Below are 268,961 nucleotides of genomic sequence, written 5' to 3'. Positions count from 1 at the left end.
TTTAATTTATGCTGATTTGCCTATGAAAATGTTCTATAAATAAATCCTTATTGCTTGAAATAGAATGTTTTCAGCTGTGTCAATAAATATATTGAAGGAAAAAAGAGGCTTTTTTCATGCTTTTAAAAGGAGGTTAATTTTTGCTTGCTGTTGGGTCCAGCAGTCTTACTCAGCATCACAGATTTGATAAGTATCCTTTTGTTTTGTCTTTATATTACACTGTATCTGATAAAAACATTTAAGTTTATCTCTAAAGTCGTCTTTTTAGATCAAACTACAATAAATACACGGGCTTATAGATCACATAGTTGCTTCTCAGTAAATTAATATGTAGTCAAAAAGTTCATTAAGCAATTCTGTAAAAAGACGAAACACATTACGGAAAATAGGTATTTATTAGACGTTCAATGTTTTTTTCAAGCTTTCAAAGCGTTGAAATGCCTGTAAGTGTTTATCACAGGCACACCTCAACTGTGACAGAATCTAAAAAAAAATCTCATTGTATGAGTTTTATATAATTAATTGGCATTTTGATTGAAATAAGGATTTGATCACCAACGATCACAGACCTGCTATTTCATGTTTAAGAAGCTCCTCTAATTGGACCTGATGGAACTCGTTTACCTGTTTACAATTCACCTGTCCGTATAATCGTACTCAAACTAAAAGTGGAAGATATTTTTGGTAGGATATGGTGGTATTGTAGGATGTCGTTCATGCTCTGATCTAGAATGTAGTGATAATGCAGCTTAAAGTTGTTTGTCAACTGCCATAAGACACAAGAAGACAAATCAGACTCCAATCTCAGCACCTCTGGCAAGACCAAAGAGCTGTTTGTCCTAACCAAAGGACAAAATTATAGCCCTGCACAAGGCTGGGATAGGCTACAGGACAAAATGAAAACAAATTGGTGAGAAGGCAACGATTATTGACACCAGAAAACCAAAGATGGCCGTCATCCTCCATCGGATTGGGTTTCCATGGAACAATATGGCCTTGTAGTGCATCCAGGATCGTGAGAAAGTTGGGGGATTAGCCCAAGGCTATATGGGAGTATCTGGTCAGTGACCTGAAGAGTTTGCCAATGAGCATTTCAATAATCTAGAGACGTCACTGAAGACAGCGATTACAACGTTTTGGAGGAAGTAGGATGAGTAATCCTAAGAACACCATCCCAACAATGAAGCATCGGGTGGAAACGTCCTGCTTTGGGTGTGCTCTTCTGTAAAGGCAACAGACTGACTCCATAGTCCTGAGAAGAGGATGGATGGGCCCATGTATTGTGAGATTTTGGCAAGCAACCTCCTCCTCTCTGCATCTTCAATGCTCTGAGGAAGCACTGAAGAAGGGTCATGGCCAGGTCTACCGGTGTAAACAAGGCCTGAAACGCATACAAACTAAGGAGTCGCCCCATTTCAAGGTCCTGGAGTGGCCTAGACAGTCTGCAGACCTAAACCTAATAGAAACTCAGAGGGAGGCAGGCTGAGAGTCTGTGACAGCCCCAAAACCTGAAAGATCAGGACAAGATCTGTGTGAGGAGTGGACAAAAGCTCTGCTGCATTTGCCTGCAAACCTGGCCATGAACTACAGGAAGCATTTTTCACAATTTCCTTTCAAAAAAGCTCAACTTTTGCTGTGGTCTGACAACTAATTCTGATTGATGTTGCATCTTGTGTAAGTCATATGGTTAAAAAGATCACAAATGCCCATTTTTTAATGGTAAAATCACAATTTTATCCAATTTTTCCAAGTAAAACATTGATAAGGAAAAATAGAGCTTTAGTGTTTGAAATTTAATTTACACATTGACTCTGAAAAAGCTTCCAATCAAATGCTGTAATCACTTTTTATAATGAAAATAACTAACTTGACCTTTGGGCTAGAAACCAAAGGGCACTATTTAAATATTGTAGAAAGAATGTTGATTGCATCAGAGAACAAGAAACATGATTTTCGGCCTCTAGTTTCGTAATTGTTACCTTACATACATGATCTTGGAACCACCTGAAAGTTGATGTAACATTCTTTCAAATGATACCAAGACAGAACTCTTGGACCTTTTACATGGAAGATGAAATCGCGGGGAAGCAGCAGCGCACAGCACCCCCTTGTGGATGACATGATGCAACACATGTAAACAGCAATCTGGAGGTGAATGAAATTTATTTTAACATCAATTTTTCGAAGTATCGTTCAGTTTCGGGGACTGGTCTGACTCGCCCGAACAGAACCGGGTGTGTACCGTACTGTGTGTGTGTGTGTGTGTGTGTGTGTGTGTGTGTGTGTGTGTGTGTGTGTGTCTGCGTGTGTGTGTGTGTGTGTGTATGCGGGGGGAGGAGGGAGGGCGGGACAGGTAAGTTCACAAAGCAAGACGTAGATGGGAAGGACAGAGAAAGAATGACAGGTCGGGCTTTAGCGTGCTGTCTCACGCTGAGTATAGGACAGAAAGCGTTGGCGTTTGTTTATAATCTCAATGTAAATCTTCGGTCTCGCGTTCTGTCACACTTTTTCTCCACGCGCGCGTCTGCCAATTTTAGCTTCAACTTTTAAAACTCAAAGGAAGGCGCGAGACGGAAACTCGTGCTTGTTTCCAAAAGGACTTTTAGGTCGAAGACCTTGTCTTCAACTTTTTAAAGACCTTTTTGGTTGAGCTTGTCGGCTGCGGGTCGTAGTCATGGAGAAAGGCGACTGTTGCGCGGCAACCCATGAGTACCCACATCCTTTTATCTTCGAGGTGAAGCTGACCAGAGCGCAGAGGATAAGGGTGAGTTTACTGATGTTACGTTTAAATGAGAAAGTTTACAATTAGTGGTAGCTTTTTATTTCTATTCAGTCACAAGAGGGAAGAGACGTTCAGCTGCCGCCTGAAATTGATAGGCGATGTTGAAAGGCAGGTAGCAATAAAAATAGTTAATTTGCATTAAAACAAGACTTGGGAGAAATATATTTTGCTAGTAAAATATGAAATAGATTCATGAATAACTTTACATTTCATACACAAAGCAATTGGGGGGAAAATACAGGTTTTGACAAATTTCTAAAAAAATCTTTCGTTGCATTTTTAGACAAAGCACCACATTTATGAGACAATATGCAGCATTTTTGGAGGACTACGTTTCATGTCATTGCCTCAAACATAACATGCTATTTATGGGGTTTCTGTTACTGAAACATTGCAAAAAAGCATTATGAATTATTTTAAGTAACACTTTTAAAGATCTTGGTGTTCTGTAGCTTCTGGCCTGACTTCTGAATCCTACATCAGCATCTCACATAGAAACAAAGTGCCTCTTCTAGTTCTTACACAAAGTCATAAAGCTCTAGGTGTGACTCATAAACATGCCACAGAGTTGCAGTGAGAAACATGGCTGGGGCAGGGCAGCACAGTGGAAAGAATGGTTAATGAAGCATGACTTATTGTACTCTACTGGATTATCTACATTTTTTTATATATAGCTATATTGGGTAGGGTGTGTGTAGAGGTTTTCAAAATCAGTCATAATAACTAACTGAATTCCTGTTATCTTATCTAGTTTCAGAACAATACTTGTTTACTTTATGACTACTTGAATCTTCCTTTTCTCTTGCCGATAGGGGCTCATCCTGGGCAGCGTCCTCGTCCCTGTACGCGTCACGCTGGCGGCCTTCTTCTTCCTCATCATGTGGCCCATCGCCCGGCTAAGACTGGCCGGCCTTTCCGAAGAAGAGCGCGCCCGGCCGGTCACGGGCTGGCGCCGCTGGCTGTTCCACCCCATCGTCTTGCTCCTGAGCAGAGCCGTGTTCCTCTCCTTGGGCTTCCCGTGGGTGAAAGTCAAAGGTCGCAGGGCCGACCTGAAGGAGGCGCCGGTCCTGGTGGTGGCGCCCCACAGCAGCTTCCTGGACATGCTGGTTCTGTGTCCGACCCAGCTGGCGACTGTTGTGTCGCGGTACGAGAACACGAAGCTGCCCGTCATAGGAGGTAAAATGGCTGCACTTTTAGGACTCCGATACGATCATGAGGTTGGCAGCGTTGAAGCAGGGTTTTGGGTTTTTTGTTTTTTTTCTTTGGAAGCCCAGTGAAGAACTGGTCCATTATTTACAGCCAGAGTCATTTTGTCTTCTAGCAAATAATTATTTAATCTATTGTCAAATATATTTGCGTGACAGAAAGTCTTTTCTTCACGCATTAACTGTCATGAGGACACAGGTGTCCACAATGACTCATTGGATAATACCAAAGTATTTTGGGGGGGGGTTATAGTTAAGGGGTTTAATTACTTTGTCTCAATCTTACCTGCTGAAATCACCTTTGCAAAAGAAAAAAAGAAGGTTTTCAAGCGATCTTTAAAATCCTGACCAGCATTTCTGATGTTTGGATGCTAACCTGTAGCAGAGCTAGTGGAGTCACTCAGTCTTTGACAGAAAGACCCAGCTGTTGAGAGCTCACTGTGTTTATAAATGGAGTCATAAATGCTTGCAATTGGCTTAAAATGCCAATTGCAAGCTTTACAAATAGTGCATTTACTCCTTTTAGCTACCTAATGGTTGTTGTTGAGATAAATTCATTCCTGAAAATTGTAGTTTTAATGTCTGGCTGTCTTTTTTTTTTTAATGTTAAAGTATTTCTGTCGACTTAAGAATTTATAATTTAAGAATTGAAGTCGCGGCTGTTCATGTGCCCGTCCCGTCGATGAAAGTGGCTCTTTGCTCCGCCTCGACAAAGAGCCGTTGCCGAGATACAGCTGGTTGAACTGTGTCAGCGTTGGCGCATTCATCAGTTCATCGTTTGACACAGTCGTCTAGCAAACAATATTCTCAAGCAGGCTATCTTGGTGTGATTAGGGGTCGCAATTCATAAAGGTCTAATCGTTTCAAAAGACGATTTGAACCAAAAGAAACGAGGTGAAATTCAAAGTTTTTCAGAAAAATGAGGCGAGATTTTAACTGTTTTATACTTGTTCATATCTCTAATTCATAAAAAAAAGAAACTTGAATGGCCTGCAAACCACAAAACAGCTTTTAAAGTGTTTTATTTTATGGTGCAGAATGGAAGTAAGACATGCTGAAATTGCAACACAATTGAACCTACTTGCACATAATCGGGGTAATTATGTATAAATTTGACCCAGTGCTGTTCAAAACCTAAACTACTAAATGAGTGTGATTTGTTTGGGGGTTTTTTTAGTTTTTTTTCTAAGTAATCATGTTTCAGACCTTTGATTTCCATCTGAACTGTTGGGGAACCCACATTTTCACAATAAAAAGCCCTCAGTTTTCAAACTGCTGCTCAGTGGCGCTTCGACGTCACCCATCGTTTCAGAGAGTGGAAAAACGAGCGCATACACGAAGGTGTACGCGTTTAAATCAGTAGTTCAATCTGTTTACCTGGGCCGTTTCATTTAGCATGTTGAAGATAACAACCGCACGAGTAAATGATGCAGCAGGACAGGAACTGCAGTTTCACGATGACTCTGAGGGACAAAATGAGAGCACTGTTCAGTTTGATGTGAGAATCTGGATGAAATGGCCGACTCACACAGGTCAGACCTGACTTTGACAGCCTCTGAGCGGCAGGACCGAGGGGGTTGATTCATGTCCCTGTAAACTCCAGGTGGCCCGGTCCGCATTTGTAACGCACATAAGTGAAAATCCTTCCACTAAACTCTCGCAAACCAGAGAACTATTTGGAGACGCACAGTGGAAAGGAAGCCAGAAATATGCAAGGAAGTTTAAAGGTAAACAAGTGGCTTCTTCTATCGACGTCTAATCTGCTGTGGCGTGCTCTTGCACTTCCTGCCTCGTTTCCTTCGGGAGTAACCACACAATAAAATCCTAAAGTTATTTTTTTCTTTCTTTCTTTGTTCTGATTTGATACAGTGTAAAATGGTAACAATACTCTTGGATATGTGTTTCAGCTCTGCTGGAGTTCAACCAGTCTGTGCTCGTGAGAAGGAAAGATCCGAAGTCGAGGAAGGAGGCCGTCGCTAAGCTCAACGAGAGGCTGACCTCTAAAGGCTACTGGCCACAGGTAAGAGGTCAGGTGGTCGTCTGGAGGAGAGGCCGTGTCTACTTCAGTGTCACATTATCGGTGCAGCTCAGGCGCGAGCAGAACTGGTCTTGTGTTAGTTCTCGATTATTGTGATGATTAATCGATGAGCAAAATTGGCCCAATCTTCACATTTTTCATTCAAGCCTTTTTATATAAAGTTGAAAATGCACTAAAATATGCAAATAAACAAAGAATTCAATTTGTTTTTTTAAAATGAGGAAATAGAATTTTTTGCAGCATTCCTCTAGTGAACGCTTGATAGTATACAGCAAAGGACGTTAGAAAATATTCTCAGTAATGTGAAGAGCTCAGTATTTTCTGTTTGACTTATCAGTACGGTGTAGGGCGGATTTGTTGATCATTAGGATTAACTGATTAATAGCTTGAGAGAAAAAGGTGATTAATGGGAAGGATTTATTTTTATTATTTATTTAATTTTTGTTTTTGTTTTTTACAAAATGTTAACCGAGTGAAGTTAAACTGCCACTTCAGTTCTGCATAGAACAAACAATAATACTTTTTTTTTTTTTTAAGTTGAATTACAAAAATGTATATATTTTGTACAGTTTTGGCTACTGCTGCTGTGTTTTTTTCATCAAATGGCCTTTTATGTATGTATGCTCCAATTAATGATTAAATTAGTTGACGATATCAGTAATCGATTCATCACGATTAATCTGATTAATCGTTTCAGTCCTAGTTATTTCGTCCTCTGTTGGAAAAACATTTCCAGTTAGAATTATCCAGTAACACTTTAGTCATTTAAATGCCAATTTTATGTGCAAACTTGAGAACAGAATTAAAACCTGATAAATTTGTAGTTTTAAAATAAATGTGTGAATGTGTTGTTTTTGTCTTTCTGTTGACTCTAGTTTTATTATGACCTCATCAAGAATGAAGGCCGGCTTTAGTATCCACTTTGTATTTTTTCATAAATGGAAATATTTATGAAAGCACAAAACAGAAGTCTGCTAGCCTCACTTCAGCTAGCTTAGCAACCGTTGATGGCAACAGATTGAGAAGGCAAAGCATTACTCAGTTTCTCCAGGATTGTCTCTGGGATGTCATTAAAAGGACGTTAAAAACAGTAGGAACTATATGATGCAAAATTATCACAGATTCTAACATGTAAACTTTAAAAAAAACAAAAAACGATGGTCTGAAAAATCCTAGCTAGATTTATTTTGTGCAATCTGCTGGTGTAAAAGAATTATTTTTGATGTTTGGCATCAGTTTTTAACTGCCGTTTACTTTTTTTTGTGACTCAAAATAGGTGGTGAATTATGTTAGCTAGTTCTTGAAATGCTATTGAGATGCTATCACTTGATTGAATTCATAAATGAAGCAACTTTTCTAGATGCTCATGTTTCCAGAGGGAACCACGACTAATGGCCGAGCGCTCATCAAGTTCAAGCCTGGTAGGTGTCTGCGGTGAGAACAGAAACCTCAATGTCATCCTGAGCAAGACCGCCCTGTCTGGTTCTGTAAAACCAGTCTGTTTGCACGAATCATGCAGGAACTGCTCAAGGATCGGAGTGGTTTCATATTCTTGTTTTGCTTCTTGATGACATAGTACTTTTCCAAGACCTTTTTTCTTTGTCTCCTGATGCCAGGTGCCTTTCTCGCTGGAGTCCCTGTCCAACCAGTTCTTCTGCGCTACCCAAACAAAGTGGTGAGTGCAATAAATGGGGAGAAGAGTTTACGTCCCCCGTTGGATGTAAATATTCGAATCCTTGATTTTCATTGTTTAATGCATGCAGTTGCAGGTCTCCTAACACTTTCCAGCCTATCCGTTCACACCAGACCTGTTTAGTCCGCTTTAATCAAACTCTGGTTTATTTGCCGAGGAAGTCCAGTTCACTTGAGGAGGTGAGAATGCGTGATCAAATTCAGACGCAGACCAAAACAAGCAAACTCCAGTCTGCCTAAACACCTAGGTCTCTCGGCTTGGTTGACTTGAACTCTGGTGCGGTCCGAATGCATATGTGAACACTGGACAACTCCAAGAGGAGGAAACATACTATAGTGCACGGCATTCTGGGTAAATGTAACTGAAACAAACACACAAGTCTCTTTGAGAGAAATGTCTTGTGGTACTTCACCAAAAAACAAAAAACAAAAACAGAAATCTTACAGCTGCTAAAATCTGAAGCCACTCCGTTTTTGTTAGCATTTTACGAACAAGGGAATTCCACTTCTTACTTCTGTAAGAGCCATATGAATAGAATAAGTCATTATTGATCTGACAGGAGCTTTTATACTTGTGTGGTGGGTGTGTCAATGTGGGTGGGACTGTCACCAAGTATGAAGGGGAAGGTTACTGTGCCCTGGCTTTGTGTATGAGGAAGTGGCTGTGCGGTGTGGTCATAGTTTCTGTTGACAGTGTTGTGGCGCCGTTTATTGTTGGCACCATTGCATTGTTTGGCCTGGCCAGTCTGTGTCAGTCTGTGTCACAGTCCTTGTAAAGTCTGAACTATGACAATCAAACTGGAATAAACCGGCCCTCATACTCCATTAGTTTGCTGCACGTTTACCTTCTTCAGAGGTTTTTGTGTTGTTTCCTTTAGGAGTTCTTGGCACAGCACCAACACAGGTGAGGGGAGACAGGGAGGACAGGTTTTTCAAAGTGTTGGGTTTTTCAAGTTTTGATCCCTAGCCCAGGTGTGAAAACTCCACAGGAAGTGATTCAACCACAGGAATGCAAACATTTACGTTCCAGAAAACGCTGAGTGTTGTTGATGTACCGGATACCAAGATGTCACGAAAGGCCCGCACTGGTCATGCAAATGACCCAGTGCTGAACCGTGAGTCGGATCAGTCGCTGGCTTTTGGCGGCTCTAACCTTGATTTTAGAGAGCCGTAGGAAGGGAACAGCAGCAAGCGAAGTTGGCTGCATGTAGCAACAGTGTGTGCCTCTGCTTTATTTGTACTGTTCTTGTTGTTTTTGGTATTGCATCTTATGCACACATGTGTGAACTTGCATTCGCAATAAAAGCTTTGTGCTGTTTGCCAGCTCGTGTCTTCCAGCTGGCATTTTTTACTGTTTGGACTCATGTTTCTAAAGATGACTGCAAACACTGTTTAGTTCAGTGTTTACATACTGCAAATATCACTGTGTTTAACATGGAGAAATGGGAGGCGCAAAACAACCCCGGTCTGAGATAAAACCGTTTTTATCCAGCTTGCATTGTTTGATCTGTGTTTTTATGGCTCTTCCCCAGGACACCGTTCGATGGACATATAAAGGGGCGTCATGGTGAGTTCCTTAAGCTAGCTTACCTTTGTGTCTTCTCAGGCTTGTGTTGCATTGCAGTGAATTAAGCTTGTATGGATTTGATTAAAAGGAGATAGAAATGCATGTGTGTCGGTATAAAAGTGCATTAGGTTGTTCTAATTAGCCACAAACATTCATAATGTCAGATCATTTAATTAGCTAATAGGAGGTTATGCTTTGTATCAGTTTAGTTAAGACTGTAATTGGTGATACTGTTTTGATCAATTGTATAGCAGATTATTCTGTTCCCATCCATCAAAGAATGTAAAATACAGCGTAAAGCCACAATCTGATGTTATTCACACTCTGACCACTTGATGGCAGCAAGGTTCATCAATATGAACATTAATAGATGTATTTGTACGACATTTGTCAACGGGGATAAAGATTGAAAGCAGTTCCAGGTGATTTAATTTTGGTCAAAAGGAGGTCCATGGCTAATAGTGTAGTTTAGCGTAACATCGTATTTTAGTATGAATCCATATTAGCTGGACCTGAACGCTAACGGCTAATTTTGTGGGGGATCAAGTCCAAAGTGGTCTGCCATATATAGTCTCAAAGGGTCTCATTATGCTCCTGGGGCATACCATTTTCAATTAGGAGGGGTAATGTTATATCAAGTTAAATTTAATATTTGAATTGACCTTTGATGAGTTTAGTTCTAATAATTTGCATGCATGTAAATATTTATTGGTACCACTTATTGTTTTGTGCTATGTTTGTGTATGAAATTATTTCTTGTTTGGTTTTGTCCCCTCTTTACCTGGTGTTGGAATTGCCCAAACTATAAAAGCCAGCTTCTTTGTCTCACTGTGAAAATGGGTGTCGGTTCAAATGTGACCTGCAGCTTCAAATGAATCCATCTCGACTGCTTTCTGTTGCTTTGCCTCCTTCCTGAACGCAGAGCCGCCGCCGGTCAAAGTGACAGGAAGAATAAAGCAAACAATGCCAGAGCAGTGTCTGAGTGCGGCTTTGCTTAGCTTGCTGTAAACGTTTTAAATATTACACTATTAGTTTGCATTTGACACGGATAATTTGCGACTCACAGCCTCCAATTCAGCTTCTATGTATGGCCTTTTATACATCCGCTGTATAAAGGCCATAAAGTAGGATTTGCATAAATTGCGAGGACATTATTGAGACTGTATTTGACTGTGTAACTGCAGCTCGCTGCTCCCAGGCTAGCTATTTGCTTCAGCCTTTTGGACCAACTCATTTGAATTTACACCTAATTAATTAACCTAAGTATTGTTAACAGAACCTCAGTTGAAACCAACAATAACAAAAAAAAGTTCTGCTAATACTTGAAGGTCGTTCTATTAAAATGTTCCTTTAGAAACTGATCAGACTGAGAGGCAGAAATGTCAAAAAAAAAATGTTTTGGTTGCTTTACGTTCAAGTGTATTCAAGTATGGAAGAAACTGTAAGGGGAAAAAAAATATTTTGACATCTTGTTGAATATTTTTCCATTTTTCCAAGATGTGACAGGTAAATCTCAAGAAGTTGCATTAGGCTTCATGTTTTCAAGACTAAGAATTAGGTTTTGATGAATTAAACACATTCAATCTGGAAGTATTTATTTTAATTATTTTCTTAAACTTCCATAGCTTGTTTAAAAATAATTTCTTGCTTTGCAACAACACTGATTTTTTTTAAATTTTTATCTTTGATAATTCAGTCTCACTGGTTCAACCCCAAGTATTTAAGCAGGTTTATAACAGGAAAAGGAAGTTGGTGTCTGTTTCTTGTCATAATTAGCGCACTATGCATTCTCACAATTGTGTCATTTGATCATTTTGTCTTTATTTCTTTTAGGACCCAGGCACTGTGGCACACTGCTTCACAGTTTTATACAAACATGACTGTTGAGGTAAGAACCATATGATCCCCCTCCCCACCCTGTTTCCTTACAATAAAGTCATAAATATGTGTACTCAGGGTGTGTTCTCTGTTGGCTGCTCTAAGAGGTGCAGCAGATATGAAGCTGTATTTACCCATATCGGCCACTTTTCTTTTATGTTTTTTTCCTTTTAACCTCTCAAGAAAAGGTTTTTAAAAAAACCTAAATGATATCTTTTGTTGTCCTGCAGTACCTGCCTGTTTATAACCCGTCTGAGGAGGAGAGGAACGACCCCAGCCTGTACGCCGACAACGTTCAGAGACTCATGGCCAAGTAAGGAGACGGCCACGCCTGTCGCAATAAGCAACTGATCAGTGAATCGCATGATAAATTGAAATGAGTTTGATCATTTCAAAAATATCTTTTGAAGGGCAATTCTGCTTACAGAGAAATCTTAATCCGTTGCATTTATGGTTTTGGTTGTAAGTAGGTTTTATTTATTGTTTTTGGTTGTCGTGTTTTGGTTCAGATTTTATTTCACCGAAATATCTGAAAATCTGGGCCAATATTGGTATCCAAATATTGGCCAATAACCAATATAGAAAAAAACTGGTTTTATTATATCACTTGGCTTTGAGAAACGCTTGCAGATTTCTTCCACCAGATGTAGCAGCTGAGCCGTATTTCAGCTTTAAATTGTTTTTGATTAGCAGTAAAGATACGCTTTAGTTTCTGACTAAAACGTCCACCACCTGATCCGCTTCCTAACGGTCCTTCACTGCGCCACAGGGCTTTAGGAGTCCCAGCCACAGACCATGTGATGGAGGGCAGGGTCCCTGTGAGCAAACTGGGTGGCGTGTCTCTACCGCTGGAACCTCCTGGCAGGGTAACGTTGTCTCTCCTGCGTAAAAACGGGTAAGATCTCTTCTCTTGGTTTTTACACCTCTAAGCCAAAGCTGTTTGGTGTTATTTAAACTAACCATTGTCTTCCTTTTCGCATCTTTCTGTCTCTCAGACTGGAAGCTCGTGAAATCAAAGCGGCTCTGGCCAAAATGATTGGCAGGTGTCGGTCTGGAGCTCAGGGGTCAAAGGCCAGTGCAGACGAGCTCACCTCTCTCCTCTCCCTCAAGGAGAAACAAACGGCTCTCTCCATCTGTGGCTTATACTCAAAGGTGAAGTCAGTTCTTTGGGTCTGAATGAAACAAAAAATAAAATAAAAAATGTTTCTTCTGTTCCACTTACTCTGTGTTTTAAATATTGTGATGTTGGATGTTACAGGCCACCTTCTACATCATAAGTAGGGCTCCAGTTAACAATTACTCAGATTAATCAATTATTCTGACGATTAATTGATTCATCTGATTAAAAAAATAAAATTGGCACTTTCTACAGATTTTTAAGATTTCTTTTATACGCTATTAGAAATACTTTAAAAACGCAAAGGAACAAATCACTTCCTTTTTTAAATGAGAACATTTTATTGCCTTAAATGCAATAATGTAACATTACTTTTGTGAATTTGAACCGGCCACTTGAGTTTTGGGGGAAACATATTGACAGTGTTTTTATCTTGAATGCAAAATGTTTCTCTTTTTTTTGTACAGTTTTGGCTTAATCACTGAATATTGTTGTTGTTGTTGTTGATTTTTTTGTAAAGAAATTGCCTTTTGAGTGTGTCTGTAAGAATTAATTAATTATTAAATTAGTTGTCGATTATTTCCATAATCGATTCGTCATATTTAATCCGATTAATCGTTCCAACCCTAAACAAAAGCTTCAAAAAGTTTTGAAACTTGTCTTCAGCCTTTCCTTTAAACAACCATAAAAACAATCATGGCCCCTAAAAGTGTGTCAAAGTAAGGAATTTGCTCTGTTTTCAGAGTATTTTATTCAGTAATCTGTGAAGATGTTTTTAATTTCAGTAAATAAAACAAACAAACAAACAAACAAAAAACCGGGAAATCTGAAAATTAAAAGTTTCAGATGAAATATTTGGTCACATGTGGAACCTCTTTCTTTGTGTTCATCATCAGGATGAAGCGGTGGACCTCAGGCAGCTTTACTTCAGCGTCTCGGCTCTTAGCGACTTCACAAACTTCAAGGATCTGCTTCACTCTGCCTTTACAGTAAGTGTCTTGCTTGTTTGACAGAAGTTATGGGCCTTAAATTTGAGCGTGACACATTTTTTAGAAATGTACGTTTTAATCAGGATGTCCTGAATCCTTAAAAAGTCTGAAATTCATAGACCTAAAATTAAGACCTTAAAACCCGTACAAGGCTAGGTGTATACTGTGGGGGAAAAAAATAAATAAAAAACTTAAGCTATGGCAGTTACGGCTGTAGAGAACCATATGCAGTGTGAAAAGCACAAAACTACAACCAAGCGCCACAAACAGACCTCAGGAAGTTCTCAGTTGTTGCTATTCTTGTCGTTTAAGTCTTGATTGGAGTTAAACATTACTAAAGGTGTCATTTAAAAAAGTCTTTTAAAATTTGACTGTAGATACCCTGTTAATGCTCTCCTTTGTTCTCCTACCTTCCAGCTGTTTGACCAGGAGTCAAAAGGCAGCCTAAGTGCAGAGGAGCTCTCAGACCTCATGGGGGCGCTGCTTGGCATTCCACAGTACAACACTGGTGCTCTGTATACCGAGGCCTCCAGTCAGGGGAAGCTTACTGAAGGTGCGCATTCACAATGTGTTTTTTTTGTTTTTTTTTCTTTGTCGACCAAACACAACGCTAAAACCAAAATGTCTAAATGTTTGACAGAAAGCCTGCTGCGAGTGCTGACGACCCATCCGACCTATCAGAAAGTGGTGAACGACTACCTGCAGGGCGAGGAGGCGGGGCCACAGCCGCCGCCCGCTGCTGCAGCAGCCAATGGGAAGGCTGCGAACAACAACGGCGTGACGCACGGCGCCAACGGGTTTCTACAACACAACAAGAAGTTTGAATGAGCGTTTACTTACTGGTGGTTCTCATCTCACGGTTTTTTCCTCCCGATCACGTCGGAACCAAGCAAACCCAAAGAGTTCTATTTTTATATGTTTTATGATATTTTTAAGTCCAGCATCAATTGCACAAATGTGGAAACGCCCAAAGAGAAGGCGGAGCTTTCCTCCGCAGTGGCTCTGTATGTTTACTGGCGTTTGTTTGTTTTTTAATATATATATATATATATATATATATATATATATATATATATATATATATATATATATATATTTGTCAATAAATACTTGTGTCATTGGAGGTTCATTTTACCGCTGAAAGCCAAAAATAATTTATATTAAACAAAAGGTGATTTCTGTGTGAGGGACAGTGGTGTGTGTGCCAAAACAACTCAACACTGTAAATGTATTGTAAGTGATTCTTAAAGCTTGTTCTTAAAGTGTTTGTTTATTTCAGGAATAAAGTGATGCATTTTAAGCTTGCTTTTTGGGGGGGTTATTTGTCACTCTATATGAAGCCAGGTTGCTCTTAAAGTCCCTCTTTCCCTTTTTATTCTGATTTTGGGCCCTCTTGCAGAGTCCCGACACTTTTTCAGCGGACTGGAACAGAGTATTTCCTGAGTCTCGTCGGCGCCCCCTTTCCTCTTTTTCGGGGTATTGCTTCTCTGCTGGTGCTTCTTCGCTGTACTCCTGAGCTCTTCTTCGTCTTCCTCCTCCTCATATGCTTCTTCTTTGATCGCTTCAGGCTTGATTTTTAACCCTTTTCCTCTCCTTGGTGAAACTTTTAACTTTTTTGTTTTGCCCCCCAGGAATGCACCGCATTGCTGCTTCTGCACTTCACTTAATGCTGGATACAGAAAACCCTCTGACTCCGGACTTCCTTCAGCTGTTTTCACAGAAGGGAGCGTCTTCATCCTTTTGGAGGGACGTTTTGGCTTATGTTTGGCCTTTCGACTGCATTTGCCAGCCGTTGTGTTGCTTTTGGACAGATTGGGTGGAAAGTAGGCTTCGTAAACCTCTGCCTTTGCTTTTCTGGATGCTTTAGCGGGTTGAGTTGTTTTGTGCTTTCTCTCTCTTGCTCTCGCTCCTTTCATCAGGCTCCCAGGCAGCAGAGGTTTGCCTGAATCTTTGTACTCGTTCACTCCCGCTGCTTTCTTTGACGAGGAGCGTTTGGTTGTCTTTGGCGCCGACTTTGATTTGTCTGTTTTTCTGCTTTGAGGTTTTTGTCTCGCAACCTTCGAAGTTTCCCCCCTCTCCTCCTCTCTTGGTTCCTCTTCTATGCTAGCTAACCATTCGCTACTGATTTCCATCCTTCTGAAGAAATCCAGAGGTTTTCCTTGTGGCACTCTAGACTCCTGCCACTTGTCCATGAACTTTCGGTGTTCCTGGTTTTTATCGGCTGCTTTCCTCTCTCCAGCTCTGAAAGGGAAACCGTCTCCGTCCAGTTCGTCGGTGTGGTCCCTCGCCCTCTGACTCCATCTGACGTCCGTGCAGAAATTCGATTTGCTGTCACTAAGAACGCCTTTTTTTCTTGCCGTTTTTCGACTTTGCTTCTCCGTTTTTAGAAAACGTTTCTTCGAGTCTCTTTCTCCATGTCTCTTCCTGTGGTCATCGTTTACTTCCCTCGAATGCTTACAGGTCAGATCTTCAAAATGTCTGTCCAGATGAAAGGACGAGTTCGGGTACATTAGTTTTTCTTCTACGGGTGACCGCTGGAATGCTGCGAAGCCACGCAGGTTCTTCTTCGGTTCCTCTTTAGCCAGCAAATCTGGCTTGTTTTGGTATGATTTTCTCTCGTATTCTGTGATTGGGGCGTCTGACAGCAGGTACTGGATTATTCTTTCAATTTCAGTTTGCGGTGGAGGCGTCTTCTCTGCGTTTTTCTTATTTAAAGGTTCGTCTAAGCTCTCCTCCATAAGCAACTGTTGGTCAGACAGGAAGATGAGAAAGAGACTTGTCAATTACAGCAGCAAAAAGTAACAATTTAATCAAACAAAGTCCTACCAGTCTGTCCTTTGAAGGTATGTATGATTTGCCCTGGCTTTGTATAGTACATGTACATTAGGATCAGTAGTGTGAAGACAGAAACTTCCTTTTGCTGTGACACAACTGCATTTTTATTTTTTATTTATCTTCAGGTGGTTAAATAGATACTAGCTATTTTATTTGATTTGATCAGATAATAGTCCAAATGCTCTGCTTTGGCAGCTATTTAAAACATTTTTCTGAGATTAATGTTATTTTTGGGTCACTAAATCTCAAAATGCAGTAGGTATTACTTGAGTAAATTTTATAGCAGGTTCTCTGAGTACATAGGCTGTTTGCTGTAGACTTTTTCAAAACGTCCTCTGAAATATAAAAGCCATGGCAACTTGGCTTGGCTCAAGATCAGAAACACGTATGGTACAATATTACATAGGGTGGAAGGTCATGTACAAAACTGCAATTCAAGACATGAGGTTTGTTAAGCTATTTGGGTTAAAGCCAAGTTATAACTTAATTCCTGACAAAGCTAATGCTATCGCTAACGCTAAAATAACTCATATCTCTGAAAAAAGATGAGATCAAATCAAAAATAAATTCAAAAAAATTGAATGCTTTCCAGTACTGAGCATCTGGGCAAGTTATTTAATTGGGAATTGTTAGTTTCAGTCTTTAAACAGAAACAAATGATTCATTTACTTGTGGACATAAGCCAGTCTTTGGGCAGCTGCTTTCTGCATCTCAACATCTCTCATTAAATCAGACAAATCTTTTCCGGTTTTAGGTCAGTAAGGATTACTGAAATTATTTACATTTGCTAACCACCATAATAACTGGAGAATTAGTTTGAACTTTCTTCAAAATGTCCCTGGATCTTAGGAATAGAACTGTATTCTGAAGTCTTTGACTTGGGCCAGACGTTTTTAGTACTCGGACTAAACAGCAGGAACTTTGACCCGTTCTTCCAGACAAGAACGGATGAAACTGAGTCGAATTTACACGTTGATTTGTTTACAAACACATTTCCAGCTCTCCCTACAAGTTTCCTATCGTACTAATGTCAGAGCTTTGTGAAAGTCACTCCTAAACTCTGAATTTATTGTCCTTGAGCCACTTTGTAGCAAATATGAAGTCAGAAGACTCTTGTGCCCAAGCACAAACAGGGGAAAAAGTTATTTTTTAATTTTCCTTACTGCTTATTCTTTTTTGTAGCAATAAATCAACAGCTTTTATGTCTGCCTATCATATTTTACCTGCAGGTCTTCCAGAGTGAAGTCAAAGGTGTTCAGGTCTGAAGTAAAGAGGCAGTTCATGTCATCCATGTCCACCTGAGGGTAAAAAAAAAAAAAGGCAGACATGTCAGTTTTCAATAGAACAAGTAAAATGCCTTTGTTGTAAATGATTGCATCGTTACCGACCATAAATATGCAATGATTTGAACTTCTGTTAAAAGTCTTCAGTTATTTTGATAACTTTTAGTCAGTCATTCCATTTGCCAAATATTTCTTTTGTTTTTGTTTTTTGTGTCAAAATGAATTCCAGATCATTGAACAAATTAGCATATTAGACAAAGATAATCACACAAAATCTACAAAACACAAAATTTAAACAGACCCATTAGGGACGAGGGTGTAAGTAAATGGACGGATGGATTTCTTTTACTAAGCGGTAAAAAGTTCTCCAACTTTTTTCACATTCCCTACATGGAGAAAGTAGCTCTCCTTTTCTTAAAATGTGATTAACAACTTTAAAAAAAAAAGTAAAGTAAAGAAAGTGCCGTAATAGAACCTGCTTGCCCGCATAAAGTAGGCTCAAAGTTCTCCAATATTAACACATTATGATGCCTGATTTAAAGAAATTCAAGTTATCAGAACCTATGAACATGGAGCATATTTAGTTTTATCTTCTTAAGAGGCTGTCATGACTGCAGCCTCTATAAGGGCCGACCATGCACAAAAACTCTGCAATCGGGCTGAATTTGCCACAAAACACTTTAAATAAGAAAACAACCAAAAAAAAAAAAAACCCTAATTGAATCAGTACACTGGTCACTTTGATTTAAAAAAGAAAAAAAATTCAACAAATGCATCAAAGTTTTTAATACCAAAACATTCTGATTCATGTGTTATAATAACAGCTTACATTTCTGACCGAGCTCATGTCACAGCCCAGATCATCCTGATGATCCATGAAGGAGCCGATTTCTGTCACTGGAGTCTCAATTTCTTCTCTCTGCGTGGAAATATCGACTTAGTTTTAAAGCACCAACAAAAACGGTTGTTTAAACCTGGGGATTTATATATATACGCATATATATATATTAGCATTTCTGAGTTGAGTGTTTTTCTCCGTGTGGTTTGCTTTAAAGCCCAGGAACCTTGAGACAGATGGCGTTGGGGACGTCCTTGCTGTCATCCCAGGTCCATTCCATTTGCAGCCGATCCTGAAAAGCGCCCAGAGGAGTTGAGGAAACTCTGCTGCCTCGTTCCTTGGTCTGGTCGAGCGGGAAAACTTTGTGTTCTTCTGTGAGGAAGAGAGAACAGCGAGAACCAGGGGGTGGTTCTCGCATTCTCGTGAATGATCTTCTGGTTCTGGTTCTGCTCTGCATCCCCAGAACCAGAACCAAAACACGGAGAAGCAGCATTCTGGTTTTGCGCTCCTCTAATCTGGAACAAACTTCTGGAAAATTACAAAAACTGCTGAAACACTGAGCTCCTTTAAAAACCAGCTGTGTTTAACCTCTGGAACATTGACCAACATATCCGATGAGTATTAATGATTTTGATGATAGCGCTTGACAAAATGTAATGTTTAATGCTGTTTCATAAGTGGTTGATGTTTTTATGATTTAAAGCACTTTGTTGAGCTGTTTAAATAAACTCACTCCACTTTATACCTGGCCTCTTTCAGAACAACTCCTGATCACTTACCTTTTTCCTTCCTCCTGTCCTCCAACGTCTGAGTACCGTTCAGCACCATGTTGTCTTTTCTGCTATAAACCCTGCGGACCAGATTTAGCACACTAAGGAACCGACCATAAACCTTGTGTGATTAGCATTATGCATCATCCTTACAGAACTGGTCTGCAGGTCTGGTAGAACGCTTCCAATGGGAGGCTCATGCACCAGCCGGGATAACCTTCAGGTGCGAAGAACATTTGGGGAGGAGGCAAACACGCGCTGTGACAGAACTCCGGCATGTTGATCACCATGCAGGGGCCCGAACCGAAGGTAAACGGAGGCGGGGGAGGCAGGTAACCCATGTTCACCATGCAGGAGTTTTCAGGAGCCCTGAGTTCAAAGTGCATCGGCGGCAAACCGCCAAAAACCATGGTACCGGGAGATGCGAAACCGTGACAGTTCCAAGGTTTGGGACAAACGGCAGGAGGAAAATCTCTGACTGGTGGGTTCCACACGGGGCCCTGGAAGGGGCTCATGAGACCGGGGAAGTGACTGTACGCCACTGGTCGGTTGCTTTGAACATAATCGATGGTCCCCCTGAGCATCTCTGCAGCCGGCGGTGAGGATGGTATTGCGGCAGTATCAACGTTCAACTTGTGGACCTCGTAAGAACAGAACAGCTGCTCCTTGAAGATCGTATGGTCCATTTGGGGAGCCGGCTCAAACCGAGTGGGGATGTTTTCCACCTTGTGGAGAAGATCTGTGCCTGCAGCGACCAGAGAGGAGTTCTGAGGAGAGGTGGGGGCCGGGGGCAGAGCCAGGGTCAGGCTTGGGGTCGGGGTCAAGGCCGGGGCCGATGCTCGGGACAGGGAGGATTGACTTTCCTCTTCCAGGTTGGAATACGGTGGGACTGTCGGCACTGGCTCCATTGCTTGGCTGTTTCTGAAACGGGGACACGAAAGTTCAACTTTTGGTGCAAAAATAAGAATTTAAAGTGTTTATGTGAGCCATTTCATAGCGCAATGAAGTAACTATGTTACCTTAAGTTGTTATAAAAATACTGCATTTATTAAATATGGCTTTTATGTAAAGCCTTGAAATTGGGCCTCTGCCTCTTTAAGAAGCTCCTGCTCTTTCTGGAATAACTCCTTCAGGAAATCATCACAACATGGCTCCTATATTAATTCTTTAACTATGTTTTTGCCAGCTGGTGGAACACCTGGCGCAGTTGCACCGGATGTTCGCTAATTGCTGCTGGCTAGTCTGAAGGAGCAGAGCAGGTAGGGGCGCTCGGCTTGAAAACTGCAGCTTTGAGGACGAGCTTAATCTCAAATGCGCCGCTCGGTCTCAACTAGGCGTTTAGCACAGTTGAACAGTTGCCACGGGAGATTAACAGATTTCTCAATCGTGTGAAAGAATCAGAGCAATGACAACATAGATATAAATTTTTTTTTTTTTTAAAGTCGGTTTCACATAATACTGGACCTTTCATAAAATAACTCTGTGAGGCTGTTCCATTACCTTCCAGTGTGTTGTGGGGACTTTGGGGCTTTTCTCTGGCAACATACACTGACATTTGAATGCGGGAAAACAAAGACTGTGAGTTTAGAAGAGATTACACCTGAAAAGTTTTCAATCTTGACAAAAATGTACACTATCCAGGTAAAGATATGGTGGTTGTGTTCTGGACGTACTGTAAGGACAATCTCCTTATTCCTCAATGCACATGTTGCATGCTGACAGGGAAATTTATCAGAATCAAAAGTTTCTTTGACAAGAATTAGTTTAAAGGTATGCAAATTTATGCTGCTGGGTAATGGAACCTTTTTCTTTTCTTCTGAACAAGTTACTGTTTTTTTTAGGTAAATGGCAATTTAAATGAAGTTTGTACACATTTAAAATCCTCTGCAATTTCTCTTCTCCATATGTTCAAATTAATACTTCCCTTCTATACAGACAGCTAGCAGGCAAAACACCCAACTGTAGTTGATGAATCAGTTTTCATGGGCTTACCTTTTTTATGGGGGGGGGATTCTTTGTCTTCATCTAAAGCTGGATTCAAAATTGGACTCATTATTCATTCATTTAAATTTAAATATAAACAGTTGAGGCTTGTTTTCACTCAGAAGTATTCCATTGACTGTTTCTCATGAATTAAAGTGGAGGAATATTTATGTTTGAAAAGAGAACCATATGTACATGTTTTTTTTCTCCTTTTTCCCTCCTTTCGTTTATGTCTTATGTGTTTAATTATTTAGTTGTGACAAGGGTAATTTAATTTTGTCACTAATTTAATTTAATTTAACAATTAGATTATTAAATTATACCAGTTATCCATGTGCTTTCAAATAAAGTTACCGAACACTGAACGCGATTGCGCAATGGTCACCCACTTTACTGCTGTACAACATTTCCCAGGATGCTCTGCGGTCGCAGCCGGATATCCACCTTTTCTGCGCAGGTTTGAAGAAACCTTCGCTGCACGTGGATTTCAGACATAGCAACAACGCTTTTACCGAAAACCTTTGGACTTTCCAGACTTGGAAAGTCTATTTGATTTCATTTGAACGCGTCAAACCCAAAGGCACGGTGTCGTCGAGATGTTTCTGCAATATTATCTAAATGAGAACGGAGACCGAGTCTACACTCTGAAGGTAAGCCTAGCTTCGTGTTTACGTCGCTAACCTTAAACGTTTTAACACCCTGACAGCATTTTGTTCTCATCAAGTTTCACTTCCGCATTTGAATGTTATATACTACGTTTTTAGAGTCGTAAAGTAAATAGTTTGTGACATATGGTGCACTTTGTGAGACAAAGAAATTAGGCAAACGGCTCAAGTAGCCACGTTAGCTTTTAGTTCCAACTCTCTGTAGAGGTTGTTTACGTATACTTTATTGGGTTTTGCACGCAACAGGAAGTCAAACCAAAAATACAATTATTTCTTATCATATACATACATATCAAAAAATATTTAAATTGGCTATGAGTGGGAGTCCTACTGTATTTTTATTTTTTTATAGAAAACTTGGATTTTTAGCAGATTTTGTATTATTTTCCAAATCTCATACATTGTCTCTCTAAAAAGTATGTTTTCACCCCCACCAGACAATATCCTCTAATACTTTTCCTTGTTATCCGTCAACAGAAGGCGACACCCGAAGGGCTGCCCACCACCGCGGCCCACCCGGCTCGCTTCTCTCCGGATGACAAGTTCTCCCGGCACCGGGTGGTGGTGAAGAAACGTTTCGGGATCCTCCTCACGCAGCAGCCCAGGCCCATTCTGTGACGGAAGTGATGCTGGGCCTGCAAGAGGAAGACAAACTCCTGGGTTGGATTCAGAAAGACTTGACCATGAGCTGGATCAGCTACAACTTGGATTATTTTTGGTTCTACTTATAGTTAGAATTGTATGTACTCAATAAAATTTGCTTGTGCTTTTTACTTGGTTGTGTTTTGTGTTTGGAATGCAATCCAGCCTTAGAAATTAGGGAAATTTCTTGTGGAAATATAAATAAGTAAAGGGCTTTAAAAGTAATTCATAATTTAAAGTCCTTTCTCTTTGTTTTGCCATGAAAAACCTGTCAAAATTACAGACTGAAAAGCAATCCTAAAGAAATTGGCAAAACGTTTTTGTAGCTACTAGAGACATTAACTCAAGCAAAGATCTAAGGCTGAAATGTGAAGATTAAATGTAAGGGGTGTGGAAAGAAACATTCAACACAAAATGCACATGCTTTCAGAAGGGCTGGATTTAGAAGAATAAGGGCCCTTGGGATGGAGGCAGTTTTGGTGCCACTTCCCCCCCCCCCCCAAAAAAAGAATTTTTACTCATAGCTAGGTCTACACATTGGCAGGTACAAATTGATAAATAATGTGTTTAAAACATATGACACAACTGTCACAAAAAGATCATTTTGAGATATTTGTATTTTAAATGAATAAAAAAAACTATTTAAATAAAACACTACTTGACATGAGCCCTTGACTTTAATATGAGGTGTAGTGTTTGTAAACATGAATATTGTTTACATAAAAAAAAAAAATCCAGCCCCCTTCCCCAGTATTTGGGGCACTGGGGTGGTTTCAGGCCTTAAAAAAGGTCTGGTGCAGGCCCTACCAACAACAAGAAAGCATTTAGAGCTTCACTTTCACCAGCTGCAAACTCGAATCAAACATCCACAAAAAACAAGATAAACGCCACAGAACACAGCAAAGAAAAAGTGGAACGATGGATGGATAATAAAATGATACTTATTGGGGAAAAATGAACATGGATGGAGGGATGGAAGAATATTAGGATTAATGGTAGTTATACCATTGATAGTTAATCGATGGTTGAACACTGAACATTTTAAAAGTCTGACATTTTTTTCTTTTTTAAACTGTTCGATGATTAATTGACATGATGCATTTTTTGAGTCCACTATGCCTAGCACCTAACCATGACCTTTGTTTTGGTACTTCACTCTCTTACATTGTTTTTGAAACACCTTACAGGAGTTCACGAGCCATTTTGTTCATTAAAACTGTTTCTAACAAACGGTAACAAACTTTGAAAACCTACCGTCAATTAGTCCCAGAATGTAGATCGGCACTACATTCCCCAGACGTCTCAACGAAAGGTCATAATCACGCATGCGCAAACTAGATGGAACGACGGCAAGGAAGTTGGGACCTGAGGAGCACAGTCGCGTGCTGTTTTTTGGTGGGTCATTTGGAATAAATGTGCGGAGAAACCCCGGCACGGGAGCTGCATGTTTACGGATAAAAACTGGAAACAAATGTAAATTGGAGTAGCCGTTCAAGGGAAACAGGGGACAGGTATGCGTTTTCGGTGACTAGCGGGTAAATTGTGACGAATTCGACCGGGAAAAATTGTCGTTGTGAGAGAGCTATCTGGAGGTCCAGAGAGTTGACAGGTTGTCTGCGGCGTGGCTAGGCTAGTCGCACCGACCGATAGCCCTCCTCAGCCGATACCGCAGCTCTGTTCTGGCGGCTGTTCCAGCCGAAACACCCTATGTGTCCTCCCGGGTTTACAAAAGTTATTAAAGACAACTTTAAAATAAAACACGGCTTGCATTTAAACCCGACAGGTTTTTGTCGAAATTGAAAGCGCTACTCTGTATAATTTTTGATTTATTTGTTTTGCCGGTTGTATTGCGTTAAGACTCGCCGCTCAGTCGCAGTTTTTTCCATTGAATTAACATAGAGGCGACACAATGTAACACAGTGGTTGGGATCAGCTGCTTGTGGCTGCATTAAAACCAGTTCTGCTGAAAAGGGACGCGTTTGCCGACCGGTTCAAGCCAGAATTATTATAGCTAGCTTAATTGGCTTAGAATGGCAGCTGAGTGGCGGGGTTGAAAAACGAGCATCATCATTGGAACCAAATTAATGTTCAGCATTAATCTGACTGCTACTGTTCCCGGTTTAACACATATCACATACACTTCAGTTTGCATCAAATAGTCATTACTGACTTTATCCTAAAGAGCTTAACAGCTGTAGGAGATCATATCTGCTCAATTTTGAGTGACATAATCATCGCCTCTGAAAACGATGAACATGTATATAAATATATATTCTGCTACTTTTGTTTGCGGTGTTCTGGAGTGGGATTTGGAGCAGCTGTCTTTGAGAATCAGAGGCCTAAGAGGATTTGACAGCCAGATGGGTAACAATACGGCACCCGGTTGCCAGAAGAAGTCCTGACAGTTTGACTGCCGCATTTCTGAGCACCTAAAATACAAATAAAAAGTGATATCTAAATAATAATAACAAAATAACATGTTATTACTCATAGACTTTGAGAGCACACAGAAGTCAGTACTGTCAGAAATGAGAACGAAGTGTCTTGAATCATCTTGTCAAGATGTCAGCTCTGATTAAATACTTTTAGACTTCTTGTCGATGCAAATAAGTAATCGCCTCCTCCTGGTTATTTGGGTGGCCTCAGGTTCAGGAGGAAGTGCAGTCAGTCACAAGTGTCGTACCCCGCCCTCCCGACTCGTTACACAGCAGTCTGTGAGCAGCAGTCTCAGTTCTCCTGATGTTTCGTGCAGATTCTTTTAGGCGTGCCGGCTGTAAGCGCTCAGTTCTGTTTGTACTAGAAATGCACCGATTTAGGGGTGGCTGAGTTCCAGTTTCTGTGAAGTTCTGACCTGTCCTGGTGCTACAGATGATAAATAATTCTGACTTTGGTTTAAGAACTATAAATGACAGCTGTGAGAAGTATTGTTTTTTTCTAGAGTTCTTACTGTTAGTGGTTGTGTTGTTTTATAGTTTTCTTTACAATCCTAAGGTGTTCGCACACCTTATAGTCTGGTAGACTCAGTTCTATTGAGGTCCAAGATTTGCAATATTTGTTGCATTTTCAGCTGGTCTGGTTCTCTTTCACATGCCACTGTGTCATGTGAGAACTAATTGAAAACTAAGTCCTCGCCTGTGGCGGCTGCTGCGACAGAAACTACCGAAGGAAATGACACAAAAAGATACGAGGGTATCTTTCTTCTTCACAAAATGTAAATAAAAATGGAGTAGCATCAGATCTTAAGGCTTGTAGGATTTACTAGGATTTACTAGATTTCACCCTTTATATTAGCAACTAACCTGAACTTTAACTATAAACATAGTTACACTGTGTGTCAGATCTTTAGAGAATCAAGATCCTAATATCCTGCCAACATGTTGAAGGTTGAAAGCCCAAAATAACAAAGCAAAGCAACTTTCTGCAGCCTTCCTTGTATTTTCTAATATTTTGCCAAGTCAGCGAAAACTTCCCCAAGGCATAAATCTGACTCAACGTCTCTTTTCGTAGCCAGAAAATCTGAAATGTTGAAGGACTAAATTCTGTCTTTCAAGTTGCTCCGTTCAGCTAAGAAGTTGAGTTTTTAAACGCCTCATCGCCACTGAAAATGGTTGATTTTGAATCTTCTTCCTGCAGTAGCAACTTCCATGCTGAAAGGAGTTGGTGGAGTTTAGGCATGAGGCATTCGTTTGTTAAAACACTGGATATTTAAGATTTTCTAAAGCTGAAAATCGCCAGATTTCATCCCACTGACCATTTCCCCTTGTGTATTTCTAGCTTGTATGTTTGTATATTTCTTGTTCTGTGTACAAGCAATATTGCAGACGGGGGGATTTTCCCCTATAGAAGAAAGTCACCGTTTCCGTCCTCTTATCTAGGAGTTAATTTTCAGTCTGAACTTGACAGACAGGTATTGTATCTATTACTGCCTCGCTCTACACACCTCATGCCCCCTCCCTATTCTGAATGTTGACAGACTAGGCAACATTTCTTTAAAAAAAAAGAAAGAAAGAAAATAGGAACAACCTGCCTTGCCTCTGCAGGCTGAGTGAGAGCTGGTACTCTCCAGTATAACCGGTTAGAACCGCTCTCCTTTAATTATTAAATTATATTCCAAGTCTAAAAGAAAGAGAGAGAGGGGGGGGAAATCCCAGTTCAGCTATATCCACTGATCTTTTTAGCTTTTGAACATATAAATTGACGCTCATTTTTTATTTTTTATTTTTTTGTGCTCTGTTCATTCCTGGTTGTTGTTTTACGCCTCAGTCACTCATTCTTGGAGAGGATGACAATACTCTCACTGAAGCTTGTTTTTATACCTAGAATGTAAGGTAACGCCAGGCTGGCGTTGTGTCAGATGAATGCCATGTGAATGTAATGTACTTGCTCCTTTTTCCAGTTCGGGAAGCCGTTGGTCATGGTCAAACAGAGGAGCTATTGTTGAAATCTGAAATCGATTGACTTCCACAAGGCACGGTGCGGCGTCTTGCTGCTACTACTGATTTTACAAAAAGCGTAACTCCCGTGTCAGTTTGTTGGAGAGCAAATGTTTTTATTTCACATGCAAAGATCCGACATCTAATTATTTTTCTCCCCTGGTTTTTTGTTTCTCTCTGTCTTTCTCTATCCATCTTCTCCCATCCTGGCTGTAATCAACGACGGAAACAGTGTGACGGCATTTTGTGGCAGCCCCTTCTTATGTCTTGTTCAAAAACCCTTTGAGTTCAGAAGACGAGACAAATCCATATTCTGGTTCCCACTACGTTTCTATATGCTGTCATCTCTCCAGAAACGACCACATTTTTACCAGAATTTCCTTTGATACCCCAAGGTTCAAGGCGAACCTGGTTTTTGCCTCAATGGAGTATTTCATGACCAAAAGGAGAAACTGTAGAGGTAGACGTTACCTCTGCATCAGCTGGGAAATAGCCTAGCTCAGGTCAGCACAGTGCTGCCAGCTCCTTCCTGATTGGTCCTAAACCCCCCTGCTTCCACAGAGTCCCCCCCTGGTCTATCCCCACTTTCCTAGTTTTCTGTCCCGCAAACCTCTCTTAAGCCACCTGCCATGTCGTCGGTCCGCTTCACGGTGACGCCCACCAAGGCCGAGGACCTCCCGGGGCTGTCCGACACGTCGCCCGACATCAGCTCCCGCCCGTCCGCCCATGTTCGCTTCGGCTCCAGGGAGAGCGTCAATCGCAGCGACCTGGTGAGCGAGGGGTCCGCAGGTGGGACGACGTTTGGAGGAATGGGAGGGAACGAAACGCCGGACCGCAGCAGCATAGACCAAGGTGAAACACACACACTCGTTCTCACAGGCTTAGTGGGGTGCTAAATGTTTTAACATTGTGGTTATATTCAAGCAATCATCTAGCATATACTTATTATCTCACATAAACATGTGCATGAAAATATTAAATTTTTTTTGTGTACATGCAAAATGCTTTGTTTGGAGGAAAGCCCCAATCTCAAGGTTGACCTTTCAACTGTAAAACGACGCCAAACATCCTGTCAGAGCTGCAGTTGAGTAGTTTAGATCAAAATATATTCATGTGTTAGTGCGGTCCACTCAAAGTACAGACCTTGATTCAACTGAACCTCCAGGGTGAACCTGGAAATTAATTTTTACAGTTTTTCTCATTTTCATATGATGGATTAAAGGGGCAGTATTGGGTAAAATCAGCTTTGTCATAATGTTATTTACTCATCAGAAACATACCTGGAGTGTTGCTCGGATTCTTTTAAACTTGTTTGAGAAATCCTTCAATCTCCATGGCAACCATTCAGCTGTGCAAAACGCCTGGGTGGATCTAGCTCCGCCTTCGAGGATAAAGCTCCTCCCCTGCAGTTTCCAAGCTTCTGAGTTTCACAGAGAAGCCCGTGACTCCCCACTCAGCTCCTTCAGACTAGTCAGTTTGCAAACAAATTAGCAAACACCTGGTGGAGCTGTGGATCTGTTGAGCTCTTCATAGTTGCTGCTTCTCAGTGAAACGCTGGTAAAAACGTTAAAGGGTTAATAGAGAAGCCCTGTTGTGGTGACTTCCTGAAGGCGGAGTTTCAGAAAGAGCAGGAATTTCTTAAAGAAACAGAGGCCCAATTTCAAGGAATTAAATTAGGATGTAAAATTTCTTTTAAGTCATATTTGATATGAAGCATTTTTATAAGAACTGAAGTCAACATAGTTACTTGATTGTGCTATAAAATGGCATTGTGTGCCTAGGAAACGCATAGTACCCATTAAATTCTAATTATTGCACCAAAATTGTGACACAAGCAGTAAATCATGTGTCCTTCTTGTTTTCTTCCACTCTTTAGAGAAAATCAGGTGTTGATTTTGCATGGGAATCTCCATCCTAAAACTTAAAAGGGACCCGTTAATGTTTTTAAATACAGATATGCTAACAAATGCAGTTTGTTACCTGTTAGATTTTTCCTGCAATATTTGCTTTAAATTTCTACAAAGAATACCACGAAAAGAACCAGTGATAAGTTTTAAGCTCTGGTTTGCATACTCTTTGTATGTTTATCTTTATTTTTTAAAATCCAAAAATAGAAATAAAATGCTTTAAAAATGCTAAGAAATTTCCTAAAGCTTTCTAAAACGTTTTTCTTTTTTTTTTCTAAAAAAAAAAAAGCTCTTGTGACATTTACGGCTCTGAACAAGTTTTATTTGGTTGTCCTTGGAGCAGAATTGCTCTCTTGGTTGTAAAAGTTGCAGAGCCTTGGTCTAGCATATAAAATCCCAATAATACATTTTGTGGCTGTAATATGAAATGTGAAAAAGTCATGATATATTTTGATTTGTGTGTTTAGAATTTTGTTACTGTTCTTCAAACTTACACAAATAAAGTCATTTCAAGTTCCTCCTTGGTGATAAAATAAAAGATGATCTGGTTTGCAGATCCTCTTTGTCTCTTCTGGACAGATTTCAGATGTATGGCCTGAGCCCGAGTCGAACCTGATCCTAAATTCAAACTTGTTTGCTCAATGGTTGGGTCTGATTGGGCTCAGGCTTCTGTGGCATGTTATTAAGCTTAAATGCATGATATGAAATTGTGTTAATCTACTTTTTATAGCATAAATAAGGGATGAGGTAGTTTATCCTTTTGAGAAAAGAAAGAAATTAAGGTGCAGAATTTCATTAGCATGTAACAAGCACTGCACAATGCGCATGCAGCTGTGCCTTTTTCCTCTCCTATCAATCACACATCCCAGATGATTTGCACTCGACTCAGCCTGCAGTCACAACAAGCGACAAAATGGAGCTGGAAGACGTTGAGCAAAAGCTAAAAACAGGAAAAGTTACACCTCACTCAAATTATAGCCTAAGAATGAAAGCGGTGAAATCTTAATAAAAATAACAAGTCGGGCTTTCTTCAAGCTCAGGATTTCAATTAATTAGTCGGGTCAGATCGGACTCACCAATAAATGCCACCTTCCTATTTGGCCTCACTGGGATTTTGTTTACTCCAGATCGGTCACAGAGCTCACTAAGCAGCTCCTTTAATAAAATTCACGGGAGCTTTTTTTTTTTCCCCTCCTGGCTAGTTTAAGTCGATAGTTGTCATGAGGATGATACGCTGGTATTTACCAGCAAGTAGGAATATCTGTGATGGGTTCACTGGCTCAGTGAGATGTAACTGTATTAGCCCACTGATCCACTTAAGCAGTTGCGTTGTTAGGAGGATGCCCCACACTGTTTAATAAGCTTCCATAAATAGACATTGAGACAGTTAATCCGTTTCGATCGGGCCGCTGCGACGCTACAGCCTGTCCATATTTCTGTCTCCACGTGTCCCGAAATAAAAGAAGAAGAAGAAGAAAAAATGCTGACGGAGTGGCGCTACTGAAGCAACTGAGTCAGGTTCCTGAAGTAATGACAGGAGACGTCAGAGTGAATGGCTGAGCAGCTATTTCCTCTACGATTCATTATTTTTGACACCATTACAGTTAGCTGCTGAAACCACTGGGCGGAGGAGCCCTTCTGTTTGGGAACGCTCTCAGAAACAAACAGCCGTTTTCCCCTTGAGTTCACCCACATGTGGTCTAGCAGCTGTGGCTCTGAGCAGACAGCAGTAGAGGAGTGAAGAAGATGCACAATTCATAACAGAGAATTAGAAAAAAAAATGAATTCCACTCCTTTACACTTTCACCAGTTTTAACACAGCGGATAGTAACTGTTATGCACTTGTAGTATCTCAGATGGAAGATCACACTCGGCGTCACCAGATCCTACAAGAAGTGCAGTGTTTTGTGTTAATTATTTAACTAAGTCAGCAAAATAAAAACAACAACTCCCCTACAAGATGTTGCCACATTTGCAGGGGAAAAAATTAAGCCATGGTTCCACAAGACATAAAGTAGAGGTGCACTATAAGATTGGCTGATGACTATAAATGGGTTATTTTCATTTTCTTTTGGCTGACCCAGATCTTGGTATTTGAACTATTTAAATAGGCCTTTTTGTCAAGTGTTTGGGGATTCCAGCCATTCACTAGCCTTGCCATTGCCTTCCTGTGTAATTCTCCTCAATTCTCATCTCTCTTCTGTGCTCAGTCTGGACTTTCTCCCATTGATCATGATTTCTCCAGTAGAATTCCCACTAGGTTACTTCTGAATGATGACGACTATTTTCTGTGCTGTTTTTAGAATTGCCAGTAGTTTAACAAAGCGGAATGAAGCGGTTTATAGTATGTGTTGGTCAACACCTTCAACTATTGAATTAGCATTAACGGCCACCTCGTCCGGCTTGGCACTTCCCTCTGGTTGCATGCAGCGCAGACAGTTTTTAAGAAGCTTCATAGTGTTGAAGTGGCGAATTACATACGTTACGGCCAAACGTAAAATTTAAAACTTCAGCAGAGTCCACACCTCCAGCTAGCAATCGTTTCTCAGTAGCCACAGGTTCAGATACTCTATACAATCAGATACAGTATACTCCACTTCCTACAGAGTCTGTGCTTTGTAGACTTTATGCGAAGTCTACAAAGCCTACTTTGTAAAAAGTAGACTTTGAATAGCTGGGTAGCTAGCTGTTCAGCTATCCAGGTTGGCTGTTCATGGATGGTTGCTATCCCAAACATTTACACATACCAGGATTCACTGTGCATCAGACATTGTTCTGTTTTATTTTTCTTGGCTATAAACATCTGTCAAGGAATGTACGGGATTGTGCTTACAGTTAGTAATGCTATACATGCTAACTGCAGATAAGATGCCAAAGACGGTATAAAACATACTAAGGAATTGGAATCTGATTTATCCAACCTTGATAAAAGTTCAGCTGGAAACTCTTTTGGCTCTTGTAACTTTTTATTATTTATTTTATTTTTATTTTTTACAGTTCTGAAAGCAAAATAGGAATCAATATCGGCAGAGATTTTAGAAAATCTGATATCAGAAATTGGGTGCAACATTCTGATGAGTTCATCTCCATTAAAAAGCTTATTATTTGTTTATAAATCAAAGTTGATCTCTGCTCCTTGGTTCATCCATTTCATCCATCAATTTCTCTTAGTAGCTTCTTTTTTTTTTTTTGCAGATGCAGCTACAATGTTTTGTCAGTTCCTCCTTTAGGCCACAGAAACTCCTGAACCCACTGATCCCTGTTGACCTCCTTCCTGCTGTCCACGTGTTTCTCAGCATGAGCCTCTGCTGGTGGATAAACATTTACCTGTATTTGCTCACGTTCCACCCTCAGAATTTATCTTTTTTTTTTTTTTTGTCGAGTGAATGACGAGCCATCAATACCAGCATGGTCACACATCTGTTGACGTTCCCCAGTCGTGACATTTAGTAACTTAACGTCGACAGCCTGTTAAACACATTGAAGACCAATAAGGAGTTCTGCCATAATCTGACTCTTAGCTTGGCCAATAAATATTTCCAAACAGTATCAGTTATGTCGGGGTTACTTTCAGCTCTTATTGACCCTAATTGGTGTTTTGAGTGATATCTAGAGTTAAGACAGAGTTTCTGAAATAAGCAAAAAAAAAAAAACGTCCAAATATCCAGTTCTCAATTTTAGATTTCAATTAGCAAAACTTTTTTCAAACTTTATTTTTTTGGAGACATTTCCCATTTGTTGTAGTTCTGAATTTGAGTGCTGTTAATAAATCTTAATAAAACTACAACACCCATGAATCTGACGGTTGAGCAACCTTGGGAAATCGATGAAATCAGAAGGATTTCATCGCTGGATATGCAGTTTGTGTCGTAACCAGTTCTTCTTTGTGGTCTCATTGCGATGAAGAACTGGTCTTGTCAGGCTGCAGCTCTGTGAACCTGACTCAGCAGATGCAGTCTGGGAACCGCAGATGAATCTTTGAACCCGGATCGTCCCGTTGAGCAGGTTTGTTCACCAGGAGTACTCCCAAGTCTCAGAGTTTTTTTTTTTTTGTTTGTTTTCTTTTTTACACCATCAGATGTTGGGTCACTCCCTGATGTTTTGTCTGTATTCAACCAAAAACGCACCCGTTGCTTGGTTTGCACCAAATGTTGCAGTGCTGTTGTTTTCTGTAATGCGAAAGGACTCGTGAAAACGTCCCTCCTGCTGAATGCCAGCTGCAGGCTTTTTATCACTTTCCAGCCCCCCTATGTGACCCAAAGTGCAGCGTGCGGACGACTGCTGGCGTTAGCTTGGGGAAGCAAAGAGGGAAGTGATGGTGCTGAGTCAAGCGCTGCTGATGGTGCAGGGATGCGTGCTGATGGATTCGGTGACAGCGTCGCTCTTTCATTGGACTGTGCTGCATAAATCCGTACAGCTCAACCTCGATGAATCAAAATGACGGCGATCTCAACTCTGTGTGCTCATATTAAAGTTCTGTGTGTGTGTGTGTGTGTGTGTGTTCTCTTTTCTTGCTGTTCAGGGGATGGGAACTCTAAGATCTCCAGTGTTTACATCAACAACAGTCATGGGATGGATGACGATGAATTTTTCGACAGGAACTTGGCCTTATTTGAGGTATTTGAGAACTGATTATCTCTGTTGTTCTATCTTCAACGTTCTAAGTTTTCTGCAACATTTTGTCTCGTAGCACTGATGGTGACAAAAGTCTCTGTGCTGGTGTGTGGTGGGTTTTTTTCTGTTTGCCAAACTTGAGCTAAAAAGCTGCATGGTGGGTGCAGCTAATTTTAGCTTGTATAGATTACCAGCTTTTCTGACGTATCATTCTATAAAATGCTTAACAGTCAGGTTCTATCTTCTCTTTCATGTTTTCTTCTTGATTGTTTAACACCCATCCTCTTCTCTTTCTCTCATTATCTTGCTGCTTTTGACTTTGATCCTTTCTTTGTTCCCGACTCATTGCTGTCTTTTTGTGTCCCCACCACTGTTTTCGCCCTGTTCTGACACTGTGACATCTCCCGTTGTTCGATGACCAACAGGAGGAGATGGACACTAGGCCGAAGGTGTCTTCTCTGCTCAACCGCCTGGCTAACTACACCAACCTGACGCAGGGAGCAAAGGAGCATGAGGAGGCCGAGAGCATCGGGGAGAAGAAGAAAGCCTGCAAGGTGTGAAATGCTACAACTCATTTTGAAAATCCGAGTTCACTGTGAAGTAATAACACAATAAAGCTTTTCTAATACACTCTCTATATCATGTTAAAGCATAAAATCTCAAAATGAAACACTGTTACATTCTGATATGTGAAGTATCAGAAACATTGCTTCGATAAATTACACACAATGTGACTGAATTTGCTTGATGAAATGGTGGAAAACAGCTGGAATCCCTTTTAGAACGAGCTCATCGTCCAGCCTCTCCTGCGTCGGTCATCGAGTTGTTGTCTAGACAAATCATATCTACGACTCAAAGGGCGTCCAGACCTGAACTCGGAGTACACTGCAGCGCTCGACGATAAGCCACATGCGTCCAAGATAAGACAATCTGTTTTGGCCATTCATAGTATTTCCAGCTTAGATTGGCAAGTCTTTCCACCAGACAGTAGGAAGGGGAGTTTAACCAAAACAGTTTTAATCTTCCTTTCTGGTTCTGCAGTGTGTTCAGTACAAGCATCACCAAAATGCTGCTGCACCACTTAAAGATTAGCTTGTAACTGGGCCAAATTAAAGACACCAGAAAATAAGAGCATGCTTTCATTCTTCTTTTTTTAAGTGAAACTAGACATCGTTTGAATTTGAACACAACCAGGAAAAACTTTCCTTTTGCACTCAGCAGTGAAGCTGCTTTCATTTAGGACAAGGACATTAAAACTGGACTGATGGGACTTTTTCTCTTTGATTCACTTCAGAGTCTTTCTGCAGAGTTTTGGAAGGGAAAAGGAAACAAGGGAGTTTTTATTGTTAAATTTGAAAGTGCATAACTATAGTCTCGATGTGAGGAAATAGTCAAGTTTTCATTTTGACAGCCTTACTGCAGTTTTGCAAATATTTCTCAAATGATAAAACACTTTGAAGTTGTTTGAGTGACTTTGAAGAGACATTGACTGGCTCCTTTAGGGACTCTGGTGGTTCTGACAGCTTGAAGAAAAGAGTTTCTGAAAAAACAGTACAGATGAATGTCGTCTGCAAACAGATAATGTAAACTGGGATGTGGTAATGATCTGTTTAAGAGGGACAAAAAATAAATAAGAGGGCCCAATGCAAAACCTTAGAGTACATATGGGATATTAGTTCAATGCCATAATATATTACACCAGATTTTATTTGTACATACATTGAATTAAGAACTCCTGTCTTTATTTTACCAACCTTTTCATGTAAGTGAAGTGGAAGGTTATCATTTTTACTCTGTTTTGTTGATCCATTGATCATTCTGCTGCCAACTATTATAGTTCCAATAAATCATATTCAGATAAAATTTGGAGAATATCATTTTTTTTTTTCCAGTGACATAAACTTAACGCTCTTTGCCTTGTAGGTCATAAAATTTAAAGACTAGCGTTTCAGCTGCTATTTGTTCATCTTTCTTTTACTGACGAATGTCAATAAAAGCCTCTCTTTCGTAATCAGAAGATTTATTGGTTGAGTTTGTGTGCAATACAAGGAATTTAACTTTTGTTTTAAATCTTGAAAGACGTACGCAAAATGAATACAGTTAGCATCTGAACATCCCTATTAAAAACACTTTAGGAACTACTGCTGTTGTCTGCACACATTCATTTGACATTCTTTATACAAAATATGAAAGTTGACACAAGCTTAGAGTACGAAAGGCTAAATTCCAAACGGATTCTTCGTCTCTGTTTCAGTCGCCGCAGATGGGGACGTTCATGGGCGTTTACCTCCCTTGCCTTCAAAACATCTTCGGCGTCATCCTGTTCCTGAGGTTGACGTGGGTGGTGGGGACCGCTGGGGTGCTGCAGGCCCTCTGCATCGTCTTCACATGCTGCTGCTGCGTGAGTATCTCTTTGTCGGCATGCGTTCATGGAGACTATTGAAACATTCCCAGTGACATTCGGTGGGTTTGTTTCTGCTCTCCAGACGTTGCTGACGGCCATTTCAATGAGCGCGATCGCCACTAATGGAGTTGTGCCAGGTATTCCCTTCTCTTCCCAAACTCGCATGGCTAAGATTTATTTAATCTTAATCTTTAAGCAATGTTCCTGATGGGATTTCAAAAAACGGGTCAATAATCCCTCAGTTTATTGCACTCTGGTTCAAACACAACTACGGATTGAATTTTATGAGGTAAAATCTAAACATATGAGGTCTTACTTTGTACATTATGTTGATTTCCAGATACAGAAGTAGAAAAAAATTGCCTTAAATCTCATTGAAATGAGATTTTTAGTCAAATATCTACTTTAGAAGCCTTGGCCAGAAGAGTTTAAACACAAAAAGCAAGAGCCATGTAGGAAATTCTCGCAGTATTACCCGTCATAAAAATGTGACAGTGTCCCAGTATTTACATCAAAATTAAAGGAAGCATAACAAGATCTCATTACTTTCCACTAAAACAGAAAAGCAACAACTATTCCCTCGTTGTATCAGTTTTTTATTTTTAAATTGAGTAACACTGAAGGGATGTTGGTTGTTTTCTTGCTGCCTGTCTTTGCTCTGTGTTCATAAATTAAAACCTAGTTGCCACTGACTTAATCTTTCAACAGTGTGTCTAGATTGGCGCATTAAATAAAATGTCAACGTAATGTGATTTTCTCATGCCTGTAGCATCTTCACATTTTGAAAAAAATAAAAGTAGATGAAATGTAACATGGATAACATGCAGCTTCAGTTCATTTAGTTTGCACTGCCGTAAGAGTTTTTAGTTCTCATGCTTACTCTGTTTCCATGTTTATTATGGGCGATTCAAAGGACTATAAAAAGTTTGGCTTTCCAAATACAACTTGCACCAGAAATTATTCTGTTATCCTTGTAACTGAAGACAGTTAGAAGGATCTTTTTACGTATACTGTGACTGTCTTGTCATTATTTCTCATTCGAGGTACTTTCTTTAAGGCTCTGACGTAGTTTTATAGCAAATGCAAATAAATAAACTCCCAGATACATAACAGGATTAATGCTGCTTCACAGTTGTACTCAGAACTGGGAAATTCCAACTTCCCGGTCATAAAAATCACCTGGAATGTCCTCTGAAGTCAGATTTCCCACTGGGGAGCAAATCCATTACAACTTGTAAGACGGTTTTTGCATTACAATATGGCCGCTCCTGGCATCAGCAGTAAGCTGTGGTGGAAACATGTATTTACAAGACTCCAGTAAAAGAGTGACTAAAATCAATGCTACATGTAGCGCTAATCTAAATTGACTAAATAAAAAGTGTCGTTTGCTCATGGAAAGTAATTCTTAAAGTGATGTTTTGTAAACCATATGTATGGGCGCTACCACGATGAAAGTCTAACTGAACTGCAGTGGGTTTGACGTCAAACCCGAGTTCCCACTTCCCAGCTACCTGGAACGCAGCAGTCTAGTTAATTTCAACATGGCGACGCCCGTAGACATTGTTTGCAATACAGTATCTCTTGCATCATTTTAACCTTTAATTTTCAAGAAGCCAAAGCCACTTTAAATTTTTTCAGCTTTGAGTTGCAGGCGCTGCATATAACGTTGAGCTTAGACGCCCGTTTCCATGAGTGTCTTGTAAAGCAACCATGTTTGTTGATGCTAGGAGCGGCCATATTGAAACACAAAGTCGGCCTTGCGAGTTGTAACTAGGGGTTTCAGGTAACAGGACATCCGACTAAAGAGGGCGTTCCAGTTGATTTTTCCAACTAAGAAGTTTGAATTTCCCAGTTCTGAGTACAACTGCATGAGCACAAATATTTAAACTCTGTCTCAGACAAATAGTTGAACCATCTGGCATCACATAACTTCACCAATGTTAAAACCTATGTTTACCTTAGTACCACCTCTGGCCATGCCTAATCCCTAGGTAGGCCACTCCAACGTGTTTCCACCACATTTTATCCCTAATCTCCCAATCAATCCCAACCTATTGTTTTGGTTCCCAAGAACACTTTTGTAAAGCTGGTATTCTAGGGTTTGTTGTTGCGGAAGCGGTTTCTCTCCTCCTCGAGTGTTGCGTAAACACAGCAAACAAACATATCCTCCTACACAGCCAGTCAAGGAAGGTAAAGAATCAGTTTCCCCAGGGTTTGGGAAAGGAGCGCCTCAATCTTCACAGCAACAAGGTTTGCAATTTGAACACCAAACACTGTTTTCCCTTTGCTTTTAGTTGTTCAAATTTATCCTTTATGTGTTATATCATCCTGTACTGCTATTGTCCGTTTTACATTTGTATCAACAAAAATAGAGGTGCTGTTTGTATGAACCGTCTTGGTGAGATCAGTCGAGGGGACGTAGGCCTGGAACGTTTTAGATCGCTAAGAAAATTTCTACCCCATGTGCCATTTATGTTCTGCTTCCCAATTTGGCCCTGTAATGTGGTTTTCTGCCACATTTACATTGCGGCAAAATACAGAGTTTGCTGTTCGGGGGACAAGATGTGAAAACACTCAAGCGGTATGAATGGTATAAATTCATGCCATAGCTAGAAAATAAGCGAGGAAGTTGTTCTTCCTGATCCTTCGTTTTCATTTCCTCTATATGCTGGTGACATATTTGAAACCGTAAAGTTGTAAATTAGTTGATTTTCGAATTGGACTTTTTAGTTGAAATAAAAAATGTGTTATTAAAACCTGAGACGACGGAAAAGGTCGGAAATGTAAATTATTAAATTATATTTTGCAGAAAACAAATGAAGTTAAGCTGAATCTCAACAGAATCTTTTTCTAAAAACATTCATAATGTCATTTGCATAACTATTTTCCCCCAAAATATATATAGTCTAATTCCAACATACCCTTGTAACACTTTCTTTTAAGAATAATAGTGACTTTTTAGTCATCAGCTGTCTTTTTTTCTCTGTCTTTGACTTCTATTGTCCCTCCTCTTTTGTCTGACTGATTTTAAATTCTTCTGCTTATCTTCCATAATTTCTTCCCCTTTGACACACTGTGGTTCATTTAACTTCCCTAACCCTCTACTCCCTCTTCCAGCTGGAGGCTCCTACTTCATGATCAGCCGCTCTCTGGGCCCAGAGTTCGGAGGTGCCGTGGGGATCTGTTTCTACCTGGGCACCACCTTCGCTGGGGCCATGTACATCCTGGGAGCCATCGAGATCTTACTGGTAGGTCTTGGCGTTGTTTTTGCTAATCCTCCCCACCAGTGTTTGCAGTTTTGTCTACATTCCTTGATCATTTGATAGTAATCTAAAATATTAGCCCTTATATTAACCGCGCTCCCTCCTCCGTCTCCCAGATGTACATTGTTCCTCAGGCAGAAATCTTTAAAGGCGGCGGGGCGGCCTTGTTGAACAACATGCGGGTCTACGGCAGCATCTGTCTCCTCCTCATGTCCCTGCTCGTCTTTGTCGGTGTGAAGTATGTCAACAAGCTGGCCTCCATCTTCTTGGCCTGTGTCATCGTCTCCATCGTTTCCATCTACATCGGAGCGTTTGCCTCCGCTTTCTACGAGCATAAATTTGAGTAAGTGAGCCCTACCCAGTGGCGCCCCCTGGGAAATTTCATAGGGTTGGCCAGATCAAGCCAGTAAATATTTTAGGGAGACACAGATACAAAAAAAAAAATCCTTTTCTTTCTTTCCTTGTTTCTTCTCTTTCTTTTTCTCCTGTCTTCTTTCTGTTTTTCTTTTCAGTTGATTATTTTGCTTTACATTCGTCTTCATTGAAGTAGATGACTGTATGCCTTTCTACGACATGTAAATGATTCTCTGGGAGGGGCCAGCATTTTTCAAGAGCTACATTACAAAAATATTCACACGTCTCTAATTTATTCCTCATTTTGTCAGATTGTATTGGGATTCATTGCAATGGGTCGACACAAAGTGGTTCTATGTAAGAAAAAAAAACAAAAAAAAAACACACCACCTTTCAGATGTTCCTTCAACCTCACATCTATGCACCACTTTGTGTTTGTCTGTCTTGTAAAAACTCCCAATAAAATAAGTTTGTGGTTGTAACACGACCAGATTCCTCTGAGATTTTCCCGTTCACTAGTTGGTGTCGTTATTGACTGCTGGGTCTCGTTTCCGACAGCGTGTGCATGCTGGGGAATAGAACCATCAGCAGCCATGTGGAGTGCAGTAAAACCGTCCTGGTGGGAATCAACGACGCAGCGGAGAGCTTCGACAGCAACTTCACACTCGCCTACGGTGGGTTGACCCTTCGTCTCCTTGGAGTCGTCACGTGTTTTAGTCGTTGGCTTGTGCTAACATGTGAATCGTGCTGTTAGAAAACAGCACAGCTGGACCGGTCATTGTCCCCACCGCTGCGCCGGCGGTGGAGGAGAAAACCACACTCCTTTGGGAAGAATTTTGCCACAGCACCGAACTCAACGCCACCTGTGACGAATACTTCACCTCTAATAACTTCACCAAGATTAAAGGGATTCCTGGTCTGGCCAGTGGCATCATTTCTGGTAATATTTCTTCTCGTTTTTCCATTTAAAAGAATTGATTTATTGCTTTTAGCACTCCACCACTGTACAAATATCAGCACAAAATCAAACTTTATGATAAATAATGGGATAAACGTCGACTGAGAATCTGACAAGTAAACCTGGATTGGCACGCTACGTTTAAAAAAAACAAACTACTGTTTTCTGAATTTTCTCCTCCTGTTAGAGAACCTGTGGAGCTCCTACCTCAGCAAAGGCGAGGTTCTGGAGAAAAGCTCGCTCAGCTCCTCTCACTCGTCGCCTCCAGCATCACTGCCTCATCCGTACGTGTTCGCCGACATCACCACCTCCTTCACCCTGCTGGTGGGCATCTTCTTCCCTTCGGTCACAGGTACACATTTACTCTATATATTATAGGACTCATGAATGTCCTTTAAGAACGCACTGACAAAACTCCCTATTGGCAAACTGTTGAAATGTGATAAAAATATGTAGCATTTTTGTATGTAGAAAATTAGTGATGTAATCTGGCACTACGTCAATAAAAAACTGAAATGATTTGATAAAATAATATTTAAGCACACAACTGTTATCTTGAAGTTCTGGTTCTATAGTGGGCATAATTTGGCCCACAAGCCGTAAGTTCGACACGTGCTCTAAAGGTTTATTCATCTCTGTTTTGTACTTAGTCAAAGTTATTCTAGCTCCTGGTCCCTCTGAGGATTTATAATCAAACATATCATGAACGCGTCAGGTTTTTACTCTCTCTGAACTGTCAAATTGAAATTGGTTCAAATTTCACATATTTAAATTTTTTTTATATCTTTACGTGAAAAACGCATTTGAAATAAGACATAGTTATGTTGCTTGTTTCTATTTTGTTTTAGTCTGGGGTTTTTTTGTCATGCAGATTTCCAGCTGTTTTTTACTGTTTTGTTTCCCTTGCAGGTTTATTTTCATTATTTTACTCATTTGGAATCAGAGTTTAGATTTATGGCCTGAGCCTGACCCAAAACGTCTTCAACACATAAAGAAAACCAAATGATTAGGCGCCATACAAAGTTGTGTCAATCTGCGTTTTGTATTGTAGATAGAGGAGTTAGCAGCTTACCCTATTCAGGAAATAAAACAGTAAGGTGCAGACGGTCATTAGATGGTCAACAAGTGCAGCATTCTGCACAATGTGCCCGGAGCTCCGCCCCTTTCCGCTCCTATCAATCAGGCATCCCGGAAGATTTGCACCCAACTCCCCCTGCGGTTACAACAAGCGACAAGATGGAGCTGGAAGACGTTTTAAAAAAAACCCAAAAACGCCAAAACTTGCTCTGCTTATTTAAATTGTGCTCTAAAAACGAAAGCAGTGAAATCTGAATTGAAATTTAATGTCTGGTTTTCTTCAGGCTCAGGCCTGTAATTCATGTCAATCAGTTGGGTCGGATCGGACTTCACACAATGTCTATGGTCTCAGGCCGTGTTGGGTTGAATTTTTAGACCTGATCTAAACTCTTCATATTTTTCATATTCCTCATAGCTTATAATGTTTTAAACTTTACTTTGGTGTGTCACTTGTTTATTTTTTCGCCCACACGTTCTTATTTGTTTCTCTTCTGTTTTTATTTTTAGTGAATTTCTGGTATTTTGTATTCAGCAAATAAAGTAACCCAAATAATATTATTCTGCTCTTCATGAGGCATCATGGCTGGTTCAAATCGGTCGGGAGATTTAAAAGACGCTCAGCGCTCCATCCCCATCGGAACCATCCTTGCTATCCTCACCACATCTTTTGTCTGTATCCTTCTATCGTACCTTATGTCTTAGTTTCCCTACAAGGTTTTGAAGAATCTGTCCTACTTGTAATTCAAATATGCAAAAAAGAAATAAATAGAAGAAGCCTCAAGTTATTTCTGAAAGTCCTTTGGTTGAGAGCTCAGAGTTCAGTTTATGGGTATAAAGCCGTTTGGACTCTTCTGGCATGAATGTGGTTTTCCTGAGTGACATCCTTGTAGACCTGAGCAGCGTCGTGTTGTTCGGCGCCTGCATCGACGGCGTCGTCCTCAGAGACAAGTCAGTCTGCTTCTATCATTCACTTACCTGTATTTATTTTATTCTGTAAAATAAATTACTTTTTTGTGTGTGAAAACTCAAAAGATTTACACTAACTCGCCTGTGCAGGTTTGGAGAGTCAGTTGACCGCACTCTGGTTGTTGGCACACTGGCCTGGCCTTCTTCTTGGGTCATTGTGATTGGCTCCTTCTTCTCAACATGCGGCGCAGGCCTTCAGTCGCTGACCGGCGCGCCACGACTCCTGCAGGCCATCGCCAAGGACAACATCATCCCATTTCTACGGGTAGGAGTCATTTTATTTTATTTTTATTTTGTAAAGTGATAAAGATGGGCAGAAGCAGCAAGTCTTTGCTTCTTTGTGTGGGATTCAATGTCATGTTTAGTTTGAGTTTAGTTTTACAGTTAAATTTTTTTAGTTTAGAGGTGAGCTTTGTAGAGATATCTAAAGGGTTTTCTAGAACTCTGAATTCTTTCATATTAAGCTGAATTTATCTGATAATCATAGAAGGAATTGGTCTAACAAAGGCAATCAAAAAAATTATAACTTTTTTTTAAACTTTCTGTCAAGCAGCTAAAGGCATGTTTAGCTAACAGACATGATTAGATTTAAAGGAGCAGTATTGTATAAATTGGAATTTGTTTTTAGCTTTACATCACGTTACAATGTTATGCTCTCACCAAAAATATACCTGTAGTGTTACTTTGATTCTTTCATGCATGTTTGAGAAATCCTTTAATCTCCATGGCAAACATTCAGCTGCGGAAAAACGGCTGGGTGGGCCAAGCCCCGCCTTCGAGACACAGCTCCTCCTCTTAGCTGCAAGCAATGATAAAGGTCAAATAAAAATAATCCCGTTAATGTTAATCCTTAGCATGCAGCTAGCATAAGCAGAGCATTTTTGGGACGTTCAGATTATTGTGAAAGAACAATAAAGTTCAGCATCTTAACAGGCGGCAAAAGATTTAAGGATTAGAAGCAATTATTTAATCACTAATTAATGAGCTTATTTAGCCATTTCCGGTGTAAAGCCTTTGGTGTGATCACTGTGTTTTCCCTCTGCGTGTGTGTGTGTGTGTGCGTGTGTGTGTGTGTGTGTGTGTTGTCCTCAAGGTGTTTGGACATGGGAAAGCTAACGGCGAACCCACCTGGGCTCTTCTCCTGACGGCACTGATAGCTGAGCTGGGGATTCTCATCGCCTCTCTGGACCTGGTCGCTCCCATCCTCACAATGTGAGCCAATGAGGCCGTTCTGAACGGCCGGTCCTGATTGGCTCGGTCGCCCATCCTGTCAGCCAGTCTCTCCCTGTCGGACTCCAGCTTTACTTCTCTGTCTCTCCAGGTTCTTCCTGATGTGTTACCTGTTTGTGAACTTGGCCTGCGCTCTGCAGACGCTGCTCAGAACCCCCAACTGGAGGCCCCGCTTCTCCTACTACCACTGGTACTGACAAACACACACACACACACACACACACACACACACACACAGTTGTACACGCCAACATTCAGACTGAAGTGTTGTTGTGCTCCACATCTGTTCAGGACCTTGTCGTTTCTGGGGATGATCATCTGCCTCTCTCTCATGTTCATATCTTCTTGGTACTACGCAATCGTTGCCATGGTGATCGCTGGCATGATCTACAAATACATTGAATATCATGGGTATGTTGCCATGGGGATGTATTTGCTCCATGCATTTGTACATGTACAGTATGGTTGAGATTCCTGTGTGTGTGCGTGTGTGTGTGTGTGTTTGAAATAGTTAGATTTGGTCATTTTTTCAGTGTTGGACCCAGAAAATTTCATACGGGAGGCCAGAACAGTAAAAATTTAGGGGGGCACAGACAATTTAGTATTCAATCATTTGTTTGTTTTTAAGTTATTTATTTTGTATTTATTTAATGTATTAATTTAGTATATTTCTTTTAAATATATTCATTTAGTATTTTAATACATTAATTTAGTATTGATTTTTTTAAATAATGTATTTAGTTTTAATGTATTCCTTTAGTTTTAATTAATTTAGTATTCATTTATTTGTTGATTTATCATATTTTTAAGTATTTATTGGGTTTTACATTCTTCATTGAAGAAGATGACGCTGTATGACTTTCTATGACATAAACATGATTCTTTGGGGATGTGCCGGGGTCATGGGCCACTCCTCTCCCACCTTCTGGGGCCGTCACTGCATTTTTCTCATTTTCTTATTTCTGCTTTCTGGAGTTTTTTCTGCAAATTTATTCTTTCTCTTTATTTCTGCGTGCATTAGAGCAGAGAAGGAGTGGGGAGACGGGATCCGCGGTCTGTCACTCAGTGCTGCCCGCTACGCCCTCCTGAGGCTGGAGGAGGGACCACCACACACCAAAAACTGGAGGTAAGAGCAGAGCACTCCAGGGTCTTCTACGTCTTCATGCCTAGATGCAAAAAGATATATACTTTAAAGCTAAAAGCATTCAAATGGCCACAAATTTATGTGTAATCCAGTTTTATTTCCTTTTCCTCCCAAGGCCTCAACTGCTGGTGTTGCTAAAACTGGACGAAGACGCTCACGTCAAATCTCCGCGGCTGCTGACGTTCGCCAGCCAGCTGAAAGCAGGAAAGGGCCTCACCATCGTCGGCACGGTCGTCCCAGGACACTTTCTGCAGACGTATGGAGAGGCTCTTGCTGCAGAACAGGTTCCTCTTTACACTCATCACTTGGCAGACAGGCTCTATGGATCTGGAAATACTGGAAGTCATGCAGTGTCGTGCAAAAGTGTTCATCCCCCTTGAACGTTTCCATATTTTAGCTTGTTCCAACCTGAAGCTCGAAGCCTGAATTTGTCAGGGGAATTCTAATATACCGACATAAAGAGATACCAAATAGCAAAGAAAAATTAAACGTGAGGCTCATGTTTCTATTTAGTTTTAATCTTTAGGAAATCAGGATTTTGTTTCCCCCAAAAAATGCAGTCCTTGGGTTTCCTTAGTTCAGAGTGATGTCAGCACATCCAGGCCGGCCATCTTGATTGACGAGTGTATAAGGGCCAGACTAAGATTTATGATTTTTTTTCCAATAATAAAGCTGTAATATGAGGAGAAAGAAGTAGTAATTTGTCAATAAAAAAACTCCAACACACACACAAAAAAAATTAAATAAGGAATCCTATAATATGTCCAAATTAATTGATACTCTCATTGAACAAACAATGTATTTGTATTGAGATGCAAAACTAACAATGCTGAAATACAGACAGTTTTGGAGGGGTTGAACATTTTTGTGGCGATAAATCTAAATTCTTATCATGATAAGCAATTTATCAAGATAAAAGATGAACAGTACAATGAATGCCCACAGCTATGATGTAGCGCTGCATTTAACATGAAAACTAACAGCCTCCGGACCGTTTTCTCTCCTCCCTCAGACTTTGAAGCTTCTCATGGAGAAGGAACGGGTGAAGGGCTTCGTTCAGTGCATAGTGGCTCAAAAGCCCCGCGAGGGAATTAGTCACATGATCCAGTCGAGCGGTCTGGGAGGAATGAAGCCCAACACGGTGGTGATGGGCTGGCCGCACACCTGGAGGCAGAGCGAAGACCCGCAGGCCTGGAAGACCTTCATCAGTGAGTCACAGAGGAGACGAAACGCAATTTTTATTTTTTTCCTCCACTCAAAAGCCCGACATCAACCCCCGTCTGCTTCCTCCTTCCAGATACTGTCCGAGTGACCACGGCGGCCCACCTGGCTCTGCTGGTGCCCAAAAACATCTCCCTGTTCCCCAGCAACAGCGAGCTGCCCACCGACGGCTACATCGACGTGTGGTGGATCGTCCACGATGGGGGGATGCTGATGCTGCTGCCGTTTCTCCTTCGCCAGCACAAGGTGGGGGAAGGAGGGGCGAATGCAACCATCCATCCATCCATCCATCCATTTTCTTACACCTTTCTTCCCTAATGGGGTCAGGAGGGTTGCTGGTTCCTCTCCAGCTGCATCCCGGGCGAGAGGCGGGGTTCACCCTGGACAGGTCGCCAGTCTGTCGCAGGGCAACACAAAGACATACAAGACAAACAAACATTCACGCACACACTCACACCTAGGAGAATTTAGAGAAACCAATTAACCTGACAGTCATGTTTTTGGACTGTGGGAGGAAGCCGGAGAACCCGGAGAGAACCCACCATGCACAGGAAGAACATGAAAACTCCATGCAGAAAGACCCCGGGCCGGGAATCGAACCCAGGACCTTCTTGCTGCAAGACAACAGCTCTACCAACTGCGCCACTGTGCAGCCCGGCGAATGCAACCATTTTTATTAAATGAATCCATTTTCTATGAATATATTTTCCTGAGGGAATAATTTTCTGTCTCCATCCAGGTGTGGCGTAAATGTGGGATGCGAATCTTCACCGTGGCTCAGATGGAGGACAACTCGATTCAGATGAAGAAGGATCTGGCAACGTTTCTCTATCACCTTCGTATTGAAGCTGAGGTGGAAGTAGTGGAGATGGTACGTGACCAGCTGGGTCCGAAAGGGCTACAGGGCTCTAGCCCAGGGCCCCAGTATTTGGGGGCATCCCAACGATATTATTTTTTATTTAATTTCTTTTGTGAATTCATGTTTTGCAAACATTGCACGTTATTTAAAATTCATATTGCCACATCTTGTCAGTTTAATTATTTTAGGGTTTTTATGAATATAATAATATTCAAATATTTGAGAATAATGAAGCTACTGTTTTTATTTTTTTATTTTTGCCCTCTCAACAATGTAAAAAGCATTATTAGTGAAAGCTGCTATTACTATTCATTAGTTTGTAGACTCTTCTACAATCTAAAGCTCAGCTGTGAGATCATGTTTGTCCTAACACAACCTTATAAATCTACAAAAGAATTGAAATGTTGATAATCTGCTAAAGTTTGTCATAAATGTGTAATAATCTGAGTCTCCGTCTCCAGCATAACAGCGACATCAGTGCGTACACCTACGAAAGGACACTGATGATGGAGCAGAGGTCTCAGATGCTCAGACAAATGCGACTCTCTAAATCAGACAGAGAAAAAGAAGTAAGTGTGCGGTGTAAATGTTTTTCTTGTTTTACACCTTTCATTTTGAGGGGGGTCTTTGTAAAGTGGGGCGAATACGAAGCAAGAAGTTGCAATACTCACTCAGTTTTTGGATTAAGATGACCAATTTAGGTTTGAGGCACATGCAGTTTTACACTTGCGTTCTACTTCACTTGGATTTTTTTATTTATTTCAGATGCCTTGATATAAAAAAATACAATGAAAAATACAAAGTAAAACCTCTACATTCCATTTATATACTTGACCAGTAGGAGGCACTCTAACTGTACATTGCCTTCCTGAGATGCTAAGTCTCACAGTTGTTGGGATATAAAAATAAAACTATATATATATATATATAAAGCACATATCTTGCGTCCCGATTACGCCATGCACAGTATTTCTGCGTATTTAAAATTTTCTTGTGAGAGCTTTTGTCAGGCAAAAGTTCGAGTCACACTCAGACATCTTCTTTATGTTCTGTGACTCCAGACCGTTGAGGCAACAGCTGACTAGTTGCCAATAAATCCTTACCAGCTAGCTACCTAACTAGCTTTTTTGAGTCCATCTTGGCACAACTTTATTGCCGGTTGGCTGGATGAAGATCAACCACTTCTGTGGAGATACAGGTCTTAAATTTCATTCATAGTGGTCTTTAAAGGTCTTAAATTTAAGTTTGTGCAACCTGTTGAATGCCTGAAGTCCACTAAAGGGTAAAAAAAAATATTTTTTTTAAAAGTATGAGGACCATATGTAGCAAGTATTTAATTTTTTCCATTTCATATCCTCTCCCTTTGCCTCTGGTTTGCTCAGAGGGTGCGCTGGAGTTTTGACGATGTAAGTTTACTGTGTTTCACTTTGCCATAGGAAGCTGCCTGGATTTAGATGTAGGCGAAGACCTTCAAACTTCTGAGAGAGCAGATTTTAATTCAACTGATTTCACAAAACCAGCTGGTTTCAGCCATTATCCTTCAACAGTCCGGACAGAAGCACTAGATTATTTACACTTTTGTGGAGCTAACTAAAGTTTGTGTCATAGTTCCTCTTAATAATTTTACACCAGGATTTGTTTTTCTGTAACTTTCCCCTGCTGCTCCTCCCACTGAAGTTCAGAGGTCTTCTGATTTGAATCCTGTCTGCCTCTTTAGACAGATGGGCTCCATAACTTGCGTTGTGCTCCTGTAGCTTCCTGATAGAGTAGGTACAGCCTGTGTTTGGTTTTTTTAGCAGGTTAGGTGACCTTGTGTTGTCTTTAGGTGTATCTCTCGCCCAGGTTCAGGAGTACTGAAGGCCACACTTCGAACCCCATCAAAGAAGACAGAGACAGACAGGTACAAAGAGGCAGAGAGCGAGAAAGAAACGAGAGTTAAGAGTCAGGAGGTTGGTGGCAGAGGAGTGAGAAATCGCATTGGGGGAAAAATAAAGGGAAAAAGGATCAAGCCTGACCCGGGTTCGAGCCGGGTACCCTGGATCAGGGGTTATACGAGCCGAGTCCATGTTTGTTTCTGTATGCGACGCAGGCCCAGTTGGTGAAGGACCGCAACTCCATGCTGCGCCTGACCAGCATCGGGTCAGACGACGAGGACGACATCGACGGCGGAGAGCGGGAGCGGCCGGTGAGCAGCAGCTCCGAGCACCACCGTCGCGTCCAGATGACCTGGACCAAAGAGAAGACGGCCCAGTACAGAGCAGCGCACTCCGGCTGCTCCACGCCCGAAGGCTTCAGAGACATGCTGAGCATCAGGCCGTGAGGACGGAGGGCGATGCACTTCTGTCTGATCACAGTGGCTTAGAGAGGTGGATGATTGTGTGTTTGTTTTTTTAAGGGACCACTCCAATGTCAGAAGGATGCACACCGCCGTCAAGCTCAACGAAGTCATCGTGAACAAATCCCACGATGCCCGGCTCGTCCTGCTCAACATGCCGGGGCCCCCAAAGAACACGGAGGGTGACGAGAACTGTATCCTTTCTTTCTCCTGGTGCTGTAATTCATTGTTCTCATGAGAGCTGAAACGACTAATGGTTAATCAGGATTAATTGATTTTTGGAATAATCATTGACTCATGTAGTAATTGATTAATCGTTAACTGGAGTAAACATGCAAAAAAATGACCATTTTCTGAAAAATAATGCTTGCATTTAAGATAAAAGCATCTTTGTCTGTAAATATGTTTTACTCAAAACTCCCCCAGTAACATAAGTTAAGCTTCACTAGTTTCATTTTAGGCAAGAAAATATTTTTATTTTATTTTTTTAATTCTTTGTTTGCATCTTTCAGTGTATATTGTTTAAAAAAGGAGAAAATTGTTAAATGAAAAATCTCTTTTCTTCCGATTAATCAATCAATCGTCAGAATAATTGATTTACAAAAGTAATCTAATCTAATACAAGCTGTAAAGTTTTAACTCATGAACCCAGACATGGAGTTCTTGGAGGTTCTGACTGAAGGTTTGGAGCGCGTCCTGTTGGTCCGAGGAGGCGGAAGTGAAGTCATCACCATCTACTCCTGATTGGACAAGACACTGGAAGTCGCTGTTCAACAAGCAAGCCAATCATGGAGAAGACCGGAGATGGGTTGGTTCTGTGTGGGCTGCGAGGGATAGACCGTCCCTGGCTGCAGCATTGGTTGTCACGTCAACATCCCACCAAACCTTTCATCTTCACTCGTTTTCTGCCATGATGGTGGTTTCTACTCCAATTATGTCGACTTGGGGGAAACGCCAACACAGTTCCACGATTGAGCAACGAGAACCCATAGCAATCATGTGTGTGCATGTGTCTGTGTGTATGTGTGTGGGAATCGCTCACCTGGAAGATCTTTGATCTGTTGAAGGGACCAGCATTTTGTTCGAAGCAGGTGTGTTTAGGCGGTGGATCAGTTAAAGTAAATATGATCGGTCTGAAAACAATGCAGTCGTTCCACCAACGAAACTCAGGGTTTGCTTTTTGTACAGAATGTATTTTGGACGTTTGTTAGTTTGCTATGTGAGACCTAAATGTCTGGTATCAAGAGGAGTATCATTATTGTTTTCTTATTATTATTTCGGAAGGCACATACTTGTTTATTCCAGAATTACACATGGAGTAAATAAGAGTAAAGCAGATAACCTCTTGTATTGTTTTCCATCTACAGGAACAGATGAACACCAAACTCAGCATTTTATTTTGTAGACATTAAAGCTTGTGATACAGCAACTTTAAAATCAGTATTATTGCACAGATGTCAGATTTTGCTGCTATTTGTCTGAAACTAATATTGTCTATTGGAAGCCCTGTTTTTTTTGTTTTGTTTTTTTTACTTTTTTTTTTTTTACCAAATTCAGATTAAGTTCATATTAGGTTTCTTTCAGTTATGAACCAAAATCTTAAGCTCAATGTAAACTTAAGCACAAATTTAAAATTATGTTTTCAGAAGACGCATTATAGTTAATTAATCATGCAATTGTTCTTAAATGTTAATAGTAGGTAATAATAAAGTAAAGGTAGATGTTTTGGAGAAATCGTGTGAAGCAATAATTCAAATTAACAGGGGAAGAAGTATTCTTAGGACCCTCAAGAATATTATTTTGTTTTAAAGTATAGAAGTAAGACAACATTTTCTTGGGCCAATTATAGTGATGGCTACATACACTCTCCCACCCCCCTACGCACACGCACTGGCACACATACACAGGCTTCTGTCAATTTTGTTCCATCATTTAAAGAACAAAACTTCTTTATGCGAATAAAAATGAGAGACTTTCCTGGAGGCACATATTATTATCGATTAATCGTTTAGGTGCGAATACCGCTCTGATGCCGGTTAGTTCGGATGCTAGTGTTGCTATGACCGCATTTCTGAGAAGAAGAGCTGCCTTTTTATTTTGTTGTTAAATATTTATTGATCTCCAGGTAAAAACCAAAATGACTATTGATTAGAGTGATTAGAGGTTTTGGACCTGTAGCTAGCCCTGTGGACTGCATGAGAAGAGATATCGGTGTAACTCCTTTTTATAAACGGTCAGACTCGTTCGTTATAGTTTGTGTTAGCGTCAGAAAGACCAGAAACGAATAATAATAGTGGTCAAGCTGGACCGTTGTGGCACGAACCACCGCACTGCATGTTGGGTAAATGAGGTATGAATGTGTTGATGTCACATGTTTGATCTCGCTTTGTTCTTCGAAAGAATATCAGCAGTATGAGCGTTACATCCTACAACCATCTCATTCCACACCTCAAAATAACCCCACTCACGTTTTGCTTTGTGTATGCGCACGTCTGTATGTAAAATGAATGCTTGTGATTTTATTGTCAAATTTTAGAAACTTCTAACTAGAGATGTGTTATCCCTCTCGAATGCTATTTTTTAAATTTTATTTTTATTGTTGTGCAAGGATTACATTATGTTGATTTTTATTTTCTGAACATGATCTCGCTTGTACATAAGGGCAGAAGAAGACCTTCAGTTTTATCTTTTTTTAATTACATTATTATAAAAATCATGAAAAAAATGTTGCTTAAAAAAATGGGAATAAACAATTTTAAAGAAAAACATTGCTGTCTATTTTTGTTTGTTTTATGAATCACGGGAATAACTCAAGTCTTCTGTGAAATATGTAGTTTTATGGCCGAGTTTTAGTTTTATCCAAATATATTTTTTAATTTGAAATAATGCGAAGAATATAGTCTTAATCGGATCTCACTTGTTTGAAACTTTACATTTTAACATCATTCGCAGTCTTGCTCTTATTTTGAAACGTTGACATACTTTATCGGCCTAACGACGTCACTTCCACGAACGCGTACAATCAGGAAGCCGGTGCCATGTTATATTGGTGGAAATTGTGGGCGAAGTTCTGCTTTAAAAGTGGGATTTAAAAAACCCAAAACGTGATTCAGATTTCGGGGTGAGAATGGAGGTAAGAGTAGCTGGTTTTGAACATATTTCATGTAGAAATATAAGATTAATAAACTATAACACAGGATGTTTGGTCTTCACAATCACAATGATGGCCTTGCTGAGCGGATCAGCTGGTCTGATCTGATTTATTAGTGTCACTTTATTGGAAATGCTATTTTAAAATCCAGTTAAACTGCTTTTACAATTAAAGAGCGAACTTGGGGGTCTGTAGACACAACTTTCAGTCTTAACAACTTGTTACCGATGCTTGAACTTGGTTTAAAATGATTAAAGTCCCTATTAAGGATTGGCCAGCCTTAGTAAGTTATCTTATTTGAGCTTTTACCGGTCACACACATTTTTTGGATTAATCACAAAATATGTTAGCACGGATCCAATGAGGACGTAGATTAATTAATACTCCTGTTTAACTTTCAAATTGTTAAAGCATTCCGATAAGCGGAATCTGAAAAAATATCTTCCTTCAAATTTATTGTCGAGCCATAGTCAATTTGTAGCATAGGGATATCTGGCTCTAGTACCTTCTGAAAGGCGACTTCCGGTTCTAGCTTTCAAAATAAAACGACACGTAAAATATATATGCATTTTTTTGTTCTACAAAAATGTTTCAGATCTTTAAGTAGATTTGAATACAGTAAAAGATTAAATGAGAAAATTAAATCATATGTTAACTGTGGACAATCCAATGTACACTTAGGCCCAGCACAGGTCTGATTAAAATTATAAGAAGCAGCTTATGTAAAATGTGACATGATGTAGGCCAAAAGTTATCACATTCTTATCCAATAGGATTCAAGAACAGATAAGAAAGTAAGCCTAGAATGGGTTGCAAAACAATTTTTAACTTGTGGGACTCCAGTGAGCCACAGTGAGAGCCACTTTTCACAAATTGAGAAAACATGGAGTGACTGGCCTACTGATATTACTCTGGGAGTGTACTGACCTCTCAACTAAGAGATCATGAAAGAAACTAAAACAGCATCTAAAGGATCCCATACCTTTCCCTGCCTCTTTTAGTTAACAGTAAGACGGAGTGGACAAGAAAATCCCCTGCAAAAAGTCATATATGTTCTGCAATGCATCTTGATGAGCCGCAAAAGTTTTGGCACAATATGTTGTGAATGGACGAGACAAAAGTGGAACTTGTTCAATCCATCATGCTAATGATACCAATATTCAAACATGGTAATGGTAGTGTGATAATCTGTCGCTGGATGTCTTCTGTATTTTTTTCAGCATTGGCGAGGCATCATGCAGAGTTGTTGGTGTTTGTTTGTCCAGTTCACGCAGCTTGCTAGAACTGGAATTAAAATAGTCACATTGACAATTGGGATTAAATTCAGTGTCAAAAATACTTTATGGATCCTAAAGGTAAATTAAATCTTGTTGTAACTCGTGTTAATTAAAATCTAGCGCATGGAAATACCAACCCTTAAAGACAGCCAGCGTAGTGTAAATGCCAGGTTCAAAGTCGCTTAAATTCATTTTTGTCCTGATTCCTGATGCAGTTTGAACCCCAGAAAGTGACTTTCTCTACATTTATTTGTTTAAGTTAATGTACACATTTTGTTAGCCGATGTAACCAAATAAATTGGCCAAAGAGCGTATTGTTTGATCTTGGAAAAAAAAGTGACCTTTTCGATTTTATTTTGAAACCTTCATCTCACATCCGGTTGTTCTTCCGCTTAACTTTAGCCTTCCATCCCTGATCCTTGTCTCGGGAATCCATTGAGCATCCTAGCCCGGGCTAACACGTCGCAGACACGGCGGATTGCTCGGTGTTCCTCCGCCTGTCAGACACCTTGAACCGTTCCTCCACACCTCTCGCGGCTACGTTAACATTTCTATCGGTAGATACTCTGAGAGGGAGTCCGAATGAAACGCCCAAGGTCGGTCGGACGGACAGACGGGCTCCGGGGCTGGCGGTGGCGGTCTGAGTACCGCAGCCTTGCGGTAGCGGTGTAGCCAGGCTAAAGGGGCTAAAAGCCGCGGTGTGGGACAAGTCAGCAAGAAAGACGGTTAACGGCCACGCTAACCCGGCGGCTAGCCTCACACAGCGGACGGGTTATTTTTGGCACGGCTGCTGGGGGCAACACATGCCCAGTATTTCCCCTACATTATCAGCAGCAGAGCTGTCAGTGCGGACGGAGCCAGCAGATATAGCTAGTGTGGCGGCGGCGGAGGGAGGAACTGGTATCCCCATTAGCAGCTACCTGAGGAGGCTTCCACAACATTTCACTGCAAAAGCAAACAAAGAGAAGGGATTGGTAAATGCTAAGGCCCAGCTGAAAACATGGACCTCAATTTTTACTCGGATTTAACAGACGGAACCGGGCAGCACGACGCTGATCCAGAGTTCTTGGACCCGCATGCCTTCAATGGATTTGACTCTGACAGCAAGGTGAAAGGAAACAAAACAGACAGTTCCTGCAGCAGTCAGTAACACTGTCACTTTTTCTTGGCCCTGTTTTTACAACCAAAGTTAAACATCCAAGTGAAATACTAGTTAGTATTTTTAGGTATTTTGTTTTTGTTATTGTTTAGCTTTTTAAAACAACAAAAGCTAACCCACTGTTGTTTTTTTAATATAGACTCTCCGAGGAGCAGGACAAATTTCACATGGTGCCATGAACCTTTTGTCATGCTACACCTATAAAATTCAACGCGTTTTGTATTATTTCAACATGGAGCGAGTTTTTAAGTCAAGCAAATTTCGAGTTATACTGCAAATTTCCAACCTGGACTTTGACTGAGCCATTTATGCACACAAATATGCCGTAATAGACAAGACTCAAATCAATGTCCGGCGGATTTCTGGGTGACTAAAGTCTTCAGTCTGCTGCTTTAGTCTCAACTAGCCCCCCTTTTTTTGGAGGACAATTCTGTGTACAGATGCGTCATAAGTCATTTTATTTCAGGTTCCTGTTGTTTTTGTTATTTAGTTAAAATGTCTTCCAGTTCCAGTGTTAAATCTTCATTTGAATTTAAAGTTTATTGATCTTTGAGATCAATAAACTCAAAGATCATGATTTATGCTATTGTCTTTATAAAATGGTCTATTTATCATCCTGGTAAATTTGGTCTTGGAAAACTTGTTAGTAGCCCTGTCACGTTGGGAGTAATTAATTTTTTTTCACCAGATAAAAGACAAAACGAAAAAACAATCTCGCAATAACAGTTAGGAGGCTCTTGCATAGATTTTTTTATTTTTTTTTGTAATTCAAATTTTTATTGATTTTCTGAATATTATCTCACATAAAACACAAATACAAAACAAAAAAGGCTGGTGCACCACCCCCCGCCCCCCAATACCCAGGGTACAGTCATATATTATATGTATGTTACGGTGTCAATTCAAAAACATTCAGTAGTTGAGAGAAAGGTAATTGTCCGGGAAAATCAGACTTCATCCAGATACATTACTCGAAGCCATAGTTCTTTTCAATGAGTCCCAAAAGCTATCCCATTCCATGTCCCTGTTCCCATCCATGTTGTTGAGCATGACTTCATAAGAAGCTGTATCCGTCATTGATTTAATCCACTCATTTAGCTCGGGACACTTTGTGGTCTTCCAATGTCTTAAGATGATCCTGCAGGCTGTCACCAGACCGACCATCACAACTGTTGCATAGATTTTTTTAATCTATGTTGTTTTTTGTTTTTTTAACAGGCAGCGTAGTTTGACATGTGGACATTGCATTCATGGTATTTAATTTATAATATACTTGGAAATATTGCATCCAGGCAGTTGTTTGCAGGATCACACACGTTAATATCTCAATATTTGAAATTTGCTGAATTAAAATGAAATAAAAAAGATGGTGGGTGTTTTCAATATGCTTCCCCTCTGCACCCCCCAAGATGGTGGCCACTCTGTGTTCCTTTAAGTCAAAGTTAACACCTTTCTTTTTTGTTTTGGTTCCTGTAAAAAAAGAAAAACAAAAGTCAGGATTAGTTTGTCGTAAGGGGAACTTGCGGCCTCTGACTCCGTTTTCTCCTGTGTGTTTCAGTTCCCTGGCGGCAGCGAAAACTACCTGTCGATTCCCGGGTCCGGCCATCCTTTCCTCTCTTCCTCCGAGGTACGGGGCCTGCCGTCCGTGTGCGAATGATCGAAACAAGCCGCGGCTTTTATCCTGACGCTCCCAAGCTATTTTAGACGCCTCAAAAAGCCAAATCTGAATGTTGTTTTTATTTATTTTTATTTTTATTTTACTCGGTGTGAGTCTTCGGATACAAAGTTAGGATCAACGTAGAAAAAGCTGCAACACTTTCTCACCTGAGGATTACTTTCATATGTCTGTCCCAGGTGTTTTCTCACCCCACAACTTTAACACTCTGCATCGCTCACCGTCTCCCCCAGAAAACTTGCTGAGCCCCATGGTCGGGGCGCCGAGGCGGTCCACCGTGTTTTTGTATTAAAAGATGTTAAGTAGGGCGTGCTGTGGGGGTGTATGGGGTAGCGCGACCCACATATGGAGGCCTTCAGTCCTCGAAGCGGCCGTCGCGGGTTCGATTCCCGGACCCGGCGACATTTGCCACATGTCTTTCCCCCTCTCCATCCCCCTTTCCTGTCAGCCTACTGTCATATAAAGGGACACTAGAGCCCACAAAAAGACCCCTGGTGGGGGAAAAAAAAAAAGATGTTAAGTAGACAGGAAATTCAGTGAAACGCTATTTAAACCCAGAACTAGGCGAGCGTGAAAGCTCCTCACCGGGCTGAACCTGCATGATGAGGTCAGCGCTGGCTCGTTAACCACTAACGCACTGACCAATCGGGGACGCAGACGTGAACTTTACAGGGAAGACAGAGCCACACGCTGGGCAGCGTGTCGAGATGTAAACACCTCATGTAATTCTTTGTTCACAAAGATAAATCTTATCGCTCCCTCAACGCACCTTTGAATTTGCGACTACAAGTTGTTCCTGCTGTTGATGGAGCTGCGCAACCAGAGTTAACGCGGCGGGTTTTAACTCCTACCTCGAGTCCTCCAAAGCAACATTATCACTCACAGTAAGCTGATGTAAATAAACATGCGGGTCAGCCTGTGTCCAGTTTGTAAAGCATGGCGGGCCGCCAGGCTAATTATACACTGAGGGGAAACCCTGATTACTTTCCATAGTCCAGACTCAGATGTGTGGCTTCTATGTTCTTCTTCTCTGGGTATTAAGATGTCGCTTCAGACCCGAAGCTCTTTAATGACCAAGGAACATGTTAATTTTATTTTAGAAGATAATAAATCTGAGACCAGATGAGGTCTTTATGCTTTCTGCAGAGTAAACTCAAGTTAATGCTGTTCAGTTTCACACTTGTAGGTATTTGTGTGGTTTAACTGAGACATTAATGTTGAGCCATTCTGAACGTAGTCTCCTTCTGTTTCTCAGGGGCTTTCATCTGTTTTCATGAATTTTCTCATATTTTTTACTCTGCAGATATGGTATTTTTTTATCTCAGATTACGTGAACATTTGCAATTCGAAGCAGAGAGATTTTTAATTGATGCGCTGTACTATTCTGTACTAATCAAAGTGTGAGTGGGGGGGATTTGTCAGACCTTCAGTAAAAGTTGGATAAAAAAAAAAAAATCCCGTTTAGGGCTCTGGACCAAGAATCTAGAAATAATCTGCACGTGATGGAAGAATGGTTTGTACTAGCAGGAGAAAGGACTGAATACGGTATGTGTGTGTGTGTGTGTGTGTGTGTGTGTGTGTGTGTGAGATTGAGAATTGGAGTTTTTACCCTTGACAGTTCAGTAGACTTGGTTACATTGAGAGAAAAAATTGCAACGTTTGTTACATTTTCAGCTGCTGCGGTTCAGTTTCCTGCTGCACTGTCAAATGATACAAACCCTTTGAAAAACCTGTTCCCCTCCTGGCCTGTAGGGGCGCTGCTCCAGGAAATTCAAGTTTCCAACTTGAATAACTTTTTTGTTTGTTTTAAGGTTTAAGCAAAACCGTTTTTGTCTAAACATCTCAAATTGTTCTCTTCGGTCAACGACGGCTAGTTTTACGATATTGCACGCAGAGATGGAACTAATCTTGGTTTTTGAGAAAAATACCTACATTTATTTCTTTTTTTTGACCAAAATAAATACATTTTTGCCTTCTCTTGTTGCCATTTCGCCTCTCCTCCAGACGTTCCACACCCCCAGCCTCGGCGATGAGGAGTTCGAGATCCCGCCCATCTCTCTGGACCCGGACTCGGCGCTCACCGTGTCCGACGTGGTGTCTCATTTCGGCGAGCTGTCGGACGCCGGCGGCTCAGACGGCGTGGTGGTACCGGGGAACGCCGTGGTGGAAGGGGACGACCCGTCCTTCGCCGCCCCCTACGTCAGCGCTCCCTCGCAGGGCTTGGAGCACCTGACCCTGGGGGTCATGAACCAGTCGGGAGGAAGCGCTCTGCTGGGCTCCTCGTTGGGGATGGTGAGGGTTTTTTTTTTAAGAGTTATTCTGAAGATCTTCTCTACTTTGTTCACTCCCGTCGGTTACATCCGTTCCTCAGGATCTGGGCCACCCCATTGGGTCTCAGTTCAGCAGCTCATCTCCGGTGACCATAGACGTCCCGTTGGGTGACATGGGCCAAGGGTTACTGGGGTCCAACCAGCTGACCACTATCGACCAATCAGAGCTGAGCGCTCAGCTGGGGCTCGGTCTAGGAGGAGGCAACATGCTGCAGCGACCCCAATCGCCCGAGAATCCGTTGTCGGCAACGGCGTCGCCCACCAGCTCGCTGCAGGACGACGACATGGACGACTTTAGACGGGTGAGTCGGAATCTTCTAAAATGATCCAGGGTTTCATCTGGGATTCTGTATAAAAGGCGATGGTGGGCTGGGAGGTTGTCATGATGCTGCTGATTAAATACCATCATCAAAGAGACTTCAAGACGTCATTAAACATTATGCGTTAAGGCCAAACTATATTAAGCACGTCTACTGTCATTCAGATGCCACATGCGTTATCATTAGGATCTTTTTCACACCCTTAACCTAAAAATACATTCAACTTTACCTTTCTTAAAAACCTTTCCTTCACCATTTCTCTCTACTTCAGGTTGTCGTCTCTAGATTTTCTTCTCTCCTGAAACCAGCGCAGTCCACAGCAGTCAGTCAGGCTGGAACTAGATGAAGTCAATTTAACGTTTCATGATATTTAAATTCATTTCCAACTCTGATTATGGTTAGTAATTTGTGAGGCCAGCGATCGGGTGTAATTTGTGCGCACCAACACTCGCTCGATCCATTTTTACTTACTAGTGTATAAAAAAACCCTACTTAAAATAAACCAGTGACACTCCGCCTGGTTGGTTGGCGATTAAAGCCTGGTGGTCCGCCAGGCTTATAATACACTGGAGTACTTTAAAAAGTAGGTGCGGTGGCCTTTATTTTGTCGTGGCAGAGCGCCACGATCAATTCCATGTCGAGGAAATCCTGTGATTAGTTTCATCTCAGAACTTTCCAGACTGATTATTGTTTTCCTCCACCCAATCAGAGCGTGCTAGTCGAGTCTCCGGTGTCTCTGGCTGTTTCGCCCGCCGTCATCTCACTCGATCCCTCCATGTCGGAGTGCCCCGTCTCTGCGTCCACGTCCAGCGTCTCCTCGGCCGTCGGACGGAGAGGAGCAGCAGCACCAGCAGGAGGAGGAGGAGGAAAAAAGGGGAGGAAGAAGAAAGACCCCAACGAGCCTCAGAAACCAGTGTCGGCCTACGCTTTGTTCTTCAGGGACACGCAGGCGGCCATTAAAGGCCAGAACCCCAACGCTACGTTCGGAGAAGTCTCTAAGATCGTGGCGTCCATGTGGGACAGTTTGGGAGAGGAACAGAAACAAGTAAGAGGACTTTTTGTCTCTCGGATGCTGCAGAATATTTGAATCAGACTTGATTCGTGGTGTTGACTGTTTTGGCTTTCCTCCAGGTTTACAAAAGGAAAAATGATGCAGCAAAGAAGGAATACTTGAAAGCTCTATCAGAGTACAGAGCCAACAAAAACTCCCAAGTAAGTCTGCGTTGGATTCGGACTGAAACTATTAATCATGATTAATCGATTATTGAAATGATGCTCAACTAATTACCTATTAACTGCAGACACAAAAGAAGGACATTTTCTGATGTAACATACTAATAAGTAAGTCAGCAGTAAGTAACTCCTAAAAAAAATACTTAAATTTTGCATTTAGAAAGGAAAAGAAAACTCTAGAAATAGAGCTTTTCACATTGTTGAGATGTAGAGCATCAAGTGTTCACTAGAGGACTTTTGTTTTCACATTTTAAGCAATACAAAGTTTATTAACTCATTTAAAGAAGGAATTGAATTATTTATTTATTTGCATCTTTTAATGTATGCAAAAAGGCTAAAATGAAAAACATGCAGACTGTGCTAAGTTTTTAAATGGTTACAAATGATTAATCAATAGCTAAAGTAATCGTTAGATTCATCCCTGGTTTTGAGGCGACATGAGAAAAAAATCTGGCATTTTGTAAGCAGCTCTTTTCTCCTCAGGCTCCCATTGAAGTCATGGAAACCGAGCCGTCGCCACCGCCCGCTGCCCCCGCTCCTCCTCCTTCTCCTCCGGTCGTCACGCCCGCCTCCACTTCCACCCCGCGACCCTCCAGGTCCCAGCACTACAACCCCGAGGAGAACACCATCACCAACATCTGCACCTCCAACATCATCCTGGACCTGCCTCACGTCACCACGCGGTCCCGCACCGGCGCCAAGCCCCCGGCCCCGGCCCCGAGCCCCGCCCCTAACCCTCCCACCGTCACCAAGATCATCATCAAGCAGACGCCGCTTCCGTCCGGCGGCGTCTCCATCACCAGCACCACCGCCTCCTCGCCGCGCCAGCCGCCCCCGCTGCAGCAAATGCAGAGCACCCCGCCGCCGCCCAGACTGCAGCAGGCTCCGCCCCCTCTGCAAGCCAAGCCTCGGGGCGGCGGCGCTGCCGCGGCCACCGCTCCGCCTCCCCTGCAGATCAAAGTGGTTCCTTCGTCGCGGCAGAAAGACTCGGCCGCGCCCATCATAGTGACGGCAGCCGGCAACACTGGCAGCAAATTGACGTCCCCGTCGGGCGTGACGGTGGATGTGGGGCAATCGGACGCCGTGGTGATGTCAGGGGAGGAGGTGGCGGAGGCGGAGGAAGGGGTATGCTGCAGTTCTTTTGATGAGTCCCCGAGTTATTCTGCATGGTTTAGATGTTTTTGTCACTTTGTCCGCTGCTCCAGATGGAGGTGGAGGTGAACGTGACGCCGGGTCTGAGTGTGACCGCCGCGCAGGCACCGACCATCTGCGTGCGCGCCGGCTGCAACAAGCCGGCGGTGGAGAGCGAAGACTGGGACAAGGAGTACTGCAGCAACGAGTGTGTCGCCACACACTGCAGGTATTTACACACGTCGCAATAAAGATAAATCAATTTGTTGTTTTAGGGTTGAAGCGATTAATCACGATTAATTGACTTAATCTGATTATTTGAGATTAATTGCAATTAATCAGATTAATTTACTAAATCAAGATCAACTGCGATTAATCGTTTTATTGATTAATTAACTGGAGAATGCAGAGTCAAAAAAGTAAATATGTATGTTTAATTTAGGGGTGCACCAATTTATCAGCCAGACGATTTATGGTGCCGATTTCCTTAATTTTGAGAAATCAGTGATCGGCTGATTTTTACTTGTGAAGCCCATCTTGGAAAACAAGTGAAGTTTCCTTTATTCTGGTTGGCAAAATATTTTTTTCCTAAGAAATCACTCTGGGATCATTGGGGAAATTTGCTGCATGAGGATCTTTTGATTCTGTTTTTTTTTTTTTTTTGCACAATTTTCATCGGACTCGCTTACTTGGACAGATCCCCCACACACAAAACGTTTACATTACGTAGCACTCAGGGAAGCATTACCTTTTCTAGAAGTCCCAAAATCCTCTGGCTGGACTGAACAGTGAACATTTCTGCTTGGTCTTTGTATCATTGTTGCCATCTGCTGGTGAGTCGTGGCTATTTCAGTCTTTATGTTGGTCTTTTTGCAGCCTGTGTGGATAGAAATGTTCATAAGAAGAGAGAGAGATGTCTTGTGTAATCTGAGGTGCAACACTAGGAGCGAATGAGCTCCAGTACCTTTAATAAATGTATTTTGTACAACAAAACTCTGCAAAACACAATGCTCCATAACTGCAGAGTCATATCTTACTTTCGTCCATTTTTTTAATTGTTGGGGAATTGAATTAGTTTGATGCAAGTTTTCTTCAATGTATTCCGGCTGAAGGTATCAGGACTACCAAGTCATTTTAATCGTATTTTATTTTCAATACTCTCTCCGCTGTTTCTTCTCCACAGAGACGTGTTCATGGCCTGGTGCGCCATCCGAGGGTCAAACTCCACCACCGTCACATAGAGAACAGAAACCATGCTACACAAACGGGACTAAATACTACAAATGAACTGCAAAACAAAACACGTGTGACTGACTCAGGTGTCGGCTCGTAAATGGTTCGTTGTTTTTTTTTTGTTTTTTGTTTTTTTCTTACACTCGCATCATCTCGGGGACAAGAACAAAGACCTCACAGTGGCAGGAGGGTGGAAGTCGCCTCCGGTTTCCTGTTTTGCAAGCACTGGATTCGTTCACAGAGACGGATGAGGACGGATGGCTAACGCTGCTCCACGTATTTTATGTTGATCATGTATTGAATTAAATTGGAAAAGAAAAGAAAAGAGAACTTGATAAAACGAGGAACATTTTATATGAACATGGTGGTGTTTTTAATTATTTAAAAAAAGAAAAGAAAAAATAAGGAAAATGACATGTGTGGGGCGAGGGAGGACCTGCTGATGCATTTATTTTATTCATCTGTGCTCTTCCCTTTACTCATACAAGGTCGACGGATCATTGTGAATGAATTCTGGGAGTTTTGGACGATTCGGTCTTCTTGTCGTCTGCGCTAATGTAGACATTTGGGAGCCGACAACCACGGCGAGCGCAAAGCATCTCAAGATCGTGCCAGAAGGAGTGAAACGTGGCGGGTGAAAAGGGAACCTGCCAGACATGGAATTCTGTCAAACACATTTTTAAAAGACAACTTTTGACCAACTTTCCGTAAGTGAGCGGCTGCTGGTCAGAATCACAGAACGGGTGCTAACGTCTGCTTCGGCCCTGTACATTTGAGCTTTTTGGAACGTGTGCTGCGCAGTTTGCATATAAAGATTTGTGATCATTTCTGGATGGAATTAGAAATATCAGTATGAAATAAACACACCAGCTCTAACTGCAGCATTTGCTGTAAAGGGAATACATTGCTAATTTTATTTTATTTTTTTCTAATGAAAATATTTTTACCCCATTAATGTAAGTAAATTAGTTTTCATTGGGCAAAATCAAAAGTTTTATAGAAAAGATAAAAATGTTGAAAAGATAAAAATTTGCAAAAGTCTCAAATTTTGAAATAAATTTTAGAAATGTGCAACTTTTAAAATTTCCTTTTTTGGGGGGGAATTTTTCTTTTTCTAGCAAATATTTGACATCTTAGCCCTCCCATGCTCCTTTAGACCCCACAAGCCTTTTACAATAAGTTGTAAAAAATATGGGGTGGTTTTGGGAATTGACAGTCTGACGGGACATCAAACCCCCGAAAGCCCCCCAAACTTTCCTGTTGTCTGACCGTGACAGCCGCCGCGGTACTACTGAGTGTTGCGCTAAGACCGCGAGGGTTGAACTGAAAAATGTCCAAGTTTCCTGGCAATCTCAAAATTTTTTGCAGAAATGTTCTCCTTTCTTTTCCCTGGCCCTAACATACCAAGGAAATCAGTGGCGGGTTGACTGAGGAATAAAAGGATTAAGTTGCTTTCAAAAAACAGTTTCCAGATGGATAAAGCAATGCCGTTATTGGTGTGGTCTATTGTAGATATTCTGACAATGTTTTTAATTATGAAATAAAATATTTTATGTTATAATATAACAGATTTCTTTTTATTACACTTTGCCGATTTATCGGTGCCGATTTCCGTAATTTTGAGAGATCGGTGATCTCTCCCATTTTCTCAAATTATTTCGATTTTTTTTTTATTACTTTAGACAAATGATGAAAATTAGAGCGACTTCAACAACCAGAAATATAAAGAAATACAAGAGATGAACAATATAGAACAGGAACAGAAGATAACTGTTTTGAATTTCAGTTGAAATGATTGACTTTAGCTGCGACGGACTGGCGACCTGTCCAGGGTGAACCCCGCCTCTCGCCCGGGACGCAGCTGGAGTTAGGAACCAGTAACCCTCCCGACCCCAATAGGGACGAAGGGTGTTCAGAAAATGGATGGATGGATGATTGACTTTAGTTCAAGGAATAAAATTAAGAACAATGGAGAAAATCATAAAACAAATTAACCAGTAAAATGCTTTTTTTTTTTTTTTTTTTTTTTTTGGGAAAGAAAAGTATTTTAAATTAATGGAGGATTTTAAAAACACAAAGACACTATTGTTCCTCCAGATACCACAAACCTTTAGACGTTTATGGAACCAGTCGAGTTTAAACTAACATAAGCTACACATAAATAGATTTTTAAGATTTTTAATTCACAAACGATGTCTTTAAGGCAAAACTTAAATATAGGTAAATTTGCTGTTTTTCTGTCATTTCAATAACCATTTTCAATGCTCCGTCATCTTAATGTTTGTGCTTTACGGGTATTTTTGAGAATAAACGGCTTAACTGCGGTTGTTTTCCATGAAAATGCTGGCGTGCGTCTGACTTCGCAGTTTGTATCGCGAGAGTGACGTCACCAGATCCGTTTCATGATTGTGGCGGGAAAAAAAAATCTACAACGCGCTGTGGCGGGAAAATAAAGCAACGTGGTTGAGACAGGACAGGGGGCGCTGTTGTGCGGCGTGTACTACAATGCGCCATAAAATCAAATATAAGTGACCGACATAACGGGGGGGAAAAAATGTTTACTTAAATGATTGTTCTCATCGATTAAATTAAAACAATAATGTCCAGTCAGGCTGCGTGAAGTTTTATAGCAATGTTTATGATGGCGATGTGTTAATACTCAAAGGGGGAGGGAAAAGGAGCGCAGGAAGAAACGAGGGAGGGGGCTACAAGGAGTTAATTACGACGGGGGGAGGATTTACATTACACTATTATATGCACGTTTTTAAGAAAAATGCTTATAACTTAATTTGTTTTAGTTACATGATTGCTTGATTTTTTTTAAAAAAAGGCCCTCGGTGAAATTATAAGGCAGGCTGCAACATCTCTCCGTGGTGTTTGGATCTCGGCAGGCGTGGAAAGGGAAGAAGTGCGTTGTTGTTGGTTGACACTCGCCGTCATCGTTATCCGGCCTACTGTGAGGCGAAGCCGGGAGCTGGAGTTTGCAGAAAGGGGGACTCGCCATGGCAGTAAACCTGGACAAGGAGGCTTACTACCGCCGAATCAAGAGACTATACAGCAACTGGAAGGTGATTGTTATATACATGGCGTGCGTGTCGGAGTCAGGGAGCCTGTTAGAGTTTACTATAGTTGTAAAAAGTGAGCTGCTGAACCGCTAAGTTAGCCCGTGGTTTTTCTATGCCGAGTGTTAAGTGCGAATGTGTTTGAGCCCGCGACCCTAAAAGCCAGCACGGCATCAGTAGTAGCTATGCTGCCCTGATACACGCCATGGAGCCCCCTCACAACTTTCTGAAAACTACCCTCTTGTCTTATCTGTCCGTCAGAGCGGCTAGCTACCTCATGTTAGCACACCAGTCCTCACATTCACCACGTTAGCTAGCCTGCTAGCCGAACGACCTAACCTGTAATGGTGTTTCGGCTGCTTCATTGATAAACAAATCACATTAAAGCTCTACAAATGCAGCAAAACGTCCACATGAGTCCCATAGACTTTCGGGACACTAAGCAAACTGCAGGTATATTTAGTTAGTGTCGGTTTGCACCTCCAGTGTTAACAACATGCTAATGTTAGCTGGCTAATTAGCATCTCAATAACGTCAGCATCCCAGTTACATGGCCAGGGACGACTGTGGGTTCTTTCATTTGGTTTCCCTAATGCAGTTTAATGAGTTTACATTCTTTTACTGATAGTTTTGTTGTAACATTAAAAAAGTTGCAGCTTTTTATTATTTTTCTTTTTCTGACTACCTAAAAGTCAGGGAGAATGGCGGGGTGAGCAGACTGTTCATCGTCTCGAGCATAGAGTAATTCAGCACTCATTCTATCCCGGCTGTTGATGTGCACTGCCAGTCAGCTGGCTGATAATACCCCCATTAATTGTGAAATTGTAATAGAAAAATAGGAGCTACCATAACAAAGTTTTTGTGCCTACTGTGTTTATAGAATATGATGAAAATTGCCCTTATTAGCTCTTCATCAACATTTCCTACACTTTTATATTACATTAGCATATTGTAATTGTGCAGTCTCTGTTTGTGAAAGGTTCCCTACTGGGTTACAATAAAATAGAAAGAGAAAAAACAGAAAACTCGTTAAGCCCGGTGGCGCTCAGCAGTCATTCATCCAGCGGCCCGTTGTGTTTTTGAGTTAAAAAAATGTTGATAATTATGTGCTATTGGAAAATTAATATCTGAACACCAACTATAAAGTCTTAAAAAAATGGAAACGTTTAAAAAAAAACAACCCAAAACTTAAAAAAGAAATGCTAAGCCTGTTGGGGGCACAATTAAAGCCTGGTGGCCTGCCAGGGTGATACTACACTGGAGGAAACCCTGAATACCTTGGCTTGTATTGCTTCTCATCATTGGTGCAACGTTTGGAATATCCCACATATTTTCCCAAATTCCAACCAGAACATTCAACTTGGTCATTCCCACATCCAAGCTACGTCTTTAGGCGCACATCAAATGCAGCATCGCTCTATAAAGACAAGAACTATGTGCTGTTACAAAACATATGATTTTACGTCCTTATTTTAACTCAAGCTGCCGTAATAGTTGATTTCCTGTTTTTGTTTAGAGCATTTTAACTGAAGTTGTATCATTCGGCTTCGTCGCCTTGTCCGTGTGTGTTTTCCAGAAAGCGGAGGATGAGTTCGGTAAGGTCGACGCCATCGTGGTTTCTGTGGGAGTTGACGAGGAAATTGTGTACGCCAAGTCCACAGCCATACAGGTGAGTGCAGGCCTCGACAAACAAACCCTGTACAACACCATCGGCGACGGTTAGCAATACTTTAGAGTCCTGAACACAAACTTTCAATCTTATCTCTAAATGACAGTTTACCTCCAGGCGGAGCTCCGTTCCCGTTTCCTTTAAGCTTTATTTTCATTTACTTAGACTTTGTTGTGTTTGTTTAATCTGATTTCAGCTATTTTGTTAATTTTCTTTAGACAGTGGCAGCCTTTTTCCCATCTGTTTTCACTGTAGCCCTTGTACCAGATCTCACACACGTGCCTTTTTTGGTTATTTTTGTTTTGTTGCTGCAGACCTGGCTGTTTGGCTACGAGTTGACCGACACCATCATGGTGTTTTGCGAAAGCAAAATAATTTTCCTGGCCAGCAAGAAGAAAGTGGATTTCCTCAAGCAGGTGGCAATAACTAAAGGCAACGAGAACGCTAACGGAGTGCCGCCCATCACGCTACTCACCAGAGAAAAGGTAACGGAGAGATGTAAGAGTAGACTGTTGAGCTTGAAGTGAACCCCCATTGATTTGTGTGTATTTATTTTTTTTTTATCTGTGTCCTGCCAATCCTGTTGCTCTCACAAACCACCGTGTCTCTTGTGCCGCGCCTCTTCCAGAACGAAAGCAACAAGGCTAACTTTGACAAGATGATCGAAGCCATCAAGGGCAGCAAGGAGGGAAAGACGATAGGCGTCTTCAGCAAGGACAAGTTCCCCGGGGACTACATGAAGAGCTGGAACAACACGCTCAGCGCAGAGGGGCTGGACCGGGTGAGGCGGCGTTCGCCGAGCCGACTCGTTCACCGAGGAGAGCGAGGCGATGCGTCGTTTGCTCAACGTTTGGGTTTGTGTGGCGCAGGTGGACATCAGCGCTGTGGTCGCCTACACGATGGCGGTGAAGGAGGACGGAGAGCTCAACCTGATGAAGAAGGCGGCGGCCATCACCGGAGAGGTTTACTCCAAGTTCTTCAAGGAGCGGGTCATGGAGATCGTCGACGCAGATGAGGTGAGAAGATGGACGGCGTTGACATCAGTGTGTGTTTTCACTGATCACTCACGGGCTCTGAATCTTGAATTTGCTTTCTGGAGTCACATTGCCACTTTAGATGCACTGGGCTTTTCCCCAAGTGTATCAGAAGCCTGGCGGGCTTCCAGAAACCCCTTCGTTCTCAATCCGGAGAGTCCACAAATAAAAAACAGCCTGTGTAGAATAAAAGCTCTAGGAAGTTGAACACTTCTCTAATTTGATGCTTCTGTCTTTAAGTTGCGACTCTATCGACACACACCTTACACACACTCTCAGAGTACGGTAGTCCTCCTGGACGTTTCTCTTTAATCCTCCGTTTTGCTCTCCTCATCAGAAAGTGCGTCACAGCAAATTAGCCGAGTCTGTGGAGAAAGCTATAGAGGAGAAGAAGTACCTGGGTGGGGCCGACCCGTCCACAGTGGAGATGTGCTACCCTCCCATCATCCAGAGTGGCGGCAACTACAGCTTGAAGTTCAGCGTCGTCAGGTAGACTCTACAGGGACTCACTAGTTTCTGCCATTTTATGCTAGCTAGCGCGACAGAATTAAACTTAAACCACAAACTGAAAGGAGGCGATGGAGTTGAAGGACGTAGTGTACGAATAAGGCCACTAGATGTCGCTCCAACCAATTGGATACCTGCCTGTTTTCTTTAGATGATGCCAACTGTTATCTGAAAGCTAAGATTTGTTTTTCTAATTAACTAAACTTCTCCAACTTCAAATTCTGTGATGACAGTAAGTGTTCAACCCATCAGTCCTCTCCGTTTTTCTTTTTTTTTTTCTCTTTACCAGCGACAAAAACCACATGCACTTCGGTGCCATCACGTGCGCCATGGGGATCCGCTACAAGTCCTACTGCTCCAACCTGGTGCGCACGCTCATGGTGGACCCCACTCAGGAGATGCAGGACAACTACAACTTCCTGCTGCAGGTGGAGGAGGAGCTGCTGAAGGAGCTCAAGCACGGTGAGTGTCTGGAAATGCTCCCAGCTCGTCCGTCCTTACAGCTGAAGCGGTAAAAACGTAAACCTGGTGACATCTTTTCCTTCGCCAGGCGTGAAAATCTGCGACGCCTACAGCGCCGTCATGGAGTACGTGAAGAAAGAGAAGCCGGACCTCGTGGCGAAGCTGACGAAGAACCTGGGGTAAAGGCAGAGCGGCGTAGCATCCTCTCAGCGTAGCATCCTCTCAGCGTAGCATCCTCTCCTCTTCATAACTCCTTCCACTCGCTCATGTCTGTGTTTTCTTCTCAGCTTTGCCATGGGCATCGAGTTCAGAGAAGGCTCTCTGGTGTTGAACGCCAAGAACCAGTACAAACTGAAAAAAGGTGAGCACATCAGTGCTACCGTTGGGTTTTACTGCACTGCCTCTCTGCTAACAGCTGCTGTCTCCAACAGGGATGGTGCTGAGCATCAGCCTGGGCCTCTCCGACCTCATCAACAAAGACGCCAAGAAGGAGGAGCAGAAGTACGCCTTGTTCCTCGGCGACACAGTTCAAATCAATGAGGTGAGGTCTTTTTAAAAAAAAACCCAAAAGAATAAATATGGTTGTTTGATCCAGATCGAGACCTTTTTGTCCTCAGTCAATCAGGATGTCTGCGATTCCTTAAATTGTTCCGTGTCTAGTCTGCTTTAGTTGAACTCTGGTTCGATTGCCTAGAAAGTCCGGTTCCTTTGGATAGGCGTGAGTGCGTAATAAAAAAAACTCCCAATAAAGCAAACTCTTTATCTTTCGGTTCGGATGACGTGAACTCTGGTGCGGTTCGAATGCGAATGACCAGCAAGCCAGAGATCGATCCGAAAACAGGAAGCGGAGGGAATTCTGGCTCCTTTTTACAGCTCTAGAGAAAGCAGGTCTTTTCTAAGTTTCATAGAACTTCCTTAAAGTGAATGTTTTGAAGTCGTTGCTGCTGCGTGAAGTTATCATGAGTCTTTCTGTTTGCTTTGAACCTGGGCGTTTTGTCTGGCAGGAAGAGGCCGCCACGATTCTCACTCCTGTCAAGAAGAAGATCAAGAACGTGGCCATCTTCTTGAAGGCAGGTTCTCTCTTCCTCTCACTGTTTTTCTTTAGTCCGAGTAAGAAAAATGGACCACCAGTAGACTTATCAATGGTTTTTGTTTTTTAGAATGACGATGAAGAAGACGAGGAGGAGGAAGGCGATGACGCGGAGGAGCTGCTGGGGAAGGGAGCCCGGAGCGCCGCCCTGCTGGCAGACAGAACCAGAGTGAGTGTGGTCCTGTGTTGTTCTCACCTGACTGCTGATTTAGTGTTTGCTCTGTCCTGACGGTGTGAATGTCTCTGTACTCTATCAGCTACTTGGGAAGGTAAGTATTCATAGTTTTATCCTAAAATCTCATCAGTTGAACCGATTCAGTGCTATATATTTATTAAAAAAAGAAACAAGCCCTGCTGATGGGGAAAGACTGCCATTTTGATTTCAACAACTTTTACTTGGTTTTTGTGTTTCCAAGTGTTTTTTTTTTTTTTTTTTTCCCCACTACATATCTCAATACAAGTCTGTTTTCTGCATGTATGTTGTGTTTTATCATCTTAAAAAAAAACATTTGGTTCCTTTAAGCAATGATTTTTTTTTTTTGTGTGTTCTTTTTTATTTTGCAAATGAAATGTAGAACGAGATGACGGCGGAGGAGAAGAGGCGCGCTCACCAGAAGGAGCTGGCCAACAACCTGAACGAGGAGGCCAAGCGGCGCCTGACGGAGCAGAAAGGAGAGCAGCACATCCAGAAGTGAGTGTTGGAAAACGTTTCTTCCTCTCATAAATGTACCTAGATTTCCTTCAGGTCAATTAGTCGACTTTGATTAATCGCATTTCATTTGATTAATTGATTTAATCAAATTAACATTTGATTAATCAATGTTATCAATTAATCATAAATACTAGATTGATTTTGATTAATCCAAAATCTGTTATAGATTATTTACATGTATCAAATTAACATGTGATTAATCAATTTTATCAACTAATCAATAGTATTTAAATAATCACGATTAATTAAAAAAATTATCGGTCATTAACATTTGATTAAACAATATTGTCAATTAGTCAAAAGTGATCAATTAATTGTGATTAATCAAAAATCTATATCATTGATCATTAACATGTACCAAATTAACATTTTATTAATCCATGTTATTGATTAGTAAAACTGGGATTTTTTTATTTTTTTTTTCAAGATAAAATTAAAAAAAAAATCAAGATTTTAATTTTTTCCACTAATGCTCTGTGCCGGTTTGCAGAGTGCATTAATGTGCGAGATAAGAACCACGTAGAAAAGTTAGAAATCTCAGCTTGACGATTTCTGAAAAGTTCTTGAATCTCACTGTGGGAAATGTTTGCGAAGCCTGACCCGTCCCTCCGTTTCCTCCCAGAGCCAGAAAATCAAACGTGTCGTACAAGAACGTCTCTCAGATGCCCAAAGAAAAGGAAATCAGGGAAATGAAGATTCACATCGACAAGAAATACGAGACGGTTATCATGCCTGTTTTTGGCATCGCCACGCCGTTTCACATCGCCACCATTAAGGTACCTGTACTTTATACTTGACACTCCAGCAATTTTTTTTTACATAAAATGAATCACTTCAGTCATGCATTTGTGTTTGTTTTTCTTATGTTTCAGAACATTAGCATGTCTGTAGAGGGCGACTACACCTACCTGAGAATCAACTTCTACGTCCCCGGCAGCTCTCTGGGACGACAGGAGGGAAACATCTTCCCCAATCCCGACGCCACGTTTGTCAAAGAAATGTGAGTGTTTCTACAGAAAAATAACGCTCTACTCTCTGTTTGCAGTGTCGTGGGAAAAAAAATCTATTTCCAAGCACTGTTCAGGTGAAATCACTCAATCAAGTTTATTCATATATTGCGCACAACACAGAGAGCTCAGAGTCAGTCAGTAATGAAGCAGGTCTGGATTAAAGCTCTCCAAGCTCTGCCAGGCAGAGACAACACATGAGTTTTATACCAATGATAAAGAATTAACAACAAGGGGAGAGAGAGTCTGGTTCTGACGCAGCTGTGGAAAACAACTTCCAACCTTCTACAGGAAACCCAAATAGTTCTTTTTGGTGAGAGTTCATAATCATTTCATATGACCTGACTAGCAGATGTGACCTTATTGTAATTTTTCCATGACAGCAGCAACCGACAATTATTTTAGTAATCAATTATTCAGACGGTTAATCAGATAAAAAAAAATTGCCACATTCTGCAAATTTTTCATTTAACCACCTAAAAATATATAAAAAATGTAAATAAACGACAATAAACAGTTTCTTTTTTAAAAAAAAATATATAACATTTTATTGCATCCTGAAATATTACAATATTCCCTTTGGGAATTTGAATCAGGTGAAGTTAAAATATTTACAGACAGAAGTATTTCCTCTTACATTTAAGATATATTTTGTAAAGTTTTGACTTAATTCCTGCTCCTTTTTTTTTTTTTTTTTTTTACCACATGATTCCTGTTTGAGTCTGTGTACTCCAGTTAACAATTAATCAATGAGTTCAGTAATTGATTCATCACGATGAATCAATTAATCCAGGGTTGAAACCTGCTGGTTTTCTAAATTTGTATAAAGTGGATTTTTCTCACATCGATGACCTCATTCGCCTCTCTCTCCCCTCTGCCAGCACGTACCGGGCGTCCAACCTGAAGGCCCCCGGCGACACGTCGGTGCCGTCCACCAACCTGCAGAACGCCTTCCGGATCATCAAGGAGGTCCAGAAGCGCTACAAGACGCGGGAGGCCGAGGAGAAGGAGAAGGAGGGCATCGTGAAGCAGGACTCGCTGGTCATCAACCTGAACCGCAGCAACCCCAAGCTCAAAGACCTCTACATCCGGCCCAACATCGCCCAGAAGAGGATGCAGGGCTCGCTGGAGGCGCACACCAACGGTAGGGAGGGAGGGCGGACGTCGTCGCGGCAACGAGGCTCACGGGAGCCGGACGGGACGACGCTGAGTTCTGTCGTCTGTTCTTCTCCCCCTCAGGTTTCCGTTTCACGTCGGTTCGCGGTGATAAAGTGGACATTCTTTACAACAACATTAAACACGCCATCTTCCAGCCGTGCGACGGGGAGATGATCATCGTCCTACACTTCCACCTAAAGGTACACTTAGTGACTCCGAAAGTGAAACATAACGAGTTGGAAAACGTAATCGACTCTACTTTGGCCGATATGATTTATTTAATTGTTTATCTTTGACTGAAAAGTTGGTAAATATTGTAACAAAGTTGCTGCGTTTGGCTGATTTCCAAGCGTTTCAGAGGAAGATGAGATGAGATTTCTCTTGCAAGTATCGGCTGTTTGCAGATCACAAAGTAATGAAGAAAATGGGTCAAATTTTTTTTCTGGGAAACAAAAAAATTGTTAAACTTTTTATTTTTGTGTGCAAAACATGTTATTCAACGTAGACCCAGAACTTAAAATGGATTCTGCATGTTTCTTGTATCGTCTTTGAATTCTTTAAGGCTCCATTGAACAAATTTATCCTCAGTTTTAAGGACAGGAGTTGAGTCACTTTCTCTCAAACACTTGCCAATATTTTTCTAAGTTTAATAAATTAGATAAAACCCGATTTGTGTGCATCCAAGTAAGTCGGCTTTTCAGTATAAGTTTTAGGCAAATGCTTTGTGTTGAACATAAGATTTTCTAAAAGTACAGTGCAGTTGGAGGCAGCAGGTTTGAATGCTTTTCTCCTTTTTTCTCTTCCTTTTTTTTTGTCCCTTTTGCCAAAAACCTGTTGGTTTCTCTTCCACGCTTTCTTTAATTCTATCTCAAAGTGGTCGCTAATTAGCCAACTCCTACCAGCGTCTAACCTTTGACCCTTTGGCTTTCCCCCTAGAACGCCATCATGTTCGGCAAGAGGCGCCACACGGACGTGCAGTTCTACACCGAGGTCGGGGAGATCACCACGGACCTGGGCAAACACCAACACATGCACGACAGAGACGACCTGTACGCCGAGCAGATGGAGCGCGAGATGAGGCACAAGCTCAAGTCGGCGTTCAAGAACTTCATCGAGAAGGTGGAGACGCTGACGAAGGAGGAGCTGGAGTTCGAGGTTCCCTTCAGGGACCTGGGGTACGGAAACTAAAAGGAGATGACTGTGGCTTGAAAACAAGGAGGTGTGCTGACAGATGTTTGTCCTCAGGTTCCAGGGCGCCCCCTACAGGAGTACTTGCTTATTACAGCCAACATCCAGTTCCCTCATCAACGTTACAGAATGGGTGAGAACACTGAACGTTTTGAGATCTAATGCTCATCTTCTTAAAGGGGCAGTGCCATGGAAAATGTACTTTTATGAGCTTTACATCATGTTATGGTGATACTCCCTCATTGCTCTTATATGGAGTTGCCTTGGATCCTTTTACCTGTTTGGAAAACTTGGACAACTTTCTGAAGGTGGAGTTTGAGAAAGAGTAGGAGTTTCTTAAAGAGACAGAGGCTCAATTTCAAGGCCATAATTAGGAAGTACTATTTCTTTCAAGTCATAAATGGGCAACATTTTTCAAACGCCTGAAGCTAACTTGGTTACTTCAGTTGATTGTGCTATGAAATGGCGCCATGTGCCTGAAAAATACATAATACCGCCCCTTTAAAAAAACTTGCAGCACAGTTTTGTTTTGAGTCTAAATCTCGCTACTTTTAGCCGCCATTCGTGGTGACTCTCGACGAGGTGGAGTTGGTCCATTTCGAGCGCGTTCAGTTCCACCTCAAGAACTTCGACGTGGTCATCGTCTACAAGGACTACAGCAAAAAGGTCACCATGATCAACGCAGTGCCCGTCAACTCCCTGGACCCAATCAAAGAGTGGCTCAAGTACGACACAGTTCAGTTGACAGTTTTGATTACAGGATTTTTTTTTTTTTCACTCATTTTTTTTGTTTTTATTTTTTTTTTTCAGCTCATGTGACATCAAGTACACAGAAGGAGTCCAGTCTTTGAACTGGACCAAGATCATGAAGACCATTGTTGACGATCCAGAGGGTTTCTTCGAGCAGGGAGGCTGGTCGTTCTTAGACCCAGAGAGCGAGGTGAGCGTTGGTTACATGACTGAAACGAACTAGATTCACTTTAGTTCTTAGATTCAGACTTACTTTATTATGATTGCACAAAGGCACAACAGTAGCTGCGTTTCCATTGACTGTATAATTGCGCAATTTGACCTAAGTAAATTTGTTTTATGGGACAATTAGGAAAAGGCTTAATAAAGTGTTGGCTTTATCAAAATTGGTTTATTTTGCAAAACTTCAATGGAAATACTTTGTCTCCACATCACACGAGTCATATAATCAATAACCGAATGTTACCACTGGCGGAAACAACAAAAAGAATGACGACAGGAAGTGGTTGGATCATCATGTTTTGTTTTTTTATGACTTATCTTGTGAACAAACATGTGATTTTAATTTTGTTTCTTATTTTATGAAAACACCTCAATTGCGAAACTGTTTTTTTTTTTGTTTTTTTTCGACATTAGCAGAATATCAACAAAGGTTTTGCACTAATTTGTAATGGAAACACAGCTATTCTAAAATAACTAGCATAACAATCATTCAAGTCATAAAATATAAGAGGCAACAATCAAAATAATATTGAACTGTTTTGACCTTTTGGGAGAAAATTCCACATCCACACATCTTCCTTTTTGTTTTAGGGAAGCGGCGCAGAGGAAGACTCTGAGTCCGAGATGGAGGACGAAACATTCAACCCGTCCGGCGACGAAGAGGAGGAGGAAGAGGAAGACAGCGACGAAGACTACAGCTCGGAGACGGAAGACTCTGGTACGATACTCCTGCTCCACGTTTTGGCCAAGACTTGTCTCGCCACTCTGAGGCGCGGTTGAACTCAACTTCCTGTCTGGGTGCAGATTACAGCGCTTCACTGGGCAGCGAGGAGGAGAGCGGCAAAGACTGGGACGAGCTGGAGGAGGAGGCCAGGAAAGGTTTGTTTCGGCACATGGTTCCCATGGAGATCACACTGCAAAAAACACCAAATTTTACCAAGTAATTTTGGTCCAGTACAGATTATTTCACTTATTCTGACTTTAAAGGTGAAATAATCTGTAGCTTTTTGATCAATATTTTAAAGAAATGATTAAAACAAGCCTATATATATTTTGCTGAAAAGTTGCCTCTAAGTTAGTTTTGTTTTGCACTGGAAACTAGACCAATATTACTTGGTGAGGCTTTGTGTTTGTGCAGTGTAGCTGCTATTGTTTTTCTTTTCTTTAGGTCAGGTTACAGTCTTTGGATATTTCCCTAACTTCCTGTGTTGTAATGACAGCAAAGATCAAACATCCTTTGAATTTTTACAACTTCTTTTGAACATCATATAAATTAGATCTGTTTTCCAAATGGAGACTGTTTATAGAGACGCACCGAGATAGATACTGTTGACCACAATCAACCAGTTTTCACCTTGATCTGCTGGTTGGAAACTCACAACTGGGCTCTGGTCACACTCTTCGGTGCGGTCACCGATACCGAGTAAAGAAGATTCTCTTCCAGAAGCAGAAAGATCAAATGTTTGCCAACAGCTGAGGCTGAAAATCGACAAAGATTTCTGACCAATGGAGGATTGAAACATCGGTTGTTCTAGTAGCAAGATTACAAGCCGTCGTCTGGGTTGAATGGTTAAAGGGAAATAATCTGTGGCGTAATCCACAAATTATTTTTAATCTTCCTCAGTCGTCAAGGTAATCGGTTTCTCCTTCCGTTCTGCAGCTGACAAAGAGAGCCACTATGAAGACGAGGACACCTCCAACAGGAAGAGGAAGGTGCGCTCATCGGCCCCTCCCAGTAAAAAGAAGCGGCGGTCCTAAACTGACTCAAACACACACTCACACACACACTGCCAAACCCATTTTACCCTCCTGCCTTTTTCCTTCTATCCCCTCTGTGGCTATATTTCTTTTTTTTTTTTTTTTTTTTCAAAATCACACACACACACATTTTCAGACAAACAATCTGTACATAGACGTAGACGGTCTCCCCCCATTTTTCTTCGTCCCTTTTTTTTGGGGGGGGTCTGTGAAGTTTCTCGTGACGACAAAAGAACCAGCAGTCACACTTCATTCAGCAGCTTTTCATCATGTTCATTCCCAACTTGCACTGTTCTTCAGCCAGCTACTGTTTTGTTTTGTTTTTGTGTGTGTGTGTGTGTTCATGGGTTTTTATTGCAAGTTGTTTTCTGTTTAAGATAAAAATGGTTTCTTAATATGATGGATAATAAAAGATCATCCCCTCTGCAAAGTGTTTTTATATCAAAACTGAGAAACCTGTGATTCTTCATCTCAAGTTTTTTTTGTCTTTATTAAAATGTGATGACAAGCAGGAGTGTTCACCTTTCCTGATTGTTTTTGTTTTTCTAATAAACTTTGTAAAGCCCATTGGATCACACACACACACACACACACACACACACCATCCTCCTCACACTTGTCCTACGTCTCCCTTTTTGTTGTATCACAATAGATGTACTGTTGATTCTGAAAATCTGTTTTTTGTTTTTGTAATAAAATTAAAAGAAACTGTAGTTTGTTTCCTTTGGGGTTTTCTTCAGCTTTTAAGTTCTATAAATAGGGTGAAGTGGCCAAGAAGTGATGGTGGATGAGGAATTAGATTTGAGTCCATTTCTAGTTAAGGTGAGGCTGATGGATGAGGTCAAGCAGGAAACGTCTACCAGGAAGAGGGAAATGAATTATGCCGTTTGCAGATGATACTGCGATGTATTTTGAGTGGGGAGCCAGAAGAGAGCCTGGATTGTTGAATGTGTGTCCTGGAATGAAAGATGGCGAAAGTAGCAACGATACAATACGTGTATCATCTGCAAAGAGATGGATGTAGCTGCCTCGGATTAAAATACGGAGTGGAGATGGGTTTCAGTACAGCGGCAGGATGCAAAAATAAATCTTTGTTAGTATACTAATACGGGAAACTTAAAAATATTAAATCAAGATGTACAAACTTGGGGAAAATGACTGAAAGTACAAGACAATTTCTGGTTGCCCTGTTTTACGTCCCAGTGCTCTTGTAGGCCAGGCTCTTTGTAACACAGCAGGGTCATTTTATTGTTTAAATGCTATAATCCACAAAATAAGTGCAGTATTTTAATGACACCCAAATCATAAATATTAGATGTAAATACATTTTCATTTGTACATATCATGTAAAGATTATTGGCATGGCATTAAAAATGAAATGGGTCCAAGTTGTCAACCCTGACGAACAGAACCAACCACTTAGGTTCAACACAAAGCTGAAAAAGGCTCTGTAGCAGAATGGTAAGAACCTAGCTTCTTTCATTGTCTTAGCATTTTTCACCTTTACATCTAAAATTAGGTGGTCGACGCTATTACAGTGACTTGCTTTTTCCAAACAACGTATTTTTCGGTGTTGTAGCTTCCATGTTGCTGCCAGGTCTCCCTTGAAAATGAGGTTTTTAATCTTAATGGTAATGTCTTTACCAGGTCAACTGTTTAACAGCGTCATAAAAATTAGTTATCCTCAAATAATTTCTGTCAAAGGAAACGTGGCCTGGAGGGCGGTGGTGTATCAGTCTTCCTCCCGATGGAAAATGACGCAGCCCTTCTCGCGCAGTAATCACTCAGAACAAATCCGCGTTGTGTGGCGCCATCTACAGGCTCCACACGGCGCCACAGTGGTCCAGCTAGCCATCCGAGAAAACCGCTGCTATGAAGTTGAAGTCTGTGTGGATAAAGGTGGGGTTTTTGTGTTTCATTGACTGCTGTAGAATTATTCTTACTTTTACATTACAAACATTTTATGTAAGACTGAAGACTGTTTAGAAATTGTGAAATAGAATAATAGACTATTGTCATAAGACCGAACGCATCGGGAACAATCCAGCCAAATTTGCAGTACCGTAATTCCGCCACGCTTTGCGCTATCTGAAAAATTCCAACGGTTTCTGAAGGGGAGAAGATGCGCTTGCCAGCCAAAATTAGGTTATTACGGTAATGTCTCCCCCGCCGTAGCAGGGAGTGAAATTAATCTGAGGGGCTCTTTTAATAGACGGCAAATTGCGAAAATTACTTGCCAGATATTGAAATTTCCAGTTGTTATGGATAAATGGGCAAATATATGTTTACTCACAGGACATTTATAGAACTGCGTACAATTAAAATAAGCAAAAATATCCAGGCGGAGATATAAAGATGAAAGAGGCCCACAGTCCACGACTTCTTGATTTTTTTTTTCCCACTCGTTAATTACTGCACAGGTTCCAATGTCTTCCTGTGAGATTCCTTGACTTCTTGAGCAAACCAGACTATATTTAAAAAAATAAAATTCTGGTGAGAATCACATCTTCCTGTTACAAGTGGAAACTCAAGACCAATGGAGTAAAAAAAACAACAAAAAAACCAACTAAATTTTACATGTTTTTCCTTAACCGAGAAACTCACGCTAACATTTTGGCCCTAATAAACAGAATCAACTGTTTCATCTTAAAATAAACGTGAAACCGGTGTAAACACCACAAAATGTGAGGAGGTTCAAAGGTCACGAGTATTTCTGCAAGACATTACGAGTGAAAAGAATCATTCATGCCGTGCAAACATGACTGACAGGTACCTAAAATATGTGTTCCCCAGCACAGTAATCCACTTACACATGCTGCTGTGTACATTAGTTTCATTTTATCTGAAACTCATTTGAAATAAAGTTTCTTCTTCTATGAAACAGTATGACACCGTTTGTTCACCTGCTGTGTTATGTTTCCATGCACTTGCAGCTCGTGGTTTTACTGGAGGTTGTTCAAGAGTTCCAGAAAATAAAAGAACATCTCAATTTCCTGGATGCTTTTTAGAAACATTTATGAACGCATATTAGTAAAATTCTTATATTTGTGTGTACGTCAACATACAGCCTCTGAGCCGATTCAATTTGTTGTGCTATTACTTTTTCTCATCCAGTTTCAATTTCGCAGCCGACAATTATTAGTCGGCTCTCGTGTTGTGTTGTAATAACTATCAGTTGCAACGACTTCCTGCTGCATGATTTGCCAACAGCAGTGATTGTGAAATATTTGAGCATGATTGTAAAGAAAGCATTTACAGGAAACGGGCGACGCTTCTTTTCAACCACGGGTTTTCTTCTGGAAGCATCTTTTAGAAACTGGAGTACATAGTTACATATTGAGCAATAGTTTGACTCACAGTAAACTAAAATCAATGACTCTCAAATATGCAGCTTAATTCCTCAAAGGTAATCTTGGATCAGGTTTTGTATAATAATAATAATAATAATAATAATAATAATAATAATAATAATAATAATAATAATAATAATAATAATAATAATAATAATAATAATATAAAAAATTGGATATCACTGTGACCAAAACTGCAAAAGCACAAAAAGTTAAAGCAGAAAGCAAACCAAGGTGAATCAAATTGAGATCTTTTGCTATCGAAGCTCAAACTTACCTCAACTGAACATAAGTTTCCTCTGAAATGACCTCCTACAGCCTTTTTTCTATTGTTAATACTTCGCTGTTACTGATAACTTCCACACCAAAGAGTGTTGTTGTTCAGAGACCTGGTAGAGTTAAAGTATGGTGGCCTTAAAAAAATATATTAAAAAAATAATAATAATTTACTTTGTTTTATGACCATGGCATTAGAGTCAAACGTGACACTTTTACTTTGTGTCAGTTTTCACCACCAATTGTTTGATTTTATATTTTCATACTTGAAAAGAGATAAGAGAAATCATCTGCCTTATCTATGCATAGATATATATCTTATATAATGTATTTATATGAGATATATATATCAAAATACACACACACATTTTCTCTTAAAGCTCCCGTTTACAGGAAATCGGAATCTAACCTTCACTTCTACAGAAACACAACTTATGTTGTGCAGCAGCTGATCTTTCAGGTTTGAGCTGCTGATGTAGAACAGCTGATTTACTGTGAAGACACACTGAGCAATGTGAACAATGTTTTTACTCAGAGAAATACTACGATAATAAACATTAAAAGTATTCCAGAAATGGGGGAGGGCCCTGTCATGGTTTGTAATAAATAGCCTCGTCTGAAGGCTCGGTCAGCAGCACACCTGCAGGAACTCTGAACAGGTAAGAAGATGAGATTGTGTGTTAATCTGTCTCTATGTAGTGTTTGGAAAATGTATTATTCATCTATTGTTTTATCTCTAGTTGAAACCCATTTTGACAGTTTGTAAAAGATATTCACTGTTACAGAATCTTCCTTTGCTGGAGAAACCCATTTAATGTGAGATCAACTTGTCTGGTTAAATACGAAAGAATCACATTTACTACAAGCAGTCAAAGTAGTTTCCCAGAAACTACTTTGACTGCAGTCAAATGAAGCTCATCATGACCTGGAGTTACACAGCGTTACGTTTCAGTAAACCAAAGGGAGAGTTGTGACCCGTTTCCTTACGACTGTTTGTGGCTCGAGTCGTCATGGAGAGAATGTTGTCATGGAGAGAGGGTCGTCTGGGGGTCGTCTGTGCTGTTGCCAGGTGACGCAGTTCTTTTTTTTTCTTTTGGCATCTGCAGCGAAGACGGCTCATTTCCTCAAGACAAGAACATCAATTCTGTCTTGCCTTCCATGTTTCATGGTCATGATCCGTGACAGAGAGAATATTTCCACTTCTCTCCTGAAATTTGTTTTCTTTGCGTAATCCCTGCTTGCTACATGAGTCTTGTAAATCTCACTGAGTCTGCTGGCACCAGATGGGTTTAGGAGTGAGGCAAACTGTCTGATGATTTATTGATATGTCCAGGATTTGTGTTTTCAGGATCAGCAGACGTTTTAACAGCTGACGCGCCGATGAGTCACTTTTATTCAGTTGAAAAGATTGCATTTTTTAAAAATGACAAATCTTTTTCAGCTTCATCTCTCAGTCTTTAAGTTTATCAAACAACTATTGTGCATGAATATGCTGACTAATTCAGTATAGAAAATAGCAAGGTGTGGCTGAGTTTAATAACTTAAATATTCGTTTATTATGACCATTATTAGTCTAATACCCAGGAGCAGTTTTGGTTGAGTAATCAACTATTTCTCCTTTCATTTTTTTGAATTTTGTAGTTATTCACCTTTTTACCTATCTTGATTTGGTAGATCAAACTACCTTGTAGCCTACACCTATTGTCTTATTCCTAGCTTCATAATATAAGCCTGGGAACATAAACGTCGAAACTTTAAAGACTTTTTAAAATAAAGATTTGAACATGATGCGACACATTGCCTCATTCTCCTCTACTGGCATTTCACCTCACGTATCTCTGCAGAAACAAACTGAGGAATCTTAAACTTTGAGTCATCGTAGGGCTGGCATGTTGCCATGGCAACCCTTAGATCCTGCCTTCTTCCAGCTGCCTTTTAGAGAGTGAAGCCAGGAAAATAAAATTGTCCCTTGGTCTACTGTCACAGACATAAACAAAGATCTTCTAAAACTCTCTTGTGCCTTTAAATGTGTGTTTTGGTCAGATGGGACTAAGGTTTAGCTTTTCGACAGGAGGGTGAAAAAACAGATAAATACGAGGAAAGAACCTCACTCCCACTGTGAAGTACAGTGGAGGAACTGTGATGCTGTGGGTCTGTCATGTTCCAGGAATCTTCTAGATTACGTGAGACCATGAACTCTTTGAGACTTCATGAAACAAATACATCTTGAAAATATTTACATTTTGGTGTAAAACGATGCTTCTGTGTGCAGTTAGAGGTAAATTTTCACTTTTATTTATTTATTTTTTATCAGGGATACCAATAAAATTGTTATTTAGTGAATAAAAAACAAAAAACAAAATGATTTTATCACGTCTTTGTCAAATACTCTGAATGAGATGAAAAAACTCGTTGGCGAGCTAAAAGAAGGCAAATCACTGCGTAAAGCAACACTCAGTGAGATTCTCTTGAAGGAGAAAAATGTAAATGTAATTTTGGTTTGTGGTCAGAAGAATCAGGGAGAGAAAGTTTAATGGGAAGTCAGCCTTACACAGCGTTCAGAGCAGATATGAACCAAAATATAATAATAATAATTGTAAAAATACGTAGTGACGTAAGCAAGCTTTACACTTGTTGAATTGAAACTTCCTACACTTTTGCATGAAATCCGTGGATTTAAAATATTTATATTTTTTTCCATAGAAACCTAGAGCTTTTTTTTTTTTCCCATCTCCAAGAAAGCAAAACCAAACCACTATTTCTAAGGAGACCCAGCAGATCAAGTCTAACGCAGCAGAACTTCATGGTTACAGTCATAGAGAATCACTTGTCCTGTTTAGGAGGAAAATATGCAAAACCCGGGGCGAGGTCAACGTCAAAGTGATGAATAGTCTCGTCTGACTGTTCAGTCAGCTGCACACCTGCTGGGTCTCTCACAGGTAAGAAGGTTTCATTCTGTGTGTTCGTCTGTCTGTTTCTCAGACTTTATGTTCAAATGTCCAAGTCGAATTTCTGGATAAGGTCGAACACCTGAAACAACCAGGCATGAACAGATTCCACCGATTAATCTTATTTTCAACTTGTAAGCAAAACCAAAGGTACTTCTTGACAACTTCAAATGGACTTTTCCTCTGTGGGATCAATAAGGTGATTTTGAGCTCCATTGCTGCTTACATTTTTGACGGTAAAGTGCTGTGAAAACTTTAAATATATACAATATTTGAACTTGAACTTGAACAACTTAATCATTTTTCAGAACTCGGGAAATAAAACAGCCTTAACTTACGCACAAAAACAAAAAAGTAAATAAATTGAACTTGCAACTGAAGTAAAATTAGCCGAGTCTAACAGGTCTCTCTGTTAATGTCAGAGAATGTAAAGTTAGCTGTATTGGTTCCCCATGTCAACTGTATTTATTCTCATATTTTGTTTTTATTAAATACACAATAGTTAATGCAATGATATGCAAACAAACAGGTTTGGCTTGATGAGATCTGCTGAATGTGTGCACCAAATACTTCTCTGACTTCTGCGTGTCCTCAGCTCCGAGTCAGTGCCAAGAGGGAATGACAAGTCAGAGCAGGAAAACAATGGACTGAGTTCCTGACGCCGCATCAAATCTGCTTGGTTAACGTTTTTCTTAACAAAGACTCAAAAAAATATTTGACGAGAAGACGAACTTTTTTCTGCGCTCAGTAATCAGCGCCTCAAAAGCAAATATTGTGTTTGGAGGTGACGATTGTGACCAACATGTTTTTGAGTCGCTGTTGTCTTTCTGCCAACTCAGTCTGTACATTCTCATGTGACCACTGACATCTCTGAGGCCTTTTTGTTCACACAACTGGCACAAGATGGACATTTGACCCCTCTTCAAGATGTTAAATGGGCAACAAATTTATGGTTGAGTTGCTGTTATTTCCATTTTTCCCCACTTTGTTATATTACCACTGACAGTAACATTTAGTGTCTATAAACTTGTTGAAAAGGTCAAGCAATCTCTGAGCTACGTCAGAATTCAGTGAACTGCTGAGAATCAACCATTGACTCAAAAACACCTTATTATCCAACCGCCAATTATCAATGACGATTATTTTTAATATAGGATTAGTTGAGGAACTAATCCCATGTTTTTTTTTAATCTGTGCTTTTCTTCTGTTTTTACAGAAAACTGAAAATCTGAGATGGAAGCCAGACCAGCCTTGTCCACTGCTAAAGGTCATAGGATTTATGTGGAAAATGAAATTAGAGATTTCTTTTCTCTGCTAGATGTTCTCTATGCAAATCAGTTTGAAGGAGATAATCCGACGCTTACAGAACAAGGAGAGAAAAACTTTTACAAGGGCGCCCCACCAAACTGGCTGAACTTTCACATTAACGAGCGGAAAGCATCATCTGGCATCATCAAACGGGATGGCTTTGAAAAACTCAAGGAGGAAATTCAAGACAAAAGAAAACTCCCTGCGATATTCACTGTTAAACTGTTCCACCAGCCAGGAAGCGGAGGGACTACAATGGCAATGCAGATGTTGTGGGATTTGAGGAAAACCTTCCGCTGTGCCGTTCTTACAAACTCGAGCTCAGAAGCCACAAAAGTGGCGCAGGAAGTGGTCCATCTTTTTACAGCAGGCGGTCTCGGTCACCAGAACACAGTACTGCTGTTAATAGATGATGAGCAGATCCTTGACAACCTCCAAGAAAACATTATGATGACTGTCAAGGAACAGAACATAGTCACCCTCATGCCTGTGGCAGTTTTACTAAGCTGTGTGAGAAAGGATACCCAGTTACAAAACGAAAATGTTTTCCTACAAAGAAAGCTGTCAGAGAACGAACAGCAGAAATTCAATGAAAAGAAGGAGGAGCTCAGCAAAAGGTATGGCGAAAAGATCCTAAATGGCTTTCATGGCTTCAACATAATGCAGACTAATTTCTCAGAAGAATACATCAACGATGCCTGCCAGATAATCAGATCTTGTTCAAAAGCACATAGACCCTTGAAGGCCCAGCTAGCTGCCTTTCTATCCTTACTGAACGCCTATGTACCAGGATCCTATCTGCTGGAATCCCAGTGCCTCGACTTCCTCCAGGAGGAAAGCTGCGATTTTGCAGACATATCAGTGGAAGACAAAATGCACCAGTTTGGTCACCTCATTGTCACCTTCCAAGAAGATGAAAGAACAGAGAGAAAGGTCCGTATGGCTCACCCGCTGATAGCAAAGTGTTGTACCGAACTCCTGGCTACCAAAGGAGTGACCAGAAGTGACACAGCAAGAAACTTCCTGAATAATTACTACAGATACGAGGACCATGGAAAGTTCCCACCATGTTTGCTTCGTTTCGTTAAAGACATGTTGACCAAAAGAGAATTTAAAACAAAACTCGACCCAAACAGCGGATTAGAAAAAGAGAAATTTTCAAAACTCATTCTGGATATCCAACAAGAGTCCAAGGTCCAGAGCGCATCCGTCTTAAAGGTGGCATCAAATAAATTTCCTCACGATCCCTTTTTTCCACAAGCTCTTGCTCGTTTCTACTACATAGAGCTAAAATTGTACAACCTTGCCGAAATGTGGGCAAAAAGAGCAAAGCAAAGAGGTCCTCAAAATTCCTTCATCGCTGATACTTTGGGTCAGGTCCACAAGAACCACCTCAAGAGCACAGGAGAAACTTCCAGCCCAAGACAAGTCTTGCAGATAGGCAAAAAAGCTATTGAGGCTTTCAAGCATGAAGAACAACTTGCGGAAGAAGGACATCAGATGGACACTTTTGGCGATGAGGCAGTTAGATTCTCAAATCATTTCAACTGCAGAGGGCGGTTTGGGTTTATACAGGTCTGCAACCTTCTCTATGACTTGCTTATGCAGAAAAATGAAAGCTGGAAAGCAGTTCTTACAAAGAAGGTGTCCTTAGGCTCTGTCCTGGAAGAACTTGACGACAACAAACTTCACAGATTCAATGATCTGGTAAAAAACCTTAAAGGAAACTTTCAGAAAAACGCTGAGTTTTTTGCGGCATATCTGACCTTCTCAAAGCCCAGTATCGAGAGAGATGACCCTCAATACATTTCAGAAGAAACCTATGAATGTCAAAAGAAGTTTGTTGGTGACTCACCATTTGCAGAAGGCAGTCTAATCATGCCTCAGTGTATGCATGAGCTTCAGCGTCACCTGGCAACAACATTCGCAGGAGTGCTTGCATGCATGGACAGAGAGTACTCTGTGGATCTACTCAAGCGTATAACCGAATGTTGGAAAAAAATATGGTCAAAGACACAGTCCAAATCAGATGTAGCCAACTTCATTCTGGCTTACATTTTGTCCCGGAACTTGGGAGCAACCTTTCCCAATTCACCTGAAGCTTTAATTCAAAGTTTCAAACAGGGAACCCCCCTGGATCACAGTGATCCTCCTGAGCAGCACCTTCTAGCCTTACTCTTGTCCTGGCCCACAGAGACTCAAGATAATGGTAGCTTTGACCTGAGCCAGCAAATTCAGAAAATGGGCCGCTCGTATGAAAACGCATACCTGAAGTACTTTAGATCGAGATACCTCCAACCTCTGTTTTTCATCGGAAAAGGACAAGGTCTGGACAGACTTGTTCACAGAACAGTTCTCGAGCAGCTGGTCTCAGACCACAGCCATGGAACGGATCCAGACTGCCAAAAGAAAGACTGGAGAAATGAGTACATGTTCACAGTTGACAATGTCAAAGAACGTCTGATCACGTTTGAAGGGGTAGTAAGGAACTACAGAGTGTTCCTTCCTATTGGTAGCAACCAGATTGAAATCGAAGCCAATCTACAAAGAAGTCTCTGGAAACCACGGAAAGTTTCCTTTTTCCTTGGATTCACCATCAGAGGTCCAGTGGCCTTTCACATCCAGACTAAAACGTTAGAAAGAGGTGAGATAAAATGCCTCATTTGTTTACATGCAGATAACAATGGTCACAACCAAGCCATTTTTAAGCTAAACATTGTGGTTTAAAGGGTTTCTTTCCTTTCTGGCAGCATATTTATCACTGACTACCCTCAGAGCGACTGTGTCTCTGTGGGTAGAGTGGTCGTCTTGTGATCAGAAGGTTGTAAGTTCAATTTCTGTTTCCTCCTGTCACATGTCAGGAGGGGCACCAATATGCCCAGGGGCACATTGGTGTATAACTGTGTTTGTGAATGGGTGAAAAAGTGCTGTTTACCATTTCAGAAGAAAGAGCTGTTGTTAGTGGCTCCTGATCAATAAATATGTCATCAAAATGACCAAACCTTATGAATATTTATATTATTTTACATTTCATCCAATGTCTCCAATTTTGACTGTAGACTCATTTGAAATATGATAGATTACCCCTGATCTAACCAAAATTACAACAGACCTTTCACTGGTAGATGTTATTTAAGAGAAAGATAAAACATCCCATTTCTACAAAAACATGGTTATGATTACTGAAGATAACTTCCAATCTTAGTTTTTGAGTTGGGTAAGAACCGTCCTCAACGCGAGTAAAAATATATGTACGGTTGTTGTGAAAGATCCTGGGGAAGGTCTCTCCGTTTTGCACCTAACAAAGTCGTCTAAAATAACTAAAACTGCACATGTGTGAAGAATTACCATCACTCTCCGTATGTGTTTAGGACTTAATCAGTTTATTTTTAAAATTAAAAAAGCTGCAAAGCTTCAAACCTGTTTGTGTGGCACCACAAATTGTTTGCTGTAATTTAATAGTCTTTTTGGTTCCTGTTACTAGATAAATGCTGTCTAGTCATATTAGTAGCAGAATGAAATCAGTGTCACGTTTTACAGTCAGACAAGGATAATCAGTTTAATGGATGATGTTGAATATGACAAATGTGTGTTTGTTTGTTTTCTCCTTCCAGAGCTGAGAGAGTTGGAAGGTTGAAACCCAGTAGAACCAGTCAGAAGGCCCGACCTTCCCATCAGTGCCATCCAGAGACATTTATTTTCTCTGAAATCTATGGGTTTTTTTTAAAATTTGTTTTTCTTTTATTCATAAATCAATTTTCCATGTTACATCCGTCTTGTTTTTGGCTTTGGTAGTTGGGATTGGTGGGTTTGTTTGGGTTAATCAGAGGGACCTGAATGCAAACGGACAATCAGAAGTTACCAGCTGAGGTCGTCTCTCTATTTTGTTTGTTTCGTCGGCCGAGGTTCCCAGTTTTTTTTTTCTTCCTTTTGTTAATTTGTAAGATTTATTTGAATCAAACTCAGATGAAACTGTTTTTTTCTAAGCACAGGAGTCAGTTGAACAGGCATTTACTTTATTGTAAGTGTTTTCTATCAAATATTTTTTATTATGTTGACTTTTAGTCTACAAAGAATGTGTGTCTGATTAAACATATTAAAGTTAATGTAGTGAAATAAATGTAACAATGTTTGAGGTGTTAAAAAAAATTATAATAAAATACATAAAACATGTATTGAAATTTTTATTTTTCTAATACTGTGTTAAATATTTTTGGTAAATTAGTTTCCCCGATTCATCTTGCCTCTGAGCTCGAGTTACTACATGGAACCATGTATAGAAATAATCCTGTCAAAAGACATGCAACACATTCAGCCAGTAGTTAACTTCTATCTGTAGTTTTACTTAAAGCTGTATAAACTATTAAATGTGATGATGTCACTGAACCATTAAAGCGTTTAAAGATATTTCATTGCTACAGGCCACTCAAGACATTTTATATTTACATTTTGAAGAGTAAAAATGCTAATTAAAAGTTTTCAGATACATTTTGTAGTCTGTCAAAATGTATCAAGATATCTCAAATAGCATGAGATTTGTCAATACAAGGGTCAGACATATTTACAATTCTAGATCTCAAACTTGGTTATAATTTGACAATTTCAACAAGTTCTCATAATCTGAGATACTCAGATTATGAGATATCTGAATAGCTCATCATTCACATCTGAATGATGAAATTTCTCAAGCTCCTGTAGTGTTGCTGAATTTTGGGTTCTGAACAAAACTGTGAGAGATTGGCAACTAGAAACCTTCTATATTCAAGAGCTGTATTTTAATCTAAGTAAAACTAGAAAATAGTTTTGTCTGGTAATGCAATAAAAAGCAGGAATTAAAGTATTAATTTAGACATTGTGTTATAAAAATAAGGGGAGAAACAGCTCTTAAATGAAGTTGTGTGGCTCTTAAAAGAGCCGTTGTGTGTTTGTTGGAGCTGCGGCCTCTAAGCTCTCTCTCCACGGATGCGGCGGGCCAGCTGGATGTCTTTGGGCATGATGGTGACCCTCTTAGCGTGGATGGCGCACAGGTTGGTGTCCTCGAACAGACCCACCAGGTAGGCCTCGCTGGCCTCCTGCAGAGCCATGACGGCGGAGCTCTGGAAGCGCAGGTCGGTCTTGAAGTCCTGAGCGATCTCTCGGACCAGACGCTGGAAGGGCAGCTTGCGGATCAGCAGCTCCGTCGACTTCTGGTAGCGACGGATCTCTCTCAGAGCCACGGTACCGGGCCTGTAGCGGTGAGGCTTCTTCACGCCACCGGTAGCCGGAGCGCTCTTCCTGGCTGCCTTGGTGGCCAGCTGCTTCCTGGGGGCTTTGCCTCCGGTGGATTTACGGGCGGTCTGCTTGGTTCTGGCCATGATTCTGCTTCTCTGATCAGGATCAGGAGAAAAATGATACAAACCGCCGAGACTCCGCCGCTCTTAAACTGAGGCTCTGGGCGTCACCCTGTGACGCTGCAGCTCCGCTCCGGATCCTGGTTGGTTAGCGGCTCCTCCTGGAGCTCAGCACCGCCCAGAGGCGTCGCCTCCCGGCTTAATGTCCGCTGCTCATTGGAGGAAGCTGCGTTCAAAAAGTCCGCCTCTCCGTCCCGCTCTGCTCGGAGCCTTCTGGTTGGTTGCCAGCATGTCCCGCTCCTCTCCGCGGACATATAAAGCAGCTTCCAGCGACTCCTTGTTACATTTTCTCAAGTCTCGTTTCCAGAAACTATCATCAACAAAATGAGTGGCCGCGGAAAGACCGGAGGAAAAGCCCGAGCAAAGGCCAAGACCCGCTCCTCTAGAGCCGGACTCCAGTTCCCGGTGGGCCGTGTCCACAGGCTGCTGCGCAAAGGCAACTACGGAGAGCGGGTCGGTGCCGGAGCCCCCGTCTACCTGGCCGCTGTGCTCGAGTATCTGACCGCTGAGATCCTGGAGCTGGCTGGGAACGCGGCCCGCGACAACAAGAAGACCCGCATCATCCCCCGTCACCTGCAGCTGGCCGTCCGCAACGACGAGGAGCTCAACAAGCTGCTGGGTGGAGTCACCATCGCTCAGGGTGGAGTGCTGCCCAACATCCAGGCGGTGCTGCTGCCCAAGAAGACCGAGAAGGCCGCCAAGGCCAAGTAAACTCACCGATACCCGCTAGAAACAAACAAACAAACAAACAAACAACGGCTCTTTTAAGAGCCACACACTTTACTTTAAGAGCTTGGACTGATGCTGCTGCTTTGACAAATAGGTTTTATCATAAGCATACAATTTTATCAAACTCATTGCTTATGAAATCTTCAAACAATACGAATGTAACCTCACAGTGGGACAAATTATACTATTCCGTCACTGACTTCATGTTCATAAAGTCACAATTCATTTAATTCACCAGTGAAAATGTCAGAATAAAAAGTAATTCTGCCTATTTTATATCTGCAATATCAACACTAGTTCTGGTTCTGAACTACAATCTCAGTCACTTCACTTCTATACTAAGATCAAGTTTTTGGATTGAACAAAATATGTAATGGTTTAGTTAATCCTATTATGTTTTAATGAGAACACTATGTAGTCTGAGACAAACTCATGTTCCTAAATTATTAGCAGACACGAATTTCACTGTATAAACAGTTTCTGAGATACTAGACTTAGAAAATCAGGTAAACGTACAACAGAAATTAGATTTATGTTGGGACTTATAACTCATAATTTAATTTTTATAGAGTTTTTGTTAAGTTTACATTGCAAAAAAAGGAAAATAAAATGAACACTATTCTACAAACTGATGATGCCAAACAATGAATAAAGTTAAGTCAGGGCTTATACTTGCAATTCAGTCTATAATTTAGCAGAATATAAAATAAATATACTGTTCATTCACATCCACTCAACATAAATACATGACAATAGAGGTTTCTATAGTTTTCCTTTTGAAAGCTCTTAAATTTCATATATTGACATCAAATTCATTTCATAGTTTCTCAAGTGAAACTCTAGATTTTATTTTACTTTCCTCTTTATTATATGAAAAACTTAACAGAGCCCTCACTTATTTTTATTCTCTCAAAAACTAATTTTTGAATTGCCGAAGGAAGGCTTTATTTATTTACTTATTTTTTTAAAGTGGCTAAGAAAACCACGAACTTTTTCGTCCGGTTTCAATGACGTGACTGGAGCTCGGTTCCTCCCCTGTTCTCTTTCACGTCCGCAGTTCACACATATACTCGCTGTTTCCTCCTACTGACCCTCATTGTCGCTTCAGAGTTTTCTTGAACGATACCAAAATGAGTGGAAGAGGAAAAGGAGGCAAAGGACTCGGTAAAGGAGGCGCCAAGCGTCACCGTAAAGTTCTCCGTGATAACATCCAGGGAATCACCAAGCCCGCTATCCGCCGTCTGGCTCGCCGCGGGGGAGTCAAGCGGATCTCCGGTCTCATCTACGAGGAGACCCGCGGTGTGCTCAAGGTCTTCCTGGAGAACGTCATCCGTGACGCCGTCACCTACACCGAGCACGCCAAGAGGAAGACCGTCACCGCCATGGACGTGGTGTACGCTCACCGTTAAATTCAACAACTAAACGGTCCTTTTCAGGGCCACACACATCTTCTAACGAGCTAAAGTTTCCTCATTTGGTTTTCTTCCCCAACTTCCAAGAGAAACTCTAAAAAGCTTCAGTTATTATAATAATAAGCGTGTAACGAACAACTCGTAAGGCTGCCAGATTTCTCCAAACTTATTTAAATCTGTAGCATAAATCATGGCATCCTTTTAAGGACCACACACATTTCTTTAAGAAGCTAATTTCCTATGAAATGTGGCACACAAAAAACTACGTCAGGTGCAACAAATGCAACGCAACTAAAAACGCGCACTTCAATAAAATCTGTGCCCAAAGTTAACTGTCGGGATGTTATGGAGCTTTCAACTCCATGCGACTAGCTGAAGCTGCGCTACTGCGCCACCAAGTGGACAAGTAAACATACAGAGACTAAAATGACGTGATCCAGGTGTAGTTTATGAAGCTTTAAACTGAATGTTTGTTGCCAACGCGCAACATTTTGATATTGTCTTAATCTTTAATTCAAAGGCTGGACCAAAAGAAAAAAGTGGAAGTAAATACGGAAGAGGATTTGGACATGAATGAGCTTGTTACTTTGTCATTATAGCAACAAAATGTCAATTGTTAAAAGCAGAATTTTTCACTGACTGGGTTGAGTTTTAAGTGGTTTCTTTGTTTCAAGAAAATTTCACCTGCTATAGAAAATAACATTAGTTAGCTAACTTGGCAACAGTAACATTATACAAGTTAAAATAAAGATTTTTCTGTCTTTCCCAATAATCACGGGATTGTCCAGTTTTCTAAAGTTAATATTTATTTGTATTCAATCCTTTCATTGCATCCCAGAAACACTAACTGCTATAACACTTCTGCATTGAGGTGTTATTGTATCAAAGTTCATTTTAACACAACAGACGCCTCACCTTCAGAAATTAAAGCACATCATCTGCCTGTTGCTTTTTTAGACATCATCTATAGCTTTGTGCAAATCTTTTTGGTAGAGATTATAAAACATCTTCCTGGATTACTGGTCACAGCAGTTTTCAGATTGTTTTGGTTTGGAGGAAAACCAGAAGGAAATTCAATGGAAAGCTACTCTGGAGCAGCTTTTAAAAGCTCCATCCATCCATCCATCCATCCATCCATCCATCCATCCATCCATCCATCCATCCATCCATCCATCCATCCATCCATCCATACATCCATCCATACATCCATACATCCATACATCCATCCATCCATCCATCCATCCATCCATCCATCCATCCATCCATCCATCCATCCATCCATCCATCCATCCATCCATACATCCATACATACATCCATACATACATCCATACATCCATCCATACATACATACATACATACATACATACATACATACATACATACATACATCCTTCTTCCCTAATGAGGTCAGGAGGGTTGCTGGTTCCTCTCCAGCTGCGTCCCGGGCGAGAGGCGGGTTCACCCTGGACAGGTCGCCAGTCTGTCGCAGGGCAACACAAAGACATACAAGACAAACAACCATTCACACACACACTCACACCTATGGAGAATTTAGAGAGTCCAAAAACATGACAATCATGTTTTTGGACTGTGGGAGAAAGCCCATCATGCACAGGGAGAACATGCAAACTCCATGCAGAAAGATCCCCGGCCGGGATTCGAACCCAGGACCTTCTTGCTGCAAGGCAACAGCTCTACCTACTGCGTCACTGTGCAGCCCTTTTAAAAGCTCTATTAAAAGCAATTTAAATACAATAATTTTGTGACCATCTAATCCAGCATTACATATTCTGATATGAAACCTCTACACACATTTTCTTCATGCTATATAATCTATTTAAACTGTTTGTTCCCTTTTGTGGGTATCTAGGATTTACAAGATGGCCGAACAAAACCAGGATTTTTGTTTGAACAAAAAATGTTCTTTTGAACTAAAACAGATTTTATAAAAAGGCAATCATTTTGCTTTCATTTGTGAAGAAACACAACTAATGAGTTGTGTTTCTTCACAAATGAAAGCAAAATTTCTTGTGTTTCTTGTGAAGAAACACAACTCATTAGTTGTGTTTCTTGTGAAGAAACACAACTCATTAGTTGTGTTTCTTGTGAAGAAACACAACTCATTAGTTGTGTTTCTTGTGAAGAAACACAACTCATTAGTTGTGTTTCTTGTGAAGAAACACAACTCATTAGTTGTGTTTCTTGTGAAGAAACACAACTCATTAGTTGTGTTTTCTTAGTTGTGTTTCTTAGAAGAAACACAACTCATTAGTTGTGTTTCTTGTGAAGAAACACAACTCATTAGTTGTGTTTCTTGTGAAGAAACACAACTCATTAGTTGTGTTTCTTGTGAAGAAACACAACTCATTAGTTGTGTTTCTTGTGAAGAAACACAACTCATTAGTTGTGTTTCTTGTGAAGAAACACAACTCATTAGTTGTGTTTCTTGTGAAGAAACACAACTCATTAGTTGTGTTTCTTGTGAAGAAACACAACTCATTAGTTGTGTTTCTTGTGAAGAAACACAACTCATTAGTTGTGTTTCTTGTGAAGAAACACAACTCATTAGTTGTGTTTCTTGTGAAGAAACACAACTCATTAGTTGTGTTTCTTGTGAAGAAACACAACTCATTAGTTGTGTTGTGTTTCTTGTGAAGAAACACAACTCATTAGTTGTGTTGTGTTTCTTGTGAAGAAACACAACTCATTAGTTGTGTTGTGTTTCTTGTGAAGAAACACAACAAATTGGTTGTGTTTCTTCACAAGAAACACAACTCATTGGTTGTGTTGTGTTTCTTGTGAAGAAACACAACTCATGGGTTGTGGTTCTTGTGAAGAAACACAACTCATTGGTTGTGTTTCTTGTGAAGAAACACAACTCATTGGTTGTGTTTCTTGTGAAGAGAACACAACTCATTGGTTGTGTTGGTTTTCTTGTGAAGAAACACAACTCATTGGTTGTGTTTCTTGTGAAGAAACACAACTCATTGGTTGTGTTGTGTTTCTTGTGAAGAAACACAACTCATTGGTTGTGTTTCTTGTGAAGAAACACAACTCATTGGTTGTGTTTCTTGTGAAGAAACACAACTCATTGGTTGTGTTTCTTGTGAAGAAACACAACTCATTGGTTGTGTTTCTTGTGAAGAAACACAACTCATTGGTTGTGTTGTGTTTCTTGTGAAGAAACACAACTCATTGGTTGTGTTGTGTTTCTTGTGAAGAAACACAACTCATTAGTTGTGTTTCTTCACAAATGAAAGCTAATGAGCTGACATGCTGTCTTTCAAGTTGAGCTATTAATAACCGCGGCACATTTGAGCCAAACATATACAGACAAGAGAAGAGATGTAACAAGAAACTCACATCATCATCTGGATAGAAGAACTGAAACCGTGGGGAGGGTGTGGTCAAAGCTGATTATAAATAACATTGTTCTAATGTTCAGTCACCTGCACACCTGCTGGAACTCTGACAGGTAAGATGATTGGAGAGTGTGTGTGTGTTCATTTATCTGTGTGGGTATGAGCTAAATGCTGTTTGTGTCATATTTTTGATTATTGTCAAATAATTAACAATATATATATCTATATCTATATATATAAAGCATGTTTTAGCACTTTTTGGCTACAGATGTAATAAACATACGTTGTTAAAAGAAGTATTATTACAAACATTACAAATCCAACATTACAATTTGTAATGCACAGACTATTTAAATTGTTTTTGATGCGACTCAGTGGTTGGCTATACATTTTGACATTTGGAATCTGCAAATATTTATTTATTTATTTGACATGAAGTGTTCAAAATAGATCATCAGTATGTCTATATTTTCACAGACAAGGTTGGAATTCAACCTTGTCTGTGAAAATATGGAAAATTGCTGAGCTGTATTTTTACATATGAGGTCGGACTGCATCTAGGCCACAAAGAGTCACTTGTTTCTGATGTTCATACACAGTCAAGTAGGGAAATGTGTCTGGTCTGTTTTTTGCAGACGTTTTCGTGCTGTTGGTCCTCTGATCGTAGTCCTTTTGCAGGTAAGTGGATGCTGAGGCATTAGAGATAAATAAATGAGTGAATAAATAAACAAACTTCACATGTTATTTCTATGCATGACACAAAAACAAAACCGAGCTTCACAATGATAGAAAAAAGATACTATAACCCAACTCTGCATGCTACATCTTTCGGTTCAGGAGTTTGATTGTTGTGAGGGGACAAAAAATGTGTTTAAATGTCCGCCTGTATTTTTTCCTAAACGACAGGAGTAGTTGCTGTGAGTGGTCTGTTAAAGTGCCGTCTTCTCTCTTTAAATGTCCTACAAATGAGACACTGATGGTTTCCTCAGCAGTTCTCATTACCAGAGTCTCTCTTTCCGCTGTGCTGTTGTGAATGTGAGGATCCTTCCAGTGTTGCATTTGCAGAATGTTGTGTTGTGCAACAGTAGGCTTTGCAATGAGAAACTGTTAATGACTAACAAAGGCAATTGTTAACAAAGTAATTAATTTTAATCCGAATTACCAACTATTGTGATTTAAAAAATCACTGCGACGGACCAAAACCATGTGAGCACACGTGCAGGAAATCAGCCGACACAAATAATCAGACTTTACTTATTTTATTCTTTTTAGCGCTAAAAAGAAAGAGACGCTTACCCTTACAGGCTCAGGTGAATGTGAAGTGTAAAAACCGAATCTATACAGCGGACGATCTATTGCTTATAACCTAATGTCCGCCCCTTGGTCTGCTGATGTGTCACGTCACTTAAGGTCCTCCCAGCGGTCATCCGATGCCCTACATTAACTAAAGTTAAGTTTTGTTTCTACAAAAACTTTCCATTCAAAACAAAAGGCTGTTGTGAAGAATCTCATGTGTCAATACTTTGTGTGTGTGCATGTATTGAGTAAGCGTCTCAACACAAGGTAGGGCAACACCTGATTATCTGGAATTCATATCTTAACAGCTGACAGACTCTGCCTGTTATTGCTTCATGAATACCTACTTCATGAATACCTGCTTGGGTATTCATGAAGATGGATGCTATAAAACAATAGACGGAGTGAACTCACCACATGCACATTCAAAACACTGTCACTCCAAAGTACAAAAAGTTAACAGCACACCTTAACTTTCAGTTCAGATTCTTATGTCGATAATCTCTAACTGGAAACATACCAGAGATTCCTAAACCAGTTCCTCAAGTATCCCTGCAGAAGCCATCACCCATTCATTGAAGTGAGGTGTTTGGAAGCAAGGAGACACCTACAACATGCAGGACACCAGTAACTGTAGACCAGGTCTGGAAACCACTGATCCAATCTACTAAGTAAAACTGAAACGAATGAGGAAAACTACTAAATGTTGCTTTGGATCTGAGGTTTTCCAAAATACGCAGGTATTTCTCACAAGAAAATCATGCTTTCTTGATGTCAGATCCAGGAACTTGGTGTTGTGAACCTTCTGGTCTTATTGATAGTCAGTGGGAGATATTAGCCTTTCTGAAATATGTAGTACTTTTTATGATCATAACAATATTAGGCTCATATTGTTCAATGATCACAAGACTTTTCTGTAAAATGACTCATCATTGTTTGTAATGAGTCTGAACACACCGGATGATGAAATTAGTTGACAAATTCCTTCTTTCCTGGGTGTGTCAGTATATCATGGAGTAGGGTGGAGATCATCAATAAAACTTCTCAGTAAGGCAAACTGAAACTAGACCTGATTAGTGAAGATGTATCATGTGATGTGATTATTCATAAGCTGCGGGAAACATTTCTGTGCTAATGGTGTCAATATTACCTGGATAGTAACATTCATCAAAGAAGGATTTGGCTTCTTGGTCAGAGGAAACGTGATGACAGTCTTTGGACAGATAGGCACTTTGGCTTGGCTAAGAAAAAAAAAAGATAAATACAGTACAGACCAAAAGTTTGGACACACCTTCTAATTGAATTCAATTAGAATTGAAACTTCTAGAAGGTGTGTCCAAACTTTTGGTCTGTACTGTATGTCTAGAAAGACATTATTTAGCTGTTCAACAAAGGCTCTCAACACATTCTGAGTGATACGATCTGGACCATTCTGTGGGTTTTGATATTCTGGGTTCAGTTTCAGCACTTAAATCTCACTATGTCTTGTTATTTTGAATATTTATGCTATAAAAACCTTGTCTCTTCTACTTTTAGGATTGTAAACTGTGGTGAAACAACCTTTTCAAGCAGAAGCAAGACAAACAAAAGACCCTTCTGTTTGATACGACCATCATGGAAAGTAACTCAGGAGAAGATATGATCTCTGCCCTTAGTCTTGATGAAAACCATGATTCTTTATTTTGTTGTTGTGAACCGAACATTTCTGCACATGTGAAGGACCACCCAATGTCCTCCAACACAAAATTGTTCTCAGTGTTGGCACTGTTGAATGCCTATGTTCCCAATTCCTACCTGAACATGGAAGAGTGTCGAGAAATCCTAGGACCGCCTGATCCCATCCATGGAGGGCCTCCCTTTGAGGATAGAATGCAGCCGTTTTCCGAGCTCATCAGAGTATCTGGCTCAGAGGTACGCCTGATTCATCCAGATGTTGCTGCAAGGTCTGTGGACCTATTGGCTTGCCTAGGGATTCCTAGAAGTTCCTTAGCACAGGAGTGTGTGTCTCTGCGTTGTGGAGACGAAGTCCAACCTCACACTGTCCAGTTTGTCAGAGATTTGTTAACAAGGAGAGAAATGGGTCCAAAGGGCAAGGAGAAATTCTCACTGCTAATTAAAGACATCATAGAGAAAGAAACATTTGATAAAGCACTCTTGGTTTTGACAAAAGCTTCAAACAAATTCAAAGACAAACACATCTTCCCTCAAACGGTTGCTCGGCTGTATTACATTGAAGGACGTAGTCCAAACTTCAACGCAGCAGAGAAATGGGCTAAAGAAGCCATCAAAAGAGCCCAGAACAACTCATATGCTGCAGACACCCTTGGACAGGTGTACAAGAACCATTTATTGAGAGGGGCCAACCAATCCAGTGAGGTGAAGGAAATGGCTGAGAAGGCCTTCAAGGCGTTCAAAGATGAAGAGATGAAAGCTGACAAGGAATTAGACCCTGAATTGAGTGAATACGACGACTGTGCCAACATTTCCAATTCGTTCAACAACCGAGGCCATTTTGGTTTCATTCAAGTGGCAAAGATCGTCTCTGAGAAACACAAACATAACAATCCATTAAAGGACACCCTAAAATTGGAAGTTGAAGACAAGTTTGAGTTTTTTGAATGGTATCTCAGCTACTCCCAGCCTGACAGGACAACAGTAGAACCAGATTACTTTTGGAGAGATGTTGCCACTTGCTATCAAAAATACACGGCGAAAGATGCAACTGACTCCACCAGCTTCCCAGCTCTTCTCGATTGCCTGAATCACGGCCTTTTCGTGTCGAAGGAAAAACGAGCCTTCCAGTCTGGGGTGACTGAGAAAACACGACCACAGTTGGAGCAAACCCGAGATGAATTAAAGGCTGCTCATGAGGAAAATGTAGAGGATGTGAAAATGGCACAGAGGTACATCCTTTCAAACATCATCTTGAACAACAAAGAGACCCACTCTCCTCAACATGCTTTGGTTAGAGAACTTCAGGCAATCTTACAGAGGTTTCTGCCCACTGGGGCAAACAGTAGAGACCCAGAGTTTTACCTTTTGGTCCTGCTGTTGTTTTGGCCAGAGGATCAGTTTCAAGACCAAACTCTAGAGGAAGCAGATGTAGAGGAGAACAATACAGGAGAGGAATCTGAGCAGCCCCCTCCTGGCCTCATGTATGAACTTGACATGGAAAAATATGTTGCTTTGATGGAAAAAGCCTACGATAAAGTCTACGCCAAGTACCTTCGAGGTCGTTACCTGCTGCCAATGTTTTTTCTAGGGAAAGGCTCTGGACTTAGCAGATGGATCCACAGGTCTAGACTGGACAAGGAGGTGGAGCGCATGGTGGAAACTCAGCTCGCAAATGAACCGAGTGACACAAATAGAAACAAAATGAAAATGAAGATCATTGATATGTGGAGTAGTGGGAAGGTGTGGCAGCTGCCAGAAATCCAGGATATGCTTCAGCCCGTTCAAATGGAGGCAACGCAAAGTGGAGAAGATCATGAAGTGTTTCTTAGTGTCGGTGGGAAGAAAATAAGAAAAAGTCTGTGCCAGGTTGACCATGTGTCTGAATCAAAGCGCTTTTATCTTGGCTTCAACATCAAGGGTCCTGTCATCTTCGAAGTGAAGGATTAGTGAAACACCTTTGATTGTCCAGAAAGACACCATAATAAAGGTTCATATACAACATACAGCAACAAAACACTGCTGGTGTCAGCACTGGTTTCCGGGATAGAAAGCAGCATTTTTATTTATTTCCTTAAGTTTCTGAGTACAAATGGGTCTTTTAAAAGAAAGCAGTCTGTGGATATTATAACCAGTAATGGATGAATCAGGGGCGGTGGAGGATTACGGTACATTTAAAAAGCTCACTGGTCTGTTTTCAGCTTTATTCTGCAAACTTCATGTTGGATCCTATTACTGTGATCAAATATGTTAATTACAGTGTTTTAATGGTGGAAGCAATATTAATCAACGGTCTGGGATTCTCTGATATCATTAAAAGAACATGAATGAATTATATTGAATTAAATTTTTCTTTCTCCTTGTTTCTGTTGTTTTACATGCAAACATAAAGATTGATATTCAAATAAATTAAGAATGATTAAAATGATACCTCCATACAAATGCTTACTGAAAAAACAAATTTATCAAAGTCTAATAAAAAAAAAATGCCACAATGCTGGACTGTGTTATATGTGAGTTATTTTTTATCTAAGTTGTTGCTTGCCTTCAGTTTTCGAGCTAAACCACCTATTGAGACCTTTTCCATTAATATTTTCTAACAATCTCCCAAACATTTGAGCTGAATTGCAAATTCTCACTCTTACACTTTAAATCTCACACCTATCATACTGAGCTAATTGCTTGCACAAACTACTGTTTGAACCAATAATCCTCTTATTTAATTCTCTCTATTCATTATGTTAACTTCTTTTTATTTTTATGTGCGTGGTGCAACGTCTGTAAAACTTAAAAAGTTAGTGTGTGACCTACACACAGTGTGACTGATAAAATAAATCTGATCACTGTAATGTGAAAGGAGCATCATGGAGATTGTTTAAAGAGAAAAAGAATGTTAAAAAAATAGATTAAAACCACTTACGTTGTTTGAATATGTTTAAAATCCACCTTAAATAGTTTTCTATGCGCTCACTCAATCCAAAGCGTTTGCAGTGCTACATTGCCACCTACTGGTTGTTTATCAGTATAGCAGCAACTTCGTCTCAGTAAAATGTAGCATATTTTAATGCTGTCCGTTGACTCTAATGAAGTAAACCAGCAACATTTAGGATTCTTGGTGTTTAAAATGAGTTTAGCTGATCATCAGTTCTGCACACAAAGACTATCCATGTAACGAAGGCTGAAAAACAGTGATTTATGTGCAGTAAAACTGTGACATGTTTGGCTCTGGGTTGGTGACAGAGGAACAGAATCCACACGAATCTGATGAAGCAGATAATTTCTTTCATCTTACTGGTAAAAAGGCAAATCCTTTTGATAAAAATCCATTTTGTAAAGCAATGCTGCTGAATGATCCGACAAAAACCAGAAAATCATTAGTAACTAATAGAGCAGAGAAAGACTTAAGAGAAGCATTTGTAGGTCACAACTAAAATGTGCAGGACACCCAATCCCACGTCACTCTGTGACGGTTGCTAGGCAACCACTAACACAGAGAGCAGGGCTGTGAGAGCGAGTCAAAGCTGCACAGGGACGAGTTTGAATGTAAGGAAATATGTGTATGAAGCATCTGTTCATTTGAGAACCAAACTGTTTTTAATGAGAGGACAAAGGTTTGAGACAGACCTTAATGTGAAAAGAAACAGAAATATTTCACTCATTTTAAGACAGAACGCTCTTCAGGTGTATTGTGCCACAAATTTTGAGGAGAGATTAAAAATAACAACTACAATTAGCAAGAAGCAACAATAACACACGCAGGTAATAGATATAAAACGGTTGAAAAATCTGGTGTCGACACGACGCTCGGTTTGAACTCATATATCAGTAAATTTGCTTCTGACTGATTGCACTGATGATTCAAAAATATTGCTGCAGGTTTGTCCGACCAGCGCGTTGCAATAATGGAAACTTATCTGGAGAGAAAGATGTGATCTGGTCTTGTGACACGGCTGCAGACCACCACCTTCCTGTTCCTTTGAAAACCACGGAAACCAGACGGCAGAGGCTGCTGGGCTCGTTTTGAGTCAGCACAAGAAAAGGAGATTTCCACTGTGAAGAAATAAGCAGCTCCAATAAAGTGGTCAAGGAGCAAATAAAGGAGAAGAACCAGAAAAAAACAAAAACACTGTAAGTTAATAAAACAAATAATTTCTAATCCGGGCTTGAAGGCCATTTTTTTTTTATTCTCTGGTAGCCTAACAAATAAACAATAGTAACTTTAACATATTTTTGGGTTGGAAAAATTAACCCAGTATGTTGGATCACATCCACAACAGTGTTTGCTTCCACTCAGTAATACAGCACTGGTTGGTGCAGTTTGGTTCACTGTTTGGTCTTTTTCCATCAGAAATAACCAACCAAACCATTCCTGGTACCTCCTCTGTTGCAGGTCTTAGGACAATGGCCCCGTATGGTTAGGGTGGAGCTACTGGTGCCACCGAAACCAGTTTGTTGACTGGGACCTATTTTATCAAAATGAAGGATTATTATTCCACTTATACTCAAATCACAGCCAAATCTATTTCCCCCTCAAGAAGTCGCTGCTCACTTTACTCTCTACTCAAATTGGGGACGACTAAGTTCTTCAAACTTTAATGGATGAATCAATGAATGGATCAATATACTTTATTAATCCCAGAGGGAAATCCTCACACAAAATGAGTGTAAAATCGAAATGAATTGATGATTTTGTTGAGTAACAGTTTTCCTGTGTTGTTCTCTTATTTAAAGTCTGTTGTCAACAATGTCGGTATTAAAATAAATGATAACCAAAAATGCTTAAATGTCTCTGAGAATAAAGCTCTCCTTTACTTTTTTGCTTTCTTCTGCATTAGTAATCCAGTGGGTTTATGACATTTCTCTTTTAACAGGACTGAACCAGGTCAAAGGTCACCTGTTAACCGGTCTGGGTTTGTGGAGTGGTGGAGGAGGAGGTTCCCAGATCTGCACCATTTTCTCAACTAGACCAATGTGTTGTACTTTAGCTTCACTGTTCTCTACATGCAGTGCAGACCTTTTCATAAGAAAAACAAAACTAAGAAGCCATAAACAAACACATGTTTGATTTTGCTCAGTGCTCCCCACTTCACCACTTCTCCGTTTAACACGTTTGCCATTTTTGTCGTTTTTGTGGCCAATGATTTCTCACTGGTTCCAAACAGATGCACAGTAGGAGGTTCAGCTGCAGCCACGCAAAAAGCCTGAGAGCAAAAGTTGGACTACAGCAGATAAACGGGTGGAGTGCCTTCATCTTCGAAATGTGAAATAGAACAAAACCCCCAAATAAAATTGTCTCACCTCCAAACTAGTTCTGAGCCCCCCCCCCCCCGCTCAAAGTGTCAAACCTCAATTTTCCAACCTCAGTCGTCGCTGCTCGCCACCAGAGTGACCTGTCAAAAACCAAGCTCTTGATTTGAGTCAGCAGAGTGAATATTTGTTGATCGTGACCTCAGAGTCAAAGTCATGCTTTAATTGCAGTTATTTGATTGGCTGTTTGCTGTGAGCTGGGACATGTGGGGGGGTCCGGGTCAACTGGCAACAACGTCAGCATCTTCCTTCTGTCTCTTCACAAGACAGAGAGGAGAGACGGGCCGACCGTGGCAGGTGAGTCAATATTTCCTGAGCTATCACCGACAATATTAATAGCTTCATCATTTGATTTAGTCTATTTATTTGCTCCTTCTTGAAAAAAAAAAAATTAAATAAAATCTCCTGGGTTCAAGTGACAGGACATCGACTCCTAACGTTAAAATCTCGTAACACGTCCGAAATTGATTATCTCAAAACATTAATGATATATTTTTTTCTTTTGTCTGTAACAGATTATGTAGCGATGCTGCAGCCAGGATGCAAGTATTTTAACATCCATGTTACAGCAGACAGCAAGCGCTCCGCTATGCACAGGAACAAAGTAAAATAATTTTGAATTGTATTCACTAACTGAGTTTCTGCCTCTTCAGACAAGAGAATGCGAGCCGTCCTGCTGAGCGCTGTCATGTGCAGCTGTGCTGCGCTTCTGGTGGCGGGAGAGGACGACGTCTACAACAATCGTCCATGTCAGCCGAACAACAACCAAAATGCTAACAGGAAGTTTGTAACCAAACACGTCCTTCCAACAAAGTTCAGAACTAACTCAGAATGGGAGAAGTGAGTCTCTGAGTGTTTAGTCAATGTGTCGATGGAAATAGAGATTAAATGTATGCAGAGATCACTAAAGACTGTTTATTTTAAAACTGGTATGTTTTATGTTCAGCTCTTTGGACTCCAGTTCAGTCTCAACACAAATCAACCCAACAGGATCCAATCGAAGAGTTTTTCCATTAAAGTGGGATGGAAGTGGATTTGCTCTCAAAAGACTTCCTTTGTTTTTGCGTAAAATAATAGAAAACGTTAATCATTTTCAATGTGAGACAAAAACACAGAGCAAAAACAAGCATTTGTTTGCAAATTCTGATTGTTACTTACTGTGGGGAGAAAAGGTCTGTGAACTAAACTCGTTCTCTGAGAAGCAGGATCGTTGCTCCAGTCTAACATCCTCCACCAAGCATCTGCAACAACTGGCAATGTACCTTTTTCATCGCCGTGGAGACGCTTTGGTCCACTATTCTCTGCAGAATAGTTCAGATTCAGCCACATTGTAGAGTTTTCAAGCATGCATGGACTGCTGATGGTTTCTTTATGAGTAGACTTTGAATAGGCCTCTCCAGCTCCTCCTATTTCTGTTTTTAAAGTCACACAGACTCCATACATTTGACCTCAAACTCAGAGAAATTCACCCTCAGGGTTTTCTGGTGTAGTTCCATCCCTACTGCACATGCATCATGTTAGCTTATCTGAAAAACTGTGGCTTCATTTTAATAAAAACCTTTTTAAATTAGATATATGAATGTTTTGAATAACTCAGTTTGTTTATTTTCCTAGACACATAAGAAAGTTGAAGCGCTGCAAAGTTCCAACTCAGACCTTCATCGAGAGGTCAAAGGTCAAGCTTCTTAACAAAATCTGCAACGGCAACGGCTGGAACCGGCAGGGCAACTTGTGCACGAGCAACTCAAAGATCCCGGTGTTTGTGGTGAAAGTGAAGACGTCGGATTGCACAATTCTAAATGACCCGAGGAAAACAGAAGAGCTGCTGACGGTGGCCTGCGACAAAGTTGGCAAGCGCTGCCTTCCTGTTCATTTCCAGGCGCAACGACAAACTCAGAAGCGACGCAAAGTCACCTGCTCCCCTGCTGCTGCTGGCGATGATGACTGGTCTGATGAGCAATTTAACATCTCAATCAGGATTGGCTGAAAAAATACTGTGAAAATGCGTCTGTGCTGCTGCTGTTAGGAAATTCAAACCCTTTAACCTGCAACAGCAGCCCTGCACAAGAAACGAAGGAGTTCTGCACCAAAGGTTTTTTATTTGCATTGCTTTATTAAGAATGGATATTTTACAATAATCTTATTACATGTCAGTTTAATTTTTGTTCATTTTGGATACGGTGTTGAAAATGTAGAGCTTTCAAAAGTACATTTGAAACATCCACTGAATATAAAGACACAAACACATTTTTTTTTCTCCCTGTCTGAAGCTAAATCAGACCAAATGTCTCTCGTTTTAGATTAGTTAAAGTTATTTAAATTATTTTTATTTGTTAAATGCCAGAAAACTTATTGAACAAATGTTTTAGAGATTTTTTTTATGGAAATATCTGGTTCCAACTGCACATGTCATCACATTAATTGTTTATATCCTGATTTCCTTTTTAACTGTGCTGAGCAAATTACTGTTGCTTTGAATGTTGTCTAATAAAGCTCAGATGAAATCTGATTTTGTCCTGTTATCCAATCACAGCTCATGTTTTAAAGTAGCTCTGCAGTTCTGAGAGTTATTAAAATGTCTATGATGCTATTAGCCATTTTGTTTCTAGTTTTGCGATGAATGTGATAACAGAAAAGGTAACTCAAATGCTGATACACTTGTAGACATAATGTAAAATATTATAAATATCAACAATTAGTGTTAAGTTTAAGCTTCCTGAGACCCGAATCTGTTTCCAAACTCACTATGTCGGTTTATAAGCCTTTTATGTCTAGTTTTTAAAGTTAGTGTGTGACCGACATCTGCAAAACTGACTGATAAAATACATCTGATCACTGCAATGTGAAAAAAAGCATCATGGAGATTGTCCAAAGAGAAAAAGGATGTTAAAAAACCTGAAATGGTAGAAAAATCTGGAGTTATTTAAATAGGACAGTTGGCTTTGAGTAAGTATTAGTAGAGATCGTGGCTCTGACTGACTGCACTAGTAATTCAAGAATATTGATGAAAGTTTGTCCGACCAACGCATTGCAACCATGAAAGCGTTTTTGGAAAACCAGATGTGACAGAGGTGCTGATCACCACCTTCCTGTTCCTCTTAGCACAACTTGTCCAGGTGACTCTTTCACCCCGTTAACTGGTCTGGAGGAGAAGTTGGTTTCCAGCTCAACATTTCGTGCAACACGACCAAACTTTACCTTCAATACTTGCAGTGCAGAACTCCAGCTTGCCGTTCCTTTTCAAAAGAAGCCAAACAACAAAGCAAAAGAAAAAAAACAACAACAAAAAAAAAAACACACTAGGCTTAAACATCAGCTTGGTAGGCCTTCTGAAACTCCTTTGTCATTTAATAATTTTGCAACTTCCTTCATTTTTGTGTCCAGTGATTTCCCACTCCTCCAAAATGAATGAATGTCCAGTAAAACACTAAACTCTACCAGCGTGAAACACGTTAAACAGACTGCAATGAAATGTCAAACTCCACAAATTAAAAAGTAAATAAACTCATGTTCTGACGAGTTGCAAGGAAGAAATAAATTCAACGACAGGCCCAAACCTGCTAAACGGTTTTCACACGATGGAAAAGTTTGTTAGCCACAATTTTCTCACCCTCAGTCACACCGTCACTCACCACCAAGGTGAAAAGTCAGAAAACAAACTCTTGACTCGAGTCGCCAATGAGGAAACTTTTAGTTTATGACCTCGGACTAAAGTCACAGGTTAACATGCAGACACTTGATTGGCTGTTTGATCTGAGCCAGGATACGTGGTTGTCATGGTAACCGACTATAACTCCAGCTGACACCGACCTCCTCCAGTCACTTCACAAGACCGACGGTGGAGACGGACCAACCACAGAAGGTGACTAAATATCTCCTCAAAGTTATAACTTGCATCTGAAATTGATTACTTCCAATCAACAATAAAATATCTATAATAAAACAGCTTTTTAAATTATGATTTAGGAATGTTTTTTTTTTAACATCCTAATCACAGCTTCAAGGCTCTGCGCTGTTCAGAGCGGCAAAGTAACAGCGGAGCGACGGACCTTTTGAATCGCATTCAGTAACTTTGAGTTTCTGCTTCTCCAGACATGAAAGTGAAGGTCATCCTGCTGATCGCTGTCATGAGCAGCCGTGCTGTGGGAGACGAGGATTTACACAACGGACGCCCCTGTCAGCCGAACAACAAGAAAGATGCTTTCAAGAGCTTTCAAAGCAACCACATCCTTCCAAAAAACTTTGATACTAGTTCAACACCTGAATGGGAGCGGTGAGTCACTGAAGTCAGTATGTTTATTTAACGGAGAGAATAAACTTGGATGGTTAAGTCACTGATATGAAAGCATAGCTCTGTAATATTAAAGTTCAGAACTATAAACGTTACTTTAAGCTTCATAGACCTACATCTAGTTGCATGTGATTCAGTTCAGTCTAAGTTCAAATCAAACTCACTCTAAATAAGACTCACGTAGAATCTTTTGCTTCCCCAAAAGATTTTATTTTGTGTTTGCTTCGAATGAGAGAAACAATAAAGTGTTCCGGATCATCAAATGGATTTGAGTCTAAAATAAAAGATACAGAATAAATACAAACATTTCTTTACAAACTTTGACAGAACGGCTCACGTTCCCTCCAGATACTTTAACACATACTTATAATTTTTTGCATCTGCATAGTTACACACATAAAGTTAGTTTAACTGAACGACTTGTGACATCATGAGAAACCTTTTTAAATGAAATACATGAATATTTTTTAATAGTATATTTATTTCCCCAGCCTTATAGCAGACTTGAAACGCTGCGGAGAGCCAACTCAGACCTTCATCGAGAGCTCAAACATCGACCTTGTTGTAAAAATCTGCAACGACGACGGCTGGAACCAGCAGGGCAACTTGTGCACGAGTGAGTTAAAACTACCGGTGTATGTGGTGAAAGTGGCAGAACCAAAATGCAGAGTTAAAACGACACCGAGGGAAAGAAAACAGTATGTGACTGTGGCTTGTGATAAAGTCGGCGGCAAGTGCCTCCCTGTTCACATTGAGGGAAAACGTCAAACCGGCGGACGGCCCAGAGTTACCTGCTCTCCTGCTGCTCCGCATTATTGGTCTGACAAACAGTTTAATGTCTCCATCTGGACTGACTGAGAGGCGATTAAAAATACTTCAGAAATGCTTCTGTGCCACTCAAACCCTTTAACTTCCTCCAGCAATCCTGCAGAAAATAAAAAAGGTTTTCACATTAAATGATTTTTTCCCCCCCTGCATCATGTTTAGCATGGGCGTTTAATACGAAAACCTTTTTTACATTTTGCTTGTTTCACAAATGTAAAGCTTTGAAATCCGAGTGACATCAAGTGAATCGTTCATCTGCTGATTTCCTTATTTACTCTGCTAAGAAACGTACAATGTCTTTGATATTGTCTAATAAAGCTCATATTCATGCGTTAACTTTGTTGTTTTCCAATCAAAGCTCATTTTTAAATTGTTCCAAGCTAACTATCTTGTTTATGAACATGTATGCACATGTTGTTTTTTCTGATTGCTTGTTTTCTTGCTTTTGAAAACCTGTTTGAAATAAATCAAATCACATTTAAAAAATGTTGAATACAGATGACTGGATTAAATTGACTGTTTTTTTTTTCTGAAGTAGATTGAGACAATAAGTGTTGCAAATAAACTGAATTAAAAACTGATGTGTGAATTTACTGCATGACAACCGTCTGGTTCAGTTTATGAGTGCAGGGCGAATTGGGAACTGGGGTTATATAAATGAACTGAATTGAGTTGAAACAAGTAGAAAACATTCACAGACTCTATGGAGGAGTTAAACTGAGTACAATGAACCGTCAGAAATTCCCGCCTCTTTCTTTTATCGTTAAACCTCACGTGATTAGTTTTTGAAGTCAGCGCTCTGTAGTTTACCTGCTGAGCGCAACAGCCAATCACAGCTGGGGGATGACACAGCTTCATTTGCATGCTGGATGTATAACAGCGACCTCACCGCTCTCACAGAGTCATTCGTTGCTGTAAGAACCAGTGAGGAAACATGCCCGAACCCGCCAAGTCCGCGCCCAAGAAGGGCTCCAAGAAAGCGGTCACCAAGACCGCCGGCAAAGGAGGCAAGAAGAAGAGAAGGACCAGGAAGGAGAGCTACGCCATCTACGTCTACAAGGTGCTCAAGCAGGTCCACCCCGATACCGGGATCTCCTCCAAGGCCATGAGCATCATGAACTCCTTCGTCAACGACATCTTTGAGCGCATCGCCTCCGAGGCTTCCCGTCTGGCTCACTACAACAAGCGCTCCACCATCACCTCCAGGGAGATCCAGACCGCCGTGCGCCTCCTGCTGCCCGGTGAGCTGGCAAAGCACGCCGTGTCTGAGGGAACCAAGGCGGTCACCAAGTACACCAGCTCCAAGTAAACAGCTCTGCTGTTGTCACACCAACACAACGGCTCTTTTAAGAGCCACTCACTACATCTGGAGAGCCATGTTCCCTATGACTTGCTGCTAAACTAAAACATAAAGTTATTTTGTCTCAAACTAAATGTGGAGGGAAAAACGACCCAGAAAATGCTCTAAACCAAGTTAAGGCAGAGCTATAGCTGCACTCTTTAAAACCTGAGCCTGAGTCCAACTGGGCGTGTCTGACAAAACCTGCTTGGTTGACTGCAATCAAGCTATGCCAGTAAAAAGCCCAAACTGGCAAAGTTTGACAATGAGGTTTAGCCATTTTAATCAGGCAGTTATTTAACCTCCTCACAAACCCCTCCATCTGTGATGCATAATCTGAAACAACCATTTAGTTTCTTGGAATGTTCCACAATGGTGCATTTCTGACATCCTAAACATTTTGGTGAAAATATATTTAAATATTGTTGGACCAGTCAAATGTAGGTCTCATGTTTATGAAACATGATTAGTATGTTGTTTATTATAATCATATGTATGAACTTTAAGAACTGTCACAATGTTTGTTGAACAGTTAAAGTTTTTCTATGTTTAAAGGAAATAAAATAATTTGTGACTGAGACTTTGAAGGACAAACCAGAAACAAAAAAATAATCAAAACAACCAGGCAGATTTCACCTGATGTTGTAGAATACGCATTTTATTACTTTATCATATTTATCTTATTCCCTTAAGCTTTCATATGTAGCACTTGATTCAAATTGACCCCAATAAAACGTTTTGATATTTTTACACTCGAAGTACTGATGCAATTCTAAAATTCAGTTTTAGCAGCTTAAATATGGAGTGCTATTCTATATTGTAACATAAATGTAATGGGACCAAACACGTTAAAGTTAGTTTATTTTTTACAACAGTTAAACCTCATAGTAGCTTAGTTAGTTTTTACAATAAAAAACTGCAAATAAAATGTTAATCTTCTCATAAAAACGTATTCCATGACCTGTTAGTACAATTTTCATCAAATCCCCCAAAATTAACTAAGCATCAAATCATGTTTTCATTCCAGTTTCGGTTATTGGCGAGGCTGAATTTATTTCCGTGGATCTGCAGACGCAGCCGCCTCGAACCTTTTCAGTGTGTTTACATCGGCTGGAAACGTTCCTCTTAGTCCTAAATAAATTCCCGCACCGCAACCAGTTTACCACGATTCGATGCTCGGACGTCTCGGCTACCAAAAACATGCCGGTTGTCTTTACTGCGAGACCGATTTAGATATTTTTTACGACGACGTTTTAAGAAAACTCGCCCCACGCGGCGCGAAGCGAGAAGGAATCTGGCATGTTGGGAAACTCGGTGAAAGAAGAGAAACAACCCTCGAAGTCTAACGTGCACTCGGTCTGTAGCTGGGAGGGACTCCTTTCTTTTCCAATACAACTTGAGTCTGAGGATGTTTGATTTCTAGAGATTTGTTGTCCAAAATGTGGCGGAGAAAACACAAAGTGGAGTCGCTTCCTGAGGCGGAAGAGCGGCGGCCTGGGTTGTCTCTTTACGGTTCTCGTGTGTGTTATAAGTCCCGCCTCCCGCTCTGGTTTCTGTACGTTCAGAGGAACAACACAGTTAGAGAATCATGGCGGAGGAAGCTCCAGCAGCCGCTCCAGCAGCCGCGCCGGCTAAGGCTCCGGCCAAAGCCCCGAAGAAGAAGTCCGCTCCCCGGCCCAAGAAGGACGGACCCAGCCTCCCTAAACTCATCGTGGCCGCCGTGGCCGAGTCCAAGGAGCGCAAGGGGATGTCCCTGGCGGCCCTCAAGAAGGTGCTGGCCGGGAAAGGAGTGGACGTGAGCAAGGCCAACAAGCGCATCAACACCGCCGTCACCAAGCTGGTCACCAAGGGGACCCTGAGCCAGACTAAGGGCACCGGGGCCTCCGGCTCCTTCAAGCTCGCCAAGGAGGAGTCCAAAGCCGCTAAACCGGCCAAGAAGGTGGTGAAGAAGAAGGCTCCCGTCAAGGCCAAGAAGCCCGCCGCTAAGAAGAGCGCAGCGGCCAAGAAACCCGCCGCAAAGAAACCCGCCGCAGCAGCAGCCAAGAAGTCCCCGAAGAAGGCTCCGGCCAAGAAAGCGGCCAAGAAGCCCGCAAAGAGCCCCAAGAAGGCCGCGGCCAAGAAACCGAAGGCCGCCGCCGTCAAGAAGCCCAAGGCCGCTAAGAAGCCCGTAGCCAAAAAGCCCGCAGCGAAAAAGGCCAAGAAATAAACAGCAGCTTCAACCCGCACTCAGTGCACCACAGGCTCTTTTCAGAGCCACCACTTATTCTCTGTAGAGCACATCCTGTCCTTACAGTAGACTGAGTTAAATCTACCAACACATCCAATTACTTTTCTCTTACAAGAACACCTGCATACAACCAAGCCACATTTTGAGATTGTACAGTTTTTTTTAATCACAAAATGTGATTGTTTGTCAAACTGTATTTAAAGAACAATTGTATTTAAGACATGAATAAAAGAGATTGCAGATTGAGCTCCTTCAGTTGCAACTGGAATTTTTATTTCCTTTCCAATGAAGACATAAAAAACAGCTGTTTATTATGACTGAAAGCATTTAACACATTCCAATGATCACAGAAAGCAATAAGGTGTGTATTGAAGATAACAACTTGGTGTAAGGGTTTAGAAAGATAAACCAGCATAAAATGGGAAAATGTATAGGTAAATATTAGTAACTGTTACTTCTGACTGCCACTTTGATTTTCATTTTTTTTTAATGACAGTAGGATTCTAAAGTCTCAAGTGTTTAGGGGTAGGAGTTTATAAGTTCTCACTTCTTCCTACCCCATTTTGAGCATGATATGTTAACTGAAACTAAAAATCTGTATTTTCTCTTCTTTCTTATGCACTTCTTGTTACTGTGCACTATTTTATTTTTATATTTGTATCATGTTCGAATAAATTTCATTTCAATTCAATTCAATTTGTAAAGAGTATTGATGTGATTTACTTAAACATATTTTTAAGATTTTTAAGTGAACATTAGAAAAATGTTGAATTCAATAAGCATATAGAGGCTACTCTTCAGACATTGAATGAAAAATTTGTACCAGCGATCCAAAATAAAAGAAAACCACAAACTTTTTCGTCCGGTTTCAATGACGTGACTGGAGCTCGGTTCCTCCCCTGTTCTCTTTCACGTCCGCAGTTCACACATATATTCGCTGTTTCCTCCTACTGACCCTCATTGTCGCTTCAGATCTTTTCTAGAACGATACCAAAATGAGTGGAAGAGGAAAAGGAGGCAAAGGACTCGGTAAAGGAGGCGCTAAGCGTCACCGTAAAGTTCTCCGTGATAACATCCAGGGAATCACCAAGCCCGCTATCCGCCGTCTGGCTCGCCGCGGGGGAGTCAAGCGGATCTCCGGTCTCATCTACGAGGAGACCCGCGGTGTGCTCAAGGTCTTCCTGGAGAACGTCATCCGTGACGCCGTCACCTACACCGAGCACGCCAAGAGGAAGACCGTCACCGCCATGGACGTGGTGTACGCTCTCAAGAGGCAGGGCCGCACTCTGTACGGCTTCGGGGGTTAAACTGTCCCGTTAAATTCAACAACTAAACGGTCCTTTTCAGGGCCACACACATCTTCTAACGAGCTAAAGTTTCCTCATTTGGTTTTCTTCCCCAACTTCCAAGAGAAACTCTAAAAAGCTTCAATGATTATAATAATAAGCGTGTAACGAACAACTCGTAAGGCTGCCAGATTTCTTCAAATTTATTTAAATCTATAGCATAGTAATATTGTATTTGCTTTATGTGCTGGTTGTTCTACCTTATGTTTGTCTTAAATGTATGTTGTTAAATTTGTACTTTAAGCTATTAAAGTGCAAACTGACACTTCCTCTAATGATGCTGCTGAACTACCAAAGAATTGAAGGATTACTGTGAGAATTTAAACACAAAAAGATAATTGGTGCACGTCTGTCAACATACTTAACCTGTAAAGGAAGATTTTAAATCCCAATGCAAAATAAATCAAAACACATTTTGAACAAAAGTATCAAAACATGAAGGGGAAAACAGTTTTTACAGATGTTACAGAACAAAAATCTGGAAATGGGAAATCTAAATGAAGAGCTCCAATCCTTGTTGCAGGAAATTCTAGTTTTATTTAACGAGATATTGAGTTTTTAAGTTTTTACCAACGATAACAGAAAACAGAGCTTTAAAGTTTCTAAATGCTTGAATAAATGCAATATAACCATGTATCAAATAATCTGGATGGAGTTGTTAAATGTTTTACAAATCAACTTACACTGAATTCTCTTTAGATATAACTATGGTTATGATAGTGATGTGCAGCCTATGAAGGGTTTGCCTTGGTGCAGATGAGATGCTGTTTTAAATAAAAATACCTAAGATGTCGTCCCCAGGTTTGGTTCAGGTTAATTTATTGATGTAGACAGGATATTTAAAACTTATTAGTATGTCAAACATCTATTAGCTATACACATCATTGTGGTCACTGCATGTCTTGCCTATTGTAGGTGTTGAAGAATAAGGTTTGAGAGAAATTTCAGTAGGAACCAAATGTTTATTCAATTAGGCTTTTATAAGGATTATTGTGCAAAATGGCCCATAATCACAAGTGATTTTTAAAAACGTGACAGGAAGAAGTACAAGTTTAATTCTTCAATTGAAGGAAGGTAATAATGTCAAAGCAGCATCAGTCCAAGCTCTTAAAGTTCTGTTCATTTTGTTTTCCTTTGTTGCAATGTAAACTTAACAAAAACTCTATAAAAATTAAATTATGAGTTATAAGTACCAACATAAATGTAATTTCTGTTGTACATTTACCTGATTTTCTAAGTCTAGTGTCTCAGAAACTGTTTATACAGTGAAATTCATGTCTGCTAATAATTTAGGAACATGAGTTTGTCTCAGACTACATAGAGTTCTCATTAAAACATAATAGGATTAACTAAACCATCAGGTTTTTTGTTCAATCAAAAAACCTGATCTTAGTATAGAAGTGAAGTGACTGAGATTCTAGTTCAGAACCAGAACTAGTGTTGATATTGCAGATATAAAATAGGCATAATTACTTTTTATTCTGACATTTTCACTGGTGAATTAAATGAATTGTGACTTTATGAACAAAAAGCCAGTGATGGAACAGTATAATTTGTCCCACTGTGAGGTTACATTCGTATTGTTTGAAGATTTCATAAGCAATGAGTTTGATAAAATTGTATGCTTATGATAAAACCTATTTGTCAAAGCAGCAGCATCAGTCCAAGCTCTTAAAGTAAAGTGTGTGGCTCTTAAAAGAGCCGTTGTTTGTTTGTTTCTAGCGGGTATCGGTGAGTTTACTTGGCCTTGGCGGCCTTCTCGGTCTTCTTGGGCAGCAGCACCGCCTGGATGTTGGGCAGCACTCCACCCTGGGCGATGGTGACTCCACCCAGCAGCTTGTTGAGCTCCTCGTCGTTGCGGACGGCCAGCTGCAGGTGACGGGGGATGATGCGGGTCTTCTTGTTGTCGCGGGCCGCGTTCCCAGCCAGCTCCAGGATCTCAGCGGTCAGATACTCGAGCACAGCGGCCAGGTAGACGGGGGCTCCGGCACCGACCCGCTCTCCGTAGTTGCCTTTGCGCAGCAGCCTGTGGACACGGCCCACCGGGAACTGGAGTCCAGCTCTAGAGGAGCGGGTCTTGGCCTTTGCTCGGGCTTTTCCTCCGGTCTTTCCGCGGCCACTCATTTTCTTGTTGCTTGTTTCTGGAAACGAGACTTGAGAAAATGTAACAAGGAGTCGCTGAAAGCTGCTTTATATGTCCGCGGAGAGGAGCAGGACGATGCTGGCAACCAACCAGAAGGCTCCGAGCAGAGCGGGAGAGAGAGGCGGACTTTTTGAACGCAGCTTCCTCCAATGAGCAGCGGACATTAAGCCGGGAGGCCACGCCTCTGGGCGGCGCTGAGCTCCAGGAGGAGCCGCTAACCAACCAGGATCCGGAGCGAAGCTGCAGCGTCACAGGGTGACGCCCAGAGCCTCAGTTTAAGAGCGGCGGAGTCTCCGCGGTTTGTATCATTTTTCTCCTGATCCAGATCAGAGAAGCAGAATCATGGCCAGAACCAAGCAGACCGCCCGTAAATCCACCGGAGGCAAAGCCCCCAGGAAGCAGCTGGCCACCAAGGCAGCCAGGAAGAGCGCTCCGGCTACCGGCGGCGTGAAGAAGCCTCACCGCTACAGGCCCGGTACCGTGGCTCTGAGAGAGATCCGTCGCTACCAGAAGTCGACGGAGCTGCTGATCCGCAAGCTGCCCTTCCAGCGTCTGGTCCGAGAGATCGCTCAGGACTTCAAGACCGACCTGCGCTTCCAGAGCTCCGCCGTCATGGCTCTGCAGGAGGCCAGCGAGGCCTACCTGGTGGGTCTGTTCGAGGACACCAACCTGTGCGCCATCCACGCCAAGAGGGTCACCATCATGCCCAAAGACATCCAGCTGGCCCGCCGCATCCGCGGAGAGAGAGCTTAGAGGCCGCAGCTCCAACAAACACACAACGGCTCTTTTAAGAGCCACACACACTTCATTTAAGAGCAGTTTTTTCCTCATTCAACACATAAATTCCCATTATAATTTCACTTTATTTATCCACTTTACTGTTTGTTTTAGAAGCCAATTTACATTGAATGACTAGTTAAAATTGTACATTTCTAGATGATTGAATCAAGTAAGAGATTTAAAATATAGAATGAAGTCATGTTTAACATTAGCCTTACAGGAACACTTTCTCCTCACTTCATTTAATTCTTACAAGAAAGTGGCCTGTGGGCATCCTGCAATACCAGATCCGGAACAGTAGTACTGGTTCACAAGGCTAAAGGAGACAAAGTTTTTTTTTTTTTTATGATAAAACCACACTATGTGGATTTTTGTTTAAGATATTTAGTCAGCCAGGTTTAAACTGAGCTCTTTAGGACACGTTTTTAAACCCAGTACTAGTAGCTGAAAATTGGCTTTTTTCCAGCCATGTAGCCTTAAATAAATTGAATAGTATTAGTTTAATTACGCAGAAATGTAAATTGAAGAAACTGCTTCTTTCCCCACATCAATACTATACTTAACACTATTTTAGTGTAAGCTAGTGGCTAAATTAAGAGTCTTTAAAGTGAAGTTGGTTTGTCTTATAACTTAATCTTGGTACTTTCAGTACATTTAAAACCACATTCGGTATGGTTTATGTGGCAAACTTCATATGAATAGGGAACATGGCTCTCCAGATGTAGTGAGTGGCTCTTAAAAGAGCCGTTGGGTTGGTGTGACAACAGCAGAGCTTTTTACTTTGAGCTGGTGTACTTGGTGACCGCCTTGGTTCCCTCAGACACGGCGTGCTTGGCCAGCTCACCGGGCAGCAGGAGGCGCACGGCGGTCTGGATCTCCCTGGAGGTGATGGTGGAGCGCTTGTTGTAGTGAGCCAGACGGGAAGCCTCGGAGGCGATGCGCTCAAAGATGTCGTTGACGAAGGAGTTCATGATGCTCATGGCCTTGGAGGAGATCCCGGTGTCGGGGTGGACCTGCTTGAGCACCTTGTAGACGTAGATGGCGTAGCTCTCCTTCCTGGTCCTTCTGGCGGTCTTGGTGACCGCTTTCTTGGAGCCCTTCTTGGGCGCGGATTTGGCGGGTTCGGGCATGTTTCCTCACTGTTTCTTACAGCAACGAATGACTGTGAGAGCGGTGATGTCGCTGTTGTACATCCAGCATGCAAATGAAGCTGTGTCATCCCCCAGCTTCTGTAGTTTACGCGCTCAGCGGGTAAACTACAGAGCGCTGACTTCAAAAACAAATCACGTGGGGTTTTTAAACTTTGCGCGCAGAGAAAATGAAAGAAGCGGGAAATTCTGGTGGTTCCTCATTGTTCTCAACTTTACTGCTCTTCATAGTCTGTAACTCACCAGAACCGAAAACTAGGGAGCAAATACACTTAATATATTCAGACACATTTTCTGTTTATTTTATTTATTTTTACAATAGATAATAAAATAGTGAGCATCGGCTGCTTGAATTGGAAATAGATTCGACAGGTCAGTCAGCGCCAAAGTGGAGGGAAACCACCAGATTTCTATTTTCACTCTAATAGTTTTAACATATTCCAAAAAAGTCTGATATAAAAAGAACAAAGCTGTTCTATACACTAGAATTACTGTGGTGGTAAATACACCCAAATACTGATTATTTTCTAAACCTACAACTTGACTCAATTAACCCAATCCAGGTTTTGGTTAATTAAATAGACTCAGTTAGGTTTATGACCTCATTTAACAGATTATTTTTCTTTTTATTTGTAAGGCACCAAGAAAATGGGCAGAAAAGAAAATTAAAAGATTTCTTGTGTTGCAATTAGTAATGTTTTCTTCATACATACTTGTTATACACTTACTGGGAATTTCATTAGTTAAATTTATTTAATTTGCTCATAGCAAAAAAACAAAAGAAAGGAGGTTCCCATCATGGTGCTGATTATATTTCATCATGAACACAAAACCTGATTCAGGTTTTAGTTTGTCAAACTAATGCTAGAAAAAGCAGCTGAAAAATTTTCAGTTTAGTGAGAACTGAAGAGATTGGTCTCATTACAGAAACCCTGATACCATTTTGACTTGTGGCATTTACTACACATTGTATTCATAAACTTCCCTACAGAATTTACAAGTAGCAGTTAGTGAAGACAGTCTGGAAATGTTCTCAGCTCTGTTGCAATAGTAATTCATGCATGTTTATGATAGTTTCCCCAACTTATAAGATCAGAATTGTACAAAGGAAACTTTAGCTCGTTAGAAGATGTGTGGCCCTGAAAAGGACCGTTTAGTTGTTGAATTTAACGGGACAGTTTAACCTCCGAAGCCGTACAGAGTGCGGCCCTGCCTCTTGAGAGCGTACACCACGTCCATGGCGGTGACGGTCTTCCTCTTGGCGTGCTCGGTGTAGGTGACGGCGTCACGGATGACGTTCTCCAGGAAGACCTTGAGCACACCGCGGGTCTCCTCGTAGATGAGACCGGAGATCCGCTTGACTCCCCCGCGGCGAGCCAGACGGCGGATAGCGGGCTTGGTGATTCCCTGGATGTTATCACGGAGAACTTTACGGTGACGCTTGGCGCCTCCTTTACCGAGTCCTTTGCCTCCTTTTCCTCTTCCACTCATTTTGGTATCGTTCTAGAAAAGATCTGAAGCGACAATGAGGGTCAGTAGGAGGAAACAGCGAGTATATGTGTGAACTGCGGACGTGAAAGAGAACAGGGGAGGAACAGAGCTCCAGTCACGTCATTGAAACCGGACGAAAAAGTTTGTGTTTTTCTTAATTTGCGTTTTTAATACTCTTCTTTACACTGTTATTTACATTTATACCGGGATTGTGAAAATGTACTTGTATGTGTGTAGTTTTATATTTATTCATCAACTACTTGTGCTGGTGGGAAAAATTTATCTCTCCAGGGGTCAAACTTTGGACCTAATTCATCCATTGTAGCTCTGGTTTGGTTCTGGTCGTTGTTCCTTTGTTAGGTGAGCATCTGCCCAAGTCCTTGGAACATTTAGAAGAAGGTTTTCATTCAGGACTGTCCTGAATGTGGCTTAATGTACCTTCCCATCAGTTAATTTAATTAACTGGGACAGTGACTTCAACTGCCCCAGTTAATTAATTAACTGTCCCAGTTAAAGCCACCACATCCTAAGAAATAACATACATGCGTGGTTCAATGTATGTATTAATGACAGAAGATGTCATGTGTCTTTACTGCATTTTATTTTTTTGACATTTACTACAACACAGTATGTCTGGGTAAGTTACAGGTGGTAAGTATAAATATGTTCTTATATTACTGTCTTTGGCCTACTTAAATACACATTTCAGTTTAAGACCAAAAAGCATTCAAATCTTCACCTTTATTGGACACGAAGGCAATACATAATAGGTTTACAATACATATGCCAAAGAAAATAGCCATTTAAAAAATAATAATAATAAAAAATACTAAAACTTACAAAAGGGTACCATTATTTGAAGTACCTTGCTGTTTATTACAACTTAAGACTGTTCATGTACTTCAGTTTCTCTGTATGTTGGTGTTTTGAGCAAAGCCAAATAAACCTCAGTTAGCATTAAAACTACATTTAGGCTATCTTTTTAAGTGTTAATATAAATACAAGCAATACAGAAATAGATTGCATGTATTTACGTGCTGCATAAATACATGCAATCATCGTTGTTAACATTGGTGCAAGAGGATCAACCAGAAATGCTTGAGAATTTACTCGTCATTAGATCTGATGTCTATAGCAACACCAACTCTGACCACTTCCTTGATTTGACTCATTCGCAGTAAACTCTCCAACATATCACACTCTCAGTTCAGCCAACGCAAGTATAAGGAGGTAAGAATGTTATTGTCTTGTAGAGTTGGGTAATAGATGCCTCGTCTGGCTGGTCTTGAGGTTGTTGAGGTCTTTGTTCATGGCATGTTTGTCGTGTTTCTAGTAATATGTAATCTTATTGTAAAAGTTTCAACTTCTGGTCTGTGGTGATGAAAAAACAACATATATGTTGTGTTGCAACAAAATATACAGAAAGGTATTGAACTGCAATAAATGAGGCATACTTAATAAGTTTGGTGTTTGAGGCTAATGTAATTGACAGATGGACTTAGTTCATCAATTGTATTTGATGAATATGAGATTAAGAGAGAACACTACATAACTGACTGCGTTACTCTGAGTAATCAGGAAGCAGATAGTTAAACCAGAGATAAATATAGAGTTCACGGTGTGGGGCAGGACAAATGATGTCCAGATCCCAGAAACAAGGTCGTAACCAGGAGTTACACTGGATCATCTACACACACAACCGTTATCAATAATCCCACCGTGTGTCTGTGGCTGGAGGGAGCTGGTATAGAGCAGATCACAAGTGGGCTCTGTCGTGGAAAATTTCACTTTAACAAGATGAGAGGACGTTGCAAGCTGAGAACAAAAATACAGAGTCACGGTCTGTCAAGTCCGTTCTAGCTAACAGTTGATTGCGGCTGCCTTTTATAGGTTCTGGCCATCAGATCTTGTCACAACAGAGAGTCGCTGTTTGAAAAGAAGCTTGTTTGAACTGCAGGTGTGAAGATTTTGAATGTAATACACCAAAATTCAGCAGAGTTCAACACAGATGGTCTAACCATTGGCCTTTTGTTAAGAAAAGGGTGTCTGTTTGATGTTAATGGGAAGTTTTGATCCTGATAAGATGTTGGTTGGGAAAATATCAGATAGTCTTGAGCATCAAGGACCTGCTGTTTTCTGACAATGTGGGATCTTATCCACGGGCAAAATCACTCTAAACATTTAATGTGCACTTGGATGAGAGTCTCCATTATGGTCTGTTACTCTCTACTATTGATGTGCATATGAGACTGTAGGCAGCTGTGGTCGACTCTCTGCTGATGTTTGCAGCGATACGCAGCAAAGAAGAACCTCAGCAGCTGTGAGACCTTCTGACCAATAATATAACACTATTCAGACGGAAACGAGGGGTGAGGAGTACATTAGAAATGTCCTATTTCAGCTGGATAACCTGGTTACTGACATGTGAGCAGGCAAAGAAACACACTTTTGTTAGTTTCTCTTACTTAAAAATGGAAAATTTTGAACATCTGAGGGAAAATTGAAAGCTTTGTTAAATCGGTTCCAGCGGCTGAGTCTCTTAAAGTTTTGAAAAGTCGTCTTGAGCTAGAAAAACAAGAATTACTGAGCCGATACTTGTGATGAAAGGTTTACACATCTTGTATCAGGTTTACACAGTGATACAAAACATCAATGTTTAATGAGTTTAATGCTTGAAAAACCTTAAAATATTTTTAAGTTTAAAACTGTTCTCACATGTTGGAGTTTTTATTAGCTGTAGAGCTCATCTACAGCTCATCTACTTCTACTTCTTCTTCTTTTTATTTTAGGAAGTATTTCAGCTAGGACAGAAACATTTTTGTGACCTAGTTGTATCATTGACTCTTCTCTTTGCCTCATCCAGGTCCAGTCTGACGGAGCTGCAGAGAATAAAGATGTTTTCTCCCAGAGGCCTTCAGTCTATGATGCTCCTTGTTCTTCTTGGACTCGGCCGTCATGGTATGTTTGACATCTGCTTCTATCAAATAATAATACATTTTATCTGACTCAGAGTATCTAAAGGAAATGTCACTAACAAGCAATATGACAACTAAAGAAATTTGAAAGTAAAAAAAGTATTTTTCTACCATATATTTTGCAGTAAAACTCTTAAGTGTCTGTAAGAGTTTCATAGAAGAAATAAAATCAGAAACATCAGCAGTGATCTGCACTAATATCTATGACAAATGTTCTTACTAAACAACGTTTTGCTGATAGGAACTAGAGGATCGTGTTTCTGCATTTGCTTTTTCGTTAGTTATTAGTCCAGCTAGAGATTTATTAAAAGGAAAATGAAGAATGATTCCTCATAATGAATCATTATGGTGTTTATAATGTGTTTCAGATGTGGAGGCTTCAGAAGGAAAACAAGTTATTCATAAAAGAGTTGGAGACTCTGTGGAGCTTTCATCAAATTTACCAACTGAAGGAGTCAAAAGGGCAACATGGAAATATAAAAACTCAATAGTAGCAGACAAAGATTCAGGTCTTTTTCCAACCAATCCATTTCAGAAGAGAGTGAAGTTCAATAACACAACCCTTAGTTTAACAATAAGAGACCTGACTCTTCAAGATTCTGGTGAATTCAGTTTTACCTCAACAACTGACAGACAAAGACCTTCAGTCTCCATCACTCTGCTAGTTCACGGTAAGATGCTGGTTTTGTTCACAACTTTTCAAAGAAATGTGAAAAACTGAATCTTTATAAATCCATTTACATCTTTTTATAACTTACCTAAATTCAATGATAGCCCCAGTCTGTCCAGTCCTAAAGCATCTTACATATAACAGCCGTTTAATGTGGCAAAATTCTGCCAAAAGACCTAAATTATTAACCTTTTCTGTGACCTTAAAGAAAATAGCGATAAACACAACAGGAGTAGGAGGAATATCTTACACACACGTATTATAAATACATTAACTATAGATATAATGCCATTATTAATGAGCTATTCTCCTTCTTCCCTCTGTTCTCACATTAGAGCCGATATCCACAAATTCAATTGTGTTTTCCAACGTCACTGAAGATGGATCAAATGGAGTTTGTACAGTTTTTCTGGAGTGCAAAGCAAATCCTCACAGTGACGTCACCTACAGCTGGACTGTGGGAACCCAAACCAGAAACGGCTCCAGACTGCAATACAGCATTAAACCACAAGATGGAGACACCACATTCACCTGCACTGCCTCCAATGTTATCAGTGAGAAGTTAGCATCCACAACACTGAGATGCAGCAACACAGGAACCAACTCTACTGACGGTATGTTCAGAAATATGAATTCTTCTGTTTGACCTTTTTGTGTATCAAGTTTACATTTATAAAGAAAATATAAACCAGTTTTATCAAGAATGAAATATGAATTGTTAGACACGATTCCAAATAAAAAAGGAAGTCAGCAAGCTATTAAGTTATGAGAAAAGGGGATGTTGTCACAGATCTTTTAGTCATAACAAGACACAGTTTACATAAATACATGTTGGGTTAAATGTGAACATGTGATTCCAGAGGAAGGTATTGAGTTTGATAAACACTTTACCATTTATGGAAGATTTTTATGCTTCTTCTGACCCGACTTGTAACAACAATGTGACACTCTGCTCTCATCTGAAGTAAGTAATGAACAATAATGAAGAAGCATGCAGAAAAGGTTTTCAGACATATTGGGGTCAAAGGTGAAAAAGAGAGATTTCAAAACCTGTTGACTGAACAGTTTATTTTTCCATCTTCTGAAAATCTCCCACTCTCAGTCATTTTTATCTGAAGAGCAAGAAGATCCTGGTGAACTTGTTCTTCTGTTGTAACTTGTCAGTAACGGTGGCTCGTACAAATCCAAACTGGACTTAAAGCTGCAGTTTGTAACTTTATTATAAAAAAAAGATATATTTTTTTTAATGTTTGTTAAAACTGTCAGTATGTTGAGACAGTTTGTTATGAGACAGATCATCAGTGAAAATATCAATCTGCTCCCTGAGCTGTTATTGACGTTTGAAGAAATGCAGCGATCCCAACCAGAGACGACCAATCAGAGCCAGGGGGAGGGTCTTAGTGCTGTCAATCATCCTCGTGAACGCACTGTGCTGGTTTCGACATCCCGATTTCCTGGGATGCATGTTACAGGAAATGCAAATGAGCCTTCAGAGTCATCAGTGTCCCAAACGAGGACAAATATTTTATCACACACTAAAGTTCAAAATATACCAATTTTAAAACTGGGTTTTGGCAAAGCAATCATGAGAGTCTGCTTGTAGGCAGCCGTTTACCGCCATCGAAAAGATATTTAAAACTTCTTTAATAATGCACAAAAATAAATATGGTTTTAGTATTTTGTTTACAGAGTTTACAGGTTGCTGTTCTGTCCCCTGACGGTTCTTCTGTCTGCCTCCATATTGTTGCAGGATGTTGTTTTTCTCCCGTCATGTTTTGGTTTAGGTTGATTATCGGACTTCTTGTTATCCTAGTGCTGGTCTGGCTGCTTTACGACAGAAAGCTGGAGGGTAAGATAATCTATTTGAAACCTTGCCTTTCACTAACAGTTGATTTGATAAAACTTTAACCCGTTTGGTTTGTTGGTTGTTTCCACAGAAGTGTTTTGTTCCAGGTGTGTAGGATTCTTTCTCTTTTTCGTATCAAAGTCTTGCAACTTTTCAAAACAAACACGATTCCTTCACAAGATAAAACGTAACTATTTTATGTTTATTTATTCCAGGTTTAAACACGCTGCAGCAGTGGATCAGGACCAGAGTCGGCTGGATCTCAACCCCTCACCTCCTCCGGGTCAGTTTTCTATTTTGTGATTAAAAATCAACGTACCGTCAAACTTTCATGTAACGTTTCGCTGTAATTACTGACAGATGATGCTTTGGTGTATGAAAACTCAGGAGGCGCTGCAGATGCATAAGAAGGTCCGAACTGCTGGTAAACTCAAAACATTGTTTGTCAGGGACGAGGAAAGATGCTGTTTGTTTGTTTGTTTCTTCAGATGAAAACATCCCACCTCCATAAGTTCCCATCAACGATCAGGACAATCGACTGAGAACGAGTGGACAAGTTTTAGAAAAGTTGTATTTTTGTGTATCTGCTGTCTTCTCAGAACCACAGCCGGTTGTGGAAGACGGTCTCTCACACTGAGCCAGGTTCTGGTTCTTCCTGTTAACCAGGGTTGTTGTTTTTTTTTTCTCTCCACTGTCGCTGCGTACATGCTTGGAATGAGAGAAAATGAAACAGCGGCTGCCCACAATCTGCTGGGTTTCACTAGATGTAAAACATTTGAACAAATTCGAATAGTAAACCAAACTTGACTTGATAACTAGGAACAAATAGAAAATATGATCGGATTGAATTGTCTTGTTTTTATGTAAAGTCCCTTCAGATGCTGAAATATAAAAAACTGAACTGAACTGAAAATGTAAACATCAGTATCTCACATAATTATGAGTCATTCTGAGTATTTTGCCTGCTTGTTGCTTTTAGTCACATGTTGGTGTTTTGTAGTTTTGAAATGAGAAGAAGAACAAAACATTTAGACAATTTGTATATTTAATATCTTTCTCAGGTTTTATGATGAATAGGATTTGTATATTGCTGCATTAAATGCTTGTTGGCACATTAATATGAAATAAAGAAATATTTTCTTCTTGAATCTGTTTTTTTTTTTCTTTCTTCCATTTTGCTAATGACTGAGAAAAAAAATAAAAACATTAGCAAAAATCTAAGAATTTATCTGAATTTACAAGGGGAAATTTACAACCATTAATTACATTCTAACATTGGGCAAAGACAAAAAAAAAAGAAACCTAGAAAACATCTTAAAAATCTTGACTTAATATTTCAGTACACAATCTCAGAAGTGTTCAGATTGGATCCGGATCCTGAAGTCATTGAATTTCACCTTCTGTCCTTTTGGGGTTTTTTAGGTTTTTGAAGCTGTTTGCATGAACCAGAACTTTACAAAACATGTTGAAATAGCTGAAAAACAATGGCAGACTTTTCACTTTCTTACTCAAATGAACCAAAACTGCAAATTTATGAAAAGGCGAAGATGACCAGCGCCTGATGCACCTGGTGGGAAAAGCAACTAATTAAAGGTTTAGTGGAGATTTAAGCTGCATTTTGGTTTTTTTGTCACTTGGACGTTTATTACCTGTTAAATGAATGAGTACAAACTGGGTTGTTTACAAAGTGAAAATACAGTCTGAAAATGAGATGGTATTAACATTGTATGAAATGGGAACACGGATCAGTGACGGATAATACAGAACTACTGAGTGACAAACAATAATATTATAATAATGAAAACTGTGGATCTGGACAATGTACAAGAACTCAACTATTTCATTGTTCCAATTAATTAACCTTTTAGTTCATCATATAACTGTAATGTTTTGCCATTATTGTTCTTTTTAGAAATATTACTGTTTTAAGTCGGTAGTACCGACAGATTGGCAGCAGGTGTCACTGTTGCTTCCCTGTCCTGGAACCGTCCGTCAATAAAACCATCAGCTGATATCCAGATGGAGCGTTACGATAATCCTAATGATGCGAAACCATTTTCAATTACAAACAGAACCTTTTCTGAAAAATCTTAATGTCGAAGCGTTTTCTCTGATCATTAAACCAGAAGAGCATCAGAACTACTGAATGCTAAAAACTGGTGGCTTTTATTTATGCTCTAAAGTGCAGCTTACAGACAGCCGTACAGTTCAACCGCTTCGACTTTCTCACTGCGGTTTTAGCACATTGCCGTCAATCACATTATGACTTCTCTACAAGAGGAAGTGCAAAACGCTCCTCTATGCTGACCAGGGGCCTTCTGGGTTTTTCTTCTCCTTCTTCTTCACATTTCCTCTGATCACCATCTCTCTCCCTCTCTGTCACACTCTATTATGTTAAACAGTCTTAACATTTGTACATATGTTTTCTCTTATGTCAGATAGATTTGTGAAGCGTTTGTTAGAGATGTCTGATGTAAATGCCTCCATCTCGGTGACACTCAGACTAGAAACGGTTTGAATTTGCTACAATGGTCAACAAACGTAAAATGGCTCCTCAGTCCTTTCACTTCTCCGACAAATTAGTCTGTAATTTTGTACCCAGTTGTCTGATTTTAGACCAGTGATCAAACCAGTATACTCATGTAACCACTGTGTATTTGTGTATTTATCTTGGATTTTTGATTAAAATCAGTTTTTAAAAAAAGCAAGGTTTCCAAATCTCACTCAAATGTTACTTAATATTGATTGTATATTATTCTCTCTTACCATTTGTCACCTCATACATGTTTCATTGTGGTTCTGAATCTAGTTTTAGCCACTTGATTCTCATTAAATATCATTAAATGACCTCCACTCAACCCAGAATAACTACGATTGGAGATACAAAAAAAAGAAAACAGGATCAACTTTTTCTTCTTTTCTTACGTTAGCAGGACTTTAATACCTTTAGCATTTTTTACAGACTCATATTGGTATTATTTCACAATACGTCTTCTTTAATTACTATTGTTTTTAATCCTGTGATATTTGTGTCCACGAAAAAAAAAGTTTTAGTTTTTTTTTAGTTAGCCGTCTCATTGTTTTTGTTTGAAAGAACAGCTGAGCTTCTTTCTCATGAAACGTTAAAGTTGCCAGGTTGAAGTGCCTTCTGCCTTCAGTCCAGCTAGGCTCTACACAGATGTGTGGGCGTCGTCTCTTCTGCAGCTTTACCTTTTTATTTTTTTTTGCAGAGCTTTGGGGAAGTGGGAGGCACTTGAACGAAACCGGTGGTATTCAGAGCGCTCGGCGTTCTGTCGAAGTCAGAGCTACACGTCTGACCACATGATGGAGCTCTGTGGGTTTTCTTCCAGTTACACTGTCTGGTGGTCTGCAGGAGGCGATACGTTAAGAGTTTACGTGAGGTGATATTTTAGTCCGACTGCAAAGCTAAAACATTCAGAGTGAAACTCGCACATCTTGTGCTCTTCTACCTCCATGCACACACAACAACAACCCACTCAGGCATTTCAAAAGTATTTTTCTGCGAGCCGTGAGATTTGTGGTCCGGCGAAGAGTACAGATAGTAATGCAAAAGGCCGCTGGGTTGCATCTGTCTACCAAAGCAGTTATCTGATCTGAGAGAGTTGTGCAAAACACATTGTTGTACATCTGCATGAGCTAAGATGATGCATAAATTGAAAAGATAACATATTTACTAGGAATTTGTTCCTCTAAGTGTCGCGTTCTCTGCCTTTTAGCCCCACAGTAGCACAGTCCTCCTTTATTTTACCATTTATTTTTAACGTTTCTACATCTAGTTAGGACATGCGTGTGTCATTTCACTTAAGAAATGAGATATTTCTGCAATGCTAACGTGAATTAGCCTCCTTGATAGCCGTTTTATTTCTGGGTGTCCTTTCTCTTCCCTCTTGGTTCTGTTTTTCTAATGACTCACCGGTTGGAATTGTTTTACTGGTACTGGGTCACTTCTTCTTTCAAAATGCCAGTAAATGTGTTCTGGAGCTTCAAGAAGAGACTCCACAAAAACCTCTAGAGGAATCCTGCAATACCGCTGCCTTTTTAAAACAACCCTAAAGTTCACACGTGTTTAATTGGAAAAGTTTGTGGAAGGTTAAATGTGTCCTTTTTTTGTTGTTGTTTCAAAATGTATTAAGAACTGTAGGAATGCAACCTGGTCGAAAACATTTCTTTAAACTTTTTTTTTGTCACTGATACAAACAACCCTTATATTTTCTCTCTAAACTGAACTGAAGAAATAAAGAAAGCTTTGAAATGTTATGAGAGCTGTTCAGACATTTTAGTTTATGGAGCCGTTGGTTCAAAATAAATAAATAAAAATCAAAAAAATAACATATGTATATATATGTATATATATGTTCCCATCACAGTTTTATGAAAAGAAAGCGTCGGGAGTTACGGAGGGTTTCTTCACCAAGTCTATTTATTTTAACAAACGACACGCACAGTGCAGACACTCGCTATTTTTGATTCCTTGATATGATCAAATTGCAACTGAAAGCAGAAACGTGGTTCATGCCAACAAAGCAGAAGAGGTGATTTCCAAGAACGGACGTTATCGTCTCCCACGTCTTTCAGTGATTTACAGAAACAATTACATCATCTTATACATCCTGATGTTTCGTTTTTGACGTTCATGTGCGTTTGAGATTGTTCATCCATCCATTTTCTAACACCCTGGTCCCTTAGAGGGGTCAGGAAGGTCACTGCTGTCTATCTCCAGTAAACGTTTAGGAGGAGAGGCGAGGTCACCCTGGACAGGTCACCAGTCTGTCGCAGGACAGCACAGAGTAGATTATTCAAAGGGGGGAAATTAAGAGTTTAAATGAATCCTCAAAGTAAAACTGATGTAGACTAAACATGAACATTTTAATTTAGACATTTTAGCATTTCGGAGTATTTGAAAATTTAACATCTGCTTCTTTACTTTTTGCCATCCTCACGTACTTCATCTGTGTTTGGTTTGATTTGAATTTTCCTTAAAAATATACGCAAATTTTCATTATAGTCAAAATTTCAAGCTTAGTCAAATGGTGCCAGGTAACAAGAAAATAATTCTTCACTGTATAAATCAGGTTCTGTTCATATTTATGTATGAATACAAATCACCTGATGGTCTTTGTGGTTCTTCCAATCTGGTCTAAAGACTTCTTGGCTTTAGATTGGTTCCCGTCCAACCAAACATCTGGCTGTTTTAAAAACAAATTAAATTCCAGAGCCCAGAAGCAGCATGATATCCTCTCTGTCTTCAAAAGAAAAAAAAAAAAAAAAATATATATATATATATATATATATATATATATATATATATATATATATATATATATATATATATATATATATATATATATATTTTTTTTTTAAAAGGATTTCTATTAATTTTGTTGTTGAAAAAACTGAAGAAAAAAAACATTCTTAAGTTTTTGTTTTCACGTCAAACCGGTTTGTTAATATTGGGTTAATATAGAAAAGATTAAAGGTTGAGCAGCTTCTTTTTATTTATTTTTTTGTGCTAGTTAATAATTAGAAAATGTCACACTTTGGTTTGCTTTGTTTGTTATTTTGGTCTGAGCCCACCCTGAAGAGATGGTGACCTAGTTTTAACATTGTTTTGCTTATTTTAACTTTAGGATTTGACTAGACCATAAACACACTTCCACCTCCATCCTGTGGTGTTAGAACCAAGATGAGGTCATCATTAATGGGTTCATGCCAACTATTCTCACCTTGGTGTCAAACGCAGCTTCTACATAGGAACTGTAATCGCCATGGTTACAAGCTGGAGGTTAGTTTCACTCTTGGGAGAATGTAGTAAGGGTTTTTTACCAGATAATAAGCCAGTTTTTCCATGGAAGTACGACGTGTTTTTATTTCCATGAATAACACGGTAAAGTCCGCCTTTATTGTTTGGAGCTCATAACATCTCTGGGATCCTTTGGGGAGGGACTGCAGCTCAGATTAGTAATCCTATGACTGAATCAACTCCTCCTGTTCTGTTAGAATAAGAATAACCCTTTGGCTTAAGGTGCATTCTTGTATGCGTTCTCTTGTACACTAATATGGGCTTCATCTGTGTGTGGGTTTGCTTCCTCAACAGTTAACAAGTATACAAGCGTTCAACCCGTTAGTTCTGCTTACTAGGGCCTTGCAAGGGGCCACTTTCTGCTGCAATAGAGGAAACGAGTCGCACGGCAACCTTTGGTTAAATGAAAAGGACCCTTCTGGTGTTCAAAGTGTTGGGCTGAGCAAGGCCAGTTTGAAACAAAGACTCAAAATCCAACAGTGCTAAAGGTTATTGAGTACGATCCCCTGGATGCAGGGGATCTCCAGCTGTACTATAAACTGACACTGTGTACCTTTAACATGGTAATGGAGAGTTTATCTACCTGCTTTTAAGTCAATTAACTGTTGTTTTATGAGACTCCAAGTCATGCTTCAATGACATTTCATAACGTCCAAATCCAATAAGAGGAAGACTGTGAAAACTGGAAGTGTAAAAAAATACTCTGGTCAGTAAATAACAATGATATTGTGGGTGGGTGGAGGGAGTTTCCCTCCGTTATGTAGTATGACTATAAACCTGCTACTAGCACTTCAGTAGAGGGGTGCATTCACAGTTGCCTAAAAATATTTTTACACAAATCAAATACTCAGAAATTTGCTTTCTGTTTCCAATAAAAGTCCCCTCAAGGAACTGAACACCGTCTTTCTATTAAGCATGATTTCTTAAACCAACATATGGGCGGAATAGAAATATTGTTTCTCAAGGTCCCACAACTGCAATAAAACAAAACAAAAAACCCTCCAAACCTTCCCTGCTCCATGTCAACATCATGCTTGAGATTCAGTGTGAGATATTCGTAGTGGTATACTGTGTTTAGTTTTTGTCAAACAAGGTGCAATGCATTGTGGGATGGAAAATATCTCAGCTTTGCTCTTCAATTTCACCAGAAGGTGAAACTGAACCCACAAACCCAGAAGTCCTGTAGTTCATTTGTAAACCGTAATGAAGAAACAAAACTCTTATTGTGCTTCTTGTGCATTGTGTCAATAACAACATTGACATCCAGCAATATAAAATGTCTTTCATCGTTTTAATGTGGCACAGACGTGAATAGATAATTGAAAGGATAAATCTGATTTGAAAGACTTCACTTCTTTTTTTCTTTTACTTTATGTTAGATCCATTTGGCATTGATAAATATTGATTTTTTGGGGAGGATATTGCCAATCCAAGATTATAGATTTTAGATGATTATAGAGGTAAACAACCAAAACCTAGAATTAATAACCAGGTTTCTGGAGGCTGGTTATTATACATTGGCAATCTTTCAGCACAGTGAATTTGGATTTTGCTTTTCAAATTCAAGAGTTTCTCAATAAAAGTCTTATTCGGCAGTAATATCCAACAATCTACCTGTTAAAAGAACATTATATTATATTACTTGAACTGCTTGCTTTACTTTCTCCACCTTGTACTTTCAACAATTTCATTTATATTGTATTGAAGAAAAATGTATTGAGCATTCTGCATTTTGTATTGCACAGCTGATATGTCAGACTTTTTGATGAGCAATATGTGAATGAAAGCGACGTGTTGAAACATGAACATTATTCCACGTTGTGATGTGTTTTGTAATTATGGTGCACATTTCGAAATACATGCATTTGAGAAAATCATCGTCTCTTTATTAAATGTGTATTTATTTTTCCAAAGATTTTTAAAAGTTCAAAACAATAAAATGTCTATTTAATATTAATTACAAATAACTCTTATGAAGTTAAAAAATATACTCTGTGAGAGTTAATATTAAGGAGTGTTAAATGATTAACTACAGTAGATATTTGATATTTGACATTTAATTAGAGTTAAGGTGTTTCTAGTGCGAACCCACATAGACACTTTGAAAGTGTTGAAATCAAATCTGACAGAGAAGTATGATTTGATTAGTAATCGTTTTCATTCGACTGATTCAATTGGTCACTTGAACCCATTTTTCTGGGGTTAAAAACCAAACTTGTTGTTCTGGGTCAAAGACGTAAGAAACCCTGTTTGCAAAATCAACCCAGGAGGTCGGATTCGGGTCAAAGTTCCACCCAACATGCATAACTTTTTTTTTTTTAACCAGCGGTTCATACTCGGAGAACTTTCTGATGAGAAAAAAAATGCTCAGCTCAGTGTTTGCTCGGACTGCTCGCCACTTGATTTACTGCAAGACACTTGAGCTAACTGTACGTCTTTTCAAGCCGGAAACCTTCGGGCTTATCTCAGAGGTCGAAAGCATCGCTTCCTCTCAGGCCCAAACCGGGAGCTTGTTTCACAGTACACCTACGCCATTCATATTCAGTGTCACTTACTAAACTTCCAGGTTCAGGTAGAGTGCACTGTGTAGGATTAGAAATACCGACCAGAGCCAGAGTCAGTGCTTTCTGCTATGTCCCTGTGCATGAAAGGCAGGAAACGTTAGCACATTCTCTTTCTTTTTGGTCTTGCAACCTTCTTGGCAGGACAAATAAAGGCTCCCCTCTGCTCTGTGACCAACCTGCCTAATTGTGGCATGCACAGAGTTTATTCACCATGTTGAGCGGTTGTCACATCAGTATCTCCCCATCAATAACTGATGGCAGGATGTGGTCTAGTTCCTGTGCTATTGTTGATATAAACTGTCAGATTAGGTCTTCATATCTTACTAAAACATGTAGCGCTCACTAGGCTGCTTGCACTGACAAGCTAGCTTAGCTCTTAGCTACCAAACAGCTTTTTCTTTTTTTTTTACAAAGTCTGAAAGTTAATGCTCACACCGGTTGAGAGCTAATAGTCTCTTATTCAAAAAAACAAAACATGCTTTGGAATAACTTTCTCTCCTGCTTTCCAACCACTCAGAAAAAAAAGTTACACTGTCCAGATCTAGCAAACACCTGACCTACTGATTCTGTCCAAGGTCCTGCAAAATGTAGTCCACCTCAGAACAGATCCGAACTCTTCAGGGTTTTTATCGACCTTCGTTTGTTTGCCGATTCTGGGAAATCTGCTGCTTTCTTTCTCGTACGCTCGAGTGCTGCTTTCAATCCGTAGATAATAACATCCTCTTATCTAGTCTCTGATATTATCTAGATACTGAAGGAACTTGCTTTGCAGCTGTTTAAGTCCTGTTTGACAAATAGAGCTTTCTGCGTTAAAATGAACCAGTATTCCTTCGACGTGGGGTTCCACATTCTGGCCCCTCTTTTGTCCTCATGGTATATTTTGCGTTAGGATCTGTCCTTCAAGAGCATAACATCCGGTTCTACTGTGGTTCAGCTTTATTTTCATTTAAAAGTCAAAACGAGTTATTCATCGAGGCCTTTATTGGACTCTGGATGACAGACATTCAAGTTTTCTGCATTTAAACTAATACAACAGAAATCACCCTATTCAACATATCCTGTCGGGTCTCTGGGTCCTTCAGCACAATTTAGTGCTCAGTTAAAAGTCTTAGAGTGATGTTTGACTCCTCCCTCAGATTCGACGAGAGCATCAGTTGAGGAGTTCAATCAAGCTACATTTGGTTGCCTCCTTCCCTAAAGACTTTAAACAAACTAGTTCCTGCCTTTATCAAGATGGATAACTTCTATTCTTCAGTCTTCCCTTCAATGCTTGCAGGCCATACAAAATGCTGCTGTGTGTAGGGCCCTGTGGTGGTGCAGAGGTTAAGCACCACCCACATAAGGAGGCCGTAGTCCTCGATGCGGCCGTCGCAGGTTTGATTCCCGGTCTAGTGAACTTTGCCGCATATCTTCTCTCTCTTCACCTAATTTTCTCTCTTAGCACTTTCAAATAAAGAGAGCCAAAATAAATAAAATAAAATGCTGTCGTTATGTCAGTACAAAACATCGATGCTGGTTTTGCTTCACAATCCAATACAGGATTGATTTCAAAACCCTGAAGTTAGTGTTCAGGCTCTTCATGGTCATGTAACAGGTTAAAGCAGGAATGCCCAAAGTCGGTCCTGGAGGACCAGCATCCTGCATGTTTTAGTTCTCTCCCTGGTGATAGTAACAACCTTCTCAGCATGTCGATGTTCTTCTTAGGCCTTCTAACGAGCCATCATTTGATCCAGGTGCGTTAAACCAGGGAGAGAACCGAAACATGCAGGATGCCGGCCCACTTTGGACACCCCTGGGTTAAAGAGTCTGGAAACGACACGCCCTTTCCCGATATTAACAAAGGAACACCCCTTTCTAAAGTTTCGGGACTCTACAAAACCCCAATGAGGAACCATTAGCCACAAACAAGAAATACCTGGAAGGAACCTTCTCGGGAGTGGCTGACGATCCACGCCAAGAGTGCAATGAAGACTCATGCAAAGAGGTTGTGAAATAATTCAGAAACAAAAACATCTGACGCCCTGCAGACCTCAGCTGTCTCTGATCATGATTCAGTGGTAGCATAGAAACTGGGCCAGGCCGACCTCCATCTGAGTGTCAGGAAGGCTGGAACCCAGTGCTCACCCAAACTGAACATGAAACCCCGTCTCACATCAGTCCGTAAATCATCTTGTGAACTGATGGGACAAAAGAGGAACTTTGTGGAAGCTGTGTGTAATATTATATCTGCTGGAAAAAAGAAGCACAGCTTCTCAGAAACACAAAAAAGCACCTTACAGAAAGTCTAACGTTGTGCGTTGGTCTGTGGCTGCCTTCTTTGCTGCACTATACTATAACTCACTGTGTTATAATTTTGCTTACCAAAAAAACAAAAAAAAAAACAAAAGAAAACAGGAAGGAGAACGTCTGCCTATCAGTTTGTGACCTTTGGCTGCATGGGTTTGCATAACCCATGCAGCCATGTGTTATGTTGCATGGGTTATGCTGCATGTGTTATGTTGCATGTGTTATGTTGCATGGGTTATGTTGCATGGGTATACCTTCAAATAATAATAATTAAAACAAAGTGAAGGTCAGGGAGGTCGTGGGATCTGATGTCAACGGCTTGTTAGCATTTATTGCAGTGGACGGCTGGTTTGGTTTGTTGTTTTTCTTCCTCAACGGATGAAATCTTGACTTGGAACTGACCGAGGTAATCAAATTCAAAAGTTACATGGAGATATCGTGAACAAAATAGTCAAAACAAAAACTGTGTTGAAAGAAACAATCTCTTTTTAACCTTAGAGTGTTGGCAGATACTCTATTTCTCTGCATGCTCAACCTGCTTCATGCTCTACATTTACAGAAGCTTCCTCCACCCCTCCCTCCTACTGTTTTTTTTTTTTTTTTTTTTTTTTAAACTTTGCTGACATTGTGCAGCGAGCAGAAGAGGAAACAGACACTGCTCCGCTTCCCACAGAGATGGTTGGTGGTCGCGTTCGCTGCCTGAGCTGCGTCCTGGCGTACACGGCCGCGCTGCTTCTCGGGGTCTCCCGTCACGGTACGTGTCACGGTCTGACCTTCATGTTTAGGTTTCGGGCAATCGACCTCCCGCTTTTCTGTAGTTGTGACTTTGAGAGAGAATTACGATTCGGTTCCTTGGAACGGGATATTTGCACACCTCCTTGGAAAAGGAGGTGTATTTTCTAAAGTGTTTCTTTTTTTCAATTCTTTCCTCGTAGAGTTTTTGTTTTTCAGAATTGATTTAACAAATGCAAGATGTTGTCACTGAGGACGTTTTGCTGGAATACTAACACCTGCCTACTTTTGAAGCTGAAGTTGCATAATAGTTTGGGAACTTTAACATCCCAAAGAAAACGAACGTTCTCACCAAGATCTGTGACGATCTGAATTTATCCTCCTTGTCTGAGATGGCAGCTTTAACCTTTGGGCATCTTGTGGTTGAATATTAAGAGTCGGGTTTTGCATGTTTCTGTGCTGCTGTGTTGGCAGATTTCCTGCTACATACACATGGAAACTTTTGCAACTTGGAGACAGATCATCCTTTCTCTTTTTGTCACTTCCTGCTTTGTTCTTCAAATTGTAGGTCACAGCGAAATACCGTTTTCTCTCTGTCAGGCCGCACTCCGGAGCTCTAGCTGCTATCTGGTGCGCTTCAGTCGTCGGCTGTTTTCTTTTTTTTTGTTTTGTTTGTGTCTAAATAAGTGTGAGACAGAAACAAGAGCAAAACCAATGGTGGTATTTCCTGTGTTCTCCACCAGAAGCTGTGACACGAATACAGACTTTTAATTTTAACTTTTCCACCGAGGGTTAGAGTTGCGGTCTGTCTCCGGTTTCCAGGGAAATTACGCAAAGTTGGCTGTTTCACAAACATGCAAATGAATTTATTCAATAAGTGCAAACTAATGATCAAACTCTTGACGCATCCGTTTTTTTCTTAACACTGCACTGAAAACTTTCCCTCATTGAAAAAAAAAGGGGACTATGGAGCTCCAAGTAAATTTTTTTTTTTTATGTAACAAGTAATTGAATGAAGTGTCAGACTAAATTTATTTACGTTTATTTAACTTGACAATTTAATAAATGAGCCTGGATAGACTTCATTTGACCATGTGTGTCTAATTAAGGCGACATATTTAAGTTGGAGTGAGCGCTCTCGTTTTTCAGTCAAAGTTGGTTTAACACCGACAGATTGTTCTGTTACAGTTCAAAATAATGCAAACAGATTCATTGAACACATTGAGTGATGCATTTAATGCAGCTAAGTGTAATTATTAGGACTTGTGAAAATCCACTTTGAAATTTCACTTTCTGTGCAACTTTTGATATCACACAGACAGATAAAAGAAGAAATGGTCACGACAATCAGATGATCTGAGTTTTCAGGATGCAGTCCTTGACCTCCGACCTCCCCTACACGCCCCAGCTGAGTCCTTATTTAAGTTTGACAATCTATGAATGTAGCTAAAGATTAGGGTGATGGCGAAGAGTTTTTCCATCGTCAAAGAGTTGGAGCTCATTGCCAAATATGAAAAAGAAAAAAACAACTGGTTAGCAGCTACGAGAAGCTGCAAAGTTAATAAAGATTTTTCCACTGACTACAAAGTGAGGTTCCAGTCTCCTGCGAGCAAAACGTGGTGCTCAAACTGAGGTTCAGGTATCACAGGTGGTACGTGGCGAGTCTTTAGCGGTTCTCTGAAACAACTTTAGCACTGATGTTGGGCAGGTTATTGAATCAACAGCGCTGTGGAGCCACTGAGCACCGGAAGCCCAGTGGGCGGCTTGTTCAAGTCAACAAAGATCTTAAAGATCTCTGAGAACTTTAAGATCTTTTGAGGTCTCCGTGTATAAAATAAAGCAGAAACAAACACTGGATGTTGCTAACAACGTGTGATTTACGTCTGAGGCCGGACGTCGGGATTTCAAGCCCAACTTAAAAGTGTGCAAAACTACAAAAACCAGAAGGATTAGCTAATTAATATGCTAAATCAGCAGGTCAACTGCTGTTAGCAATACAAGTGAACAACGTGTCTTAACTTGCATTTGCATGTTTTCAAGCACTTAACGTAAATGTTCACTAAGAAAGGTTGAACTGAAATGCAAAGAGGGCAAACAAACAGTTTGTTTCTGACTTACAGGCGTTTATATGAAAGGTAGATATGTTGGATTTTGCAGGTTGGTGGATGTAATAAAAACCTACAACTTTCCAACTTCAGCAAAGTAACTCAAGCAATTGCATCTTTCAATATTTCTTTCTTAATTAAAGCTTTTAAATCTAAGATTCTGAGTAAAAATGAGCTGCTTTCAGACAAAGAAGCCATTCTAATGGATAGTATGGATGTCTTTCCTTTTTTTATTGTTTTCTCTTTATTTTTTAAGACATAAAACATGTCAAGTGAAGTCCTGTTTGTCTACAGTTTTGAAATGTCTACCAGCGCGAGGCGGCTTGAATTATTCAGTATCTGATCATACGCGTTATAAGAAGTTTCATCACTTCATTGAACCATTTTCCTGTTTGTCCAACAACAGGAACCCACCAATAAGTTACGCAGCTGCTTCTGTTATGTGTTAAAAGCACCTCGGAGTGTTTAGAAGTGTCTGATTACACTTCCTTCTTGTAGCTGCAGAGCTGTTTGCAAACATTTATAAAAATGAAAAAAAAAAAAAAAAACCTAAGGCCAACAAGCTGGTTCTTAAAACGGGTATGAGCCACAGTTAAAAGATTTCTTCTGGTAACACATTAGTTTATCATTTGAATCTTTTTCTAAATATAAACATTCATGAGATGCAGTGTCATACCTGCAGTTCACAGACGCCGTTTCTAGTTGCAGCAGCAGAAATTCACAGAGCAGACAGATCTAAATATGATCCTTTTAAAATGGAGAAGTACTTTGTTCTGTGTGCATAATGATTAGATACATGAGCTGCTGTACGGAAGATAAACTAGAATGTCCTTTTATTAGAGTGACTAATCTAATAATTATGTACTTGTTTAAAGAGGCAGCGTTATTTGAGCTTCACATCAGGTTAGAATGTTACTCCCTCACCAAAAAGATACCTGGAGTATCTTACTTTAATCCTTTCATGCATGTTTGAAAAATCCTTTAATCTCCCGTGGCAACCATTCAGCTGTGCAAAACGTCTGGGTGGACGTAGCTCCGCCTTCGAGGACAAAGCTCCTCCTTGAAGGTGCATTTTCCAAGCTTCCATCTCACAGAGCAGCCCTCCTCCACGACCCAACTCCGCTCCTACAGACTAGCTGGCAGCAATTAGCAAACACCTGGTGGAACTGCACCCCTGCTGAGCTTTTGATAAGAGCTACTTGTCAGTGCAGCACTGGTAGAAACGTTGTTAAAGGGTTAACAGAGGAGCCATGTTGTGGTGACTTCTTGAGGGTGAGGTTTCAGACAGAGCAGGGCTTTCTTAAAGAGACAGAGGCCCAATTTCATGGTGTTCAATTAGAAAGTCAATTTTCTTTCAAGTCATAACAATGGTTGACACATTTCTGCTTCTTCTGAAATCTACAAACATCTTCTTTGTTTTGTTCCAACACACAGTGGACAGATGAACTAAATTAAAGTAATTTACTCAAATCAAATTTTATTTGTATAGCACATTTCAGCAGCAAGGCATTTCAAAGTGTTTTACATCAAATCAAACACAGAAATTTGTTCATCAGCAAGTTGCTCCTCAGTCACTTAGCAACACTGCACTTGGGTGGTGTTTTAACGTCACTCTATATTTGTGGCAATGTTTTCAGAAAATTGCTCGTGAGACAACTCTTTTCAACGAGAGGGGATCTTCCATAACTATAAAAGTATTCTACAGCTTTGTATTCAATCTGCTGTTCTTGGCAGCCGACCAGAGTGCAAACAACCACCTGTCTGTTCTTACAGAAAGATGGTAAACTATGATGAAACATGAGAGATTAGGACCCCTGATCAAACCAACATAGATATGACTATGTTCTGGAGATGCATGCAAAACATGGCATAGTGGACCAAAGAGACCAAACAAATCTCTTTGGTCTGTTTGTAAAACACTCAACCAAATGGTTCTTTTTTGTATCAGAAAAAGTTGGCTATGCAAAAAAAAAAACCTAAAAGAAAAAATAGATGCAATTAGTATCTGCATTTCGCTTTATAGGAAGTTTAAAAAAATTATCTTGTTGGTTCACTGACTTGCCAGATTATAATCAGTGTCTCACGGAAAAATTAAGCTGTGCCGCTTTCATGTTTACTTTAATAGTAAACTTTGACTGTTTCTGAGTCATTATTCATTTTCTTTATTTTCTTGAGTCCTCTTTACATTTTGATGAGAAATGCATAAGCTGTCATTACTTAATCATCTTAAAACTGGATGTAAAGGTCAGTAAAGTGTTTGAACTCTCAGCCACACGCTGATTTCCTCAACTACAGCAATAAATCTCTTCTCTGTCTAAGTAAAAATCCATAAGCTAGAACTCCACTACACATTTTATTGGCTCAATTTTGCCGCAGATTTCCAATCAGGGAAAATCTGTATCGATAGTTGTGATGAGTCAGCAGGGCAAGTTTGACTAAAAATCTCTTGGTATGAGAGGAGAGATGAAGACCAGAGTCTGCAAGTGTGTGAGGCGAAGAGAACCAATCTGCAGTCAAACATGTTTGTTTTTTTGTTTTTTTAATTGGAGAATCCAGACTGATTGGATAATACGAACTGAGCACAAACACAACTGGACATGCTGGGAGCCAACGGACAAAAGACAAAAGATAAATTATATGAATATGAAAAAAATATTACATTTTTACTTAACACAAGCTAACAAATAATCACACATTAATTTAAAAAATGACAAAAGGGAAACGACAAAACCATAATAAATGACAAAGAGCCTTAAACGAATCATTTCAAATTTTAATCAAAATGTTTTAAAAGGCTTTGACATTATTAACTGTCAATTATTAACATGGTTTAGTTTTGCTTGATTTTCAAAACTTGATATATTTTTTTTAGAATTAAGTTATTTAAATTATTAAATTTTGGATAAAATCTGAATTTCATGTTGTCGTCCGTTGACATAAAGCCAACATTGAAATTCCTTTAAAAAAATTTTTTTTTAAATAACACTAAGCACTTCACATAAACGTGTTGTAAGCTCTCACTCTGAAGGGTGAGACAGAAATCAGAGAACGCCTTCAGAGAATTATCACCACCTGAATTATCGTATGTTTGTTCCATCAAACGGTGCATTTACATGAATTCAGGTGATTTGACCAAATCCTGTACTCTGTGGTTTATCAATAAATCTAATTATTAAGAGTTCGAGCTCTGATAGCAAATTATGAAACGTCTCTAATGGCTGGGAAACTGCTAATGGACATTTTATAAAACTGTAAACCTTAAACTGTATGTAACAGAACATCTAAACGTCTCAGTTTAAATAATAATAATAATAATAATAATAATAATAATAATAATAATAATAATAATAATAATAATAATAATAATAATAATAATAATAATAATAATAATAATAATAATAATAATAATAATAATAATAATAATAATATGCTCTTTGTTTTGTGTTTCAGATGTGGAGGCTTCAGAAGGAAAACAAGTTATTCATAAAAGAGTTGGAGACTCTGTGGAGCTTTCATCAAATTTACCAACTGAAGGAGTCAAAAGGGCAACATGGAACTATAAAAACTCAATAGTAGCAGACAAAGACAAAGGTCTTGCTCAAACCAATCCATTTCAGGACAGAGTGAAGTTCAATAACACAACCCTTAGTTTAACAATAAGAGACCTGACTCTTCAAGATTCTGGTGAATTCAGTTTTACCTCAAGAACTGACAGACAAAGACCTTCAGTCTCCATCACTCTGCTAGTTCACGGTAAGATGCTGGTCTTTCAATTCAATCAATCAAAAACAACTTTTGCAAGAAAGAAAACTTGTGTAGAAAACTCAAAGAACAGATTGATTAATACACTCTCTTCTACATAAAGAACACAATACTTGTTAGAAAAAAAATCTATGCAAAATAAACAGTTTATCTGAATCATTATATCATATCCATGAGGTCGTTTTGTCCTGCTGCAGAATCTAAAAGTGTTCGAGCTTTAAGGCCAAACAGTGATCGCAGGACTTAAAGGTCGACCTCATGGTTGCATCAATTACAGAAACTTTCCCCAAGTCCTCAAGCAGGAAAGCAGCCCCAGACCATCACACTACCACCACCATGCCTGTATGATGTTCTGTTTATAAATGGCATGTTAGTTTTACATCAGATGTAATAGGATGCATACCTCAAAAAAAAAAAAAAACTCCACTTTTTCCTCATCAGTCCACATAAGATCTTCCCAAAGGTGTTGGAGATCATCAAGTTATTTAAATGTGTTTCGTTTATTTAGCAGTGATATTAACTTTGGAAATCTTTCATTGATACCATTTGTACCTAATCCTACTGTTTGTTTGTTTTTTTCATTTCTTTGGATCTTGGCCTGATGTGCTGCTTTTTGAGATCAGTTGGCCTACTTAAAGCTGTCAGACAGGTTCTTTATAAGTAATTTTTTGATGCTACACATCAGACCTGGTGTGACTGAACAAAAGACAGATCAACTGCAGTCACGTCATAATATGACAACATAGAAAACTACTCTCTCGTAGGGCTAAGATGGCTTTAGTAGGTTGTTTTTTTCCTAATAAGGAATTTATCATTTGACAGCTTTCTGAATTTTCAGAGATTAAAGGGGAAAATACAGTGAGAATTGTGCAAATAAAACACACAAAAGGATAATGTTACTGATCCGTTACATTTCTTCCCTCTGTTCTCACATTAGAGCCGATATCCACAAATCTAATTGTGTTTTCCAACGTCACTGAAGATGGATCAAATGAAGTTTGTACAGTTTTTCTGGAGTGCAAAGCAAATCCTCACAACAACGTCACCTACAGATGGAGTGTGGGAACCCAAACCAGAAACGGCTCCAGACTGCAATACAATATTACACCACAAGATGGAGACACCACATTCACCTGCACTGCCTCCAATGTTATCAGTGAGAAGTTAGCATTCAAAACACTGAAATGTAGCAACACCACAGGACTCAGTTCTACTAAAGGTATGTCCAGAAATTAGATGTTTGAAGAGAACAAGAACAAGTCTGTTTATTTTGTAAATCTGTTGGCTGTATTGCTCTATAAAAGGTACAAGTACACAAAACACAGAAAATCTCTGATCCAAATCAATTTTCTTGCAGTTCTTAAGAAAATGTTCTGAATCGTAAAGTAACCATAATTTTCAATATTTGGTAATAATACAGAGAAAAATCGTAGAAGAGTTAGAGATATACTCTATGGTTTATCCAACACGTGTAGATGATGAACATCATCACATGTAAATAATTTAAATTATTAAGTTATAATTAAACTTAATAATTAGATTCTCTAAAGAGTCAGTGTGCACTATAAATCCTCTACAATTAAACGATCAAATATAATTTGCTAAAACACAATTATACATTGATGATAACAGATGTTTTTTTTTAAACTACCTTCTAGACTAAAGTTTTACATCCCTGTTTCTTTTATTATGTTAAAGTGTTTTTGTTTATTATTTGTTTGACTGAAGTCATAGATAGTTAAAACTATATATATATTTTTTTTAAAATAGCACTTTCATACAAAAAACTGCATTGTTTTTAACACAAATCGAAACCTTTTGAATTTTTTTTCAGTTTGTGACGTTATAACCACAAATTTCACTGCATCTTAATCCTAATTTTATACAGTTGACCAAACACATCACACTGCATAAAAATGGTAAGATAAATAAAGGGATATATTGTTTCAAATCGTTTTGGTAATAATAATATAAAGTCTGTTTATGTCTTCTAATAAATTCTTCCTCCTGAGTTTCAGATCTGTTAGTTGCATGTTTTTTTTCTTGTTGCTTTTCTGCTGGTATTCCTGAATTAAATGTTATTTCTATTCCATTTTAAACTACATTGAGGTTATAATGTGACAAGATGTGAATACAAGACACTGTGTACTCCAGGCAAACTTTGCTGGACAATTTATTTTCCTCCTTGTTTTTATTTGCTTCTTTTTAAACATGACATATTGTTAATCTGCTGTCTGTTACAGGAATACCAATGATAGTCTGGATTAGCGTTGCAGCAGGAGGAGGTTTACTGATCATTATTATAATCATAGTGGTGAGCGTATGTCTCTGCAAAAGAAAATGGTCTGGTAAGAAACTCTTTAATGTGCTATTTTTTTTCTCTCTCTCTCTCTCTTACCGCATTATTGTGGCTTTTTACCAGCCACTGAGTCATTTCTGTCATTTTAATATCTTTACGCAGGCAGTGATTCAAATGAACTCACAGTGTATGCCGATATCTCCGATTTTTCATCTGAAGTTGTAAGTACACTCAAGCCGTACAATGAGCAAATGTTTGCATTGATTTAGAGTTTCCTAACTCAGTTTTGTTTTCTCCTTAATACATGTGAATGCAAACCTCCAGGGAAGCTCTGATAAACCCTGCTCTCTGTACGACACTATCGACAGCAGAAACAGTCCGGATCGGCAAATGGTAAGAGAGCTAAACCTTCAGCGGCGCAACAGCTCCCCCTGGAGGATATCGAGAAAATATCAGTTTATTACTTCCCATTATATTTTACTTAATATGTGGTGGTTGCGATATTCTCCTCGCAAACATAACAAATTAAAAACAAACAAACAAAAACAATGATTGTTGTTGAGTAAAAATAAATTCCATCTCGCGACAGGAAAGTTTCACTTCCGGGAAACAATTGAAAGCAGCACAGTGCGAAAATGGATTGTTTTATGCCCAAATTTTGAAGAATGGAGAGAGGGGCGGAGACGTCTGTCGGTTTACATTGAGATAATATTGTCTTTGGATTTTACAACTAAGAAAATCATATTTTTTGTAAATTAAATTGATTGTATTTTTAGCTTCTTTTTTTTAATTCACAAATGTAAATTCTTTGACTGGTTAGTACAGCCGCAACAAAAGGCTCTACTCCCGTATCTCCCGGAAGGAGAAAAATAAATTCACAAAACAGGCACCAGGCGGAACACACAGCCAGGAGGGGCCTACCTTCAATGTCGGTTCAGAGTTCCTCAACGAGATGACGTCCCGGGGAGAAGGGCCATTTTGTTGGTCAGAGTCTGAGTTCAATAGCTTTTTTCCCTTCGTATTATTATTATTTTTCTTTAGAAATATAGTTTTGTTCCTGTCTTTTCCTAAAAACACACCAAATGGGACTTTATCGGTGGCTAGTAACAGGAGGCATGTGAACTGCCCCGTCCAATAATCCTTTAGCGTCCAGTCGGCTCTTTCCCAAAAAATCAAAAACAACAACTAAAAAACTTCAGCCCGGCCAAAACTCTGACGCTCCCCTGTGGGTGAAGTCTTCCTTTTATAATTTTACAAGCCTTCGCGCGCTTTCTTCTGTTTTGTTTTTGTCGCACGCTTCCGGTGTGTAACAGCTTAGGCTAGCTGTATGGCGCCCCCCGCCGGTCAACCGTCAAATGATGCCAATCACTAAAATAATATTTAAAAAACACACACACAGGGTAAATAGAGCATGTGAGCATTTAACATCTCTGTATAACATCTCTAATTTTTTTGTTATATAATAATAATAATAATAATAATAATAATAATAATAATAATAATAATAATAATAATACACGTGCAAAGATGGAGTCAACAGTTCAAGAGGAAATTGTGGATAAAGCGGTGAAGGTCACGTCACCAGTTTGAATATATTTCAGTTATATAAAACAAAAAAACTAATCAATAATTACCAATATTGACTGATATGAATCGCTTATATTGTGATGTGTTTGTCAGCCATATCTTACTTTAAATAAACAGCAGAACACCACATATTCACTATCCACTTTGTTGGTGACGGCTGTAAATGTCTTAGTTCTGAATTGTCCTCTGTTTGTGCTTCAGTGTGTTGAAAACTCTAAGAACAAATTATCCTTCATTGCACTTTCAGTGAATTGTTTAGTCATTGGAACCTGCAGGACAAGATTCTCTTAAGCCACCACTGAGAAACCCTAAAAATGATTTTTTATTTTTTTTCATTTTCTCTCAATCATTTAGCCTCAGACGGTCTACGACAAGATCCAGATCCAGCGGATGAGGAAGACTTCGGTGTCTCCGTACCAGGAGGTTTCCTAGACGATTTGAACCTTTACGTTTTGGTGCACCTAAAAAAAAAAAAAAGTCAGAAAACACCCACTGGCGTTAACAGTTCCAGTGTAATGGAGGAACCGTTAGAGCTGAGCATAATTTGGGACATTTTCAGCAGCTTTAAGATTGTGGGCCAATTTTGATGCAAGGACTTGCTTTTCCAAGTTACACATTACACCTGTTGATGTCAATAACTGCTTTGGCATTTACAATGTGCAACATGTAATGTCAGACCCTCGTCAGACCTAGCAGAAATACAAGAACGCGTCTCTTGGTTGATAAAGATAAACAGTCCATTGGAAACGTATCCATACCCCTTGATGTGTTTCCACTTTTTGTTACATTACTATTGAGATTTGTGCGATAAACAACACGCAGTAGAGTAAAATTTGGAAGTGGGAGGGAAATTATACATGGAAACGACGCCGTGAATTTGGATTCGGACTCTTCAACCTGTGAATCTCTGCAGCTCCTCCACAGCAACCATATAGTATTCTTGGTTACTTATCGAATTGAGACGTAGTTCTCATGTGACATCACACTTCGGGGAACTTTGTAGCTGTCAGCCATCTTGGTAGGGACCATAACTAATTGTAATGATAGTTGCCATGGAGTTGCTTTGACAATAAACAATCCGCAAGCTTAGAACTAGCTCTTACCTCATTTCTGTCTAATTTATGAACAATAACAGTACATTACAACTAGTACTCAGTTACAATTTTTGAGTACTCTACCTTCCTTTTGTTGGTCAGGTAGCCGTAGTTCATCTTCAAATCGTCTTCAAATCAAACAAAGTTGGTGCCAAACATTTGTGTGTATTTTTTTTTTTTTTTTTAAGATTTTCATAAAAGTTTTCACCCGTCATGAAAGGTCAAAATTGGGGTATGGATACTTTCTATGGATGACCTGGACTTTAGAATTACTCAGGTATTTACACTAGCTTTTAAATAAAGGAGAACAATATACCACTCTGCATATTTTTTTATTACAAACAGAGCACTGTGTTGAAATGAACATGTAGCAACAGTGAGCCAAATCATCTCCAAAGACCACCAACAACAAAGATCACACAACAGGGAGCACTCACTCTGTTAAAATTAAAGAGAATTTCAACCAGTTTTATTTCACTGCTGTCCCAATATGACCAGATCACCTGGCATGTGCGTCGGTGCCAGGTCTGAACTGGATGTGAGAAAATGTGACATCATAGAAACAATCTATTTTCATAAGATTTATTTTTCTGAAACACCCACCATTGTGTAATTTTTAAAAAAAATGGTTTTGTCATAAACAAAACTAAAAGTGCCCATTTTCTTTGAAGCAACAAAGAGAGAGAAAGGTTAAGGTAATTAGTCAAATTCTAAAATAATACACGTATCAGATATCGGTGGATGATATGCAAATTAATAAGAAGCATTGATTTGATAAAACCTAATTTAAGGACAGTGATTTGCAAAACGCACACGTTTATTGTTCATTTCAAATTTGTCCATGTTTTTTCCATATTTTGAAGCTGGGAAGTGGATAACTTTCTGTTTTTTAATGTATATTAACTTATATGTTTGTACATCTTGTAAATATATAGATGATATAAATAAAAATGTATATTACGCAAATGTTTGTCTTGTTGAGGTTCACTTGTGTTGCCGTTCACCCAGCTGTATGTCTGCTTGTTTTTTTGTTTTGTTTTGTTTTTTCATTTATTTATTTTTTTTAAAACCATCTGTACCATAATAAAAATTTTGTCTGATTTCTTTGACTTTTCCATCGTGTCAAACCAGAACGCAGCGTGTTCCTGGCCTGCCCAGTTAACGCAAACATGTCAGCTAACCAATCAGAGGTTTCCAACGTTACCATGACGTCACCGTCATCTGATTAAAGAGACGGTAATCATTCTGTATTTAAATTTCCCACTTTGAAGAAATGAATAAATCTGACCTATTGTGGAATTTGGAAAAAATAAAAAAGTAGAAAAAAAAGACATAGAAGTTTCATTTGATTGAATTAAAGACAGTGAGGGGAAAAAAGAAAGCTTGCTGTTTTATTTGGTGTCTTATTTTCCGGTTTCAGTTGTCCAAGTTTGGTACGATGTAAATAAATTATAAAGTGGACGCTAATCATTGGCATATTTTGGTCGATCAAAGCATAAACCTATCGAGTTACAAAATAAAAGCTGGAGTCGTTTTTCTTTCCAACTTGGCTGGTTGGAATAAATAAAACTAAATGATTAGCAAGACTACTTTCTTTGAAATATTTATTTGTGTTTTAGCATCAAAAAGAAGCAGACAGAGTTATATATATAAAACATTTATTTAACAAATATAAAACACTGTTTGACATTCACCTGGAAAAAACAAAACAGCCATGGATACAAAATAAGACGGAACAAACAAAAAACCCATACAAACTTTGAAATTCAATCGCACATACAAGTACCATTATGATTTTCTCATAAAGTTACGAAAAGCAGACGAAGAATCAGAAAAATATTTTGGAAACAAACATTTAAAAAGCAGTAATAAATATGACTGCTACTTCATGAATATCAAAAAACGAAAAACATTTGTAGCTGCAAAGCGCCTTCCTCTTTAGGCTGCTATCGTTTAGTAAAACGCTTAAAAATCAACTCATTTTATGTTACAAGTATGGTTTTAAGCACCTGAGACAAACATTAATCAATTTCATTTAATTTTCCACCTTCATTTTTTCTTTGCGATTGACTCACATATTTTAGCCTTTAAATGTATGTTTCATATAAAATAAATTAATAAAAATTCTGTTTATAAAGCACTTTACAGGTACATTTCACAATAACAGCATTAACCAAAAACTCATTCAAGTTCTAGGTTTCCCCCTCCTCCCCTCCCCTCCCTTTGGATCTGATGATGATTGGATGACATGCAAAGATTTCTCAGTCAATCTTTGTGAAATAGTCCAAAAATTCACAGGGGAATCTGTGGACTCTGCCATAAACAGGATATAGGTCATCACTTGTTCTTTCCATTGGATAATGATCCAAAACCTTTGGTCAAATCAGCACAGAAACAGCTTATCAAAGAATATATACATATATATTTATACATACACACACACACACACATCATTATTATTATAAACACTTTCAATGGAAATAAGAGATCTAAAACCCGATTCTAGTATAAAAATGAGACAATAAGAGGAATCTGGAAGGATCTACCCTGACCTGAGTCAAAGTGCAAAAAACAAGCGTCGTCTTACTGCTGTGTTCAAGTTACAATCTGATAAATTTTATTTTTTTGTGTGCGTTCAAATCCATCTGAGCAAGTATAAAAACACAACCAGGGACCGTCTATCTATACGGTCAACCAATCCAACTCCGGTCAACTCGGCCCTCTCTGCTAGATTCCAGCAAATCCAAAATGAAACCCAGCTAGTGCTGCGGGACATTATGAGGAAATGTGGCCCCACATCATATACACTTTATGTGCTCGTACAGTCTTGGGCTAATTGTAAATTAAATTATTGCTAATTTAATATGCAAAGTAATATGGGATTTGTCCATACTGTATCATTTGGGTGAGGTCAATGTTTTATTTTATCAAGTGGCGGCACTATCTCAATTCAAAAAGGCTCAACATAAAAAGAAAGAAAAAAAAAAACATGAAAAAAAATCAGAAATAATGTAGGCCAGAGGTGTGAAATTAATATTTTAAACTCATGTATCTCACCAATGATGTATGAACTTTCAGTGATCCTGGTAAAATATTCACCCTGTTGTTTATCTCAACCATTGTTTCTTTAAAAGGAAATATTGAAATAGACCCAGGTTTGTTGTAGTTAGTTTTTTTTTAACAGTTGAACTCCTTTTAAAACAACCATGTCAAATTTTGGACTTTTATTTTTAGGAAGTCGCAGTCTCCGCCTGAACTCTGGTTCCCGTCGGACGCAAGATAGGTAGCCCTCCATACTGCTGGACCATTTTGGTTATGTTACCTAAAATGAAAACACAATGTCAATGTCTGGCTGGCCAAACCTGAAACAGAAAGTTATAAATAATGAATTACTGGATGTCACAATTCACAGTTCAGTCCAATACAGATAGAAAGGCATAAAATGTACTTAAAGGTACAGTGTTATGTATTTTCCAGACATATAGTGTCTCTTTTTATAGCACAATCAAGTAACTATGTTACCTTCAGGTGCTATATATACCTAATATTACAAAAAAAAAAAAAAAAAAAAGCAAAAAAAAGTAACATAAATCGATGCCTTGAAATTTGGGCCACTGTCTCTTTAAGAAACTCCTGCTCTGTCTGAAACGCCGCCTTCAGCAAGTCTTCACAACATAACTGCTTTATTAACCTTTTCACTGTTGTGATGACATGCAGGAGTGGGAGTGTCAGAAAAAATGGGAGCTTCTTAAAGAGACAGAAACCAATTTCCAAGTCTCCAGATACAACTTTACCACTTAATTTATAGAGGACTTCTGGCATTTTGTTTTAAGTCACAAGCGCCTAACTTCATAATCCTTGTAAGCTTCTGAATTTTTCTCATTCAAAGTTTCGATTTTACAATGTTAGAGAATATATTTGTTTTAATATCACATGTGTGCTTTCAGTCATGAAAAATTATCCTTTATTAAGCCATTTTGGCATAAGAACATCCCAGTCTTTTTCTTGTAAATGTGTAAAATGAATGAAGAATTTTAGCGTTTTTGCAAAGATTTGCTCCTCCATGGGCACACAGTTTTTCTTCAGATTAATTTAACAAACATGTTTGATTGAAAAAGTCAGAAAGACTTTATAAAGAGAATATTTTTCTAGTAAATAAGTCAAATGAATCTGGAATTAAACCCGGTCCTCCTCCGTGACAAGTTTTTTGTTTTTCCTCTGGGCGGTTAGCAGAGATTTTAAACCAGAGTTTGTAAGCACTGGTTTGATGCAGACCCTAAGCAGGGAAAGAAGATCAGTTCTTCAGGTCCGTCCCCCAAAACAGAAGAGGCGTCAAACCCAAACCAAAGGTTTCACTTGTTTAAAAGAACAAGTGAAACCAAGACAAAAAAAACGTAACATGCCAACTCCAAAGGGAAACCCCCGAACAGTTTCAGTTCAGAAAAGTCTCAGCCAGCATTTCCTGTCAATCTGAAAAAGTTTTTTTTTTTTTTTTAAGGCATTGACAATCCTGGTGACTGAATAAACAGTTCATTCTTTTAAATCACTGTATAAACAATATTTATTATTAAAATATTACTATTATTAATATATCTTAGTATACATGCATTTCAGAAGTAACCTTTTACAATGAAGTGGAAATGTAAACAGAAATATGAGGATTCAAATATTTAATTTCAATAAATGAAGTCAAATTATTCTGCAAACCTCATTTTAACATTCTCCTGTCTTACATGTTCTAGTCTTTCCCCATTCTGAGGAGCAACTCTGTATGATGTCATATTTAAACTCCCAGGATACACTAATTGAAAGACTAGAACAGAAAAGAGCAGCTTAAAAAGAAGTATGAGGTTAAAACAAAATGTTAAAAAGCATTTGAGCTTTGTCATGCGTAACAAAGCTTCCTCACTAAACCAAAATGATTTGGATTTTTTTTTTGGTTTCTCTTCTGTATCCATCCACTCAGTTTTGTTTCATTCCCTTAAGTTAAATCCGACCTTCTTCATTGGGGTACGAATGTTTTAATACAAAAATAAATTTAATGTCTTGGTTTAGGTTATTTATTTTTTCCTCTTCCATTGGAATAATTTTGTCTGCATGTTCAATGAGTGTCACAAAGAACGCATGCAAAGGTGAATAATATGAATGTTTTTGTCTCACCTCTAAAATGGTAAAGTAAAATCACCGCGGTCACAGCCAGCATTGTAGTGAAGAATCCCCAAGCGAACATGTAACCACAATTGTGTCTGGATTCGAATGTTGGAACTGGAAGAACAAAGAAGATCATAAAAGAGTGTCAAATATACGTAAAAGTACATGTTAAACAGAGAGGTATTTTCTATCCAAAGCTTAATTGAAAAAAACTTAACACGTTTGATTAAACTGTAACTAAGGTAACATGTTACTTATCGCACACTTTACATTTACAGAGATCTCAAATCGCTACAATTGATAAAATTCATATATAAAAACAAAAACATATTTAAACATTCAGATTGTAAAAATGCTGTAGGTTCTCCAGTTCAGACAGAAACATTGAGCCAAAATCCATTTAATAACTTTTGTTTTCAGTAATTCAGTTTGAAAGAGTTCATAGATTTATTACCCCCAGGATATCAGATTATACATGCGTTTCAAGTTTCCTTCTGTTCATTTGGATAATTATCACATAGATTTAAAGAAAAGCAGAAAACCCATTTATTTAAATAAATAAATAAATAAAATCTTAAACTAATAAAAATTATCTCCAATACAGAAAGGTTATGTTAGGGCCTACATAATCATACAGCAGTTTGCAGACTGGACAGATGTCCAGCAGACAGTCACCCACACCCTAATCATTGAAGGCAAAGCAGCACCTCAGCTGTAGTTATCATCCCAGACCACTAGATGGCGGTGTGATTTTATGATGTCTTCGAACACGCATGCGCTTTTCACCCTTAGCTTACGCCTCATTGTAAACAGCAACATGTCTCCGTCTCCCATGAACGAAGTGCTCATGTAACACATATATTCCTGATCGGAAGTTATGTTCAACTCAACAGTTTCAGTACAACACAGCACCAGGCCGTCCGCCATTGTTCTGTACACTTCACACTTCTCCAGAAAAGGTTTACTCAGAGCTGGTTTCTTAAAAGTGCAGGTGTGAAAGACTGTGGTCAAAGGCGTTAATCCCATCTCATGACTGGGGGGGTTTCTCAGACAGGAACATTTCTTAAGACCAATTTTCGGGAGTCGGCAAAGTTACAGTGAAATGTAAGATAAAATGTGGTTTAGAAAGTTTTTAAACCACATTCAAGCTGCAGGACCAAAATTGACCAGTAATGTTCAATTCAACAGGTTGAACATTAGCTGTTGAGGTAATGTTCAACAGGTAATGTTCAACAGGTATTGTTCAACAGGTAATGTTCAACAGGTAATGTTCAACAGGTAATGTTCAACAGGTAATGTTCAACAGGTATTGTTCAACAGGTAAATCCCCAAGCGAACACACTTTTGACGTGTTTTTCTCAATAAGCAACCTATTGAGAAATAAAACTAAAATGCAAATGTTGCCTCTATGCGAGTTTTGTTCAGTCTCACTGATCTAATCTCTGCTACACCTTTACACAAATTTAAGGTTCTAAATGAAAAAGCTTTAGTGAGTAACTGCTCTTCATAAAACTCCTCCTAAACATTGATCTATTGAAATGGCTCCCAATAAATTATAACTTGAGTTGCTTTATTTTTATATCTTTTTTAATTTTGCCATGTCCTGAGTGACGGAGAACCAACAGGTAGATGGAAATCAATATCTGGGGAGTATTATAACTCAAAACGTAACATTTAAAGCACCAGGGTTTATACAGAAAAATATTCAGATTCTATTTTGTGGTTTTAAAGGCTCTACATTGAAGACATCTGGTTTCAACTGCTTTCATACTGATTTCAAACCTCTTCTGTTTTTTTGTTGTTTTTTTATTCCCTTTAGACTTTTTATAGTGAATTTCTCACATAAATTAAAGGAAAGCTGACTTCTAAGCAAATGACAAAGAATAGTTTCTGATCGCAGTTTTTGCGGAGACAAATACATTTTAACTTAGAAATTGGGAAATTTCTAAGTTAAAACTGTTTAACTTAACAGCAACTGTTTAGTTGCTGGGTTAGAACCAGCAACTGACCAACTAAACAATGTTGAATGCGTTGGGTAGAGGGGACTATTTAGTAGTGACACCAAACCAAGCAGTGACCCAACTTCATGTCATCTACATTGGTAGATTTAAATAAAGTCTTGTGATTATATTGCTGGCCTGAGAAACGGCTCCATTGGTGGATCTCAAACTAGGCATTTAAACCGGAATGGAAACGTTCTCTGTCCAGGCACAACAGTTTCTTCCTGTACCAAAGAAACGGTAGATGATAACTAACAAACTCACCTTTCATCTTTGAGATCAAAATGCTTGATGCGCTATCCAATTCGCGCTTGACAATGCAGGTGAGATTTACAGTGTCTGGGGTTGTCAAGAAAAAGGCGATGAGCTCTGACGTGTCAGTCGAAGAGTTGCTGCTGCAGTGATGACACGGAGGCTCGACCTCCCAGGAGAAGTTAACGCCAGTATCAGAAGAAGAACAGTTGAGCACCAATACACAGCCATTTTCGCTTTTTATGAAATTTTGGTAAAGCTGTATGGTCGGTTTCTTCAGGCGTTCTGCAATTGTTATTGAATGAAAAAAAAAGGTTTATTTTTTTTAGTCCCTCCCCCCCAATTGAACTTAACACCACAAGAATCCAACATAAATTGATCTATAATGATGTAATGGTTATAGAAGGGGAAAAAAAGAGTTAAGGAAATTTAGGATGATGTTAAAACAATATTTTTGTTTCCATGACAAATTAAAATTTGCAACTTACCTTTCACTTCAAGATAGACCCGGTTTACTTGGTTGTGAAGTGAAGTGTTGAGGATGTCCACATCGTAATGCATGGCATCACGTAACCTAAGATCTCGCATCGTTAAATCCGCTGTAGAAACACATAAAACATCGTAAACAGAAATCAACATTTATTTGAATTTTGTCGGGAGACCATTTCCTTTTTACCTGTAGTTATGTTAAGTGAGAGCCTCCCTTTGTATTCTGGGCGATGGTCAGTTTTTATAACGCCTTTGTCCCATGTTGCAATCCAGGTGACGTTGTGTAATATTGACCAGTCAATTCTGAGCAGAGTCCATGATTTGATGGGTTTGGCTGGCAAGACAATGGTTTCACCCACATACCCTACAACTGTGGTTGTGATCATTTCGCCAAGAACTTTAACCTGCAGCCCTGGAGGGAAAAAAAGGCATCAGTGTAATTGTTACGACCCCAAGGTCTCGGCACCGCGGTCAAACTCCTGTCCTGGAGGGCCACTGCCATGCAACTTTTAGATGTGCCTCTGCTGCACCACACCTGAATAGAATAGTTAGGTCACTAGTAAGGCTTTGGAAAACTGATCTACAATAGGAGGAGGTAATTAAGCCATTTCATTCCAGTGTTTTGTAACTGTGGCACATCTAAAAACTGCAGGACAGTGACCCTTGAGAACTGGAGTTTGAGACCCCTGGTCCATGGGATCAGGGGTGGTAACATAGAGAAGTGTCCAGAGTAACAAGTGAGATTTAAAAATACAGTACAAATTAAAGAGAGTTAAGTGAAACATCAGCAATTAAACAAAAACAGCCAAACAAATCAATCTAAAGCGAACTCAAAAACCAAAAGGAACAAAAAGGGAGCACCATGCCTCCCGAACACAAGCTTCTAAATTAAATTGAAGCGATCAGAATCAGAGTCAAACGGGGATAAGCAAAACAAAAATGGGTCAGCAGATTAAGGTTCTTCAAAACTGCCCAAAACAAGTCGATTACAAGCAAACGCAATGTGGGGGTGGGGGGGCCAACAGAACAAAATCTCTTCCTACAAGTTACCCCACTGGAGGAATTGTTATGGAGCTTTTTATAAGGAGCAGATAATCCTCGTTAGCATCTGATTGGCTGGGTCATCATCTGTTGAAGACTGCTGTTCTTCAGCAAGGTGTGCTCTCTCAGCTGAACCTGCATAAACAAAAGGACTGCACTGACTCAAGAGGCCAGGGGGGGTAACAGCAGTGGTTGTTGTGACTCGCAGAGTTTAGAGAGCAAATAAAAATAATAGAAAAGTATTAAACCATACCCTAAATACAGTCTTGAGTGACCTTTTCCATAAGAGTGACAAAAAAAAAAAATCAAATAAATTCTGCGTCTCCTTTTTTAAATTTGTATTGAAAATAAAAAAAAAAAAACTGTAGTTTTTTTGTTAAGCTGGTGTAGTTTGTAATTTCTGTAATTCCAGTTGGTGAAGCAAAGCGCTCTCTCTTTGTTTGTCGTCAGACGTTTACCCAAATAAACAATATAGTTCCAGTGAGCTTTTACTACAGGGTTGAAAGCCAAACCTGTTCATACCTTGTTGTCAGGGTGACAATATGCATGGACAAGGTTTTTACATCAAAATGTTAAAGTGTCATGTTACTTCAGAATGGATCAGGTGACTTCTTCAACCCACCCCAGGACAAAGCAAGGAAGCAGAACAACTGTTATCCTAATAATAATAAATTACTTTGATAAAAAAACAACAACTTTTTTCCTTATCTCTTTAAGTGCTTACCGCTCCTGCAAAAGGTACATGGACTGAATAGATATAACATCTTTCCAGTCACTCTGACCACTGAAAGCCCTTTACGCTACACACTCATTACCTCCCTGAGGCAAGATTGTGTTACTTCAAATAGGATTAGGTGACTTCCTTAGATCCATTCCAAATTTTTCCCTTTCACAAGCCGCCTTTTCCCAGCAAATTACTAAGAAATGTGGTAGCAGCCCAGCTCAGGTTCTATCCCCAGACTGATGTTGAGATCTAATATCGACTGGCATGGCATCCAGCGTGGCTTTCTGCTGCAGCAGCTCATCTCCTTTAAGTTTCAATGTGTTGTGCCTTCACAGTATATCAGAACTTCCTGCCACGGGATCCTTCTTTTTTTTTTTTTTTTACCACTGAATGTAACCATGTAAACCTTAGAGACAAATGAATATATATATATTTAAAAAAATCACATCTGACAAGCCGTTTCTGAATCACTCAGACGAACCACCACGCCATGTTCAAAGTCACTTAAATCAACTTCAGTTATCCTTAGATATTGTCTAGATATTGCTACAATGTGATTATCTGGCTACTACTGTTAGCCATTTATTGTTCCTAATAGGCCAGTCAGTGAGAGCCTATCACTGGGTGTAGATGCTGTCTAGGGCTTTCAAAACTTACAGAAGTTGTTAGATTGGTACATCCTCTTTGAAGATGTCCAATTTTGGCAAATGAAACAAGTGAGGGACTTCTTTTTATACAAGAGTAAATTTTCTCACTTCTCTAATAAATAAAGTTCAAGGAGTGATTGTTTGTCCACAAGAAAAATAAAAACTCATAAAGAGAAAGGTGCAGTTATTTCCTTAAAACACCAACGCAGCCAAAGAAGACGCCCATACAGCGTGACTCAACACTTTTATTAGTATTCAATTATTTGCCATTTTGGTGGAAGAATTCTAAGAAATTGTGACCTGGTGGTTTAATAAAAAAAACAAAAAAAACAATCAGACAGCAAAAACTTTAGATTCTTGAATCAATATGTTTCTAATCCATCACTTGAGGTTCAGCAAGAGTTTGATCGCTGACTCGTACGTTTTAATAAGAAAGTTTTTCACGCTCCAATGATACATGTTCTTAGCATCGCTTTTTTTCTTAGTGAGGCTAAAATTCAATTACAAGAATAAACTCATAATATTGTGAGAAAAAAATATACAATAATATTAAGAGTCGTATGATAACAAAGTTGAAATATTTGGAGTATGAAGTAATAGCCTAATTTTATGAGAACTCTTAAAATAAAATGAAAAATAAAAAAGAGAAACGTTTAGCAACTTGTGAAGTTATACTTTGGTGTCAAGCTTTACAAATAAGAAAATATCTAATCTTTCAACACATTAGCATAAAGTTATCGTGGGGGGATGCGTCTTTTAGCACATCCACACATTATACAAAAATAATCTCCTTTGACACGTACTGTCGAAGAGTTGCTAAATATATGCATGACATGCTTCCTCCATGGGTGTATTTCATCTCCGGTAAAGGGTGACAGCCCATAAATAGGATTCTTGAAACAACATCTCATTTACCACCGTTATTCTAAGGATTTCAAATTAAGTCACAAAGACTTAATTCAAAGTCTGTATGAATTCAAATTATACAGACTTCAAATTAAGGACGTATTACAGATGCTAAAAAAAATTAGCTTGTTTATGTGTATAAAGGTGCTATACGTCTTTTAAAAATTTTGTTGGAATTGTATACAATTAACTCAAAGTAGTGCCCAATTCTGAAGTGGAATTTAAAAAAGAGAAAAAAGAAAAAAAGCCTAAAAACTGTCTTACACACATGCATGCAATAAATGGCTACAAAGTATTGAGTCAGGAGAGTGAATACAAATGCATGCCACACTTTTCACATTTCTGGGGTACAAGAAACTTTCAAAATCGTGAGTTACTTCCTTTCCAGTTCAGAGTAGGCTAATTCTCTGCTACTTCTTAGATAAAATGCATTGAAAAAATTGAACCTCGCCTCTCGCTCGAAACGTTCGCTGGAAATATTCACCAGCACCCCTCCTGACCCCACTAGGACATGGATGGATGGATGGTTAAATGAAAAATTTCATGGGATTACTTTTGTTGGGCAGTCTGTAGTTACAGATATGATTTTAATTGGAATGTTAAGTTTCTGTATGAAGAAAAAAGGGAAGGCTATCAGTATCAACTCTTAGTAAAAGCGGAAATAAGATTGTGACACATTCTGTTGTATTCAGAAAGCAGGATTAACAAACACCGACAAAAGCACTCTGAATAAACCTACTTAGCTCTATGATACTCCGGGTTTTCGGCTTTGGAAAAGAAGGTAAGGTAACGCATCAGGGTAGCGTGGTTTTCAGTGAGCGAGCTACTTGTAAAGGATTCTTTACGTTCCGAAAGTGGGTGGGCTCCCGTCTAAAAAGCTTGGATTTAAAATAAAATGTAATGGAAAAAAAGAAAAAAAAACATAAATGAGAAGCAGAATAACTTCACACATCTTGCGGAGGTCAAACAAAACAAAGTTTCTAACAGAGACAAGCGCCACGCTACTAACGGGGTAAAGTTTCACTACACCTGCGCTGCATAATTTATTGAGAAAAACGGTAGTGCTCAAAATGCCTCACTATACAGAAAAATATATAGGCTTTTATGCCAATTTCCCCGTGCCTGACCAGCTAAAAAAGAAGGACAGACTCAAGAGTTTACGGTTCACAGAATGAGTTGTGGTGGCAACTTGACTCAAGGTAACGGATTTCTCACATGTAGCCGTTAGCCTAAGTACACACACCTCCCCCCCCCCCAAACTCCTTACCCTACTATGGTATTCACTAACCCCGCTCTCTGAAACGGGGCGCTGGTATAATTACTTACCTTGAAACAACAGGAAAAGGACGATAAATCTCATTGTTGCAGCGCCGGACAATTGAGGGTGACGACTTGAAGGAGAATGAAGGTTCCCGTCTGCTACTTCCTTAACGGCGCGAGAGACCGCACCAACGCCTACGTGATAGTTCCACTATGCAATCAAATGGGTGTTAGTGAGACATTTTACACCCCATACAAACACCCTGGGCGTGCTGTGGTGGCGTAGGAATAGCGCGACCCACATTTGGAGAGCTTGAGTGATTCCCGGACCCGGTGACATTTGCCGCATGTCTCCCCTCTTCTCCCTGCCCCTTTCCTGTCAGCCTACTGTCATGTAGGGACACTACAGCTCACAAAGAAAAAAACCCTGGAGGGGAGAAAAAAATAAATAATAATAAAATAAATAAATACACACACCCAGACATGTTGAGTTTAAACTGCTGTTTTGTCAGGATTTTTTTTATGACACGTTCAGGGGATGTTGGAAATTCTTACACATCAGTCACACGCTCGTCACCACGTCACATATCACATGTTTTTTTTTTTTTTTGGGGGGGGGGGGGGGGGGTTGTTTGTTGTTTATTTTTGCGCACAATAAAAAGCCAACAAAAAAAACACGTGACATTTAAAAATGTGATCATTTATTATAAACAGTTGGCATCAACTGGAAGCATAACAGTACAAAAAATAGTTTCTGATAACAATGTCCTTCGGAGATATTAGCATTTTAGAAGATGGAAAAGAGGCTAAAAAAGTTGAAGTCAGATGGCATTATACACTTTCAAAATGTACAATAGTGCAGCTACACATATTTCACTATTTCCATGTATGGACAGATGTGTGAGAGGCCTGCAGTGACCTAAAGTAATATCCACCAGCTTATTACTCCTGACTACAAAACACTGAATCAACTATTTATTGATCAGTTAGCTTATTAAAACAAATCTTTCAGAGGCTTTTATAAAGTTTAAGCACCTTAAATGTAATCCATATTTGATTTTGAGAGAGCTTGGCTTTGTTATCCAAATACCAGCACTAATACTAGAAAGCAAGTCGCAATACTGAAGTCTTGACATGTTGACATTAAACTGCAGTTGTCATAAAACCAATAGCACCACCACCACACTTCCTCTTCTCTCAGCCCACTCCAATTTTTTTTTTAACAATTCAAACTTATTCCGCTGCAGCACTAATTATACTTCTGCTTTTGTCTTTGGATTCAGTTGTAACCCTAGAACATATCTATAAATCAGAATGTAGTTCTGTAATTTTGTATAAAGCACTCCTTGCATTCACAGGGTGGCGTGATGTGCCATTTTCTCTATTCCATTTGTTTGTCATGTAGCTAGGGACAATAAAGATAAAATAAAAACCTGCATAGATATTCCGGTGAGAATTCCTTTTATTCTTTCGTTTCTGGTTATTTTTGTCTTCTCTAATTGGCTGTAATGACGAGTGAAAACAGATTTTCTCCAAGTTGATCGCTGTGGTTCAGTTGAGTAGAAAATAGTAAGAGCAGGAGGTTTTTCTTTGAGGTCTGCATTAACGTACGCCAAAGTGTTTGTTAAGGCTTTTTAGTGTTTGGACGCACAAAACAGAGAGAAATATGCTATTGTCTTGTACTGCATCTAGCAGTGCGATTAGTCAATCCACAGATCTACGTGTCGACTTCAGAAAGAAGAATCAAACAAAGCGTAACGAAGTGTACGGTAGAACAATGTAGTGAATGTAGTTAGTGAGCTTACAACGAGTGGATGCCACGGTGCCTCTGTTTAGCATACATTTAGCGAAATGCGTAAAAAGGGCAACTTCAAAGTCCATTTCTCAGCTCTTCAGAGGTTTAGCTCTCAAAAACATGGGTACCAGAAAACAAAAAAGACATCAAATCACGGTATGATCAAGCTAACCCAACAGAGATTTGTGGTTAGCAGCTACGGTCAGGTTCACATAGCCTTGTGTCTTTGAAAGGACTTTCCACTGACATGACACACTCTCCAGAGTGACGTGGCTTATCATTAAAATTTACTTTTTAAAAATATTTGTGTGGAATACAGTCTTCAGTTAACAACAGTCAGTGTAGGAAAGTTCCTCTGTGCCAGTAAATAATCAAACTGCTCAGCGTACCATGAACTCTATGTCCACATTTTCCAATCAGAGACACCAGGTGTTTAGCTGCACTGTCAGGTTAAGATCCGTTCAGCGGATTTACAGACACGGTAATTCTTGTCACTGCTGTCTGATACAGAATACTCCACAAAAAAACAACAAAAAACAAAACAAATATGTACCATTAACCAAAACCCTTTAAAAGATGGAGTCCGGGGCGTGCTGTGGTGGCGTAGGTGTCAGCGCGACCCACATTTGGAGTCCTTGAGTCCTCGTCGCGGCCGTCGCGGGTTCGATTCCCGGACCCGGCGACATTTGCCGCATGTTTTCCCCCATTTTTCTCCCCCTTTCCTGTCAGCCTTCTGTCATATAAGGGACACTAGAGCCCACAAAAGACCCCCTGGAGGGGAAAAAAAAAATGGAGTCCAGAATTTTGTACTCTCACATACAAGTAACGCTGCAACATTCCTTAAAAAAGAAAAGTTTCACATGGGAGCATGTAGATGCAGCAGGGGTATACAATGCGGGGGGGGAAAAAAAACGACAGTGTTATTACTCACTGGAAGCCAATACCTTTCTGTTCCAAGCGAAGCAATTAATACATTTTTCACAACAATCAAAATTGGTCCCCTTGTCTGTCACATGAAAGAACGTTGATACACTTCACAGTAGAAGTTAATTATTTCTGTCTTCGTCTGCCATTTATAGAAAGCAGAACTGAAAATCAGAGGGGAAAAAAATCTGTTGTCTTTTGTTTCGGATTGTATCATTTTGTCATGAGACTCTGGAAAGGTTAGAATATCATTTCAGTTGGGTTTTGTGATGTTTGATTTTGCTTTATAAGGTTACAATTTGAGTTGTACAAAAAAAACCAAAATAAACCTACTGAAAAAATATAAACCAAGATTTGTTCAGCAAAATAGTCTCATCTAAAAGCCTGGGATAAAATAAAAGACTTTCAGCAGAGTGCTGTGGTGGTATGAAGGCCCATGTTAAATAGTAAATAAAACACACATGAGAGAAGCAAAAAGCACATCTGGATCTGGAGCAAAGCCTAAAGAACACCTTTTGTCGTGTATGACATTTGTTCAGAGAAGAACAAAGTGTCTGACTGATACTTCCCCAGCAGCAGTCGGACAGGGAAGTGTCTTTATCTTGCTTTCTTTAACTAATATAGAGAACTACGACTTCATCTTTCTCTATCTTGGCCATATATTTTATGGCTTTGTATTTGGACAAATAAGAATAATAAAAAAAAAACATGTATAATAACACTGTAATACTACAAGGTATATATAAAAAAAAACATGCCCTCGATAAGAAGCATCTTCCAACTTCCCCTTTCCTTCTGTCCAGCTGCATCCGTTCTGCTACACAGATGTCTCTGACTGGAGCTTCATGACAAACTTGTGGCTTTTTGGGTCGATGAACTCCTCGGCTAGGCGCAGGAAAGGGAGGGGCATCACCTTGACGACCAGGGCGAAGTCGAGGCGCTTCAGGCAGAAGACCTGGCCTTGGCGCAAGGAGGCCGTCACCGGCTCCTCGCTCACCAGTGTCCACTGGCGCCCCCTGTTGTTGTCCAGATACTGGAGGGTGGGACCAGGACTGAGGTAGCGCTCTAAGAAGGCCTTTAAGGAGAGGAAGAAAAAGTGGGTCACGAGCAGTTGTATTGTGCAAAATCAACTTTTCTGAGCTTTATTTGATGTCATGTCATTACCCAACCAAACATTCCTGGATGGTGAAATCACACATCTGCTGAGCTTATTACAGGAACTTTAACACTCCTGAGAACGGTTGTAAAGGGCATCAATGGACGACATGGAGAAGCATTGTTGTGATGATGTGCTTAAGAGGGAGTGTCTGAAAGGTAAGGATCTTCTTAGGGTGCATTCACACCAGCCCCGTTTAGTCGGTTTTAATCAAACTTTAGTCCGTTTGCCTAGAAAGGGCAGTTTGTTTGGGGAAGTGTGAATGCGCAGTTGAACTCTGACGAGGAACTCTGGCCACCCTAAAAAGAAATCCCTAGATTTCGGTTTGGTTTAAGCAAAATCTGGCGTGTTTTGAATGCATGCCAAGTGGACTGGAGGCCGCTCTAAAAGCAGGGTGCAGACTATGGCGCAGAGCATTCTGGGTAAATGCAACCATCAGAAATGCATGACTCTAACAGTGGTGGGAGAAACATCTTGTGATCTTTAACCAAAGACAAAAGAGAAATTTTACAACTGGTAAAATCTGACGCCACTCCAAATCTGTTTACATTTTTTGAAGATAGAAGTTGCTCTAAGTATCTTCTTCAGAGGGTTTTGTGTCGTTGCCTTCATTGGTTTTTGGAACAGCACCACCGCAGGTGAGGAGGGGAACAGTTTTTTCAGAAGGTTTGGATTGCTGACGCAATAAAGTGTGAAAATGAAAACATTTTACAAATTTTGCAATTTTGGCCCTCAATCAAATCAAGTCTATGAGACTATCAGGTATTACAACACCCTTAAAGAGATAGAGGCCAATTTCAAGGCCTCACATACAAATGTTTCTATTAAGTTGTTTTTGATATAAGCTGCAGGTAACATTCGTTACTTGATTGTGGCATAAACAGCACTACATTAAAATTTCAAAAGGAACACCTTCTAACCTTAGGCGTCATGTTGTGCGTGATGCAGAACTGCAGATGGTTGATGATGCTCTCCATGGTGTGATAGGACTGCTGCCTGGTGGCCCGCAGGTACTTCTGCATGGCCCGGGCCATGGGGGCGAAGATAGCCTGGGCGGCCTCCCTGGGGTCCATCACCTCCCGTGGGTGTTTGGGAGACGATGTGGGCGTGTCGTCATCCTGGTGACGCTTGATGTGGGTGAAAGCTTCTTCTACTGCCACTACCAGTCTACAAGGACACAAAACAGGATGTAAGACAGGTGGAATGTTTTTACTAGAACATCAACCAAAGTCACCAACTTGATGAATACGAGCTACTGCTTCAACTAGACTGGTCCAGAGGAGTTACTTTGTGAGGTCTATCAAGTCCAACGTCCAGTACTTTTCCCTGTATTGCTACCTGGCCCTGCGTTTGCGGAGCCTCCTCTCCACCTCGGCCTCCTCGTAGTAGTACTCGTTATGGGAGTTGTCTCTTCTCCGAGCGGCGGCTGCTATCATGGCTCTGGACTGGCCTGTGGAGTTGTTGGTGTTCTCTGTGGGCAGAAACATGCCGTTAAATTGCTCCTTCTACAGGAAGGACTTGATCATCCGTTTCATCTTTTGATTAGACAAAATAAGAAAAGTGCCAGTTCAGACAGGTGAGGCACCAATAAGGCCTTTTCAACAAAGGTAATGATCGTTGTTCTCTATGTATCACATTAAATATGAAAAAACACATACAATATATGCACTACATTTAGAACAGTGATGGCTTAATATAAAGGAGAGAAAACCTACCTTCTTCCAAGTTGTAGACTTTGAAGGAGGACAACTTCTTGGTAAGGATGGACTTGGGGAGGTTAAGCAACGCCGGGTTATAGACTGGGAAGTCGCTGTAGTACTGGTCCAGAACCCAGACTCCTGCCCTCTGGATGCTGCATTGCACAAGAAACAGGACGACATGACTAATTTACTGCATTTTAAAAAGGGAAAGTTGTTGTCAGGATGTTTCACGTTTGGCAGCCACACACTAGCGAAACACCAGTAAAGGAAGTGGTGAGCTGCAATGAGCCATGACTGGGGGGCGAAGATAAGGGGCCAAGAGGATAAACAGTTTTATGCAAAGCACAAGTAACAATCTACTTTTGTGTTATATTAAGGCATATAAACTAAAGCATCGATTTGTAGTGAGTGCTTTGATTGGACCAGATCTCTTAATGCGGCGGTTTTCAAAGTGTGAGGCGCGCCTCCCCTGGGGGGCGCCAGAGCACTTTAGGGGAGGCGCGGTGCGAGGGAAAAAATAAACCGGAAAAGCTATCTGCTTGCTGTCTACAGATGTGAGAGAAACATCTTTTACGCACACGATCAACTCTGTGGATTTAGAAAAAAGTTGGTACTGCGGGGTGCGCGTGTGGAGCGGGGATCAGTGGAAATGTTTCCCACCTTAGAGGATGTTTTGGCCAGTGATGTCAGTAACTTACTGACGTCGGACCACTTTTTTCAGTAACCAGTAATCTAACGCGTTGCTATTTCAAATCCAGTAGTCAGACTACAGTTACTTATCAAAATCATTTTTGCGTTACTGTGTTACTATGTTCTTTTGTTATTTAATCGTATTTCCTCTACTCGTCTTGTCGAGTGACCGACGTCTCTATGCGACAGAAATGTAAACAATGGAGGGAGATGCGCATTTTGTTGGAGGACAAACTGGAACTATTTTGAGTTTCTGTCGCCAAGTCCGATTATTATAAGCGGCTTTGGGCTTCATTTTTTTTTTAAAGTCATTTGAAAATTTAACGAGTTGCTGGTTGCGCCTTTTTGGGCTCGTTTTTGAACGTGAAGTTGCTCATTTGGGCTTGGAAATAAGCAGAGACTCATAATAAATCCCAGAATTTGTCCGTCATTAAGGTAGTTTTACTCAGTCTCTCCATGTCCATCATTTCCTGGATGATCCGTCCCGCTGTGTCTTTGTTGATGTCAAGTTAATATATTACCTCTGAATGACGTCGAGCTTCGCGTTGCGCTCCAGAAAACTGCAAACATCGAGACCAATATGAACAGCGCAATAAACGTGAAAACAGCCACGAATAAACGTGTCCGGAGTTTCCAATAATTATAATGGCAACTTAACATCATTATAATTATTAATATTAAGATAAGTGTCACAAATCTGTGCAGCCATCTGAGCTGTGGAGCTGCAGGAGGAGCTCTGTGCTGTGACACCAAACGCAGGGCCGTAACGCAGAATCTGGAGGCTGGGGGGTGGGGGGCTTTAAAATCCTTCTTAGAGTTTTCCAGACAACAGTGGACCACACAAATTACTCATGTTTTTTATTTTTTTGCACTGTTTTTTGTACAATCTCTTCAGTTCAACCTTATCAATGGAGACACATTGTTGATGTTACCATTATAAAATAGCTGACAAGTAAGAATTGGCAAAGCTCAATGTGATTTTCACAGGAGGTGGAGCGTTGTTGTTAGCAGCTGCTGAAAGTAACTAAACAGTTACTTTTAATATAACTAAGTTACTTTTTCAAGGAGTAATCAGTAGTCCAATTAAAGTTACTTTTTCAAAGTAACTATGCCATCACTGGTTTTGGCCAGAGCGGGGCTGAAGGTGGAGTGTTACACCCCCACCCCCACCTTCGGGGGGCAGGCATTGTGCTCCTTGGAGGGGGGCTCACCCTTTCATACTTTGAAAACCCCTGTCTTAATGTATTCCTCTCGACCCTAATGTGGCTAAAGGAGAGCAGCTCAGAAACTGGTTGCACTTGCACTTGTTTGCGGTTTCTTTTCCCTGCTGCTTCAAAGTGCAGGTAAATGTCACTGCAAGCGTTCATATAACAGCATCTTTCAAACCACACAAAAGATGCATTTTGTAGCTCACAAATCATCAGCCAAGAAAGTCTTAACCAAGTTTCTCTGTTATATCATTATTATGCACAGGTGTGTCAGATAAGCAATGAATTTGAGTGATTTCTAAGGAATTTGTCCAAAATTTGTGCTTTTAATCCCCTACTGATCCATTAATTGAATGCATTTATACTGACCTAAGATGCCCCACGTTGTAGAACCTACTGACTCCGTCAGCGGTCCTGACGACCTTCAGACAGAAAGCGGGCCGCAGGTGTCGGACCTCCAGCAGAACTAGAGCCAGATACTGAATGAACAGCAGTGCATCCACCAGAGACGCGGCATATCCCACGATCCCCCGGTAGTCCGTCTCGCGGGGCTCCAGGACCCGGACGCCGTAGAAGAGCCAATAAGACGCAACGAAGAGAAAGACCAGCGCCAGGAGCAGACAGCGGAAGACGAAGAAGCGTGGCAGAGTGGCCCTGGACGGCCGGAGGAACAACGCCCATGTGGAGATGAGGAGGATCAGGAGTTTGAAAGCCAGAGAGATGTAAAGGCCCTCACATGGCGTTCCACAAGGGTCCAATGTGTCCCGCCAAAGGAGCTGTGGAAGGGCAAGGAAAGCCAAGGGAGTGATTACAGAGATGAGCCCCAAAATGGCTCCTAGAACAGGGCTGATGTAACGGCGACAGTCGAGAGGCAAAGAGTCCTCCAAGTCCTTAGAGATTCGAGTCAGATCCTCATTGGAGATACTGTCCACAGACGTCCCAGTGACCACGGTGGTGGTCTCACCCCAGTTGTCGTCCTGTGGGGACATAAGAACTGTGGGTGTTGGTGATCATTTGTTCACATAGATCCCACGCGAAGACAGACGAGTTACTAAATGAAAATCTGACCCGGTCGTCTGGTATGGTGGACTCGGGATCCAGCAGCGGCTCCCCCGGAGCCTGGATCATCACAGACTTATCTCCACGGATTGAGCCATCCCGATTCTTCAAGCGATGCCGGTCCCTTCTCTCCCTGAAGAAACGATGGAAAACAGTGCAAATGTCGGGAATAAGTAGTCGTTCAGGGACAATAAGCATTTTTTTTGGAGAAATTCCTCACTGTTTGTGGCTTTGAGATACATATTGCAGTATTAACAAAGAACAATACACATGGTATGTAATATACTTAATGGCTAACATTGATCGAAAGACACTATGTCTCACTATAATTATGATCATGCTATTCAAATTTGAGATTTTGTGATACAGCTTACGTTATCCAGTTTCCCAGAAAGATTAACTTGCTGACTCAGAATCAGCTGGTTGCAGTTTCACCAATTTACTTAAGAATTTAATTTTGACCGGATTACGTCATCTGAGATGACGGCGCACTTTCATTCATAGCCATTGACCTCATTATACAAAACTTGGGTATTTTTATATAAAAGTAATAAGTTCATCTTTGAAGACAAATTTTATTGTTTGAAATATTTTTTTTTCTACTCACAGACATATTTGACTGTTGCCCAGAAAGACATTTATGGAAAAGGACTGTCAGATTGGGGAAGTACAGAAAAGTAGGTCATGACAAAATAACTTGTAATAGTCTGGAAAAAAAAAACATGAAACAAATCAATGGCTAAAAGACAACAGAGCAAAATAAATGATTCAAAATCAAAGGTTACATTTCCACTGAGAAAAAAACAATAATCTATTTTGGTATTCAGGAAATGCCTGCAACACTGATGTAGGTTATAGATCAGCTCAAGCCATATACAGTATTAGCCTTGAAGTTGCAAACTTTTACCTCAATGAGCCACAGCATCAGAGTTTAAATATACACACATTTAAAACAATAATTGACCCGAGAGTTTCTCAAATAATAAAATCCATAATAACTTTAAGCTTAAAACACTTCTCTATTCATTACCTTCTATGAAATACAAAAGTTTTAAAAGGGTGTTTTGGTCACGTTCATTTTGAAAGATTTGCAATTTAGTTGTCGATCTAGAAACTTCCTGGGACAAGACATGAGAAACTATTGACCCTCAAAGCTAATTACTTGAGACTTTAAAATAAGAAAGACTTTGCAACAAGTTAAGGCTTAACTAGAGTGCTGCAAAGGTATGAATTCAACTCTCCTTTATTTGGTGACATCTAGTGGAAATGCTGGAGATTGCAATATTAATGCCTGACTTCATCTTCCACTTATACTGCTGTAGAAACCCCCAAAACAGTCCACCAATCCATTCACTAAACCCACTGTTCAGAAAGAGGGCCCAGAAGTCTGACCTGGATATCAATGGCAAGAGCAAGGCACCCACACAGGAGATCTATCCATAAGTACTTAAACTCACATCAAATATCAATTTAGAACAGTCAAATAACATAAAATGTATATTTTTGCACTGTGGTTAAAGGTCTGTACCAGCTTTCCCCACCAAATGTCTGATTTTGTTTACCTCTTATTCTTTACAAGATACAAAAATCTCAGTCAGATTGGCTAGAGAAAGTCTTTGAACATTGAATTTTAAGCCTTGCCTCACATTCTAAATTAGTTTCTAGTCTGGAGTCTGTTGGTTCATCCTAATGCAATACACTTTGATCTGACTAATTTCATTGTAGGTCTGGCGGTGTGTGTTGGATCAACATCCCACTGGAAGGTGAACCTCCACCCCAGTAGGTTTTCAAACAGGTTTTTCATCCATATTGTCCTGCATTTGCACTTGGAGCAATTAGATTTGCAAGATACAGTAAAGATTTAACTCTAAAGACAGCGAGAAACAAACACCATTCCCTACCTGTTTTTACGGGAGGTACGCGAGTGGGACGACTTGTAGGAATAGCCCGAATACGTTGACTCGTTGTCCATGTCGGAGGCCGGCGGTGGGCGGAGTTTCCGTGCCACTCCCGTCCCCGAGCCGCCGCCCTTCTCCCACACCACGCCCAATTGGCTCTTGCGGTTGCTGATGGACTTTGAGGAAAGGACCAACGGAAGACGCAACAAGTCCACTTTACTCCTGAGGGAATCTATCTTGGAGGCCTGAGGGAAAAAAAGGAGGAAGGATGAGAGAGGAAGGCAACGTGAGAGAAGGGTTGTAGGATCTGCAACCGAGTAGTGCGTACTGGCCGTGTGAGCCAAGGGATAGAGGAGAGATTAGCAGTGAGGAGAGAGTGCAAAGGAAGAGGATAATTTGTCATGTGAGACAAGTAAAACTGTTTCGAAAGGGGCACATACCAAGCAGCCATGGAAAGAAGAGAGACAGCATTGTTAAAATGTTGGCACTGTGCGCTCTGTTGAAAGGCTGTGTGCTGTCGGCAGCACAGGACATAGCTGAGCCCATTCTTCCGCCTTATGGGAGACTTTTTCATGAGAATCCATAAGCGTATTGGCCCAGAGTGTGTTCTCAGCCTGCTAAAGGGCAACTACGCCACCTTGCACACCAGGCCTTGCGTTTCCAGCATTCAGGAAACATCAACGCGGAGGCCAAGCATTTGCACAGATCTACAACACGCTAGTTTTACATTAATGCTAAAGAGGAAATGATTTAAAAGAATGCAACATGCTGAATATTTTCTTGCTCCGTGCAATGTCGAGTTGATGTCCGCACACAGGCGCCACATTCCCAAGAGTCCCCTGCGGTTTCTCAGCGCAACACAGCTCAGCTACTACAATGGGGATGAATGGGAGTCTGGGGGTGAGAAAAGACAAAGGAGGGAGGTGGTGGTGGGGTGTCGTCATGGAGACCAGAACAACAACTCAGCGCTCCATCTCCTCCTCGACCCCCTCGGCTATACACACCCCCAGAAAACAAAAACAGACAATCCTTTCACCAAAGCTGTGAATCTGACTCCAGTTCAAGGACGCGTTTGGCTTCATCTTCAAAATCTGATCCAGTTTCTGTTTTTTAATGTTCAGTCTTTGTCAGGAAGGGACTCGTGTTGTCTTCTTGATACTTTACAAACCGACCTTTAATCTAATAACCAAGGTCCTCGTGCTTTCTCATTTGTGCCCTAACCTCCTGTTTCTGCTTTCCGTATCGGACACTTCAATTTGCACTGAGGGATTTCATGTGATTCCCACGTGGAATTCTACTGAGGGACATTTGGCAAAGCAGAGAGGTGCATAGCGGAAAACGTTTCAGGTGAATTGGGCTATAATATGCTCAATTCACCCGAATATTCCTTCTCAGGGGGAATATTACAGTATCTGTTCTCAGTTCTTAGAATCAAACAAACAAATAAGCCACTTCAAATGACAAAGATTGGACTCATTTTTCCACCTTTTGAAAAACTCCACAGACAGGAAGTTGGGTACGAATTGTTAAAAGGACTCTTTCTACACTCAATCACATTTTTAGTACATTTTGTGACATAATTCTGGTATCTGACCTCTGATTATGTCACCAGGCGAAGCAAAAAAAAAAAAGAAAAAAGTTAAACTAGTGAAACAGGATCCCAATAGCTCTTTTGAGATTCCCTTGAAGATGCCATTTTATGCTCGGCTTGGTTATGTTTTCCTCTTGTTTTATTTTTGGCCTGAGGGCTTAAAACATCTAATGAGTTCCCCTTAAACATTCAGACACAAGTACTGGACAGAAAATGAGGGCAAAAGCAGCTACAGTTCAAGAAAAGACTTGGAAGATCTTCAAAAAGCTTATGGAACGAATGATTTAGACCTCTTCATAAAAGGTCCGTGTCTGTCGAGAAGCCAAATGGACTTCTGTCAATTCCTGAAGACATTTCATCTCTCATGCAAAGTGCTTTTCAGATTTGAACATGGGTTGAAAGTATCGGGTTCATTTGCTGCAGCAGGAACAATCGCACTAATAGGTTCCTTTAAGGACTCGTCTGTTTTACAGCCATTCACACTTCGAGACATGTGACCCAAACAACTCAGGTGTTGGCATAATCAAGTGGCGATGTCCCAGACATTGAACAGATTAGAAGGTAGGGTCCATGACTCATAAACGTTACAGTCCAATTAGTGACTTTAACGATTATAATTCTGACTGTGACTTCTAAGCTTGAAACTTGAGAAATTACACAAATAAACATTTTCTGAACGATTGATGAAATGTCTACAAAAAAGCAAAAAGGAAGCTCAGCTGCCTTCTGTGAAAGGAACAGGAATTACTGAGGATGATAGAGAATCTATAACAATTTATTGGAGAGAAAATCTGAAGAATTGATGCACGACTGGAGGACTTTCCATTTTAAGTGATACTTTTTTAAAAAGCAATGTGATATTTGAAGGAGGCCGTAAAATGCAGGATGTTTCACTTCGATAAACAGTTTCTTATTGTAAACCTGCAAGACTCCCTTTGCTGACATTTATAATAACTTAAATGAAAGTTAAAGAAAACTTAGGAGCCAGTTCTCATGGTTGCTTGTGTTTGCTTTTATGCTGCAATTGGACAAAAATGATAAATTAAGGCCTTCATGGTGAAAACAAAGGATAAAAGTAGCTCCATCATTACACAGTGTCACACAAATCAAAGTGCTTCTATTATTTTGTAACTAAAAATAGAAATGCTATTGACCTAAGAACCTAGTTTTCCAAGAATGACACGGAAATTATATTTAGAGCTTTGCTGCAGTTCAGGCAAATGCTCATATACTGGAGTACTGGTTCAATTAGACTGTCAAGAAATGTGTTTAGTAGCTACAATAAATCCAGATGTTTATCGCCTGTCACAAAAAGACTTGTATTCTGAGGTCAAGGACATGATAGTAAGACATGTTAGGTACTCGTGAGCGAGAAAATATCTCTGAGTGTTTCTTGAGTTTAGCACAACCGTCTTGCTGAGCGAATGTAAACAAAACCAGCTGTGTCTCTCTCTTTCTCTCTCGTTGAGTCACGATGGAGTCAATCCTATTGATTGGCGCAACAAGCTTTCTCCTCTCCTAATTCATTCAAAACATATTGATTCCCATTGGATACCAAGATCAGCTCCACATTCGATGTGATCCCCTCACTGGCAACGCGGAAGCTAAATATCAACCATAGATGTTTACAGATGTACACAGAAATTGCCCGGCGATGAGGAGTTTCCCTTTGACTGGCCCATTATCAGTCGGAACCCAGTCGTCTTTGCGTTCTGACCTTCTTGACAAAACGCAAGTGAATTAAAAGTTCTCTGCTTACAGCAAATTTTGTGGATAAAAGTAGTGTTTACTTTATTCATTTGACTACCAGAAAGTTGTCACTGTTACGTCGTTACTGTACATACAAAGGTGGGAGGTTGGTTGTTTAAAATTAGCTGTATGAATGGCAAAAAGGAAGGTTTTGATTTATCTCATGAAGGAATGTGTACAATTTTACACTGTAGTGACTTGGAGGAAATCCATGACTGTCTTATACATACAGTTGAGTCAAACCATAAAAGAAAGTCACGAGAAACAGAGAAATAATAACGATAATCAAAGATTTAAAAAGAAGAAAGACTTGCAAAAAAAATAAAAAATAAAATAAAATCATTGTTAAATAATTATTTGTTTATTGCCAGGGTATAGCTTTGCAGCTCCAGTCATTCACCTCCTGAGTTGGAAACAGTGGTGGTTTCTGAAATGGGTCCTGTGGGCGGTTGCCCAGGGCGGCATTAGAAACAATAGCACAGAAATATTATATCATATTATAGAAACCGCTTTGTTTTTGTGCTGCATAGTCCAGGACACTTTTGTATATCATATTTTTAACCTCAAAGAGTTTTCTTCCTGGTTAAATAAAGACAGATAATTAATTATTTAGCCGTTTTAGTCCTTTAAGGAGCGTTCTCTGGAATCCTAATGACGCAAACATAATGTAACTTATTCAAACATGCTTTCTCTTCCCTTAAAGTTTGTATTTTTAGAAAAAGTACCATACACATTGTGTCCTACACTGTTAGCCTTTGCTGTATTTTCTACAGCTAAATACCGCAAAATGCCCAGTAAAACTAACATAAAACATCTTTACAATTAGTTACTGTAATTTGCATTGCATTATGGGTAAAGGACATAGTATTACAGTAACTTACTGTATGTTTTGAAGTTGCAGTAATTTACTGTTTACACATTGCAGTAGTGGTACTGTATTTATAATATCTATGGGCCAACCCCACCCCGCCCCGGCTTGGGGACGGCACTGCACTGGCAGAGTTGCCTTTTGAGACAAAGCAAACACACCCAACGTGCAGTAATGCGGTTGGATGCAGCCACTCGCTAAACAAACCCCAGCCGGAAAGGCGCATGCGAACGCCGTGAAACCAAACCCCACAAATACAACGTTAAAAGCTGCCTGGTTAAAACTGCGCGGTGCGTAAATTCGCGCACACGAATTTGCGCGACTTAAAGCCGGAAAGTGCGCGTCAGTGAGCACCACCAGAAAGCGTGCAAGCATTTTCTAGTCCAGCCGCAGAGATGTTTGCCATCTCATCAGTCCTCGACTGGTAGATCAAGGCAATAATATTAATAACTGAAAAAGATAAAAACGCGTGACAACTCTAAACTCGTGGGAAGTTTTCATATTGCAACTTGTGTGACCAAGCAGCCTAAATGTAGAAGACATGCCTCTAAACCCCGCAGGGTGGTCTTACCTTATTGCTCAAAAGAAAAAAAGAAGAACAAGAAAAACGCCTCCGACACAAAGAGCCAGTCAGCAGCGGCGTCCCTCACCAAAAGGTCCACCTTTTTGTCTTTCACTTTACGTCCTTTCTCATCAGTCCGCGCAGTTTCCAACGACCAGTAAGGTGAAAAATAAAATAAAAACAGCCACAAAACTCACGGTGCAACAATCGGTTGTTTTTATTTTTCCGAGGGAAATCTTTCGTGGGACGTTTTCCCTCCCACTAAAACGTCGCCTCAACAGGCTGCTACCAGCACCTCATCCCGGGGCTCGCGCATCTGTCGTGTCCCGGAGTCCCGCTGAGTTGGGATGGGTGGACGACACAACGCCGGGCTGAGAAGAGTCGAGTCAAAACTGGGTTCACGTGCAACTTCCGGTGAGGGGTTTTGGAATTAAAAGCAGTTTTGGAAATTTATGGCAAGTCCTCCACGTTACGGTCTCATTGAGACAAAAAAAAATGTATTTACTTTATTTATCTTTCTTTCTTAGTCACTCCGTCAATACAGTATAGTGGTTGTTCACATTTTTGACTCATTATAAGTACAACCTTCATTTTAGCAAGATTTTTGTGATACATCAACTAAATACATAAGTTTAGTAATTGTAGACCGAAAACGACAACCAGTGCTCGTATTTTTCAAACTGAAATCTGGAACTTGCTGCATGAGAGTATCCAACCCAACAAAACATGTTTTACGTCTCCAACCCAATACTTGAGACTTGAGAGCAATATATTGTTCTCAAGTCAATATATTACTTGAGAACTCGACAAATACCGTCCTAAAGAAATCAGACAAAGTCCTGTTCGCGGTTTTTCCACAAATCATGTAGGGTACCCAGCGAATATGCGGGCTCTGATCAGATTAGACCAAGACAGAACGTTTTGGTATGCAAAATACTGTAAATGTGCTGAAGAACTACCACTGAATAAGCTAATCCCATGGTGAAACATGGCGCTTCAGCAAAACCACTGAAGCTTAAATGCAAGATAATATTATAGCCGATATTGTTAATTACTGTCAAATACCCTGGTAGATGCCACATCGGCTCAAAAATAATTTTACGTCCGCCCTCTGGTGGCCATTGAGTAAAAATCACTTACATGCAAGTCCATTGAGTTATTGGCAAAACACGCGCTGGTTTAAATCTGTACGTAATTACGTCACAATCAATCAGACTCATCCATGGTCCTAGTGATTTTTGTAGGGAAGTTATTCACTTATGTCTTTGGCAAACGTTTCGGTTTTATTTTGAAGGTAATATCCGGTTTTGTCTGGACTGTTGGTTGAACATGGACGCTTTTCTTGTGCTTTGCTGAGCACATTACCCAGTTCATCCCCAGCTCTTTTATGTGCAAACTGCAAAAGCCAGACCGTTTATCCAGCACTGACTAAAAGCATAAGGAATATTTTTTTTAATTAATAAAACATTTTTTTCTTTTTTTACTAATGAAAGTCCACACAAGGAATTTTCTTTTCCAGTTTCACCGTTTTATCTCAGAAAAACACATAAACCAGAAACAAAAATCAGTTTGCCTTCTGTGCAGCTAACAAACTCATCCATCTTTGAAAAAACAAAAACAAACAAACAAAAAAAAAAAAACAGAAAATAATTTATGCATCCTTTTATTAAAATCATGTCTACAAAAATAAAATCAAATACAAGAACTAAGGCTTTACAGAACAGAAAAAAAATTAACATTATAAAACAAGTGGGTTGGATTTCTCTATATTACACATGACTGATGAGACCAAATAAAAAGATAATGAGATGGAAATTAAAGATGTGTTTATGCATACAGTAGTTTGCACTGTGCAGGGAAATCTACTTGTGCAACATCATATATGTGTGTGTATATATATATATATATATATATATATATATATATATATATATATATATATATATATATATATATATATCCAGTTAGGGTCACAACATTGATGTCAATGTACAAGTTAATACAATGAAAAGGAAGATACAAAGTGTAGAGGTAGAAACAGGAAATACAACCACTGTAGTTGAGTAGTAGAGACAGAGAGGAGAAAAGACAAGATGAAAGATATTCCGATAGAAACTGATCCTGATTCAGCTGATTCAGACCAGCAGGGATCGTGGGGGTTTTTTGTATTTTTTTTGTGCTGAATTTTCAAAACTTAGGACTGACCGAAACATCCCTTTGCTGGTCTGTAGTGCTGGGCGGGGGAATAAATCCCCAGCAGCCAAAATGGTAAATAAAACAAAACAAAAATGTTCCCTTCAACGCCTCACTTTGGTAGATCACTTTCCAACTTTATGATTCCGTTTGCAAGTTTTTTCAGGATGAGCTGCGATAAAAATCTGTCTCTCACTCTTTTTCTTCTTCAGCTCCATTTCATAAATCTATACACATGCTACTGTCTTCCTGTTCCTCCTTCAGAGAGTGTAAACACCACCAGAAAGGAAACCACATTTTGACAACACAGTGGAGGATGCTGTAGTGTGACTGCGTCGGTTTGGAAGATGAAAAATCACTTCCAATAATAATAATAATAATAATAATAGCTCAGAAATAAACTCCTCCAGTGTGTTTCGGAAAAGCTTCTGAGAGAAATTTCAAGAAAAATATAAATTAGTAAGAAAAAATATGTAGCATGTATTAGTGGAGATTCGGTTTTTTAAAAAAAGGAGAAAAGCACTTGGTTTTAGCGTCTCTTGATGTTCTGTTCAGGTCTCACCCAGGACCAAACTAATTTTAATACATATATATAATAAAATAAAATTAAATTAAAAACTCAAACGGGAGCTCCAGGAATAGGTTTTAGTTTTTACACTAGGCATTTAAAGGTAAACATAAATCTTCCGCAAGCTCAAGATGGGAAACAGTTAGCTTGATGCTACGTGCTAACGCCGGATTTTGCTTGGATGTAGCTTGATGCTACATGCTAACGTTTGGCCTCTTCGCCATTTCGTAAGTTTTTAATTTTAGTTATGTACCCTACTTCCATCTTTTACTGACTGTGTCAGTTCGTACCCTCTGTGAGAACTATGGCTGTTAACTAAACCCCGCTAACAATGTGTAAGTTACAGTATGCGTCTAAAATTAGCGTGGCAGGAGAGCTGTCAGAGTTTTGGTTGTCAGTCGTCACAATCTGCCTTATTTCATACGAGTCAACATTAGAACTACTGTCAATGGAAGTAGGGTGCAATATCAAATATTAAGGAAATAATTTATAGATATATTAGCCTTGAGCATTTTTAAAATTATGTATAAATAGAACGATAGATATTTTCAGTTGTATGGGTACAAGATGTTTTTTTACCCAGGAAGTAGGACAGAGCAAAATGGGTGAAAATTGAAATGCTAATGTGAGGAAACGTTTTACCAGGAGGTTGCTTAAACTTTGATTAGTTACACACCAACAAACAGAAAAATTATATATATATAAAAAAAAATGCTGGTAATTGTCACTGCTTTAAGCTTGATATTTGTATAACTGTGTAGAAAAATGTCAGCCTTTTTTCCTTTTACGCAGGGTTCTGTGAAGCCGTTATGAGTGGTCATTATCCGACCTGCAGCTGGATCACATACAATCCAAATACTAATCAAAGATGGGTGTAGACTAAAGTAAATTCCCGCCATAATATAATAACCAGAATCTCAAAAATGTAGCGGTTCTTGCTAACACCTAAACAGCTGCTACTTTTGTGTTTGACATTTGCAAATGCAAATGCAAGAGTTGGTATGCTACCAAAATCAAAAATGTGGACATGAAAAACCTAAAATGCTTCCGTTTTCAGTCTGCATCCAGTACAGACTGCACAGAACCCTACTTCACAAAACCAGAACCATGCCGCTAACGCAACGCATTGAGCAAGTTCTGCTTAAAATGTACTGAAACTCACAGCTACTAGTAACTATTACATTATGACTTGTTGGGTTATTATCTGTATAAAATAAACAAGCGAGCTTCTGAGGTACCCACGGGTGTATTTTGTTATTTTTTCTTTAAATTTCTTTTACAAATGACTTCTTCCAGTTTTATGCTAAGCTAACAGGCTAGCATGCACAAAACCAAGTGTACTTACTAAAGATAAAAAAATATTTTTTTTTTTCTCCCAAAGCTTTTGCTGAACTTCTCTAAAAACTTCACACTCAACTTCACCTCAGTATGAACAACTCACAGTTTTCCCCTCATGTTTAGACCAAACCACCAAACGTGGGATACAGCACCACCGGTGGCAAAATTTGGTTATGACACATGAATATAAACCTCCCCAAATGATCCAACCTGGCACCATGTGAGCAGCTGTGTGAATCTCCGGAAATCCCTTTGCGCCATGGAAGCATGGAAATTAAACCTACCTGCTTCGTTTTTCTTCAGTAGTAAATAGAGCAGTAGTGTTTCCCCAAAGCAGAAAAAAAAAAAAAAAGTGAAATAATAAAACAGTTCCACCTTCCTGTAGCTTCAATGAAAACTGAAACCAAACGTGAAAAGAATAAAGAAAAAAAAAAAGAAGAGTTCTCCACAGTGATTTAGTGAGTTTAGTGGTGCTTGTGTTCGTGTGACTTATGGTTTTCCTTACGCAGTGCAATAATAATAATAATAATTAAAAAAAAAGACCTGAATTAATCAGACACAGTCCTTCGGCCGTGAAACGTACTGTCGTCTGCTCCCTGGTCGGGTCCGAACGCGACTGGGGAGCGCTGGGTTTGGGGCGGGGGGAGAGATGCATCGTGGGTAAAGTGCTGGGGTGACGGGTCCCTAGGAACATTTCCTTACATTAACATTTCGACACTTCTCTGCTCCGCTTCTTCAACCAGCTCTACAAAACACAACGTCAAAAGTCTTCTTTTTTTTCTTTTTTTCCTTCACAAGAATCCAACTTGGTCATTTTTATCTCCCCCAAAAACTTCAAGTTCTTCAAACTTCCTTCTTCGCCTTTCTTCGGCTACCTGGTTTTTTTTTTTCTTAGCTCACTTTGTCTCTCTCTCTTTCTCTCCAGACTTCCATCCTTGAAAAATAATAATCCATCTCCATCGTGCCGTCTCGCATCGTAAAACGAGTTGTGAGTTTAGATCCGCCGGACTTATTAGCGTTCAACCTACAGACGCGTGTGGAGATCAGCCGACAGCGAGCGAATCCACTCAGAATCCGGTTGAGAGGATTCTGGGATCTCCCGGGTTTCCCTCCTTACCTGTTTAGGTGCAAACACAACCACAAAAAAAAAAATAAAATGCTTAGATATGCAAAGCAATAAGCTTTAAAGAAAAAAAAAAAGAAAAGGCCAAACAGTTAAATAACAGCGCTCACAAACCGTCTCCTGAGCTGCGGTCCATGGACGGCGTCCTGGAGACGGTTGCTGAGCAACACGGCTGGTCCTCCGACTCCTGGCTGAGGGAGGGATCTCTGAGAGATTCTAGCAGCTTGTGATGGGCCTTCTCGATTTCCTGCAAAGGAATCGAAACATCAACACGCAACGCAAACATTGGGAACTGTTTTAAAGTGCACTTCTGTAAACGAACCCAAAATCTAGATAGAAACAGAATCACATTCACCCGTTACGCAGAGAAAAAGGAATCCAACATGGCGGGAGGAAGTTGGAATTAAAGAACTTTCAGACTGCATTGTTTTTCATTTAGTTTCAACGTAACTTATATTACTGGTGTTTATTGTAAATACAATAGTTTAGTGCTAGCTATTGGGGCAGCTGTATGAGATGTATTTAGCTGTAGGCACTGTGAGGTCAAGTTTTCCAGATTTTGCCAACTAAAACCCCTACAGCAACACTGGCAAGAAAAATCTGTAAAAAATAATTTTACACATCCAGTAAGAAGAATTTGTGTAGTTTAAAACTCATGCAAGGCTTGAAATGTTAAGACACACGTCTCTGGTCCCGCCCTAAAAGGTTTATGTCTAGCTAAAATGCAGTTTAACACAAAAATGTCATTTATTTTTCTATAAGGTCAACACTGTCCCAACATTTTCTACACTGAGATTATGAAAATCATATTTCGTCCTAATAAACCATTATAGCACTCCTCGGATTACAGCGTGTCCTGAAATCTTGCATAAGGTGGTTGAAAGACATTTCAACCACCCTTTAACTTTTCTTTTTCTTTTTTTATTTAGTGATTTTTTTTTGCAAATTACAAAATTTGGACTAATTTTAAATTAAGGCAGAAAAACATTGTTTCTTCGACCAAAAGCTTAATCGGTGAATGTGTTCAACCCCACCTAAATAAAATCCAACCCAACCAGTTGAATTCTCAATGCTTTGGTCGTAACTTGAGAAAAACTGGAAAAGTTGGAGCGTTTTTAATACTTCTGCCGTTTGAACCAGATCGTCTTGGTTCCTCCACAGGGGCAACAAACCAAACAAAACTCACCTTCAGCTTGTGCAACTTGCTCATCAGGCCCTCGATGGTGAGAAAAATCTCATCCGCGTTTCTGATCACGTGACTCTGTTGTGTAGCTGGAGGCGGGTCCGATTCATCGTCCTCACCATCATTGTCATCATCGTCTTCCTCTAACTCTACGTCCAGTTGCATAGTTTCTGAATCTGATTGGATGAACTCCGAGCAGCAGGCTGCTGCTACTACTACTACTTCTTCTTCTTCTTCCTCTTCCGGTTGAGTCTGTGATGACGACACTTCCTGTGGAGGTTGAGGGAAGTGGCTGGCGGTGGGTGTAGGAGGGTCGGGGAGGTCGTCGGTGGCGCTCTCTCCTTGGTCTAACGGCATCACCAGGTAGAAGAAATTCCCTAAGAGAGTGGAAAAGCGACTTTAGCTCGACCGCCGTCGCCCGAATCAAAGGTTGTATTTGGTAATATTTGAGAGTGATCTCTTGACGACTGAAGCAGGTTCGGTCTCCATTACCCTGCGTGTCGCCCTCGCCTCTAGACTGCGACGACAGATTGGAGGGGAGGCTAACATCGCCGGCGGTGCCATCAGGGGCAAAAGGAGAAGAAGGAGGAGGAGGAGCACCCGCAACCATAGCTACGCAGAGGATAGATGTGTGTGTGAAGGAAAAGTGGTGTGAAAGGGTGAAAGAAGGGGGAGGAAAAAGAAGCATGTTTTTTGTTGTTGTTGTTGTTGCAAGCAAATGAGAAAAAAAAAAGAGAGAGAAAGAAAATTATAATCACAAGTTGAAAGGAAACATGCAAAGACACCCAGATTCCAAAGACAAACGTCGCCTTCGGTTTGATTATCGTCAGCAAGTGAGGATTAAGAGATCGGAGTCGACGTTCGTCTTCCCTGCAATCCGTTTACCTCTCCGCACCACCTTGGCGCTGGGCTGCCGGCTTTCTGGGGGCGGAGCCTCCGGCTGCCCGGGCTCCGGCTCGCTCAGGCAGAGGTCCAGGACGGTCTCCAGGGAGTCCTGCCGCCGTCCGTCGGCGTTCCCGTTGCTCATGGTGTTGGTGGGGGTGTCGTCCGTATCGTGGCTCCTCCGGTCCTCGTCCACGTCCGGCAGCAGGAGCTTCCGCAGCGTCTCCACTGGAGGAGAAACAACAGTAAGTCCGACATCGACCGAAAATGCTGCTTCCCGACTCCGCTGCGTTCCGATTTCTCCCCACCGTCGTGCAGAGCCGCTTCGGCCACGCCCACTGCCCGCTCCTCATCACTGCTGTTGGCTTCAGGTTGATCGTTGGGATGGTCACCCAGCATGCCGTCGTCAGCGGAGGCGTGGCTCCCGATAAACTCAGACTGCTCCTCCGCAGGGTGGACTGGTGGATTAGAAACAAATGAAAGAAATTTAAGAATTTAGCATTTTAATGTTAACCCTTTTTGTGGTTTAACATAGTCGGAACTCTAGCTGCCAACCAGTTTGAATCGTTCAAACTTAATAGGCGACTGACCATGTTGGGTTGAAAGGTTCAGACCCAAGCCAGAGTCTCTGAGTGACCCCGAATGGTCAAATGGTTATTAGCTGAAGTAGCCAGAAAATAGGCCAGCCAGTCCTCCTGTCGGAGCCACTTTATGCATTTGGCAAGCTGAGGTGAGTTATCCTTCATTGGTGTCAACAAAGTGTCCGTATAGTGTTGCGGTCAAACTCTTTCATTTTTGGGTCCTATCAAGATGAGGACTGTTCTCAAGGGCCAGATGTGCCAGAATGTATAGATTAGACATATAAAATTTTTCAAATAGTAATAAACATCTGTCTCTGCATTCAACACTTATTTCTAAAAATTAATTAATACTGAACATCTTTTCCCATTGATCAGTCTCTGCGGGATTTCAGAATTCCTTCCGGGATTTTTTGCAATTAAAAGCACAGAATTTGTGGAGCTAATTTAAAATTATTTGCAAGACAGTTTTGCGATATTTAAGCTTATTTATGGTGGTAAATGGGACTTTTTATTAAAGGTCATTTAGCTCACAGCTAACTGGACAACAAGTGTAAAAGTACGAAATACTGCCACCTGCAGGTGGGAGTTAGCATCAGTTAAGCCTGAATGTTTCTGAACATTCTTTTGGGACAATTTGCAAAAAAAAAATTCACATTTTTGTTTTGGTGGGATTTTTTTTGTGTGTGTGGAACTGTAGCAGGATATTGGGTAAAAAAAAAAAAAAGAAACCTTGAGTTTCTGCAGCTGAAGGTTGAATATACGAGCTACTAATTAAGTTTTGGACACAGATTCTGAATTTTATAGTTTTTTTTTATAAACACTATATTAAAAGTTTTTTTTCCCCTTCTCCGTCAAGATGTTTTACCTTCAGTTAAGGCTGGTGAAATGCTGCGTAGGCTGGGAGAACTGGAAAAAAACAACACACATACTGAATGAATACATACACATTTGATTTAACTAAAACTGGGAACATGAAGGGACTGTTTTTTTTTTCCCTTGCTTCTTATTCTCGACATATATACTCACGATACAGGAAGTGACCCGTGATTGCTCTGTGGAGCCGAAGCTTTAATGGTCTTTTCGAGTAAATCCTTCCAGCTGTGAGTCAAATGGCAAAAAAAGTTAGCGAGCCATCCTGACAAGAGTGAAGCCAAACGTGACTTCTAAAGGTGAACAGAAGAAAATGTTCGTCTTCTTGAACGGAAGAAATCCGCTTACGTGTCTTTCTCGGACGGCGACCCCGCCGCCAGCTCGTAAATCTGCGTCTCTTTGGTGCTGATGATGTACAGCGCTTTTTTGTCTAGAAAAAAAAAAAAAAAAAGTATCCAAAAGTTGTCATTTGATTGGGGGGGGGGAAAAAAAGAAGAGAGAAACGAAAAGGACGTCAAAACTTTAGCAAAGACGGTACCTGTAGCTACGGAGCGGATGAGCAGCGAGTCCAGCTTCACCAGGGGACTGAAGGAGGTCTTGGTGTCCGCGATGACCCCTCCTCCTCCTCCCATCCAGCGGGACGGATAACGAAGCAGCAGCCGGTCGTCGGGGCCTTTCTGGAGGAGGACCAGGCAGTCCGACAGCAGCACCGCTTGGATCTCTGAGGAACGAGCGCAGACGCGAGATGAAACGGACGCCACAGCCGACGTCGGCCGATCGGCGGGAGGAACACCGACCTATCTGCTTGTCTTTGCCGATCTTCCAGACTAGAGGGCCCTCGTGAATCATTCTCTTCGTGGTGAGGTCCAGACTCTGCGAGGAAAGAAGACGCTTTAAACGGCGTTTGACGAATAGAGGACGCTCCGAGGGCGGTGAATTAACAACGTCTGGCCCCACCTTGAACTGAGGCGCGGCGTCCAGCCGGCGCTGGTACTGACTGAGGCGCTGCCGGTCCTCCGTCTCCCTCACGTCCTCGTTGACCGCCTTCAGAATGCCTCGGCAACAAGCCTGGGCGCGCTGCAGCGACGGGAGGTCCGATGAGCCGCCTGCAGAAAAAAAAACAACAAAAAATAAAAAATAAAAACAGGTGGGATCAGGTTTCAATGGAAGCTGAGAGCGAATGTACTCTTTTTCCCAAAAATGTAACTCATTTTTTAATCAAATCAACTTCTCTCGAGAAAACCGTAGGTAAATGAAGTCGTTATCTTCATAAAACTTTATCTCAAGAAAATCAAGTTATTATATCAGGAAATCAAATGCTAGTACGACTGTTTTCGACTTCCTTTTAGAGTCACAGATTGCTTCCAGTCAGTCTCCTGCTGTCTCACCGTCTGTGTATTTGATGATCTTGTCGAGCAGCAGAGGATACTTGGTGAGTCTCAGCATCTCGGACACCAGCAGGTCTTTGAGCTGCAGCCTCCGACACTGAGGACTCGCCTCACACTCCTGAGCCGGAGACATGCCAGCAAAACGTCAGCGAAAGCCAAGCCTTCGTCTTTTTTTTATGTTTTCTTGATGAATTGAATTATGTTTGGGGATAAAGACGGGACCGATAAGAGAAGACTTGTAAAACAGCAACTCTTTGCATCCCCTTTAAAAGTCACAATGACACCATGCTAAAGGTTCATTTAGTTTTATAAAAGGTCAAACCTCCATACAAACGCTCAGTAATTATTCTCTAATCATGAGCAGCAGATCAAATAGAGATGTAGCTATCAGCCATTTTAAATCTTAAATCTAAATGTTAAGACAAGGCAGACATTTTGGGGGGGGGAGGTTTGTCAGTTGTTCTGGTGGACCTGGATGATTTGGGCGAAGCGTTGATCTTTCCGCTTTTTGTTCTTGATGAGCTCCAGAGCCTGAGTCTGCTGGCAGCACAGCTGCGACGCCTGCTCCTGAAACTCGTTTCCAGCTGCGCCTTCAACCTGAAAAACGACAACGAGGGTAAAAAAGGAAAGAGCAGCAGATTCTTATTTAAAATCCCTTGGTATTTCAAAGGGAATATAACTAACTGAACACTTAGGGAAGAGAAAGAGGATGCTAAGCCTGCATCCTAAACATACATGGAGTGGTTTTTTTATTGAAATACTCCGTCTTAGTTCAGCTTAAGTCCCAGGAGGGTTTTGTAAACACAAGAGTGGCGGCTCACCTTGGCCAGCATGACGTCTCCGATGTTCTGAACGATGGGGCTCTCTCTTCGCTTCTTCATCTCCTCACAAAGACTCGCTGCGTAGGGGGAAAAAAAAACAAACAAACAAAAAACATCAAGATCGGGGCAGAAATACAGCATGAATTACAGCATGGCCATTTAGTCACAGTGAAACGCAAAAATGACTCCACAGACGTCTCTAGATGTAGTTAAAAACTCTGAATAGAGCAGCTGAAACAGCAGTAGTTAAGCGTTACGATGTTCGAGGCCAAACACTGAGATTATTAAGCGGAGAAGAACGTTTTCTGTACTTTGTCTTAACTGGAAACGCATGGAAATGTGTTACAGGCCGGATTATCAACGAGTCCTATCAAAACAGAAAGTAGACGTGCTAAGGTTAGCCTAGCGTCTCGGCAATCTGCTTCAGATGAAAACTATTGGAAGAACCAACACATCTTCAGTAGTTGCACATGTGGATTCATGTGTAACAAAATACAAAGCAATGCATTTCTGGTCAGAACAACATAGAATGTTATTATTTTAGCAGCTGATAAAAGCTCTCCAGTAGAAACATCCCAGGTGAACCAGTTATTTTATAGCATCGATAGACTGTAGCTTCGTAATCTCTGATATGTTCTCGCGCTAAGGTTAAATGCCTATTCTTAGATAACTGATCAGTATTATTTTATTGCTTTACAAGTCGCAGTTGCAACTTTTTTTTTAACATTTCACTTGTTAAAGACTTAAAATTAAAGACTTTTCTCTTTTTTTAGAATAGTTGCTCTACAAACAACTTGTAACGAGAGATAATTTATCCAGGTAAAGTTCGGTAGTTTGGTTCAGTTCTATTAAGTACAACACTAACACTGACTGTTTAGTGAGATTAAATACCCAAAAAAGTCTCATTTCCAGATATTTTCTTACAAATGGCTTCAAGTCCCATAGATTATTTTGTAGATCCAAAAGAGTACTGTGACAAAACCGTGACTTTACGAGAGTTTTCCGTTCCATAAAAAACATCTTCCAAACTCCAGCTTTGTAGTCTGACGACACACTGACACCCAGACCGACCGTGGAGTTCGTAGACCTGAGGCAGGTTTGGGAAGATGCAGGCCAGCTCCTCCGAGTTCAGCACAGATCTCATCTTCCGGTAAAAAACCTTGTCAAGAACCCGTAAGGTCCGAAGGTGGGACACCTCAGTGGTGAACAGCTCTGATTGAAACAAAGGGAAATCAGAAATGACAAATGAGTTCCTGACCGTACGTCTTTTTGTCGTAAATCTCGGTGAACGCCGACCGCACCGTAAATGACGGCTTGCCGCTCCACTTCCCTGGGGCTGAGGCTCGCCAGGAGCTCAGGGGGAACCGTGTCCCTCCAGTTCTGACCGTCGCCCACCTCGTCCTCCAGCACCGCGGCGTCTGGCAGCAGGGCCAGCTGTGAGTCCACACTCCTGTAGAATAATCAAGGTCCAAGTCCAAGGAAAAGGGGGGGCAGGAACAGACAGTGGAGGAACAACAAGAAAACAACGTGGATGAAGAGAAGAACAGGAAGGCAAATGATTCATATTTCCAGAGTCAGCCATGAGTTAATGCCATGATGGCTACTATGAACAAAAAATGTCCCCATTTCTACCTCTGGGCTCCTAATTTCCCTCACTCTGGGTGACCCTTTGTTAATCCTGACTCACCTGCGTCTGGACCGAGGGGTGAATGGGGGTGTAGGGTTCTCAAGAGACCTGAGTGTGGGAGAGTGGAAATAGAGATGGCGTGAGGAAGAAGCTACCCAGATCAGGGGGAATGTGAGCGGTTGTTGAGCGAAACCCCTGCACTCAGAGTTGCTAACTGGAGAAAAAAAACAAACAAACAAACAAAAAAAAAAACACAGAAGAAGTCCGACTGCAAGAATCCTTACCTAGCGGAGCTGCTGGACGCGGACGACGAGGTGCTGTGCTGGAGCAGCCGGAGGCCCGGTTGCTCCCTCTCCTCGCAGTCCTCCATGTCCACGTCGCTGCGAGAGCGGGGCACCGAGTCTCCGCTGGAGACGATGCCCCGCCGGCGGTCTTCACCCTGAGCCTTCAACGACCCGCTGCGCCCCAGACGCACAGAGACCGCGGGACTGCGAGAGAAAACCAGGAAACGTCAAGGTACCTGCCGGTTTCAGCAAGTTCAATTTAAGACCTTTGTAATGCCACCTTGAATGAAATGTACACAGAAAAAAATACGACGGTGGGGAAATTCTGCTGCATTACCATCAAGGTTCACAGAAACTCTAAGGCTAGCTGGCTAAGTAGCTAGCTAATCCTGACCGACTTGAGTCACAATGCGATGAAGACGTTTGCGTATGACTCAAACATTTACTTGACAGAAAAGCCCAGCGAAAAAATAAAACTACATTAAATACTCCAGCCACAACAAAATTTAAGCTAGCAACAGCATATTAGCAGCTACCTGGCTAATATATCCTAGCTGGTGCCAAACTGCTAATATGCAGCTACCTGCTGGTAGCCTGGACTATCTTGAGTCACAGAAATCAATGAGGAAGTTTGCACGCGACTCAAACTTTCACCTAACAGAAAAGTCCTGTGAGGAAGAAAAAAAAAAAGCTAAATAGTCCTGCCACTACAAAATTTAAGCTAGCAAGGGTACATTAGCCAGATAGCTGACGGTAGCCTGGAGTCACACAGTGGAGTGGAGATGTTTGTGTACTACTCAAACTTTTGTCTGACAGAAAAGTCCGATGAGGAAAATAGAAGAGAAGCCTTCCATGACAAAATTTAAGACCTATGACTAACATTTATTCTCATTTTAATGCCTTAATTTTAGGTAGTTCATTTTGGGTACACAGTCACCTGTCCATGCCTTCTTCTCCCAAGCTGCTGGAGGAGAGCCTCTGGGGGTCCACAGCATCCCCGTCCTCCTCTCCTGGAAGCTCTGTGTGGTTCTCGAACTGCTGGATGATGTTCTTCACGCTGCCGGGACGCACTGCAAAACACATCGCGGTTCAGTACGACGACAAAAACAACAAAAAGACAGAAAGTAGGGCTGGAATTGAGTCTACAGTTAAGTGCCACCTCATTATTAACTGATGAAGAATAGATTTTTTAATTGAAAGAGCAAAAGTGAAATAATAATGAGGAGGGATAAAAAAAAAAATAAGTACCTTCTGTGGGTGACAACGGGACGTGGAATGCTACAGAACCAAAAATGAGCCGAAAAAGAAACAATTAAATTATGAGTCAATTAATAATTATTAGAGAAAAGAAAGTAAAACAACATGGTGAACAAAAACCAAAATGAAATTATTATGATTGGACATGAACAGTGGAAGGGAGACAATAAACTATAACAAGATATGAATACTTTGTAGAACACAGATCAGCAGAGCAACCCATGGCTGCACACTGCCAGGTCAGCTGGCTAGAGCACTTTTCAAGACAAAAATCGGTTTTCTGAAAAATATTTCCAGTTTTAGGAAAACAAACTGTATAAGTTAATGTATTATTTGTTTACCAAAGTGTGTGTGTGTGTGTGTGTGTGTTTCTTTACTAGACTGAGATGTGCTCCGGGGTTTGCCGATGTACTTCAGGATGGGGTTTCTCTTCTTATCCTCCCCATCTTTCTCTTTCTTCACGCTGCTCGGCTGCAGAAAGAGAAAAAGATTGTAAACACAATTTTCCTTTTCCACATCCGTTCGCTTAAAATATGTGTTAAAACGCCAAAAACTCCGGCGTAGGATTTGTTTCTCTTTTCTCACTGAAAAAAAAACCATAACCAATTCGAAGCAGTCTAATGTATTATGTTTCACATTAGTGTTACATGATGTTAAAATGAATAAAGTTGGCAAAAATAACCGATATTCCAATAGGACTCTAGAAAACAAGTTGCAAAGTGTGTTGTTGTTCACAGATAGAAATAAAACAGGTTCCTATTGTTCATGGTTTAATATTAAACTGATACTCTAATAAACTCCAGCCTTCTTCCGGGCAGTGAACGCACCATGAGAAAGCACTGAGTCATGCCTACTTTCACACTCTTCTTTGTGGATGTCGTGACTGCAGGAGGAAGACTACAGCCAGCAACTGAAAGAGTGATTTGAGAGAAACCTATTTGGTATCTAGGCATATCGGTTGTTCATACTGTTCATTCAGACCTGAACAGAAAGTGAAACTTTCAGTTGATAAGTGGAAAAACTAAACTAATATAATTTTTTTGAGCTGTGTTATAGAACCTGCGTGATTTTGAAAATATAGTGCTAATTTGTGCTAACCACCATCCAGTCCTTCCAGGATGCTGCAGAACTAAAATTATTGATCGTATAGCATCTTATTTAAAAAAGTTGCAAATTTTTTAAGCTTCACTTTTGCCCTAAGATGGTTTTATATCTTGCTGTAAGCTAAATAATCTGTCAACTTGGACTTCTTCACCAATATTGAGTGATTATTGACTTAAAACAAACTTCTACATTGTGCGAAAATGTTACTTTTAGGTTTGTTTCACCTTATTTTAAGAGTACCAAGACATTTGAGCTAGAAACTAGACCAAAACTCCTTGGTGAGATTTCTGCAGTGTACATAAACACTCTGCTGACTGAGAGCAGAGTTCAGCGCTTACTGAAAACCAAACAGCTTGGTATTTTCAAGGCTTTCGAGTTAAAACATCCATTAAAGTTCGGGGGGCCGGATTCGGTTTCTCACATATTACAAGCTATAAAAACAAGAAAAAAAACAAAACAACCTTGCTTCCTCCGTGGTTAAAGATGAACTACGAGTGCAGCAGCGACTACGTTTCTCGAATATTTATTTATTTTTACCAGCGCAGATGAGAATCCCGCCTTGTCTTTACCTTTTTGGGTTTTAGAAAAGCCAGCCACTTGTCCTTCTCCGTGCTCAGGCCGAGGAAGACCTTGGAGTCTCTGAGCTTGATGCCGGAGTGTCGCAGGTAGAGGAGGACAGCTGAGGCCAGAGGAGAGCTGCAGTGAAGGAGAGAGAGCCGACGCCGTGAGGCCGACGAAGAGACTTAAAGCTGTTAAAGCGCAGAATAGCCGTTAAACGCGCCTTTACCTTCTGTCCTCTTCGTGCTTCGATCTGCAACGGGGAAGAAAAAACAAAACCAAAATGAAAGGTTACCGATTGAACCTGCAGCGGTTCGGCTACATCCACAAAGCGTTAGAAACAGAAGCCCTGCCGTCTCAAGTCATGTGACGGAGAATCTGACGGTGTGTGTCAAAAGCCGAAAGCGCAAGTGTCACATGGTTTCCAGGGTTTACACCTGGAGCAACGACCTTTGCTATGCTCATTTAACTGCTGCTCTGTGATTAACCATTTTATAGGACTCTATAAACACCTGAGCAGGTGGATCTACTATAGAGACAGACAATCGGTTACAGCTCCTAAGAGAAAAGAGACTCCCCTGACTTCTCAACGTCAGAGTGAGCCAGTCAAAGAGGAAAACTACGGACTACCTTTAACGACTTCCCTTCATGACTCACAGAATCTCCCAGAGAGCGGCGACCTGTCTGTCCACCACATGCCTCTCCTTCAGGGGGTCCCCGTCCAGCTGAAGCAGATCTCCTTCTCCAAACAGAGAGCCCAGACCAATCATCTGCTTGTTCCTGTCAGGAGACATGAACACAAACTCAACAGGCTACAAAAAAAAACAACAACCTTATAAAATAAAGAGTTTCTTTTACCGGGAAACAGAAAGCAGAATCTTATACATGTAGCGGTTTTTACAGCTTGCACACAAACTTTTAAGATCCAGTTACAAAAGCAACTGAGGCAGAGAGTCTGCTGGTTTCAGATTATATAAGATCTTTTTAACGCCACTTTGAATGAAATTTAAGACTGAAAAACAAAATATCTAAATATGGGGGGGGGTTTGAGGGACTTGTTGCATTACAATCAAGCGTAGCAAAAAACTGGCTTTGTGTCCATTACATCAAGCTAGCTTTTTTTTCACGTCTATCCATCTGTTCCTTCTCATTCATTAGAGAAGGAACAGAGATGAACGTTAAAAAGTAGAATTAATATTCTACAAAGATTTTTTTTTTTTTCCCCCATCTTTGTTAAAGTTGGCACGACTGGTTATACTGTTGCATTTCTCTGAATTTTCACAAAGGTTTAAATGTAACTAAACCTTTAGAGAGGCAGCTGAACTAGACGGCGTTCAAAGCCGGAGACCCACATCAGAATCTGCAGGGTTTCAATTCATGTAAACCAAAAGCCTTCAGACTCAGAGTTGTACCTCCGGCGGTTTTGCACCTGCTCTCTTTCTGACTGAAGGTTTAGTCAAGGTCAGGTTTGACCCTGACTTGCTTTGGGCCGCAGCGTCCTTAAAGTGACGCACCTGTAGTCTTGAATCTGATCCTGGATGTCAGGCAGAACCTGCTGCTGCAGCTCGGACAGAGGCCCTCGGATGTCCTCCTGGGCGTGGAGACGGTTCTCTGACGTTGATGCAAACATTAATGATGGAATATAAGAGCACGCAGGAAAATAACTGGCATTATATCAGGTTATTAATGAAGCCTCCTGTTACCTATTTCTGTTAGGAATTCCTCGCGCACTTTGATTTTCAAAGGCTGTAAGAAAAACGTTCGAAAGCGTTGACGGACTGAAGGTGTAACATTGTGGTTGAAATTGTGATAATGTAAATGCAAACATTATTACTATTGTCAATCTCTGCAAAGCACATTTGCTTATTATCACAGAGAAAACATTAGTTGATACATGGATACGTACAGCATCTGGATCCAGGAAGTGGGAGCAGATCTGAGGCGCGAGTGCGCGGGCGTCTTTAGGGGTGGAGCCTAAATACGCCTCTACAGACAGGTAGAACAGCTGTGGAGGGGAACAGAAGACGCGAATGGAAGAAACTAAATCCCAGTTTGGATGATGTGTGTTTCCAGTCACATACTGACATTTTAAGGCACAGTAAAGTAACTATGTTACCTTCAGTTGTGTAAAAAAAAAAAAATAAAAATTGCTACATATATCAAATATGACTTGAAAGAAATTTTACTTTGTAATTAAACGCCTTGAAATTGGGCCTCTACTCTTTTCTGAAACTCTGCCGTCGGGAAGTCATCACAACATGGCTCCTCTATTAACCCTTTAACAACATTTTTCACTGAGAAGCAGCTCCTTTAATGAGCTCTGAAGGAGTCCCGTAACACAAGGGGTTTGCTAATTGCTGCTGGCTAGTCTGAAGGAGCTGAGTGGGGGAGTCAAATGTCAGAAGCTTGGAAACTGCAGCTCTGAGGAGGAGCTACGTCTTCAAAGGCGAGGCTAGCTCCACGCAACTGTTTTGCACTACTGAATGGATTTCTTAAACATTTATGTTTTGTGATGAGGGAATAACATTATAACATGATATAGAGCTAAAAAATGTCCATTTCACATAATAGCTCTTTAATTACAGCAGACTAATGCTAGTGAGCTCTTAAGCTCCTGGGTTTGGTACCAGACTACTAAGTCTCTCCAAGTTCTCCTAACTTCCTCTTCCTCACAGGAAAAATTAACATGTAAACCTTTTTTTTCATCACATTTTAGTCGGAGACCTTGCTACTTTTGTCTTGGGTTTCTGTTCTGTACTTTGTATCCAAGGCGACTGTTCCAAATGTAACGTTATCACTTTTTTTGCCCTTTTATGCACCTTTCTCTACTTCTGACGTCTTAAAGAATAAAACAGATGTTAGCCCCGAGAATAAAACACACACACAAAACAAAATGAAACCAATGTTTATGTATATTTAGCAAACAACGTGGATTAAAAAAGAGCCAGAACATATACTCCTGACTCAGATTTCAACCTTTTTAGATCAGAAAAAAAGCACCAAGAAAACCAGAGACGGTCATTTGTAATTAGTTAATTAGAGCAAATCTCTTTAGCTCTGAACTGACCAGAGGGTTTGGGTCCAGCAGCTGGGTGAAGACGTATCTCATGAACACCGTCATGTGTGCCGGCCGTGACTTCAACAACTCGATGTCCTGGAAGGGACCGTCCATCTATGAACGGGTGGAAATGAAAGCAAAGTCAAGATGAAAAGAAGTCAAGTGATTTGGGGGAAATTAAACAGAAAAAAAACCCAACAACAACACACACCTCATTGAAGGAATAGCCATCACCTTCCTCATCTTCATCCTCAGGGCTGATGATCTGGGCTTTGACACCCTAAGACAGAATCAGATTGAAAAACAATTCGTTTAATACTGCATTCTGAAACGCATCAGGAGTTGTTTTTATTTATTAATTGTGTTCAGGCAGCAAACAGCAAACCTAAACGGTCTGAGACACAAACACTTATTTTTTTTCTCTCCTTTGTGACATTGGGATTTTTTTAATAAGTCGAGTGAATCAAAGTGTTGCAAACGGAGTGCATGACGACATTCCTGTTTCGGTAAAGTAACAGAGCAACAGTTGTCGCAAAAATAAATAAACAATGAATGAAAAAATGAATGAGAGAGAAAGAGAGAGAGGAAAAGAATGGAAGCAAATGTGTGTCTGTCTCACCGTGTCAGACAGGGTGTGTGTGTCCGAGTTCTGGCGTCGGTGATAGGGGGTCCTGAAGGGTAATGAGGGGGAGGAGCTGGGACTCTCAAAGGCCTGAGGGCAACGGGAGGGGAGGGGGGGAGGGTAGAGGGAGCCAGGATGAGTGGAACGAGATGAGTGGACATTCACGTGCACAATCTCACACATACAAACACACACGTTTGCGCGGCCATCTTTGTGGGGACTTTCCACTGACTTCCATTCATTTCTACATCCTAAATCTTACCTTTACCTTTCCTTAACCCTACCCATTACATACCTAACCCTAACCAGAACTTAATTCACACCTTAGTCCTAAATCTGACCCCCGACCCAAAAACAGCGTTTCCCCTTGTGGGGTCCAGGCTTCGGTCCCCACAACGTAGTATGTGTTAGGAAAATGGTCCCCACAAGGTATTAGAAACAAACGCACACACACACACACACACACACACACACACACACAGCAACAGCGTGTTACCTCCAAGTCTCCTTCACTGGAGTCCATCGACAGCCGTCCTGTGAAAGAACAGGAAGATCTGTAACAACTTCCTGCAAAAACAACAACTGAAAACTTTTACAATGACTCTTAGGTGAGTTGCGAAAACCCCCTCAAATTTTTTTTAAACCGCAATTTGTCACGTTAGAAACATGAACTTTGACGTATTCCACTGAGATTTTATGCGATCCATAAACACAAACTGGTGCTTTGATGTGGAAGTGAAATCAGTCTCCAAAAAATCTCTTTGTGAAAATCTGAAAAGTGTGGCAAGCATCTGTATCCCTAACATGGTGCATTAGGGGCACAGTAGGTAGAAAGAGAACAAAATAGGAGGAGAAAATTTCCGTCAATAAAAAAAAGAGAAACTTGATATTAATCTCAGAAATTTTCTAGGAAAAAAAACCTTGGAAATTTCTGAGCTTGAAAAGTCAAAGATTTTCTAGAAAAAGTTTATTTCTAAAACATGTCTGAGATTAATTAATTTATTTATTTTTGAACAGGCAATAAAAATCAAAAACTGAAAAAAAATGAGAAAACAAATAATCATGCCCCTCAGCATGCAATCCTACGTAATTTGTTCGAAAAGCACCAAGAGGAAAACACAAGATCTTATGATTTCCTGATCCTCACATAAATCAAAAAATTTCTGAAACAAAATAAATCTATTATAATGGAAAATAAAATTTGGTCGAATTTTTTTTATTTTTTTTTATTGATATTTAATTAAATATTTTTATTGAAGTTTTAAATTGATTTAATCATTCAGAAACAGACAAACCTTCTCCTGCTTGGATGTAGTTTGTGACAGATTCGGATCCCGTTCCCTCCTGAGGAGGAAAAAGACAGAAGAAGAAAAGAAAACAAAGTAATGTAGTCATCCCATCCTGGAATCACTTGTTACTGAAACTTTTCTTTTTGATTTATTTTGCTGCTTCTTTTTCTGCTGACCTGATTCTGAATCTTGACCCTGACTTGGTGAGCTCTCCTCTTGGCGCTCTCGATCCGCTCCTCCAGCGACGGCGACGGGTTCTTCAACCACTCCTCCATCAAGTCCTGCAGAAACGAGCGGCTTAATGGAGCGAATGTTGTGACTTTTGAACATTTAAATGGCTTTTTCTGCGTCAGAATTCCCACCTGGAGTTCAGCCTCTTCCTGCTCCAACATTTTCCTGAGTATCTGACTTGCATGTTTTTGCACTTCTGGATCCTACAAATACATTTAGCCATTTTTAGAGAGAAAAAAAAAAAAAACTGTTTGAATTTTTTTTTTTTTTTTTTTTTTTACCAAGAAATGTATTTCAGAAAACGACTTTTAAAGTTTTCCACTCACTTGTAGTGGTTTGGGTCCAGTGATTCTTTGGGATGGGGTGCTGCCCAGTCCGGAGGGTAAGGGTGGAGGCGGAGGGGGTGGACCCTCCCCGGCCAGGGAAGACCTCTGATTGGGCGTAGGGTCTGAAGGGAGGGGCTCCAAGGGCACGGAGGTGGCGGACGGGGGCGGTCCTTGTAGTGTTAGGGCGACGTACGGTCCGGCTGCAGGAAAACGGGACGGCTTTAATAAAACCTGAGGCTACGAACACCGAACCGGCGGAGCTTGTCAAACTCACATTTTATGAGCTTTACCACTTCCTGGTGAGTCATGGTGGAAACCGGTGAACCGTTCACCTGAGAGGCAACGTCAACACAAAGAAAAAAAAAAATCTCAAAACACTTCCAGATAAAAAAAGAAAAAAAGTTTCAGACGAAGAAATGCAAACCTTAATGATCCGGTCCCCCTCATGCACCCCAGCTTTGACTGCAGCGCCACCTAGGACAGAGATCAGGCATGCAAGTCAAGCAATGAATAGAAACTATAGGAAATCGGAGGTCAAATGAAGGCCAATTACAACAGAAAAAAACTATAAATGTTATTTAACACTCTCGCCGTCTTAGCGCGGCAAATGTCATGGTCGGAAAATGGGGCGGCAGTGGGGTTTGTCCTGTCAGACCGTCAGTTCCTGTAACAACACACACAGTCCGGCGGACCTTGCAGAGAATAAAAAGACTGTGGGATTCAAAAGAACGCAACTTGCATTCGCATGTGTGTTATTTTTTGTAAGGAAACAGTAGATCATGTGTCTCGCAGTGTTAGTCCAGATTTACTAGGTGTGTTTTTGTTTTGGTTCACTTTCACATTGAAGTTTTGAAAGTTTCTTCCCTCCAGAGGAAGGCAGTAAAGTTCAGAGCTGGGACAACAATCCCAAGCAGTGTGGACTTTGTTGCATAACAAAACTTGTGTGAAAGCCAGCAGGACGATAACAGAGTAAGGTGGGGTGAAACTTTCTGCTTCTCTGAATCGAGCTGAACTAATTAACCAAAACCGAAAGCACAAGGCTCTAAAACACCAGGCCGATTCATTGAGAAACTACACGATAAATATTTTAGCTGGGCTATCTTTGTTTTTACTCTCACTATATAGTTGATCTTTCAAATTACATAGGACATTTTGTAAAGAGCTCTTAAAACTGGAACTGGAAGACATTTTAATTTTAAACTGGCTCTGGTATGAAAAGAAGAAAAAATATAGCCCAGACAAGCAGCTATTATGGTGGAGAAGAAGCGCTCATTCTGACAATCTCGTCCCCAGGAATGTTTTCACAGCTGATGGAACCAAACTCTTTGAAAAACATGTTCCTCCCGCTCGCCTGCGGTGGCGCTGAACCAAGAATCACTGAGGGAAATAACACAAAACCCTCAGAAGAAGATATGAGCACTATTTACAAATGGAGTAGTGTCAGATTTTAGCAGTTATATGATTTCTCTTTGGTCTTTGGTAAAAGACCATGGGCCATTTCTCTCGCCAACACTTGACACCTGTTTGTTTTGGCTCTACTGACCCAGAATGCCTTGCACTATAGTCTGCTTCCTGATTGTGGAGCCGTCTCTGGTCCACTCGCATTCAAATGTGCATTCTAACTGCACCAGAGTTCACTTCAACCGAAATGAGTCCTAGTTTTGTAGGCAAACCAGAGTTAGCGATGACACCAGACTAAACAGCGGCTGGTGTGCATCCAACTTCCCCTTCAATCTGTGGTAGTGATCCAGCACGAAGCACTCGGATATCCTTAAAATGAGTCTCACCTGGTCGGACGTTCTGCACAAGCTTGACTCTCTCGCCGCAGACGGTGAAGCCGAAACCAAGCTGGTCCTTCTGCACCACCACACACCTGTGGACCAGACCAGGACCTGGCCGGGAGCAGAACGTCACGGTTGAGTCTGACAGACAAAAATAACTACGGCGCTAAAGCCGAGAGTTCGTTCACGAGCCAGAGTGGTTAGTGTGCACTTACTTGAACTCTCATCTATCGTCACCTCTCTCTGTTGGCTGGCAGAGGCTCTGCGCTCCGAATCGCCAGCTGTCAGACTGTTGAGCCTGAGTTTAAAGACCAAAAAGAGAGCATCTAAGCGTCCAATTACACCAATTTAGAGTACAAGAAAGTCGTCTGGAGGTAATGAGACCCAATAAACAAGAGAAAAATGAGAAGCGACTGGAACAGACCACAAAGCACAAAGTAAACCTTGTAATGAGAAGCAGAAAGTGAAGGAAGAGGCACGATACAAAGAAGATCTTATATGAGATTTGAAGACGGACACAAACAAGAAAACAGTGGGCACGAAACAACTCACCAAGCAGCAAAGGGGCTGAAAGCGAAGCATGGCGGAAAAGAAGGAAACACAAATAAACAGAGAACAGAGATTCAGAACAAACATGGAGAATCGAACAGGCTGGAAGAGGGAAAGCGTTTTCAAACCAACGGCAGACCTTTTCCTCCTCCAGGTCGCAAACACTCGAGAGCAGTCGGTGCTTTCGGTTTAAAGGTGATGAATGAACAGATTGTACACATGTTTAAGGGTCAAAGTTCACTGGAAGCATTTCAAAGCACGGCTGCAGGCTGTGTGCACTTCCCCCGCATATTGTAAGAGTTATTGGGTCTACTTAATGTGTAATGACTGGGCCGAGGCAGGGGAAGATTTCAGTGTTTATTTTTCTGAAGGGACCGACGCAAGACAGTAGGAAGCAGCAGCAGCTGTACAATGTCCAATCACGTAATCAGAGGAAAACTAACAAAATGACCTGATTGTCGGCACAGAGGACAAATGTCTTGTTATACGTAATAACCTGCCAGTGGGTCCTGTTTTAATCAATATTAAGGAATTATTGGCCTTTTTAACAAGTGGCTATGTCTTGCTGAAAAGTTCATTTTAAGTTTGTTTTGTCTTATTTCAAATGTACTTTGTGATTGTGCAGTGAACACTTGGATGAAGGCTTTGTTTTAGGCACCTTTTGATCCAGTATCCTTGGTTACAAGTAAGTAGAGTGCATCTAGTCAACCTGAAATACTTTTCAACAATTTAAGTACAATTTTCCTGACATTTTCATCCTTTAGCTACAATAATTCATTTAACTGTCTCGTGTGCGCGTGAGACCCAGTTATCGTTAACATATTTGAGACTCGTTTTTGTCAGGTGTGGAATCTAGAAGGAATGTGAAATCCAAGTCCATAACAAAACCCGTTAGCCAACAATTACAGCAGTCCAAACAGCCCTTTGTGACAATTATTATTGCACACACTGGTGTCACGATGAAGGTAATTTTGAGAGATATTCGGCAGCCCTAATGAAAGCCGGATGATCAAAGAGTCATATCAAAACAAAGGATGAAAATCCTAGTGCTAGCTTAATGCTTCAGCCAGCAGAAAAAATATCAACCCACCAAAATGCGTACCTTCATTTTGTTGACAAAATATCTTACAGTGCAGAAAAACGGACACTGTGATAACCAGACTGCCATTGGTTAGTAAGTTAAATGGGACACGACACTAATAAAACATGTAATTCTTCTAGTTGATCTAAGTGAACAACTCAAACACTAATCATGAAATGGATCCATTAACTGGTTTTGAATTGAGACATCCCTGCAAGGTGGTATTCAGATAGCATTACTATGAAGGAAGAACAACTGTACTACTTCTTCTGTTGAGAAGAAAATAGGAAATCTTAGGCGAGAATCGACTTCTTTACATTTGGATGTTTTTAGTCTATTCTCATGTTCAGAAAAAGTAAAAACAATCCCAGATTCAGATCGACACATTTGCTTTCAGAAGGATTTACTCTGCATCCTAGAAGGTCAAAACGATCCAGTAACAACAGTCTCATTCTTTCAAATGATCTAAACCAGAAGTCTCCAACTGCAGTCTGGAAAAGCTACTTTTAGATCCAGCCCTGTTCAAATATACCTCAATAAAATGAAAGGACTGGATAATGCCAGAGCCAAACAGCATGCTGAAGATGTAACTGAGCCATTCGATTGAGATGTTTTAGAGTAGAGCTTTAAAAGTTGGAGGACAGTAGATGTTGAAGAGTGGCACTGGAGACCGCCAATGTAGACTAAGAGAATATCCACCAAGGAGTTACTTGTGGATGACCTATCACTTGCATAACTGTACATATTTAAAAATGTATATATTTGACTTGGTAGAAGAGTGAACTTTTGTGTCGTTTTTACAAAAATGTGATCATGGTACAATTGGTGGGCATCGCTATCGTCCGCACACACCCAAACAAGAGCACTCACTGCTGGGCAGTAGTCCTACCTGAACAGGTGGGTGTGTTTTTCACTGACCACCTTGCTGTCACATGACACACAAAGAAGGTAGTGGGAAGCATTGGACGAAAGCGTGAGAATACACCAGGGAAAACAGCAAACAGTGAGAGAGACAGGAAACACACATGATAAAGAAAAAGGTGAGCAGAAACACAGCGCGAGTGATGGAAAGACATTAGAAAGGCAAAATCCACGGCAGCACAAGGGAGTCTAGGGTACAGACAGTGGGAAGGTGAATGAAAGCAGGCAGTAAACTATAGGCAGGTCTACACAATGTGCCCTCTCTTCTTCCAGGAGGCTGTTTCACTGTCCCTAAAGTCAACCTGTCTGACCACTCTTCCCTCAGACAAACCGGACTTCGGTCTGATAAAAAAAAGAGAGCACTGCATTTTTATGGAAGGCACCCGAGATAGGATGCCAACATCAGGACCCCGTCTAGACGGAGAGGATGGCGGACGGCAGGCTCGTACCTGTCCAGGGTGGATGTGGGCTGGCGGAGGCTCATGTCTGCACTCCTCTGCTTCCTGGTGTGGGATCAAACACGGTCACTGGGCCTCTCTTATCATCACCATCTCTTTCCCCGTTCAGTTTGTAGTCCACACAATGGGGCTCTCTGTTGGGCTTTGATCAGTCCTTGAAGCTACTTGGATGCTGGTTCAGATCAAACAGACAGTCCCTCATGTTCCCATACACTGTAGGGAGTTCCAGTGAGGTCAGTAGGGACTTTTAAAAATAAAGTGCTGCTGAAACAAACTCCCCCACTAAAAAAAAGCTCTGGGTATTTACCTGATAATGACAAAACCTTTATAATCCAGAAAGTGTTAGTGGCTTAACGTTGTGGTTTCGCTGTAGTGGAAATGGATGAAAGACAGCCTGCTTCCTCAAGGGTCATCAATCATGAATGAATGGCTGATATGTCTGACAGCGCTGCAGATCAACGACATCCACGACTTTTAAGCCCATTGCTGAACGTAACGGAATCACTTGGAGCTTAACTTTAACACCTAGAACTAGTGTTACAGATAACAACAAAGGATTAACTTGAATATTTAGTGCTAACCTTCAACCACAGACTCTCTCACACACACTTGCCAGGCTTGTTTACATGTGGAGCTTGTAGCAGATGCTCCGATTTAACTAATCCTCTCCATATATTTTGTTTTCAGTTGTATCGCATGGCTATTTTCAAATTTAAACACAAATACCCCTGCGACTAATCTAATACGTAGAATTTTCGGGGGCCCGCTACATCCAGCCGACGTTAGCTGAGGGAAACTGCCACTACCAGTAGGCCCCTGTCGACCACCGGCATGGCGTTAGTGCGCACGCCGACCTTAAGCGCCAAGTCCCCGGCTTGGAGCAGCACCAACGAGCCGACGAGCTAGCTAGCTAACCAGGTAGCTCTGCAAAACGAAACCACCGCATAGCTTCGGCAACATTAGGATACGTGACTGTCTATACGCACTGGACTCCTCCGGTGTGTGTGTATGGGCTGCTAGGTATACCCAGGGGTCCCGTTCTGTTGCTGTTTCAGACGCAGAGTCGCATGTTAGCGAGGATAGCTGCACGTTATTCCAGAGGAGTTCCAAATCCCAAGCAGGTCCTTTTCTCCCGTCAAAAAAAAAAAATGATTTAATCAAAGCTTTGTTTCCTTATCGTGATAATGCTGAGGAAAAATCCAGACGTAGTTATGATATCCGTCGCTCTCGCTACAGTCCCAGTTGTTAAAAATAATGATCTCTGCTGTTGTGTTATCTTGTTGTCCTGACTGCTGATCAACCAGCATATCTTCAAGGATCACGAGCACAAAAACAGTTGAAACAGCGACCTCGTGTGGGAAAGATTTCAACCTACAGCTGAAAACGACCGTGCAATGGCCGGAGTTCAGTGCATTTTGGTGGTTAAAATCTAAAAATACGTTTTTATAGCTGTTGGGAAAAGAAAGTGCAGAAGGAGCTCTCGTTATCTAAGTTTCATCATAGAGTCATTAGAGGTTATGAGGACTTAAGACATTTGTTGTACTCTTTTGAAGAGAATGTTCTTTATTTCACATAGCATTCTTCTTTCTACTCTACAAGTTCCAGAACAGTCCCAATCACAGAGCTACCCTTCTTTAACAGCTGGTGTAAGCAACCGAATCATGAGCTCCTACCACAACGGATGATAACAGAAGACCGCGTCCTCTGCAACAGCCTTTTAAAAGATCTGTGACACTTTACAACAGGCATTTGAGAAATTTCTGCTTCCTCTAGATTTGTCTTGAAGGTTGGACCTTGGACCTAGCAGTGACGTCACACCCAAATACAGAAGAGGAGCAAATTCCAACGGTAAGTCAGAAAACCAAGGAGATAACTGCAAGACGATAACAATGTAGTTTTCTCAATTTAATCCAATCAGACCAGAGAAGGAATTTACCGATACTGTGTCCTGTCTTTTGTAACAATCGTTCAATGAGATACATCAAAGTACAAATAGGACACACACACACGCACACACACACACATATTCGATTCGTCTCAGAAATCAACACTCGGATATGGAATTGATGTTACATCCACGTAGCAAGTTGGATTTGCAAGTTGCAAGACAGGGGAGATTTGTTCATTGGTGTGGGTCTAACTACAGTACAATACGATACAATGTAGGACAAGCCCAACATGTTTCATGCTGCCAACACACACTTTGGATCTGCTCCAGATCTACAACTTTGCCGGTTGAAAAGCTGATTCCAGGGAGCGTTCTTGACATATCTCTGACTGGAAGCTCATGACATTCGTCTTCTGGAATACGCCGCAGCTGGAAGTCGGAGAACTAGCCGTCACGATGCCGTGGACTTTCAGTTTTGACTCATCTCTAATCTGTTTCACAAAACGGCTCAAGGCGGGATTAAGGTGACTTTTCTTTACCGTCTCTATGGGTTTTGTTTTGTGATTCACAAGCAGGGACAAGCCTGCATTGCCAGTTTTAACGTGGCATGATGATATTCCATTACTGTTACAGTTTACTCTGATTAACTGGTAGGAAATACCTGGTGTGCATTAATGTACTATGTAACAAAGAAAATGAATTAAATAAAAATAATTATAATAAAAACACTTCTGTTGTTGTGTTCACAAACCAATTCTTTGCTTCAAGTTGCTTCTATAAAGAAACAAAAACAAAACAACAACATTATTTCCTGATTATCCCCACGCAGAGTCTCCTCCTCCCACGCCTCCATCAACCAGTCTCCCCAGATGCCCCTTCCTCACACCCAATCCATCATTCTCTTTTCTTCAATAAAACATGAAGATTATTTGCTAGTGAAAGGTTCATTGTACTTCCTTTTTTAGCTGCAAAAGAAATGTGCTGGCAAACAGAACGATTCTACAATATACATTTATTGAGCAGATAAGGGAAAATTGCGTTTCAGAAAATGTGAACATCACAGTGATGACAAATATTTGGCAAAAGTTAATATGTTTCCATACATGTCTTTTTTTTGTAGTTTTAAAAGCCCTCCTTTAGATGGGGTGATAAATTCTAGCAAAATGTGTTGAAACGTTACCAAATTGAAGGGATGACTCATTCAGCAGAATCATCCCTGGTCAGTATTTTTTTCAGGGGTGGCCATGGCCCCCTGCTCCCACCTTTAGGAGCGCCACTGAATTCAGGATGTTTCAAATGCAACGAATTTTCTCCAGAAAATCTGTAGCAAAGTCTAGGAAATATTACATCCTACTTCTGCTGAAGGAGAAATAAGATGCATTTCTTATTTACGTTTACAGGAAAAATTGAGGTTGTTTGCGTTTATAACAATATTAATAATTACTTTTCATTACTCCTTCGGTTTAATCTGAATACTTCCTCTTACCTCTAACTTACTTCCGGAGTGATATTCTATTCTATGAGGGGATATTGAAGCTTTGCTGGAACACTCTTTGTACATCAAAGCCTTTACTTTTGCATTCAAACGATTAAAACGCCAGATGTTGTCATTCCTCATACAGCAAAATTTAAGAACTAACGCAACAGCTATGAACCCACAATGACCTCGGTCTCTCAACTTCTACTTCTTCTTTTTTAACCGAGGTATGAACACTTGAAGAGGGGAAGTGACCTAAAACTGCTGCCCGGAGACGCTTTGAACACTTTACCAAATATGGCCACCGCGGGGCGTGGGATTCATACAGATGCGTTCACGGAAAACTTCTGCCTTAAGGCGAGGACAATGAGCTGGAAGTCCCGAGTCCACTAGGTAAGCTAAGTGTCCCTTAAAGTGACGTGTTTGTTTCTCCTTTTCTCATAAAGATGTCCTGGGGAAAATTTAACGGACGCTTTTATTATTGTCTTTTTGCTGGAGCAGGGGTGTTTACAGTAGAAATGGGCGCGGTGTGGTATGCACGGGGAACCTCTTATTACTAAAACAACCCCGCACGCTTATATGTCTGTATACTACTGTTCAGTCAGAAAGTACTTTCCGCTGTACATGTCTGTACAAAGCTAATCCTGTAAAGATGGCAACAAGTAGGATGTTTTGGGGGTTCAGGTGTACGGTTTAACAAAAAAATAATAATAATATCTCACTCCTCCATTCTAGCGTCTATTATGATAATATTTTTGACTCTAAACAACGTCAGTATAGTCAAAATGAAACTGTGTATAAACTAGGTTGCTGTGGAAACCTAGAAATCGACCCCAAAGTTGGTTTCCTGTCACCCAGGCCACAATCCTCCCCGCCGCTGAATCAACCCACATCTCTAAGCTCGGAAACTGGTGATGGTGTGTGGGTTGCAGTTTTCACATTAAACCTCAGGAACCCAAAAATACCGTGTGCTTGATAAAGAAACTAGGGCGCATAGATCAAAACCAACAAACAAAAAAACCCGTGAGCTTCGTTTCTCTAATGACGCTAGAATAAATTAAATTTAGTATCGATTTGTTTTGTGCTGCTTCCTGAGGTAGTTAGGCCCTAACGCAGCAGCATCAGCTTCCTGTGTGTTAGTTCTGCTAAGTGATGACAGGAAGCGAGCCGTAACTGTATTTTATGGATGATGAAGTTATTAATTTTTAGGCAAAAGCAACAGAAATTGTTGCCAGGTACCTTATTAAAGGCCACCTTCTTCCTGAAGAGAAATAACAAGCATGTTTCTCTAGACAAGTTTTTGAAAAAAATAAAAAATAAAAAATCTGGAAATTTTGAAATGAAGAATTCAGGTGAAACCATAAGCTGAAATCAAATTAGGAAAAACATTCCACTACTTCATTTGCACACACACACACACACACACATACACACCCACATACACACACACACACAAATCACACTAAAGTGGAACCCGTTAAAATGTACACAGAGTTTTTTTTAACTTTACAAATATGGACGAAAGTCGATTTAAAGAAAAAAAAAAATCATCAATGACTATTAAAAACTAGTTAATCTGGAAAAGTATAAATCTATTAGTGTTTTTGGGAAAAAAATAAACTCAGTATGGAAAAATATTTTGTACTTGCACACTTAATTCCCTATTCCATTGTCTTACTGCATTGCTTAACTTTCAAAAGAACCAACATTTAAGTATGTAATATCTGCAAACGTTTTGATGTTAAGCTGCATAGGAAGACAGTAACATTGAACATCACTGTAAAAAATAAGGGACCACTTTGGGTATAAATGCAGATAAATTAAGCTATAACATCATATTTTGCTTTAAACAAAAATTATATTGTGTTTCTGTGAAACCTGCCCAGGATAATCAAGTTCAGGTATCAATATGTCAAAAGTTACCAGTGACTGATCCAAACCAGTCCAGATGACTTAACCCCTCTGCCCCCAAAAGTTTTTTTTATGATTTCTGAAATTTTAGTCATTTTATTATTTTTTTTTTATCTGAAATGTTCAGAATGTTTTAAAAAACATTTAAAAATCCCAGAAGGAGATGCAAAATGATGTCTAAATTCATGAGTCAAATGCGAGTTAATATGAGATACAACCCAAACATCCGAATACTTCGTTTAAGCTCAGCAAAGTGGAAGAGAATAATGAGAGGGGAACTTAATGCATTATGCATAGTTTTGTGTGAAAATTGTTCCAATTCAATAATTATATGTAGCAAACATTGACCATAAAAGAAAAAAGAAAAAATGCTTCAAGTTTCTTGATCGAGATATTAAAAGATTATCCATATATGTGTGTCATAGAACAGGCTTTGATTTGCTGCTTATGGCAATGTTATTGAAGTTAAAGATGGAAATTTCAACCAGTAAAAAAAGTGTAAATTTGATTTTAGGTACCATTAATTTCTATGTCCAGCACACTCAGATCTGAAATGAGAAAGTAAAGTAATTCTTTTTGAGAAATGCTGCTTCTTATTTGATGATTTATATGTTTGCCTCCTGCCAAAAAGGACACAAGAGAGCAGTGGGGGCAACCCTGTGAGACTTCACTGCTCTTGCAGGTTTTGTTTAATCCGAGGGACTTTCCAACACTTTGAAGCATTAGCAGCCAAACTTCAGCTTCCTGCGTGAACGTGTTTTATCACGAACAGGAAACTTTACTCATTCCTCTCCCTTCAACATGCCCAGGCTCAAATCGAAGTTGTGTGGTGAAGAACGCAACAACTCATCAGTCAGTACATTTTAAAGTGTAAATTCGGGCGATCTTTTTTTTTTTTGATGAGAAAGTACATCGAATTTGACATCTTAAGGGTTTAATTCCAATGTCTCAACGTTTAAGAACTAAATATGCATCTTCAATTACCTCACTATTTTTTGTTCTACATTTTAAACAGTGGTCTCAAACTCCAGTCCTTAAGGGTTGCTGTCCTAACACTTTTAGATGTCTCTCTCCTTCAGCACACCTGGCTCCAATATTAGCGGGTTAGCAGAGCTCTGTAGAGCTCGACTGCATGCTAGTGAGGCAGTTTAGCTATTTAATTTGAGTGCGTAGGACAAGAGACCCATCTAAAAGTTGGGTCTCAAGGACTGTAGTGTTAGAGCAGTCATGAGCTTCAACGTACTTTCACCGAGTTTTATATAATAGACCAACACAAAGTGGTGTATGATCAGGAAATTAAAGAAAATGATGGCATTCAGAAATAAAATGCACACATATGTGTTGTGCCTTTGGCCTCTTCCCCTTTTTTCTCAGATATGATATACCTAAATAAACCCAATTCCTTGAACTACTTGCCTTCAAAGGACTCCACCTGTGTGTGATTCAATTTCAGTACAAATCCATCTGTTCTGTGAAGGTATCATAGGTTTGTTAGAGAACAATATCCAGAAGACCAAGGAAGACAGTTTAAAGCACAGGCGTCAAAATCCTGTCCTGGAGAGCCACTGCCCTGCAACTTTTAGATGTGGCTCTGCTGCACCACACCTGAATAGAATAATTAGCTCATTAGCAAGGCTCTGGAGAACTGATCCACACAAGGAGGAGGTAATTGAGCCGTTTCATTCAAGTGTTTTGTACCTGTTGCACATCTATAAAACTGCAGAATACTCCTTGAGGACTGGAGTTTGACAGCCCTGGTTTAAGGCAATATTTGATAAAAAAAAAAAGTAATATCCCAGTTTGAACATCTCACACAACACTGTTCAATCCACTTTCTGGAAATTGGTAGGGTGTATAGAAGTATGGCAAACCTGCCGATAAACAAACACTTGAACTGCCTACATTTGATCATCTGTCAGGTTTGGAAAAGTGGAGCATAATCCAGGAAACATTTACAAGATCCACGGAAGAGAAATTGGTTTAAAGGACAAATTTTAGTTCTTAAGGTTCACAGCAAAACACGGAAAAAGATTGTCTAGTTCAGGGGTGGGCAACTCCAGGCCTCGAGGGCCGGTCTCCTGCAACTTTTAGATGTATCTTTACTTCAACACACCTGAGTCAAATAATGTGGTCATTAGCAGGACTCTGGAGAACCTCACTGCACTTGGGAGGCGATTGAGCTGCTGGATTCAGGTGTGTTGGACCAGAAAGACATCTAAGAGTTGCAGGACACCGGCCCTCGAGAACCAGGATTTCCCACCCCTGGTCCAGTCATTTGGAGCAAATTAGCATTTTCTGACCAACATGAGAATCACTTTATGTGAAACATGCTTTAGCAACAACATGCTAATTAGAGGAGAAAAATTTGTGAGAATTCAGTAAGAGAAGCTTACAGGCTGGGAAAGACTTGAGACTGCAACAGAGGTTTGCCTTCCAATGGGAAAACAAACATACTCACAGCCAGAAAACCAGTGGAATGGTTTAAATCAAAGCTTACCCATATATGAGTCAAAGACCAAGCCGAGATCCAATTGATATCATGTGGTACAACCCAAAAGGGGGAAATTGGCATGTGGCGGTGAGGGCACTAATTCAAACCAAAGCTTTCTGACTGCATGATGACTACATGTCCTACTATCTGGTGTTGTTCTATCACATATTACTAGTGAAATCTACCAAGGCCTTTGGTTGTAAAAATGTTCAAGCTACTGTATTCTGGAAAACATCAACATAGTCACATTGGGTTTATTTTTAGACTTTAAGAAAACCATGCAACCAAATTGCATCAGTTTGTTCTGATTTTATTTTTTCTGTATGCAGAGATCAACAGATTCCAACAGAGGAAAAGTGCCCGACACAGGATCCAGTTGAAAGTCACATTGCGATCCTAGACTCACATAATTGATCCTGACTGATACCCCATCATGCCGGTGACCTGGTTCCCAACATCCCAGCTGCTATGGGTGCGCGTCGCTGCGGTCCTGTTCACCTGCACCGCTTTCAGTGTGGTAGCAAATGGAGGCGGGCTTCCCCACGGAGGTATGGCGGACTGGTGCATCTTCTGCTGGGCTTTCAGCTTCGCCTGTACCCTGCTGGTCCTGCTGGTGGAGCAGTGCAGCCTCCAGTCCCGAATCCCTGTCTCCTGGTCCAACTTCCCTATCACAGTCGCCTGCTACGCCTTCCTCCTCTGCCTCTCGGCCTCTATCATTTTCCCTGTGTTTTTTCTCAGGAACCATTATCTCTACCAGGAAGCGCGCGATCATCGCATCGCGTCCTCAGTCTTCTCCTGCCTAGCAACAGTTGCCTACCTGGTGGAGGTGAGCCTGTCCAAGGCGAAGCCAGGAGAAGTGGCGGGTTACATGAAAACTGCTCCAGGTCTGATGAAGGTGTGCCAAACCTTCGTGGCCTGCATTATCTTCATCCTGGTCAGCGACCCTGTGTCCTATGACCACCACCCGGCCCTGAAGTGGTGCATGGCGGTGTACTGCATCTGCTTCATCCTCTCCATGGCCGTGGTGGTGCTGTGTGTGGGAGAGTGCACCGGCTGCCTCCCCGTACCCTTCTCCAAGTTCCTGTCGGCCTACGGGCTCTTGGCCGTCATCATGTACCTGTCGGCCACCATCATCTGGCCCGTTTTCCAATTCGACAAGAAGTACAGCAGGTCAGGAGACCAGACAAAACCTATCGCCGTGGCCGTCCTCACCGGTCTCAACTTCCTGCTGTACCTCGCCGATCTGGCCTACAGCGCCAGGCTGGTGTTTGTCAGCGTCTGAGCAGATCGGAAACAAAGGACACACGGGGGGGAGGGGACTGATGGTGAATTCATGACCGAAGGCACACAAGTCCTCTAAATGTGAGATTGTTCTAAGAAAGTCCCAAATACATGTGCGTTTTGTTTGCATAATCACAATGCTGCCTTACAGTATTTTCTGTTTTGATGTGAAGTGGCTTTTTTAAGGATGTGCCTATTTCTGTTGTGTCTAAAGCAAGTATTACACAAACAAGAAACATTTAGTGTGGGATTTTGTTCCACTGTGTAGCCAAAAGGGGAAAAAAATAAATGGGTCAACACACTGGAACACGAAGGAATACCAACAGCGTTTGGACACTTATCATAACCCAACATGCATCTGTCATATTTTTTGCTGCCTTTTATATTTAAATGTTTGTGATTTATGTTTGCCGATCAAAATAAAGTATTATGTGATGAAATCTTCAACTAGTCTTAGGGCAGGTGCCCCTTTTTTTTTTTCTTGAAAGATGGTAGAAAGTGGGGCAGGGCTGCAGAAAACCCAAGGCTCTGGTAGGCGAAGTGCTATTTAATATTTCCGGTTTGAAAGCGAGAACAGGAAAGCCTCCTACAGAAGAAACACATCTTTTTGAAATTAGTGTTTTGCTTGAAAGAATTGATTTATTTTAATTTTCAAGCTCTTGCTGTAGCCATAAGCAAACAAGACATTTGAAGTCGAGAAGTTGATCGTTTATTGGATCGGTTCATGTGCCGTCGAAGGAAATGTGAGTAGTGATAATGGTGAGACTGCCTTATGTGTGATGCAAGAGTTCAGGAAGTGAAACCTTTGCCACTTGCCAGAATACATGAAGCTAATTCAAACACACTCAGCCTTGCCGGTCCTTCAGTCCTCAGCTTCTCTTGAAAAATGAATGGTAAGCCGCTATTTTCTGCAAAAATCTTTAGTGTTGTAACTGAATAGACTCAAGTACGACACATGTATGAGGAAAAACAGTGTTTGAGTTTTTGTGAGCAGTTGATTTTCTTCATTCTCAATCAGTCTCTTGAATATTTTATGACTGACTTATTATTATTGACTGACTCAGCAACCATGATGGTCATTGTTATTTTTTAGGAATTTATTTCAGTCAAGGAAGAATTGCTTGAGTTGAGTTGGGCAGTGATCAGCTAAAGCAGGATGTCAAACTCCAGTCCTCGAGGGTCGCTGTCCTGCAGTTTTTAGATGTGCCACAGGTACCAAACGCTGGAATGAAACGGCTTAATTACCTCTTTCTTGAGTAGGTCAGTTCTCCAGAGCCTTGCTAATGAGCTAATTATTCTGTTCAGATATGGTAAAACAGAGGCACATCTACAAGTTGCAGGGCAGTGGCTCTCCAGGACTGGAGTGTGATACCTGTGAGCTAAAGGCAGTCCCAGTTTAGAAAAGGTACTTTCTTCAAATTCCCCTATTGATCATTGCTAACACACACCAACCAAAACTCTGTATCTCTGTTTGCTCTACATCACAGGTGTCAAACTCGAGGCCCGAGGGCCAAATCTGGCCCGCTGTAGCTTTTTTTATGTGGCCCCCTAGACTCCAAATCACGTAAATAATTATCTCCTGTTTTTCACAAATCTACAAAATTCACACAAAATCAACAAATCTCCACATTTCTTTCTAATTTCACTGTAAATTTTCCTTAAATTTGGTCAAAAACATTGACTAATAAAGAGTCGCATTTAACATCATATCTCAACACAAACATCATAAACCCTCCTATCAAACATTTCTAAATTGGTGACACAAAATGTGCAATGTTGATTGCAAATAAACAAAACAGTAAAATGATCACTAAATCCTGAAGGAGCAACTATTTATTGACATTGCAACAATTTATTGGTTTTCTTTCTGCATTGTTGCAGAATGTTTAAGAACATTCAGATTTTTTTAGATGGCCCAAAATGAAAATGAGTTTGGCACCCCTGCTGTAGATGAAAAAAAATCCAAACTTTGCAGAGGAATTGGATGATGATGAATTAATGAATTACTTTCATTACTTTCCCTCTTCATTCCAATAGAAACTGGGGTCTGCATGATGTCGCTTATTCTTTTAATTAGGACATTTTTGTGTGTGTTTTTTTTAAGTGTTATGGTCTTTCAAGATATCATGCATACATGTAACATTGAAAGATAAAGACTCAGAGTATACAGGAAGCAAAATACAAATAACATTACTGACGTTTGTTTTCAGCACCAATAAGAATGGTCCTCCTGGGAAAAACTGGGTCTGGTAAAAGCAGCCTGGCCAACACAATATTCAGAGACCAGCTGTTCACGACCAACCACACGATCAACTCTGAAACAAGCCACTGCACAGCCGTCACCAGGTCCGTCGGTGGGAGAAACCTCACGGTCATCGACACCCCGGGTTTCTTTGACACGGACCGGCCGGAGAAGGAGCTAGAGCCTGAGATAGTGAGGTGCATCACAGAGTGCGCTCCTGGGCCCCATGTGTTTCTCATTGTGCTCAAGGTGGAGAAATTCACAGAGCACGAGAAGGCCGTTATCGAGAAAATCTGCACGCACTTCTCTGAAGACGCTCTTAAATACGCCGTGGTGGTGTTCACTCATGGCGACCAGCTGCCCGATGGGACCCAGATTGAGGAGTTCATCGGGCGCAATCAGCTGGTGAGTGAACTGGTGAAGAAGTGTGGCGGCCGCTGCCACGTCGTGGACAACAAGTACTGGAACAATAAGCAACAGGAGGAATACAGGAGCAACTCGTTCCAGATGGAGAGGCTGCTTCAAACTATTGACTCGCTGGTGACGGAAAACGAGGGCAAATGCTACACCAATGACCTGCTGCAGGCGGCCGAGGAAGAAATAAAGAAAGAGGAGGAGAACATTCGACTGGTCTCAGGAAACCTGCCGGAAGCAGAGATCAGAGAACAGGCCAAGAGAAGGGTTGCTGGTAAACTCTTGATCACATGTACGGCCCTTGGCGTTGGCGTTTTGTTAGGGGCGATTTTTGGTGTTGTGGTCATGGTTGGAGCAGTTCTTACTGTTTTACAAGAATCTTCAAAGCCAGTAAAGCTGAGGAAGGCAGTGGGCACAACAGTTGCAGCTTCAGCAGGGACTTTATTAGGGGTAGGAGGAACGGCACTAGGGGGCGGTGTGGCACCAGCAGCGACGTGTTTGAGCCTTACAGCAGCAGTTGCTGAAACGGGAGCTGTTAAAGGGGCTTTAATTGGATACGATGCGGCTGAAGGAGCAGAGACTCCAAAGGAAGCTGCACAGAAAACAGCAGAGGCTGTGAAGAATGAGGCACAGGTTTGCTTAGATACGGTAAACCAGGGCTGGAACAAAGTTATACAACCAACATGTGAAAAGTCAGAGGAGGAGAAGTTGTTACTTTGTGACAAACTTTACTGAGATCTTCTTTCCTGACTGTGGATTATTCTGGTTAACATTTAAAGTGTCCTCTGAACTTCCAACATGAATTTCTGTTGCAGGAAGAAACTGGACAGGAGGGATGATGTGTCATTTATTAAATCTAACTATAAATTGTCAAACTAATCTCATTGGAATAAAGCATACATAGATGAGATTGTTAAACCTCGTGTCATTTTATTTTATTGTCCAGCCTTTACATATTTTCATGTTTCCTCTAGTGATTTCTAAGTTTATTTATCCAGGTCATAAAGGTCACAATTTTGATGGCGAGATGGACATTTTTAATTACTATAATTAATAATATTACCTGTGTGAGTATTGCGATTATCTCTGTCATCTACATCAACTGTGGCTCTATGGTAGAGTAGCTGTCTTGCAATCAGAAGGTTGTAGGTTCAATGCCAGCTTCCTCCTGCTGCATGTCGATGTGCCTCTGAGCAAGGCACTTCAGTCCATTTACACTTAACCTTACAATCATTTCTGGGCCCCGGTGTAGATTTGTCACTCTCATTTGTATTGATTATTTTTCTCCTGGTCTATGTCAGAATTTGTGTAATGTGAGAAGAGCAAAAGTAATTAATTAGAGTTGAGAGCATGGAAAGAAATGCTAAAAAAGCAATTTCTGCACTCTAATAAAAACCTTTACAAGAATTGAAAGGCATAAATAGATCCACGTTCACAGTGCAGTCATACTGTAGGACACTTGTTCAGTTTTCTTGAATAAAATTACTTTGAAGGGAGATTTTGTCATTTCATTACTATCAATTGTCAAACTAATCTGATTGGAATAAATCATACATAGGTGAGATTGTTAAACCTCTTGTCATGTTACTTTATCTTTCCGTGTTTTTTGTAGTCATACGAAATCTAAATGTATTTTTCCAGTTTGAAAAGTTAGACACAGTTTTGATGGACAGAGATTTTGTATAAGAAATCATGAAAATAAATTCCTAAAATTTAAAATATTGCCTGTATGAGTACAGCTGTTTACTGTCGTCTAGTGAGTACAACACTTGAGCCTACAATCATTTCTGAGCCCAGTGTAGGTTTGAAATAATCATAATAATCAATAATCTCTTGAAATGTTTGACCAGTTGTAAGAATTGTGTTGATTAATTTGCATCTGGTCTATGTCAAAACGTCGTCACTTGAGTAATGTGAGAAAATTAAAAGAAAAGAATCCCGTTACAGATGAGAGCACAGAAAGAAATGCGATAAAAAAGTTAAAAGGCACTGCAGTTAAAATTAAGGACATTTTTGTATGTAATTACTTTGTTAGAAGAAAAATTGTGTAGTTTCATTAGACATAGCAGAGACAAGTAGGTACTGGTAACATGAAACACCTTCTTAGCTTTCAAGGTGTACATATAGTATGGGTAAGAGTTTGACTCTCACCTGTAAATTTCTAAATGGCCACAAGAGGGAGTAATGTTGTTATGTTTCTTTTCTCTTTTTTTTCAGTCGCATACTTATATTTGTGACTTTAAAACTGATGACAGTGTGGAGGACTGACTAAACCGAGCTTACCAGGGCAGAGAAAATAAAAAAATACTTGTATTACATATGAGTATTTATGTAGTTTACTCAGCATCATTTGGTATGTTTCAGTGCCATCTGATAAAACAGACAAAAACATGTTTAACTGTGTAAATCTGTTGTGTGAATTACATCAGAGATATGAAACAAGTGATAAAATTGTAGTTTCTTTCTTCTTACATTTGCTCACAATGGCTGAAAGCAACAACAATTGTGGTGTATGTTGGTTTCCAGTAATTTTAATTATATAACTTTTTTTTCTCTTTTTCTTTTTCTTCTTTTTTTGCTGTACCACCCCAAACTTTTTACTGGCCTGATTTGGCCATTCCTATGGAAATTATATGGAAGTGCCACTGTTTCAATGACTTTGTTTTTCCAGGTTGGGTTTTTGTATATTTTTGGTACTAATAAATAAATACTTTAGCAACCTGACTCTTGAATATTTTCTCATAATAAATTAGTATTGTCTATAAACGTACAAAACCTCTCATTAATCAGCAAAATAAATAAATACAATTCAAGGTGAATATCTGTGTATAACAGCTCAGCCTCAATGAAATATGCATTTAAAAAGTTCTCCTTTTATTAAGGTTATGACAAAAGACAAGACAATCTGAACAGAAAACTGATCTTTTATTATTAATTTGAACAGAAATACAGTTTTAACATTAATGATGATTATATCTCTGGTAAATGTATGAAGACATGAAGGACTACAGTGTGGAAAATAAGTATATAGATATAAAATATTTATAATTTCAGTGTACAAATAATAATTCTCATGTCAAATGTTATCAGAGTAAATAATATATTAAACTATTAAAACACACATGATATATTTTATGATCAAGTGATAGAAAGCTTGGGTTACCTCTGGAAGGATGATTATTTTAATGAGCAGAATTACAAGCATTGTTACAATTTCTAATTATTTCAGTTGTTGGATGATTAACTCAGAAACGACATGAAATCTTTTCAAGCAACAACAAAACCGCAGCTTTAGAAAACTGGAAAGGAAAACTTTTTCTTGGAATTCTGTGATAATTTATGGGATCTTTACATTTGACTAAGGTCTACACAAGAATTAGATTTTTTTTTCATTATAAAAATTAATTTTGATACTCTGCGCTGAACTTTTTGACTTGTCTTTTGGCATCTTCTACTGAAGAACGCACAGCTTCTACTGAAGAACACACATCTTTTGCTGTAGAACGCACAGATTCTGCCGTCTTCTTTGCTGCTTCCCATGGTGTTTCTGATTCCTCTGCAGCCTTATATCCTTTATATGCACCAACCACTGCTCCAGCAGCTGCACCTACACCCAATGCTGCTGGCCCTACTTTGATGCCAGCAATTCCAGCTGCAGCACCAGATGTTGCCGCTGGTGCTGGAGCTAATACTGTTGCTATCACTCCTCTTATTGCTTCTGCTTTGATGCTAGCAGTTTTAGCTGCTACTACATCTACTCCAATAGCGACAGCTGCACCAAAAAGTGCTCCCAGCAGTACACCTGTTGTAATACCCACTGCTTTATTTAAAATATCACACGCTCTGCTTTTAGCTTCCTGCCTGATTTCTTCTTTTGACATGTTTCCTGAGGATTGTGCAATGAGCTCCTCTTCCTGTTGTATCATTTTCTCCACTTTTTCCAGCATCTCGTTTGTGTAGCAGTTTCCATTGTTTGCCTTCACAATCTCTTCAACTGATTTCAGTATCTCTTCCACCTGGTGGGTGTTGCTCCTGTATGGATCACCTGGGAGATTGTTCCAGTATCTATTATCTATCACATGGCACCGGCCACCACATTTTTTCACTAATGCACGCAAATGCTTATTTAGGCTCACAAAATCTTTGATTTTCAGCCCTTCTTGGAGATCATCTCCATGAGTAAAAACAACTGTTGCAAAATTGAACACTTCTTCAGAGAAGTACTTGTTTATTTGTTTGATTATCTTCTTTTCCAGCTTTGTAAATGTTTCTAGTTTTAGCACAATGAGGAAAGCGTGCGGACCAGGTGAACACTCTGTGATACACTGCACTATTTCAGGTCTTAGTCTTTCTTCAGGTGTGTTTGTATCAAAGAATCCAGGCGTATCAATCAGAGTGATCTGTCCTCCATTTAGTGATTGAGTTTTTGCTTCACATAAACTTGTACCAGAGATGGAATTATGGCAGACGGTGAACTGTGGTTCCCCAAATATAGTGTTTGCAACACTGCTTTTCCCAGATCCAGTTTTTCCAAGGATCACGATTCTTCTCATGTTGGGAGCTGGAAGATAAAAACATCACATTAAATTTTTTTTTTATTATTATCAGTGACAGAAATAACAGCATTAAAGAAATGGTGTTTTTTTAAAAAAAACATAAAGTACATTCCCATTGATAAAATGTTATCACTGACAATAAAATGCAACATGTTACTATAATCCAGCAGCACAATAAAGATTGAAGAAGCAGTCCACATCGGACCAGGAGCTAGGATCTTTTGATTTCTAAAACATAAGACACTTGGCTCAGTGAGTTCTTTTGGGCTAAAGTCCAGCGCCTTGTTTGATGCTATTTGCTTTGTACGGAAAATCTGGAGCCTCAGCAATTGAGAAAAGCTTACTTCCAGGAGGGTTCTTTTTGAAGCATTTCTAATCAATAAGGTTTGGTAATGACGCATGTAATGCGCCAGTTCAATGTTATGAAGTTTGATTTGCCTGCTCTGTAAACAAACATCCAGGACGGCAAAGACAGAAGTGTCTACCTGAACAAGACGGCTGGTAATTATAATTTGAAGGTGTCGCCGACGTGAACTGAACTTCCTTCACCCACTCTGCTTCCACAGCTGAAAGTACAGGCAGACTGCAATTCTAAAGCAGCACAGAAAATTGATGTTATTTGTCATGATGTCTCCTGTTTGCTGATTGAAGAAAGATAATTAACTTTCTTTTGAAGCTACCAAGGCCCCCCCGAGTCAGGGAGAGATGTTTCCCATCTCTAGGGACAATGAGGAACTTCATCCAGCACCTTCTGGATGCGCTTGTCAGCTCACACTTGGTATTTGGAATTAGATCTTTGTTGAATGGAGCTGAGCTCCCAGCTTTTATTCAACAATTCAGTAATGGGAATGGTTGGAAAAATTCAAGTGGAGAAACCAGCCACATCTTAGCTCCATGATTATAAGCTTCTATTTCTCCTTTTTCACTTGACATGTTCAGGTTTAACTCTCTGACCCACATGCAGAAACAGAGTCCAATTTAGGAATTTGTTTTATTTTCAAAAGAATAAGCAGCAATTGACAGATCGTCCTGATCTTTCTGGAGGGTGGTAAGTGTTTGGTGGCGCCTGTAACAAGAGTGGGGTTGATGGTGGTGGCCTGAAACGAGTTGATCAGAGATACAATATGAGAGAACTTACTGTAGAATGATTCAGAGTGAGGCGTGGAGCAAAGGTGGACAAGGTCCTGTGTGGAGAATGGTTGATGGCAATTCCTGAGGCAAGTGAGAGGAAGGTGGTGACACAGAGAGCCAGAGGTCTGATGGAGTGGGGTGGAGAAATGAGGAATGGTGGAGCAGGCAGGTAGTTAACTTGCAAGTAGGATCCACAGGAAGAAACAGTCAAAGTGATCCTTAGAAAATCCAGTGAGACAAACCTAGAGGTAGCAAACACAAGGACTAAAAAACTTCTGGTAAATGCCCAAGAGACAGATCAAATGTTTGTAACAGCTGACTACATATTAATCATCCAGCACTGAGTCGAGGCTCTGCTGCTCTTTTATTCCCAGCAGTCTGACAAGGCTGATGATGTGTTGGCTGCCCAGGTACTCCACCAAGATCTTCACTAGAAAAGATGCATCACTCACACACACAGGAACCCTGACACCACTGGCTCTAATGGTCCCGGCTCGACTGCACTCGGCTCGCTTTGTGAGCATTTCCACTGACCTTTTTTCAAGGCTGGCCTTGTTTTCTAGGTGATTTCTTCGGAGTAGGGCCAACTCGGTGACTCAAGCTTAGCTTCTCTTCACTGATTGGCATTGGGTATGGTCAGACGCAGCAGCAAAGAGAGAATAAAAAAAACGATGCAAAGCGGAGTAGCGGTGACACAATGAGACGCCGACTTATCTTTGCATCGGATTTCAATATTCAGTGGCAGCTTGATCTGCAGCTCAATGTGTCAAAGACCGAGGAACTGGTGGTGGATCTGAGGAGGAGGACCAGGATATCAGTGACCACTATTACCATCCAGGGGGTCAGTGTGGACATTGTGGAGAACTATAAATATCTGGGACTCCACACTGATAATAAACTGGACCGGGTTAAGAACACTGATGCCATGTACAGTACAGGAAGGGCCAAAGTCACCTCTACTTTCTGAGGCGGCTGAGTTTCCCTTGCTCAGGATGTTCTATGAATCTGTGGTTGCCAGTGATGTCCTGTGGTGTTCTGGAGCGGCAGGGGGAGACTAAACAGACTGATCCACAATGCCAGAAATGTCATTGGAGTGGAGCTGGAAATTGACAGCAGTGTCAGAAAGAAGGACAACGAGTCTCATCCACTGATCTGCTGGCCAGACACAGGAGCACCTTCAGCCAGAGAAATATCTATTCAATTCTATTCTATTCTATTCTATTCTATTCTATTCTATTCTATTCTATTCTATTCTATTCAAAATGTCAGTTTTGAATAATACTGAGCCTTCAAATGTAAAAAAAAAACAAAAAAGGAAGAAATAAATTAGCTGTCATTTTTTTTATTGCATTTCTATGCTGATGTCTTTGCAGGTGGTGTTGAAGTTTTGTGGTGGTTCTACATGTCAATACATCATCAGGTGGTTTAAGGAAGTTACAAGGTTCTGTACGAATAATATTAGAAAATATAATTAGTAATTTTTGATTACTAGAGTATTTTCAAAAGTACTTTAGTACATTGACTTGATTAAACCTCTTACTGAGCAATGTTTACTAGTTGAGTAAGAGTTGATCATGAGTAGCAATACTTTGATTCAAATACTAGAGTTGAGAACATCTCATGTACAGGCTATTTACCATTTTACCATATTTTCACCATGTTATTCATACGCATTATAAGAGTCGGAGTTAGCTCAGGATGTATGATTGACATAACCCATTTGGTTTTACTAAATCTGTTTTACTGGAAACATGTTTGTGTTGCAGAGAAGTGAAAGAAAAACAAAGCTGTTCTGTCAGAAAATGTAAAAACTTATTACTTACCTTGACCAGTTGTCAAGACCCAGTACTCTGTAAAATGTAATAGTATATCTTACTCAAAAAGAAAAGTGACCTGAACTCATTCCAGCTTACTCTGTTGACTATACTAACTTAAACTTAGCAAAGACAACTTTCTACTGAGGCAAGTAATCAAACTCATCAGCAGCAAGTAACCCGAACTTGGAGTTATGAGTAAGCAAAACGCATCTGCATAACCAGCAGAAAACTCGGCATCATTCGGCAGCTCTCGTTGAACGCACATGCGCATTGGACACTGACGAGTGACGACGTGTTTGAAAGAAGGAAGTACACTTCGCTGCAGCAAAACTAGCTGATGACACCACAATTTTTTTGAAGAGTCTGGACCAAACCCCTAAAGTACTTGAGTTAATTAATACTTTCTCCAAAGCATCAGGATTAACATTAAACCTGCAGAAGTGTGAACTGATGGCGATTCATGGCTCTGATCTGACGGAAGCTTACAATATCCCCATTAAATCCTCAGTTAAATATCTTGGAATTTTAATAACTAAAGATGCTAAACTCAGTGAAACTGTTAACATAGAGCATAAAATACAGAACTGCAACTCTCAGTTAAATAGATGGCTCCAAAGAGATCTGACCCTGTTTGGGAGAACCTATTTAACCAAAATGGAGTCGTTGTCCTGATGCATATACCCAGCTTATTCTATGGCCATACCTAACAAATATATTAAAGCTATAAATCAGCTGAACTTCAATTTTATCTGGAAGAATCGAGTCCACTACTTAAAGAAAGCAAATATGGTTAAAGACTTTAAAGATGGAGGTTTACAAGCTATTGACTTTGAGTGTTTAAATGCGGTTTTAAAGGTAAACTGGTTGAAATCTTTTCTTATGAATGGAAATAGTATCTGGTATTGTCTCCCCAAAGGTTTGTTTAAAAAGATTGGTTGCATAGATTTTGTTCTTAGATGTGACTTTGACGTCAACAGACTTCCTGTTAAGTTATCTGCCTTTCACAAGCAGGTTTTGCTGTGTTGGAAACTAATGTACACACACAACTTTACTCCTCACCAAACTCCCATCTGGAACAACAGATATGTGTTACACAGGAATAAGTCTCTGTATTTGGATCACTGGATGGAAAAAGGTATTTGGTCCATAAGACATTTACTTAATAACAGTGGAGATTGGTTGTCTTTTGACTAATTTTGCTTGTTGTACAATCTGAACTGCTTACGTACTCAATTTAACACAGTGAAGAACTCTATCCCCACTGCAGTCAAATATCTGGTTCAAAATATAAATATTCACTCAGCTAACCTTCAGTTACCATCTCTTCAACTGTTTGGAGTTAACCTTTTGGACAAAAGTAATTCTAACAAGCGGATGCGTCAGCATCTAACTAATTTTATATTTCCTGTCAGACCAAATAAAAACTCCATTTTAAATCTGTTTTCTGATTCAGAGGTTAATAAGTGGAGAACTGTTTACCTTAAATACCCTCTGACTCCTAAAGTTAAAGAAGTTCACTTTAAAATTCTCAATAATATTTTTCCATCCAGGGAACTATTAAGACAAAGATTCAACTTTGATACCAACAGCTGTACCTTTTGTGACAATGACATTGAAACTACAGATCATCTCTTTTTCTATTGTGTGCATACTGGAACATTTTGGAGAAACTTCCAGGACTGGATCTCATCAAAACTTTCCCTGCATTGTTCCTTAAATAAAGAGCACATTTATCCATCCATTAATTTTTATGAATTATCCTCAAGTGGGGGCTGCTGACCCTGGACAGATCACCAGTCCATCGCTGATTAAGAAAACAGATATAAACAAATACTTGCTGGTGCTGAAGTTCAAATAATATATTTTGATGTTGTGAATGGTACTCTTAAAATAAATAAGTTAAAATCTAAAATATAATAGCCTTTAACTTATTTATTAAGAACTAGATGGAAAAGAGGTTTGGTCAGTAAAACATTTACTCAACAATTTTGGCCAACTTAGTACATCCATTCACGGTGCACTTTTGTTGTTTATTTGCCAAATATTTTTCTTATTATTCTCATTGTGAATATAATTTACAAACAAACCAAAGGACTTCTGAACTTCTAACAAGTGACATTCTGTAACTATAATATTCTTGGCTGCAGGTGACCTGGCTCAATTATCATAGTTCAGCATAATGTCTCCTATAAGGACTCCAGCTCAACTAGTAAACTGACTGGTGTCCCACTATTCCATTTAGAAATACCATATTAATTTTATCAATTGCAATAAGTTCATAATCTGCACTCCAAAAACATGAATATCCAATTGTTGCAAAACCCAAAGTGATTAATTAAAACCTTAAATGTAGCTTCAACCTGGAAAGACTTGCAGAGAAAGTAGGTTTTAGAAATTTCATTTGACAATAATCTTCGGCGCTCTGATCCCGGCAGTAGACACTGTGCTGGTAACCACCAGAGAATGATCTTTTTTCTACATGAAAACCTTTTTGAATAAAGTCACTGGATACATAAATTAAACCAATGTGTAATTTCTAACTATAACTGTCTTCATCTCACCTGCTCAGCCAATCACCTGATCAGGTGCCTCCCTCCCAGCCTAACGGCGCCGGTCTCATGTCCTCCACCCTTCATAAAGTCCAGCTTGATGTGTGCAACTGCTCCTCACCTGAGCTTCCATCACCTCCACCCTGATTACACCTTCGCTTTGCTCGTTTAATCTTATGTTTGCATCTGAACAATATGTTTCTGCAACTTATTTTTTATTAAAAAAAACAAGTTGATAACATAAACAACTTGTCTGTATGTCAGGTTTGTAAAGAAAATTTATATTGATTCCAGTCATTGTTCAAAAATGTATAGGAAACACTGTATATTGCAAGTGTTTGTTACTATGCAGCGGCATGCTTGTGACCTTTGTGACTATTGGAAAATTCCTGAGACGGTGCTTGCTGCAAATGGATTTGCAGCAAGCAACTGCAAATCCAACCCCCACCCTTACATCCTGTCAGCAGCAAGCCCGCTTCTCACATCCTGTCAGCAGCAAGCCCGCTTCTCACATCCTGTCAGCAGCAAGCCCGCTTCTCACATCCTGTCAGCAGCAAGCCCGCTTCTCACATCCTGTCAGAAGCACATGCCTCTCCTTCAATTCCATAACCATACAAGTACCTTCAAACAATAAGATTGAAATAAGTTTTCCGAGTAGGCGGTTGACTCCGAGCAAGCAAGAAGCCATCTGATTCTTATCAGACAGCTGCATCCTGTACTCTCACATCTTCAGTCGTTTGGTGCCATTATTACAACCTTTTTCTTTCTTTCTTTTAAAAATACAGGGATTACACCTCAAGTAAATACAGAGAATACACATTTAATATTCAGCATTAATCAACAAACAAGGCTGCGACAGTCTCTTAGGCCTTCTTATGATCGTTTTTCTGCATGAGCCTGGACAGATCTCATACACACATACCAGATTTCTTGACACAAGTTATTAGCTTTGCTTGCATTTAAAATTTTCTAACAAGGTTATCCAATAGTTAAACAACGCTGTATTTACAACTGCTTTATTGGTTCTACTGTCTCTCCAACAAATTAAAGCCACAATGTAACTTTGTGTGGAAACGACACCATTTCTATGAAAACTAAATAATGTAAATCAACTGAGCTACAACAAAAGGAACATTCAAAAATGTAAATAATATTGAAAGAACACATTATGAAAAAGGATGACTGCACAACTTAAAAGGTAAATATTCTTTATCAGAAACTATTTCATATGACATGTCACAAAAAAAACTAACAATATGTGACAGATTGTGGAAAGCAACTTATATTCTCTTTGAATTCAATGTTGGCACTCAGGACAAAGTCCAGGTATGCCATCACAGTAGTAACGAGGGAACTCTCCTCGTCTTCCATTTCCAGTGAATCCCACACAGTCTTTATATTGTTGGTTGCAGGAAGAACATCTCACAACAGCAAAAGGAGTCCGGTTTTCTGCCTTGAATGTTTTTGAAAATTTGCCCCAGTTGATCTCACCTGTTAATGAAAAATTGATTTTATGTAGTAACAATCTAATTTCACATGTTTTAGGTGAAAAAAGTCAAAGGTCCTCACCGTCCAGCCAAGCAAAATGAGTCTTCTTCTGGAAAACAGGGTGAGACACAATGAAAGGACCTGCAGGTCAATGCCAAGGTGAGATAAGCTGTGTCTCCCTGTGCCAGTATCACCTCCTGGAGAATAGCTTCAAGCACATGCAAAGGCATCTGAAAATAAAAAAAACAAAATAAAAAACAGGTGCATTGCAAAACTGTCATACAGGAAGAATGGCTGATACATATGATTATGAATGAATCTTACCTGTAAGATTGGCGGTATCCTTTCTACCTGCATGGTGAAGAGCATTAAATAATAATTAACACTTTATCTCTCTCAGTATCTTATCCTTTCATCTCTAATGGTATAAAAAATTATGTCCAAATAATGAATTAAAATGATTATTTATTTAAATCATTTAGGGTTTTAGTCTCATTTGCACATAAAAATACACAAATCAAAATTACTAGTTATGTGTAAATTTAAAAATGAACCTCAATTTGTGCCTTGGCGAAGGTGTGGTCATCAGCACACAGTCTGTAAAAATACAGATATGTTCTAAGTCAGTGTTTCTCAATTCCGGTCCTCGGGGCCCCCTGCCTGCATGTTTTAGGTCTTTCCCTTCTGCCACACACCTGGTTTGAATCTTTGGGTGATTAACTGGCTCCTGTAGTACTTGGTGGCTGCAGAAGATGTCATGCAATCATTTGAATCAGCTGTTCTGGTGTAGAGGCACATCTAAAACATGCAGAGCAGGGGGGCCTGAGGACTGGAATTGGGCAACACTGATCTAAGTGAAAGATGAATGCAAGTCCAAATAACATCAAAACTGCTTCAACCCTTTTAATTCTTCTATCCTGATTTTCTTTCGGACTTAAAAAAAATAAGCATAGAACAAAAGTACACTGTGAATGGACATAATACAAATTACATGATTTAAAACTACAAAGTGATGAATTTTAGTTGCAGCTTACCTCACATTTTGCCTCTCACCAACTTTTTTCTGCTCTCTCTCCTTTTGTTGTTCTTCTCTGGACCTTTTAAAAAGGACAAATTGAAGGTTTTCTTAAAAAACTGACAGATGTGTAACATGACGTGGTACAGAGCACCATTATTCTTACCTCACAGGAAAGTTTAAGAGAGAGAGAGAGAGAGAGAGAGAGACCATCTTCATATTGTCATCATATCATCCTGTGGACATCACAGGTTCACATTTAATGAAATCTCCAACAGAAAGTTTAAACTCTCATCTGTTTCCTTACCTCACTGAAATCACATGATGCTCCCATTACAAAGTACAGTCTACACTGTTGAGAAAAATGTGATTATTGGGGCCTGCCCATAGCAATGCATAAGGAGAGCAGTGACTGACTTGCAAAGCAAGTCAGTCACTGCTCTCCTTATGCATTGCATGGCAGGCACCTATTGTTCTACACCCAATAGAACGTCTCTTTAAGTATTATTTATTATTCTTCCGTCACCCGGAATGCGGCTCGTACCGCTGCGAGCCCACCCACAAAAGTGGTATCAAACGTGCGGCTTGATCCCGGGAGGTGTGCTATTATTTTTGGTGGGATTTGGAGTTACCATGGCGACGTAAAAAGCAAAAAACGACCCCAAAATCACTGACGAGCTCACCAGGTGCAACTCTCGTCATCAAGGGGACGAGGCAACCACTAAATCCTGGATGTCTCACTCACAGCTGGCAGAGAGGATTATTTACCATAGCAACGGAACCCAGAGCAGGGAGAGCTGCTGAGGACTACAAATATGCATCACTGTAGTTCGAACTAGTAGTTCAGTTAAAACAGAGGAGGACTGAGCTGGCCTTTAGAACTACTTGCTGCTATGGGCTGTATATAACTCATTTAACTCAGTCACTGTTACACATGGGATGAGTTTGGCCCTTTGAAATGAAGCTTACTGAAAATTTCAAAATAAAAGCCCTTGAAAATTTTTACATCAGGTCATTGCTTTTTTGAGCGTTATATGACTGATTTAATCCAATGACTGTTACACATGGAATGACTTTTACCCTTTCAAATGAAGCTTAACAAAAATTTCAAAATAAAAGCCTTGGCAATTTTTACATCATGTAATTGCTCTTTTTGGCTTTATGTGACTGGTTTATCCAAAGCACTCTTACACATTGGATTAGTGTGGGCATTTATGATGAAGCTTTCTGCAAATTTCAAAATAAAAGCCTCAATATGACCCTCAGGTTAATGCATCGCCGTAAGGCGATGCAATAATATTAGAATGCTTCATATTCTTCTCTCAGGTTAGGGAACTGCCTTGCGCAGCAAGGCAGTTCATTAGCATTAGCCTTTTAGCTTAAATAAGCTATTAGCTATTTTCTGACTTATTAGCCATGTTTAGTATACTTAATGGTGTAAGTCAAGTATAGACAACATGCTAGTGAGCTGATTATCATGCTGAATCGTTCATGTCCATGTTAGTCAACATTCTTGTGATACTCCACATGCTTCTTTTGAATTTTTGAGCTAAGCTTAGCATTGATGCAAATTTTTAGCATCGGAACGCTGGGTCCAAACCGACGGGCACACTTTGGCAGGCCCCAGTTAAATTTCTTCAGGAATTTTCTAGTTACATCTATAAAGACCATACAACAATATGGTGGGTGGAAGCGGATGTTACCATGACTACAAATGTTAAAACAGTTGCTGGACAGTCCTTGTTCAGACAATCCCTGTGGTGTTTAAGAGAAAATTCAAGAAGGGGGAAGAAAATTAATGTGTCATTATTATAACAATTAAATTGAGGTAAATGAAAACAGCCTTACCCACAGTATTGATTATAAACATTTAAAGCAGGAATGGTTGGAAATAAACATCTTGTAGCTCTAAAGAACCACAAGTGTCCCATCAGAACATCTCACCTTAACATCATTACAGAACAGATTCTGTCCAGGTCCAGATGACATTTGAAGACAGACTTCTCTGATGATACAAAGTTTTTAAGTTAAAAATTTTCAAGGGCATATTTCACAACATAAAAATTACAAACATGTATGAGAATGAAAGACAGAGGTGAGACAACATCTACATACATTGGAGATATGTTTAAACAAGACGTGGTTCATTCCCACTTAAAACAGAGCATGGACACAACGTAACAGCTACTAACATAAAAGAAAAAGGTTTTACACATCAGGAAATATACAAATGATTGGTAGAAAAAAAGGCATGTTTGAATTAATCACTGTATATTCTTTAACATTATTGTTACTGTTTTGTAGGATTTAATAATTAATTTTCAAACTCACAATGGCTTCCAGATACCAAATATATATTCTGCAAAAAATTAATTGAAATTGTAAAAGTGATCTTCCTCAAGCAGCCAAGGGCAGGTGTTAACTAATTAGATTTACTCAATTACTCTGCAACTTTTGACAAAATAAAAAAATTAATTAATTAAAATTAGGACTATTTTTCCATGTTATACTCTTGAGTAAATTTTGTTGATATGCAACCTAATGCAAGTAACTTAACTGAATGAAGAACACATTTTAATCCATAAAGAAATAAAACACGATACACAGATAAATGTTTATGTTGTTTCTTCTAACCTTAAACACTAGAAAACTGGTAAGTATGTAAAAAAATATTTTATATTTTTCAAGTGTAGTTTTACATACATTTATTGTTCATGCAATACGGGAGAATCTCCTCTCCGTTCCAAATGTTGCAAATGGATAGGTGGATCTGTATAATAAAAATAAAAAACAAAGTTTGAGTATAAAATACATTTCTCAACTAAACATGTTATCTACTTTACTATTTTTATCTAATGTTGCCCTGCAGGATAATAATTAGCTATGCTACATGCTAAAATTAGCCTTCCCCGTATGAATTACGAATTTCGCTAGTTTACAGCTGTTAATTATATTTTCAACCTAATCTAGAAAAGCGTATTGATTTACTATGTGAAAAAAATTTGAAGAAGGTAAAATTACCTTTTCTTGACTTTGTGGGTTTTGTTGATCGTGTGCCGAACACCAGTGGAAGAACCTCTTAAACTTCTTTCTTTCTTCTTCGTTTCCACTTAACCCCGCGTCTTTAAGGTATTTATACTAGTGATTATGAAAACAGCGCCCCCTTCATTTCATTTCCGGAATGCAATAGTCCCATTTCCAAATAAGGTATGGGACTGACGGAAAGGTCCGTCCCCGCCCCTTTCTGTTTGCTGCAGCGAGGTCCTTCTCGAAAAAGCGCCAAACTGTCAACAATATGGCGGTTGCTGCAGCTAAGTTTGGTCACGGTAAGTCCCACTGTTTTTTAGCAAACTTATATTCGTTATCTCGGCCGTATAATTCATCCGTAAGTCCAGGTTTTGAGGTTAACTTTATGTGTAATGATTTAGCGATGCCTGGGACTAACGTTAGTCGAAAATATCATGTTTATTTAGTGGCAACAAGATGGAGCGGCAGAGCAAAAAAGCTGTCCGGGGCGCAAAACAAAAAAGGAAAAGGGATAAGGATAAAGATGTTGGCGGGTTAAAAAAGCCGCTGTACTGTTATAGAAGGCTTATGATGAGTAGACTGCCATAGGTGGGACAGCTGTAAACTGTAGGAGAAGCAGCCGTGATGAAGAAGTGTTATGTTGATATGTAATTGTGGTGTTGCTTCTATTGTTGTTAGGACTGCGAAGACCCAGACGTGTCTCACACCCCCATTGGGATCCTGACCATCATTCCTGAGGACAGGCAGGCCTCCACTGACTCACTGCACCTCCAGTCTTCAAGTACTGCCATCATTTTGGAAGGAAGTCTTGTCATGAATGATCTTGGAAATCTTCCACATGCCATGTGTTTGCTCTTTGGACTTATTTATACTCTGAATTTGGAGTACCCTCAACAACTGAAGTACACATTTGACTTCATCCAAAGGGTGCTTCTGTCACTTGGACATAAATCCCTAAAACCAAAAATACAATCACTCAAAAATCTTCTGATGCAATGAGTGAATGTGATGTGACATTATGGATCAACGTTGATACCTTTACCCTTATTGGAAAAGTGATTTTTATTTCTTGTTTGATTCTTTTTTTGTTGGAGAGAGCATCATTGCATTTGCAGACTACTAAATGGTTTTATGTTAATGAGGAGAAACATTACTTCACTTCACTACTTCATTATTTACTTTATCAATGTTATAATAAATGTTAGGCTCTAGTATTGAGAATTGGGTTTTTGTTTCACACCAGTCAACAAAGACATTTAAGCAGGGATTCTCAAAGTTTTAAAGACTGAGGGCCATTTGAAGGATTCAATATTAGATTGAAGGCTACCCTAGAAAAAAAGTCGTGTCATTTTTTCCCCCTAAAAAAGTCTATGGAAAACTTTGTTTCCAGGTTAGTGTGTATGTAACCACACTTGAGAAACTTGTATTTAAGGTAAACTTGTTTAATTATTAAACATTTTCTTCCATTCAAACTGTCTGTTGGCTCTTCGTTCCAATAACTTAACACTTTTGGTTCATCTTACTTGAACATATCAAGGCAATTGGTTTCCTGATATTTTGCAAGTAATGTGAACTCTTAAACGTGTAAGCATAACTTATTTTTATGAGTACTGCTTAACTGACATAACTCACAATTTGAAGTAGTCATAATTGACATTTTATAGTCAACTTTACTAATGATTTTGAGTTAACGGCATTCAAGTTTACTGCCTTTATCTGAGTGGTCTAAACATAGTTATTTTTAGCAATAACACCTTAAAATGAATTAGCTACTTTACTTGGAGATTTTGAGGCAATCAGTTTCCTAACTTTTTTTAAGTAAAGTGAACTTATTACATTTTACAGTGTACTGCTTCCTGTTAGAAATGTAAAATCAATGGTCATGCTGTGTATGAATTGCCTTCTGTCTCTTACGAGCTTAGACCAGAACAAGCTTGGACCAAAGTGTATCATGTTATGTGTCGTCATGGAAAAACCCATTTGAGTTTACGAAAACAGTACAAAGGGTGGAGTCAAAAGGAACCAGAAGTTAACTCCCATTGTGCATCCTCATGCAAATGCAAAATGCGGAAGCCAAGTTAGACTAAAGAACAAAAACACATTATATTGCAGGGACTTCTGGAGCAGATGAGGGCAACAAGAGGAAATGTAGGACATGGGACTTATTGAGGATGATAGGGAAATCTGCCAAGGAGGGGCTGGTGGAGTGTTGGTCTTGATGTGACACTGGAAGATGGTAAACAGAGGGCTGGAGAACCTGATGGAGACTGCTGCAGGACTATTGGAGGGCAGATGGGTAGCACAACAATGATGACGGTGGAGCTTGAAATTACCAATCATGAGAATTCAACTGAGGGTAATGGCTGGTTCTGGTCTGACTTAAAGTTTCGAAAAATTTCACAGGTAGATCCTAGTTGAAGGAAGGGCAACACAAGGAGTTACACTAGGCTCAGATAGTTCACACAGGAAACAACTCAGAAGTTCACAAGGAGGGCTTGACATTATCACACGGATCAACACTCAAGCAAAGCATGACTGGCAACCAGCTCCTTATATCCAGGGTGTAACGAGACTTGAGGAGTTGCAGATTTGTAGCCACACCTGTGGGGAATCAGCCCTCAGTCCTGCAACTGGTTCACTTTGGTGCCCTTTGGTGGCTACTTGCTGGAAGTGTTATGCAAGCAACACAGAGAAAACAGGACCCTCCAATTCTCTGACAAGCAGCAAACATGTTCAGGGGACAAGTGACAGATAAGATAGATTTTACTTTATTTTACAGTTCTTGTGTGCCGCCAACTCCTTTCAGATGCTGCCCTGCCCATATAGCTCATATCAAAAACTGCCACTATATGCATGTTTTCAAAAAAATGTTTAAGAAAATGTTTTATTGTCTCAAACCAAACACGTCTGAAGATTCTCAGTGTTTTCAGGTTTTTATATGCAGGGAGGTTTAAAAAAAAGTCCTTTTGTTTAAAATGTTCCATTAGAAATGTCCCTCTCCTCGCCATTAATTTCCCGTGGAGCTTGTGCAATGAGATGACAGTGGCTTGTTCAGCCAAGTGACCAGCATAATTCACAGTGAAATTTACAGCTTGTACACATAGATGTGCACATGCAGGCTAGTGATGAAACACAAGAAAGTGGAAAAATTTCACCTTTTGCTGTGTTCACCTCTTGTTCAAAGGTGAAATCCACCACTCGGCTACTTCAGACTAGCCAGCAGCAATTAACATCACAATAACACCCGCACATCTGCTGAGCTCATTATAGGAGCTATTTCTCAATTCAACACTGGTAAAATACTGTTAAAGGGTCAAGAGATCTGTGATGCTGTGATCACATTCAACTGAAGGTGGATTTTCTGAAAAAGTAGGAGTTTTTAAAGAGATAGAGGCCCAATTTTAAGGTGCTAAATCTGGATGTAAGCTTTCTTTTAAGTCACATAGCATTTTTACAACAACTGTAGTTAACATAGTTACCTGATTATACTATAAAATGGCACCACATAAAGCCTCTCTTTTATTTGCTGCTCAAAATTAAGTTTGATCAGCAGTTAAAATTAGTATTTTGAAGTTTTCTGCACATTTTAAATAATACCTTTTTACATATGGATCAACTATTGTAGCAACCATATTTACTATTCTCTGACTATATGGTTGTAATTGTTTGATGTTCACCTCAAAATAATTATTATGATCTGTTTTGTTGTAGACCAACAGGAAGCCCTAAGGAGATGTGAGCACAGGCAGAGCTACCCTCAGGTCCTCTGGTCTTTCTTGTCAAAGATAAACCACTAGCTTGATTCTTCCAGCAACAGCTTCTCCACAGCTCCAGTAGAAGTTGGTAGGACTCAGCAGCACTTTAGATGCTGTCAAGGACCAAGTAGTACAGAATGGAGAACACAGGTAGGTGTTGAATTAAAAAAAAGGTGGGTTTTTATTTATCCCCAAAAGTTTGAAAAATGATTAACATAACAGCAATTAAATGGGCATGCCAATAAAAGAGGTCAACTCAAAATGTAAAAGTCAAAACATAACTGACAAAACCTTCAAACTGACCTTCTGAAAGGATGCTTTAATACCGGTTTAGCCCCCGCCCCTTTAATCCTTGATGCCCCTATGCCCTTTTTGAGTTTTTTATTTTTTTATTTTTTTATTATCTGAGTGTCCGGAGGCCTGCTTCTGCCCCTCAAAAATAATATTTAGCTAAATATGATAACTTAGCAATATAAATGAGTCTGGCTGTCTAATGACTGAGGATTCCCAGTTCCTCTGCCTCCATTTTGTTCAGACACCGGCCCCATGGTGAGGAGGAGGGGGCGTGGATCTGCACCCTCTAACTATCAAATTATGTGCACTGGGCGACTGCGGCTCTTTGGTAGAGTTTGACTCTCACCTGTAAATTTCTAAATGGCCACAAGAGGGAGTAATGTTGTTATGTTTCTTTTCTCTCTTTTTTTAGTCGCATACTTATATTTGTGACTTTAAAACTGATGACAGTGTGGATGACTGATTAAACCGAGCTTACCAGGGCAGAGAAAAAAAAAATACTTGTATTACATATGAGTATTTATGTAGTTTACTCAGCATCATTTGGTATGTTTCAGTGCCATCTGACAAAACAGACCAAACATGTTTAACTGTGTAAATCTGTTGTGTGAATTACATCAGAGATATGAAACAAGTGATAAAATTGTAGTTTCTTTATTATTACATTTGCTCACAATGGCTGAAAACAACTGTGGTGTGTTTCCAGTAATTTTAATTATATAACTTTATTTTATTTTTATTTTTTTTTTGCTGTACCACCCTGAAATTTTTACTGGCCTGATTTGGCCATTCCTATGGAAATTATATGGAAGTGCCACTGTTTCAATGACTTTGTTTTTCCAGGTTGGGTTTTGTGTGTTTTTGGTACCAAAGGAAAAATAAATAAATACTTTAGCAACCTGACTCTCGAATATTTTCTCATAATAAATTAGTATTGTCTATAAACGTACAAAACCTCTCATTAATCAGCAAAATAAATAAATACAATTCAAGGTGAATATTTGTGTATAACAGCTCAGCCTCAATGAAATATGCATTTAAAAAGTTCTCCTTTTATTAAGGTTATGACAAAAGACAAGACAATCTGAACAGAAAACTGATCTTTTATTATTAATTTGAACAGAAATACAGTTTTAACATTAATGATGATTATATCTCTGGTAAATGTATGAAGACCTGAAGGACTACAGTGTGGAAAATAAGTATATAGATATAGAAATAATTTATAATTTCAATGTACAAATGATAATTTACAAGTCAAATATTATCAGAGTAAATAATCTATTAAACTATTAAAACACACATGATATATATTTTATGATCAAGTAATAGAAAGCTTGGGTTACCAACTGTTTGGGATTCATCTCCGTTCTTACGTCACCGCGCTTTCTGATTGGCTACCTGTCACATTCAACAGGCTGCGTTCTCGCTCCCAGTCAGGGAAAATCCCCACACGCTGCAATAATCGGGCCAAGACGATGTTGAATACACCCGATTTTAGATCGGGCACATTCAACACGCCACCAAGTAACACGCCACACACTGCAGGACGTTTTAAGATTGTCGTAAAGGGAAAATCGGGGCAACAAAAGTATTTAGCGGGAACACCAACATGCTGAAGCATTATCTGACGTCCCCCTCCGCCTACCTAGGGCTGCAGCAAAATTCCCAAGTCTTGACCGGTCCGCGGTAATAAAATGGTTGGGGACCACTGATCTAGAGTTTAGACTGTGACTTTAAAATTTCATCACTAATTTAAACAATTTAAACAAACACGTTTGAGCTTTCAGCAACTCGCTCTTCTGTCACACCAAAGCCGTGGACACAGAAGTCTTATTGCTACTGAAGTTTAGATTACACTTGACAAAAACAAAACCTTGACTGCAATTTAATGTTCCTGTTGTTTAGTATTTAGCCAAACCTTAAATCCAGCTGAAATGGTTGTTCCAGTGTCTACATTATTACTTCCTGGCACAAATGACAGTGTTGTTAATAATCACCTTAATTCAATTGATCCTACCTAACAAAATAAATGGTCACCACCCTTAAACAGAATGAAAAGGTGGAGCTCCTTTGTCAACACAAGTATTAAAGTGCTTTGGAAACAAATTCCCCACCCCTGGTCTTTTCTTTTTTGTGTGTGTGTGCTGTCATGAACCAAACTGCTGTTGAAATTGTATTTTTTTAAGATAGAAAATCTTAAAGCAAGACATTGTGTGTTGGAAAAAAACCGATACATGGCTTTGAAAATTACGTTCACAAATAGAGATGTGCAAAATCTGACTTTCATTTACTTTAGCCTCTTTCTTTATAACTTTATGCCACTAAAACCATACCAGTGCAACCAGTTGCCTTTAGGAGTCACCTATGAAATGCATGCAAAGTTAAATGGATTATCTTTCAATTTATTAATGTAAATGTTTATGAATACAGTACCTCAATACCACATTATATTCTTAAAGTATTCACAGGAACTGGCCTAACCAGAGGAAATTAAAAGTACAGTGTGTCGTCATGGAAGAACACAATGCACTGTTACAGCAGCAGTATAGGTGTAACTCAAGATTTCAACCCTGGAAGTCCTGCTCTACAAACTAGAGCACACCAGTCATAAGATAATGGAGGTCACTGGCCAGTATTGTGTTTATCTTATGTGCGACAGCGTTCTCGCAGATGAAACAAAGAAGAAGCTTCAAACTTATTTAAGCATTCGTCGGAAATCGGGTGGAGGAGAATGCGGACCACTGACAGCTGTCGCTGATAACTACTACTGTGTAGCTTTCAAAGAACAAAAAGGTATTGTAAAATATAGAAGATTATCATCACCTAATATACTCTTTATATTTGTAGAATGGCTTCAATGTCATTAGATTTTTTTTTATTCAGGAAATTACATGGATAACAATTTATGAGCAGAGATGATCTATTTATTCTCTTCGGTTTCCCTGTCAGGAGTTCTGAGGTTTGACCGCAAAATATGTTACTGTTCATATGTCTAACTGCACACACAATATCTGAGCAAATATATTGTGGTTTTATAAGAGACAATTTGAATTTTTTAACTTGTGTTTATATCTGCTCAATACAATTTTGTTTAATATTCTGAATAACTGCTGTGACACATTTTTTTGTAGACCAACAGGAAGTCCTAAGGAGGTGTAAGCACACGGTAGAGCTGTCAGACGGTCCTCTGGTGTTTACTGCCACAGACAGTCTACCGACTCCCAGCTCCTCTCAGAAATCACAGCCAGCAGAGGTCAGTGCAACTAATTTATGTCTTTAGACATATTTCTTTGTTTTTCATTTGTGGATGGTCAGGAAACAGAATCTTAAATGTGGAGTATTAAGCGCAATTTTGGCTGCCTTGTTATTTTGCATTTATTTGTTTACTTCCAAAAAAACGTTGCTTTTCTTTGTATATAAAGTGCAACCGAATGGCTTTCTAAAGCTCCTGAGTTCGTATGCCTATTGTTCTTCTTTGAGAATGTTTAGAAAATGTTCCGTTTAATTTGTCCATTCAATTTTTCTTCAACTAAATGAGATCTGCCCTATACTGTATCATGTTCTGTAGGGTCCCCGGCACCATGATGGAAGCTTGGAAGCCCCAGTTTTTGCTTGGTGTTTTTGGTTTGATGTGCAAAACTATTTCTACAATTTCTATTGCTACTTCAAACATTAAAATCATGTTGTCCACATCTTCTGCAGTAACCTCAGCTTCAAATTCTTTTTCTTCCGCAGTGGAGATTTGGGCAGTGATTACACAGGGACTCTATCACCCTGGAGAGTATTACTTGGTGTTTTCATGGAAAAAATGTGTACCTTCCTGTCTTTTAAAAGTCCACTGCAAGTCCTTGTTGTCTTCTGTACAATTATTTTAGTTATGTTTTGACTCTACTGTTACGAGTTGCACCTGGATGTGGTTGTTTTTTGTTGAAATGATGTTCTTTGTAGCTCCTGATTTTCACTCTGATGGTACTCCATAGACAATTCAATTTTGTTTGGTTTTTGTTTTGTTGTTTTTTTAGACAATCATATCACAATTCTTCATAGGACAGCACTTTTATTGAAGCCAGTTTAGTGTGATTTGCACTTAGGGGCAAGATTTTCTTTTTTAGTGAGATTTCTGCTTGGTTTTTTGGCCTTCAAAGCCTTTTTGAACTCCATTTCCTTGATGTTTTCATTATTACTCCCTTTCATCTTAATTTTTTTAATAAAATTTTTTTTTCTTTATTTTTATGTGGGGATTACTTGGGCAATTATTAATTTTAGTTAACCTCATTTCCAAAAACCAAACTAAACCTTTAAAAGGTAGTGCTACTCTTATGCTCGATTGATTAATTTTCTCTTTTTTCTTTTTTAAAAAAAAAACTCAAAAAGTCAAACAGTCTGACTTCTTTTAGGTTATACTTATACAGCTCACTGCCACCTCCCACCAACTGATGGAGAAAGGAAATGATACCCACTGTGCTTTTTGTCTTTATTTTGTCCATTTTGACCCAACACCTGAAACAAAAAATTCCATTATCTTTAGACCTTCACTTGCTCCAGAACAGTTGCTGACGCAGCGATACAACAGCTCAACCTATAACTTTGCATAATTACTAATATACTTATCTAAATATGGCTCTCTTTTTTTTTTTGACAGCAAAGTGCTACAATGAAAGATAGCGGTTTTATCCAGCACAACATTAAAAGTACCAGATCTCGTTCCAAGTCCCTCGCTAATGGTATGTTAATGTTACTTATCAAGCCTTCTTGATGAAAACATTGTGGATTTCCAAGTTGTGCACACATAGAAGCATGGTTTTTAAGACAGGAAGATGCAAGGTTGTAGTAAAAACTGAAGGAAAGTCTTAATTGGACATAGACTATTTGGAGGATGACAACATCTTTCCAACTGGATAAGGATTTACAATAAATCTGTGCCTTGTTTTGGATGGAGGATTGTTCTTCAGATGGAGGAACACATTTTTGTTTAATATAAAAAGTTTGGTAAAAGATGGTTAGCACTCACTGTCAGAACAGACCCTTGTTTGATATCTGCAAATATCAAACAGGGACATTTTCATTTGTCAAGCTTGTTGTTGTTTTTCAGATTTCACAAGAAGAATTGTGGTGTTGGGAAAGACTGGAGTGGGGAAGAGCAGCCTCGCCAACACCTTGTTGGGGGAGAATGTGTGTCAAACAGATGGCTCTGCGGTATCTAGAACAAGTCGATGTCAGGCGGAGTCAGGAACGGTCAATGGGAGAAGCATAAAACTCATCGACACTCCTGGCTTTTTTGACACAAAAAGGTCTGAGGAAGTGATGAAGGAGGAGATTGTGAAGTGTATTATTGAAAGTACTCCTGGTCCGCATGTTTTTATGATTGTACTTAGAGTGGGTAAATACACAAAGCAGGAGAAGGAGATCATTGATAAGATGACAGAGTATTTCTCAGAAGAAACTCTAAGGTTTGCCATAGTGCTTTTTACTTATGGTGACCAGCTGCCTGAAGGAACAACAATTGAGGAGTTTGTCAGTAAAAGTAAAGATTTAAATGAATTAGTCAAGAAGTGCGGCAGCCGCTGCAATGTCATTGATAATAAATACTGGAAACATGGCGAGGATGAATACAGGAGCAACAAGTTCCATGTAGAAAAGCTTCTCAACACCATAGACAAGACTATTGAGGAGAATGGTGGAAAGCACTACACTCACGAGATGCTGGAGGCCGTGAGCAGAGAGTTAGAAGAAGAGCAAAAGCGTTTAAAGCAAGAATCTCCCAATCTTTTACCAGCTGAAATCCAAGAAAAGGCTAAAGCTGTGGTGCAGGAGAAGTGGTCACATTATCTTTTGAGAGTCAGCAAAGAGGTGTTGCTAAAAACATTCCTAAGTGGTGGCAATAACCTAATGGGAGATGACCCAGTGTTCTTGGCGATTAAGGTAGGGGTAACAGGCGCCATAGCAGCAGCTGCAGCAAGACAAGCAGGATCAGCAGGAGGAGTGGGTGCATCTGTTAAGGAAGACGATTCAACTGAAGGAAGAGCTGTGGCAGAAGGAGCTGTTGTAGCAGGAGAAGAAAGTGCAGCAATAAAATAGAGAGAAACATCCTCTTCAATGGCTGCATGTGGCTAAAGGTTAACTGTCTACAAATAAATGTCTAATTCCAAGGAAACACATGAAAACTGAATAGAATTATGAATGACATGAATATGTATTCCTTCTATCCAACTTTAGTCTTTACTGAGTGCTATGATTAATGTGTGAACTGATTAAACCTGGTAAACATATTTTGAATCGTTTTCACATTGATCTGTTTATGTTTCTTTTTTCATATTAGGTTTTAGAAATGCCTACTGTACTTTTTTTAATCTCAGTATTTGGTAGAAAGTCAAAGTATGACTGTCACGTGACGATAACGTTTGTAAAAGTCCTGTCAACCTTTAATTGAGTTTTAAGAATCATATTATGTCGAAGCATTGTTTTTCTTTTCACAATAATAAAATTATGTGAGTAGGTAAGTCTTTTAATTCTCAAATCTCTGTTTATTCATTATGTAAATGATAACTAATAAAATTTCAATGCAGTTTGCAGTCGTTTCACTTCTTTTGCCTGGAAAGATACTAGAGACATTCGGAGGTGACTTTAACAATCCAGAAAAACACTCTAGAAAATGTCTCATTTTCTATATTTGAGTTAGTTTTCTTTTATACTTCTCAAACCCAATCGTATTTATGAAGAATTTTAAGAAAAACACATTGAACACAGAAATGTGGAGGCATTTTGCACCATCTGAAGACGGGCGTTGGTCACAAAGCCCAGTGGGGAAAAAGGCTTGGGAGGTAACCAAGCCTTTTTCAAATGGGTGAGTAGTTACAGGCTTTTGTTCATAACTGTACAAACAACTAAATATAGGTTTTGGCACACTGGCTTCATGAAATACATTTGGAATGTTTTAACTTGTAAATCTTGCTCCCGTTTTTGTCTTCTTGACAATACACAAAGCACCCTAATACACCTTGGCCTTGAACCTGCCGGTTACACTTGAAGTTGAAGCCTGAAAATCTTACAGAGGCTTAGTACATTGCTGATGGAAGGAGGCCATTTCTACTGGTCAATCAAGTTTATTTGTATAAGACATTTCAGCAACAAAGTCGTTCAAAGTGCTTAATGTCATAAAAACATGAATGAATCATAAAGATATCCTGCAATCAACGATTGTGAAAGCAGTTGGTCGTCATCAAGAAGCTAATTAACTGTTGAAACAGCTTTCTCAGTAATTTTGCTGATGATTGTAAGTTTGTAGATCGTCCTGTATTTCTACAGACCATTCATAGTCATAGTCAGGCTTACGGCAGACATGTTATGCTTTTAAATTCTTTAGTTTTAAATAAATAATTTTTAAATAATTTAGTTCTGGTTTATATACAGTGGAACTGCAATGCTTTGATATAAGTTCATTTTTATTGTAACTCTACAGACCTCTGTAACCTCACTTCTGGGGTGCTGTCTGAGAGGAACATGTTTGGATGCTGTTTCTTTAAATGCATGCGAGGCACTTTGAACCAACTGCGAGGCGTTTCGCTGGACTGCAGGAGAAATTTGAATCTCCTTGAAGAAACTAGTGCAGATACAGAGAGAACAACCAAACCTTAAACAATAAAACACAGAGATGAATGTTATTTTTCTTGTAAAACTAATATGCAAAAATATTTCCCTATGAAATCACACTGTTTTATCGCAGATGACACCTGTTTAGTCATTCATTCTGTTCACCATGAGGGAACAAGTCAGACAGGTCAGATGAGAGCAAAGTAGTCAAACTGAGGCAGGTCGGAGCTACACACCAAGAGAAAAGACCAAAGAAGGAGACATTTACTATTTCTCTGCTAAACTTTTTGTGACAAAATGGAAGGTAAGTTATTAATTTTCCCTTAAATACCTAGAATCTACCTGTTGTATGCAGCATTACAAAAATCAACGAGATGAAAATAGGCTTTAGCTGTTTCTGTCGTGAATCTGGATTGGTTAGGATTAAACATTACATATAGACACCTTCTAAAAGTGTCTATATGTAAAATACTATAAAAAGGTAAAGGTTATTATTTGTCTCACTGTGCTTTGCTCAAGCAGCAGGTTTTGCCCTGCCACACCTACACAACTTATCAGAAAAAAAACGTTATTAGTGAAATTAAGAGAAACTTTTTCTGAGTGTACCATTACAGGCTTAGATGTTTTTAATTAGTTTCTGTAATTTTTTCATTGACAACCTTCCCTTTAGTAGTGAAATGTTTTATCACTACGAGTTTGTTGGAAATGAAATAAATCTTCCAATCCAGCCAAATGTACACTGCATGTCGCAGAAATTAAAATGGAATATGACTTTGTGGTAAATCTTATTGCAATGTTGTTGGATATTGACAATAGTCAATAGTGACACAAATTAAAAGAAGTTGTTGCTTGGTTTGACGCTGCTGTGTCCAAATGGATAATGTAATTTTTTTGGATACACCTTTGTTCGGTTTGCTCCGTGTACCAAACCACAGGATCTGCAGCGACTCATTAGTCTACACTAGCCAAGGATTAAATAAAGTTTAAAATTTTGCATCAGAATTGGTTGTTGAATTGATACGACTTTAGAAAACAATTCAGATGTAGCTGTGTTTTTGAACATGAAGCGAAACAGTAGCACAGTTTTAATGAGTTGCTGTTCTTTCCCTTTAGCTCCAGCCGCATTCAGGATCATCCTTCTGGGGGAAAGTCGGAACGGGAAGAGCAGCCTGTGCAACACCATTTTCGGAGAAGCCATATTTGGCGTTAAAAATTTTAACGACATGAATTCCTTTGCTACCGAAGCAAAAACCAAACTCGTCAATGGAAGAAACTTTACTTTGATCGATACCCCTGGGCTGTTCGACTCAGGCAGGTCTCCGGAGGCCGTGAAACCCGAGTTACTGAGGTGCATCATAGAGTGCGCTCCAGGCCCTCACGTTTTTTTGATCGTTCTCAAAGTAGATAAGTACACCGAGCAGGAGGAAGACGTCATCGCTAAAATACGGAGGTACTTCTCTGATGACGCCCTGAAGTACGCAGTGGTGGTCTTCACCCACGGTGACCAGCTGCCTGAAGGGATGAAAATCAAACAGTATGCTGATCAAAGTGACAGTCTAAGGGAACTGGTGGAGAAGTGTGGCGGTCGCTGCCATATTTTTGATAACAGATACTGGCAGAACAACCAGAAAGATGACTATAGAAGCAACAAGTTCCAGCTGGTGGAGCTGCTCAACACCATAGACAAGATGTGGATGGAGAACAGAGGAGGACACTTCAGCAATAAAACACTCAATAACATTGAGAGAGAAATGCAAGAGGAGATAAAGCTTCTAAAACTGTCTACAGAGAACATGTCAGAGGATGAAATGAGGCAGCAGGTAAAAAGTATTGTCCTAAAAAGGCATTTGGAGGAAAACTTTTGGCTAAAAGTTTCAGTTGGTGCGGGTTTACTCGCATTTTTTATCATCTCCAGATTAAACCCAACGTCAAACATAACAGAGGAATCAGTTGTGGAAGCAGCTCAAACCGTTTTACATCAGAGAGCTGAGCAGGCAATACCAAACGCATTTGAAGCTATCTGTGACTATCTTAATGCATTATTTGAAAGAACGTACAATCCTTTCTGTCCGTTTGACTAGTCATCAAGTGTTTTAGATTCTTTTTGCCATTAGGATTATGTGACTATGTACTTGTACATATGTGTCTTTGCATTTTTCTCCCAAAATAAAACACCTTGACTATCCTGTGTGTCATGGCTGCTCTTGTGTCAAAAGGAATGTCAAGGTAGTTTCTGTGGAGGAGGTTCTTAACGCACTAAAAGGAAAAAGTACCAGCGGAGAAGTTTCTAGTTTCAGAAAAGGGGCTTAACTTAACTTATGAAAATAACTGACTTCAAACAAATTCCTAATATAAATGTACAACAATACACATGAACAGAATATGACCAAACTTATGATTATAAATAACATTCAAGATAAATTAACTTCAAAATTGAAAACCCAAGCACCCATAGAATGTGACAAGCAGGAAGATTTGTCCATAAACGTGTAATTTTCATGACTGGGTGACAGATCCTTGACGATTTATAATATAATAATACTTTTTTGTATTATAAGAGATCTGAGAGAATCTCACTTTAAAAGTTCCAAAAATGAAACTAAATAAATCAAGTTTCACCTTCGGTGAATTTGGCAACTGAAGGTGTGGACGCAACCATCTAAAAACCTTTAGCTTGGATATTTGCTAGCATAAGTATCCATGATGTCATACAGATTAAATTAACTTTTAAAAGATACAAAAACATACCCTCCTGTTTCCACACTGAACAACACCCTGACGTTGCAGATAGAAGTAATTTTCACGTCTAAGTCCTGCATTGGCAGAACATTCATTGGTAGCAACAACAGCCTTACCACTTGAAGTTTTTCACATTACTATCACGTAACAGTTAAAAGTGTTGATTTATTTATTTTTCGTGGATTTTGTGAAGGAACATCAGAATGTTACATTTATCTGACGATGAGACGGAAAATTATTCAAGACTTTCAAAAGATGTCCAAATAGGAGTCCTTTCCAAACATTTTTGTGCTTCTCTGAATGAGCAGCATATGAAAGAAATCATTATTTTTGCTAACAAGTATAACATATATTCCTGTTGATTACTGAAAGATTTCACAAACTGTTGATTAGACAAACGAGTTCTGATCAGAGTGTGTTTATCTGTTGACGATCCCCTTGAATTACCTCTAATTCACTCACAAAGTTATGAAACACTTTAGAAAACATTTTAATTCAAATTGTGAGCTTCCTCCAGCTTTATATTTGGGCACACCTTCATTTTAATTGGGTTGTTATTCCAGTAATTATTTCATGTAAGTGTGTAATTCAAGCAGCATAGCAACCATATTGACAACAAAACCGATTAATCTTTTTAAAATGTCCGATTTATTTCCAGTTGTTCTACCTTACCCAACAATAACAGTATGAAGGGGCGGAGCAAATAATCCAAAAATAATAGTCTATTGTTACAGTTCCTTGAAGTGTTCATACTGGTTGTGTCTTTTTTTTTTTTCTCAGTATTCGATCTTGCAAACTACACTGTATCTTATTGGGACTTTGTTTAAAAAAGCAACCCAAAGTATCACAAGAAACACAAATCAACTCAGTATTTGTATTCAACCCCCCTTTACTCTGATTTCCATGAATAAAATAAAACCTAGCATGAATTGCCTTCTTAATTTACCTATTTGGAAAATAAATATCACCTTTAATCATAAATAAATCTATTCCCCCTAAAAAACTGGCAGCCCTGCTAAAAACTGATAGTCTGGGGAAGGAGAACAGTATTTAAAAAAGACACACTAAATGACCTTGGTAACTCAGAAGCTCCAAAGACTTACTGCATTGGTGGGCAGCTATTTACATTGCGTGCCAGAAATCCAAAACCCATTGTTGAAAGTAGGCCAAGAGCATGAAAGTGTGCATGTGTTCGGTGACAAGGTGCAGCCATGGTGGTCGAATATGTAAAACAAAGAGAGAAATGTAGAGGTGAGAAACTTCTTTAGATCTCACACTGTTAGATTCAAATGTGAGTCGAAGGATTATCACCATTAACTCATTTAATTATGAATTAAATGTTTTAATGGCTCAAAGATGTTCTGCTTTCAGCCATGTTTGTCTAGATAGGCAGCAGCAGCAAAGGAGCACATGTCGAAAAAGCAAACCCAATAAAAAAGAAATAGCAGTTGCAAACTTGCAAAGAAAACCATTAGCATAGCCAAGAGAAATGGTTTCAAGAATTCATTTGGATTCGCTACAGAGTTTTTGTATTCAAAAGCCAATGAGCAACATTTTCTTTACAGCCCAGAGGCCCACAGACTCATGTTGTATCACCTATTTATTCTCCTCTCTGGGAACATCAACATGCTTTGCAGCATTGAAGGAACGACACCTATGAAATATGCAGACGACGAGGTGCTGGCAACTCATTTGATTGACTGCATTGTGGTTAAAAACATGGTCCAGCCTATTGCAGAAGACTCTTTAGAACTAAATGTCGCCAAAAATAAAAACATTGTGCTATACAGCATCTTCTTGACCCACTGGTTTTCAAGGCCAGGCAGTGGAGCAAGTTGAGCTGAGGAAACTAAATGCTTTCAATGCATATTTAAAAAAAGCCCAAACAATAATAATTATTAAGGGCGAGGCCAATGACTCGCCCTTAATAACAACTACTGTGACAGTTTCATTGGAGTGAAGCAATGAAACACAAAGTGAAACTCTCCCACATCATTAACTAATCCAGCAAAGTAATTGTTTCAGTACAAAGATCTCCCTCTGAGTTGTATGATGGCTCAGTGTTTAGGAAAGCTAATCACGTCAAAGAGGTACAATCACTTTCAATTTGCCATTTCATTTTCAGCTTCTTGAGGGCAGCACAGTGGTAGCACTGATGCCAGGGCCGTGCAGAGGCCTTTGGAGGGACAGGGGCTCAAAGTTAAAAACGGGGCCCATTGAACAAGATCTTAAAACAGCGTACAACAATATAACAACCCATATTGATCAATATTTTAATTGGATCCTACTATATCATTGCCATCATGCAGGGACATGCAAATCAAATTTAGTCTATATTTTCCCCAACAGGTAAAAAGTTTTTGTTTCTGCTGCTGACAGTCCTGGAGGTCTGAGTTGATCTGAGACTGTAGCTGTTAAACAGACCAGAGGAGAAAAGGTCAAAGGTTATGAAGTTATGAAATATGAACATTTGCTGCCATTTTACTAATTAAGTCCTAATAATATCAGTTTAACCTCTAGAACAACTTGGCTGCAGACGGATTTATAGATCTAAAAAGCTCAAAGTGGTTAAATCTACATAATGTTTTGATGTTAATATTTCTGAGATCTAAAATTATAAGAGAGGAAAATCAAGATAAAGAAAACTCAGTAGCAGTAGCTGTTAGGGGCCATTCAGGGGCCTCCAGACATTCAGGGTCCCTAGAAATGGTTTAATTGTATCACAGACCATATATCTAAACCTGTAGCATCATTTATAGAGAATGACAATGTTATTAAATTTTATTCAATGCATTCAGCTGAGAAAATTTTAAAAAAATATAAAGTACATTTAGGATTTAATTAGTAAGTTTAGTTTGTAAAAGTTTAAAGAATCAGCTGATAGTTTGATTGTTGTGTTACCATGGCTACAATATGGTGTAACCTTTGTGTTTGTTCACAAATACATCACAGCAAATAATAACCAATAAACAGTGATTGATTGTAAACTTGGCCAATTAACCAGGGCCCCTTCTCAACACCTTCACTAAGTCTACATTTAAATACTATTAGTGATTCTGGTGTTCTTAGTAGGAGGGGGCTAAATCATTATACTGTCTAAGGCCCCATATTACCTTGGGCCAACCCTGCATGAAGAGCCACTGGGCTGCATCTCCACTGGAATCTACTTGGAATTCCAGCAGAACTCTATGCCAAACTACTTTGTGTTTGGCATAGAGACCAAATTGTCCAAAGAACTGGCTACTTGAAAATTGTTGTTCATAGATGCTCTAACTGAGCTTGAGATTTTTTGCAAATCTAATTGCGAAAAAATGTACATTCATAACTCTAATTGTTGTGAAAGGTTGTTCACCAAAGTGTTTTCTTACTTTGCATTCAAATTTTCAGCTCTTTATTTGTACAATGTGTTGTGTTGCTCTATCAGGTAAGGTCCCAAAAAGTATTCTTAAGCCAAACACGTCTTATAAAGCACTTAGAATATATCATCCCACATGGTCCAACACAAGACAAGTTGTTTTCTTGAATTATGAAAATAATTCACGTTTTATCAGGGCTTCTGGTAGATGAGGTATTTCAAAACTAAGTTATGACTTATTCAAAGTACCTTGCATTTCATTGTTCATTGATATAGCGATTTCTATCTACCTAACCTTCTTGTGAGAGGATATGGCAATATTATTAAAGATATGAGAACATTACTATGGCAGGTGAAATGTGCTTTGCATGATGGAAAATCCTCACCCCATGACAGGAAAACCATTAATCCACCATGATTGGTGACCATGCTAACTATCCTGAGCAGTTGACAAGCTAGCAATAGGTGGTGAATATCAGTAGTACGCAAGAGAATGATTGACAGCGCTGAGACCCCCCTCCTTGCTCTGATCAGTTGTTTCTGACCAAGCCGTGCATTTTTGTAGTTAGCACTGAGAGCACTGGGAGAAGGCAGTGGAGCTCACCCCTCATTACCTCACTAGGGATAAGAGTGTAAGATAATGGATGGATGGATACATACTCCAGTTTTAAGTAAGCCTGTGTGTGAATTACAATGATCTCCTAGAAGGTATTTATGTTGGTGCCTCACTGATATTTACTTGACAAGCAAAAGTAAATCCACTCTAGAAGTTTTGCATTTTTTAATACATAGATGCTAAGCACAAAAAGTAATAATATTTGCATTAGGTACAGTATTTGAAATTATATTTGCAGGTTACAGTTATTATTCATAGCAATGTCACTCTGCCCATAGAAATGACAACTCTGCAAAGTTAGTACATTCTATTTCAAATGAGGTTTTATGTCCATCACAAATATCAAAAAGACACATATTATATATATATATATATATATATATATATATATATATATATATATATATATATATATATATATATATATATATATATATATATATATATATATATATATATATATATATATATATATATCATAGCTCTGAAAGCAATCCCTCAATTGGTTAACAGCTATTATTAAAACATATGTATCACTATAAACTAACATTTAACCACAACATATAGAAAGCAGTTGTTACATTGGTGTGTGATGAAGAAAACAGAGCAAAATACATGAAAATCTTGGAGAAGGTATAGGTTAGCTTCTAAGCTAGCTGTTTCATACTTTTGTAAATACAGTTGACAATTAGGTGTACTAAATTCCAGAGACACATTTGTTTGACTAGAACATGTAGAAGCCAAGGCTAAACTGTGATTAGGTACCATAATTGCAAAAAGTCAATATTCTCTTATAATATGTCTTTCAACCTATATTATCCAGTGGTATTGGTTTATTTCTACAGTGGTTCAGCTTAGTCAGCATCATTGTCACTTGTTGGTGTTGCTGGGTCACCTGGTCCTATGGTCTTTGCTTCCAGAGCTATCCCCACTACTGTCCCTAATGTTACTCCAAGTAATATTGGCACTGTTGATTTTCCTTCTGTCATTGATTTTATTTGACTGCCAAGAAATGCACCTAAAATTCCCCATCCTAGAATCCCTGAGACCTTTAACAAGATGCTTTCAGTGACAACACTATTAGCCTTTTGCGTGTCTTTCTCATCGTCAATATTTCTGTTGGCCATCTGCAGCATCTCTCCGGTATAATAACCTCCATTGTTTCTCTCAAAAATGTTGTAAATTGTGCTTAGAAGCCCTTTCACCTGGACATTGTTGCTCCTGTATTCGTCCTGGCTTCCCTTCCAGTATTTATTATCAAGGACGTTGTATCTGTTCCCACACATCTTTACCATGTTTCTCAGTTCCTCACTTTCATCAACAAACTGATCAATATGTGTTTCCTCTTCCAGCTGGTCTCCATGAGTGAACAGCACTGTGTCAAACCTCAGAGCTTCATTTGAGAAGTAGTCGGTTATCTTCTTTATGACTTGGTTCTCCTGTTCTGTGAATTTCTCCACTTTCAGCACAATGATAAACACATGAGGACCAGGATAGCACTCTGTGATACAGCTTACTATCTCAGCTTTCACTTCATCTTCAGGTCGGTCAGTGTCGAAAAAACCGGGAGTATCAACTAGAAGCAAATTTTTCCCATCGACTGTTTTTAACTTTGCTTTACATACTCTGGTTCCAGAGCTGGCAGTATTGTTTATGGCAAAGGCTTTCTCTCCAGACAAGGTGTTTAAAAGACTGCTTTTCCCAGCTCCAGTCTTTCCCAAAACCACAATCCTTATAGTTTCTGGAAGAGAAAAACAGAAGTTGAATAATTTTGTTTGTATTCATTTTCATATGGGAAAGTATTTTTATGATATAGAAAGCAGAACGGGAATTAAATGTATTCATGGAAATGTTTTATAGCTAGTCCAAAAATATTCACATTCCAAGATAGAAATGATTTAAAGTAGCCACTTTATTTTACCAACATAAATCCCCTAACTGGACATGATAATATTGTTGATGCTTGTCAAATTTCCTATCAGAAAAAAACATATTGACTGAAAATAAAAATTGAGCCAAATTCAAGGTGTTACTAATGTTGAGTTTAAATGTAAACACAAACATACAAACTGAGGAAATCTGTGACAAAATCATCTGAGTTAAAAAAAACAGAGGTACGCATACTGACAGTGAAAACTTAAACATGACTTAATTCCTTGCTGCTGTTTTTTTGTTTTTGTTTTTGCTTTTTGTGGGAGAGATTTTATTACAAGTTTGAAAAAAAATGACTGCACCCTTTGACCAAAAACATTATTATCTGTAAAACATAGCAGCCAAAATGTACATTCAAATTAATGTAATTATGATTTACCTTCCATGCTGTGATGCTGGTACCGAGACTCAAAACCTTTTCCTTTTCCTTGAGCTTTTGTGTCACCTGTTTGAGGTGTTTGTTTAATGAGCTTACTGTTTTTACCATCTGTGAGTAAGCATAGCCGTGGCTAAACAGACCAGTTGAAAGGTTTCATAAGAAACTTGATGGACTTGTCTTTCTTACAGACAAGTCCATCCTGCACCCTGATATCTAATACCAGGGTGCAGCTTGTATCACATACCAGCTGCACCCTGTAGGGACATTATTTAAGCCGAAAGAATATAAATATATAAAAACCTTTTCCAATTTAGCTAAACATTATGAAATAGTTTTTAATTCCAAGTGGGATCCCAAAAGTCGTAGTTTACTCAGCTTTGGATATTGTTAAAAAATAAATAGTAATTTCCATTTTATGGACTGATTCCTCTATCTTCCCTTGCTTTATATATTTTAATAAACATGGCCTCATGTTACACAAATTCCTGTTTTGAACAATATTTCTCCTTCCATTGTATTGTTTTATGATTGTGTTCAGATTTACAAAGGTGCACACTGGTGCATCAAAACTGATTTGATGTAACTGCGCATTGTGTTTTGATCATCCCAAGAGCTTGCTGCCTGGAAACAAGTCAAACAGGAAGAAAGATAACAAAGCAGACAAGTCAGAACTAAAGAACAAGACTCCGAGCCCAGACGTTTGGTTGTTTCTTCTTGTAATTCTCTCTGCAACACCATGAATGGTAAGTTGTGCTGACATTTCCAAGTTTACCTCTCTTTACATTACATTTTCTTTGAGCTGAAATGTTTTTGACACAAAAAATTACTCAGCATTACTTTTGACCCAGACGTAATGCTGGAAAGCTGTATCATTATTCATCTGATTATTTTACTTATTTAATCTCAAACAAAAACTCTTTCTGAAGGTTGAAATTTTAAACCTTCTGTAGGTTGATGAGAAAGTCTAACATGCCATTTGCCCCAAAAATTTAGCACAACGCCTTTTACTATTTCTGACTTTGTTAATTTACTCTTCATTCAATTTTGGGAGGGCAGGACTCAGCAAACCTTGTCACTTCTGCAATATTTAATACAATTTATAAAAGTCATTCAAAAATGGTATGTTGTATCTGCTGGAAGAAACCTTTGTCCAAATGTAGAGCTTAGATTCTACATATAGAAAAGAATATTAGGTTTTACTAAGCTGATAACATCTACAAATGCAGAGAATAATTTCATGTTCACTGAGGTTTTTTCTGACAGTTTTCCTAGTCAGTTGAATGCCAATCCAACTTTCAAAACCTCTTTTGAGACTATGATTACAATTAAAAACCCTCCAATGGGCATTGACACTGAATCAGTAATGTTGATTGTGATTGGAAATTGGATAGGCATCTGTCAAAGTAATAATAAAACACTGTTAAAGATGCATCAATTTAATATATATATGTATATGTTTTTATTATTGACCTGCATGTTTCTGTTTTTACTCTAAATTACTTGTTATTTTTAATTTGTTATTAATAAAATTCTAAATGGAAATTGTAGATATAACAGAAGTCTGAAATTATGTGCATATATTTTAAGGATATGACATTGAATTCAATGATTACTTCACAAGATTGACTAATAATACAGAAATTATGAATGAATATATAACTTACATTAATGAACAATTTTTCTATTCTGAATAACAAGTTAAAAGCCTCTCTGTCTTATTGCTATTGTTTAATTTAACTGAATTGTATATAAATATACAGTGATTGAATATGTAATATTTAAACTAACATTTAGTAGTTAATTTAGAATGTAATTAATGCATTTTTAATGTGACTGAAACTCCATTTTGGTCGCAAGGGTTTACTGTATAAACACCAAGCAGTCCATAAATGGATCATTTTTGTTTTCCTCCAGGGTCAGCCACATTCAGGATTGTCCTGCTGGGGAAGAGTGGAAATGGCAAGAGCAGCCTGGCTAACACCATTTTTGGAGAAACAATTTTTCAAGTAAAAAAAATGAATGACACAAACTCTTATGCTTCCCATGCAAAAACCAAACTTTTTAATGGGAAGAACCTCACTTTGATTGATACTCCTGGTTTGTTCGACTCAGGCAAGAGGTCTCAGAAGGAAGTGCGGTCTGCATGGGAGACGTGTGTCATAGAGTGCGCTCCCGGGCCTCATGTCTTTCTGATCGTTCTCAAAGTGGAGAGATACACAGAAAGGGAGAAAGTTGTAGTTACCAAAATATTAGAGAAATTCACAGATGATGTCTTGAAGTACGCAGTAGTGGTCTTCACCCACGGTGACCAGCTGCCTGAAGGAGTGAAAATAGAAGAGTATGTGGACAAGAGTGACAGTCTGAGGGAACTGGTGGAGAAGTGTGGCGGTCGCTGTCATATCTTTGATAACAGGTACTGGAAGAACAACCAGGAAGACGACTACAGAAGCAACAAGTTCCAGGTGGCAGAGCTGCTCAACACCATAGACAGGATGTGGATGGAGAACAGAGGAAGACACTACACCAACGCAGAGCTGAATGAGGCGGAGAGAAAAATACAAGAAGAAGCAAAGCTGGTCAAGATGTCATCAGAAAACCTGTCAGAGGATGAGATCAGACAGCAGGCAATAGTCAAAATCCAAAAGAAGTCTTTGGAGACAGGAACCCAAATACCTATTAAAGTTATAAAGGGTTTGGTAATCTCAGGAATAATTGTAGCCATCTCTTGGTTAATCAAATCTAGGTTAGAACAGATATCAGAGATAACACCATTCAGTGATGGCGCTGAAGAATTGATGGTTGAAACATTAGAGGAAGTGGAGAAAGAAATTACAGCTGTAAGTCTACCATTCCCAGCCATCCCCATAGGCCAGGAAGTTGAGTTGGAATCAGCAAACAGAGCTGAAGGTATTCTGGCATGGCTTATGAATTTGTTTGAAAGAAGCCATCCAGATATGGATGGATGGATGGAAAGAAGCTTTGAACTATTCAATCTATTTGAATAAACAGTAAAAGAGACTTGAATATTAAAACTAGGATTCTTCATCACCTTTGTCGTTTTTGTGCTATGTATTCATGAAAATGGTGTTTTGGGTTCACTTTAAATGTAAATTCAGCAAATTGAATAATTGTACAGGTTGGAGTGTTGTACAGTCTAATTTTCTTTGGTAATGTTAGAGGGAAAGATGTTACACAGGAAACTTGGTAAAGCAATCATTTTCCAAAATATATTTTACAATTTTTTAACACTGACATTTATGGTACTTTTCTGTATGAGAAATTATCTGTGTGTTTGTATTCAGGCACATTTTTTGTTTTTGTTATTATTGCAAAATAAAAACTTGTTGGTCACATATCTCTTGTATAACTACTTCTGCATCTCAATTCAAGCTTACTTTCGCATGCGTAACCTAAAAGCCAAGCTTGTGTTATTTGGTGTAAGAGTTTAGTTTATGATCAGTCAAATATAAGACATGGCAATAAAAAAAGCTTTTAATGAGCATAAAATGTCAGGTCAGTATCAGAATAACTGACCAACTGACATTGAACTGAGAAAATAGGGGGGAACGATGTTACACAGGGAAAAAAAACAAGTAAAAACTATAACAACACAAATAAATAAATTGTAAATAATCATGATAGTAACAATTTTAAACTTGAATAATGCACAGTTCAATAAGAAACTCCAAACAAATGTTTTGAGCTAGAAACCCAAATTGCTTGGGTTTGAAGTTCTTTCCAAAGTAGAACAATTGTCGCTGTCTACAGTTGTCTGATTCAGCTCATTCCAGAGGTCTTCAACTATTTTTTAAATGCACACCTAATTTATGTTGTTTCTAACAGAAGATTATGGTGCTTGACCAATATATGTTCAAGATCACTAGCGCCTATTTGTTCCTCTTTACCCATCTTTTCTTCAGAGAAAAGCAGAAAGTCCTAGTACCACTTTGTAGCAATATGTAGCTGAGCTTCCACTATAAATTTGTGCAACCCTTGGTCTATATTCTACTGTCAAAACAAACAAACCAACAGAACGCAAAGGTGTTTCCATTAAATAAGAAATTGAATTAAATTCACACATGAATAAGGTTGTTCATCGGTAATAAAAAAAATCATGGGAGAGATGGATATAAACAGTTACATCAGAAGTATTCATAATTCAGCCATCAGAGTTGACGTCAGCATCTTATTCATGCATTGGAGCAACAAGCCCTTTACATTGGGGAGTGGGTTCTCATGCGGCGTTTTGGGGAAATCGCAGTCAGCAGTTTTACAGAAGACGTATGAATTCAACATGTTGGAATGACACACAACTGTTTATGAACAGTGCGATGCTGTGGGAGCTCTGGAGGAGCCAGCTGCACAATGTCCAAAAACCCCCAAAACAAACCATCCTCCTCTCACCATCTCCTGTAAGAGTATTCGCTTACAGGAAATGGTCATTGAAGAAATTATCTTCTTCAATGTTTTCACCAGTTGTAACATCAGGCTATGACTCCTGTGATGCAAAAAGAGTTTTAGTTTATTAACTTTTCTATAAAGCCACATAAAAAAAACTTTACATGGGAAAAAACTTCAGTCAGATTTTTCCCTTACTGGTTGCCATTTGAGGTTGGGGGCCAGAAGAAACTATCAGGCATCTGATTGGAGCCTGGGCTGTGGATGAAATTTGGGCCTTGGGGGACGGTTGGGGACTGTGCCGGCATTGTGGTTCCCCTGGGATCGGTCAGATTTTTGGATTACGACTCCTGGTTATGGTGGCTGACCATTTGGTTGGGGTGATTGCCAGATTCCAGTGGGTGGTGTTGGCTGTTGACAATGTGTGGTGGTGATCCGGAGGGGTGGGTTCAATTGGACAGTGGGCCTGGTGTGGTGTTGGAGATGGGGGTGTGCTGCCTGGGAAGGGTGCACTGTCGGCATATGTTTAGTTGCCTCCAGGTTTATGGTGTGGAGTTTGTGTGGTGCCTGCTCTTTCATGCAATGGACTGCCCCTCTTCTGCTGCTTCTCCCTGCTATTCTGGCCCCAACCCTGATGCCAGACTGTGGTCGGCCTGCAGTCATTGTTGGATGGGGCAGTGGAGCGTCACAGCTCCACTACCTTTTGATGGTGCTAGGATGGTTGGCAGGTAATGCTTTGCCTGGACCAGTGACATCACAAAGACCCTCCTCCTTGCTCTGATTGATTGTTTTGTGATCAAGCTACGTATTTCTGAAGTTAGTACTGAGGGCACCGGGATAATGCAGAAGAGCTTGATTTTTTTTCACAGATTATCCTTGTGACATACAAATAACAAATATATACAAAGCATATTTTCATGAATATCTATCAGTAGCACTGAAAAGATGACAGCCTTTGAGTTACATAAAAAAAACTGTAAACACTTTTGTTCCGAGGTCTTTGCTGGGTGGTATTGGGTTACACCTCACACTAAAATGTCCTTTAGGTGTGACAGCAAATTAGTTTGCTGTCACACCTAGTTTCAACCTTTTAAAGCTATGAAATGGTGCCACCATTGTCCTCCTATTCTCACCCACGAGATCCTTCAACATTATTGATATGTTTATTTTGCTTATTGTGTTTAGACTTTTCATCAACTGCTTTGTTGAAAGGAATAGAATGAACTCATTTAAAACTGGCACCACCCTGAAAAGCTGTGAAAGATACTATTGTTATCCTCCTCTTACTGATGTGGATACCAATGTCAGTAAGAGGTTGACGTTGTTATCCACGCCAACCAGTGGTATAATGTTTTTCTTTTTAGCTTAATCATAAAATACCACTGGTATTTACACATTATTTTATAATTAAACTAAACATTATATAATTATTCAACTTTATTCAAAGATAAAGGAAAAAAATGAAGTTTTTTCACTTCACAATTTGTTATTCTTTGTTCTACATCTTAAAATTACACATTACAAATTGACTTTTTATGATGCTAATAAAATGTCTATGAATGAGCAAAGCTCACAATAGCATACAGCGGCTGGCAAAAGTATTTACATCCTTTAAACATTTCCATATTTTGCGACATTGTAACCAAAAACAAAAACATATTTCATTTTAATTTTATGTGAAAGACCGACACAAAGTGGTATACATTTATAAAGTGGAAAGAAAATTATACATGATTCAAAACATTTTTTATAAATAAAAAACTGAACTATGGAAAAGTATTCTGGCCCATTTTTTCCAAGTGTGAGGGAGAGGGTTTTCTGTGCATTTTTGGTTAATTTAGTCCCTGTGTATTCGTGTTTTGCCCTTGATTGTTTCCATTTGTCTCTTGTTATCCCCAGTGTATACCGGTGTATACTGGACGGATATAGCAATGACTGTCATACTCAGTCATTGCTATATCACTGTTTGCCAGCCATGTTCATGTCTTGTCACTCATCTGTGGTTCCTGGCTCTGTGTACATTTTGGAACATTCATTAAACCTTTTCTCCATTTTACCTGAGGTCTGACAGCATCCATCCTCATCATCATAAACCCATCTCATGACACTAAGTGCCTTAAGAATTTGCCTGATGACCTCTAATCACTGACTAGAATCCACCTGTTTGTAATCTGATCTCAGTACAAATCCAGCTGCTCTATGACGGAATAAGAAGTTGGTAAAGAAAATACTGGGGAGCAAGATTTTCCAAGTGTTGAACATTTCACAGAACTCTGTTGAATCCATCATCTGGAAATGGAAATATTATGCCACAACTGTAAACCTACCAAGGCAAAGCAAGCCAGCAAAACTTCCAGGCTGAACAAGGAGAGCTCTGATCAGAGATGGAGTCAAGACTCTGGAATAAGTGCAGAGATCCACAGCTCAGGTGGAAGAATCTGTCTATGGGAAAACTATTAGTCATTCATAGCACAAATGTGGCCTTTATAGAAATGCTTTGAGGATGCATTTCTTCACCAGGGACAGGGAAGATGAATGGAGACAAATACAGTGCATTGTGGGGAAAAAAACCTTTTGGATTACGCAAATGACTTGAGACTGGGCCAGAGGTTTGCCTACCAGCAGGAAAACGGCCCTAAACATAAAGCCAGGGCAATAATGGTATGGTTCAAAACAAAACAGGCACATGTGTTATAGTGGCCCAGTCAAAGTCCAGACCTAAACCCAATCAAGAATCTTTGACAAGAGCTGAAAACTGCTGTTCAAATGCTGTCCATCTGATCTGACAGCATGACTGAGCTTGAGCAGTTCTGCAAAGAATGGGCACAAATTTCAGTCACTAGATGTGAAGTTTAACTTAATTGCAATTGCAACTAAGTGTGTTGCAAGACTTGCAGCTGTAATCCAAACAAAAGGTAGTTCCACAAAATCTTGACTCGGGGGTTGAACATGTTTCCACAGCACACTTTTTAGTTTTAAATTTGTAAGAAAGGTCCTGAATCATTGTAACATTTTCTTTCTACTTCACAATTGTACACCACTTTGTGTCAGTTTTCCACATAAAATTCCAATGAAACAGATTCATGTTAGTGGTTGTAATGTGAAAAAAGTATGGAAAAGTTCAAAGAATAGGAACACATTTGCAAGCCACTTTATTGTAACATCACTACACAATATGTTTTTATCATCAGAGTGTTACACATCTATTGCTTGAAACAAATGTGGCCATGTAAGACTGCTGAGAATCATTTTCCCTGACAATAGACCACTACTTTAATACATGGAAAAATTGTGTCCGTTTGACAACAGTAACTTTCGCAAATCTGTTGTCCGCATAAAAATACTGATCTATGTAGATAAATTTAAGGTGTGTCTAGCAATAAACAATGGTGTGTTTTATAGGCTTTCCATTGTTTCACCAACCTCAACCCACTAGGCAAACCGGAATATACAACAGCCACACAATGATGTAGAAAAACAACCAGTGATGTTTTTCTACATCATTGGCTGACAACACTTTCCTTACGTAGAAAAGCAGGCAGCTGATAAGTCTTCAGGTGGCTTGCTGTGATCTATTTTCTGTCAACATGGAAGGTCAGTTTGGCTTTTTTTTAAAAATCTGTTCATGCTCTTAACATTATATTTTTGCATTTGATTGATTAAACATTGATCAGCTTGGCTGGTTATATGTTAACTTTCATGGTCTTGACTGACAGATTTAAAATTGTTGGAGGCACATTGAAAGCATTTGCCCACAGTCAGCTGAATATTGTGCTACATTGTAATATGCTGGTTTGTGAGAGTTTCACTGACTTATTTTTAGGCTTTTAATGCTTTTAAATTAATAAAAAAGTCAATAAATCTTTGTCTTATCTTTGTTAATGATTCCTGTTGGAAGTGTGTTTTTATGAGAGTATAATTTCACTTCTGTATTTATTTATTTTCATTTCCTGGTGTTGTAATCCCTTCAAAGTTTAATGTTTTATTGCTTTCCCGTAAGTGGAGATTTTCTTTTTATGTTCTAAATGTGTTTTTATGAAAAAGAATTAAACATTATATCCAAGTGTGAAAATTTATTTATTTATGTTTGCTGAGGATTTATCAAATCAAAAATGTTTGGACTACTCCCATGCTTATGTAACATATCCCCATATCCCAAGAAAAACAAATAAAAGAATAAAATATCTACTTTGTCACATAAAAAAAAAAAAAATCTGCAACCGTCTGTCAGTTAGAAGATCACTAGATTCAACGACTGTCATTTTGTATTCCTTAAACTCAGATGTTTACTAAGCAGTGGGTTAATTGAAAACCTTATAATCAAATTTGCTTCTCTTGTACTGATCTTTTCTTCCAGTGCCGGACTCAAAGAGAATTTTCCTTTTGGGGAAAACTGGATGCGGCAAAAGCAGTTTGGGAAACACCGTATTTGGAGAGGAAGTCTTCAAGATCAGCCATTCGTCTGTTTCCGAACAAAGTCTGTCTCAAGTAGAAACCCGACCTGTTAATGGCAGGAACCTCACTCTGATTGACAGTCACAGTCTTTTTGATACCTGTGACTCTGAAGTCATGCTTAAAAGAGAGATCCTGAGGTGCATCACTGAGTGCGCTCCTGGACCTCACGCTTTCCTCATCGTTCTTAAAGTCGAGAAATTTACAAAGCAGGAAAAAGACGTCATCAGAGAAATATGCAAACACTTCTCTGAAGAGGCTCTGAAATTTGCTGCCGTTGTCTTCACCCATGGAGACCAGCTCCCAGAGGGAAGGAGGATCGAGGACTTTGTCCAACACAATGAAGAACTGAGCGACCTGGTGAAAAACTGTGGAGGCAGGTGCCATGTTGTAGACAATAAATACTGGAACCGTAATACAGAAGATCAGTATAGGAACAATAAGCTCCAAGTGGCAGAGATACTGAGTACAATTGATAAGATTAGTGAAGCAAATGATGGCAAGTTCTACACTAATGAGATGCTGCAAGCAGTGAAAAACCAAATGGAGGTAGAGGAGGCAAATATGAAGCAATCATCGACTAACCAGTCATCAGAGGAAACTAGAAACAAAGCTAAAAGTAGTGTGCTTGATGAGCTAATGTGTCAGCTAGTGGCTACTGCTACAGGTGCAGTGTTAGGAGCATTCCTTGGTGTCACTAAGCTACTAACGGTTGGTAGATTTGAAACTTTCAATATTTCGACTCAGACTTCACGTTTCCAAAGTGTTAAAGTGTTATCTGGAGCTGCGTTAAGTGGAGGGGTGAAGGGAAGCATTGTGGGATACAATGCAGCAGTAGGAGCAAAAACTGTAGGGGACGCAATTCAGGGAGCTACGAACGCTGTTTGGGAAAACTCAAGTGCGAAGAGCATAAAAGAGAAAAATGATTCAGAGTAAAAGGAAAACAGGAACATATTTATTTTATCTGCTTAAAGGGGTTGAATTTTAACAGCTGTGTAAAATATCCAGACTTTATCTTACACAATAATAACATTTCTTGCTAAACTAAACTATGTCTATTATATAAAACATAACCTGCCACAACATGGGGAGTCATATATTAATAATATTTACATTTGGATAGTTTCTGCTTCTCTACAAACAGGTTTACAGGCAAACTGTAGTAATATGAACACAGTCAGCCTCTAGGGGGAGCTAAGAGACAGAGAAAGAACAAGGTGGCTGATTTGTTTTGTTGAAATATAAGACAAAATAATAATTTGAAAATAATTAACCTGTGTTGTGAGTTGGGTGATGTATACATACTATTATTAAACATTTTACAGTTATGCTATTTGAAATGATTGTTGAAACATGACAATGTGGGTTTTTTTCATGTGAAGAATTTTGGTATTTTACAGTAATTAGCTGATGTTGTTATTAATTTGATCCAAATTTGCAGTTTATTGTAACAGTTTTACAGTTCTTTTTATTAGGTTTTTAATCAGGTTTTCTCCCAAGGTTTTGTGTTCGAAAATAAAATGTAAACCTTAAACCAACAATTTTTTTCTTTAATCTGTGGCTCCTTGAATGTTTTACTTAATGTACAGCATTATACTGTAGAAGCTGAAAAGAACAATATAATTTAAGAACTGATTTCACTTAGTTAAAGAATGTGTGACTTATTAAGAAAAACATGCAGTTGGGCAATTTCGTTACTTGTTTTATATGTTGTCTGTTGTACCAAATAACTTTATTAAAGAAGAAATAAATATCCCCGATAGCACACAATGGTAAGTCATCGTTGAATTATAGTCAGAATGGTTGATTTTTGGTTGAGGTCGACAACTGATGGTGGATCAACCATCAAACAATCATCCAATTTTAGCCAAGTAACTAATGTTGTGTGTCATTAAATTAATGTTGTTTTCTGGTCAAACTCTATTGATTGAAATGCCAATATATAATCCAGTGTTTTTCAACAGTGGTCCTCAGGGCACACTGCCTTACAAGTTTTAGGCATTTCCATAATCAGGCACCCATGATTTTAACTGATGGCTGATTAACAGTGTTTTGCTGAATTGAAAACATGCCGGTCAGTTTGACTTAATGTCATGATTTGAGTTTTTCTCTGTTTATTTTGAGTTTTCTGTGTCTCTGAGTCCCCATGTGGTCCTGTTCTCCCCTTGATTGTTCCCAGGTGTGTCTCGTTCCTTGATTACCGTATTTAGCCCCACCTGTGTTCTTTGTTCCTCGTCGGGTCCTTGTCTAGCTGTCGTCTCATTTGTGTCTTGTCCGTTTCGTCTGTGTGCAACCCAGGGGTGCCAAACTCCAGTCCTCAAGGGCTGCTGTCCTGCAACTTTTAGATGTGCCTCTGCTGCACCTGACCTGAATAGTAGTGATGGCCAAATGAAGCCTCATGAAGCAATGAAGCTTCTGGCCCATTGTTTTGTCCATAAGTTCATTACTCGATGCTTCATTCATTTCTCACTAGTGACATCTGCTGTTGAAACTGTGGCCTTGTCACTCAGACAAGACATATTTAAAAACAATTAGTATATGCAATATTGTCACAAAGTTTTGTCAAACTCATGTTTAGTAACAGGAGAGTCAATTAAATCGTATTTAACAAATTTTTTTAGTTATTAAAATAATTTGTAGTCCATCCTGGTACATATTGACTGTCAGTGGCTGTTTTCTTTTGTCATTGATTTGACAATAGACATTTGTTTTAGTGTTCTCAGAGTGCAGTGCTTGTTGGGGCAGACAGTTTTCTTTGAGTTTTGATTTGCCTCCTGAAAATCTAAAATTCTTCAAAAGTTATTTTTCCTGGATTTCTATTGGCTCTCTGATCTGATCCCTTATATTTTTACTCATCAGCCAGGATTTTACTTTTCTAACAGCTTTAAGTCTGTTTCTGCTGTGCAAGACTGATATATTTTTGCAGAAAAAAGAAATAGTGGAAATTTCAAGAAGGTGAGAATTTTGGAGGTGAAGGTTTAATTATTGTTATTTAAGAATCTTGTGAGCCATTATCTCTAAGTATTCCCTGATGTCAGATTTTTTTACCCTTGCTGGCTCAATTTCAATCAAGTTTATTTGTGTAGCCCATTTCAGCAACGATGCAGTGCCAAAATGTTTTGCTTAATAAAAACACATAAATATAAAGTCACAAAATGTACCATAATCAACCATTGAGAAAACTGGTAACAAACATTACATTTTAATGAGCGCCATCATCAAAATCATTAATACACATGAACTATAAAAGGTTCCTTTTATTTCGGCCACTGCTGAAAACAAATACTCCTCTGGTGCGATCAAGTATCGGCTCATCACGCTTTTATTTTGAAAACCGACACGCAAAATGAAGCAGTCACGTGACCCACGCAATGCGAGGCCTCGTTTGTTGCCAGTCACGTGGTTTTCAGCAAGACGATACAAGCCTCGAAGCGGGGCTTCATCGGACACGCCCTCTTATTACTCGGTACAAGCCTCGAAGCCTGGCTTCAGATAGACCATCACTAATAAAAACGTTATTTTGGTGAGCAATAAGTTGATTTATAAGGTGGTTTTTCTCATAATCTGGGCTGTGAGTGGATCTAGATGGCTAGTTGTCGTGGAGGGTGTTCAGAAGATGAAAATATGGACACAGGATGGTCTATGGTAGAAAATAGAAGAGGGGGAGGGGGGAGAAGATAAACTTAAAAAGGGACTAAATACTGGTAAAAGATCGCTTGAAGATGAGGAAGAAAGAGTTGAAATAAGAAAGAAAATAATGATGGAAGATTTTAAAGTTATATTAAAATTTAAGGCTGGACAAAATATGATTGGAGTAAATCAAATGGATTAAAGAAAGTCACTGGAGATGTAGAACTAGCTAAAGTCTTAAGGGATGGGAGCCTTATTATTTGTAAGAATGCTGAGCAAAAGAATAAGGCATTAAAACTTCAAATGGTATGCAAAAAAGAAGTGTTGGAAAGAAAGGTAGGGGGGGAAGAAAAAGATGATTTGCAGATGATGGTCTTATTTGGAAGAGGGGAAGAAATATTGAATTTGTAAATAGGAAACTACAAGAGGTGTTACATAGTGTTGCCTGGCCTTTAGAATGGGGATTTAGAATCTCAATATCTAAATCTAAAGTTGTTATTTTTACTAATAGAAAGTTAAATATTGTTGCAAATCTCAAATTATATGAGAATGTTATTGAAAGGATAGATCAAATAAAGTATTTAGGAATCTGGTTTGATAAAAAACTTACATGGAAAATTCATGTTAATAAAATAATTGAAAAAGTAAGAAAATCTTAAATATAATGAGGTGTTTAAGAGGAAAAGATTGGGGAGCTGATAGAAAAGCTTTAAAAACAATTTACACTGGACTAATCAGATCAATTTTTGATTATGGATGTATTTTATATAATTCAGCTTCAAGCAGTTTACTAAAAAAAATAGATAGAATACAATATCAAGCATTAAGACTTTGTTGTGGAGCGATGAAAAGTACCCCAATTTCAGCTCTACAAGTTGAGATGGGTGAGATGCCGTTGGAACTCAGAAGGAAACAATTAGCCATAATTTACTGGGCAAATATTAAAGGACATAAAGAAAATTATCCTCCATATATTATGCTACAACCTTGTCAAGAAAAAGAAAAAAAGCAAATAAATAGTTTTGGATGGTTTATAAAAAATGAAATAAGAGATATAGGAATAAATCATAGTTTAATTAGTCCTGTGATTGTTATTCCTGTTATTCCACCATGGATAATTGAGCTAGCTGAAGTTGATTTAAGTTAATTTAAAAATGTATTATTGATGTAAATATTAAAATAAGCAAAAAAAATTAGGTTAATGAGGTTATAGTGAATTAACATCTGAGCTATACTCCTGTCTAGAAGGTGGCGGTAATGCACCAAAAAGTTGTTTGCCAACCACCATAAAAACAAAAAAACAAGAAGAAGAAGGGAGGCCTGAGGACTGGAATTGAGAAGTGCTGCTGTAGACCGACAGGAAGTCCAAAGGAGAGTCCAGCACACAGTAGAAGTGCCAGATGGTCCTTTGGTGTTTACTGTCACAGACAGATTACTGGCTCCCAATTCTTCTAACAGCAACTTCTCCACCGCCCCAATAGAGGTATGTATATTAAAAGAAAGTTTTATTCTATTAAAATAAAAGACAAAACTCATCATGCCTGCTTATGGAAAAACAAAATAACTGGAAATTTCCCTGTTTGTGCACTGGATGCTGATCTGGACAATCATTGGCTGGACAACCAGCTAATCATAATCAACAGCAGCCAAAGTCTCAATATAAGGTGATTAAGTCAAGAGTGGGGTGGAGAGAGAAAAGTGGGGGGGTTGAGTGTAAAACCTTCTGGTTCTACTGTCTAGAGACAGTGCAGAACCAGTGTAGAACCCTCTGGTACAGTTTTCTGCATCCTCCTCAATTCTCCAAACACCTTCTATTTCCTTTTTGTAAATACATTTCTACAGAGTCCACAGTTTTCTTCCAGCTCAACTGTTTTTGCAAAATGAAGAACATCAACTACATCCTGACAGACATCTGTCTTCTCAGCTCAAAGAACACACAGATCCAGAAGAAGATTCAAAGAAAGAGCTCAGTGTCAATCATCCTCATCCAGACAAAGAGACAGAAACAGTCAGCTGCATGCGTCCATCTGATCCAGTACCTGAACCTAGTAGCTTCATGACTCTTGGAGACTTCAATGGCAACAAATGTGAAAATAATCTACTTACTCATAAAACTCAGCTGACCACAAAAATGGTGAGAGTTAACAGAACAGAAAGGAATAATTGAAGGTGAAAGCCTGCAAATGTGTTAAATGTATAAAACAAATGCAAATAAATATTTGTTGACTTTTATAATTAGTCTTAATTTATGTGTTTCCATCTATAAATGAAGTAGATGAAGTTCAGGTATTGTTTTTACTGATATCAGGCAATCACTGCTGAAAGTCCTGAACCTGATTTACTTGGTCCAAAGTTATATTTGTGGCGCTACTTGCATGTTTGCATAGTTTCTTTATCTGTCTTTCTGTATTGCTGAAAAGATGGAACAAATGTAATAAACATCAAGTTTCAAATAGTGAAACTGCATTGTTTGAGATGATTTAAACTGAACAGTAGGATGATCTGAGGCATCAAACACATGATAGAGGATCAGCAGCCCAGCTTGTTGCTAAGCTGTTGCTAGGTGTTGCTAGCAAGAGGCTAAAGTATCCATGCTTTGCCCAACTTGTTGACCGAAACCAACAACAATAGTGGTGTGAAAAGACAACTGTGTTTCCTCAACCTGGAACAGGAATGTGCTGTTGGTGTGTGTGTGTGTGTGTGTGTGCGTGCGTTGGTATAGGTGAGTGGGTGTGTGTGTGTGTGTGTGGCTTAAATTACTTGGTAGATCAGCTGAATTCAAACAAAGTTTACTTTTCCTAAACTGCTATTTAAAGCGGCATGAGGTAGTTTCTTTATAACTTCAATTAGTAAATTTTGCAACAAATAATCAAAAATTGTTTTGGTCTGTGCTCTGCTGACCTGACATTTGCCTTGGCACAAATTTTTTATAAATAGTTTTCTAATTATTTTTTGCTGTGATACTCCTAACGTTTTACTGGCCTGTTCTGACCACCTCTATTGAGATTTTCTGGGAGCACCGCTTTTCAATGGCTTTGATTTTCCAGATTGGACTTTTGTGTGGTCTACAATTCGTTGTGTCTTTTTGGTACTAAAGAAAGAAAAAACTAATTCTTTGGCAACTCAGCACTTGGATGTTTTCTCATGAAAGATTAGTATTATCTATTAATTAACAAAACCTCTCATTAATCAGCAAAACATACAATTATAGGTGACAATATATAACAGCTCAGCCTCAGTAAAATATGCATTTATAATGTCTTTTTCTTTTCTATGGTATGTTTAGAGATAAGACAGTGTGAACCAAAAGCAGATCTTTTATTATTAATTTGAACACAATTACAGCGTTTACATTGCAACATTAATGATTAAATCTCTGGTAAATATATGAACAGACTTCATCTGATGGATGGTCATTGTTACTGCTGAAGGAATATAAGTATATGGAGATGATTTATAAATAGGTTGTTTAAACGATCATTTTCAAGTCACATATTATCAGAATTATCATCTATTCAGCTATTGAGACACACATGATATGTATTATGATCAAGTAATATAAAGGATGGGTAACATCTGGAAGACATTTTAATGAACAGAACTACAAGTCTTGTTACAATTTTTAAGTAATTCAGTTGTTGGATAAAAACTCATAAATGACAGCAAGTTGTTTCAAACAACACTGCAGCTTTAAAAAAACATGAAAACATTTTTGAGAACTACTTTTCTTCATTTCATTGTTTTAGAATTCTGGGATTTTATGAGATATTTACATTTGACCAAAGTCTACACAATAATGTTATTTGTTCTTATTGAAAAGTTATTCTTCTTCCTCTCCTTTGCTGAACTCTTCAAGATGTTATATGGCATCATTTCCTGTAGAACACATGGCTTCTGCTGTCTTGTTCATTGCTTCCCATGGTGTTTCTGATTCCTTAGCAGCCTGATATCCTTCATATGCACCAACCCCTGCTCCGGCAACAACTGTACTCCACATTGCTCCTGCTGTAACACCAACAGTTGCAGCTTTAGGTGCACAAACTGCTACAGTTATTGCTCTTGCTGCTATTGTTTCAATATCTGGACCAGATATTCCACAAGATGCTTTTCCAGTTGTCGTCTCTGCTTTCTTTGTTGTTGTCATTATTGTGTTAGCTACTATTTTTATAACCGCAACAACTGCTACAACAGCGACAGCTACACCAAAAAATGCTCCCAGAAGTGCTCCTGTTGTAATACCTGCTGCTTTATTTAAAATATCACACACTATGCCTTTAGCTTTCTGCCAGATTTCTTCTTTTGACATGTTTCCTGAGGACAGTGCAATGAGCTCCTCTTTCTGTTGTATCATTTTCTCCACTTTTTCCAGCATCTCGTTTGTGTAGCAGTTTCCATTGTTTGCCTTCACAATCTCTTCAACTGATTTCAGTATCTCTTCTACCTGGTGGGTGTTGCTCCTATATGGATCATCTGAGGGATTTTTCCAGTATTTATTATCTATCACATGGCAGCGGCCACCACATTTCTTTACTAAATCAGTCAAACACTGATTATCTCTCACATAATCTTTGATTTCCAGCCCTTCTTGGAGATCATCACCATGAGTAAAAACAACTGTTGCAAATTTGAACACTTCATCAGAGAAGAACTGTGTTATTTGATTAATTACATCGTTTTCCTGCTTTGTAAATCTTTCTAGTTTTAGTAAAATGAGGAAAGCATGCAGACCAGGTGAACACTCTGTGATACACTTCACTAATTCAGGCTTCAGTTTTTCTTCAGGTTTGTTTGTATCAAAGAAGCCTGGAGTATCAATCAGAGTGATTTCTCTACCATTGAGTGATTTAGTTTTTGCTTGACATGGACTTAAAGCTGAGATGGACTTATGGCAGACGGTGAACTTATCTTCTTTAAATATAGTGTTTCCAATACTGCTTTTCCCAGATCCAGTTTTCCCGAGGATCATGATTATTCTCTTGTTGGGAGCTGGAAGAGAAAAACATCACATGAAAACAAAAATTTTGCTTTTTGATAATTATCAGTGATGGAAGTAACAGCGGTAAATAAATAGTGTTACTTGTTCCAGTGATCTATCAAATTATTTTTTCTATCATTACTATAATTCAGCAGCACACTGAAGATTGAAAAAGCAATCCTCATCAGTCCATGCTCTCTGTAATGCACACAATGAAAATGCACAGGTTCCATTCAGTGTTTGTGTCTGTAAATAGCATGTTTATTTACAGACACATTGATAAAACATACATTGTTTTATCTCTGTCTGAAGTTAAATCCAACCAATTTTTTTATGTTTTAACTTAATCACAATCACCAAAATTATTTTGATTCGCTAAATTCAAACCTCTTGGGTCACACCTTTTTTGATCTCAAGTGGTGACAGATTAACTGACCATCAGCTCTTATAACGAGCTCAGCTGATGTGCAGTTCCACCAGGTGTTTGCTAATTGCTGCTGGCTAGTCTGAAGGAGTTCAGTGGGAGAGACAGGGCTGCTCTGTGATGCAGGAACTCTGAAACTGCAGCTTTGGGGAGGAGCTTTGTCTTCGTAGGCGGAGCTAGGTCCATCCAGGTTGTCTTGGAAGATTAAAGGAAGAATCAAGGCGACACTTCAAGTATGTTGTTGATGATGGAATAACATCATAACATGATGCAAAACTCACAAAAGTTGGTTTTACATAATACTGCCCCTTTAAATAAAATCATATATTTTAGCATATTTTGTATCCTTAGCATTTATTTCTTTATTTTTTCTTTATTGTTATGTACAGCAGAACATGGTGATTTTGTTTTAAAATTACATTTGTATTTAAATTTTAAAAGCTGTCATCTCCTGTCACATGTGCTTAGTTGTGCAAAATAAAATTGGTAATCTTTTGGTGCTTATCAAATACCTTACGAATGTCTACAGACAAATAATTTGAGTTTTGAGTCTATCATGAGTTCTTAGGGCTAAAGCATAAAAAAACTTTGGCCTCCTGACATCCAATGCACACGGTGAACACACTAAGGGGAAACTAAACAGAAATGGACATTTTATTGCAAAACAGTTACACTGATAGTAGCTTGACTAAAACCAGGAGTCGAATCATTCTAAAAACAAAAATTAGATCTTTGACTGAAAACTAGTTAGAAATAAAATTAATTGTTCACTCTTATTACATTTTCATCTGGTTTTCCTTTGTGTATTTTACCAAAACAGTTTTTTTTCCAGAATTCAGTTTCCAGAGTCCAGAGTCCAACTTCAACAACAACATGGCTCGCTGTGATGTTCACCACATGGGCAACGCGGCACACATCTCTGGATGCAGTCTGACGGGGTATTGAGAAGAATCCTTAATATGATCCTGAATACAAAGTCATAGGCTGAAGTTCATGAAGTTAAAGTTACACTTTGTTTACTGCTGCTAAGAATACTTGAAAAAAATGTCCACTTGGTACACGGAAAATGTTCTGTCAGGAATTATTGACCTGATGAATGACTGGAACAAATATTTTGTGGTTGGATTAAATCTCATTTACTGGAAACATCTTTTTGCACTGCACAGAAGTGAAAGCAAAACAAAGCTGACTGCAGCAAAGCCATACCCTGATGAAACTGTAAATAGAGAACAAAGATGTCCTTTACTGAAATAAGTCACATTTGAGTGTTTTTTTGTTTGTTTGTTTTTTTTAAATTTCTATTGAACTGTGAGCTTTAAATTCTAAGAAAAGTTTCTTGCTTTTAACTTTTACTAAGTAAGAAAAATCACCATAGTAACAGTTTGGAGAAGATTAATGGAAAACCTCAAAATGAAATACTTACTTTGACCAGTTGTCATGACCCAATGTGAATGAAGAACTTTAGCAAAGTTTTGCTTTCAGTGCAGAAGAGAATCAATGCAGAAAAGATTCAGATGTTTTATTCCTGGTAGATACTATCCATGTTTGAAAGTATCTACTGATATTTGCTGCATGGGATTTTAATTTTTCATATAATCCAAAATCAAATCCTCCCAGCCAGCATGCATGAGTGGGCCCCACTTGGGTTTGTTGTGGGGTACATGGGTAATGAGTGGGCATGGGTTTTATCTGGGCAAACTGCATGAGACACATGTGGTTAACCTAACATGGGACCAATATGGGCTGGCCCATTTGGGCTAAATGTATGGGCCCTATTTAGCAGTGATGTGGGCTAACTGGGAATGGGACAG

At 39.7% G+C, this 268,961-nt stretch overlaps 29 protein-coding genes across 59 annotated transcripts; 18 read left to right on the top strand and 11 right to left on the bottom strand.

The window, feature by feature from the left end:
• Nucleotides 1-2,374: 2,374 nt before the first annotated feature.
• lpcat4 (lysophosphatidylcholine acyltransferase 4) lies at nt 2,375-14,213 on the top strand. Its single transcript, XM_044096954.1, has 13 exons — nt 2,375-2,764; nt 3,595-3,958; nt 5,895-6,007; nt 7,386-7,446; nt 7,642-7,700; nt 9,250-9,284; nt 11,118-11,172; nt 11,393-11,475; nt 11,932-12,057; nt 12,158-12,314; nt 13,176-13,268; nt 13,686-13,821; nt 13,909-14,213. The coding sequence occupies exons 1-13, from the start codon at nt 2,675-2,677 to the stop codon at nt 14,094-14,096; spliced, it is 1,560 nt and encodes a 519-aa protein (XP_043952889.1). The 5' UTR covers nt 2,375-2,674; the 3' UTR covers nt 14,097-14,213.
• Nucleotides 14,214-14,519: 306 nt separating this feature from the next.
• Nucleotides 14,520-21,086, bottom strand: LOC122819905. Of its 2 annotated transcripts, XM_044096953.1 has the most exons (8): nt 20,987-21,005; nt 20,495-20,542; nt 19,148-19,915; nt 19,004-19,074; nt 18,451-18,596; nt 18,216-18,305; nt 17,327-17,401; nt 14,520-16,012 (listed from the first exon to the last, which is right to left on the bottom strand). In XM_044096953.1, the coding sequence occupies exons 3-8, from the start codon at nt 19,900-19,902 to the stop codon at nt 14,594-14,596; spliced, it is 2,556 nt and encodes an 851-aa protein (XP_043952888.1). In that variant the 5' UTR covers nt 19,903-19,915; nt 20,495-20,542; nt 20,987-21,005; the 3' UTR covers nt 14,520-14,593. The 2 variants fall into 2 exon arrangements, with proteins under 2 accessions (XP_043952888.1, XP_043952886.1); XM_044096951.1 differs by lacking the exon at nt 20,495-20,542 and having other exon boundaries at nt 20,987-21,086.
• Nucleotides 21,087-21,356: 270 nt separating this feature from the next.
• nop10 (NOP10 ribonucleoprotein homolog (yeast)) lies at nt 21,357-22,415 on the top strand. The gene is made up of 2 exons (XM_044096950.1): nt 21,357-21,627; nt 22,120-22,415. The coding sequence occupies exons 1-2, from the start codon at nt 21,574-21,576 to the stop codon at nt 22,258-22,260; spliced, it is 195 nt and encodes a 64-aa protein (XP_043952885.1). The 5' UTR covers nt 21,357-21,573; the 3' UTR covers nt 22,261-22,415.
• A 1,170-nt stretch (nt 22,416-23,585) lies between these two features.
• Nucleotides 23,586-51,813, top strand: LOC122819903 (solute carrier family 12 member 6-like). 5 transcript variants are annotated; one of them, XM_044096946.1, is made up of 27 exons: nt 23,586-23,679; nt 26,950-27,569; nt 33,147-33,241; nt 33,664-33,792; nt 35,493-35,639; nt 35,725-35,779; nt 38,760-38,890; nt 39,022-39,248; nt 39,818-39,933; nt 40,014-40,199; nt 40,405-40,569; nt 41,869-41,967; nt 42,185-42,242; nt 42,351-42,525; nt 43,354-43,472; nt 43,582-43,680; nt 43,782-43,901; nt 44,512-44,616; nt 44,750-44,918; nt 45,647-45,842; nt 45,932-46,101; nt 46,595-46,726; nt 47,176-47,283; nt 48,540-48,614; nt 48,804-49,030; nt 49,110-49,243; nt 49,702-51,813. In XM_044096946.1, the coding sequence occupies exons 2-27, from the start codon at nt 27,347-27,349 to the stop codon at nt 49,791-49,793; spliced, it is 3,552 nt and encodes a 1,183-aa protein (XP_043952881.1). In that variant the 5' UTR covers nt 23,586-23,679; nt 26,950-27,346; the 3' UTR covers nt 49,794-51,813. The 5 variants fall into 5 exon arrangements, with proteins under 5 accessions (XP_043952881.1, XP_043952883.1, XP_043952884.1 ...); XM_044096945.1 differs by having other exon boundaries at nt 23,592-23,795; XM_044096948.1 differs by lacking the exon at nt 48,540-48,614 and having other exon boundaries at nt 23,587-23,679.
• Nucleotides 51,814-52,048: 235 nt separating this feature from the next.
• tox4b (TOX high mobility group box family member 4 b) lies at nt 52,049-62,909 on the top strand. 3 transcript variants are annotated; one of them, XM_044096942.1, is made up of 9 exons: nt 52,049-52,182; nt 56,195-56,263; nt 58,316-58,603; nt 58,683-58,943; nt 59,671-60,006; nt 60,093-60,173; nt 60,678-61,319; nt 61,400-61,554; nt 62,509-62,909. In XM_044096942.1, the coding sequence occupies exons 1-9, from the start codon at nt 52,177-52,179 to the stop codon at nt 62,564-62,566; spliced, it is 1,896 nt and encodes a 631-aa protein (XP_043952877.1). In that variant the 5' UTR covers nt 52,049-52,176; the 3' UTR covers nt 62,567-62,909. The 3 variants fall into 3 exon arrangements, with proteins under 3 accessions (XP_043952877.1, XP_043952879.1, XP_043952876.1); XM_044096941.1 differs by lacking the exon at nt 52,049-52,182 and adding an exon at nt 53,856-54,585; XM_044096944.1 differs by lacking the exon at nt 56,195-56,263 and having other exon boundaries at nt 52,054-52,182.
• A 2,336-nt stretch (nt 62,910-65,245) lies between these two features.
• On the top strand, nt 65,246-77,890 carry supt16h (SPT16 homolog, facilitates chromatin remodeling subunit). The gene is made up of 24 exons (XM_044096939.1): nt 65,246-65,626; nt 67,197-67,289; nt 67,604-67,774; nt 67,918-68,070; nt 68,159-68,305; nt 68,661-68,812; nt 69,120-69,292; nt 69,381-69,471; nt 69,580-69,653; nt 69,724-69,833; nt 70,297-70,362; nt 70,453-70,551; nt 70,958-71,073; nt 71,717-71,870; nt 71,967-72,094; nt 72,983-73,245; nt 73,341-73,459; nt 74,196-74,434; nt 74,505-74,580; nt 75,003-75,172; nt 75,258-75,387; nt 76,011-76,137; nt 76,224-76,298; nt 77,080-77,890. The coding sequence occupies exons 1-24, from the start codon at nt 65,561-65,563 to the stop codon at nt 77,175-77,177; spliced, it is 3,090 nt and encodes a 1,029-aa protein (XP_043952874.1). The 5' UTR covers nt 65,246-65,560; the 3' UTR covers nt 77,178-77,890.
• Nucleotides 77,891-78,970: 1,080 nt separating this feature from the next.
• Nucleotides 78,971-89,232, top strand: LOC122819901 (sterile alpha motif domain-containing protein 9-like). The gene is made up of 3 exons (XM_044096940.1): nt 78,971-79,076; nt 84,968-87,703; nt 88,674-89,232. The coding sequence occupies exons 2-3, from the start codon at nt 84,985-84,987 to the stop codon at nt 88,694-88,696; spliced, it is 2,742 nt and encodes a 913-aa protein (XP_043952875.1). The 5' UTR covers nt 78,971-79,076; nt 84,968-84,984; the 3' UTR covers nt 88,697-89,232.
• Nucleotides 89,233-89,880: 648 nt separating this feature from the next.
• Nucleotides 89,881-90,422, bottom strand: LOC122819891 (histone H3). Its single transcript, XM_044096932.1, has one exon. The coding sequence runs from the start codon at nt 90,411-90,413 to the stop codon at nt 90,003-90,005; it is 411 nt and encodes a 136-aa protein (XP_043952867.1). The 5' UTR covers nt 90,414-90,422; the 3' UTR covers nt 89,881-90,002.
• A 329-nt stretch (nt 90,423-90,751) lies between these two features.
• On the top strand, nt 90,752-91,353 carry LOC122819892 (histone H2A-like). The gene has a single exon (XM_044096933.1). It carries the CDS (start codon nt 90,774-90,776, stop codon nt 91,158-91,160), a length of 387 nt encoding a protein of 128 aa, XP_043952868.1. The 5' UTR covers nt 90,752-90,773; the 3' UTR covers nt 91,161-91,353.
• Nucleotides 91,354-96,038: 4,685 nt separating this feature from the next.
• LOC122819857 (sterile alpha motif domain-containing protein 9-like) lies at nt 96,039-101,417 on the top strand. Its single transcript, XM_044096874.1, has 3 exons — nt 96,039-96,066; nt 96,589-96,631; nt 98,786-101,417. The coding sequence occupies exon 3, from the start codon at nt 98,864-98,866 to the stop codon at nt 100,868-100,870; it is 2,007 nt and encodes a 668-aa protein (XP_043952809.1). The 5' UTR covers nt 96,039-96,066; nt 96,589-96,631; nt 98,786-98,863; the 3' UTR covers nt 100,871-101,417.
• An 8,850-nt stretch (nt 101,418-110,267) lies between these two features.
• Nucleotides 110,268-110,752, top strand: LOC122819894 (histone H2B 1/2-like). Its single transcript, XM_044096936.1, has one exon. It carries the CDS (start codon nt 110,278-110,280, stop codon nt 110,650-110,652), a length of 375 nt encoding a protein of 124 aa, XP_043952871.1. The 5' UTR covers nt 110,268-110,277; the 3' UTR covers nt 110,653-110,752.
• A 1,314-nt stretch (nt 110,753-112,066) lies between these two features.
• Nucleotides 112,067-113,294, top strand: LOC122819889 (histone H1-like). The gene has a single exon (XM_044096931.1). The coding sequence runs from the start codon at nt 112,271-112,273 to the stop codon at nt 112,886-112,888; it is 618 nt and encodes a 205-aa protein (XP_043952866.1). The 5' UTR covers nt 112,067-112,270; the 3' UTR covers nt 112,889-113,294.
• A 595-nt stretch (nt 113,295-113,889) lies between these two features.
• Nucleotides 113,890-117,199, top strand: LOC122820671. The gene is made up of 4 exons (XM_044098241.1): nt 113,890-114,211; nt 115,057-115,067; nt 115,978-116,479; nt 116,724-117,199. The coding sequence occupies exons 1-4, from the start codon at nt 113,905-113,907 to the stop codon at nt 117,149-117,151; spliced, it is 1,248 nt and encodes a 415-aa protein (XP_043954176.1). The 5' UTR covers nt 113,890-113,904; the 3' UTR covers nt 117,152-117,199.
• LOC122819893 (histone H2A-like) lies at nt 115,669-116,394 on the bottom strand. Its single transcript, XM_044096935.1, has one exon. The coding sequence runs from the start codon at nt 116,377-116,379 to the stop codon at nt 115,993-115,995; it is 387 nt and encodes a 128-aa protein (XP_043952870.1). The 5' UTR covers nt 116,380-116,394; the 3' UTR covers nt 115,669-115,992.
• A 577-nt stretch (nt 117,200-117,776) lies between the features above and the next one.
• Nucleotides 117,777-118,308, bottom strand: LOC122819895 (histone H2B 1/2-like). The gene has a single exon (XM_044096937.1). The coding sequence runs from the start codon at nt 118,306-118,308 to the stop codon at nt 117,955-117,957; it is 354 nt and encodes a 117-aa protein (XP_043952872.1). The 3' UTR covers nt 117,777-117,954.
• Nucleotides 118,309-119,336: 1,028 nt separating this feature from the next.
• LOC122819896 (histone H4) lies at nt 119,337-146,329 on the bottom strand. Its single transcript, XM_044096938.1, has 2 exons — nt 145,799-146,329; nt 119,337-119,840 (listed from the first exon to the last, which is right to left on the bottom strand). The coding sequence occupies exon 2, from the start codon at nt 119,815-119,817 to the stop codon at nt 119,506-119,508; it is 312 nt and encodes a 103-aa protein (XP_043952873.1). The 5' UTR covers nt 119,818-119,840; nt 145,799-146,329; the 3' UTR covers nt 119,337-119,505.
• Nucleotides 119,869-148,658, top strand: si:cabz01074944.1 (obscurin). Of its 2 annotated transcripts, none has more exons than XM_044096888.1 (10): nt 119,869-119,958; nt 122,681-122,775; nt 123,161-123,463; nt 123,798-124,076; nt 142,267-142,569; nt 143,516-143,797; nt 144,822-144,926; nt 145,040-145,098; nt 145,202-145,270; nt 146,819-148,658. In XM_044096888.1, the coding sequence occupies exons 2-10, from the start codon at nt 122,712-122,714 to the stop codon at nt 146,894-146,896; spliced, it is 1,542 nt and encodes a 513-aa protein (XP_043952823.1). In that variant the 5' UTR covers nt 119,869-119,958; nt 122,681-122,711; the 3' UTR covers nt 146,897-148,658. The 2 variants fall into 2 exon arrangements, with proteins under 2 accessions (XP_043952823.1, XP_043952824.1); XM_044096889.1 differs by lacking the exon at nt 119,869-119,958 and adding an exon at nt 121,012-121,047.
• A 2,109-nt stretch (nt 148,659-150,767) lies between these two features.
• si:cabz01074946.1 (SLAM family member 5) lies at nt 150,768-160,362 on the bottom strand. 2 transcript variants are annotated; one of them, XM_044096928.1, is made up of 7 exons: nt 160,095-160,362; nt 156,501-156,626; nt 155,638-155,862; nt 155,450-155,560; nt 154,974-155,246; nt 152,719-152,823; nt 150,768-150,880 (listed from the first exon to the last, which is right to left on the bottom strand). In XM_044096928.1, exons 3-7 carry the CDS (start codon nt 155,834-155,836, stop codon nt 150,789-150,791), a joined length of 780 nt encoding a protein of 259 aa, XP_043952863.1. In that variant the 5' UTR covers nt 155,837-155,862; nt 156,501-156,626; nt 160,095-160,362; the 3' UTR covers nt 150,768-150,788. The 2 variants fall into 2 exon arrangements, with proteins under 2 accessions (XP_043952863.1, XP_043952862.1); XM_044096927.1 differs by lacking the exon at nt 156,501-156,626 and having other exon boundaries at nt 160,095-160,361.
• Nucleotides 160,363-160,707: 345 nt separating this feature from the next.
• vangl2 (VANGL planar cell polarity protein 2) lies at nt 160,708-175,558 on the bottom strand. Of its 2 annotated transcripts, none has more exons than XM_044096869.1 (8): nt 175,238-175,558; nt 170,462-170,703; nt 168,570-168,693; nt 167,871-168,478; nt 165,619-165,755; nt 165,242-165,374; nt 164,824-165,070; nt 160,708-163,822 (listed from the first exon to the last, which is right to left on the bottom strand). In XM_044096869.1, the coding sequence occupies exons 2-8, from the start codon at nt 170,530-170,532 to the stop codon at nt 163,565-163,567; spliced, it is 1,578 nt and encodes a 525-aa protein (XP_043952804.1). In that variant the 5' UTR covers nt 170,533-170,703; nt 175,238-175,558; the 3' UTR covers nt 160,708-163,564. The 2 variants fall into 2 exon arrangements, with proteins under 2 accessions (XP_043952804.1, XP_043952803.1); XM_044096868.1 differs by lacking the exon at nt 175,238-175,558 and adding an exon at nt 170,787-171,482.
• A 1,614-nt stretch (nt 175,559-177,172) lies between these two features.
• On the bottom strand, nt 177,173-202,673 carry arhgef11 (Rho guanine nucleotide exchange factor (GEF) 11). Of its 9 annotated transcripts, none has more exons than XM_044096849.1 (42): nt 201,629-202,672; nt 201,313-201,534; nt 198,528-198,610; nt 198,319-198,423; nt 196,956-197,005; nt 196,806-196,863; nt 196,532-196,731; nt 196,337-196,408; nt 196,151-196,255; nt 195,981-196,029; nt 195,182-195,219; nt 194,683-194,775; nt 194,275-194,343; nt 194,073-194,177; nt 192,912-193,010; nt 192,709-192,751; nt 192,520-192,616; nt 191,663-191,785; nt 191,235-191,258; nt 191,017-191,143; nt 189,721-189,814; nt 189,335-189,364; nt 189,024-189,156; nt 188,087-188,290; nt 187,863-187,910; nt 187,477-187,625; nt 187,247-187,387; nt 186,176-186,252; nt 185,826-185,951; nt 185,355-185,472; nt 184,924-185,072; nt 184,764-184,839; nt 184,505-184,687; nt 184,315-184,396; nt 184,123-184,194; nt 183,962-184,002; nt 182,824-182,973; nt 182,519-182,743; nt 182,126-182,245; nt 181,637-182,010; nt 180,565-180,697; nt 177,173-180,444 (listed from the first exon to the last, which is right to left on the bottom strand). In XM_044096849.1, the coding sequence occupies exons 2-42, from the start codon at nt 201,345-201,347 to the stop codon at nt 180,395-180,397; spliced, it is 4,350 nt and encodes a 1,449-aa protein (XP_043952784.1). In that variant the 5' UTR covers nt 201,348-201,534; nt 201,629-202,672; the 3' UTR covers nt 177,173-180,394. The 9 variants fall into 9 exon arrangements, with proteins under 9 accessions (XP_043952784.1, XP_043952787.1, XP_043952785.1 ...); XM_044096852.1 differs by having other exon boundaries at nt 201,313-201,493; XM_044096850.1 differs by having other exon boundaries at nt 201,313-201,769; nt 201,903-202,672.
• Nucleotides 202,674-203,088: 415 nt separating this feature from the next.
• myadma (myeloid associated differentiation marker a) lies at nt 203,089-210,816 on the top strand. 4 transcript variants are annotated; one of them, XM_044096922.1, is made up of 4 exons: nt 203,089-203,169; nt 203,540-203,733; nt 204,914-205,079; nt 209,418-210,816. In XM_044096922.1, the coding sequence occupies exon 4, from the start codon at nt 209,522-209,524 to the stop codon at nt 210,368-210,370; it is 849 nt and encodes a 282-aa protein (XP_043952857.1). In that variant the 5' UTR covers nt 203,089-203,169; nt 203,540-203,733; nt 204,914-205,079; nt 209,418-209,521; the 3' UTR covers nt 210,371-210,816. The 4 variants fall into 4 exon arrangements, with proteins under 4 accessions (XP_043952857.1, XP_043952860.1, XP_043952858.1 ...); XM_044096925.1 differs by lacking the exons at nt 203,089-203,169; nt 203,540-203,733; nt 204,914-205,079 and adding an exon at nt 208,725-208,790; XM_044096923.1 differs by lacking the exons at nt 203,089-203,169; nt 203,540-203,733; nt 204,914-205,079 and adding an exon at nt 208,789-209,175.
• An 87-nt stretch (nt 210,817-210,903) lies between these two features.
• LOC122819869 (GTPase IMAP family member 7-like) lies at nt 210,904-213,933 on the top strand. 4 transcript variants are annotated; one of them, XM_044096898.1, is made up of 3 exons: nt 210,904-211,112; nt 212,580-213,299; nt 213,841-213,933. In XM_044096898.1, the coding sequence occupies exons 1-3, from the start codon at nt 211,094-211,096 to the stop codon at nt 213,927-213,929; spliced, it is 828 nt and encodes a 275-aa protein (XP_043952833.1). In that variant the 5' UTR covers nt 210,904-211,093; the 3' UTR covers nt 213,930-213,933. The 4 variants fall into 4 exon arrangements, with proteins under 4 accessions (XP_043952833.1, XP_043952834.1, XP_043952831.1 ...); XM_044096899.1 differs by having other exon boundaries at nt 212,580-213,317; XM_044096896.1 differs by having other exon boundaries at nt 212,580-213,933.
• Nucleotides 213,934-215,937: 2,004 nt separating this feature from the next.
• LOC122819870 (GTPase IMAP family member 7-like) lies at nt 215,938-220,741 on the bottom strand. Of its 7 annotated transcripts, none has more exons than XM_044096901.1 (4): nt 220,536-220,722; nt 218,720-218,954; nt 218,067-218,172; nt 215,941-217,586 (listed from the first exon to the last, which is right to left on the bottom strand). In XM_044096901.1, exon 4 carries the CDS (start codon nt 217,576-217,578, stop codon nt 216,427-216,429), a length of 1,152 nt encoding a protein of 383 aa, XP_043952836.1. In that variant the 5' UTR covers nt 217,579-217,586; nt 218,067-218,172; nt 218,720-218,954; nt 220,536-220,722; the 3' UTR covers nt 215,941-216,426. The 7 variants fall into 7 exon arrangements, 6 of the variants coding, with proteins under 6 accessions (XP_043952836.1, XP_043952835.1, XP_043952838.1 ...); XM_044096900.1 differs by having other exon boundaries at nt 218,720-219,811; nt 220,536-220,682; XM_044096903.1 differs by lacking the exon at nt 220,536-220,722 and adding an exon at nt 219,247-220,513.
• A 14,479-nt stretch (nt 220,742-235,220) lies between these two features.
• LOC122819866 (GTPase IMAP family member 7-like) lies at nt 235,221-239,215 on the top strand. The gene is made up of 4 exons (XM_044096892.1): nt 235,221-235,453; nt 235,792-235,913; nt 237,303-237,384; nt 237,753-239,215. The coding sequence occupies exons 1-4, from the start codon at nt 235,276-235,278 to the stop codon at nt 238,736-238,738; spliced, it is 1,368 nt and encodes a 455-aa protein (XP_043952827.1). The 5' UTR covers nt 235,221-235,275; the 3' UTR covers nt 238,739-239,215.
• Nucleotides 239,216-240,350: 1,135 nt separating this feature from the next.
• On the top strand, nt 240,351-242,437 carry LOC122819883 (GTPase IMAP family member 7-like). The gene is made up of 2 exons (XM_044096920.1): nt 240,351-240,554; nt 241,364-242,437. Exons 1-2 carry the CDS (start codon nt 240,548-240,550, stop codon nt 242,329-242,331), a joined length of 975 nt encoding a protein of 324 aa, XP_043952855.1. The 5' UTR covers nt 240,351-240,547; the 3' UTR covers nt 242,332-242,437.
• Nucleotides 242,438-247,454: 5,017 nt separating this feature from the next.
• On the bottom strand, nt 247,455-249,349 carry LOC122819884 (GTPase IMAP family member 9-like). The gene is made up of 2 exons (XM_044096921.1): nt 249,272-249,349; nt 247,455-248,701 (listed from the first exon to the last, which is right to left on the bottom strand). Exons 1-2 carry the CDS (start codon nt 249,276-249,278, stop codon nt 247,815-247,817), a joined length of 894 nt encoding a protein of 297 aa, XP_043952856.1. The 5' UTR covers nt 249,279-249,349; the 3' UTR covers nt 247,455-247,814.
• A 586-nt stretch (nt 249,350-249,935) lies between these two features.
• On the top strand, nt 249,936-252,623 carry LOC122819881 (GTPase IMAP family member 9-like). Its single transcript, XM_044096918.1, has 2 exons — nt 249,936-250,014; nt 251,186-252,623. Exons 1-2 carry the CDS (start codon nt 250,008-250,010, stop codon nt 252,274-252,276), a joined length of 1,098 nt encoding a protein of 365 aa, XP_043952853.1. The 5' UTR covers nt 249,936-250,007; the 3' UTR covers nt 252,277-252,623.
• Nucleotides 252,624-257,152: 4,529 nt separating this feature from the next.
• On the top strand, nt 257,153-259,881 carry LOC122819882 (GTPase IMAP family member 7-like). Its single transcript, XM_044096919.1, has 2 exons — nt 257,153-257,263; nt 258,027-259,881. Exons 1-2 carry the CDS (start codon nt 257,257-257,259, stop codon nt 259,055-259,057), a joined length of 1,038 nt encoding a protein of 345 aa, XP_043952854.1. The 5' UTR covers nt 257,153-257,256; the 3' UTR covers nt 259,058-259,881.
• Nucleotides 259,882-264,974: 5,093 nt separating this feature from the next.
• Nucleotides 264,975-266,899, bottom strand: LOC122819880 (GTPase IMAP family member 7-like). The gene has a single exon (XM_044096917.1). It carries the CDS (start codon nt 266,715-266,717, stop codon nt 265,611-265,613), a length of 1,107 nt encoding a protein of 368 aa, XP_043952852.1. The 5' UTR covers nt 266,718-266,899; the 3' UTR covers nt 264,975-265,610.
• Nucleotides 266,900-268,961: the final 2,062 nt, after the last annotated feature.

The sequence above is a fragment of the Gambusia affinis genome, linkage group LG18 (genome assembly GCF_019740435.1).
Source record: "Gambusia affinis linkage group LG18, SWU_Gaff_1.0, whole genome shotgun sequence".
Taxonomy (NCBI): Eukaryota; Metazoa; Chordata; class Actinopteri; order Cyprinodontiformes; family Poeciliidae; genus Gambusia; species Gambusia affinis.
The sequence above is the reverse complement of the archived record's forward strand: the minus strand, read 5'-3'. Positions and strand labels throughout refer to the sequence as shown.

What these genes read in the sequence shown, in the direction of transcription:
- lpcat4 (XM_044096954.1), top strand. Translation starts at nt 2,675, where the DNA reads ATGGAGAAAGGCGACTGTTGCGCGGCAACCCATGAGTACCCACATCCT. An exon ending in CCAGAGCGCAGAGGATAAGG is followed by an intron (nt 2,765 to 3,594) that starts GTGAGTTTACTG and finishes TCTTGCCGATAG; the next exon opens with GGGCTCATCCTGGGCAGCGT. An exon ending in TGCGCTACCCAAACAAAGTG is followed by an intron (nt 7,701 to 9,249) that starts GTGAGTGCAATA and finishes GCTCTTCCCCAG; the next exon opens with GACACCGTTCGATGGACATA.
- LOC122819905 (XM_044096951.1), bottom strand. Translation starts at nt 19,902, where the DNA reads ATGGAGCCAGTGCCGACAGTCCCACCGTATTCCAACCTGGAAGAGGAA. An exon ending in CAGACCTGCAGACCAGTTCT is followed by an intron (nt 19,075 to 19,147) that starts GTAAGGATGATG and finishes TCTGGTCCGCAG; the next exon opens with GGTTTATAGCAGAAAAGACA. An exon ending in TCACTCTGGAAGACCTGCAG is followed by an intron (nt 16,013 to 17,326) that starts GTAAAATATGAT and finishes TCTGACCAACAG; the next exon opens with TTGCTTATGGAGGAGAGCTT.
- nop10 (XM_044096950.1), top strand. Translation starts at nt 21,574, where the DNA reads ATGTTTCTGCAATATTATCTAAATGAGAACGGAGACCGAGTCTACACT. An exon ending in ACCGAGTCTACACTCTGAAG is followed by an intron (nt 21,628 to 22,119) that starts GTAAGCCTAGCT and finishes ATCCGTCAACAG; the next exon opens with AAGGCGACACCCGAAGGGCT.
- LOC122819903 (XM_044096946.1), top strand. Translation starts at nt 27,347, where the DNA reads ATGTCGTCGGTCCGCTTCACGGTGACGCCCACCAAGGCCGAGGACCTC. An exon ending in CCGCAGCAGCATAGACCAAG is followed by an intron (nt 27,570 to 33,146) that starts GTGAAACACACA and finishes CTTGCTGTTCAG; the next exon opens with GGGATGGGAACTCTAAGATC. An exon ending in TCTTCACATGCTGCTGCTGC is followed by an intron (nt 35,640 to 35,724) that starts GTGAGTATCTCT and finishes TCTGCTCTCCAG; the next exon opens with ACGTTGCTGACGGCCATTTC.
- tox4b (XM_044096941.1), top strand. Translation starts at nt 54,478, where the DNA reads ATGGACCTCAATTTTTACTCGGATTTAACAGACGGAACCGGGCAGCAC. An exon ending in TGGGAGAGGAACAGAAACAA is followed by an intron (nt 60,007 to 60,092) that starts GTAAGAGGACTT and finishes GCTTTCCTCCAG; the next exon opens with GTTTACAAAAGGAAAAATGA. An exon ending in TGTGTCGCCACACACTGCAG is followed by an intron (nt 61,555 to 62,508) that starts GTATTTACACAC and finishes TCTTCTCCACAG; the next exon opens with AGACGTGTTCATGGCCTGGT.
- supt16h (XM_044096939.1), top strand. Translation starts at nt 65,561, where the DNA reads ATGGCAGTAAACCTGGACAAGGAGGCTTACTACCGCCGAATCAAGAGA. An exon ending in GCCACGTTTGTCAAAGAAAT is followed by an intron (nt 72,095 to 72,982) that starts GTGAGTGTTTCT and finishes CCCCTCTGCCAG; the next exon opens with CACGTACCGGGCGTCCAACC. An exon ending in TCTTAGACCCAGAGAGCGAG is followed by an intron (nt 75,388 to 76,010) that starts GTGAGCGTTGGT and finishes TTTTTGTTTTAG; the next exon opens with GGAAGCGGCGCAGAGGAAGA.
- LOC122819901 (XM_044096940.1), top strand. Translation starts at nt 84,985, where the DNA reads ATGGAAGCCAGACCAGCCTTGTCCACTGCTAAAGGTCATAGGATTTAT. An exon ending in GACTAAAACGTTAGAAAGAG is followed by an intron (nt 87,704 to 88,673) that starts GTGAGATAAAAT and finishes TTCTCCTTCCAG; the next exon opens with AGCTGAGAGAGTTGGAAGGT.
- LOC122819891 (XM_044096932.1), bottom strand. Translation starts at nt 90,413, where the DNA reads ATGGCCAGAACCAAGCAGACCGCCCGTAAATCCACCGGAGGCAAAGCC.
- LOC122819892 (XM_044096933.1), top strand. Translation starts at nt 90,774, where the DNA reads ATGAGTGGCCGCGGAAAGACCGGAGGAAAAGCCCGAGCAAAGGCCAAG.
- LOC122819857 (XM_044096874.1), top strand. Translation starts at nt 98,864, where the DNA reads ATGGAAAGTAACTCAGGAGAAGATATGATCTCTGCCCTTAGTCTTGAT.
- LOC122819894 (XM_044096936.1), top strand. Translation starts at nt 110,278, where the DNA reads ATGCCCGAACCCGCCAAGTCCGCGCCCAAGAAGGGCTCCAAGAAAGCG.
- LOC122819889 (XM_044096931.1), top strand. Translation starts at nt 112,271, where the DNA reads ATGGCGGAGGAAGCTCCAGCAGCCGCTCCAGCAGCCGCGCCGGCTAAG.
- LOC122820671 (XM_044098241.1), top strand. Translation starts at nt 113,905, where the DNA reads ATGAGTGGAAGAGGAAAAGGAGGCAAAGGACTCGGTAAAGGAGGCGCT. An exon ending in AGAGGAGCAGGACGATGCTG is followed by an intron (nt 116,480 to 116,723) that starts GCAACCAACCAG and finishes CTCCTGATCCAG; the next exon opens with ATCAGAGAAGCAGAATCATG.
- LOC122819893 (XM_044096935.1), bottom strand. Translation starts at nt 116,379, where the DNA reads ATGAGTGGCCGCGGAAAGACCGGAGGAAAAGCCCGAGCAAAGGCCAAG.
- LOC122819895 (XM_044096937.1), bottom strand. Translation starts at nt 118,308, where the DNA reads ATGCCCGAACCCGCCAAATCCGCGCCCAAGAAGGGCTCCAAGAAAGCG.
- LOC122819896 (XM_044096938.1), bottom strand. Translation starts at nt 119,817, where the DNA reads ATGAGTGGAAGAGGAAAAGGAGGCAAAGGACTCGGTAAAGGAGGCGCC.
- si:cabz01074944.1 (XM_044096888.1), top strand. Translation starts at nt 122,712, where the DNA reads ATGTTTTCTCCCAGAGGCCTTCAGTCTATGATGCTCCTTGTTCTTCTT. An exon ending in TCTTGGACTCGGCCGTCATG is followed by an intron (nt 122,776 to 123,160) that starts GTATGTTTGACA and finishes AATGTGTTTCAG; the next exon opens with ATGTGGAGGCTTCAGAAGGA. An exon ending in ACAGTCCGGATCGGCAAATG is followed by an intron (nt 145,271 to 146,818) that starts GTAAGAGAGCTA and finishes TCAATCATTTAG; the next exon opens with CCTCAGACGGTCTACGACAA.
- si:cabz01074946.1 (XM_044096927.1), bottom strand. Translation starts at nt 160,128, where the DNA reads ATGAGATTTATCGTCCTTTTCCTGTTGTTTCAAG. An exon ending in CCTTTTCCTGTTGTTTCAAG is followed by an intron (nt 155,863 to 160,094) that starts GTAAGTAATTAT and finishes TTTTCCCTCCAG; the next exon opens with GGCTGCAGGTTAAAGTTCTT. An exon ending in GGTCTATCTTGAAGTGAAAG is followed by an intron (nt 155,247 to 155,449) that starts GTAAGTTGCAAA and finishes TAACAATTGCAG; the next exon opens with AACGCCTGAAGAAACCGACC.
- vangl2 (XM_044096868.1), bottom strand. Translation starts at nt 171,032, where the DNA reads ATGAAAAAGTCTCCCATAAGGCGGAAGAATGGGCTCAGCTATGTCCTG. An exon ending in CCACCATACCAGACGACCGG is followed by an intron (nt 168,479 to 168,569) that starts GTCAGATTTTCA and finishes ATGTCCCCACAG; the next exon opens with GACGACAACTGGGGTGAGAC. An exon ending in CTCCGCAAACGCAGGGCCAG is followed by an intron (nt 165,071 to 165,241) that starts GTAGCAATACAG and finishes GTGTCCTTGTAG; the next exon opens with ACTGGTAGTGGCAGTAGAAG.
- arhgef11 (XM_044096849.1), bottom strand. Translation starts at nt 201,347, where the DNA reads ATGAGCCTCCGCCAGCCCACATCCACCCTGGACAG. An exon ending in AGGGGGACCGGATCATTAAG is followed by an intron (nt 196,864 to 196,955) that starts GTTTGCATTTCT and finishes GTTGCCTCTCAG; the next exon opens with GTGAACGGTTCACCGGTTTC. An exon ending in GCCGCTCTCTGGGAGATTCT is followed by an intron (nt 191,259 to 191,662) that starts GTGAGTCATGAA and finishes TCCCCGTTGCAG; the next exon opens with ATCGAAGCACGAAGAGGACA.
- myadma (XM_044096922.1), top strand. Translation starts at nt 209,522, where the DNA reads ATGCCGGTGACCTGGTTCCCAACATCCCAGCTGCTATGGGTGCGCGTC.
- LOC122819870 (XM_044096901.1), bottom strand. Translation starts at nt 217,578, where the DNA reads ATGAGAAGAATCGTGATCCTTGGAAAAACTGGATCTGGGAAAAGCAGT.
- LOC122819866 (XM_044096892.1), top strand. Translation starts at nt 235,276, where the DNA reads ATGGAGGTCACTGGCCAGTATTGTGTTTATCTTATGTGCGACAGCGTT. An exon ending in AGCTTTCAAAGAACAAAAAG is followed by an intron (nt 235,454 to 235,791) that starts GTATTGTAAAAT and finishes ATTTTTTTGTAG; the next exon opens with ACCAACAGGAAGTCCTAAGG. An exon ending in TTCCAAGTCCCTCGCTAATG is followed by an intron (nt 237,385 to 237,752) that starts GTATGTTAATGT and finishes GTTGTTTTTCAG; the next exon opens with ATTTCACAAGAAGAATTGTG.
- LOC122819880 (XM_044096917.1), bottom strand. Translation starts at nt 266,717, where the DNA reads ATGATCCTCGGGAAAACTGGATCTGGGAAAAGCAGTATTGGAAACACT.